This window comes from Cibotium barometz, chromosome 53 (assembly GCF_041138505.1).
Source record: "Cibotium barometz isolate CiBa-2024 chromosome 53, ASM4113850v1, whole genome shotgun sequence".
NCBI classification, from domain to species: Eukaryota; Viridiplantae; Streptophyta; class Polypodiopsida; order Cyatheales; family Cibotiaceae; genus Cibotium; species Cibotium barometz.
Genome location: NC_141098.1, coordinates 4,040,950 through 4,329,307, shown reverse-complemented (window position 1 = coordinate 4,329,307; position 288,358 = coordinate 4,040,950). Strand labels below are relative to the sequence as shown.

Here is a 288,358-nt window from a genome sequence, read left to right as displayed (position 1 = left end):
AGTTATATGGTTGTAAAGAAGAGAAGAAGATAGAAGAAAATTCAGCTATCCATCTCTCTCTTGTGTCTTGCACTCTCTTCTGTGTGTGTGTGTGTGTGTGTGTGTGTGTTTGTGTGTGTGTGTGTATGTGTGTGTTTGCTTGCAAGGAACTCAAGCTCTCTCTCTCTCTCTCCCCCACATTCTCTTTATGGTATCAAAGCTCCGGTTCATATGAGAGCTAAGGAGGTGAGCAAGAGGTAAGAACAAGCAAGCAAGGAAGCGGTACATGGGTAAGAGCATCACCAACTCTTTCCCTTCTTGGTTTAGGTACAACACCCCTCGGTAGCTCCAGGAGCTACACATCTCCGATTGATGAACTATCTTGGCAGGCTTGGAGGTTCCTCTGTGGTACACAGTATAATATACTATAATTTTTCGGCCAAAATCGTGTTTTAGGCATGTCTCGGTCTCCATTCTATCACTGCAAGGTATTTTCGACAGTTTCGAGAAGTTCTGGTTGAGAATTGTCTCTGGTTGAAATCTGGTCATTGCAGTGCAGCAATGCATTTTGGGAGTGCAGACAGTGTTTGCACATGTATTGTTAACATTGGGTGTATGTACATGTACTTTGGTCAGATCTGGTGACCTACAAGTTATGCTGAAGTACCGTTGCAGTAGTCATAGAAGATGTTGTTGCATTGCAGGTTGCATACAGAAATTAGATGTTGTAGTTTTTTTATTATTGCAGGAAAGCATGTCTGGTGACGGAATCAATCAGATTGTTAGTGAGAAGCTAGACAAGAACAACTTCCATGCCTAGAAGTTCAAAATGACCAATTTCCTTATGGATAAAGGATTTTGGACAAGAACAACGTCCATGCCTAGAAGTTCAAAATGACCAATTTCCTTATGGATAAAGGATTTTGGACTATGTCGAAGGAGACAATGAGGAGCTTCATGAGTTGTCTGAAGAGAATGTCACTCTAACAGACATAAAGACATTCAAGGATTGGAATCAAGGTGCAAGGAAAGTCATGTATTGGATTTCAATTAGTGTCACAAACACGATGATAAGACACATACAGGATGCCCACACTTCAGTAGTTGTGTGGCAGAATCTGGTGCAAATGTTCCAGACCAACACAAAGGCAAGGAAATTGTAGCTAATGTGCAAAAGAAAAGCATGTCTATCAATGAGTATGCTTTAAAGATCAAGGGCATTGTTGAATCCCTTGGGTTTATTAATGTATCAATGGAAGATGATGACTTGGTAAGTGTTTGTTTTGAATGGGCTTGGCAAAGAGTACAAGCCATTCAAGACCTCCATTGGAGTCAGGGAGAATATTCCCAACTTTCAGGACTTGGTAGCTTAAGTATGGAAGCAAGTAGCAGGAGGGAGGAACTGAACTCCATGTTCACATACCCTATGTAGTGTTCTCTTATCCTATGTGCTTTCTTGTAGATTGTTGCTACCATGTGTTGGCGGAACAATAGAAAGCAGATGGTAGGGAACATGGGCACTTGAGTGGGTAGTGTGACTTGCAAGTCTACACTGACAATAGTGTATTCATATGCATTGGTATGGAAATTTGGTCAGAAACGCCCATGACACTATGTACTTGATTCTCCCAAGATCAATGAACTTTATTTGTGAGAGGGGTCGGCCATTCTGGCTCATTTACTGATCATAGAAGAAAAGTATTTAGGTGTGGACTCTTCTTCACAAAGTAAGGACACATGAGAACATGCATTCTACTGCAAATCAGGTAGAAGTGGAGGTAGAGATTGTAGTCAAGGCCAAGGTGGTGGAGGTAGAGATCGTGGTCAAGGACAAGGTGGTGGCCGATAAGGAAATCGGAATTCTGGACAACAGCAGTCCAATGATTCACAACAGTAATCATACACAGGTGAAAGAGGCCAGTTTAGAGGCAGGGGGGAGCCAAAGAAGCGGAGGTGGTTAGCAGAGAAATTAGAATGCAAATAGCATAGAGTGCTATTGTTGTGGCAAACCAGGGCACATGGCAATGGACTGCTATAAAAAGTAAAATGATATTAAAAGTGGAAAGTTGCAGCAAGGCAACTACGCATCATCTAGTAATCAGGGAAGTGATGACAGAAGTGAGTAGCTGTTTGTGATGCAGCATATACTTAGTTCCATAACAAGAGATGTGTCAAGATCTCAATATACATGGTATATGGATTCTGGTGGCCTCTAACCACATGACCAGTCATGCTAAGTGGTTTAGACATGCAAAAAATGGAAAAACTAGGTCATGTAGAAACAGGTGATGATATTGCACATCCCATTGTGCATGCTGGTAAAGTGTCACTGTTTATATAGGATGGTAAAATGAAGTACTTGGAAGATGTACTTCATGTTTCAAATATTACAAAGAACCTGGTTTCTATTGGACAGATAGTTGAGCAAGGTTTGCAAGTGAGGTTTAATCCTCAAGGATGTTTTGTGGAAAACTTTAAAAATTAGTGTCGCTTGGTTGCAAAGGGTAAGAGAAATGTTAGGATGTTTTGTGGAAAACTTTAAAAATTAGTGTCACTTGGTTGCAAAGGGTAAGAGAAATGTTAGGATGTTTACTTTGGATATGAACATGTCTAAAGTAAAGGCAACCATGTTTGCGCATGGAACAGGTGTCATTGCAAATATTGACATATGGCACAAGCGCATTGGTCATGTGAATGTACAACAATTGAAGTCTATGTAGGCCCAAAATATTGTTGTAGGTTTGACAAAGTTTAAGGTTGATGGTATGCACAAAGTATGTGAAGCATGACAGCTTGGAAAATAGGCCAAACATGTTTTCCCACATGAAAAACATGTTAGTGAAAGGCTGTTAGATGTCATATATTTAGATGTATGGGGCCGACCAAGACTGCAACAATTGCAGGTTGTAGGTATTATTGATACATTCATTGATGAGACCACACTAGGAAAGTGTGGGTTTACTTCATGAAGAAGAAAAGTGAGGTGTTTGCTCACTTTCATAGATTTAAAGCCTTGGTTGAGAAGTAAAAAGGCATACGAATTAAATGCCTGAGATCAGATGGTGGGGGAGAATATTTCTCCAATGAGTTCAGCGATTTCCTGAGGAAACAGGGGAATCAAGAGACAATTTACATGTAGGTACACTTATAACAGAATGGTGTTGTAGACAGAAAAAACATGCACATTGCAGAAATGGCATGTGCCTTGATGATTGAAAAGAATATGCCACATTTTAGGCAAAATCACAATAGCAATTGCTGTGTACATTATGAATAGGACACCCACTGCAGCTGTTCATGGTATGATGCCTGAACAGAAATTTACATACATAAGATCGAATGTGTCTCTCTTTAAAGTGTTTGGGTGTATTGCATATGTGCATGTTCCTGATGAAGTGAGAACAAAGTTGCATCCAAAGGCAGAGAAATGCATCTTTATTGGTTATGCTATGGAGCAGAAAGGTTATAGATGTTATAACCCTACCACTTATGAGATGTGAGTAAGCAGAGATATTTTTGAAAAGATGAGTAGCTGGTATACACCAGCAGTGAAGGCAACAGAGGATGCAGATGTAAGAAGTGTTGATGTTGCACAACATGTAGAGTAGCAATCATAGGTGCTTAGTGGACATGGAGAGTCATCTAGCAATGGATCCAATGTTAGCCCATGGTCAGGCAGGTTGAGTACAGATGTAGGTACACATGTATCACGCAAAGGGAAGGAAAAGGTAGATCAACCCTTTGTGCTTGATCTGTCAGTAGGTCACTCATATGAAAATAGTGACTCTAGCAGCTCTCAGTAGAGCCTTGATGAGGAGCTTGGCATTCCATCTATGGTTACTCCTGGTGTAAGGAGAACGAGGGTTTTTTTGAGGACACCTAACAGTGATCCAAGTGTACGTAGGTCTACAAGGGCTAGGTACCCTATTGACATGTTGAGATATGATGGATATACGGCTCATCATTATGCTTACATGGTTAAAGCCATACAAAAATTGGAGCCCACTTGTTTTGAGTAGGCATTTGGAAATAAGAAATGGAAAGATGCCATGAATGAGGAGATGGCAGCATTGGATACAAATGCAACAAGGGAGGTAGTGCCTTTGCCTAAGGAAAAGAAGGAAATTGGATGTAAGTGGGTGTATAAAGTTAAGCATAACACTGATGGTTCAGTGAGCAGTTACAAGGCAAGATTAGTGGTCAAAGGCTATGCGTAGACTTATGGCATTGACTATGAAGAGACATTAAGCCCGGTTGTAAGGATGGCAAATGTGAGAGCTGTCATTGCTATGGCTGCAGCAAAGGGTTGGTCTTTACATCACATGGATGTAAAGAATGCCTTCTTGAATGGCGATTTGTAAGAATAAGTTTACATGATGCAGTGATACACACCCAGATTTTGTGTGCAGGTTACGCAAAGCCTTGTGTGGCTTAAAGCAAGCATGTAGAGCATGGTCAAACAAGATTGGGGAGTATCTTGTTACCATTGGATTTGAGATATCTAATGCAGATTTTTCACTTTATGTGAAAATGATAGATAGAGGGATTATGCTATTAGTCATCTATATGGATGACTTGATTATCACTAGTGATAGTGATGTTGACATACATGATGTTAGGAGGCTTTTGATGCAAAAGTTTGAGATGAAGGATTTGGGTGAGCTACGGTATTTCTTGGGCATAGAGGTGGTGAGATCACCTCATAGCATTTTGTTATTACAGAGGCAATATGGCTTAGACATGTTGTGCAAGTATGGTATGACAAGGTGTAAGCCTATTTCAATGCCATTGGAGCAGATTACAAAGCTTTCCGCAGATACAGATGAGCTTTTGGAGGACCCCACTACATACAGGCGCATAGTGGGTTGCTTGATCTACATGACCATTACTAGACCAGACTTGAGTTATGTTGTTGGACTTGTGAGTCAGTTTATGTAGGCCCCTAGGAAGCCACACTTGGATGTGGCTAGATGGATTCTCACGTACATGAAGTCCACAGTTGATTATGGACTTTTCTATGGCTGGTATAGAGATACAGCTACATGGGTACATAGATGCTGATTGGGCTAGTAGTGTTATAGACATGAGATCTACTAGTGGTTTTATGTTCTCATTCGGGAGTTTTGCTATGAATTGGAGCAATAAGAAGAAGCCAACAATTGCCTTGTCAAGTACAGAGGCAGAGTAAAGGGGTGTTGCTATTTAGCAGCTTGTGAGGTAGCTTGGTTTTAGAAGCTACTTGGTGATATGGGTGAGCCCGTGGATAGCGCAATTGTCATTTATTGTGACAACATGAGTAGCATACAATTGGCTAGTAACCCAATATACCATGCTAGAACGAAGCACATTGAGGTGCATTATCACTTTGTGAGGGAGAAGGTTCTAGCAAATGATGTAGATATGATATATGTCAGCACAAAGGATCAAGTGGTTGACTTCTTCACACGAAGGCATTGGGCACAGAGAAGCTCCACAGGTTTAGGAGCTTACTTGGAGTGCAGTGTGTGGAGTTGAGCTCAAGAGGGAGTGTTAAGATATCAAGCTCAACTAGTGCTATGGCCGACATTGATGACCCGCTTGGGTGATAGCTTCTGCACTTATGCCACTGGCATGGTTGGTGAGATTATGGTCGATATGCCGCTAGTGTGGATGACAGGCTGTGTGACAGCCACTTTGGAGTAGTAGAGTTATGGCATAGTTATACCGCCAGCTCATAAAGTCGGGTTCACACTATAGACCAACCACTTTGTATGTTGTAGGAGAGTACTTTCCCTTTATATATGTACTCTTATCTTTTAGTTATATGGTTGTAGAGAAGAAAAGAAGATAGAAGAAAATTCAGTTATCCACCTCTCTCGTGTCTTGCACTCTCTTGTATGTGTGTGTGTGTGTGTGTTTGCTTGCAAGGAACTCAAGCTCTCTCTCTCCCCCACGTTCTCTTTAATATGCTTTCAAAATTCGAGAGGTAATCATGGAGTGAACAAGGAGAATGAGCTGCTTCAAATTTGGGCCATAGAAAGGGTGAATGGACAAGCTTGGAATTAAGGGATAATGAGAATGATTAAGACTTCTAGAATACTAATGAAAGCTTTGAGAGATATAAGAATGACTTTGAGAAGCTTAAGGAGGAGAGAATATGGTTATGATACCAAGTTAGAAATTCATGATACCTCCTACAAGAAGCTAATTAAACTAATGACACATTAAGCACACACTAATGATATATGATTAACTTAATCCTAAGGTGGGTGATGCCTAAGCAAGTTCATTGATGAGAGTACATGAAACAAAGTGATGATCACAAGCTAATTAGGTTGCACGATAGATTAACTTGCACTCATAGAGAAGCTTGAGATGTGCTTGTATTCCATTGCTTGAAATGTCCCCCTTCTTTTATATGAGGAGAGTAAAAGTTGGGCGTGTACATCAATGTGGGATCATTTTCAACTCTTCTCTCTAACTCATATGTCACCTCAAATCTCAATAAAATAGTAGATAAGTAAGAGGTTATTGGGCCCAAACACTAGATAGGTTTTGTCCTCTTCTTCATTCCTTTTATCTCAATCCCCGTCATTGGAAGGCGGCGATGGTTTTTTTGTGATAGAGAAAGCATGTAGGGCATGCAAATCTTCTTCCTCGAGGAATGAGGGATACTCACATAGAGTCACCGTTATTGAGTTTGAGGGCCCCTATGAACACAACTGCTATAATGGTTGGATTGGCATATTGGGTAGTATTTTGTTGTATAAGCGCTAGACCCCCTAGGTTAGTTCCTCACTTAGGTTAATGTTATATTGGCATAAAGAGAGGGTTAGTGAAGCAAAAAAGAGGGGGAAATTTGATGAGGGGCCCGAGGAACCACTAGAAAGTAAGCCAGAGGAGCTACGCTATCCACTAGCTTACTGTAAGTATCATCCTCTTCGATCGTTGTAGGTTTCCTTTATGGATGCAGCTGTTGTTGGGATGGCTATAACTTGTTCTTCATAAGTTGCCAAAGTTTCAGGCTACCGATTCCTCTTGCTGTGGTGGGCATCCTAGAGCTAGAGATTATGTAGGATGAGGTCATTCTTATCTTTCTAGAGCACTCCTATTTCTTCCTATAAGCTACTATCACCAAGTGGGTGTGGAGTATCTACTCATTTAGGTGTGAAATGACTTGTTGGTGGCTAGCCAACATCGTCACCCAATCTGTTTGTAGACTTTGCAATGTTTGCTTACGTTAACTGCCCTTCCAATGCCACCATGTGTGCTTTAAGCCCACATTCAATAGCCTTGAGCTCTCTATCTTTCTCTTCTAACCGGTTCTCTAGGGCGTTGCGATCATCCTCGCCATTGGAGAGCTTTGTTTGGAGATCCAACATCTCAGCTTGTTCTTTAGCTTGTAGCTCTACCACCTCACTTTTGTGCTTCTTTGTGAGGCTGTCCCTTGGATTTGCAGTTGCGTGTGGTGGGTTATTTTCTCTTGCCTCTTGCCTTCTAGCTATTGGAGAAGTTCTTGGACCTATTGGGTGAGAGCGTTATTGGCTTTTGTGATAACCTTTTGCCTTTGCTTTGCCTCCTTAGTGATTTCATTCATTTATCCCATTAGTTATGCATTGAGCTTTGTTATGATGTTGGCATGTCATTTTGTTGTTGGAATTGCATATGAAAATTGCACTCCATCATTTGGGCAGAAAGAATGTCGAGGTCAAAGATGTACACCTCCATTTTGTAATCTTCCTACTCTCCTTACTTTAGGTATTCTTCCACTTGGGTGTACTTTAGCTTTAGGCAATGAAGAAGGTCCTTTTCCAACTCATGGATGACCACCCGCTTGGCTGTGGCGTCCATATCTTGAAACTGTAAGAAGAGGGGTGTGAAGGGTTCGCGCTTCTAGCACTGCTTGGTTGCAGTATATCCACCTCTTCCCCATAATTGACTAGAATGCTCTCTTGAGCATGCTTCTTAGAAGATGAGGGCTCGATAGAGGTGTGAGTCTAGACTTAGGCTATCAAATCTTCCAATTTGAATGGGTCCAGAGAATCTCGAGGAGGGACAAAGGTAATTTGTTTGGTGTGGTAGAGACCTGCTTAGTTGTTAACTCTGGGCTTCACTCATCATTGCAGGTTCATAAAGTGGCATGTTGGGTCCAGTGGCTTCTTCATGCACTTATAGAATGGCAAGTTCTTGTGGGATAGGAGAAGATGGTGGTGGAGAGCTTGGGGCCTCTTCTGCAGTGCTCTCGTGATCTTTGGCATGAGCGAAAGTGGTTGAGGAAGCAGAAAGGGGTCATCGAGGAGTCTTCTTTACTCTTTTCTTCGGTGTCTTCTTGAGAGCTTAAACCAATTCGTGCCACCAATTTTTTTGTATTTGCTATGACTGTTGATCCCTCTGCTAGCTCTCTTTGTATTACTTCATGTTCCAGAGGGGCCACCTCGGGTTCTTTAGGGGCTAACCTTCTAACAATGGAATCCTGGCAAGATGACTTGAAATTTGTGTAAGGAGTTAGGAGTTCACCACCTTGTTGCCATGCTTCGCGAGGTAGTGTGTGAAATCCTTATGGAGCATGTTCACCCCTATGCAAATGATAGACCTTGTGCATATCCATTATGTTATACTGATCTGCAAGCTTCACTTGGCATTATCATGGAGGCAACCTTGCAAGCCTCTCTAGCTTGGGATCTTTGAGGGTAGTGAACTCTCCATTGTTTTATTGACCTTAATGGGTGGGCAGATATTAGAGAAATCTAGTTTCTTTGAAAAGGGGGTGGGACTTAGTCTGATGGGTAGGTGGAGGGCATCCCTGAATAAGCTTTTATGTTATCAAAATCAGTTTTATGGATTCGTCCGCACATGTAAACCATGCCCCTGTTGGTGCCTTATTGTTGGTAAGAGGCAAGAAACTTGGCACATAGTTTGGTGTTGACCTTGTATTGCATAGCCTTGGCGAGGCTTCCAAGCCTTATTTACTCCACTTCTCCTTAACTTCGGTTTCATTTACCATTGCATGCACTTGGGTGAATGATACTGAAAGTACACTTTTTTGTTATTTATTGTCTCGGTATAATTGAGGATTGTGCCTTGGAACTGGTCGATAAGGGGACTTACTTGGCCTTTCCCTCTTCTTAGGGATACTTCCATCTCCTCCCTGAGGAAATGGGTGTCTTGGTTCCTCGTATAGTTGATCTAGTTTGGTATCTTTTCCTACCATAATGCTAAATTATAGAATCTTTATCAGTTTACTCTACTAGTATAGGAGCATCATGGTCCCATTGTTAGAGGGACCATGTTGGTATCTTTGCTTGCCCCATGATGCTGAAATAGAGAATCTTTATCAGTCTACTAAGACTGATAAGCATCGTGGTCCCTTGTTTGGAGGTTAAATTTTAGAATGATATGTTAACACATGATTGTATAAGGGGTGAGGAATGAAATATAGCTCTCTATTTTCAGAGTCTCACGACTGTGATTTGGCATACTATAGAATCATGGCATGATGACTTTCATGATTTTAGTCATTTATAGTACTAGCATACACAAGAAGGCTTGACGGTGAAGGTTATAGTACGTGTATGAAGAATTAAATTTCGTGATTGTGCAGTTACGATGGTTATGTGACTGTGCAGAGATGACATGGTAATCACTACATGATCTAGTAGCATGACTAGCGACATGGCACTGTGAGTTTTGAAGCGTGATTAGTGACATGGGATTGTGATTTTTGAAGCATAATTGGTGATGTGGCACCGTGATTTTTAAAGTGTTGTTGGTGATAGGGCATCGTGATTTTTGGTGATGTGGCAACGTGGATTTTGAAAGGTGATTATTTATTGACGTGGAACCGCGATTTTTGAGTTGTGGTAATGAGTGATGTGGCAATCACGCATCCTGATTCCGTAGATTGAAGAATCACGATTGTCCTTGGATGTGTTTGATCATGAATTAATTCCATTGGCAACTTAAATGTCCTTGTAGAGGGGTTAATTATTGGTTGTGTTATGTTTGATATGACATGATTATGCAATTGGCTTCAGATCGTGATTGTGTATATTGCACAATCATGGGTGGGTGAACCTATGTTTTAGGAGGTGTGGAAGGAAGCATAGAGTTTTAAGAGGGGTGTCATATGGGTGGGGGGCCTCCAATGAAGGAAAACATGTGAAAGATGAAGAAAACATGGTAGGTGATGTGATACACCTACCTGTCTTTTGAGTATGGGTGTTTTTTTTCCTCGAAATTGAGTATGGGTGTTTTTTTTCTCGAAATTGAATATGGGTGTTTTATCACTCTAGACAAATATTAAACAAGCATAATAAAAAGAAGCAGAGACTATGCACATGATTCCGACTTGGTGAGAGTCGTGCGAGTGTACTTAGACGTTGTGAGAAGCGATCATCGATTTGGATAAGATGACTGGAGGGTAAATACATTGTGAGAAACATGGCAATATATTAGTGGTCTTGGAATGCTTGTCGTGATCACGACAATGGTTGGCAACAATGGCCGTTATTACGGTCATGATTATTGTACAATCATGTCAGGTGTGAAAGGACTAAAATCATGTGATTCTATCCTTATTCCTAGGAACATATGTGACGTGATTCTACATAATCATGGTGGAAGATTTGAGGTTTTCCAAGTGGTGTTAGTACGATTAGATTGTTAGCTTATTAGTCCTATAGGCTTGTTGCACAGGATCATTGTGATTTGCTGGCATGATGCTCCGTGGAATAGGCCCAAGCATATCTGGATGAAGCTCTGGATGTAGAAGGGGTGTGTTGGTGTAACATCTATGGAACATAGCATTTCTTGCTTCATCCATTGAATCAACCAATCCATAGAATCTATAGTAGGTTCTTTTGTGAACATGTGCTAAGGCATGTGGTCTTGTGGATTTGCTATGGTAACTTTGCCCTTGGCATAGGGAATTGGGTAATTCACATGTTTTACCCCAGTTTGCTTGGCATCCTTTGTAATGTCAAGCTAGGAAGGTTCTTGTGGCTTCCCAGTCATATTTGCATTGGGCGCATTGATAACAATTACATTCCCACCTAGTATTAACCTTGTGGTTTGACTTAGTGAGCTCAGGTCTTTGACTTGGTTTTCTTTGGTGCACCCATACTAGCTTTATCACTTGACTTGGAAGGGTGGTATGCCTAGTCAGGACCTCATTCTTGTTGAGAGTCTTGATATCCCAAGCTCATCTACATCTTCATCGGCAGTACATCATGAGCTTGAGAGGGGCTGTTGAGATTCAAGCTCGATGTCAGTGTGAGCCAGCTATGCTATGTGCTGGCAGATTAGGTAGGAACATGTGTGAGACATAAATGACCGCGTGTCCAGCTGGTCATAGTGTGTGGACATTAGCTAGGGTTAGTAGAATGTGGACACAACTCATTGTGTGTTGTGTGGATTATGGATTAGTGTATTATGCTTTGTGTGAGAGTGGACATGGCTTCCCTCTATGGTTAGGGTTTGCAATATACATTAGGGTTTGCTCCTGTGTGTGTGTCTCCTCCTCTACCGTTCTTTCAACATGGTATCAGAGCCTTGTGCTGTTTATTAGGGTTTATGAGTGAGTGAGTGAAGAGGGAGAAGAAGCTGTGAAGCTGGCCATTGGAGCTGTGAAGCTTGGAGCACACCAAATACTATCAGATCTGAGAGCTTGGCCTACCGGGTAAGGTCTTCTAAACATCCTTGAGTGGATTGTAGGTGATACAGGCAAAAACAAAGCAAAGAAAAATTCTGGTTTTTGAAGCTTTCCATTAAAGCTTGGGAACATTGATGTATGGTGGAAATACGTGTGATTCTGGCAAAATACATATGTATTTGACAAAGAGGGATGTATTGGCAACCCATGTGCAAGCCTTGAACAAATTTTGGAGCAATTTTAATGCATTTCAAAGTGTGAAAATCTCTGGTTTTTGAGCTCTCACAAAACAGTGAAAAAGAAGCCCAAAATTGAAGCATTTGGAGTGTGATTTTGGCTCAAATCCAACCATTGGTGGATTGCACACATACCTAGGAGTGTTGGGGACTTGATTACCTCATCATTGAGCATTACAACCACTCCCAAAGGGCTCTACAGCAGGCGACGCAGCCAGAACAGAGGAAACAGAGTATTTTTCTGGTTTTTTACCTACGAGGAGATCAAATTCTCATTCGGTACTTGACATCTTCCACAACTTCCTCAGCAATTGGATGCTTTACACCTTGGAGAAGAGGGCTATGTAATTTTCTTGGTCAATGATGCCTAATTGAGCTGGGAATGAGCTGATTAAAACAGGCTGTCCACTAGTTGCAGAGAAACAGAGCATTTTTAATTGAGCAATTAATCCTTGGTGGTTTACAATTGGACAAATTCCTCTTACATGGAGTTGATGGACACTAATGCTAAGCTAATGAATGCCTGGTTTCCCAATTTGGACAAATATTGAAGGAATTAGAGCAAATTTTCTATTGGTTTTTCCAAAAACAGAGAAAGGGGTTTTCAAAAATCGATATGTACACATGTCAGATGGTGTTGATACTCAACATTGAGGTTGATTAGGTGTCAATGCAAGTTGCCCATACTTGATTGCACCATTACATTGTGATTTGGAGTCTTGGAAGGCGTGTCAATTCAGGGTATCCTACACTGAGTGAGTCAGTTCATCTCGGATGATTACAGGTTGATTTTCTACATCAAATTTGGAGTTTGTTGGCTACCTTGGAGTATCTGGAACATTCATTGGAGTGTGGTTGAGCTGAGGAAGGCTCATTTATAGATTTGAAGTGTGCGGAAGGTGTATGCATTGAGCAAACATGTCGGACAATCCAGTTCAGATTGTTGGTGAAAAGTTGGATAGGAAGAACTTCCAGGCATGGAAGTACAGGATAAAGAGTTTCTTGAAAGGAAAAGGATTTTGGAATCTCATTACAGGTGCTGAGCTAGAGCCTGAGCTACCTTGGCAACCTACACAGCAGCAGCTTATTGCTCATAAGCAATGGTCAGAGAGAGCATTCAAAGTGCTGCATTATTTGTCTATATGTATATCTGATGCTGTGCTCATACACATTCAGGATGCTGAGAATCCCAAAGATGCATGGGATACTTTGGTCAAGATGTTTGATACAGATACGAGTGCTCGCAAGTCTCAATTGCGACAGCAGATACACAATGTGAAAAGGAATAAAGAGCATTCAAAGTGCTGCATTATTTGTCTATATGTATATCTGATGCTATGCTCATACACATTCAGGATGCTGAGAATCCCAAAGATGCATGGGATACTTTGGTCAAGATGTTTGATACAGATACGAGTGCTCGCAAGTCTCAATTGCGAGACAGCAGATACACAATGTGAAAAGGAATAAAAGGAGCATACATGATTATGTGCAAGAAATCAAGAAGTTTGCAGATGCATTGGCCACAATAAATGCCCCCATGCCTGATGATGATTTGGTGGATATTACCTTGCGTGGTCTTGGCAAGGAATACAAATCCTTTGATACATCTATCTCAGTGAGGAGTACAGGTCTACCCGACTTCGATGAGTTGGTTTCCCTCTTGTTGGTTGAGGAAATCAAGCTCAGTGATTCATTTCTGGATGCATCTACTAGCCATGATGATGGCAGAAATCATGCTTTCTACTCGCAGAGAGGTTTTAGAGGCAGGGGGAGATTCGCATCACGTGGACGTGGTGGTAATGGTCATGGATGGCAGGATAGGCCTCCACAACAGAATTTTCAGCCTTCATATGGTGCTCGAGGTGGTCGTGGATATGCACCTCAGCGAGGCAGAGGTACCCCCCGTGGTCGAGGACGTTGGCAAGGCCAACAAAATTCTATGCAAGATGTGGAATGCCATTATTGTGGCAAATATGGTCATATGGCGAGAGATTGTTTCCGCAAACAGAATGATTTGAGAGGGGGAAGAGCACAACATGGTGGTCATTATGGTGGAAACTATGCACAACATGGTGGTAACTATGCATCAAGTAGCAATGATGGAACTGCAAATCATTTGTTTGCCATGAAGCATATTGTGGGTTCTATGACGACAAATGCTGAGAATGATGACACATGGTATATGGACTCAGGAGCATCAAACCATATGACATGTCATGGTGAATGGTTTGAGCATATGAAGCCTATGGATGTAAAAGGCTATGTGGAAACAGGTGATGATACCCAGCATGTCATTACACATGTTGGAAGTGTACCATTGGTCATGCACAATGGTCAGACAAAGTCTATGTCAGATGTGCTGTATGTGCCTTTGATCACTAAAAGCTTGGCCTCAATTGGTCAAATGGTGGAACAGGGATTACAGGTTCGTTTCAACGAGCATGGATGCTTCGTTGAAGACTTCAAACATGGATGTAGAGTGATTGCTAAAGGCAAGAAAGAAGGAAGATTGTTTAAGCTGGATGCTGGAATTCCTGAGCTAAAATCAGCCATGTTCTCAAAGAGCAGGAATGTGGTACAGGACATTGATATGTGGCACAAGAGGATTGGCCATGTCAATATACAGAGATTAAAGAACATGCAAACAAGAGGCATTGTCAATGGATTGCCTAGGTTCAAATATGATGGACATATGCATGTTTGTGAAGCCTGTCAGTTTGGGAAGCAGGCAAGGTTGAGGTTTCCTAGAGAAGGAAATATGAGTAGCAGGCCACTTGAGATAGTACACAGTGATGTATGGGGTCCTGCACAAAACCCATCTATCAAAGGTAGTTTATACTATGTTACATTCATAGATGATTTTAGCAGGATGACATGGATATACTTTCTGAAAGAGAAGAGTGAAGTGTTGGAAAAGTTCATGGATTTCAAAGCTTTTGCAGAAAAGCAATATGGCTATTGGATTAAATGTCTGAGGACAGATGGAGGTGGTGAATACACCTCAAAAGCTTTTGAGCATTTCTTGAGGAAGCATGGAATAAGAAGACAGTTGACTTGCAGGTATACACCTCAGCAAAATGGTGTGGCTGAGAGAAAGAATAGAGTTATATGTGAAGTGGCAAGGGTAATGCTTAATGAAAAGAGCATGCCAGATTACTATTGGGCAGAAGCATGTGCTACTGCAGTGTATATATTGAACGAAACACCTACAGCAGCCATTCATGGAAGCACGCCAGAGATGCGGCTCACAGGTTACAAGCCAGACATTGGACATCTTAAAGTTTTTGGATGCATAGCTTATGTACATGTGCCTGATGAAAGAAAAAGGAAGTTGGATCCTAAAGCAGAGAAATGTGTATTTATTGGATATGCACAGGATCGAAAGGCATATAAATGTTATAACCCTCAAACTAGACAAGTGGTCATCTCACGAGATGTGGTGTTTGATGAGCTTGCTAGTTGGTACAAAGCAAAAGATGAGGGAGTCATTGAGTCACTTGAGGCTGATGTTCATGTGAACTTGCCACCACAAGCAAGTTCTAGCTCTACTACTATGTCTGGGCCAACAGCAGAAGCTGAGAGTAGCAGTGTACGTCCATGGTCAAGACATTTGAGGCATGAGAGTGTGAGCACTGGGAGTAGTGCTATGGATAAAGGCAAGAAGAAAGTCGAAGGAATTGGAATCACAGGTTATGAGTCATCTAGTTCTGAGAGTTTGGATGAGGAGCTTGGCATACCTGTTTTACGCACACCTAGTGCTAGGCAGGACAGATATGTGCCACCACATGCTAGAGTTACAGGTGTACAGAGTGACCCGTAGGCATTGCGGAGATCCCAGAGAGTCAGATATCCTGTTGATTGACAGATTGACATATAGAGATTTTGCTATGCACTATGCATATATGACATCTATGGTGAAGCATGTGGAACCTACATGCTATACAGAGGCTATTGGAGAGCATGTATGGGAAAAAGCAATGGATGTTGAGATGGACGCATTGGTCCATAATGATACATGGGACTTGGTTGCACTACCAAAGGACAAGAATGTTATTGGATGTAAATGGGTTTACAAAGTGAAGTGCAAATCTGTGGTTCTATTGAGAGACATAAAGCAAGATTGGTAGCAAAGGGTTATGCACAGACCCAAGGATTGGATTATGATGAGACGTTTAGTCCAGTGGCTAAGATGAGCACAGTGAGAGCAGTCATTGCTATGGCTGTAGCTAATGGCTGGGAAATGCATCAGATGGATGTCAAGAATGCATTTCTGAATGGAGATCTACAAGAGGAAGTGTACATGGCACAGCCAGAAGGGTATGTACACCCTAGATATCCCACTCACGTTGAAAAAGGCATTGTATGGTCTAAAGCAAGCACCTCGTGCTTGGAGTGATAAGATGAGCAGATATCTTATCTCACTTGGTTTTCAGATTTCTACAGCAGATTCTTCACTCTATGTGAAGAAGACAGAGCATGGGATTGTTTTACTAGTCATCTATGTGGATGATTTGATTATCACAGGTGATCATGGAGCAGATGTGATGCATGTCAAGAAAACTTTGAGTGGGCAATTTGACATGAAAGATCTTGGTGAGTTGAGATACTTCCTTGGCATTGAAGTGGTGAAAGATCATGCACTAGTTAGTACAGCGCCAATATGCATTGGATATGTTGGCAAAGTATGGCATGACAGGGTGTAAGCCTATGAGTACACCATTGGAGCAAAATGTGAAGTTGCGGGCTGATTATGGCGAGGAATTGGATGATTCTTCTATGTACAGGAAGATGGTTGGTAGTCTCATATATATGACTATCACATGCCCGGATTTGAGTTATGCTGTGGGGCTAGTCAGCCAGTTTATGCAGAGTCCCAGGAAACCACATTTGGATGCAGTGAGACGCATCATGAGATATGTGAAGACCATAGCACATTATGGTTTATTTTATGAGAGTGGTAAAAGCTTGGACATACATGGCTACACAGATGCTGATTGGGCAGGTAGCGCATATGACAGGAGGTCTACTAGTGGATATGCTTTTACACTTGGAAGTGCCGTGGTGAGTTGGAGTAGCAAAAAGCAACCTACAGTTGCTTTATCCAGTACAGAGGTTGAGTACAGGGGTGCAGCCATTGCTACTTGTGAGGCTATATGGTTAAAGAGTCTCTTGGCAGATTTATGTGAGACTATTGATGGCAAAGTTGTCATTCATTGTGACAACATGAGCAGTATACAGTTGGCAAAGAATCCAGTGTTTCATGCGAGGACCAAACACATAGAGGTCCATTATCACTTTGTCAGAGAGAAGGTGTTGGATGGTACAGTTGATCTTCACTATGTGAAGACTGATGAGCAGGTGGCAGACATCTTTACGAAGCCACTTAGCAGGGAGAAGTTTGAGTACTTCCGGACTATGTTGGGAGTACATGGGATGAGCTTTGAGGGGGAGTGTTGAGAGTCTTGATATCCCAAGCTCATCTACATCTTCATCGGCAGTACATCATGAGCTTGAGAGGGGCTGTTGAGATTCAAGCTCGATGTTAGTGTGAGCCAGCTATGCTATGTGCTGGCAGATTAGGTAGGAACATGTGTGAGACATAAATGACCGCGTGTCCAGCTGGTCATAGTGTGTGGACATTAGCTAGGGTTAGTAGAGTGTGGACACAACTCATTGTGTGTTGTGTGGATTATGGATTAGTGTATTATGCTTTGTGTGAGAGTGGACATGGCTTCCCTCTATGGTTAGGGTTTGCAATATACATTAGGGTTTGCTCCTGTGTGTGTGTCTCCTCCTCCTCTACCGTTCTTTCAACAATTCTTGCTTCTTCCCGTTGCTTTTCCAAGTTTTCCTAGCTAGTTTAGTTGTGGTAGTTTGGGTGATTGATGCTTGGTGATGAGGTTCTTGCACATATGCCTTTGCCTCAGGGTTTCGTGGTTTGGGTACCCGCACCTTCATATTCCCTTCATAGTATCCCTGTGCCTTTAACTGCCATTTGGAAACCTAATAGTGATGAGCACGAGGCTCCTGGATCTTAGAGTTTCATTGTATGGTGGCTGTGGTTGCTTAGATTTGAGATTGTTGCCAAGGTCTACGGTGTTCCATAGTAGGCGGCAATGTATATCTACATCCCTTAGATGACAAGTGGATAGTTCTTTTCTCCCAATTAACTTCGTAACTCATAGCAAGATCCAACTTCGTCCGAGCAACATTACAACTTCCAAGGCACCTGCATGCATGAGAAAAAGCTTACACAACCAAGGGTAATTTATGGTGGAAACATTAACTTTCAAACTCCTAAAAGCTCCTATGGGTGCATGCACACTTTTAACTTTGTTTGATGTTGGCTCCAACTCTAGCTTCCTTAATTTCACCCATGTCTCATATGAGAGAGCAAGTTGTGACCTGCCCCCCTGAGTCAATCCATTACGAGGAGTTTAGTTGTTTTTCCTTCCAAAGAGAGTCTTGCTTTGAACCATGCAGACTCTATCTCAAGGTCCTCTTCCTCAATGAGGGTTAGAGTAGCCATGTTTATTTGGAGTATTAGCCCATTTTGTTTTGCTTTGGCTTTGGAAGCCCTCGCCTTAGCCTCTTCATGTGCTTCTTTCTTGAGCTTGTTTTGTTTTAGCTTTTCTTGTTTCTTTTTACGTAAGTGTTCTAACATGTCTTGGGTTAAGGATCCATATTATTTTTTAAGTTTGATACCATTTATGTAGCCCTATATCTCAATCCCACAAATGGTCTCAATGTGAGCTGCTCCTCAAGTGAGCTTTTTGTAACTCTGAATGGCCGGAACCCTCGATATTTCAAAAATTTCCTCTTAGAAGTGTCAACTTCGTACCTAAGTACTAGATATCCTTCTTGTAACTCTTTAGATTTCAGGTTTTGGTCAAACCATCATTTGTGCTTAAGATTCTCCATCATCATTCCATGTAGATCAATTAATATAGTATCATTAAGCTTTTCTAATTCGACCAACCTCTTAGCTAGAGCATTCTCCCTTTGACGTTCTGTCACAGCTATCCTTAAGCTGGGCACCAAAGATTCCATAGGTATCATTGCATATACCATGGCTACTCTATACTTCTTCACTGCATATACCATGGCTAGTCCTTCTCACTTGGTTGTGGTATAATTCATCTCAACTTCATTGAGTTGTTGACTCATAAAAAATTTGGGTAATCCAATTTATGCTCCTCTGGCTGTGCCAAAACACACCCAATTATGAAGTTTGATGCATCGATATGCACATGGAACACGAACTTTGAATTAGGTGGTCTCAAGATAAGCGCACTGGCTAATGTCCTCTTTAGTTCATCGTAACCCTAGTGACACTTTTTGGCCCATTCAAAGACAATCAAAGGCTTATATAATGGCTTGGTGATAGCAGCATAAAACATATGAACCTCCAGTAATAGCATACATGTCTCATAAACCATTGTACTCCTTTGTAGTGGGTTGTTTTGGCAACTCTTGTATCAGTTTTACCTTACTATCATCTGTGGAAATCCTATTTTGGACACTATATGCCCAAATATCACATTTACCCAAAATTGGCATTTCAAGGGTTTAAGGATATGCAATATAATTGATACAATTTGAACACCTTTTTCAAGCAAGCTAGATGTTCCAACCATTTCAAATGTACGCATAGATCATCAATGAACACCTCCAACCATTTCTATAGGTAATCCTTTAATTTTGTTCTCATTAATCTCGGAAAGGTTGTAGGAGAATTAGTCACTCTAAATGGCATGACCTTATATGCAAAGGTTCCCCATATGGTTGGTGAAAGTAGTTTTATGTTGGTCCTCCATTGCATTGGATACTTGGTTATATCCTAAGAATTCATCCAAAAAGCTATAGGCTTTTGCACCCGCCACCCTTTCCAAAATGTGTTGTGTGTACAGTAACGGGTAATGATCTTTGTGGGTTTTTTCGCATTCACTTTCTTCAAGTCAACACACATATGAAGCTTCTCATTTTTATTGGGTACACTCATAATTGGTGATACTCAATCCGTGTGCTCAATTTTGTAAATGAAATCCGTAGCAATGAGTTTATCAATTTCCTTCTTTATAATTGTCGAGGGATGTTGCTTGACCAGTCTTGAACCTTCCATGATAGGGATGGTGTGCTATACTACTTTTGGCATGTCTTTATAGCTCCATGCAAAGCAATCCTTGAACTCCTTTAAAAGAGTTATCAATGGATCTTCCTCTTGTAGGGTTATATCCATGGCAATAAAGACTCGTTTGGGGTCCTCACCAGGCTCTGCAATATCTACCTCTTTTACCTCCATAGATCCAATGTACGAGGTCCCTGTTTGATCACCCTTTGAATGTTGTTCCATAGGTGAATCAATTTTCTTTCATTACAATGAAGGTTTTGAAATGGCTAGGAACTTTCCACAAATCTGGCTCCTCCTCATCATTCTCCTCCTTGCATGTGCCAAGGCTCTTTTTGCTTCTCGTTCCGTGTTAGCCAAGGTTTTGTCCTTGGTTCACTTTGGTTCTTGCAGTGTTTGTAAAATTACTCGGTTTAACTTAGCTCCCCAATTCTTAGAGAATTTCTTGTGAATTTTAGTGGCTTTGATGTATCTTCGCCATTGTGCACCATTGGGTCCTTGTTGTGTGATTAATTCAGTAACATTTCTTCTTGAATGATTTCTAGAATTTCAACCTTATGGCTGAAATCAAGGCTTCTTTCATGTCTCATCAGATTTAGACTCTCGCTCTTCTGAAGAGCTCTCTCTTAATTGGTTCATCACTAAGGGTTCCATCATGCGTATTGTGGTGTAATTGGCATCTCACCTTTCCCATCAGGTCTCACAAACTTCATTTTTTTCCATGATGCCTATCATATGGCTAATATATACATCCAATTCTCGCAATAATCATCATCATCCAGACGAGGAGCTTACAAGATGTTCTCTTTCCCACCGTGAACGGTTCTAGTTGTTCATGGGTGGCACATAGTTGCACCAAGGTGGCTCTGTTTGTAGTTTTTGAGTCATTTTCAAATAACCCCCCATCTTGTGGGATGCGTCTTCCAAGTTTGTATGTCTACTTTCAAGATTTGCAAATCCTTGATAAATGTGATCCGTGGTCCAATCGTGTAGCACCACCTTGGCACTTCTCATAAAAGGTCTTCCAAGAACCACATCGTACGAATCCACATATCCCATAAATTTCATGACCGCGAATGTTTGGTAGTAGTGGAAAGAGAAGCTTTCATCTTTAAGTTCTGTAGAACTCCCATAGGTTGCAACATGGTACCATCAGTCATTTTTACAATGAGGTTCTTCTACTCTAAGCTAGTTTTCCCCTTTTTTCCCAACATTGCTTTGTGTGACGATACTTACTCCGGCTCCACCATCAAGGATCACAAGAGCTCGGTAACTCTTATAGACCACTGGGAGTGTTAGATTCGTATTGTCACTCTTGTAGTACTTTCCCATTTGATTAACCAACATTTGGATAAGTTCAGGTTGGTCATCCCTTCCTCCAACCATGTTTACATTCTCCTTGGGTATTCCCTCATTGGTTGGAGGATCGGCCAGCATTTTACCTTTCACTGAATCCTTTAAATCAATTCATAGTCAAGGATTCCCTCTCAGCCAAGTTCTAACTAGCATCTTGATCTCTGCAGAGAGAAATCTTGTTAGCCCGACCACATCCTTGGGTGTTCAATTTTGACCAACATCATTACTGTATGATTATAGGATAGCATTTGCTGAGTCATAAAGAGGATATTCTTCCTCCTTTATTAAAAATTCTTGAGAATAGGTCATTTTTTGCTTCTTCTTTAAAGTTGGTATCACCCTTACTGTGTTCTAAAATAGTGTCTAGCACCTTTAACCGTTTGGCTTCCCTCATGGTTTTTTTTTTGCTCAGGATAGACTATTTCAACCAGTCAGCAGCCATTCCTCAAACATGTTTTAACTTTCTTGAACTAGGGTTTGTGCAACCTCTAGTTTTTTCTTTTCTTTTTTTAGCATTTGGGTATTCACCCACTCTCCTCATTAAGAGGATGCAGATGAGAGGGAGAGCTTGAGTTCCTTGTTGTAAGCGCACGCGCACACACACACACACACACACAAGAGAGTGCAAGACACAAGACAAAGAGATGGATGGCTGAATTTTCTTCTCTCTTCTTCTCATCTCTACAACCATATAACTAAAAGATAAGAGTACATACATATAAAGGGAGCATACTCTCCTACAACAACATATAATGGTCGGTCTATAGTATGAACCCGACTATATGAGTTGACGCTATAACTATGCCATAACTTTAGTACTCCGAAGTGGCTGTCAGATAGCCTGTCATCCACTAGCAACATATGAACCATAATCTCACCAACAATGCCCCTGGCATAAGTGCAGAAGCTATTACCCAGGCAGGTCATCAATGTTCACCACCGTTGTAGCACTAGTTGAGCTCGATATCTCAACACTCCCCCTCAAGCTCAAGTCCACACATTGCACTCTAAGTAAGCTCCTAAACCTATGGAGCTTCTCTATGTCCAATGCTTTCATGAAGATTTCAACCACCTAATCCTCTGTGGTGCTAACATATACCAAATCTACATCACCTGTGCTAGAACCTTCTCCCTCATAAAGTGATAGTGCACCTCAATGTGCTTCGTTCTAACATGGTATACTGGGTTACTGGCCAACTGTATGCTACTCATATTGCCACAATAAATGACAACTGCCCTATCCACCCCACGGGCTCACCCATATCACCAAGTAGCTTTTGAAACTAAGCTACCTCACAAGCTGCCCATAGCAACACACATGTACTCTGCCTCTCTACTTGACAAGGCAACTGTTGGCTACTTCTTAATACTCAAACTCACAATAGCACTCCCAAATGAGAACATAAAACTAGTGGTAGATCTCTTGTCTATAACTCTACTAGCCTAATCAGCATATGTGTACCCGTGTAGTTGTATCTCTATACCAGCCTCTATGCTACTCATGTTGTCACAATAAATGACAATTGCCATATCCACCACGGGCTCACCCATATCACCAAGTAGCTTCTGAAACTAAGCTACCTCACAAGCCGCCATAGCAACACACATGTACTCTATTACCTCTGTACTCGACAAGGCAACTGTTGGCTACTTCTTAGTACTCCAGCTCACAACAGCACTCCCAAATGAGAATATAAAACCACTGGTAGATCTCTTGTCTATAACACTACCAACCTAATTAACATCTGTGTACCCATGTGGTTGTATCTCTATACCAGCCTCACAGAGAAGTTTATAATCAACTGTGGACTTTATGTACTCGAGAATCTGTCTAGTCGCATCCAATTGTGGCTTCCTAGGGGCATGCATAAACTGACTCACAAGTCTAACAACATAGCTCAAGTTTGGCCTAGTAATGGTCATATAGATGAAGCTACTCATTATGTGCCTATATGTAGTGGGGTTCTTCAAAAGCTCACATGTATCCACAAAAAGTTTTGTGTTTTCCTCCAATGGCACTGAAATAGGCTTAGAGCTTGTCATACCATGCTTGGACAACATGTCCAAGCCATACTGCCTCTGTAATAACAAAATGCCATAAGGTGATATCACCACCTCTATGCCCAAGAAATACCACAACTCACCCAAATCCTTTGTCTCAAACTTCTACTTTAAAAGCCTCATGACATCATATATGTCATCATCATTATCACCAATGATAATCAAGCCATCCACATAGATGACTAATAGCATGATCCCTCTATTTATCTTTTTCACATAAAGTGAAAAATCTGCATTGGATATCTAAAATCCAATGATAACAAGATACTTCCCTATCTTATTTAACTATGCTCTAGGTGCCTGCTTCAAGCCATACAAGGCTTTGTGTAACCTGCACACAAAATTTAGGTGTGCATTACTCTCATAGCCTAGTGGTTGCATCATGTATACTTCTTCTTGCAAATCACCATGCAAGAAAACATTCTTTCCGTCCATCTGATGTAAAGACCAACCCTTTGCTTCCTTGCAACCATAGCAATGATAGCTCTCACAGTTACCATTCTTGCAACCGGGCTGAATGTCTCCTCATAGTCAATGCCTGACTTTGACCCTTTCAACCATCTTTATAAACTAAAGCCATTTCTGTAGCTCTCGATAAGGTTTGACACTTCTCTCGGCGTACTAATAGGTTGAAGTTTATCATTTAACCCCAAGGTAAATTTATGAATCTGTAAGAAATCTGGTAAAATTTGGGGTATTTTCATAAGCACCTCTTGATACTTGTCTGCATACTCCTCAATTATAAGATTCCTTTATGAGATAAAAAACCAAGTATTTTTTCTTTCTTAAGTTCTCAACCATTCAGCATACTTCTCTCTACCTAATGAATTCTCAAACAGTGCCTTTCTAACTTGTCATATGGCTCTATGTATTGCCTATGATCCATTGGACATAGGATTCGTCTCCTCTAACTTTAGTAATATCTTTCTATAAAACCATAGAAGTAATTATTTCATTGGATTGACATCATCATAGATTCCACCCCCATGAGCAGTTGCCTAAGCACATCGTGCTTTCCTATGAGATTGCTCGATGTCTTGTGTACTCTTCTACTCATCACCACCTTGCTTCTTTCTTCCAGAAGGTTGTGTCGCCTAGCTCCTTCGTTCACCCATGTGCTTTCCTGCTTCGTTCGTGCACTTGTGCAAATCCTCTTGGCGACGTTTTGCTTTTATCATCTAGGATCCTCTACACACCATCATATATACATTGTATTCACCTATGTACCTTGTTGGTTTGTGCTTGGGATTTTCCTCACAACGTAATCATTGTTAGTCTCTAAAACTATATAAATTAATTGAGTCATTATTGTAAACATCACACTTACCATGTAATGTGTTATACTACTTGAAGGCTAGGCTTCAACAATTGATGCATAGAATTTACTAATTACCTCCTTAAACTCCTTGGAATTTGTTTTACAATACCTTTTCTCCAAGTACAAGCTTTCAACAAATTTTACAAATGCTTTAAATAAGCTAACTACAAGTTAATATATCAATGTTAGAAGAAGAATTAAACGAAAAACTTAAATGGAAAAATATTTATCAACACAAGGCAAAAGCATTGGGTCTAATCTGCCCCACCATATGTGAGACTTGCAGTGTCACGTATGAGTATTTCAATGATTTATTAAGGTATGAAGTAATTTGATATAAGAATACTTCTCATCAGAGGAGAAAAGAAAGATGGAAAGAAAAGAGAGCTTCATCCAAGGAATTTGCAATTCTTACAAACCATGTTTAATATCTCTCTCTCTCTCTCTCACTCATGAAATAATTAAACCATATAAGGAAAACAATAAGAGAAACTGATACTCCCTATAGATGTTTGCCTATCTTAGCCTGTCCTGGCTCTCTGTATGTAGGTACAAGCTTGCAACTTACAAGTTCTCTGGTTTTTCACCAAAATATAGTTGAGTTGGTACTTAAAATTATGGAAATAGGCATATCCAATAAAGCTCTTGTTGTAGAAGGGGCCTGTTGATATAGCACTTGATGTTTATCCTTGGAACACAACAACTCTTAATCCATCCATTGAATTAGCCGATCCATAAACTCTATAGAGCAGGTTCTTGTGTATACAAGTCCTATTTGGAGATGTGTTCTTGTGTGTCTATTATAATAGCTTTGCCTTTGAGGTAGGTAATTGTGTAATTCTCCTGTTTTGCCCCAGTTTGATTAGCATCTAGTGTGACATTGGGTTGGGAATGTTCTTATGGCTTTTGTTCAGGTTCTTGTGGCTTCCAAGACACATTCTTAGTGGGAACTTGTTTGGGTCACCATTCCACTTAACCTTGACCTCTTGGCCAAGATTAGTGAGGTCAGATTTTGACTTTGTTTCTTTTTGGGCACCACACCTTTTTTCTTTTACTGGGTTTTGAGTAGCTGTTTTCTTAATAGTAACCCATTGTTTCTTTCCTTGTTTTCTTCTAGTTTTGTTAGTTGGATTATGTATAGTAGTTCAGGGTTTTGGTAGTTGATGGTGGTGAGGTTCTTGTATAGATGACTTGCCTTCATGGCCCTATTGCTTAGGTACCCCCAAATATTCTTGTTCCCTTCCTAATATCCTTGTGCCTTTAACAACGTTTGGAGACCCAACATTTATGAACATGAGGCTTTGGTTTTTAAAGGTTTTTTGTGGAATAAGAGTCTTTGCTTTGTTTGACACACTAGCTTCCTTTTTGTGGAGTGGGAGTCTTTCCTTTGTTTGACACACCATACCTTCCTTTCTTTGGGGCACCTGTAGTGTTTCTAGAGCGGGAAGACATAACAACTCCCTTGGTGGCTTTGTTTCTTTGCGTTCATATTGCTACTTGAGTCTAGAAAACTCCACATTGGTAATGTATATCGAGATCCTTTGGATTACAAGCTTGCTGTCTTTTGCTCCCAACCCACTTCGCAGCCCATTGCTTGAATCCAACTCCATCCTTGCAGGCATTACAAAAACCTTACATGGTTAGGGGTTATTTCTGGTGGAAATATTAACTTTGAAACTTCCCAAGGCCCTTATTATCCCTACATGCACACTTTTAAAGTTAATATTTTTGTTGGAAATATTAAATTTAAAACTTCCCAAGGCCCTTATTATCCCTACATGCACACTTTTAACTTTGGCTATAGTCAATTCTAGTTCTAGTTCCACATTTCGTACAAGAGTAAGTTGTGACTTACTCTTAAGTCAATCATAGTAATGTGATTTGGGGAAACCCCCTTGATATAGAGTCTAAGTTTGAGACAAGCAAGCTCTATCTCATGGTCATGATCTTTGACTAAGGTTAGAGTAGCCATGTGCTTAGTGTTAGGCCATTTTATTTTTCCTTAGCTTTGGTAGCCGTGTCCTATTGTAACTCTTTCTTAAGTCACTCTTGTTTCAAATTTTCTTGTTTTTTTCTTCACCCGCGACATGTCTTGGGTTAAGGGTCTATAATATTTTTTAATCTTGCCACCATTTATATAGCCGTGCATCTTTATTCTAAAAAAATGGTTTCAATGCAAGCTGCACTTAATGAGGTAAACTATGCAACCCTAAATGAGGTAAACTATGCAACCCTAAATGTCCTCAGCCCTTGATATTTCAATTTCTTTCTTTTGGAAGAATCGACTCCATACATGAGTACCTGTAGCTCCTTTGTTTTTAGGTTTTGGTTAAACCACCTTTTTCATCTGAGCTTTTCTACAATCATTCCATGGAGGGCAACAACTCTAGTCGCAATGAGCTTCTCTAACTCAATCAGCCTCTCGGCTAGAGAATTCTCTCTAAGATGTTATTTAACTAATATTAGGCATCATTGCTTCAACTCCGTAGGCGAGCTCAAAAAGAGTTTGTCATGTGGTCACTTTATCGAAAGTCCTATAGGCCCACATCACTGCTGGTCAATTTGTGTTCCCAATCGTTATACATCTAGCTTGTATAGTTTTGGTTAGGATACCATAAAGGATGTTGTTAGTACTTTTTTCTTGTCCATTGGCTTGGGGATAGTACAATGATGATTTTTGGTGCACCACTAAGAATCTAGTTAATAGATATTCAATGACCTCATCGATGAAATGGGAGCCCTTGTTTTGCTAACCAACTCTAGGGGGGAATCAAACCTTGATATGCCATGCTTGTATAAGAATTTGGCAATCGTGGTGAGACTACCATTTTATTCTTCCAATGAGGCTCCATATACTTTGTATGAGTCTTTCTCACGACCTCGATGGTTTACTAATACATGCATCCAGTTTTCACAAAAACCATCATTCTCAAAAGTGGGGCATATAAGATGTCCCCTCTTCCTACGATTCTCTTGATTATTCATTGGTTACGCATAACTTTACTGAGGTTATCCTTTCCATGGTTTGAGAATTGTTTTCAAACAATCCCCCTTCCATGGGATGAGCTTTCCATATCTGTATGTCTACCTTCAAGATTTGCGAGTCCTTTCGTGGATAAATGTGATCCATAGCCCAGTCATGAACTAGTTTAGCACTCCTCATAAAATGTTTGCCTAGTATCACATCGTGTGAATCCATGTGTTCAGTAAAGTTCACGAGACGACTGTAAATGTATGGCAGTAGCGAATGAGAAGATGTTCATCTTCAGATTCTACAAAACCCCTACCATAGGTCACGACATGGTGCTATCTACCATTTTCACAACAATGAGGTTTGTTTACTCTAAGAATGGTTTTCTCCATTTTTCCCAACATTGCTTTGTGATGATGCTCACTCCTACTCCACTATCAAGGATCACAAGAGCTTGATAAGCCTTATGCACCACTAGAAGTGTTGCATTCCTATCACTTCACTCTCATAATGCTTTCCCATTTGGCTAATCAAAATTTGAACTAATTCTGGGAGGTCCTCCCTTCCTTCAACCAATTTCAAACCAATTTCAAACCTTCCTCAATAGGCAAGGGTAATTCTTCTTGGATGGATTGACTTGCATTCTCCCTTCTATCTAATATTTCTCCATTAATAAAAATATCCTAAGCACATCCACCATTGAGCTAAACATCCTAAAAATATCCACAAGGGTTTAACCAAAAGCTTTTTTATACAAGAAAAATCCTATATTTATACCCAGCCCATTCATAAGATTACAGATTGGCCCTAAGTCATTACATAACAACAAGTCTAGTAAAGGTAATCAATTGATGAAGCCAAGTTCACAAGATTCCAGTGAACCTAGGTCACACAAAAGTATATTAATTCCTCATCTTGGTCCTATATTAGTTGTTAAAAAAATGCATTACATATGACCAAGGAAGTAGGGAGTGTAAGGGTCACCTTACACCCCCTTACCCTAGATGACATTGAGTCCTACTACAATACAAATAATAATTCAGGGGAGGTTGAGATGGTGGATGTGTCTATTAGATCCCGCTCACCAAGGATATCATGCATAGAGCCCTACATCTCCTAGCCCATACTTCTATAGCTCCCCCTAGTAGAGCCCATTCATCACCAAGGATCTCATGTGGTGCAAAGCCCTACATCTCCTAGCCCAATCACTTTGTTAGATCTCGCTCACCAATGATCTTGTGCATAGAGCCCTACATCTTCTAGCCTATAGTTTTATAGCTCCCTTCAGTACTTTGAAACCTCTAAGCACCACAACAATAAAGAGCTCAAGGGATAGGATGGACACATCCATAGGAAGAGGGCCAAAAGCTTAGCCATTCCCAATACATTCTCTACCCCACCCATGATTAGAGTGCCAAATTTAAAGCTATGCTCATGAAAGCTGCACATGAAGTCCATCAGCTTCAACATGAGCTCGTAGTAGCCAAATCCACCTAAGAAGAGCTGACCCATGCTCACAATAAGTAGAACATGGATGCCCTTTGCCTTCAATACACCAAGCCCTTGAGACTACCAAGGTTGCATGGTAGCCTAGGCACATGAACCAAAAGAGATCAACTCCTAGATGAGCTCAAGCAAGCTAAAGCTGAAGAGGCCAAAGGATTCCATGTAGCTAATCAATTTGAGGGCACCAAAGCCCTCACGGATTTCTAGGAGGAATATTACCATGTTGTGACCTAGTGTAGCAAAGATCTTTTATGGTAGCCGAGGCACATGCTAAAATTTAGAAACCCTTGCCTCAAATGATACCCCTTTAGAAGGGCGAGACCAAAATAAGCTAGACATACTTCTCTCATGGGCTATAGACCTCAATATTTTCCCACCATGAGTAAGCTCTTGTGAATACCCTTACCCTCAATTATACCCTTGCCTTGTATTTGCTTCAATTCAATATCTTTTATGGAACCCAATTTCCACCCCCACCTTCCACACCATCTTAGTGAGCCCCAAGCGATAACCCACCACCCATGGACCCTGCTCTTCTTTGACCAAACCATCTGCTATCCTCCCTATGAAATCTTGTTTGCTAATATCTAACCTAGCTTGGTGTCATCCATTCAGGAATTCCACTCTATTGAGGAAGATCATTTCTTTGACTTCATGGCACCACCTAACCCCAAATTCCACATCCATGTGGACTCACTTCACCTGGCCATGACAGCCATAACAACCCTTATTGGTGCTGAGAGCAGTGAATTCTAGATTCTGCGAGCTCTACAACATGCCCAATATCTGTACAACCCACTTAAGGGGAAGCCATAGCAAAGCCTATACCTCTCTCTTTGGGGTAGTCCCAAAAGTGCCCAAAAATTAGCACAAACTTTTAGGCTCCTCTCTCTTTTATGTGCTTTATTTATGGGAGTAGTGCTCTTGGCTAATCTCTTACCTAATACTCAGAGGTTAACCATAATCTTAAGGTAATTATAAAGCCATGATTAAGCCCTTCTAATTAAAACCCTAAAACCTTTAAAATTCTGCCCATTTATAGCCCACCCCCTTCTTGTGTATGTTGATCAAAGTAATTTTTTGTATGTTTTACCTTGTCATTCACTTTCTAATAAGTTTAGCAACCTTACAATACAAAGCAGGTTTTGGTGTGTTATACCTTGCTCATTCACTAACTAATAAGTTAAGCAACTTTACCAATGCTTAAGTGGAGAAATTATTAGCCTTGAAGCTCTCAAATTGAAGTCATAAAATATAAGTAGCACAAAGCTTAAAAAGTGTATCAATGGCCACATTGGCCTCATGATGACTGTTCCTAGGTTGCTTGTCTTCTTTATTCTTCTTCTCCTCATCCTGCTTCTTCATGAAATAAACCTTGGCTTCAATTCCCTTTTTCTTGTAGTAATAGAAAGTCCTGAGAAACTTCTTCTTCTTCTTCTTCTCATTCACGCGATGAAAGCCAATTCCACTTGAACCTATGAGGCGGATTCCTTGGAAGTGCTCTTGGATTTCATCCTAGTTTCTGCAAGGATCAACGATGAGGCAACTAATGCTAGGGTCATGTTAGTTTGGTTGGCAACAGCAAATACACATTTCTCATAGACATCAGGCAACTAATGCTAGGGTCATGTTAGTTTGGTTGGCAACAGCAAATACACATTTCTCATAGACATCAGGCATACTAGCAAGTAAGATAAAGACTGCTTCCTCTTCATCAATGGTAACCCCATCTCCACTAAGCTGATCTATTAAGCTCCTCACATTGTTCACATGGTTAGCTACTATCTCCTTATCATCCATTTCAAGCCTATATAGCTTCTTTCGAAGAAACATCCTTGCTGCTGCATTAATTTGGCCAAATATGGATCTAAGATGAGTCCATGCTTCATGAGAGCTCTTGGAGGAGCTCACTTGATGAATTTGGTTATGTGCTAACCCATAAATGATAAATGATAATGCCTTTGAGTCATTACTCGTCCACTTAGTGATACTGTCAGGATCCCTGTGGAAGGCTTTCTCTCTGTGCCATTGACTATTTCCCAGAGTTCTCAATCTCCTAATCCCATCTTCATCTTGATGCTCCATGTATGGTATTTGGAACCATCAAGCTTCTCAGATTTCTCTAAGAAGTGTCCATAGTGATGACTTGATGAGTTAGACATAATGCAACACTATATCAACTCACACACAGTGGATAAGTGAGATCCTTTATCAATAAGAGGATCTTTGTACAATGGTACGATCTCTCACATAGAGAGGTGCAACAATAGAAACTCTATCCAAGTTCACACAAAGTGATAGACACACACTATAAAGTTAGAATTGACCTTCCCAAAATAAATACATTTGAGTACACATAAGCTCTGAGAATTTAAGGGATTGTGCTGGATGGTAGTAGTGGGTCAGTGTATTTTTCTTTTTAATTTTATGAGAAAACTTAGATGTCTTAAGTTATGCCTTGGTTTAACTACGCATAAACCTGGGCATCATTTTACACTCCTCACTTAGAATGATGTGATTTGCTCTTTATAGCATGAGAGCATGATACAAAAGTGATGTTGTCATAAAGACATACACTCTTTCCTCAATGTGAATTGATGTTAAGAGTGCATGTCACATAGACACGCACTCTTTCCTCGATGTGAATTAATGTTGAGAATGTGATAATATCTTGAAAGCTTAGACCTTATAAACAAATTACCAATTACCAAGGTAAGTTTAAAAGTGCACTTTCCCTCCTAAAAGGGAGGAGGAAAGTGTGCTTCTTGATGGAGGCCAATTTCTCTAGGAAATCAAGGCTGAATCAATGCTAGTTTAGTGGAGCAGGGCCACCTTTGGTGCACTAGAGTGAAATGCTGAAAACTCTGCCAATTACTCACTGATTAGAGTTCAATTAGTGCTCTAATTAGCACTGATTAGAGTTTAATTAGTGCTCTAATTAGCACTGATTAGAGTTCAATTAGTGCTCTAATTAGCACTAATTCTTTGTAGGAGACATCAACAGAACCAGTCGGTATAGAAAACGCTGTTGTATGCTCACATAAGCAGCGTTTCTGGTCAAATTTTTTGCTGAGCCGGGTCGCCACACACAATACCTCAGAAGCCCTTCAAGATTGCGCCAAATGTGCTATAAGATAAGATTGTTGAAGGCCTCAAATCTACCTTCTCTGCTCAACAAAGCAAGAAAACCTCTGTACCGTGTCAGATGAATGGTAGTAATTTTGAATGCTATCGTTGTAGATTTTAGCTTCACCTAAGTTGCCTTGAGCTGAGCTATAGAAGCCCTAACTAATTGATTGGAGAAGGTGCCATAAAGGCTTCCAAACAGGGTGTAGTTTCACACTGTTTTCACTCAGAAAAAAAATAGTAAATTATACCTTCATTACTTGTTGCTCTAACATCTAATGTTATACTCTATTGGGCTTGATGTTGATCTTGAGCTTCAAAATAGGAACTTCAATTGTTGATGATGGCCTTGAAAGAGATGTCCCCAACTTAACACTTGCTTGTTGCGCCTTCTCTCAATGCTTCATTCACTTAGCCTCATCTCACATAGAGATTGTCACACAAAGTTTTTCTCTCCTCTCACTCTCTTTGTACCCAAAAATGAGAATGAAACAAAGATCTTCCCTCTCTCAATAATATGTATGCCACTCACGCAAGTATGGGGGGAAAGCATATGCATCACATGATGATGGTCACAAAGGTAATAATACTCACTAAGATGATAAGAATGCTCACACTAATGGATGTGACTGTACTCACAAAGAGTGTAATTGGAGCTTGATTAGATGCTTCAAATGAAACTCAATGAAGCAAAGAAATCAGCTCAATCTTGCAACTAATGCAATAAGGAACATCTCTCAAATTGTAAGAGAGAATGATGACAAAATCAATTAATGAAAACCACACACTTTCTCACATAGAGAAAGCTCCCAAGAAGGAAGGCTCTAATACCATGTTAGAAAATAGGAGATGAGATTGCAATGCTAATGATGGTTAATCACTTAGATTGAGAAGCATAAACAAAATCACCCAATAAACATACACAATGCTATTGTGATAAGTGAATAGATGCACCAAGCATATGAGAGACTAACCAATAGACATCATGAATAGAAATGATAACCAATGAATACCATGATTACCTTAATGCAAGAGAAGAAAACCTTTTGCCCACGAAGGATCCACCAAGTATATTGCCAATAAATGGTAAGTTGCACACTAAAAGAAAATATAAAGACTCCTCTCATCACACACAATGAGTGTAGAGACCTCTTTATATAGATTTCCTAGAGGAAAGCACTTAAGCTCCCTAGGATTCCTCCACCTTCCCCTGATTGTCTCACCAGACTCACGATAAAGTGACTCCACAATCAAGGGTGCTACCCACCATGCCTACACTAGTTAACCATGGTAATTGGAGACCTTATGACCTTAGAACTTCTATCCCTAAGGTGCACACATCATTTATCCACTAAGGACTAATACTAATGGATGCTAGATCACTAAAATCTCAACACTTTAAGCACTATGGACTACTTGAAAGCACTGATGAAAAAAGAGATTAACTTGATTCAATACCAAGATCAAATACACACAAATAGAGAGACTTTGTAATAGAATATAATAATTAGATTAGACTCAAGAAAATGGTTAGCATTATGAAAGATTAATACTTAGGCATTACAACTTAGAATGAACTAGATGAACTCAACACATAGGAGGATTAACTCAATCCCTCAAAACCTGATTAGCTTGTTGATCAACCCTTAAGATAGCTTTCTATCCTTATTTACTCACTCTAATTATAATGAATTACATTGGGTATATGTATAGAATTTTAAGCTTGATTGGTGGTAGTAGGTAAGATCTTGAAATTACTACATAACTGTGGATATTTGTAACTATAATATCTCCACGCCTATGATGCTAGTGCTGAAGAGGCATTGTAGGATGATAGTCCATATTATTGGCTAAAACTTTCTAGTTTTGACCATCTTTGAAGTCGACACCATTTGAGAGTAGCTATTCAAAGTGGGGGTTGGTATAGTTTACAACTTACTAGAATGTAGGAGTTTCTTTCCTATGATTTTGGTGAGCAATCAATCAGCCACAAATATAGGTGTAGATGATTCTATCATATTAGTACCAAGTGATTAAAGATGAAGTAAAAAAGATGTGGTAAGATTTGAACCTTATTCTAAGGTCCTATCATGTGCTAAATACTTAGTGTGTAAGTGCCTGATTTGAACAGCCCCCCCCAAGTATAGAAGTGTACTTGCTCAACACCAAGATTCTTTTTAAGCATACTAAATTTGTCATGGCTGAGTGGTTTTGTGAAGATGTATGCAACTTGTTTGTGAGTGAAGTAGCGAATTAGGTCCACTTGTCCATTCATAACCTTTTCCCTTGTGAAATGATAATGAATCTTGATATGTTTTATCATGACATGCAAAACTAGATTGTTGGGCAAGATAAATGCTAGATAAATTATCACAAAGGGACCTGCAATTTTAATTCCAATGTCAAAGCATCCTTCTCAAACATATGATTTCACATTTCACATTTCCCTCTTCAGTTGACAAAAGTGCAATTGTGAGTTATTGCTTGCTTGACCAATTGATCATACCACTTCCAAGTGAGCATCAATATCCTGATGTAGACCTTCTATGTTCTATGTTTCTAGCCTTGTATGTAAATAACTTCATGGGAGAGTTAGCTTCATAAATCAATCCATGATCAAATTTACCTTTGATATACTTGAGAATCCTCTTGGCTTCCAACCAATGAGAGATTGCCTAGATTCTTGCATGAATTAATGTACAACACTCATAGAGAATGAGAGATCTAGTCTTGTGATTATGAGGGTATGTACATGTTTGCATCAGCCATCTTTGAGCCATCATCTCTCTCAAGCTTCAAGTTTACTTCCATAGGAGTGGTTGGCAGGTATGTACATGTTTGCATTAGCCATCTTTGAGTCATCATCTTTCTCAACCTTCAAGTTTACTTCCATAGGAGGGGTGGCAAGTTTGCATAAATCCATGTTGAATCTCTGCAAGATGTCTCGAGCATACTTTCATTATGAGAGGATAATCTTGTGCATCCCTACTTTAATCCCAAGTAGTGGATTTCTGCAAGATCCTTCATCTCATACTCCTTTGCCAAAAGTGTCTTGACTACTTTCAAGCTTTCCATGTTGCTACCTATAAGAATAAGATCATCAATATATAGAACGATGAGAGTGGTCATTACCTTCATGTTTGATGTAAAGATAGAATTTGCAACACTATTCTTGAACCCTTGAGCTTTGAGAAACCCATTGATGTTATACCATGCCCTTCGGGCTTGCTTCAACCCATACAATGACTTTTTGAGCTTATATACTTTGTGTGGATGGGTGGCATGAACATAACTAGGGGGCTGCTACATGTAAACCTCTTCCTACAAATCTTCATTAAGGAATGCATTGTTGACATCCATTTGATGAAGTGGGCATCCATAGTGGGCTACTAATGCCATGACTAATTTGATAGTTGTAATCTTTGTACAATGGAAAATGTTTCATCATAGCCTTCTCCATACTTTTGAGCAAATCCTTTGGCACATAGCCTAACTTTATACCTATCAATAGAACCATTTGAAGGATGCAAGAGCATGTGTACTACCTCCTTATGCCTTATTACCTATAAAAGTCTTCAAATTCTTTGGACATGAATTCCCTTCCCTTATCTCACCTGAGTGTTTTGATGTAGCTTCCACATTCTTTCTCTACCATTGCTTTATACTACTAAAAAAAGAGAAAAGCATCAAACTTTTGCTTTAGGAAACAGACTCATACCTTCTTGGATATATCATCCTTAAATGTCATGAAATAGTGTACTCCTTCAATAGATGTTATTTGGCTTGGACCCCACAGATTTGTATATACAATATCCAATGTTTGCCTTGCTCTATAAGTGCTCTTGTTATTTGCTACTTTCCAAACATGCAAAATGGACGTGTGCTTTCTTGCTCATTGAACTATAGCATGGGCACCCCTTCCACAAAACCTTATCTTTTCAAATGCATGATGATTTTATGGTTTACATAACCTAATCTCTTATGCCAAAGAGTAAGTGAGCTTGATGGGGTTTGAGATGAGAAGTGAGCATGGCGAGAGTAATCTAATTTCATCTTAAAAAGTCTTCCAACTCTTTCTCCATATGCAACAACTTTCCTATTATCATCTTCAACAAAGCATCCTTTTAAATTAAATCTTACATCATAAGTTTTCTCAGATATTGACTAACTAAAATTAGATTTTTGGTTATACTTGGAACAAGAAAGACATCTGTTGAATCTTTTACCTGACCTGATGATGTTTAGTGGGATGGTGCCTTGTTCTCGTATCCTTGTATTGTATGATGTGAATCATCTCTTGTAATCACTGATGCATCCTTTACGATGGGCTGAATTGATTCAAACCATTCGACAAGATGATTCATATGGTTAGAAGCTCCAATGTCAACATACCAATTATCTTCTACAACTTATTATAGATGTGCCATGCATGTAGAGAGAAACACTTGCTATTAGGGTTGGTTTAAACTTGATGCTACATAGTTTGAATTTTGATTGTTGCCTAGTCTATTTTTTATTTGGGGCCTTTTGTTACTACTAGCTGCGTCCTGCATTCTTTCCCTATGCCCGGGAATGCCATAATAGTTGTATACTCCTACTCTTGTCTATAGATCCTTCCTCTTGTTGATCCTCTATAGTTGCCTTCTTCCTCTTGTTGATCCTCTATAGTTGCCTTCTTCCTCTTGTTGATCCTCTATAGCTGCCTCTTCTTCTTTGGTATTTGTGGATGCCTTGAGTTTGTAGTTTCAATTGGTGAGTTTGAATCTTCATGTGGACCTCTTGGGTTGTAGTTGTGGTATTGTCCTTTTCCTCTTCCATTTATGCCTTTGAAGTTGGATCTTCCTGTTCCTCTGTAGACTATAAGTGTTGATTCTTGTTTACTTGAGTTGGGTGTGTCTTCCAAAATGACCTTTCTTCTTCTAGAAGTAGAAGGGACATAACGTCTTCAAGTGAAGGAGTTTTTCCATCACAGCAACAATAGAGGTAACAAAGTGCTTGTACTCCTTCTTGACTCTCTTGAGAATCTCTTGTGTCATCTCTTCATCTTTACTATTTCACCCATTGTTATAAGCTCATCTTGGATGCTCCTAAGCTTTAGTAGATGATCATGTAAACTTTCATTTGAATTATTTGGAGTGTCAATAGTCTTGGCCCTTAAATGTATAGCTCTAATGATACTTTTATCCTTAAACATATTTGTCAGGATGTCCCATGTTTCTTTTGTACTTGCAGCACTTTTAATGTATCCAACCATGTTATCATTGACATTAATGCTGATGAAGCCTTGAGCTTGAGTTTCTCTTCTATAGATCTAATGATACTTTTATCTTCAAACATATTTGTCATGATGTCCCATGTTTCTTTTGCACTTGCAGCACTTTTTATATATCCAACCATGTTATCATTGACATTAATGTTGATGAAGCAGCTTGAGTTTCTCTTCTATCCCAATCATTCCTTTGTTCTCCACCATGGACTGGTCTTTCTCCTTCACCTGTCACAATCTTCCACATGTTCTTAATCATTAGTGGAGTCTTTATTTTAAACTTTCATGCATTGTTGTTCTTTTTATCAGGCTTTCTTGCATCACAAGTTGTGCTTTGATACCATGTTCAAGAAAGTGATACATGTTAAATAACACTGCAAACTACTTTTTGACTCCTCTCGACTGCTGGGGATGGTGCTGAGATGTTATAGTAGCTAACTAGTACTATATAAGTACTAAAACTACTTAGAAGAACTAGTACTAAAAACTACTTAAAAGAACTAAACTAGAAATACCTCATAAAAGTACTAAAAAGTACTTAAAAGCACTAAAGTAGAAATACTACTGTAAACTTCTTCGAAAGCATTGATAAAAATAGAGATTGACTCGATTCAATACCAAGATCAAATATACACAAATAGAGAGACTTTGCAATAGAATATAACAATTAGATTAGACTCAAAAAATGCTTATATTGTGAAAGATTACTCGTGCATTACACCTTGGAATGAACTACATGAACTTAGCACATGGGAGAATTAACTCAATTGCTCAAAACCTAAGCCAGTCTATCGAATTTTAAGATGGTCAAAACTAGAAGTTGTAGCCAATCATCATATGGAATATCATCCTTACAGAGCCTCATCAGCACACACTAGCATCATAAGCATGGAGATATTATAGTTGCAAACAACCAGTTATGTAGTAATTTTAGGATGATCTCACCTACCACCAAATCAAAGCTCAAAAATCTATATATATATCCAACGTAATTTGTTATGATTAGAGCGAGTAATACAATGATAGAAAGGATTTTTGACCCCGTTAATGAGGATCTAGATCTCGTCTAGATTCAGAGCATTACCAGAGTCTAGAAGTTGTTGATGAGGAACTGTTTGTATGATCTTCATTGCCAGAGTCCAAAAGTTGTTGATGAGGAATTGTTTGTATGATCTTCATTACCACACACTTGAGCATGGCTATCAAGGTACCAATCAAATATTCTCTTATAAGAGAGTATTAAGTTGAGTAAAGACCCATGGTGAACCTGGAAACTACATAGAAATCAATGCTAGCTACCACCATGAATGTATTAAGTTGAGTAAAGACCCATGGTGAACCTGGAAACTACATAGAAATCAATGCTAGCTACCACCATGAATGTATTGTTTTGGGTCACCAATCCCAAATTCAGATCATTTTCTTTCTTAGGAGAGTTAAAGTTAATCAAGGTGATATAGGCCAATATACGAGGTTTCCCAAGGCAACCTCTTTAACATCACCAATGTATAGAGGGATGTAGGGGGGGAAATCACAAGTTTCCAAGTGCACCCCTAGAGTTATCAGGTGTATCATCCTACCTATGATAAAACAACCTATACAGATGAGGATAGTAACACAATATGGACCTAGAACACATGACTTTGAGGCCAAGTGAAGTAAGGACATGTCTTTAGGAAATAACCTCGAAACGAGGAAACATTGGAGGCAAGAAGATAATTTTCTTTCTATTTCATGAGGGAAACGAACTACAGACCTGAGGAGGCCAAAGTCAAGCTTCCCTCCATATTAGACCCAATATGGAAGGAGAATTCAACTTTCATAGGGATGAGAACCATTAGGTGATAACCTTTAGAAAGAACTTGATTAGTAACCCCAATTGTAGTAGTGCCAATTTAGTAAGGATAGGGGATCATGAGAGTTGAGAGCCATAAATACAGGGACTCAAGGGTATAAATAACTCTTGAAGCACCGTTGTATGGATACCCAATGAAGTATTTGGGCTTTGAACCCCCTAAACAACCAATAGACGCATCTTTTAGGGTGCTAGCCTATGGATATGTGGGGCCATCCTATACAACCAATAGAAGCATCTTTTAGAGTGCTAGCTTATGGATATGTGGGGCCATCCTATACTCACGTACCTCCCAAAATTGAACCTAGGCACATGATTGCGATCTTGAGCCAGTTTTTTGAACTAATAGATACTAACCCACATGACCCAACAAATAAGTAAAAACATCAATGTCGTTCCTCCCAAGGGAGTGAGAGAGGAAATGGAGTATGGTCATCCTAGGATAGACCATCTCTCATAGGCAATTCCTCATAGCTAATCTCTCATAACTAAGCTGATTCAAAGTTTGATGGAATGCGAGATCCCTACAGCCATCCACAGCACATATGTACTATAGAAAGAGTGTCTAATCCTCGAACTAAGATAGATGTTCTCGGATTAACCTTAGAGAATAACACTTTTCTTTGGTTTTATTTGTTAAAATATTCCCAAAGAGAAACCATGAAAGAATTAGAGCTAGCATTTACAACAAGATTCTTTAAGATGGGTGTGTTAAGCATAGCCCAATAACTCAACTCTACTAATTCAAGCATCTTAAAAAACAAAATGGTGAGATAATGCATTACTTGTCATGCTCTATTGAAGAAAAACCAAGTTGATATTTTGTTATCCTTGGAAGGATTAAGGAGCAAGTAACTACATGACGTATTATATGCCAAAGGCATCAAACGCTAGTGGAGTGTTGCTTCGATGCCATAGACAACCATAGAAAGTTTAAGGTCAAAATCATTGACCAAAATAGAGGCCAGTCTATTGCCCAATGAGAGCTAACCAAGAAGTAGCAACTACTAACCCACCACCATTGGAATATCATGTGCAACGTGTGGTATTGATCATTGATTAATGAAATCCCTCTTAAGCCAACAAATATAAATCCCCCCATAGAGTAAATCATCACCTACCCCATGTGGTTGAGGATAGTTAGCATGTCGTGTCTGACGTCTCTCTGACGTCTTCTTCACATGCCACTGAAACCAAGGTGGACCTCCCAAAGCTCTAAGGTGGTGGAAACAGACCAAAGAGAAAGACCCTAGGGACCTACCTAGTTATTTTGAGATTGAGGATATTCCAGATTCCTCCAAGCAAAGTACCTTAGAAGAACAACAGGGAGTGGGAAACCTTGATGAACTAATCCTCATGAATAGAATAGAAAAACTTAGGGAAAAATCCTAAAGAGTGTCGCAAGCCCATAGGGATGAGAGGCATAAACAAACTAGGAATCTAGAGGATGATCCATGGTATATTGAAATTGAAGATGTTTCGGAACCTCCCATTCAAATCACTTTAGACAAGGAATGAGGGACAAAAATCAATGATGGATCCATCCTAATGGTGGATAAGACATACAAACTCCTAGAAATGGCAAAGAAAGATGTGGAAGGATGATACAAACTGAGACCAAAATATAAGAAACCCCTTCCCAAAAATCTCCCAAAAAACTACAATAATACCATAACCCTAGAGAGGAGATCTCGAGGTTAAGCGATGCACAAGGACTCGGTAAAAACAGGACACCCAACTAGAAATAGAGGGACCCATGAGTCCAATCATGTTGTTTCCACAAAAGATTCCTACACCAAGACCTCTAGAGCCAACCCTAGAAGCATTGCTTGAAGGTAGCATCTCAAGCTAAGAATCACAAAAAGATCAACTATTAGGACAACCATGGGAAAATATGGAAGTGTTAATAGCTTAGAATAAAGAGGAAAGCCTAATGAGCCTTTAGAGCTAAAGAAGTAGGAAACCTAAGAGTGCTACATGACCATATCCTGAGGGAAAGGGAGATTCACGAGGCATCTTGCATTCAAAGAATCTATGGTAGGAGAAAATACAGAGCGAAAGCAGTCGAAGTGGGCATGGGTATATCAAACAACCACGCAAAGAAACTTATTAAGGACCATGCCTTGGTACATCAGCTCAGAAAAAGGGTCAATGACCATAGCCAACATGCCTTTAATAAGGCCCAAAGTTAAATAAGAAATATGAACCTTGAGTGCAATCCTCTTTGCCCCTATGACTATCTCTGTGTGGTGGCTGAATACTTAAAAGCAAACGAGAAGAGCCTAGAATGAAGTCAACCAATGGAAGAAAAATCAACTTAAGTCATTAGGAGAGATGTAAGTAATATTGACCAACAAACCAAGGAAAACCCACTAAAGGTATACAAAGATGTGCCTATCATCAATGGTGGGGTAAATGCATTGAAGGTGATGACATGAATGCTACCATTCCAATCAAATTGGAGGAGGGCGAGACCATGACTACAATTCTAGATAGAGGATTGGGAGTGAGCATAACCACCAAAGACATTTGGCAAATATGGGGGAACCAGCCCCTAAAACCTTCCCCTAAATTAGTAGATGGAAATTTACGAAAACCTATAGGGATCTTAAAAGAAGTGGAAGTAATGGCGTGTGGCCTAGACCACGAGCATAAGCTTTTTATAGTTGACTTTGGAAGGCCCACCAATTATGGTGTGATTCTTGGATGCTCTTTTATGTGAAAAATGTTGTTAATCCACGACGATTCGGGAAGAGATGACGATTATCTCCACCAAGGTACATTTTTTACTATTGACTTTGGAAGGCCCACAAATTTTGATGTGATTCTTGTGCCAAATGATGTTAATCTACGACGACTAGGAAAGAGATGACGTTTATCTCCACCAAGATAGTTCCATCAAGGTGAACCTAAAGAACCATTCCTACAGAGATGTGACCAGGACACCTATCAATGACTTAGGGTTCAATAATATAATAGCATATTTCAAGAGCTTAAACTTATGTCATGTGAATGAGCATAGATGTAAAATGTGTGAGCATGTTGAGGAAACTTCTATAGCTTCACTTCTATAACCTAAAGAGGAAAATTTGATGTATCTATTAGCTACAGTGGACACATGCCCTAGAACCATGGGAACTCAATTCCATGACAAAGATGGAAATGGAATTATTCGTATTAGAACTATGTCTTCTGTACTCGCAAAACCCAAAGGAAATGAAGTAACCTTGAAGAAATGACTCCTAGGAAATACAAAATCATACCACTTAAAAGCTTCGGTGTAGGCTTCGAGCCAAGTCATGCCCTGAGGTCAGTAGACAATGATGAAGACGATAAGGAGGCATCTATATGAACACTTGTTATGAGAATTACTCTTGTTTATTGGGAATTATATTTCTTATTTTATATCGTGGATGCTCGTGTGTGCCGTGCCTATTGGTACGTGTAATTTGATATTATGGTTACCTATATCTCATGATGACGTTGGGATTAATTGATGTGTTCAATTAATTATTTGACTAATGTGGATTGTGTCTATGAGTATAGATACCGAGATGTACGAGGATACTAATTTAGGTGTCGCACTGTATGAAGGTACCAGGTGTCATATGGAATAAGATGTGTGAGGGTACCATTTGAGGTGTCGCACTATATGAGGGTACCGATTGAGGTGTTGTATGGATGGTGGATTGAGTGGTGGCATAAAGATACAGATCATTTGCTAATCATGTATTGGTATTTCATTAATCATTTATAGCCTTTTATGTGACTAGGTTATTTTATGCATGAGTGTTTATGTGTAAAGGCCCATTAGTATTTATCATTAGGCAAAGGTTTTGATATGTACAAACCTTAGAAACCTTGATATGATTATTAATATGTAAAGCAAAACCCAAAAGTGGAAGTGGAGCTACATGCTTGAGGGGAGATTGCACCGATTGAGGTGTCGTATATGGATGGTGGATTGAGTGGTGGCGTGAAGATAGAGATCATTTGCTAATCATGTATTAGAATTTCATTAATCATTTATAGCCTTTTATGTGGCTAGGTTTTTTATGCGCGTGTGCACAAGATTATTTTATGTGTAAAGGCCCATTAGTATTTATCATTAGGCAAAGGTTTTGATATGTACAAACCTTAGAAACCTTGATATGATTATTAATATGTAAAGCAAAACCCAAAAGTGGAAGTGAAGCTACACGCTTTTGAGGGGGGAGATTGCACCTAGCATTTGTCTCTTGTGTGATGATGTTCTTTCTACTCTATCTCTTGTTGTTATTTTATTTTATGCACAATCTAGTCAATTTGAATTCAATTGTATGGTTATATTCTTAAAGTATTTGTGAGTTTTGATTATTTCTTCAAGAGTATTTTAAGATCTGGAGTCAATGGTATCAGAGCCTAGGGATACTTTGATTTGGAGAATAGGGAGAAACTCACTAAAACCCAAAGTGGTATCAAGAGCCTAGGGATACTTTGATTTGGAGAATAGGGAGAAACTCACTAAAACCCAAAGTGGTATCACAGCTTAGGGATGCTTTGATTTGAGAGCCTAGGGATGCTTTGATTTGGAGAATAGGGAGAAACTCACTAAAACCCAAAGGTAGAGTAGTGAAAGAGTGAAGAATCCATGGACAAAAGCATGGGAGTTTTTTGAGCGAAATTGAGATCAAGGAGAAGGAGTAAGAGTAAGGTTGAATGTCAACTTTTAATCAAAACCACCTCCACATGAGATCCTTGTCAGGGCTATAAGACCTTGTTTAGAGATTTTTTTAAAACCAAAAGTGTAGGTTCTCATGGACTCTCTAGTATTGAGAAGTTCTCAATCCCAAAATTTGTGTCTATAGCATTATGAATCGGCCACCACCTCACGACCCTTATCCACCTTCAGAACTCCTACGACTCATGGTAGAGTGTAGCTGTCTAGCATATTTATCCAAACAGAATGGCGCTCTTTTTCAGCGATTACTGCGGATCTTCAATAATCAACAAGGTGACGAATGGTCAAAGATTTGGACTCATGACCATGAAGAATATTTCGTCATGATACCCATTGGCAACACCAGGGTTTTTTCTTCGAACATTTGTTTTTATCACATCATGAAAAACTAAGTCACCACTCTAGAAAATAATTGTACTTGACCACATTTGCATTATTAGAAGAACTTGTTATAGTTATTGTTTTTATCCATTTCAAATCCTATTTTTTTCTTTAATAGCAAACAACTTTTCAACTCAAGATAAGTTTCTCCAACTTTGATATCAATAACTAGTTCATAGTTTATTTTTTTTCACAAGTAGTGGGGTTATAGCATCTATAATCTTTTTGCTCAAGGGAGTATCCAATAAAGATACATTTTTTGTTTTGTTTTGGGATCTAGTTTTCTTTTCACTTCATTTGGTACAAGTACAAAGGCAATGCATCTAGACACTTTCAAGTGTGCCAAATCTAGTTTTCTGAGACAGTAAACTTTTGTTTAAGCATCATGCCATGAACTACTACAATGGGGGTCCTATTCATAATATAAACTGCATTTGCTACTACTTTAGCCCAAAAGTAATGAGGCAATGCTTTCTCATTCATCAATGCATAGGCAACGTCTATAATGTGCATGTTCTTCCTTTATGCAACCCCATTTTGTTGCAGGGTGCATCTTGCTCTCTTAGATAATCACTGAACTCATCCCCTATCATTATATCTTAGGAATTTTATTTGCATACCTTTGTCTTTTGCAACCATAGCCCTGAACCTCTGAACGTATGTATGATGTCATTTTTATTGGACCCCAAACATCATAATGCACCACATCCAATGTTCTTTGACTCACATTCCTATCATGTGGAAACGACTGCTTAGATTGTTTTCCCAATCAGCATGCTTCACATATCTTATGTATTCCATCCACGTTAAACTTCGACAAACCTATAACAATGCTTTGGGACTACATATTTTGGAGCCATTTAATATTGACATGACTAATACGCTTATGCCAAATGTCATTGACTTCAATCACACCTATACCATATGCAAACATTGTAGCCTTCACTTCATGCATGTTTGCATCTAATGTGAACATTCTATCAATTTTATTGCCCTTTGAATTGGTAGAATGTTTACATTAAATGTAAACATTCTACTAATTTTGCTACCCTTTGCAACCATGCGGCACTGGTTACTGAACTCTTCTAGATAACAACCTTAAGAGTTAATAAACCTCACTTGTAGAGCCTGCTCAACCATCTGTCTAACCTTTGATATCAACCTTGGACCCACACTTTGACAAATCTATGGGTTGCTCGCTTGCATCAAATTTTTGGAAGCATTCAAGATACGAGCCTTCGAAGAGATGTTCTCATCCAAGTTCATTCTTCTAGGCTACAACTTTGTGTTCACCCATAATAATGGAAAACCACTCCATAACATCTAAAGGTGGTTCAGCATGTGCATATGATGAGGTCGTCATAATCTGACGATCGTCTCATTGACATGCTCATCGTTCACACAGCTCCCAAGGTTAGAAGTAGGTGTAGGTTGGGGGGGGGTTGTTAACTCTGTCTGTACATCTAAAATCCATGTCTCTAGCCTAGGATTAGTTCACATTAACTACGGTCGTAGACCCAACGATGTATCAAAATCCAGCTATAAGCCTTGTATCTATGGGTAGAGATAGGTAATTGACATAAGCCTTGTATATATCGTAGAGATAGGCAATGGGGACACACTTAAGTTGGGTGGCTAGGCAAGCCCAATTTGTATATATATAACTTTCAATAATGTGAAGGGAAGAATTCAATCATTTCTCTAGTGCAAAGATTTCTTCTCTTGAGTTCTTACCTTCTTGCTTGCTAGATTGTTGGATGCATGCTTGTGTGTATGGATGGAATAAGATAACAAAAATTAGACAACCATTAAAAGAATAAGGAAAAAGTAGGATTTCTAACTAACATGAATTTTTGGGAGCTTTCCTTTGTCTTGATGGTTTGAGGGATCTACTCTTGTTTGCAACAAGAGTGGCCACCAATTCTTTAGAAGAGGGAATGGTCAAAAACTAATGAGTTATTAAGAAATTCATAGTTTTTAGCTCTGGGGAGGAGTAGAGTAACAATGCATAAAACACTATTAAGCTTCAACAAAGGGGGAGGCTTCTATTTATAGGAAAAAATGAGCTTCTAACCAAGCAATCTGATTCTAGAATTTTCCAGATCAGTTTGGTCAAATTTTTTAACCATTTTTGGGTCAGTTTAGCTTACTTTTTGGAACTAGACTTGAATTAGGAGAGAGGAGAGATGAAATATCTCAATTTTTGCGAATTTTAAACTCCACCACTTATGTGAAATAGGCGCCTCCTTCATGAGGGGGAATCCCCACTCCGAGGTGTCAAAAATTTATTTTTTTAGTATTTCCTTTGGCCCTTAGTCCACTCTTCATCTTATGTGAGTATTTACTCATTTTTGGAGGGATTTTCTTTATTTCTTCTATTTATCTCCTCCACACATTTGGATGAATCGGACTGGCCCCTCAAAACCTTAATTTAAAATTTTCAGAAAATCTGGACCCCTAGGATAAGGCCTTTTGAACAGATTATAATTGATTTCTAATGCACCTTCTGAAAATCTTTTTGAACTTCTGTTTTGGGTGTACATGCTTGCTAGCTTGAGTGAGAGTGTGATTGAGCATGAGTGGAGAAGAAGGTGATTCAAGATTTCTAGCTTAACCATTGCCTTTTGGGAGGATTACTTAGTTTATTAAGAGTAGAGGAAGGGCTCGAAAAGAGGGAAGGAAGGGCTCGAACAAGAGGAAAACTCTTGGCCTCCGTAGCCTCTCCAATAAGGACTTCAATGATCCAGGAGAATTGGTCTAACCACGAGTACTATGGCTCCTTGCTAGAGAGCAGGAAGCTTTATGACATGAACAACATGTATCATGCAAGGGAAAAGAAAGGTGCAATAACCTTTTATAATGCTTGATATTTTAGCAAGTCACTCCTTTGTTAATGGAGATAGTGGATTCGAACCAGAGCCTTGATGTGAGGAGTTTGGGATCCAAGCTGTTGTTACACCTAGTGTATAAGAGCCAAAGCAATGTTAAGAACACCTAGTAGTGATCCAGGTGTGTACGGAGGTCTACTATAGAGTCAGCAAATATATCTAGTGGACAAAATGAGATATGAAGAGTATATAGCCCATCATAATGCATATATGGTCAAAGCTATAGAAGAAGTAGAACCCACATATTTTGAGAATGCACTTGGACATTGGGCGGCCAAATGGTTGCATTAGACGCTAATGACTTTGCCTAAGGAAAGAAGGAAATTTGATGTAAGGGAGGCTACAAAGTGAAGCATAATTCAGATGGTTTTGTGAGCAAATATAAGGCAAGATCAGTTTCCAAGGGATAGGCACATACATATGGTGTTTTGAGTATAACTATGAGGAGGGCCGCGGGGGGTTGACGGCACGGCACGGCACCACAGGGGTTGGGGGGGGCTGCTGTGCGGGGGGTGACGGCACTGCACAGGGAGGGGGGTGAGGGCATGGCACGGGGCGGGTGGGGTGACGGCATGAGATGGAAACCATGAGAGCACTCATTGTTGTGGTTGTAGCTAAGAGATGATCTTTACATCAAGATGGATATAGAGAATACACTTTTACATGGTGACTTACAGGTACAGCCACCAAGATATGAGGATTATGCACACCCACATTTGTTTGCAAGTTGCGCAATTCCTTCTTGTATGGCTTTAAGTAGATACCTACAATATAGGGGGAGTATCTTGTCACTATTGGATTTCAGATATCCAATGTTGATTTTCCTCCATTTATGTGAGAAAGAATGACAATGGTCATCTGTGTTAAGGACTTGATTGTCACAAATGACAATGATGATGATATTCATGAGGTGAAGATGCTTCCTAAGAAGAAGTTTAAAATGAAAGATTTGGGTGAGCTGTGATACTTCCTAGGTATAGAGGTGATTAGATCACATGATGAGATTTATCTTTTGCAAAGGTAGTATGCTTTGGATATGTATGATGTAGTATCGGATGATAGGAGGGCATAAGTCAATCTTAATGTTATTGGAGCAGAACACCAGGTTGTCTACAGATATATGTGATCTCTTAAGGAAACCTACTATGTACAGGCGCATAGTAGGTAGTTTTATTTGCATGACTATCACTAGGCCATATTTGAGCTATTCGGTGGATTGGTGAGTTAGTTTGTGCAGGCCCAAGGAAGCCACATTTAGATGTGGCGAAGGAGGATACTCAGGTACATAAAGTCCACAATACCTTATTCAATAATTTTTGCTAGTCTTTTTTTTTCCTTTGCCCAAGTGACGTACAAAAAGATATGGGCAGCATTAGCTACCAAGGACTAGAAAAATTATAAAACGATCTAAGCGGCATCAGTAGGTCTAGTCAAATCAGAGTAGATAAATTCTTAAGCCATCTCCATCGGTTTGGGAACCACACATGGCATACTTCCATGTATCCAGGAAAGTCTTTTCATAATGAGTGACCCTTGAAACCGTAATTGGCTAATATATGATATAAATCAAGATGATTGAAGGAATGTAAACCAAGCATATCCCACACTTCTCACTCCCACCGGTTGACTGATGGAGATATATGGATTACTGAGGTTGCAAAAGCGATTTCATCTACACCGATTCATACACAAATGTATGAGTTATTTCAAATGCTTGGTAAGAAGGATAATCGACTCTACGAATATTGATCCAAATTCCCACACGTATGTTAGTATGATATCTCAAAAACCACAATAATTGGAATAGATAGTCTGGAATGGCACATAATACTCTTTCTTTGTTTTTGATATGTCGGCACAGGTACATGGCTAAAGGGTAGTAAGAAGCAGCCCAGTTGCTTTTTGTTGAGTACAAAGGCTGATTACAAGGGAATTGCTACGGTGACATGTGAGGTAGTTTGGTTGTAAAAGCTATTTACAGATATGGGTGAGCTCATAAATAAGATAGACTTAATTATTGTGACAACATGAGCAGCATACAGTAACCCAGTGTATCATACTACGATGAAGCACATTCAGGTACATTTATCATTTTGTGACGGAGAAGGTTTTAGCAGGTGTTGTGGATTTAATTTACGTTAGCACAAAGGATCAAGTGGCTGACATCTTCGTGAAAGTATTGGGTACAGAGATGCTTCACTTGTTTAAAAGCTTACTTCGAGTGCAAGATATGTAGATAGAGCTTGAGGGAGAGTGTTGAGATATCAAGCTTAACCAGTGCGGATATGGATGACACGCCACTAGCATGGTTGGTGAGATTATGGTTGATATGCCACCAAGGTTTTCACACTGTACGCTAGCCACTTTTGTTTGCTAGAGTTATGGCAGTTATAGCATCATCTCATATAGCGCCAGCTCATATAGTTGGATTCACACTATGGACCCTGTATGTTTTAGTAGTAGATTTATTTCCCTTATAGTATGTACTCTTATCTTTATGTAATGTTGAAGAAGATAGAAGAAAATTCACCCATCCATCTCTCTTTCATACTTGTCTATTCTTGTATGTGTGTATAAAGACGTTTTCTTGCAAGCTCAAGCTCACCCTCTCCCCGGTATTCTTCTCATTATCATACTTGCTAGATTGTAGTGGATTATGGTCATGTATGAGGGTCAAAAATTGGGCATCTTGAATATTTATGCACCTAATGTGAGAGGAGAGAGGGTCGCCTTTTGGGACACCATCTCAGGGGATTTCAACATGGTTGAGCAACCGTCCGATAAAAAGGGTGGCCGTGAGGGTAGAACACGACCCTTGGAGAGAGCCTCATAGGAGAGATTCACGCTCTCCTTCTATGGCAGGACTGTTGGACAAAGGATGACTTTGAAAGGAGGCTTAACTCTTTATCTTACTCCTGGCATAACCCCAAGAGCGGGGATCGATGTATCTTTGCACGATTGGCCCTAGAGAGGACTAGCCATTATTATCATATTGTTGGTTTGGCCAAGAAGCAAGAAGCCTTACACAAGGAGGGCTATTAGGCACATGATTGCTGCATTCAAAGGGAACACAAGATGCATCCAGAATCTCCTTAGATCCTAGACCTCTTGTCTATAGTTAGAGCAAAGCTACATATGACCATAGATAGGCAAGTTGAGTCCTCATTTCATGCTAACGAGAACTTTTGGATACAAATGGGTGCAACAAACACTTCTTCTCGGCACATGGGCCTACCCTAGTAGGAAATGTGTGAGATACTTTCAAGGAGAGATTCATACTAAACCATATAAGGTGAGGAGAATTGCATCAGATTTTTATTGGATATTGCTTTTTGCAGAGACCACCTGTCCACAAAGAGATATTGCACAATAGAGAAGTTGGGAGTGCATGCCCAAACCTATCATCATCACAGATGATATGTGTTCTTCCTTCTCAAAGGATGAGTTGAGACATGCATTGCAGGCTGTTTCAAAAGGAAAATGGCCAGGGGATTCTCCTAATCCTTCTTTATACAGTTTTGGGACCACATTGGGATTCAATCATTGTTGCTTTATAGGAGATTTGGCGTATAGGTACAATGCCCCCCTTTCTCATGGAGGGTTATTGTATTGCCTATATGTACATAGGAAGAGTTAATTGGATTGCCTATATGTACATAGGAAGAGTTATTGGATTGTCATTAGCAAATGATATCGCGATGTTTTTGGAGGCCTCACATGCATGTCTATGTGCCTTCTGGACAACCTTGTAGATGTTTTGTTTGGTAGCAGGAGCCACCATTAATTGGCACAAGTTAGTGGGATTTTGCATTAGTGATTCTCCACAAGTATATTGGGGTTTGGATGTGGGGTTTACTTGGATTGGGAGAGGATGCACTACCAAATACCTTGGCTACCAAGTTGGCGTTGACATTTCCCCAACACAACAATTTGCGCATGTGGTCATAAGCATTAAAGCCAAACTTCAACATTGAAGTAGCAAGAGGCTTGATTTGGCATCTAGAGCCTTGGCAGTTAACCAAGTGCTATTGGCCACACTACATTTATCACTTCTTGTTGGGTTTTTCATAGGGGATTCATCGGCCCATTCGAAATTTTCTTTAGTCAGGATTAGATGGCACAATACACACCAAGGCTACAGTTGCTTGGGAAATCATAAGCCCACAAATGCAGTGTAATGCATTGCTTTGTAAGATGATTGTCATAGGATTTCTTCCTAGCACTGAGCCATGGAAGGACTTTCTCATGCAACAGGTTACAAAGTGTACTCTGGTAAGGAGAGGTGAGTGGATATACGCACCATGCTTTTATCTTTTTTAAGGCAAAGCATCACCCCCAATCCTCCCCTTTGGTTAGATCCCTTCTACGGGCTTGGGATTGCATGAGGATGTTCTTGGTTCACATACCTCGATGATAAAATGAGGAAGCTAACAGACAACTCATTATGTGGAATGACTTGATGTTGGATGAGTATGGTAGACCTCTTGGGGCAGCTATACATATTCAATGGACTGGTTGGGAGGGAGACTCTCTTCCCCATAGTGCTAAATTGGAAGAGGCTTAAACGCCTCATGGAGAATCAAAGAGGTGCTTATGCAACATTTGAGAGGCACTAGTCAAAGGATTGTGCAGATTGATGTTGCCATACCCAACCACTAGATCACATGGACCTTCTTGGAAGGGCTTCATCGCTTGTGGCTGGGAGTCTTCTTCGGGACGTGTACCTCTACAAGTTTGGGCCTCCCCACACCGAGGGAGAATGAAGCACCAATCTTTTTCTATGTACATGATGGATGGTATTTGGAGAGAGGTGACATACAAGATATCATCAAGGGCCCAGTGGTGTGTCCTATGAGAGTTGTTGGGAGAGCAAGGAATCACTTTTATATTGATCCCCCCTAGCAATGATCACAGATGCTTGGAGCCTTTGATTGCAAGATATCATCAAGGGCCCGGTGGCGCGTCCTATGAGAGTTGTTGGGAGAGCAAGGAATCACTTTTATATTGATCCCCCCTAGCAATGATCATAGATGCTTGGAGCCTTTGATTGTATGATGGTTGCCCTATCAGGTATTTGCATTGGGACCCTGATGAGTGGGAGTGGAGGGATACTACCAACCCAATAAAAAGCATGCCTTTCTTTAGTTATACTATGTAGAACGCCAAGCATCTTGCCTTAGGCACATCCAGAGAGTTCCTACTCTTAGACCTCATTGGGAGGCTTATGGTATCACACATCATTTAGAGGACTTCTTGGTAGAATGGCATTCTTACAAGAGGACACATATATCCTGCTTTATTTGGCTTTTTCTACTTTTTCTCTTTTTCGGGAGAGAAAAAGTCGCTTTTTAAACATGTATGGTGTCTCAGTGAGGCTCCATAGCTTTATCAGGTTATAATGACAGCCATTTACGTCAAGAAAAATAAACCCTAGTCAAATATTCTTAGATCCAACCATTTAAAAGATACAAAACCATTTATATAACCAAAGTTTCCAGTCCATGTGTACTGCGGATGGCTAACAAAAATACACTACAAATAATGGGTTTTGCATATACAAGAAGAGCCTAGAACCTGGAATGATGGCTCTAATCTATAGTGAACACACCATAGATTTTTAAGTGTTACTTGTTATCTTGTGGCCGAGGATAGTAAGGTACCTGGTAAGGAGGCTGGGAAGGTTGAGAAGAGCCTGGGTAAGCATTCATAGAAGCAGCATTATAATACGCCCCTTGCCACCCAGGGTAGGGTGGTTGGCTGTAGTTGTGATTTGGGGTTGAAGTGGCTTGTGAATAATAAGGGGGTGGTGCACCATGGGTCTGCCCAGAAGCATAATATGATGGCTGTGGCATTTGATGTTGCCCACCTGAAGTGGTGTTTGGAGGAATCTGCTGCTGCTGTTGAGGTTGAGAAGCTGTATGAGATGAACCAAACGGAAAAATAGAAAAACCACTACCCACTGCTCTCTCAAGCTGATTGTTGGCAGGGCTGCTTCCTCTGAAAGATAAGCCCAAAATGTGCCGTTGCAGATCCTCTATCATGTCACGACCTTGAATCTCACGGGTCATTGCATAATCGCTACATTGCTGCTTAAGGTTGTTGATTGCATCCTGAAAGAAGGAACCCTATCATGCTTTGTGTAGAGCAGTAATAAACTATGGTGGAACACAAGCATCCTGCATGTGTACCCAACCACATTGCATATGCACCGTGTGATGATCATAGATCAAACTCATACATAGTATCCGATTCCATCCAACCGTAAACCAACCTGGAGAGAGATATAGAATTTGATGCCCGCATTGTTGATGTTATCCCTTATTTCACGATACTTCAAGACCGCTGCACTGATATGCTTAAAAGTGCGGTCACAGGAGGCTGGAAATCAGAGCAATCCGCATTTAAGTGCACATATGTTAAGAGAACGCTGCCTAATCATAACTGATTACTTGTTCTAGATGTAATGCACCAACCATTCAACTTGTGCTCAGACTCTTGCCAAGCAGAAAAGTATCAGCTCACCTTTAAAGTCTTCCAAATTGAAAACCGTTGCAAATGCACCATTTTGCATCTGAAATTAAAAAAACTTTCAAGTTAAGATTGAGCTCAGAACAGAAAAAAGAGAAACGATATCTCATGATGCCACGATTGGGATACCACCTTACATAGATGAGTATTGGTATAGCTTCTACAATACATACACTTGCTTTTCCTTGCACCTACAGTAAAGGAGCACTACCTTTGCTTTAAGGCTAACTTGCTATTAATTTTTAGCCCTTCATAGTTCAGCTACCCTCATTGCTGTACTACCCACACTTGCTCATTTGGCTACTAAACTTGTTCTGCACTTGTATATCCTCCCGTCTTCACCTCCTAAATGTCACAGGATCTCCTAACAGCACCTCCAAGCCAAAACGTGGGCTCTAAAAGTTGACACAGCTAGGAACAGGGGATGGCTCTATATAAGACAGAAGGATTGTGCTTTTGTGCCCATGTTGCCTACACAATTCACGAAGCCAACATGGCCATCCTAGTTGAGTAAATTTATAAAATCAACTTGCTAACCTTGATTTGCTGAAGCAATTTCTCCTGCGCCTCTATATTTCTGCTTACTTCCTGACAAACTTGATCATACTTTCCCAGTTCTCTCTTGAAAAGATCTTCATAAGATCCAGAGGTGGTCATCAGCTTTGGCAAGATATTGTCCTGAAATTCAAGAACCACACCAAGCTTCAAACGTTTAGACTCTGGGGCTACAAGTATGCCTTCCTTTCAAACAGGCTATTCCGGACAGAGCAGAACAAACCTTTCGTTTCATTTCCTTAAGCATATCCTCCAGCCCAGCACGCTGTGAACCCAACATCTCTAATTGTCCCTACATTTGTCAAACTACTACAAATGTTAGAAACCAAAGAAACAAAATAAAATTCCAGCCTCAATCCCTCTCTAAGACATTATTAGCATAAAGACAAACCAAAAATTTAACCTAGCATAACTCCGCATAGGGAAACACTGCCCAGCACACAGATTCGACTCAGAATACATCGCTTGTTACGGGGAAAAAATTGTGCTCAGTTGCTCCAGGATCCTGATCATCTCCAAAAATCACACCCCACACTCCTAAGTAGTTGCATCTTGGTCTGCCAGGTTAGAAACCCGCTGCCTAAGAACCTCTCGACAAATGAAGACATGGCAGATGTTGGCAGTACCATAGAGAAGTGATGTAGGTTTTTTATAAAACCCCCAAATTAATGGTGTTGCAGAACCTTCAGTTTTGGTGCAAGAAGATAATCTTGCAGAAACCCATAAATTTCAGTAAATGTAGAAGCACTAATTTGACAATTTTACCATGTAAGAAAGCCCCTATTTGTTGACGTCATGGAGCTAGCATGGCGCAACAGCTGTAGCGGGCATATATGGGCGATGAGCACACAACCACACGTTGATCCACAACAGGCCATAGGAGCACCCACCACAGGCCATGGGAGTAGGAGCTTCACGTGGCGGTTGCGGCGGCGGCAGCGGACCGTTTAATAAGGCTTATTAAAGCCTTATTATATCAAGGCTTATGTAACATGCGAAAGCTTACAGACAGGATTATACTTTGATAAGGAATATTCAGCACCTTGGTTCCGGATGATTGCACAATGTAGCGGAGATAAGAGTGCAAGAGAGACGGAGAGAGAGAGAGACAAGGAGAATAAAGACAATCACACTCGATTCAGTCCCAAATACCCTCGAAAGGGCCCCCACCAAGGACTGGTGCATTTGCTTTATTGAATGATAACAAAAAGACTGACTTTCTTTAGGTCCTCCCTGGCTGTAAATCTGCAGCCTGTAATGACCGGACTCTTGAGCTTCTAGTTCACCATTCGCTTAGAATTCCCTTGGCTGTCCTGGTCCTTGAAGCAATTCAGCACTTGTCACATGCAGTTATATGCTCCTTACGTGCCTTTGCATCTGGCTACAAGCCTATCAATGCCCGGAGCACTCATCATCATACCAGAGGATGACTCACAATACAGACTGGCACTATTCCATGTGCGGGACTTGCACACCTGACCAAGACTATGTACTAGACTTGTACACTTGACCTTGGACGCTTAGAGTGGAACCCAGGCTGACTCGTCCCAGACTAGGGCTCACAAGGGACCAATTACCACTCCAGGTCTTGCACCTGCTATACAGATACGTCCACGTGGCATCCAAGTGTGGGGTGCACGTGACAACTTCACATGCTCCTACACAAGAGTTCGACAAGCGCCATCCAACGGGAAAAAAAAAATTTAAAGAATCGACAACAACTAGTGAAGAGAAGCGATTGCAGTGGATGGGAAAGAGAAGAAGAATCACTTATTGGTATTGCCTAGGGTTAGCACAATGCAGAGCTAGACGGCTATGGAGAGTGAAGCTCCATCCTAGAGAGAGAGAGAGAGAGAGAGAGAGAGAGAGAGAGAAGCAAGCGAGCTATAGAAAGAAAGAAAGAAAGAAAGTTGTATTGATGTTTACAAAAGGCCAAAATGACCTATGAGACCAAAAAAATTACATCGTGTGGGTACTAATGTCACATGCACTCTGCACTGTAGAGCATGGTGACACGATGGCTCATCATCAGTGCAACATTGTACAACAGTAGAACCCTTTAGGATTTGATAATTGTCGTACATCGTGACCCCATTGTAATCCTCAGTCCCAGGATATGTCACGCACGAGCTACGTAGGTCATTCCTCAGCCTGAGAGAGTCAATCAGTCAAAGTCCCTTAACCCACTTGCAGAGAATCATTCATGCATATAGAGTTAGTAGAAGCCTTAGAATTTGCATCAAATCATAGTTGCATCGTGCATATCATTCATCTTATTTGCACATAGACCACTGCAGAAGCCTTAGAATATCATCTACTATTTTTACCATATTATTCCAACATTATCCATTTATGCAAGTCATGTCGCAGTCGGCCAGCTTCACAGCTCGCCGACCAGCACATAAGAGCATATTAATAGCATAGCCTTGCATCATTCATCTCATCTCATCATCTTTGGAGTCAAGCATTTCAGTCCTTCAACACAAGGAGCATCAACGCTTGAGCATTCAGCCATAGTACATACATCATCAAAACACACCATCATCAGCAGTCAGCCAGAAGAACCACTACAGAACCTTGCCTTTTCACAATTTTCAGCACTCATACACCTCATCATATTGCTACAACCCCTTTGATCAAGGTAAAACGTGGCATTCTACCTAGAAACAGTCCCAATCCGCCCCTTCTCTCAGCCAATTTACAGCCTTCCTACAATCCATTGGAAGAGTGCATAGACTTGAGATTGGTCATAATTAGTGCTTCTACAGCCGTGTAGAGTTCAACCCGACTCTTGGTCTTTCAATGGCCTTGTCTTTGGCTTATCTACAATCCCAAGTCAGTCCTTCATTCATCCTCTTCAAAGATAATAAAGCAAATACTCCTAGCAAAAGGAGGGGAGCCTTCAATGGGTAATTTGGGACACAGTTAAGCTTGTATAAAGTTCTCCAGAAGAAGAAATAAAGCAAATTCTCTTGCATGCGTGGGGGGGGGGGGACTTCGGTGGGTAATTCGGGACCCCATCTAGTGTCGTCTGTACTACATCTATTTTCAGATTCACGTATGCTGTTTTAAACAATTGCTAAAGACTCACTTAACTCAGGTTTAAAGAAACGTTTCGTTGTTTCACACGGTCCTTACAAGCTTAGAGTTTGGTTTTGAATTAAGAATTTACCAATGAGAAGCATTCTTTTTCTGAATTAGACATAGGAATGACTCATGCTACATTCAGTGAGTGCTTTGGAACCCAATAAGGTGTACAAATCTATCTCTCTCTCTCTCATCTCTTAATGTTTGTAGTGATAAAGTGGATTGCTAAAGTGATAAAGTGATAAAGCGGTGTGAGACTTTGGGTGACAGGATCCTTCTACGCATAATTCCGCTGCACGTTACATTGGTATCACACTCAGCTTGTCCACACACACCGCATCCTAGCGTGAGAGCATCCTTGGATGGTCATACTTCACTCCTGTACGACCACTGACTTCTGTAACATGTGTAGAGAGGAGAGTACACATCAGCGAGAAGACGTTTCACTACAGATGCCATAGCTCTACTCCGAGCACAGAACCAGCTTCTCATGGAGTGTCTCCAACTCTTGGAGGCAACAAGAGCAAAACACACTCCTCCAGTTACCCCCAACTTCATCACCCTCTTCTTTCAGATGGAACAACAAAGACTAGAGGATGAGGGAAGAAAAAGCAGACAAACGGGACTATGAGGAAGCAGCAAGCCCAACGCAGGCTTCAAGAAGACAGGCGTCAGGCTGAACTTGCCGCTCGGGAGCACCAACGAGAGCTCGATCGAGAGCGCATGGGGTGAAAACTCGTAGACAAAAAGTCAAAGTTACTAGCAAGGCGCTTTATGCATTCTGTGCACTCCAAAAAGCAGCCTTAGAAGCGCCCATTTTGAAGTTAGCATCTTGGGATGAACCTTTCGAGGTCATTACCGATACCAGCAATGTAGCCATAGGTACAATTCTTCAGCAGGACAATAGACTCGTGGCCTACTACAGTAGAAAGTTAAATGTCACCAAAAAGAATTATTCGGTTTATGACAAAGAGCTTTTGGGTGTAATCACAGCGCTCAAACATTGGAAGCCTTTTCTTTATGAACAGATTTTCACAGTCAAAACAGACCACCAAGCACTTAAGTGGCTTCAAACCATGCCAAGTGCCCAATGGAATGATCGGCAAGGTCAGCATCTAGACCATGTAGGAGTCTACCATTCTTGAAATCACTGGGAAAGACCTAGATAGCATGAAAGATCAGTATGTCGATTCCCCCGAGTTTGGTACTCAATACAGTTTGGCCCTCACTTCTAAGCCTGGCCATTACTCAGTGCAGAACGGTTGGAAGAACCGCCTCTATGTAATTCTAGAAAAGCGAGCAGCTCTTCCCCATGATGCCCATGACTCCTTAGTTGGAGGACATAGAGGTATCAACAGTGTAACATGCGCTGAGCTAGGTCCGTGTGAAACAACGGAGTCTTTTCTTTAAACCTAAGTTTAGTGAGTTTAGCAATCCTTTAAAACAACATACATGAAACTGAAAATAGATGATGTCATGACCTTGTGAAAATGGAACAACACAAGTGTGGGCATGGTGGTTGCTGAGCAAAAATATTAAAAGATTCACATTTGGGGTGCCCGAACAAATGAGAATGATGTGTGGACACTTCAGATGTGAAGGGAAACCAAAACATTAATGTTTTTAATGTTTTATTTATGGTTGCCCCTAGGCCTTAGTGGCCCCTAGGAAACTTTAATGAATATTAAAAGTTGGGGCCCTAGGATAAGTTTGGAGAGGAGGCAACTCCACTTTTGGAGTTACACGCCTCTCTAATCCCTCTCTCTCTCTCTCTTGCTTTTGGGGAGTCATGCAAGAAACAAGCGTGGAAGAGAAAGAGGAAGCTGGTCGACTGGTTTTGCTGTGAAGAGTGCAAGTTGTACTGCATACCGGCCGTACAGACCACGTAGCTGCAGGCCATACAGTCAGGCGGCTGCAGTACTATTGGTTATTGGCTCAGGCCGCGTTTGCAGGTACAGACAGCATGTTGAAGACAGTACGGGCAGAAATGTACGGACAGATCAGTTGTCTGCAGTTCCGTACAATCAGTACAGGTGGTGTTTGCTGTACAACAGCAGATACAGTCTGTTGGGCATCATCTGTTTCAGGCGGCGCAGGAATCCAACATCCAGACAGGAGGCGGGTAGATTCTGGTTACTGCAAGTACAGCCGTACAGTCCTGTACGTACAGGTACATCAAGTACGGTTGACTTGTACGGACAGGTATAGGCGGAAACAGCACTGTTCAGTCCTGAACAGTTAGGCGTTGAATCTCCAACTGCATGTAAGATTCTATTAGAGTTTATTTGGTGCAACAATCAGGTGGTTGCAGGGGAAAGAGTACAGACTATCGTTGTCAAGTGCACGAACTGTTCCACGGGTGCAGAATCACGCACTGACTTGGTAAGCTCTGAACTTGTTCATCTGTCTTTCTTTCCATTGGCTTATGTCTGCTGCAGAGTTGTGCTATCTGGCCCCTTGTGAGAGGAGGGATATGCCAGATGTATGCTCAAGGTTGTCCTGCTGAATGGTCTTGGCTGATCAAGGGGAAGCACAGAGTGTTGCTTTGACACACAGATCTGTGTGTGTGAATCCTCTGTGCTAAGAGGTATTGTGGGCTGCCAGATTGGACATACAGGTGTATTCTCTTGGCTGGTTTTGTTGTACTCAGCCTTACATATTTTTGAAATTGAATAAAGAAATACCGTAAGGGGCACCAAGCTTTGGGGCCAAAAGGCGTCGTTCTCTTTTCAGATTTGGGGCACTCTAGCTCCAATCACATTTGTTTTTATATCTGGACTACAAGTGGAAGGGTGACTGCTAGTCTACCGCACTTTGGTTTCTACCAGAGGCCGGTTTCAAGGTTCCGTTGCCAGGACCTATCATCAACTTTCTTAAGGGGGTGAGCTCGTGGTTGACTCAAGGAAAGTCATTGCTGAAAAATTCAGCAACATGTCTGATACAAAAGACGAGTACTTTTATCATGAAGAGGAAGAGCAAGAGACCTCTCCTGAGAGAAATGAATCCGAGGATATTCTTGCAGGAGAACACGCTTGCAGATGTTGAGCAATATGAGGATGTAACACAGCCAGAAGATGTGCTTGGTAAAGAGGAAGATGATGCTCAGTTTAAAAATCGTTTGGCTGGTGTTATGGATGTTTATGTAGCTCACACAAAGTGAGCTACACAAAGTGAGAAGTTTGGCTGGTGTTATGGATGTGTTTATGTAGCTCACACAAAGTGAGAAGTTTGCTGAATTTATGAGATCCCGTACAGAGCCCGAAAAGAATGACCCTATGAAAATGGAACAGCACATGTGTGGGCATGGTGGTTGCTGAGCAAAAATATTAAAAGATCCACATTTGGGGTGCCCGGACAAATGAGAATGATGTGTGGACACTTCAGATGTGAAGGGGAACCAAAACATTAATGCCTAGGAGAAGTTTGGAGAGGGGGCAACTCCACTTTTGGAGTTACACACTTCTCTCATCCCTCTCTCTCTCTCTCTCTTGCTTTTGGGGAGTCGTGCAAGAAACAAGCGTGGAAGAGAAAGGGGAAGCTGGTCGACTGGTTTTGCTATGAAGAGTGCAAGTTGTACTGCATACCGGCCGTACAGACCACGTAGCTGCAGGCCGTACAGTCAGGCGGCTGCAGTACTATTGGTTATTGGCTCAGGTGGCGTTTGCACGTATAGACAGCAGGTTGAAGACAGTACGAGCAGAACTGTACAGACAGATCAGTTGTCTGCAGTTCCGTACAATCAGTACAGGTGGTGTCTGCTGTACAACAGCAGGTACAGTCTGTTGGGCATCATCTGTTTCAGGCGGCGCAGGCGTCCAGCATCCAAACAGCAGGCGGGTAGATTCTGGTTACTGCAAGTACAGCCCGTACAGTCCTGTACGGACAGGTACAACCAAGTACGGCTGACCTGTACGGACAGGTATAGGCGGAAACAGCACTGTTCAGTCCTGAAGAGTTAGGCGTTGAATCTCCAACTGCATGTAAGATTCTATCAGAGTTTATTTGGTGCAACAGTCAGGCGGTTGCAGGGGAAAGAGTACAAACTGTCGTTGTCAAGTGCAGACTGGTACAAACTGTTCCACGGGTGCAGAATCACGAACTGACTTGGTAAGCTCTGAACTTGTTCATCTGTCTTTCTTTCCATTGGCTTATGTCTGCTGCAGAGTTGTGCTATCTGGCCCCTTGTGAGAGGAGGGATATGCCAGATGTATGCTCAAGGTTGTCCTGCTGAATGGTCTTGGCTGATCAGAGGGAAGCACAGAGTGTTGCTTAATCACATTTGTTTTTATATCTGGACTACAAGTGGAAGGGTGACTGCTAGTCTACCGCACTTTGGTTTCTACCAGAGGCCGGTTTCAGATGTAGTATAGTCGACACCAAATGGAGTCCCGAATTACCCACTGAAAGCCCCCCACCCCCCCCCCTCTGCAAGCAAGAGTATTTGCTTTATTACTTCTTCTGGAGAACTGTAAACAAGCTGAACTATGTCCACAAGATTGAGCGGACAAACTGACTGACTAACCGCCAAACGCAAGGACAAAGCGACCTAATGCTTGGGGAGAACTGTGCGTAAGCTTTAGGCGTCTGTGAAGCTATCTTCGAGAGTAAAACATTGGCCTGAGACTAAGGGGAGGTGTGCTGCAAACTCCTGAAGAGACTGAGCTTCTATGCCTTGGGCTGAGAGCACAAGTAGACTAAAGGTATGTTGAGTATTTTGGGACTAAACTAAGCTCATAGTTGTCAGGTATGATACCGTATGGTTCGTACGATACGATACCGTACGGGAAAATACGCTACGATATAAAAAAATTTCTTATCGTATGATAAAATACGGTGTTTTAAAAAAATACTTATAAACTTAGGTATTTCCAAGTCCATATGGAGTATTTTAGAAAGGAGGGAAGCATCATAGTACAGAGGAAGCTCAAATAGGCATAGATAAGCAAAAAAAAAAGACCATTACCTCCTAAAAATTTTAACTTTTTTTGGAAAAAGTTTTATTTTTTTTTTTTAAATAATTTTTTTCTAAAAAAATCCGTACGAGTACATACGGTATCGTACCGTACGATATTCCGTACGATAAGCCGTCTACGCCGTACGAAAATTACCTTGGCTGAGCTGACTCTTTCATATGGCAAAGGGAAGCCAGTCGGCTAGTTCAAATGCTGGTCGACACTGGATAGGCAAAAAAAAATGCTCACAACTGGCATTAAATGCCAGTTGGCTGTAGCAACTGAAACCCGACTAGTATAAAATGCTAGTCAGCTGAGATACATGTGTCGACTGCTGCATCTCCTAGCCGACTACCATTTGAACTAAACGACTGGACCTTAAGACCCTCAAGGGTCTCGCCGACTGGTCAATAAGCATGACAATGGGCCCCTTGCAAGGCTAGCCACCACTTGGGCTGCCTTGGGGTTGGCCTTAGGGCTGGCCCCCTTCTACATGTGATGCATCTATATGCTCCTAATGCAACTACTGCTACGGTTGACCTCTACATGCTCCTGAATGATGAAGAATTACTAAATTCTCCATAGTAGGTTAAGAGGATTGACCTAACACTGGCTGGGAGACTGACCTACGTAGCTCGTGCATGACATGTCTCGGACTGGGCTCACAAAGGGGTCACGGCATACGACAAATAAACCCTAAAAGGTACTACTTCTGTACATGAATCTTGCACTATTGATGAGCCAGTTTGTCATGGTGTACCACAATGCATGGGCGCACGTGACACCCAGTACCCTCGAGAAATTAGAGCGGTTCTTTTATTGGCCAAAAATGAGGCGTGATGTTTATTCACATGTTCAAGCTTGTAAGATTTGTAAAAAGTTAAGGTTTCACATACGAAAAAGGCTGGGTTACTTCAACATTTGCCTATCCCCGACTGACCTTTCATCGACATCTCTATGAACTTTGTAGGGCCTCTACTAGCATCCACCAAAACTCGTAATACTCAATGTTTTACCATTGTGGATCGCTTGAGTACGTTCTGCATGCTCATCCCATGCAAGCATACGACCACAGCTAAGAACGTATCCCGCCTTTTTCTCAAGCATTGGTACCCCATTTGTGGTTTGCCTAGCATCATTACATTAAATAGGGATTCCAAGTTCACCTCGCGTTTTTAGAGGACATTATTCGAGAACTTTGGGACCAAGTTACCGTTGTTTAGCGCATTCCATCCACGGACAGACGGCCAAACAAAAATCTATAACCAGTTGGCACCCAATAAGGTGTACATATCTATATCTCTCTCTCTCGTCTCTTAAAGTTTGAAGTGATAAAGTGGATTACTAAAGACTCGCGAAACTCAAGATAAAGAAGGCGGTGTGAGACTTTGTGTGACAGGATCCTTCTACGCATCCATGTTCAAAGAGCACAAGCTCGCATATCATCCTAAGATATCCCAAATGGGGCACTGCAACATGACACTAAGAGTGATAAAGCTGAACCGGTGTGAGGGAGTGCTGAACCGGTGTGAGGGAGTCCTGTGATTGTTCCCCCCGTGGCCACTTCCCCCTGCCTGACTCACATATTGTTCCGGGCAATGACCAAGTTTCGGACACCATGATCCTTTCTGTAGAGAGAGAAACAAGACTTTTAGTATGAGATGATGTATGTAACAAGCCTTCGTAAGGGCTGTGGCATGAGTACTTAGCTTATCTTCAAGAAACAACTTCACGCATAAAACATTGAGAAAATCTCAAAATAAACAAGAGAGAGAGAGAGAGAGAGAGAGAGAAAAGACACCACACTAGGGGTCGGAATAGCCTTGGGCCAACCCCCCCCTCTCTCCAAGTTATATTCGATAAAACCCCTTGGAAGAGTCTTGAGTACAAGTTCTTAGAGCTAGAGAGCTCTCTTGTCTTTTTACATGTCTCAACAATGAGAGAATAGCTGAATTTATAGTTCTTGTCCAAAAGCACTTGAGAAAAGCGCTTTAAAACTCACTTATAGCCCAAAAAGCATCTTTTTAATAATAAAATCTCTTCTCTTTTTAGTATATAAAAGGCTTTTAACCTTTGGCTTTCCAAAAGCTAGTCGCATCATTCCAAGCCTGTAAGATCTGCTTGTAAGTTGTGCTACTACCTTGCCACATGTTAGTGCCATGTCCACATTGCCATGAAATCAACGCCACATCACTTTTTTTTTCTAAACACTTTTTTTTAACTCTCTTTTTTTGCGTGTTGCATTTTTGCATATCAGCAACCTGCATGTTGATGCTTCGGTGACAATGTAACACAACTCAAATGATGGATTTGATTGATGTAATTAAAATGAAGTACAAGCCCTTGTTACATAGACCTTTCTCACACCAAACCATTTGACCCTTATTTAATGCATGCTTACCCACCCTCCTGAGAGGTGGTTCACACGCACACACACATGTACATGCTACCAGCCTTTTAAGGGACTGTCACACATATAAGCTTCGACTTATCCCAACAAACTCTATCACCGATACCACTTCCTCTCTTCACAAGAATAACCCAATAACTCTGCCCACACTGGGCTGCTCATTGGGCGCCTGGACAGTATTACAATGATCTGGCACAATAGCCCTTACAAACACATGAATCTGGCCACATACTCAACCTTTGAGCTGGCCAATAGCCCTTACAAACACATGAATCTGGCCACATACTCGACCTCTGAGCTGGCCAATGGGTAGAAGAATGTCCGTCTCACTCGGACGAGCGTGCACGTGACCGAGGATATGGGAGGATGTGCCGGAGTCCCTCGAATAGAGAAAGACTAAAGCAACCACCACCATGAGCACTGAGGGAGGACTATCTATCTCTATGCACCCATGTGTGACCAGCCTAACTCGTATCGCACGCAAGGGAACCAAAACCAAGGAGAGGGGGGGGGGGTGGACCCGTGTTAAGATGCCACAATTGGAGTCTGACATGTGCAACAACACAAAAGACCCCTTTTTTCGCTCTCTAGTGGAGCTTGTCAGATGATTATCTATATCAGTCTCTGATGGATGATAAGGACCCTTCATCCTAGTCACACAATGATAAGAAAGAAACCTTAGTAAGAGCACTATCACATACCAAACTTTGTTTCAAAGCACCAACAATCGCATCTTCATCCCCATTCAAGGACATGATAGGCCTCCCTATCGTTGGAAGAGCCGATTCTATCTGCACATTGAAATATAGTATAAAGTCAAATTCGAATCTAGTAGCAACATGATGGTTTTCTAATTTATTTACAAAGTTTACTAACCGGCTTCACAGAAAGAATAGACATCATAGCCCAGTTGTCTTGAATTGTGCGATTGATTCTTGCATCCATGTCTGCAGCTTGCTTCAACTTTGCATTGAAGCTGTTCACACAATCTTGGAAACTCTTGGTCAGTGTGCTCGACTGTGGCCTTGTCCAGCGAGTTCCAAATTGTGCCCTCAATCGTGCATCCTCTTGGGACTCCTTTTGCAGTATTTCCTCACACTGTGCAAGCAATTCTTGATTGACCCGTCTCAAGTCCTGTAACTGTCTCATCTCAGTCTCCAAACCTGATGGCCCCCCAACCAATTGCACGGCTTCAACGTCACCTTTAAGCTGCTCAGGAAGAGTGGCACTCCCTTCCAGGGCATGAAGGGACTCCGGAAGCTCCATCTCTTTGAGCCTCACCCTAGCAATCTCGCTTTCTTGCTGCAGTTTTTCTGCTTGAGTTCTTATTATGTCATCTAGCATTTCAGTGTATCTGGAAAGCGCCTTTGCACTGCTGTCCGGAACTAGGCCTGCGAACAGCTTTTCCTTGCTAGCATCCAGAACATCTGCCAGATTGAATGGCTTTACAAGTGAGGCTGCCGGCAACAGAGGCAAAGAATTCGAAGGAGGAACTCTCGTGAGATACACGCGGTCATTTTCCTTCTTGGCCTGCTCAAGGTTGTGGTTTACGTTTGCTTCAAGTTTAGACACAGCATCCAGAAGCGGGCTCACAGCACCACGACCCAATTTCTTTGCTGTGGCAAGCACACTGCTTGCAACGCTTAAGCGAGCTATTTCTTCGGCAATATCCTCTTTCTCGTGGAGTTCTAAAGCTATCCTGTAGCAAGCCTCCCCATGAAATTGAGCTGCTTTCAGTTGCAGATGGGCTATCCATGCGCGATCAAAGTGTTGATTGAGAGGAGGGAGTATCAAAGCTGCATGCGCTTCTTCATAGTATAAGCCAACCTGCCTTGCCAGCTTCCCACATAGTAACGATGGTTTTTTATCAGAAACCGCCTTTTCAAAGAAACATTCTTGAGCTTGAGCAAGCATGAGCCTCTCAAGCATCCCTGCAGACTCCACGGAGATGTCAACTGTAGAACTACTCCCAGAAGCCTTCATCGAGATGTTGTCTCTGAGGAATGCAAATGCCCCGGCGGACGCCTGGAAGCAGTTACACGCCTGCTTGATGCCATTGAGAGTTGAGCGATCAGCACCCAAAGCTATCTGGCTTTGAACAGCACCCAGATTGAAGACAACAGAAGCTTTCTCAAAGTGTATGTTCTGCTGGCTGGCTTTCTTTCCTGGCTTGAAAGCATCAAACCATGTGAAGGAGAGCGTGTTGACATGCTCCTTCTCATTGGATATGGGAAAGCGCGACTCCATCACGCAGAGGGCTCTATAGTATCTCTGTAGCAGATCACGGCGTGCTTCAAGTGAGTCGGAGACCTTCTCAACTTCATTCCGCATCTGTTGCACCATCTGCAAATCCTCTTCATTGTCGACGGCTTCCCTTTCGGAATAGTGCTCAACAATGTACTGTCGGAGGGGCTTGTAAAGATCAACTGCATTTGTCTTCTTCTCTTGTACGGGAAGCATGACATTGATGGCAACAGAGGGCGTAGCCATGTCACAAAGAAAGAATTCAAAATCAAAAGCCCAAAAATCCGAGGCCTGATTTGGATGAAACCCTAAAAAGCTAGAACGCTTAAGACTCCAACACCAAGGTCTTGGATCAGAGTTGCTTGCAGAGAGGCCTGAACAAAATCTGACAGGCTTTGAAACTGTGCTTCTTAAGATTGCCACAAACTTGCAGGAAATCGAAACCCTAAAAGCGATTATGTTTTATTTTCCGAAACTCTAAAAGCATCCGATCAATCGGTTGGAATCCGAAATCACTGAAGCGACCTGCTACATATTTCCAGCTCTGCAGAAACCACTAAAAAATCGAAACCCTAGACTTCGATTCCACCACCCAACCTGCAGACAGTTAACCCTTGAAGCAGAGCGACTATCAGGGCTATAGAAGCAAATTTGTAGAAATTGAACCTGCAAATCCGTGCTTTCCTGTAGACCCTGTGATTAAGAAATAGATAAGCAAATTCGCCCTTTATTATTTTCAAACGCCAGGTCGGCGGACACAGAACCCAGGTTTCACACGGCGCCCAAGTGGACGGCGGACGGACTCAATTGCTCCATACAGTTTGAAACCTAGGATGAGCATAACTACCCAAGTTAGCATGATGTGCAGCTGTTTTGCAGGTGTGTGCTCTAGCTAGTGTGGCCAACCAAGCATTGACGGAAATACATGTGAAATTGCCCTTGTAAGGAGACTGTATCAGATGGCGGGAAAGGGAGCAACACAAAAATTCAAGTTTTCTCTTAAGCATCAACATAGTGCTACTGTTGTTTTCTCTTGGTTAAGTATCGACATACTGCTACCTGTTTTCCTTTCTCTTGGTTAAGTATATTCTTGTGGCACTCTACCCCTTTTGAGTGAAGGTTCTTGTTGTAGCTACTTGCTTTAATTTGCAAGTGGAAGATTCTTGTGATACTCTACGAATTTTAGGTAATATTGTTGTGTAAGAATCTATAAAAATGGAATACTTTTGTGATACTCTAAAAATTTTAGTAATATCCTTGTGATTCTTGTGTAAGATTCTTGTGCTACTCTCCGTAATTTTTAGGTAAGATTCTTGTGTTACTCCATTTTGATTTTCTTTTTCTTCTAGACAAGTAAGATTCTTGTGTTACTCCATTTTGATTTTCTTTTTCTCCTAAACAAGTAGGTTTCTTGTGTTACTCCATTTTGATTTTCTTTTTATTCTAGACAAGTAGGTTCTTGTGTTACTACTCTAGTTTTAGGGGAAGTCGCTACATGTTATTGCGGGTGCCACAACTTTTGAACATCTGGAGTTATCACAATGGAACTTTAGTTTGGTGGAGTTAGTGTGTATAATTCTTTTGCTTAAGGACATAAAGTATTGTGTCACCCTGATGGGAACATTGGGATCTAATAAATTATCAAGGCACGTAGCATTAGTGAACCTTTTTGGCCTTCTTCGATTTGTTGATCTTTTCTCGTTCTTCCTATATGCTTTTGTCACCAAAGGCTTGAGAAGGTTTCTTGGGAAGCCAAAGCCCTGTGTTGCCCTTGTAGCTTAAGCTCATCAAAAGGTGAAAATTGTTAGCAGCAGTGAGCTTTTGTAGGGGTGATGGTTACATTTTGATCTTATGTTATTGATCATGTGTGATCTTATCTTGGGGAGGGGAAGACTGCACTACCAAGGTTGCATTAATTTCTATGGATAAAGTGACTAGGTCGGGTTTTGTAATAAGGTTGAAGATAAGATCCATGTGGATGTAATAAGGTACATAGAGGATGATTCTCTCTGCCTAGGAGACTGGGCTTCAGGGATTGCGTCTTCCCCTCCGCACTCACAGGAGGAGCTGCTGGACTCAAAGTTTGTAGATGACACAGCAGCTTTCCTTGTAGAAGATGTGGGAAATCTACAGAGATTTGCGAAGGCGATCAAGGTTTTTTGCCGCATCAGGAGCAGAGATCAACTGGCACAAGTCGTGTGGTTTTTGGGTAGGCTCAACACTCGCCCCAACTTGGCGAGCAGTTGAGGATTTCGAGTGGATCCGGAGGGGCACTCCAATCCAATATCTTGGTTGTTAGTTGGCATTGATATCTCTCCCGAGCAGTAGCTCGCCCCATTTCTTCTGAGTAGTCGGAAGAAGCTTCTATATTGGAGCTCGGCGAGGCTCTCCCTAGCAAGCAGGGTGGTGGTGGCAAACTAGGTACTTCATGCCACCATGTGGTACATCACTTCGTGTTGGGTCTTTTCTCAGGCATGTATTGGCCAAGTACAACAATTGATTCGGAACTTCTTATGGGCCGGAAGTGATGGGAGGCTAGCCAGGGCCAAGGTGGCATGGAGAGAGATTATTCAGCCATGTCGCAAAGGGGGGCTACGCCTCATCGACCCGACTATTTAGAGCTATGCCCTGCTGAGCAAGCTAATTGTTAGAGGCCTCCTTCTCGGTGGTGAGCCCTGGAAGGATTTCCTGTTGGCCCGAATTTTAGCCCGCACTCCAAGTCTTGGGAGCCCTTGGTTGCACAGTACTAGATGGATCTTCACAAAGATGCGAGCCCAAGATGCGAGCCCCCAGGGTTTTAGCTTGGCTTTTAAGGACAAATTTATAGCCAATTTACTTCGTGCTTGGGAGCACCTTAGGCCTGCCCTCAGACAGATAGCTCCAATTGCCTCTCAACGGAGCGGCTTCGGCAACCTTTGGTCTAGAACCCCCTGATCCGTTTACCTAGTGGCCACATGCTAGGGGCCCGCCGACCGCATGTTTCTTGGGGCACCTTGAGCATGGGACCATCTCCTGGAGATTGGATCACCCACAGCTAGTTACCCCCGAAAGTGCCACAAATAGGCCTAATAGGGATCTGGGGTAGAGGTAGGCTCAGCATCAACATCAACTCAGCTATCCCTCAGGAGTGGCTAAATCCCGCAGACCCGACCCTCTACCAGTGTGGCTACTAGGAGTGTTTACCAAACACAATATCCTCGTGGTGGTCCACGGAGTAGATGAGGATATTAGTCTGCTCACTTTCTCTATTGGATCCCATGGTAGACTAGAGAGATCTAAGAAACCCTTGGAGGATTTTAATAGTTGTACCTTGCAGAGGGTGAGGGTGTTATGGTACATGATCTAGCACCGGCCAAGGTGCCCAGGGAGAGATTATGGCAGCTATGGATATGGGAGTGCTGACCTCTCACACGCCTTTAGTGGGATCCGGGTGACTGGACTTTGCATGATCCAGCAGATCGAGAGGAGACTCTGGATGCGCCCTTCTTTGCATATACTACGCGGCTAGGCTGTAGGATCTAGATGCCTGAGATAGATGACACACCAACAACAACACATTGGCAGTCTCAAGACCTGTCACTGCGTTTCCTTTCAGATTTCTAGAAGAGACTGTGGGACAGATTTTGGCCAAGAAAGATCATCATCTTTCTTTGGTTGATGGCACATAGGAGTTTGGCAGTCGGTATTTGGTTGGCAGTTGGTGGTGAACCAGCGACTTGTTCACGGTGCGGTCACCCCCAAGAGACTCACAAACGTTGCCTTTGGGATTACTCAAATAATACGCAATAGATTTGACAACAACGGATTCTCCGCATCTTTGCTATGGACAAGGCATTGACCCGAATAATGCGCAATAGATTTGACAACAACGGATTCTCCGCATCTTTGCTATGGACAAGGCATTGACCCGAATAATGCGTAATAGATTTGACAGCGGATTCTCCGCATCTTTGCTATGGACAAGGCATCGACCCGAATCATCACATGGGCACTGTCGCTTAGGCCACAAAGGCTAGAGTGGTCAGGGCTTATGATGAGGAGGATGGGGGAGGGCTAGGCCTTTAGATCTCTCACCATCGTATTGCAGCAGTACCAACCACAGCCCCACCTACTACAGGGGACTGGTGGCTAGGCTCATGCTAGAGATGGGAGATTTGCAAAAATAGCATAGCAGTCTGGCACATTTGGCATGCTAGATGTAGCAAGGCTATCTAGGGTACCCACACTCCACTAGCAAAGACCATTAGGAGCATATGGCTTGATATTATTCACACCCTCCATGGTCAGTTGGGGGAAGGTACAGGGAGGTTCTGACCACATGTAGAAGTAACGGCAGGAAGCTTTCTTGAGACTTTAGAGGCCTGGCCCTTTCTTCACAGATAGAGGCAGCGAACCCATTTGGCACTACAGACCACCTGTGTGGTTGTTCCCCCCGCCCCTCCCCTTGTATGAGATAGCCTTCTCCTTATGGAGCGGCCAGCTGGAGGAGAAGCAACCCCATTTGGCACTACACACCACCTGTGTGGTTGTTCCCCCCGCCCCTCCCCTTGTATGAGATAGCCTTCTCCTTATAGAGCGGCTGCTGGAGGAGAAGCGTTTCTTCCCCTCATGATCATTTGATTCCCACCCTTAAATGAGGGAGTTTGTATTTAGCCCTCTATCGTTGTATCTAGCCCTTTGTGGTTGTTTTTTCTTTAAATAATTGAACAATCTTTTTTCTTTAACTAATTGAACAATCTTTTTCCCATTTAAAAAAATTAAGGTTGAGGAGGACTGATTTGGGAGGGTGGTTGTAGGGGTTGATTTTGTGGTCAGTTCTTCCTTGCTTATAGCAACACCTTCATGGAGCTGGTGGGGGTTCTAGTATTATCGTGTGGTCACCCTAATGGATGTTGCATTGAATTTATCTTATCCACCCTCTTCCTAGTTGTGCCACCTCTTAGAGTTGCATTAAAACTAAACTTCAAGGGGTTATTCCTTATAGGTATTGTAGGTGTTAACATAGTGTGGACATCATTCATAAATAAGTTCATTTGCTTCCACAAATCAGGCATTTGTTAGCAAAGAGGGACAAATTCTAGTGATTGTGGGGCAGAATGATTAGATTCCATTTTTAACCAATAATATGCAAGAAGCACCAAGTGACGGAAAATAAAAAAGAGAAGGGATAAGTGAGCCCCTTGGTGGTATGGTTGTCGAGGTCGATGTAGGTTGAAGTCGTGTAGAGGTACAGCTGCTACAAGCAACGGACCACCGGAAGGAGCCAAGATGCACTGCACATGACCCTCCTCTTAGAACCTTAGAGTAGTGAATCTTAGGCCTTGTATATATTTTTTTTAATAAGCTTTAGGTAAAGAAAAAATGGGCTTTTTCTTATGTTGACAAGTAATGGCTGGTCGACAATGCATAATCGAGAGAGAGATAGAGAGACGGCCTACTTGTAAGAAACACAAGCACCACGCAAAGGTGCTTGTGGCTTAGCCATAACCTACAGGCGACAATTGGCATCAAGCACATTGATGGCACAACGATAGCAAATGGATGGAATGATGGTAGCACAATGGAACAATAGCGGATGGAAACCTAGCATCACGAAAATCCGATGCAATAGACAAAAATGGTAGCAAGAAAAAAAAAAGGAAAAAATGAACAGATGGCTACAAAGCAAACTATTGATCTCCATGCTCCTGGCAAGCTCAAACCTCCCTCTAGGCTTCCCCCATAGCCAAGAATTAAACCCTAAGTTTTGATACCAAAATCTCAAGCTTCCATGCAAGAAACTCTAGCTCTCTAATTCTAGCCTCAAGTAGAAAACGTGAGAGATAAGAAGAAGGACTCAAAAATAGCTCAAACAACCCTAGCTTGGCATACTATGTTTAATCATCCAACCATTATATATACCAATGATCTTGGGCATCTAGTGTGTACTTTACCAGCCAACCACACACCATACTCACGTGCCCCCTGTGTCCCCTCTGGTATCCCCATGCTACACGCCACTGGGTCTTTGGCCTACAACCATCACCCACGAACGTTACCTGATCACACTTATTATTATAAGTGATGATGTGCAATAGTATGCCGCCATTGTTTTTCCCACGCAATGCCGCATGTCCCACGCATTACTAGCGTGACCGCATATCGGTGTGTACCTGTCCCACATGTTGCAGGGTCGTAACAATCTTCTTCGTTTCTTTTTCAAAAGCATTTACAATCCTCACCCCTCTCCTCTCCTCCCTCTTTATCTCTATGTGTCCCATTATTAGCCTCTTTTATCCTCCTCTTTTTCTTCTTGCATGTTTATGCATAACTGTAGTTACCTAATCCAATTAATATTGCCTCACCTTGACCCTTTTGTAAGGTACAAATTGAAGAATGCCAATGGGCACATGATAAACTAAAGAAGGCATTGGCAAGCGCACCTTTTTAAGAGCACATATGGGATATTTCACATCTAAATCGATGATTTAGCCATGCATGGTGGCACGCAACTGCTGGAGGAGAATAATTTTAACGTTCGTGTAAGCTTATCTTAATTGAACAAGGCTAAATGTAACTATAACCATCAAGAGAGAAGGGTTGGCTATGGTTTGTGTACTTAAGAAACTATATTTTTGCCAATAAGTTTGTATTCTTTGTTTACCATCAATAAGCATTGATTTACTTGGTGAATAAGCCTTGTGCCACATCTAGATAATTGCTAATACTGTGTATTCTTTGCCACAATAAGCATTGCTTTACTTGGTGAATAAGCCTTGTGCCACATCTAGATAATTGCTAATACTATGTATTCTTTGCCACAATAAGCATTTCTTTACTTGGCGAATAAGCCTTATGCCACATGGCATATCACTACATAATTGCTAATCCTCATGGAGTTTCAAGAATTCCTAGTGGAGAACCTTCACTTGGGGTGGAAGATGATGATCAATGTTCCACCTAGATCATGTACTAGAATGGAGTGACATCACCAAACTACCTTGCTGATGATCTTCCTTGAGACCTACCTATCAATAAAAACAAATCTAGACACCTTGTCACGAAAGCCATTGCCTATTAGCAGGAATGCTATACAAGACAAACTAAGGTGATAACGTGAGAAGATGTGCTAATATGAAGAGAAATATATAACCAATCTTGAGCACGCTCATTCTAGCATTGTTGGAGGGCACTTTGCAACCAGTTCCACGGCTTTAAAATCCCTTTAAGCAGGCCTATGTGGTGACTAAAGATCTTTGGAAATGCTATAAAGTTTTTTAAACAAAGCAACTATGCCAAAGGTTCCCCATGGTCCAAGGTAAGGAACGAATGTCCATGACTAAGTGATATTACTTTATCTCTTTAGGAAGTAAGGCATAAACTTTGTTGGTCCAATAAGCCTAGCCGCTAGCATTACATTATCGCCACCATTAGACTAATAGCACTAGTTGGGTAGAGGCCAAAGCAATTAGAAAAGATGTATGGTGCAAATTTGATTTTTGAATTTGTGCTCGCATAAATTTGATTGCACTAGTTGGGTATAGGCCAAAGCAATTAGAAAAGATGTATGGTGCAAATTTGATTTTTGAATTTGTGCTCGCATAATTTGGATGCCCACTTAACTGATTTCATAAATGAGGTTGTAGCCTTCTCACTATAATAATTCCTTGTGGTACACTAAAAATCTACTCCTTATTACTTATATATAAGCAAATGGCCAAGTGGAGAGCACAAACAAAATCTTGTGTAGAGAGCCACGTAGAAAGCACAAACAAAATCTTATGTAGAAAGCATAAACAAAATCTTATGTAGAGAGCCAAGTATAGAGCACAAACAAAATCTTGTGTATAATCCAAGACTATTAAAGCCACTAGAGATCATTTTATGAAGGGAAAGCTAGCTTTAACTCTACAAGCTTATCACATAGCCTACAAAGTGGGCAAGTCATGTTGATTGAGCATTTGGTTCCAAGCCTCTGAATCGTAACAAGGGAAAATCTTCAAGAAAATACCCTCAACAAATTATTAACCTCTCTTGAACAACTTAACAAGCACACCTACTAAATGATGGGTAAAAAACTATGACAAAAGAAATGGTTTGATAGCTAACTAATTGTCACCTTTAGATAAAGACATGCAAAAAGGTGATAGGATGCTTATGTACAATGTTAAAAACATCACATGAAAACTCAACTATAAAGTCTTAGATTAGTTATTTATAAGTATAACTTCTGCAAGAGTAAGGATGACGACCCTAGTAGATGGTGTTGAAATGGAAAGCTACTTTGATAATATTGTTAATCACTACACAGGTAAACATGGTTTCACCCACCCAATGTATACAGTGAGGCACATTATCATCTTACCCATGTATAATAGAAGCCCATCTTACCCATGTGTAGCTGACGTCCATCTTACCTATGTGTAACACAAGCCCATCTTTCGTAAGATAGTGTTGCACTTTATAAAGTAGCCCATAAGGCTTTGATTTTGTTGCATTGAATCAATAAATAGTTGAGCATTTGTGATTAAAAATTTAACCCACTCCAAGAACATAAGCTATGAGCCCCATTTTGCGTGGATTAGAGTGAGAAAGCAGTTTTTTTCATCCATTTCATAATTCTTCATACATTGTTAGAATTGGTAGCTTAGAAGTATCTAGAATCAATCAAAATCAATAAAAAAATTCCCAATCACATGCACAAATATTATTAATTAGGATTTTCAACCTTAACCACCTCTAATCATGTATAAGAAACCACCAAAAACTCTAAAAACCATACCAAACCATCTCTTGGGTTGGGAGATGTAAGCCCACACATAATCTCATGTAAAAAAGATGCGAGTCTCATATATAAGCCTAGAGGCATAAGCCTGGAGACATGATCCATGAGCCAAGAGATGTGAGATGTGAGGCACGAGTCTTGAACCTAATATTATACTAGCCACTTAAGACTACCTTGAAGACTTATAAGAACAAGCCTGTTCATGTCCTTTCCTATCACAAAATGTGTACTAGTAACAAATTCTAAGGAAATTTCTCATCCTTTGAAATTATTGGAGCATTTAGTACAATTATTCCCAATAACCATGTCTTAGGTATCCTTGTTTGGGACAACCTACAATCACTCCTAGACACATGGATGTGAAAGGTATTAATGGGGAATACATGGAGATACGAGGTTATTTCACTATTCTCCTTGAGGGGGTTGACATAGAATGGAGTTCCACATTACTCTTGATGACCTTGACGAGTTCATCTTGGGTGGCTTTTGGATAAGGAGGTCTCAGTACTTTATTAACCAATCAATGCAAACTCCCACCTTAGAACACCCAATGAGTATGTTTACACTACTCTAAAGAGAAGAGAAGTCGTTTGCTAGAAATGTAACCTTAACAACTAAACCCATGGAACGTGAAACCCAGTGCCTCAACTAGACCCTACTGTAAATATTCAAAGATTTGATGCAGGATTAAAGACTTTGGAAATATCAACACAATTCAAGCCCAACTTTATTCATGGCATGAACATAATCTCATGACCCTTGAACTAGGGAAATTATTAGGTCAACCTACATTATAAGCCTACACACATGACATGAATATGCCATGTTTAGGGCACTATCTACATGTAAACTAACCCCCTTAATTGTAAGATTTTTTGTGATTTTGTGTTGGAAACAGACTTAGTTTTGGGATGGGAATGGATTATTGCTACCCATGCTAAACCATCTTTTTTATAGGGGACTAACTGGTAAGAGCAAGTGGGTGTGGGTGCTTCCATAATGTCCTTTAATTTCTACAGATATTCCACCCACATCCCCTTTAGTTCATCGTATGCATTATATTCCCACTCCTCCATCTTGGTTGCATCTAACTTGGTGGGGGTCTAGGCCTCATGTACTGCTAGTGTGGCCTCTGCCTTGATGAGGCCAATTTCATCTTTATCTGCCCTTGTCTGGATGTCTTTGACTACCTCTAGATGCACTTTTAGCACAGCTTTGGCCTTTTGTGGTTCTACTGTTGTATTTGTAGTGGCTTCCTCTAATCTTTTCCTGATTTGGCTCGTCACCTACTCGTGCCTAGCCATTATAACCTTTAAGGACACTATTTCTTTTACTAAGCTCTTGTTGGTTTCTTATAAACCCATGCTTAGATATTTTGATGTTATTATAACTTAGCTAGTAACTTGTGGTATTTTCCTACTTTTTCCTCCCCCCTTTCCTTTAGGGCCTTTGGATCTCCCTAGGGCCTTATGCTACTGTTAACCCATGGCGGACATTGCGACATACTATATTTTACGTCATTAATTTAAATATTCTGAGTCATGGGCCGGGCTTGTCGGCACCATATGTTAAGGATAAAGGGATTGGGTGATCGCCGATGAGAGGCGCACCTTGGATATCAGTAGGATAAGGGTTAGGGTCGGCCGGCCATGTATGGGCGCCCAAGTGTGAACGGCCAAGTCACCTATAAGAGTCAAATGTAACCCTAAAATCCTCATTCTCATGTGTTGTGAATACAAGAGTGCTCTTGCCTTATCTCCTTGTTTCCTTCTCCTGCGTGTGTGAGAGAGAGAGAGAGAGAGAGTGAGAGAGCGATCGAGCGCACTGTGTAGCGGCACGGCCAGGCGGCGGAGAGGCGGTAGAGCGGCGACGGCGGCTCCTCCTTCACGGCTGCGACGCGGGAATCCTTCAAGGCGGCAGTTAAGCGGTGAGTGACACACCTTTTGCATTCTGTTTTGAGCTTGCCTTCCTGGTTGTATGCTTGCAGCCATTCGTGGCTCGCATACGGTGTTCGGCAAGTCCCCAGCTACGACCTGTGCGGCAAAAGCGCACATTTTTGGCGCCGCTGCCGGGGAGTTGCCCTGCACCAAGCTCCAGTTTGCAGCTCGGCTGCTGCTGCGTGAAGTTTAATTTACACTACTGTAGGAAAGGCGTCTGTGTTGCTGTTGTGGTGTTTCTGTGGTTTTCAATCTCTGTTTCTGCAAGTTTTCTTCTGCATTCCTGTTTCTTTTGTTATATTTTCGCTCCGCGTGTGGGCGTACGTTCTGTTATCTGGTTTCTGCGTGTGAGAGGGATTTCTGAATCCCCAGATCTGTGCTGTGTGTGCGAACTGCACCGCAGCCAAGGCTGAACCCTGAGGAAACCCTAGGAAACTTATCTCACAAAAAAAAACAGAAAATAAAAAAAAAGAAAAATTATAAAAAATAAAAAAATTTAAATTTTATTTTCAAAGAAAGAACCAAACATGTGGAGAGGAAAGATTTTCTAATTGGAGAAAAAAATTTTGAAAAGAAAGAACCCCAATTGACCCACGACCCACGACCCCGGCCCCGGCCCCGGCCTCGGTCTTTTGATATATATATATAGGAGAGTGAGCCTCCATAGCTTTCTCTCAAGTGAGAGCTTATGGGAAGTCGTGCCCTATATGTAACCCACTCCCCAAGGAGTAAAGTGAGCATGTGGGATAAAGCCCTCACCCTTTCCTCCACAAACAAATAAGCTTTTGCCCTTTCCCCCCAAAGGAAACGGACTATTTTGAGGATTACAGGAGCTCTAGATAGGCGAACACGGTGCTGTAAAGCACACTAGGACCCTTTAAACGATACGCTCATTTCGAGCTATCACACGCCCTAGTCCAAGTTCGACCGTAGGTAAGGGGGTCAAAAACGAGTTAAAAACAATCTAAAAACAAGTAAAAACGAGGTGCAAAATACCCAAGAAACCACTTGTGTGTGTTGGAATTAGGGTTGCAGGAATGCACACACAACTTCAAGAAGATGAGGAAGCTTGAGCACAACACAGTAGTGTATTATGAGTGCCAAAATGAAAGATAACAAGCCCTAGAAGATAATGGGCGTATATACAATGCACGGGGGAAAAAACCTCCTAGTGAGGGAAAAAGTGCCCCGGCGGTCCTAAGTGTGTTCACACACATCACTACTATAATATGGTAACAAATCCCCCCTGGAGTGATGCGGTGAACAAGAGCTAGCACTCATGTATAGGGAAGTGTCTAGCTATGTGGACGAATCCACAAAAGGGAGTAAGCCCAAAGCTTTGCGAAAAGCTTCGAACTTCTCACGAGGCAGAGCCTTTGTGAAAAGGTCTGCAAGGTTATCCTGTGTTGGCACATAAGCCAAACTGATCTCTCCTGCAGAGAGTCTCTCCCTGACATAATGGTAGTGCACCTCAATGTGCTTCGTACGAGCATGGAACACTGGGTTCCGCGCAACTGCCAATGCGCTCTGACTGTCAGTGAAGATGGTGGTGGCAGATGGCTGCCCAACACCCAAATCAGCCATAAGGCGTCTGAGCCACACACACTCAACCGTAGCTGTGAAAGCTGCCCTGTACTCAGCTTCACAACTAGAAGTGGCCACAGTAGGCTGCTTCTTGCTCAACCATGATATGCATGAGCTTCCAAGCATGAAGCAAAAACCACTCGTGGACACGCGTGTGTCATAACAACCAGCCCAGTCAGAATCTGAAAAAGCATGTAAATCTGGCGGCAATGATCCCCCCTTGGGATAAAACAACCCAAGATGCCGAGTACCACTCAAATAGCGAAAGATACGCTTCACTGCCTGCCAATGCTTAATGCCTGGGCTATGCATAAATCTGCTCACCTGTGAGACTGCAAACTGAATGTCTGGCCTCGTAATGCATACATAAATGAGGCAACCAACAGCTGTCTGATAGAGTGTGACATCAAAGTGATCTCCAGCATCATGAAGACTCAACTTCAAACCTGTCTCCATTGGAGTAGCAATAGGCTTGCAGTCTTCAAGGCCAAATCTCCGCAACAATGTTTCAATATACTTTGTCTGACACAAAGCAATACCTCCATCACACTGCTTAAATTGTATCCCCAAATAATGATGCAAATGCCCCAAATCTGACATCTCAAAAGAGGCATTCAAATCAGCCTTAAAATCAGCAATATGACTCTCATTTGGTCCTGTGAGCAGCATGTCATCGACATAGAGAGCAATGATTAGATGTACACCATCCACACGTTTAGCATACAAAGTGCTTTCTGTTGGACTATTCTGAAACCCATGTGCAGTCAAATATGCATGTATTTTTTCATACCAAGCTCGTGGAGCTTGCTTTAAACCATATAAAGCCTTTTTTAACCTGCACACTTTGTTTTCCTGCCCTCTTTGAACAAAACCACGAGGCTGCGATACATACACCTCCTCATGCAAATCTCCATTTAAGAACGCAGTCTTTATGTCCAGCTGATGTACATTCCAACCATTATGAGCTGCTAATGCACAGATGCTACGAACAGTGGTCATACGACATGTGGGAGCAAAAGTCTCATCAAAATCAATGCCCTTCTCTTGAGCATAACCTTTTGCAACAAGCCTAGCCTTATGGCGATCCACTGTGCCATCAGGCTTACGCTTCAATTTGTATACCCACTTAGTGCCAATGGCCTTCTTGCCAGGGGGCAAGTCACATAAAGACCATGTACCATTCTTCATAATAGCATCGTATTCTTCTTGCATAGCAGCCATCCAATTTTCTGAACTTTGTGCCTCATCAAATGAAACAGGCTCACTTTCATCGCACATACTAGAAACAGCCAATGCATAACAATCTGACGCATAAGAGGCACCATGAGAGCCAGAACGAGTGCGACTAGACAAAGGGGCATCCAACTTGCTGTCACGCAAAGTCTGCACCAGCCATCTAGGCATATTCCTAGAGCCCTCAATCTCTTGTCTCTCATCCTCAAGTGCATCATGCACATCTGCATCAGATATAGGCTGATCTGTGCCATCATTTAAAACCTGCATAGGCTGAAAAACTGCCTCATGAGGTATTGCACTTGACTGTGCACCACTGAAAAGAGGCAACAATGTATCATAGACATCACGTGAGCTGATATCTGTCTCCTTAGTACATGAAACCAAGGGCTGAACTGCATCTTCCACAAATACAACATCACGGCTAACCAAAATGCGCTTTGTCTGTGGATGATACAAACGATAGCCTTTGCTCTCAGCACTATATCCAACAAAAATACATTTGACAGCTTTGTCATCCAATTTTCTGCGATGTTGCACAGGCACTAATGCATATGCCAGGCAACCAAAAACACGTAAATGGCCAACAGATGGCTTGCGGCCATGCCAAGCCTCATATGGAGTGACAACCTGTAATGCTTTGGTGGGACACCTGTTTAGTACATAAGTGGCACACATGACAGCCTCAAGCCAAAAACCATGTGGTAGACTTTGACTCTTAACCATACATCTTGCCATTTCCATGAGAGACCTGTTTTTTCTCTCAGCCACACCATTTTGCTGTGGTGTATACGGCACTGTACATTGGTGTTTTATCCCACGCTCAGCCAGAAATGCATTAAATTCTGAAGACATATACTCCCCCCCTCGATCTGAACGGAGGGTGCCCATCTTACTTTCTGACACATTTTCAGCCATAACCAAAAACTGTTTGAAGCACAAAAACACTTCGGACTTTGCCTTCAAAGGATATACCCATGCATGCCTGGTAAAATCATCAATGAAAGTCACGAAGTAAAGGTAGTTTCCAAATGATGGAGTTTGCATGGGACCACAAACATCACTGTGAACAAGCTGCAATCTGCGTTCAGCTCTCACTGATCCATCTTTGGGAAAGGAAGCACGCTGCATTTTACCCAATATGCAGCCCTCACAAACATGCTTGACAGGTGCCTCAAGCTTAGGCAAAGAAGACACCATTTCAGATTTCTGCAGGCGCAGCAAACTTGCAAAATTCAGATGACCAAAACGTGCATGCCACAGTTTTGCATTTGAAATAGCCTGCGTATCCATAATAGCACATGCTGAATCCTCTACACATTTGCCATCCATATTGAGCTTATACAGCCCTCGACATAGTGAACCAGATGCTACAATGATGTCACCACAAGAGAGATCATGAACAGTACATCTGTCATCCACAAATTTTACAACCAAACCTGTTTTGGCAAATGCGGAGACTGACAGCAGATTCTTTTTGATCCCTGGCACATACAATGCATCAAAAAGTGTAAAGGTGTTGCCATTTGCAACATTCAGCACAATCTGTCCAACTCCTTTAACGGGATAAGAGGAGTTATTGGCACAAGTGACAGTATTCCCTGTGGGAGCAGACTCAAGGAATGTGAATAAACTGCGCTGCGAGGTGATATGCTTAGTGGCACCACTGTCAAAGTACCATACATCTGAATCTACTGCAGACATACATGTGTCATGCAAAGATGGGTCATAACTGCACTGCGCATTGAATGCCCATTCTGTATCTAGCACAACATTAGCAGATTCATTGTTAGAAGGAGAGGCATCTGCAACAGCCATACCAGCCTCTTTCTTCTTAGCCTCTTTCGCAGCCAGCTTAGGACACGCTTTGATGACATGATCATTTCCCTTACAGTACTTGCAAAATGTCTTCTGTTTGTCACCCTTCTTCTCATCTTTGTCTTCCTTCTTTGGTTGCGCAGCATTTGCAGATTTCTGCTTACTAGAAGAAAAGCCAGCTTTACCTTTCCCGCTTCTCTGATTAGCAACGAAAGCTTGATCTGCGACACGCATAATATTCCTGTTTTGCCTTGACTGGTCTTCTTGCAGCAAAACAGAAACTAACTCCTCAAATGATAAGGCATTGGGATTGCCTTTCATCATCAAGCGAAGAGTGGAAGCAAAACCCTGATAAGAATCTGGTAGACCATTCAAAACAGTCTGCACAAGTGAACTGTCTGACAGGATTTCATCTGCAGAAATGAGCTGCTCTTTGAAATCCTTGATCTTTGTCAAAAAGCTATCCATAGAATCACCTTCGTTCATATGCTCACTCTCCAACTGTTTTCGGAGATAAGCAACACGAGCCTCATTTCTTGCCTGATACAATGTGGCAAGTACATCCCAAGCATCCTTAGAAGTCCTGCAGGAGCGAATATGTGGGATAATGGTACGTTTGACAGACAGCGCAATCAAGGCATGAGCCTGCGCATCTCTACCATCCCAACGAATCTGCTCTGCTGAAAGTGGTGGTTCTCGAACAGCTGCTACAGCACTTGTGCCTGCACCATCATCAACAGTACCTGTTTCTGATGTGTTTGCAGCATTCCCAGCCACAATAGGACGTGCATCAATACCCTGCACAATGTTCCATAACCCCTTTGCTACCAATACATGTCGCATCATATATGCCCACAATGGATAGTTGGTGCCATCCAACTTATCCTCAGCAGCCAACATGCGGAATACATCATTGTTGTCAGCCATGGCCAATGACTGTACTTCTAGATGTAAATGCTGTCTGTAAGAGGTAAACCTGTATAAAATCGACCTGTGCTATGTAGCACAGCCCAAAACAGACGAATGGGCACCTGTCCTGCAGATTTCAATCTTGACAGAAAATCTGCACAGTAGGACGATATTGCCTGCGCAGTACTTGGAATGCAAAAACGGAGGGCGAAATGACCTCAGATCAAAATTCTGAAATGACCAAGCCCTACGGGCTCTCCCACGGCATATACTAACCTGCAGACGCTCGTGAAACCTCGTCGCAATCGGAGGAGATGAAGCGGCAGGTGCCGGTGATGCTGCCCGGGAGGAGGAAGCCTGCTCTGATACCAATTGTTGGAATTAGGGTTGCAGGAATGCACACACAACTTCAAGAAGATGAGGAAGCTTGAGCACAACACAGTAGTGTATTATGAGTGCCAAAATGAAAGATAACAAGCCCTAGAAGATAATGGGCGTATATACAATGCACGGGGGAAAAAACCTCCTAGTGAGGGAAAAAGTGCCCCGGCGGTCCTAAGTGTGTTCACACACATCACTACTATAATATGGTAACAGTGTGGGCTTCAAGGGTAGTTACCAACGCACGTAGGGTACCTACGTCACATGCATCTACGTTCTGGTCGGGTGCTAGAGCCTGAACCACTAGAAAGCGTTTCAGTCTACGCAGGCTCACACCATCCCTCCACGTTGGCATCTTGGCCTTCGGCTGGAACCCAAGGGAGTGCAACCCAAGATCCACGAATAGTGGATAGTGACTCATCCTCCGACTCAGAAGCCATGGAAGGGCACCCTACCAAGAACCCTGAGGAGACAAGCCAAAACATGCCAGTGTGGGCCCCACAGCCCGGATCTAGCATGTTTAGTCGTTTAATAGAGACCTTTAGTAGAGCTACACGCTCTGAGCATGCGACAAGCGAAGTAAATGAGGAAGGAGGGGTAGTAGATTCGCCATTCACATCTTATGTGGACCCTACCCTCCCAAAGAGTGTCCATGTGGATATTCTACCCACTTCGTTTAATGAGGGCCCTACTGAGCTACCACATTCCGATGCTCTTCCTAAAGTAGAGGTCCCTATAAGCCAATCCATAAGAAGTGACATTGCATCCACTTCAAGAGAACCGTTTGGCACACCAAGTCTAGATGGGATATTTCTCAATGAAAATTGGGAATATGATCTACACACAGAGACTCTAACGGACCTATACACGGGTTACACATACCATGTAGGTTGGTTAGAAGTCCTACGATCTACATCTAGCGCCACTAATCTAGAGGAGCAACAACACATGATATGTGAGGTGATTCATAGAATTATCCAAATTGAGAGGCAAAATAGGGGAGTGGACCTAGTTTCCACTGGCCCTATGAGGTTTTTGGATACGGGCAAGGCCAAACAACCAACCCTATCACAATTGGAGACTCCCTCGGTGAGTCCCATAGACCCTTCATATGTTGTTTCGCCTGGAGTCTCAATGCAGGTTGAGCCCACGAGTAGTAACTTTAGTTTTCCAACCTTGGCTCAACTTTCCATTAAGGAATCCGCAATGCCTACCCCAATGATGAGCATGACAGAAAGCGCACCTGTTACCGCTGTAGTTAGTACGACACCGCTACCTAGTGGAACAGTACCTACAACAGTGCGTGCCAGTGCCTATCGACCCTATGTACCTATCGCTACTCATGCTCAGGTAGCTCCTACGCCTCATAGTATGCCAATGGCGTATGCTCCACGACCGCTTTATCATAACCCTTATCCAAGAGGAGCTAGGCATAGCCACATATCATATCCTACGTCATTTGCCAACCTACTCAGACCAACGCCAACTCCTATCAGCCAGGCTATCCCAGAAGTGCCTCCACCAACTATGCCTGCTCACCTAGGTGATCTCGCAGCGTTTGCTCAGACGATCGGACGATCTATTGCGGAAAACATGCGGGGTATGCCTGAGAGAGAACCTAGAAGCAAGGCAGTACAAGTGGCTAAGCTCACTCAAAACTTCAGCGGTAACGAGGATGTTAGGAAGCACATTGAAGTCTTTGAGCACGTGTGTGATTCCTTGGAAGAACACAATGAGCTGCATAAGTGTAAAGCCTTAGGCTTAACCTTGAGTGGGAAGGCCGGAGATTGGTATCGAACCTTAAGGGTTGAAGAGCGCACTCACTACCCCACTCTCAAGAGATTGTTCTTGAAAGAATACATACGCGAGGGTGTGCTTTGGGGGGTAGCATCTCAACTTCAAAAAGCCGAACGCGAGGAAGGGGAGTCAGTGAGAGACTTTATAAGCCGATTGAAGCATCTAAATTCTCGCTGCACTCCTGATGAACGCTTCAATAACAACCAACTCCTCGATAGATTCATCCGAGGATTGCGCCACGAGGACATTTACAATGGCCTAGTCATTAGAGGTCTTACAACGTGGGAAGCAGTCACTGCCAATGCAATCCAGTTAGAAGACAACTTGATGATTGCAGGTAAAAAGGTGTCTTCAGAAACAAAATCTGTTAGTTCACAAGTATCTGGGCACGAGCCAATGACGGTAAAACCTATTGCCAAGGAGCCCAAGATATCTGAAATGTCTGTGACCGACCTTACTAAGGCTCTCCAAGAATACTTTAGGGGTAATCGAGCTCCTCAGAATAGCCATATGTACCCAAGGAGAGAGCAACAATGGTGTTCGGTGTGCTTAGGACCACATAGCACGAGTGAATGTCCCACATTTAGAGTCAAATTCAATGGGAATTGCAATGCATGTGGTAAGTATGGCCATCAATCTAAAGATTGCCTAACACTTAAGCGAATGTTGGCAAACCAGGCACCACTAGCTTGGTCAAACACACCTCAAGTACCCGCGCTAATGCCTGCACAACCTATCGAGCAACCGTCACAGCACATAGTTCCAAGGAATCCGAATGTAGTCCAGTCTGTACCGTTACCACCGCCAGTGCTAGGACCACAACCTCCACATCCAAGGATTACCCCAATAAACCAGATGGGTTGTGAGTCACATAGTGCATGTGGGGATTATGAAGAGGAGATAGACCCCACTGCTCCATACGGGATTGATACGTTTGAAATGATTCCCCAGTACTACATGGAGGATCATTTCGGACAAGTCAAGCCTGTATATCAAGCGGCTGCTCTCGCCACTAGAGGGCAAAACCTTAACACCTTGGCAAGGAGACCACCTCTTCAATGCTACGAGTGTGGTGGACCACATCGGGTAGCAGAGTGCCCTAATAGGCTACAAAAGATCTCTACTCAGATGCAACCAAATCAAGCGAGCACATCGGGAATGCCGGTACTTACATGTAATCGTTGTGGCATAGATCATTTGATCGCTCAATGTCCACATAATCCTAATGCACCCAAGATTACGCCATTGAATTTGGTTGAGGTCACCAACCAAGCACGAAGAACCACACCCGTTGTACCCGCGAATGTAGTTACACGATCAATGCTTCAAAATCAAAACTACATTCTTGAAGAGAGGGATACTGCATCAATCGCTCAGGCAAAGAAAAAGAAAACACGACGAAAGAGATCGCTTAATGCCACGAGCTCCAAGCCCAGTTCAAAGACCAACATAGGGACAGGAGACGACCCCGTGTATATGAATGATCCTGAAGATGATTCCGATTCAATAGAAACCATGGGGACCAAAGCCACTACCCTAAGGGAGGAACCCACTCGGGAGCTCAATGAAGGAGAATCAAACGAGTACATAAATAAGGGAAAACCGAAGGAAACTTCCTCAGCCCCACAACCAAGTCAGTCAATGCCCTCTCGACCACCCAAACTGACTGAGACTCCCCAAGACAAGCCACGTGGGCCAAAAACCCTCAAGAAAAAGATTGGAACTTACCCAAACCCAGTTGAGGAGATTGAACAAGTGCAACACTTAAGGGGTTTGGTGGAAGAAACACAAAGAGAACTGGAGCCAAGAAAAATCAAAATTCCAGACACAGTGTTTCCTACGCAAGTTCAGCCTCACCGGACCCATAAACCGTTAGCTATACCTAGTATCATTCGGGAAGAAAGCGAGGATAGGACATCCGGAAGTGGGCAAACACCCTTCTTGCTGGAAAGAATGTTTAGTGAGGGAATGCCTGACCCCATCGAAGAGGAAGTGATTCCATCTTCACCAGTCCCTAGTCAAGGGGCGATGTCTCGAAAAGTACCGTTGAATGTGTCTAAGCTAATGGATTTCATGTCCTCTGAGATCAGAACCACGATCATATCCAAATTATATGGAGATCCTGAGCTATTCTTAGCTCTTCGAGCATTTCTCAATGGAGAACTAAAGGCGGGGCTACCACAATTTGCAAATATGGATAGACCCGACACACTTCAAGATGAAGGAGAACATTGGGATCTACAACCCAACCTAGATGAAAACTCGGTCGTGGAAATACCTGTTAACAAGTTGGGACAGTACTTTGAAGGGGACGAATCTAATGCCACCCTCCCCATTACTACCAAGGGATTAACTCTAAAGGGAATCCTTGATGGTGGTGCTGGAGTGAGCATTGTGACTAAAAACTGTTGGGAATCTATGGGAAGACCTCACCTCGAAGTCACAAACATAGTGGTTAAGATGGCAAACGGAACCATAGCTAAACCTATTGGAATGTTAAGGGACCTCAAGATCAAGGTCCTGGGATACAAGGTAAAACATACCTTCATTGTAATGGATTTCTCCAAGCATCCTATGTCATATCAAATGATCTTAGGTCGTCCTTTCATGAGGGAAGCACAAATGGTGCATGACTGGTCGAAAAACCATGTCTACCTACAATTCCAGGACTCTGTCATTCGAGTTGATCTTGAGAATGGTCGTGCACATCCTTTAGGAAGCAAGGTTATCATTGATAATCGATCGGATACCACTATTCACTCCGCCCCATTAAGGTATTGCTATACATGCAAAAAAGAGACTGATGATGGGAAGGATTCTCCTTATATGGATGTCCTACCGGGTATGACTGAGTCGGATAACGTGGATTGGGTACACCTAGCGGCAACCATAGACACATGGGGAAATAGAGGTACAAGTTGGGTAACACCTGAGGGGCAAGATATGCTACCGTTAGTGCCAATAAACATGATAGGTGTTATGCACTTGACACCTAATGGCGAGAAAGTGGCAAACTCCACTGACACTGAAAGTAGCGAAGACTCTGACCAACGCGACTCTGAGTATGAATCTCAAGAAGAAACTGACCCTGAGCCTGATGGGAGGGATGAATCAAATATTCACCCAAATGTGGAAGCAAGGTGCTCAAGGCCTAGGATAGTGACCTCCTGCAGTTCATCCGAAAGTGAAGATCGACCAAGTGAGTCCGAATCCGATAGAAACAAAAATCAAAAACTTGGTAAGAAGAAAACGAGACATAAGCGCCAACGCTATCGAGCTAATGTACGAACTGCAATAAACAAGGAAAGATCCACTGCGGAATGGCTTAGTTATGTAGGAGCCATTGACGCTCATCGGAAGATAGCGGATAATTGGGGACAATACCTCCAAAGTGTCATGTGGTGTATTCCGCAACCTCATGACGTCGCCCAATTAGAAATCAAAGAAAAGCCGAAACTAAGTCGTACTGCAAGAAGGCGGCAAAACCAAGAGTTGGCTCAACAACAAAAGGAAGAGGAATTGAAAGAAAAAAGCCTGGCACAACAAGAACCAGTAGACTTACACCCCGCACCCGAGCATTTCAAATCATTCACCACAGGGGAACGTAAAGTAGTCTACACAAAAGCCCAACGAATGCCTACCAATGGGAGTAGCGGTGTCTATGATGGCCCCGCGGTAGTCAAGGAGATAGACTTAGCAGATCCGGGTGAGGAGTCTAAACCAGTTTTTATTGCTCAAGACCTCACCAAGGCGGAAGAAGCTGCACTTACGAAGCTTCTTAAAGAATTCAAGGACATATTTGCTTGGACATATCATGATATGAAGGGTGTTCCACCCTCGGTGGTGCAACACACGATTCCAATGATTAGCACTGCTAAACCAGTCCAGCAACGTCCCTACCCAATGAATCCTAAGTATGCAAAGATTGTACAAGAGGAAATTGAAAAGCTGGTAAAATGTGGATTCATATACCCAATTGAGCACTCAGAATGGGTTTCTCCGATAGTCATCGTGCCAAAGAAGAATGGGAAACTCAGAGTGTGCGTTGATCTCAAAAAGGTTAATGCAGCCACCAGAAGGGATCATTACCCCTTGCCATATTCTGAACATGTGCTTGAAAGAGTGGCAGGCAAGGAGGCATATAGCTTTTTAGATGGGTACTCGGGTTACAATCAGATCACAATTGCAGTCGAGGACCAAGCTAAAACAGCATTTATCACGGAGTTTGGAGTGTTTGCCTTTCGCGTCATGGCCTTTGGCTTGACCAATGCACCTGCAACATTCCAACGATTGATAAACACGGCCTTTAAGGAATATCTAAGGGACTTCTGTGAAGCTTTCTTAGATGATCTTTGTGTTCATTCCTCTTGGGACGAGCACTTGATGTGTTTACGAAAAATATTTGAAAGGTGTAGATTATATCGCATCTCCTTGAATCCTTTCAAATGCCAATTCTGGGTTAAACACGGAGTTATCTTAGGGCATATAGTGTCCAAAAATGGGATTTCCACTGATGAGAGTAAAATCAAGGTCATTCTGGAATTACCCCCACCCACCAACTACAAGGGAGTCCAACGCTTTATGGGCCACGTTGGTTATTATCGAAGGTTTATTCTCTTCTTCGCCGAGATAGCTCGACCATTGTATAAGCTTCTCATCGAGTTTATTTGGACCGAAGAATGTGACCGTGCCTATGAGCTATTAAAGAAGGCCTTGGCGAGTGCTCCAATCTTGAGAATGCCTAACTGGGATTTACTCTTCCATGTGCATATTGATGCATCAAACTTTGCTATTGGGTGTGTGTTAACTCAACCTGGAGAACACAAGCTAGACTACCCCATTAGCTTTGCCAGTCGCCAGTTGAACGATGCTGAGATGAACTACACCACTACGGAGCGAGAAGGGTTGGCAATGATATATGCAGTAAGGAAATTTCGTTATTACCTCCTTGCCACCAAGTTTGTTTTCTATGTGGATCATCAAGCATTGTTGTATCTGGTAAACAAACCATGCTCCACAGGAAGAATCACACGATGGCTATTGATTCTTCTTGAGTTTGATTTCACGGTTGTTGTGAGACCTGGCAAGAAACATGTTATGGCTGATCATTTGTCTCGCATACCCAATGGTGAGGCTCCTACAGGGGTTGATGATGACTTACCTGACACTTCCTTGTTCATGGTGGAGACAATGCCTGAATGGAGTGAGAAGATTGTTAACTTTTTGGTTAATGGCTTTCCACCCAAGGAGCTTCGTAAAGATCTAGCTCAAAAGCTGATCAAAGAATGCGAACCCTATTGCCTGATAGCCGGGACTCTTTATAAAAGAGGAAAGGATGACGTTCTTAGGCGTTGTGCCCGAGAGGATGAGTATCTATACATTTTACAAGAGGCACATATGGGCGTAGCCGGTGGTCACTTCTCAGGAGACTTAACTGCGCGAAAGATCTTACAATCAGGGTATTGGTGGCCCACTATGTTCCAAGATGCATCACTCTTTGTGAAGGGTTGCGATGAATGCCAACGATACAAGAAACCGCAGAGAAAAGATCAGATGCCCCTACATCCGATCAAAGTAAACCAACCATTTGAAAAGTGGGGTTTAGACTTTGTAGGTCCAATCAGTCCAGCGGCCCGAAACACACAATCTCGCTATAGTATTGTGGCCACTGACTATATGACCAAATGGGCTGAAGCGAAAGTGACACGTAAGGCAGATGCAAGGACAACAGCCAAGTTCCTCTTTGAAAATATAATCACACGCTTCGGTTGTCCTTTTGAACTTGTGAGCGACAATGGAACGCATTTTATAAATGACGTGATTAAGGAGCTCACAACAAATTTCATGATATCCCATCACAAATCTACTCCTTATTATCCGCAAGCGAATGGCCAAGCCGAGAGTACAAACAAGACATTAATCTCTGTTTTGACAAAGACAGTTGAAGCTCATCGCACGGATTGGGATCTAAAGCTTACGACAGCTTTATGGGCCTATCGTACTGCGTACAAAGTGGCTATTAATTGCACACCATTCAAAATGGTATATGGCCAAGAAGCAGTCATGCCGTGGGAATTTGTCATTCCAAGTCTTCGTGTTGCTACTCAAGAGGGTTGGGATGGTAATCCCTTAGCAGAACGTCTGTATATCCTTGAGCGGCTAAACGAAGAAAGACAATTGGCTGTATACAATGCCCTTGTGGAGAAGGATAGAAGGAAAAAATGGTTTGATCGCCATCTAAAGGACAAGGACATCAAGGTTGGGGATAAAGTCCTGATGTATGGAGTGCGAAATGAAAAGAAGAAGCTCAAATATGCTGGTAAGGGACCATATAGAGTATGTGAAATTACCCCGCAAGGTACCATCAGAGTGGAGACTCTCGACGGAGTTGAAACCATTGGATTCCTTAATGGGAGTAAATTCAAAAGATACTATGACCCCCTGAGCCAGGAGGAGTTACACGCAATCCATCAAAAGAAGGCAGCTAAAGAACAGGCTGAGCTTAAAAAGATACAAGCGAGAGTCGAAGCCAAAGAACGTCAACAGCGTGCTAGGAGACAACGAGAAGCCAACTTGGGAATTACGCAAGTATTTTTCGAGGAAGCAGAAGAGGATGCACTGGAATCTGACCCACCTCTAAGATACCCAATTGAGTTACAGAGTCCTTACGGGGAGGTGCTGTATAATGCATTATTGGATACAGGAGCTCAACACAATTTGCTATCATATGGCGTGTGGTGTCAACTGGGAAAACCACCTTTATCCAAGAGTTCTATCCAAGTTCAAGGAATCAACAAGAAGAAAACCCTTGTCTCAGGAATTCTGCACACTCCGGTTGCTTATGACAAGGGAACCATAATTCAAAGCTTTTTGGTTATGCCTGCTGGTACCATGGAAGGGACTGTAATCTTAGGGCGCAAATGGATGATGGCCACCAAGTGCAATATCGATTGGGCAACCAGACAAGTCACAACGCAAGAACCAACACTAGGTCTGACCGCTCAAAATCTCGCTCCTAAGCCATCCACTCTGGACAAAATGATGGATAACGAAAAATCACTAAGTCCAGTGGCAAAACCATCTTCGATTGTTGGCCACCCCTCTAACGCTTCAACGCCAAGAGTGGAAACAGGCAAGGTGGTCCCTAAAGCTTTGCTTACTATGCCAAAGAGTACATACAAATGGGTCCCCAAAGCTTCACTAATAGCTACTTCCCCTGCTCAATCTCGTTCAGCCACCACCAAGAAGCCTCGTACAAGGAAAGCAGCCACCCACCCGAGAAAGGGCAATGTAACATCACGATGGATCCCTAAAAAATTATTAGTAGCCCAAGGGTACTACGAGGGAAGTGACCAGATTTGGGTCCCTAAACATAAGCTGAATCCCTCTACATCACCTGTAAAACCTTGCAAACCAATTGTTACCACCCCAACGATAATTCAAGATCGTGGTAAGGGAAAGGTAACAGAGTGCTCCATACCACTTCTTCCAGAGTTAGTTTGGATTCCCAAACGATATCGATCACTACCACCTAGCTCAGGAAGGGGGGAGCCACATGAAGCTTCTAGCTCCTCATGCCACGCACACACTCATATAGAAGTTTCTACATGCTCTACACCTACTCTTGTCAACACCCAACAAAAAATCGATAAGTCTACGTCTCCCCTTGTAATAGTATCGTCGGAAACCATTTCCTCCATTCGTCAATGGGAGCGTACACTACCATCTCTGCAATTGGATGTGGCCACAAGGGTCATAAAGAGCTATCTGCCCACATCACAACCTATGACCCGCTGGGCAAATTGGTTCCAAGAGGCTGCAACATCATTGCAAATAATATGATCTGTCCAAGGAAAGGGGGAGCATGTACTCACGCTTGACATTTTAATGCTTCCTCCTTAACCTTCTCCCCTGACCATGTAATTGCCAAATTCAAGGGGATGTATATATATAGCTTCATACATAAAAAACAGAGAAAAGAAAAACAAAAAATAGTAAAAAGAGCAAGAGCACAAAAAGAGGATAAATATCCGTATACAATCAAGAACTAGATTGACCTGTCTCACAAACCTACTGATGCTATATCTGTGTTTGCAGATATGGCAGATGCACGATCATCATACACTTCATCCACTCCCGCCTTTGATGAGAGGTATCATCTGTACCTTTCTCAGATATTTCACATGTGCTATCCTGTAATTGAAACTGAATGGGATCATATAGATGTATTAGCCAGAGAGGAAAATGTTGAGGAATTAGAATGGCTAATTCGCCTATTAACCATGACTGACCCCTACTCCGTAGAGGACATATCCCCGATAGCCCAATGCTTTCCTTTTCCACAAGATGACTATCCTCGCATCGTTACATTCTTGATGAGTCTATGTGGATGGGAAAATGAAAAGGAAATATCTGACAATGATGAATGGACGGATGAAACTCATGGCACTACTGAGGTTGATTTTATTTATTTGGATGATGCGGATAGAGGCTTAGCCTTAGGGCTAGAGCCAGGACTCTACAACATCCTCTTACCGTATCCTCAGTAGTAGTGTGGTGACTAGTAGGTAGGTTAGTGTTTTCAAGTTTTTTCTAGTTTAGATTCTTTAAACGAGTCTTGAATTTTCACACTCATGTGCCTCTCGAGGTATAGTGCTTGTTAGTTGATTGTACAGGTTAAAAAGTTTGAGGTGGGTTCGCTTCCAAGTCCAGAGACTGCCGCAAAGTTCATCAAAATATATCTACATCAAATTGCAAGTTGTCTCGTCAAATCAAGGAGATCTCCAATTACAGGTGTAATTCTTCCATACCCACTCTCTTTCGTTTTTACTGTTCAATCAATTGCATAAACTATAATGCATGACCACATGGAAATTATCAATGTACTACTTAGTTTTTGAAGTTGCTTGCATGCTAGTGTAAATCATTAATGAGCTTAACTTTATTGGAAATATTCCTAGGCAGCATGACGTCTTTAGTTAACCTTGGAATACGATTGTCTTAGGTCTAGGGTCAAACCATCTTAATGTTTGAACACCTGGCTGTGTGTGTGTTGACCTCTAGGACATAGATTTTACCCCTTGTCGAAAAGATGTAAGAACACATTTTAGTTCAGGAGCGAAGATCAAAACAAACTTTTAAAAAAAAAAAAAGCCTACAATAAATGGCAATACAAGTCTATGATGTGCTTTAATGTTGGCCTATCGCCTTATTGATACTTGGTAGGTGAGGAGTATTCTACTCCAGACCGATGCCTTGGTTGGTAGGGGGTAGCCTTGCCTAAAGTGAGCTAATAGATTCCTGGATAATGCCTTGTGTTAAACATGGTACCAGGATCGATGTTAGTTTTGCCTTAGGAAGGTCGCCATTGTGTATAAAAATTGTCATGTGCAAAAAAAAAAAAAAAAAGGCAAAAAACTCCTGTAACTCTGATGTTTCTTGTGTCCCTAGGCTCGTGGTAACTACTTGTTCTTAGAGTAGACACAGTATGGTCATCTGTTTATTTATTAAGCTTGGTTATTTTCCTTGACTTAGGCCAGTTATAAACCTTGATTAACCTTTGACACCTTGCTAACTCTTGAATTCCTTTCAATAATTTTAAACTCCTATTAATTTGCTACACTAGCTCACTCATGTACCCTTAAACTAAGTTCTAATAGCAACATCCATTGTGGTCTCACACGCTTGAATTTATACACTTTATATCTTTTGAATTCCAGCATACCTTCACTCTACTTCCCTGTTTTGCAGACGGTCTACCACAACAACCCTCTCGAGCTTACCATACCATAGCTTCCGAGGACGGAATCTACATCAGGAAGGGGGGCATGTTAACCCATGGCGGACATTGCGACATACTATATTTTACGTCATTAATTTAAATATTCTGAGTCATGGGCCGGGCTTGTCGGCACCATATGTTAAGGATAAAGGGATTGGGTGATCGCCGATGAGAGGCGCACCTTGGATATCAGTAGGATAAGGGTTAGGGTCGGCCGGCCATGTATGGGCGCCCAAGTGTGAACGGCCAAGTCACCTATAAGAGTCAAATGTAACCCTAAAATCCTCATTCTCATGTGTTGTGAATACAAGAGTGCTCTTGCCTTATCTCCTTGTTTCCTTCTCCTGCGTGTGTGAGAGAGAGAGAGAGAGAGAGTGAGAGAGCGATCGAGCGCACTGTGTAGCGGCACGGCGAGGCGGCGGAGAGGCGGTAGAGCGGCGACGGCGGCTCCTCCTTCACGGCTGCGACGCGGGAATCCTTCAAGGCGGCAGTTAAGCGGTGAGTGACACACCTTTTGCATTCTGTTTTGAGCTTGCCTTCCTAGTTGTATGCTTGCAGCCATTCGGGGCTCGCATACGGTGTTCGGCAAGTCCCCAGCTACGACCTGTGCGGCAAAAGCGCACAGCTACACACATTTGCCAATGCCCTACCCCCTGAGCCCATTCTTTCAAAGAAATTTACTACTGTACAGGGAGTTGACACAACCTCAGTCGTCCTTATGATCTTTTTCTACCTTTGCCTTCTCCCTTCCCTTCAGGGCATCCTTGATCCTCTAGGTTTCCTTGGGGCCTTCTACTAAAGACATCTTTAGGTAATCTAGTGCCCCCTAAGCCCAATGTGTATCCACTATTTGCGGGAACTTTATTACTTTGTTGGGAGTCAACACAAATTCAATGTTATTTGTTGTGACAAGGGAAGATACACTTCTAGGTTCTTGATGGTTTTGAGGAGATCCTTTGTAGTCTCCACCTTCGTTTTTGTTTCACTCATCAATGCAAGAAGGTCTTGCATTGTTTGGTATGTGATGGGCATTTTCATCCTCTAGGTTTTCTCCATCTCTAGCTTTTTGCTTGGTTGGTTTGCTTAATTTTATGTCTCTAAAATTAAACTTCCTTTTTTGGGGCATTCTGATAGTGGGCAACTATTGTCTTATTATAGTTGGCTTGGATGGTAGAAGTTTTATCCCTATAGGCTCAATGGGATTTGGCTTTGATGTGTTTTGCTCTTCCTTGTCCTGCTAATGTAGATTTTAGTTCTCCCATGTCTCCTTATTCAATATGCTTGTCCAACTCTTGTTCCTCTCCTCTTATATCTTCTTCTAAAATATGCTTGGCCAACTCTTATTTCTATGTTCTTGTGTCTTCGTCTGTAATATGCTTATTTTCTTCTACAATATTCTTTACTGACTCTTACGTCTATGTTCTTTTATTTTCTTCTACAATGTGCTTTGCCAACTCTTGTTCCTCTACTTCCCCCTTGTTCTTTTGGAATTGCTTCTCCTTGGAATAGAGCCTTGAGATATCCTCTAATATTAGTTTTATTATTTAGTTTTGTTAGCTTCTCAATCTCATTCTCTAGGTTATTATACACAATTTATACCTACACTAATTTGGATCCTCCATTCCCTAATCCATAGTTTTTCTTGGACACGTAGTACAGTTTGTGGATGAGGTTTATCATCTCTACCATGAACCTCATTTGCTTATGTCTATTCTCGTTTGGGTTGCCTATGATTTGGTACTCCTCATCCCTTCCTTCTAGCAGCCCAAACTAATGGATGAGATCTTCCACGTCTGTTACCTTAATTTTAATCTCACCCTCCATGGGGAGCTTAAACACTTCTACTACATATGCTAGCAAGAACTTCATTATTACCAGCAGATGGTAGTTTCATTGATTTTTATTTCTACAACTTGGCTAGCTACCTTTTTTGCATACAAATTGAACTGAAGCTCCTCCCATGGCAGTTTGTGAATTCTTTAAGGCCTACTCTATATAGCCATTTTGCATGGCCTTTTGTTCATTTGATCAAGTGTTCAAATTCCACCATCTTATTGGGACATACAATTGGATTGCTTGTTGATCAAGAGTAAGGGACACAAATAATGCAGTTGTAGAGGATAGTAATGCTCAATATGCTCAAAGTAACGCAGTGAAGGGCATCACATGGTTCACCCAACTCAAGAAGAGGCTACAACATTAATGGTCATCAACTCTGAGTGTGCTTTCCAAATACTCCCACTGAGATCTTCACGACTGAGGACAATCCTGTGTTTCCTTTGTCTATGAAAAAGGCACATAAAACAATAGAACTAATGAGGGGGTAAGGGTGAGACTAATGTCACCTCCCTACCCTTTTTTGTATGCTAACTATTTATGGCCTTTTCCTTCGGCATTATTGGCATCGTCAACCCCACAAACTGGCTTTTCTTCTCCCATAATCAAGTCAATCATGAGTGCATCATTTAGCATTTGGATTGCTTCTTGGACTTGATCTTCTCTTTTTAAATATGAATTCCTATGGTTATCCCAAAACCATTCCATGGTACAACTTCATCCTACAACCATTTACTAGGCAGTCGACCCAGCGAAGCGAGCCCATTCACCCCTATCCTTGACCTCACCCAAGCTAAACCAAAGGACGTGAGTCAAGGCTTGTAAGGCCCCAGACGTGCCTCTTTCCATGCCAAGTGCTAACTTCCTTGCTATCCTTGTCCATTTTGGTCATCAATTGACACTAATTCCAATCCATATTATTAGTCTTAATACATATTCTTTGAGATAATAATTTTGCAAAGACATCATTGCAATCTTTTGAAACCATCGTAACCGTTTTAGTAATCTTCCAATTCTCATAGAGTGCTTTGACATATTCATTCCTCTTTAACTCACCCACTCAACTAGTCCACTTTAAAAGAGTACCTTCTAGGATTAAATGAACATACTTGTAACTTACTTCTAAGAATGAACAACAAGACCTAAATTTAAGATAAGACAATTCTTTGTACTCACATACTAAGCTTTTCGCTAATAAGGAAATAAAAGCTCTATTTAATCTTCTACAGTCTTACAAATCCCCTTCTTCTTTCATAGTATAGTACAATCATAGCTTGTGTGTCACGGGACCTCATGTACTTCTTGAAGAATTTAATCAAACTCATAAATAAATCAAGGAATAAACCATAAAATTGACAAGATTGAGCATAAAATAAAAACATGAGATAGAGTAAACATCACCATCAACACACTATTAGGTGCAATCTCCCCCCTCATGCATGTAGCTCCACTTCAACGACATGCGTATTTTGAGCATTGTATTCAATATATAGCCCAAGGAGCTAATAATAGTTGTGTATACGAAATAGGGCTTGCTTTTCCACTTTTATAAAAATAGTTCAAGCACTAACGTAGAAGCGTGTATAAATATGTTGTACAATCTTTTGGCATGTGGCCAACAAAAATAACTCATAAAACAACCTTATGCACACTCGTACATAAAAAACCTATTGTGTATATTCACACATAAAATAACCTTGTGCTGCACATTCACACATTTCATTTATTAAGCGGGTTTCTACACACAGTTAATCAAGCATGTTGTTCTACGGTTATTATGCATCAAAAATATAATAAAATATATACCTTTAGCAGTACTCCCATTTGAAGAACAACTGTCCTCCTCAGTTGTGTAGAAGAAATGGAATAACACAAAATGCTGTAGAGCAACAACATCGTGGTCGTTGCTAGTGACGACATAACCTGCAAGGTAAACTTGGAGGTTCAAACATGGCTCAAAGGCTAATTAGGTATGATTCAGATGTTCTTATGGACATGAAATACCAAAAACAGACACAGAGGTTCAATGACCGAGCATGGCTCAAAGGCACAAAGGCATGACTCTGAATCTTGGGTGAACATGGAGTGCTTCAATAAAACTCATGCGGCACCTAAATCGGTGACCCTCACACTCATCATCAAATCACACGTAAATTAATCCCATAATGAAACGTTGATAGACACAAACACAACATACATTCGCTATTTGTTTCACTGTGATGAGAGTATCATTATACACATCATCTAGCATGACGTGTATTGCCACTTGTTACACTTCAATAGCATGGCTTACCACTTGTTACGCTTCGACCATGTGCAATTATCTAGCATGGTCCACTTGTTTTAATTTGACCACAATACAATCATTAAGCATGGCACTACTTGTTATATTTGAACAACATACACCCATCAAGGATGGTCTCAAGCTATACCAATAACACTAGGTAATCGGTATTTAATGTGGGGTCACCCATGATACCAATTTACTAGGATGGCACATTAGCGTCCAAGCGTCCCCGTTCAGCTAAAGGGTGGACATTATGTAACATTGTGAGTTTCGCAACAAATAGGTGGATAATTTAAACTCACTCAATTTCAATTTACTTATAAATATAAAATATCCATTTATTATTTAAGAAGAATGAAAAACCTAACCCTAATTAACCATATTAACTAACAAACTTAGCATCATAAAATCATTAATATCTTATCTTTTCTAGGAATAGGGAGAGTTGGATTATTCTCTAATCTTCTTATAAATCATAAAAAGGATATTTAAAGAGATGCTTTAGATACTTAATTAATTAAGAAACTATGAGACAAGGGGAGAATCTATACGAGAGAAATTCTCACAAGCAACCTACTAAGAAATTGATTAGGGTGTAGCTCATCCACACAATCTCATTTCTCTTAATACCCTAATCAATACACATAGCTCCAATCTCAATTGATTAATTACCCTCAATTAATTTGATAAAAAAGAGCTCTCTAATTCCAAAATTGAGAGTAAAAGAGAGATAAGAAAAAGAAATCTCCAAGAATTAGCTTCCATGGGCACTTTATAACACTCCATAATCAAACGTTAAGGAAATATTAACTCGTAGTTAATTTTTAAAAATTAACTAAAAAGCATAATTTTTACTTATAACACGCACAACATAACTTTAGGAGATCATGAAGTGGTCCTCTAACTCTATAAACAACTCCATGATGTGGAGGGTGTAGTAGGAGGCAATAGAGAGAAAAAGGGGAACTTGGTTATGACAAAAATCACCCTGGAGCAAGGAAGTAGATGCATTTTTTAGCCATGAGGAAGGAATGAGAAACATCTAGAAAAGCCAAATCCAACAGAAGAAATGTGGGTGGTGTGGCCTGCCATGAAATGAGGATGGTAGGAGGTGAGGCGATGAGAAGCATCTTGCCCATTTTAGAATGAGTACGGGGGACACATGATTGAGAATGTGTAACCAGGCCCCTTATTAATAAGGTCTAATTAACTAAGGTTACAATAATTTGCTCACACTTATAGTCACTTATATCAGCTCACATCCCCAAGAGTATTTTTTTAATTTTTAAAAAATAATTTATTACTTTTCTCGAATAAATTTCTAATGTATCTTTCCTAGCTCAAAATCAAGATTTATCACTGAATAATAGCTTGCTTAAGAAATTATATATCTCTTTACCTAGTAAATTTTTTACTGCTTAATATTTACTATATCTTTTCTCTGTACAATTTAAAATTTATACTTTACTATCTATTTATGAGTCTTAGAATAAAAGATTATTATTATATCTCCTTCTAATACCCAACTTAAGAATTTTCTACTTCCCAATCAATTTCCCAATCAAAATTCACAAGTTTAATTTTACAACATAAATGTCTTCCTAGAAAAAGGAAAATGACTGATATCATTTATTTTATAGAGGGAGGGACCTTGCAAGGAGGGTGATTGGGCATTCATTGTGCACTGCAACTATGTGTTAGAATTAGGGTTAGGGTTGCAACAATGCACACACATAAGATAGAGAAGCTTGAGAGCACACAAACTCATTAGATTAGAATGAACAAATGTGTGCTAGATATAAAAGATAAGTACACACCCCCAAATGAGTAGATAAGAGGGTGTACATACGCATGGGGGAAAAAACCTCCTAGTGAGTAAAAAAGTGTCCCGACAGTCCTAAGTGTGTTTACACACATCACTACCATATAATGTTACAAATCCCCCTCTGGAGTGATGATGTGAACATGTACAGCGATCAATCCTGAAAAGGCAGTAAGCCCAAAGATTTATCAAAAGCTTCAAACTTTTCACGAGGAAGAGCCTTCGTGAACAAATCTACCATGTTGTCATGTATAGGCACATAGACTAAGTTGATCTCTGTTTTGCAGAGAGTCTTTCCCTGACATAGTGGTAATGCACATTAATGTGCTTAGTGCGAGCATGAAACATTGGGTTCCTCGCAACTGCTAATGCGCTCTGGTTGTCAATGAAAATAGTAGTGCTAACACCCAAATCAGCCATAAGACGTCTGAGCCACACATACTCAACTGTAGTTGCTGTAAAAGCTGCCCTGTACTCAGCTTCACAACTGGAAGTGGCCAGTGTAGGTTGCTTCTTGCCATGATATACATGAATCACCTGGTGAAAGCAAAACCCAGTAGTGGACACTCGTGTGTCATAACATCCAGCCCAATCTGAATCACTAAAAGCATGCAGTTGTGACTCATCCCTTTTGGATAAAATAATCCAAAATACTGAGTGCCCTATAAATAGCTGAAAACCCGCTTAACAGCCTGCCAATGCTTTGTACCTGGGCTATGCAAAAATCTACTCAATTGTGAGACCACATACTATATATCTGGCCTTGTGTTGCATATATAAAGAAGGGATCCAACGGCCTGCTGATACAAACTAGCATCAAAAGAGTCTCCTGCATCTTGAAGACTAAGTTGAGTACCTGTCTCCATAGGTGTAGCCACATGTTTACAATCTTCAAGATTAAACCTCTTCAATAGCTTCTGTATATATTTAGACTGCAACATAACAATGCCATCATTGTGTTGCATAAATTGAATCCCCAAATAGCAATGCAACGCCCCAAATCTGACATCTCAAACGATGACTGTAAATCAGCCTTAAAGGCTGAAATTTTATCTATATCAGGTCTCGTGAGCAGCATGTCGTTAACGTATAGAATGATGACAAAAAATGTGTCCTTACTCCTCTTCACATAAGGGGTACTCTCTGTTGGACTGTTGCAAAAATCATTTGTAACCAAGTATGTATGAATCTTCTTATACCATGCTCTAGGAGCTTGCTTAAGACCATGAAGAGCCTTTTTCAACTTGCATACTTTAGACTCTTCTTCTTTCACAACAAAACTAGGAGGCTACGATACATACACCTCCTCGTGTAAATCACCATTTAAGAATGTAGTCTTAATGTCCAATTGATGTACATTCCACCCATGATGTGATGCCAAAGCAAGGAGACACCTAAGGGTAGTCATACGAGATGTAGGTGCAAAGGTCTCATCATAATCAATGCCCTTTTGTTGGGCATACCCCTTTGCAAAACAAGTATGGCCTTGTAGCGATCAATGCTACCATCTGCTTTGCGTTTTAACTTGTAAGCCCACTTAGTACCAATGGCCTTCTTGCCATGAGGTAGATCTGTCAAATACCAGGTGTCATTCTTGAGTATAGAGTTATACTCATCCTACATAGCATGCATCCAATGATCATCATCATTTGCTTCCTCAAAGGAAATAGGTTCTTCCTCATTACATAAAGTAGAAATGAGAACATAATCCACATGAGAATAGTATACACGATGAGAACCTGCATGAGTTTTGCTAGGTAAAGGAGGTGCCAACTTGCTATCCCTCAATGTTTGCACAGGCCATTTTGGCAAACGCCTAGATTCTTCTATGGCTAGTCTCTCCTCATCCACTAAATCATCAATAATTGCCTCATCAAAAGGCTGATTTGTAGGTTGAATTTCAACACTTGGTTGAGCATTCAATTGCTCTAAATATGGCTGCTCTCCATTAAACAAGGGTAGGGCTCTTTTTGCATGAAAGCATGGGCTGAACTGAGTTTTCAACAAGAACAACATCTCTACTTACCAAAATATGCTTTGAGGCTATATCCCTTGCTTTCTAAACTGTATCCCATAAATATGCATTTAATTGCCTTATCATCAAGCTTACTGCGTTGTTGCTCAAGCAGGAGAGCATAAGCAAGACAACCAAAAACATGCAAATGAGCCACAAAAGGCTTCCTGCCATGCCAAGCTTCATAAGGAGTTTTAGACTACAAGGCCTTGGTAGGGCATCAACACATAGTTGCCTCTAACCAAAAACTATGAGGTAAATCTTGGGCTTTCACCGTACCTCGTGCCATCTCCATGAGAGACATGTTCTTCCTCTCAGCCACACACCATTTTACTGAGGTGTGTATGGCACTGTACATTGATGCCTTATGCCTTTTCTAGCCATATATACATGAAATTCCTTGGACATCGATTTGAGCAAAGGGTGCCAACTTTACATTCACGTGCATTTTCAGCCATGGATATGAAGTGCCTGAAGCACATAAAAACCTCTGACTTCTACTTTAATGGATACACCCAGCTATATCTGGAGTAATCATCAATAAAAGTGATAAAGTAGAGATGTTCTCCAATAGATGGTTTCCCAGACATCTATATCAATGGCCACAACACCTAGACCTTGTGTAAACATAACAGCTTTCACCTTAGGCATGCTTACATAGTAAACATTCTACCCGCTCTTTTACCCTTTGCACCCAAATGACATTTGTTATTGAAATCCTCGTCCTCAACATAGTAGTCCGCAAGGTTAAAGCATACTTGCAAACCTTTCTCAATCATCTGCCCAATAGAAACCGAATTCTTTGTTGTATTAGACACATGAAGTACATTAGCCAAGTACCTCACCTTGCCATCTCGCATAGCCAATGGCACATTCCCAATGTGAGCAATAGGATACGCCATGTCATCCCCCTCGTCTCTACATAACTTGGTTTTTCCAAAATTTTGACATCTGTAACGTATTGGTCATGTGAATGACCAGTAATTGAAGTCTATGCAGAATTCAACAATTGTTTACAGGTTACCAAAGTTTAAGGTGGATGGAATGTATAAATTATGTAAAGCATGTCAGTTTGGATTGTTAGTTTGGAAAGTAAACAAAGCATGCATTTTCACATGACTAGGATGTACTACTAGAGTTAGCGGTGGTGTTGCTAGTCCCATTGCTACCCCCTCCCTATAGGGGCCAGCTATCCTTAGTGGTTAGAGGAGCAATAGGTAGTGGTAGTAGGTGGAGTACCAGGATGAGGTTGAGGTAGCTGGTGATATTACGAATACGAGTAGGTTGGTAGCATAACATATGCTGGGTATTACCCTTGCCCTTTAGGCAAGTTGGGGTACTATGGAGAGTAGCCATGCAAGGCCAGGTTATACTATGGTGTATATGCTCCTCCCAATGTCGATTCTAGTCTATAGCTCCCTTGCTCCATGCCATAAGGTTCCCATAGTCATGTACCCACAATAATTTGGATTGACTCTTTATCCCTAGTAGGCTGGGTTCTTGTGTTGTAGCCTTTATGGTCATATTGAACCTGAATCCCCCTACACTACTCATACTGAGGTCTAATGCTACAAAGTCAAAAGATACGGTAGGCCTCCAGGCTATTCCGAACACTCCCAAGTTTGTGTTTTGAGAGTTGTATAAACTAAAGCTTGTCGATATGTAACCCTATCTTTATGACCATTCCAATTGTGGTTCTAGGATTAATCCTTTCTCTACAGGGTTGATGCTTCCATTTTCCAACCCAGACTGGTTTGGGTTCATATCGAGAATGGAAGCCTCCATGCTTGGTCTTTCTAGTGTACACTCTCGTTTTGTTGCTGGGTAGTTGCATATGCTATGATGATGTCTCTAAACATGTCCACAAAACTCCTTTGAGTGGTGTTAGGGGGGAGGCAGGCACTCCAACTTCTTGGTCCATACACGTCTCTAAAGGGATAGGTTTCGAGTAATTGGCCTTACCCAAGCTAGTGTCCTTGCATATCACTCGAATGCTAAGTCTCACTAGGGTTGTTTGGCTCTTGTGTGAGGTCTTAGGGATCGTGAAGCATGCAAAGATTTCTATTAAGAAGGTGTTCTCAATTCAACATTGCTTGAGGTACTCTATTTAAGTGTGGGATTGAGTCCAAAGATCCTTTCTGACCTCGTATACATGTAAGGGTGATCAACTTAGAGCATATCCCTCTTGACAAGTCAAGCGGTGATCCTAGTGGATATTCTGGATTTAGCTGAATGTTTTTATGTTTTATTAATCTTTATTAGATGTGTGAACGTGCATTCATAATAGGTGAGAATAAGCCTTCCTACTTTGGCACGTACGTGGCTAGGTGAGTTGAGAACGTACATGGCCAACTAAGATCTCTGAATGCAAACATACATTCCTACCATCTTAGGGATGTGTGTGGGGAACTGAGAATGTGTATGGCCATGAAATATAGGAATGTGCATGGCCAGGCAAGATTTGTGAATCCACATTCCAAGATGAGAACATGTGTGGCTTGTGAACATGTGTTTAGAAATGAGAACGTGCGTTCCCACTTTGGCACGTGTGTATATAATTTTGTTGGGTCTACTACCACTTATAGTGGAAGTCAAGGCCATGTAATGAGAATGTGCATTTCCACTTTGGCACTTGCGTACGTAATTTTGATAGGCTTTCTTTGCCACTTACAGTGGTGGAAGTCAAGGCCACATAATGATGGTCAACAACCATTTTTATCATCATGATTATTAATGGGAAGAATATTATCTAACCTTTCCTTAACGAGAATATTATGCAAATCTTTTATGTAAACTTAGGAACATACATTCCTACTTATGCACATACATACATAGGCCCAGTTGAGCACATACATAGGCAAACCATAGAGCAATTTTCTTTGTTTTGGTAAAAAATTCCAAATTTGCCCTCTAATTTCTTCTTAATGGTGTACATTTTGTGATTTTTGATTTGGTAGAATGCTTTAGCTTTCCCTAGCCTATCTACCTAATGGTTTTTCTATAGAGATTAATGCCTAAAAAGAACAAAAACTCAAAAAATGCAAATGCAAGAAAAGAATAGCATAAATCAAAGGAAAAAGGGTAGAATACTTACTTGTAATCATGCAACTCGAGCTTTAAGGGTTGCTCCATGCTCCATTGCACCAAGGTAGTAAAATAAATGAAAAAATAACAATAAACAAGAGTTAAATAGGTGGATTTGTAACTCAAGCTTGAAGACTTCATTGCACCAAGCTTGAAGGGTCGCTCCATGCTCCATTGCGCAAAAAGGTAGTAAAATAAACCAAAAAATAACAACAACCAAGAGTTAAACCGATGGATCAAGCTATGAAAACACTCTAAATGCAAATTATAGCAAAGGAATCCTAAGCAAAGTGCTTCCCCAGTAGCATAGCGATGCTAAAGATCTTCGCCAATTTGAGAAAACTCGAGCCTTGCAAGGTTGGGAAAAGGAGAGGAAAATACAAGGCTCTTAGCAGCTTGCACCTCTAGCCACTCTTGGTAGAGTAACTCTCTCGTATTAGAGAGCTAGGGTCCTCAACCTTGCCTTCTTTGTTGTCACCACCATAAGGAGATTTGCAAATAGGTGGGGAGAAAGCTATGGAAAGATCAACTCTACTTCGATGTCATGGTGGTCAGTGAGAGCATGAGAGAGTAGACAAGAGAAAGAGAGAAGGAGAAGAGAACATACATCATGACCATCACTCACCCACACAATCCCTAAGCATGCATGCAACCAAGAAGAAGGGAAGGCATAAAATCTACTTCAATCACAAGAGCAAGAAAACTCAATCTCAATTGTGAGAATGGGATCAGGTCTTTTCTCATTATTCCAATTGTCTTATATACAAGACTCATTTGTATAATGCTCGATTGCCCAAATGATGTTCGGGGACCAATAAGTTAGTTAGTGATTTCCTATTCTAAATGTACGTTATCAGAATTATACAAGTCGTAAGTTCAATGTTTGACTATCTTTTGGCATTACACAAGTCGTAATGCTTGGTGTAATGTTAGACAATGTGGTTGTAACACAAATGGATAAGAAGTTTATAATATTGTTCTCCAATACTATGAGCAACATTACATATGGTCCATCGTATCTTGGAGATAACTTCTTGTACTTTCCCAAGGAGAGGGATCTCTTGGGCGGTCCTACTCAAAGAAACACCATGTCTTTAGATTCTCTATACAATCTCTTTAGATCGGCATCATACTGCTTCTACTTACCTTGCATAACTTTGGTATCTTTCTTTATCGACTATATCTGATGATTCATCTCATCTAGTATCTCCTTTAATAATTCCACTCTAATCAAGGTATCTAACTAATTTAAGGGTGTAATACATTATTATCCATACGGTGTCTCAAATGGGCTCATAACAATACTTCGATGGTGAGAAGTATAATAGGCAAATTCCACTAGATTAAGATAATTTAACCATCTCTTTGGGTCACGAGTGATGACTACAAAAGGCTCTAAGAGTATCTTTAGTAATTTGATACCCTTTCCGTCGTCTGACGGTCAACTTAGGATGATAACCTAATGCTTAACTCAAGTGAAGTTCCAATTTCCTCAAAAAAGGATGTCCAAAATCTAGAGGTGAATTTGGCATCTCGATCCACTGATAATTATGTGGGGTAATCCGTTATTTCACGCGAAAAATACCTTGGCTATACTCAATGCTATAAAGGTATTCTTTATTAAAATTGCATGAGTAACGTTAGTGAAACCAATGACCACTACAAATATACAATCATAGCCTACACTTTACTAATGATGGTAGACTAGTAATAAGTCCATACTATGCATTCCCATTTCATTTGAGGAATGTCGAGGGGATGTAACTTTCCATGCATTTTCACTCTTTTAGCTTTAACTTTTTGACATACAAATCATTGGTGCACATGATTTAATACATCCCTTTTCAATCTAGGCCAAAAGTAGCTCCTCTTGATTGCCATGAATGTCTTAACATATCCACGATGTCAGCTCTGACTAGAATTCTTCTTTTAAAATCACCCTTCTGAGGAACACACATGCAATTACTTAAAAATACCTTGTATCCCTAAACTTTCCTTAACTCTTGAGGAATCTTGCTCTTCTGCTTCAACAAAGCTATAGTCAAGGTAAAAAAATCATCTATCCCAATCTCCTCTTTCATCTCAACAAGCAAAGGTTTGGAGAGCATAAGAAACCTTCTGAATAAGAATGTCAGCGAACTACATTCTCCTTCCAAGGTATGTACTTTATCTCAAAGTTAAACTCTTGAAAAGTTTGCATCCATCTTCTTTGGCGTATGTGATATCCATTTTAGACTTTTATGTCTGCCAAACGAGAGAGTGAATCTTTGACCAAGCAAGTAGTGCCCTCATAATTTCAATGCATGAGTAACAACTAGAAGTTCCAGGTCATGACCTACATAATTTCTCTTATGAGGTTCAACTTTTGAGACTTATAAACCACATGTCAGCCGTCTTGAATAAGAATTCCCCCAATTGAAAATTCACTTGCATCTATAATAACCTCAAAGAGTTTGCCAAATTTTTGCAATTTCAACATGTGGATAATTACCAAGGCAACTTTCAGCTTGCTAAAGGCACTTTGACACATTAGAGTGCATTAAAAAGAAGGTGTATCATTCTTGAGAAGGGCTGTCAGGGGAGAGGAAATCTTGGCATATCTTTGAATACATATACGGTACCAACCTGTCAACCCAAAAAATCCTCAAACTTCTTTCACAAGTTTAGGCTTTGGCCAGTTAATTATATATATATATATTTTGGCTAGATCAACTGAGATTCCATCCTTTGAGACAATGAATCCTAGATATTCAATGCAATCAACAAACAAAGTAAATTTACTCTTTTTGGTAAAGAGTCTATGCCTTGTCAAGATCTCCAAAAATTTACAAACATGCTTCTCATGTTCGGTAACATCCTTTGAATAAACCAGAATGTCATTAAAGAAAATAAGAACAAAATCATCTAAACACTCCCTGAAGATATCTTGCATCAGTTGCTTTAAAGTCACAGGAGCGTTAGTAAAACCAAAAGGAATTATTATGAATTCGTAATGTCCATACCTTGTTTTGAGGGTGGCCTTTGGAATATCTCGCTCCTTAATTTTGGTCTAATAGTACCCAAATTTTAGATCATTTTTATGAATATCCAGGCACCATAAAGATAAAGCTCGTTTATCCTTGGGATTGGATCTTATTTTTTATTGTTAATTGATTTGATCCTCGATAATCAATGTATAAGCTTAAGATACTATCTTTCTTATTCTAAAAAAGAACAGGAGCACCCCAAGGAGATACACTAGGCTGGATAAACTTCTATTCCAAGTGCTACCTCAATTGTTTCTTGAGTTTAATGGCTTTGAGAACGGAAATCTTATTGGCCTCTTTTCAGTAGGTTGTTCTAGTATCAGCTCAATTTTGTCATCCACTTCATGAACAGGGGGCATGTCTCTCAAATCCTGTTACATTCCCGTAATGCCGCTATACGGGCATTACCACAGGAGGGGACGGCCTCTGGCTCACCACCCAGTCATAGAGGAAGAATGAGGATTGCCCCTCATCCCCCAGGCTATATAGTGTGTGGCCTGCCGTCCACACTAGCCTGGCTGCCCATGACTCCGCATGGGCGTCCTTTCCCACTGAACCTCGGATATAGCCATCCGGTCTGCCGCCGTCGGTCACACAGGTGTTACAGCCTACGTGACATTACCCCCCCTTAAGAAGAGTTTTCGTCCTCGAAAACAAACTGGGGAAACCTTATGGAAATTGCACTACGGCATTCCCAGGTAGCTACCTCCTCATCCCTATCTATCCATTTATTAACAAGTACCTCCTGGTACACTTTATGTCGGGTTTGTCTGTCTCGATACCCAAGAATCCTTTCCGGTTCATGTGGTATCTTTGGTGGAGTGATCAATTCCACCAAAATATCTAGAGAAACTACGTTCTCTAACCCGTGAACTGATTTCTTCAGTTTACTGACATGGAAGATAGGATGTCCTTGAGAACTCTCCGATAACTCAAGTTTATATGCTACGTCCCCAATCTTCTTAAGGATTTTAAAAGGACCACAATATCTCGGAGAAAGTTTATTACACTTTCCCGTTTTCATGGTTTCTGACTGCGCAGGAACCTTGAGGAATACAAAGTCACCTTCTGCAAAGGTCACCTTTCTTCGTCCTTTATCCGCATAAGTTTTAGCGCGATCTTGAGCGCTACGAATGCTCTCACGTGCGGCTCTGAGCATATCATTCATATCTTCAAGGAAATCCTTGACAGATTGAATCTTCTCCTTTTCTAGGCCTACAGCCATCGGAGATCTCGGCTAGAATCCATACATTAACATGAATGGTGTAAATCCAGTCGTTGAATGCTTGGAGCTATTATAGGCAAACTCCAATAAGGGCAAGTACTCTTTCCAATTAGATTGCTTCTTACTAACATAAGAACGCAACATATCCTCTAGAATTTGGTTAACTCTTTCAGTTTGACCATCAGACTCCGGATGATCTGTCGTACTCATACTCAGAGTAGTATCCAGCTTTTTGAAGACTTCCCTCCAAAAATGATTGTTGAATTTTCTATCTCTATCCGACACTATATCTGCGGGCAGGCCATATAGCTTGTAGAGATGTTCAATAAAGAGTTTTGCCAACTCTGGCATTTTTACAGTTTTCTTCGTGGCAATAAACTTTGCCATTTTAGTTAACCTGTCCACTACCACCCACACCGAGTCATTCTCTCGACTCGTCTTGGGTAAACCGGTAATGAAATCCATGGAAATGCTTTTCCCTTTCCCTTGAGGAATCTCCAGCGAATGGAGTAGTCCTCCAACCTTAAGACGTTCATGTTTATTGACCTGGCACTTACTGCATTTCAGCACATAAGTCTGGACGTTCTTAAACAAACAGGGCCAATAAAACTGTCTTTTAACTAGTGCATAGGTCTTCTGAATCCCAGGATGACCCGCACTTGGACTATCATAAGAATTTGGGCCCGAAAGTCACCAATAGTTGGTACACATACTCTACCCTTGTAAAGTAAGTACCCGTCGTCAATGGAGTAATTAGCATATTTCTCCCACCGACGAAGTTTAGCATCATCCTTTGAAACCGTGTAGGAAAACAAAGGTGATGAAGGGCCTACGTCTGAGCTCTCCGGCTCAAAACTATACCCCAAAGACTTGGCTAGCCTCTCCGGACTAACTCTCGCCTCGCTACCCACCGCACCTACGGCCAGTCTCTCCGGACTAGCATTACGTGTCGGCGAGGAAGGTGGGCACGACTGTGACAAAGTGCGTACGCGTACAGCGCGCCAGACCTCTGTAAAGACAGGATCATGCTCACACAAGCCATGATTTGGTATTTCAACCAAAACCTTAAGGCAAATTTCATGCCTTGATTTTGCATCATGTCATTAGCACAAAAGCTAATGTACTGGAGAGCACTCTAGTAGCGCAAGTTCTTAGACTATGCTACTAGATATTTGTAGACTACGCTACCATGTTGCATCACCAACTTGTTAAAACTTCTCCTTGGAAAGCTCTACGGCCATAGGAGAAATAAACTAGAGCCAATCTAATCATGCATCACAAGGATTAGTTCCAAAGCTGAGAGATACTTTCTCTCTTGGAGTAACATCTTTGCACAAGCATATGCTCTAGAATCTTGTTGAGTTTCTAACTACCATCAATCTACGGATGGTTAAACTCCACTCTAACTCAGAGTAAATGTAACTTTTTTGAAGATTTCCCTTCAAATATAACAATCAAACTTCCTCTCTCTTATGCCATACTATATATGCGGGCAGACCATATAGTATGTGGAGATGTTTGATAAGGATTCTTGCACCACTACGGGTGTCTGGAGTTACATCCAATCACTTACAACTCTTTGTTGCTATTACCAGACACCTCCCTTCAAGTATTGTCTGGACTCACACAACTATTTGAGTTTATGTGATATTTGAGGATATCCCTCCTTTTCCTCAAGAAAGGTTTTTGTCCTCAAAAACTCTACTCTCAAGCGGACTATGCGCTAGTGTCATAGGTCCAAGAACAAATCTAGACCGTGTTTAATATCATATGTTATATTCTTGAGTCCTTCCAAGAAACTTTTAAACATCTTGCAACGAAGATGTGGTATAGTGTCTACGCACATATGGTGGTACTATTGATAAACTACTTTGCAACAGATCAGTGGTTTCACACTTGTAACAAAGTGCTTCATTGTTGCATATTATTACCCTTCATAAGCGGTTACACACTTATGAATCATGTGGGTGGGTTGTACCATCTATCATCCAAACTACTAATAACCACATTATCAATCCTCAGATAATGACTGAGCTTTCTGCGAAGCCATAGGTTGCTAGATAATTGATGGTAATTACACAAGCCCAATGTCTCATTACATCATACATTCAATATAAATGCAAACATCACAGTACTTCGTGATGATGAACTTAGGAATATCATCCTATCCCTGTTTGGTGTTGGTATGAAGTATAACTATGAGAACATTATTTGCTGCCTTCTCATTATAGCGGCAAAGCTACCTACCCATCACAGCAGGTGGCAATCTCTACCAAGCTATAACCAATGACAAGCAAATAAATGAGTACTTTTGTAAGAACTTCATAACCATATCTCACATTAAACTCATAATCACTACGGATTAAATGTCAGGGCTTGCAAAATTGAATGTTATCTGATAGGTAGAGGGGATCATCAAACTACGGATGACCTCGACAACTCACTAGGACTAGTGATGTGTAACTTTTAAGTTACTCCACTCTCCTTGCTTATTCCATACCATCGAACAAATCGGTCCCTCGATTTGAGCAACGTCAACATATTTATGAGTACTTCGATACTCATGGATTGTGGTTCGATAATTTAAAATGTTGATCTAGAATATCTTTCACTCGAGGATCTTAATTTTATTAGCAGCTATGTATTAGTAGTGAGTAACTACGTACCCACTATCATCACACTAGTAGCTCCATACTAGTCTGTGAGTAACTCCGTACCCAATGGCGTACCTCCCCCGAGTGGGAGTACCATATACAACCATCTATAACAAGATGTTTAAGTCACTTGCTGCTAAGAAGTGACTACGCAAATTGACCCCTTCATTGCACATTGCAGTACAATTTTTGGTATTACAACACGAATTTTTGGACGTCCTTATCATAGAGGTCAACTTAAAAACTAGTGCATAGGTCTTGTGGAGTCTCGGCTGACCTAACCACACCACTGGTGACTTCCTACAAAAAATGTGGCGCCGAAGTCACCACCTATGTACTTTAACTCTGTAAAGTACATGGTCTTCATCTATCATCTATGGAAAGTTGTAAAACATTCCTGCGATGGATTTTTATCACCCTAAAATTATTGTGCACTATTTTAGTGTGAAGAGCTTTTTTCCTGGGTACCATGGTTCACCCCAAGCTCGTCTGTTGCTAAATTCTCCGATTTAACAAAAGATATGTCTGCCTCCGAACACTCCAGTTCAGCCCCAGACTTTGAGTTTACTTCTTAACACTCCGGTTAAGTCAAAACTCACCAGATACAGTAGGATTTACCACTAAGCTCTCCGGCTTAGCCTTCTATCCTAACTCAGCCCGAATTTATGTACACTACATATGTCGGATCTGATACTAACAACCACCAGGCTCATCTGGAGTGAGATACTACTCACTATTGCCATGTAAAACCTTATTAAATCCTAGAAATGCTCCACTCATTTCCCAGGGGTCATACGACTTATAGGGTTTACACGCACATGAACTTTGTAAGCAAAATAGCCTGTCATGCAATATTACAATTGCTTATGTAGGAAAGTAATATATTTCCCAAATTCATATGGTAGCAACTAAAATGTACTCACAATCGCACACTTATGTTGAACATAGGCAAGACTACGCTTGCAAAATGTTATAGGGCGTCCCCCATGCATGAAACTGTCCAACCAAACTAGTCTTACTGCTAACCTCTAGATTTAGATCACTCCGGAACTAAATCACTCTGTTAGCACTAGTACACCATCATGGTCTTGCTACCTAGAGCTTCTCCGAACTTTGTAACTGGGTTTTATCCCAACTTATGGCTATATTTGGTAATTTTCAAAGTTCAAATTTTATCTTGCACACTTTATCACTACAGACAAGTGTACATACAGACCTACCAAAGAGTCAAGTTACATGCACAAGCCTTGGCATCCCATTCCACCAAGACTACAATCGATTCCATGAGAATTTGATGTCTCATACCATCAAATTACCACCAAACCAATTGATGTGACATATAAAAAGGCTCTTCCCCCCCTCGAAAGATCACCACCAACTCTCGAGCAGTGGGATGTCGACGCATGGCAATAAAAAAGAAGAGAAAACCATGCTAGTAAGTTTAAGAACAGTTCTCTTCGATCAAATTCTATAAGGGCATTGAGCATTACATCTCAAGACTATACCCCTTCAGATTTACCTTTGATTTCTACAAATCAATCCTAAATGCTATTATTATCTAGGCGTATGCTAATCCCTCATATTAGTACTCCTAGATAAACTATTCAATTGAGTACTGCTAGCAGCACTGCTAGCCCCTTTATCCCAAGTAATACATATTTAGGGATTACTTTTACCAGGCAATCACGTGACTAAATCAAAGTAGTCACTACTCTCTAGGCCCAAGTAGTGACACTATTTTGTTACTTTTAACAAGGGCCAGTTTGCCTCTACGGGCCAAAGCTCTCTTGTTGCTACAAACAGTAAGCAACTTGTTTGGACACAAGGCATAACCACATCAAGACTACGCTTGTACATGGTTCTCATTTGCCAAAGTTTATCACAATCTTCTAGCAACTGTTAAAAGATTGTGAAGGGTTATGAGCACTACGGCTCAATTAGGCTTACCTAGATTTCTCGTGATAAGCACTTCGTCTAACTTGGGCACAACTGACGCCATTGCCGGTCCTCTTAGCCCAAGTAAAACACACCTCAGTTTTAGATTTACACTAGCCAAACTACGTGACTTTGATGGTCAATACTAAGTGTATGCTCAGCTTTCATTTAGTCTCTCCGAACCAAATGTGTGATCACCACATGTGCTACTTTCGAGGCGCTGCGGTCATAGACGTGTTCACTAGGCACAACGGCCATAGAACGGCTTTCTCTCGAAGGACTCGGCACTACGGCCGTGGGATTTGTCTCCCTCTTAGCACACGGCGCTACGGCTACGTGCGGTGGGTCTCTTTCATGGAAAACGGGCACTACAGCCACACGGCACAACGGCCGTGTTGGGTTTGTTTCGTGGGGTGTACCGTTGTTTTGTGTTTTTTTAAAAAAAAATAAAAAATAAAATAACGGGACGGGCCGGCCCTCGCCGCTTCGGGCCTGGCCGCTCGCCCGTGGGGAGTGTCCTTTTGGCCGAGTCTGGCCGTCGCTTGTTGGGCTAGCCGCCCGCTTCATTTTTAATAATGAACAATTTATATATATATATATATATATATATATATATATATATATATATATATATATATATATATATATATTTATTTCCTTTTCGTGCGCTGGTCGGCTGCCTGATGGTCTGTTGGCCGCCTGGCCGCCTGCTGGGCTGGCCGTCAGCCTGGGCTGGCCGCCCTGGGCGCCTAAGGCTGGCCGCCTCGCTGGGTGCCTAAGGCTGGCCTGGCCGGCTGGCCGCCTGAGCTAGCCGCCTAGCTGGCCGCTAGGCTGGCCTGGCTGCCTGGGCACCGCCATGGGTGGGGTTGGCTGCCGCCGCCCGGCTGGCCTGGCCTGGCTGGCTATGCAGCACAGGCAAAGGCGCCCACTTCAACTTGGTTTTCGCCTTCAGCAGGCAGCTCCACCGATCTCACACCCTTCCGTCGCTCCCCAGCTGACCACCAGTTCGTCTCCTCCGACGACGTCTACCGACTTGGCTGTTCGGGTGCAGGGTGAAGGTGCCATCTTCGCCCCCTAAGGCGGTTTCATTTAACGTTTCAGTTAATGGTCCCTTTCGCCCTGGGCTTGCTTCGCCCCTCCCCCCCACACACGGGTCAACGAAAACGCCGTCGCCACCTGGTCATTCACAGCATCGTGGGTTGGTGGTCTTCGCCCCCCCCACACACAAGCTTCAACGAAGCTTTCGCAGACAGTGGGGGTGGTGCCGCCCTCCTACACAATCTTCAACAAATCCTTCGCAGACAGTGAGGCTGCTCTTCGCCCCCCCACCTCCCCCACACACAGTCTATGAAACGAATTTCAACGCAGATTCAATGCAGAAAATTTCAATCGCATAGAAAAAAAAACAAAACGAAAAGCGCTTACTTGGTTTTGCTTGCTGTGTGTCAAACGGGGAGAGAGAGAGAGAGAGAGAGAGAGAGAGAGAGAGAGAGAGAGAGAGAGAGAGAGAGAGAGAGAGAGAGAGAGAGAGAGAGAGAGAGAGAGAGAGAGAGAGAGTTCTTCCCTTCCATTCTTCCTTGGCCGCCTCCCTCCACACCCTCCATTCGAGATAAGGGTGAGAAGATTGTGGATGAAAACCATCGAGTGGGCTCCGGTCCCCCGTTCACGCGCGGACTCTCACGATCCCCTCGAACCACGCTCTGATACCAGTGTTACATGCTTGTAACGCCACTACGGGCGTTACCACGAGAGGGGACGGCCTCTGGCTCACCACCCAGCCATAGAGGAAGAATGAGGATTGCCCCTCATCCCTCAGGCTATATAGTGTGTGGCCTACCGTCCACACTAGCCTGGCCGCCCATGACTCCGCATGGGCGTCCTCTCCCACTGAACCCCGGATATAGCCATCCGGTCTGCCCCGTCGGTCACAGGCGTTACAGCCTACGTGACAAATCCTCTAGAAATATATCAACAAATTCATTTAACCACTTAGGCTCTTTAGAATTTGACTGCTTGCTACCAAACTGGATTAAGCTTGATAACATAAATTGTTTACTTCCTTCACAAGCCCTTAAGCATTCTAGATGCCTTCACAAGTTGTAAAGTGGGAGTTCTTGTCTCCTCGTTCCCCTGTACCTTGTTTTGATGGATGTCAATAAAGGTGATAGTCCCTTTTTGTGGCAAGAATATCAATTTGATGTTGGGTGAGCCAATCCATTCCTAGGATACCATCATATAATCCAAGAGATAAGACTTTGAATTTGCATTTCTATCTAGAGGAAACAAAATGTTATATGTCTCATGGTAGATGAGAAGCATATTCCCACTACCAATTCAACTTGCATTGGTTTCACCACTTCTCTGGTCTAGATTTAACTTTCATAAAATAACCAAGTGATATGAATAAATAAGCTTAAATTGTTTACCTTGGGGTTGTGTTGGTGCTTGGATAATGGAAAATTATTGATTATGACCCTAATGCTTAATAGCTACATGAATTTTTTTATTCCTCCAATTTTGTGACAATAATGGCCTTGGATATAGCAGATTGAGTTTATAATTTTTGTCTTGAATTTTCCCAGTTCTAGAGTGAGGGTCCTTGATTACTTTGCACTACTGCTGGTCTCTAGAAGTGGGGTCGTATGGTAATTTCAGTAGGATGGGCCGAGACTAGTGCATTAGGACATTCATTCATGATATGTCTAGGCTATAGCCCCGAAGTCTAGGCTGTAGCACCAAAACTAGAGTTACTATAGTGACCCATTACTTACTATTCAAGACCTCATTTTGGTCACCTAGTTGTGGGGACCTAAGGAGGGGGTTGGGTTAGAGCCCCTCAACTCCTCATCTCTTCCTCACTGAGCTTGTTTTAGTGACTTAAAGATCACCATCCCCCCATACACATAGGTTTTTATCCATCCCTCGGATGGGATGCCATCCTCACCCAAAAAAATCATTTAACTTGCATACACATAAGCATTGAATAGAAACCATTATTATCAGCCCATTTCTTTTGTTGTTCCCACATCTTAGATGTGTTTATGTGGCTCCATCCTTGGGACAAGAGTCTCAAAGAGTAATTCAATAGGGGACCTACCACATACACTCTCTCTCATTCTTATTACAATTAAGAAACGTTGGGATAAATCATGGGGTGACTAAATTCCCATGTCCCTTTTGTAATAATTCATTATCCAACACTACCAACACAATTCTACCATAAAGATGAATCTACTCAAGAACTTTAGGTTAGCTTGCTACTTGTGATCGACTGCAACCTAACTTAGATCCTCTATTTTCATTCCTCACTCTTTTTCATATTCCAATGAGAAAGGGAAAATCATGGAGAGGTGAAATCTCCATGCCCTTGTACATAGCCATGAAGAACTTAGCTCTTACTTTAATCTCCTAAACAATTTTTGGTCTTCATATGATACCCTAATGATCAAAAATTTCAAGGAGATTAACATCTCTAAACAAATAAGTCTATTCCTTAAGGGCTTTTCTTGAGTATCCAATAATTTCTCTAGTTCAATGGGAAATTAAGTCTAGCCTTTAAGTTTTACGAGTTTTTCATTTAAAATATCAGCTTCATTTGGAACATATTACTAACATGAAACACATTGTGGATTTGAAGATGAGGATGCAAAAGAAGTGAGCTTGCTCCCAACTTTCCTGATTATGTCATATGGTCCACAATATCTATTAGCTACCGTCCAAAATTTACCCAAGGCTAGGGAACTTCTTTTAGGTTGGACTCTAAGAAATACCATATTCCCTTCTTCAAAGGCTTTGACATAACTTTTTGAATCAGTATAGTTTTTTTTGCAACCTTGAGTTGCTTTCATATAAGCTTCATTTGAATTTTCATCTCTTCCAACATTTGTTTGTTTGGTAGTCTCGACTCTCATTAATGGGTTGGACCATGACAAGGGTATAATATAGTCTTATCTATATAAAGCTTTGAATGGGACATACCTAGGCTCCTGTGGAAAGAAAAATTATAAGCAAGTTTAATTGAATGGAGATGAGTTATCTATCTAGGAGGCTCTTGGACCACAATAATCTCTAAGCATATCCTCTATTACTTAATTTAACCTCTTGGTTTATCCATCGATAAGTTGAGCTCCCATAGATTTGAATGGAGTCACCCGTCATTAATTATCCATCGATAAGGTGAACTCATATCCAAATGAGTTCCTAAACATTTGAGAGAAGTCCAAAACTTAGAGGTGAATTCAAAGTTCCTATCTTTGTTGATTATCTTATGAGGGAGTCCGTGGAGTCTTACAATTTCCTTGAAAAATATCTTTGCTATGTTGGCATAAGTCTTATATATTGGAATAAGATGAGCTAATTTATTCAACTTGTTAACTACTACCATGGTAGCATCATACCCTCTTTGAATCTTAGGGGTTTTGGTGATGAAATCCATACTTGTACATTTCCATTTCATTTGGGGCACAATTAAGGGTTGAAGGGCTCCTAGTAACTTAATTCTTTTTGCTTTGCCTTTTTGACAAACCAAACATCTTTGAACATGATTTAAAAGAAACTCTTTACAAAAGTGCAGGCTTTATAATATCCTAGATAAGCCATCATAGGTTCATCATGGGTTTGATAGCCTGGCTAATTGATGCCAGCTATGTGGTCAAGAACCACTGAAGTGTTGAGTCTTGAACTAACAGCGGCGACACAAAAGGAATTATAAAGTCATAACACTTTTGAGAAATCTAGCCACACCCACACTCATTTAGTTAAGTTAGGAGTTTTGGACACCCAAGCATAAATAAGGGCTAATTGTATATAAAACATTATCTCATAGTGAATTATCACAATCCCCCTTTGTGCTAAATGTGTTCTCTAGTTTTCTACTTGCTCTTTACTTCTTCTTCTTTTGTGTGTGTGTTAGTGTGTGTGTGTGGTGTGAGAGAGAGAGAGAGAGAGAGAGAGAGAGAGAGAGAGAGAGAGAGAGAGAGAGAGAGAGAGAGAGAGAGAGAGAGAAATTAATATAAGATTGCTTAGTTCATGTTCCTATCCATTTCTTTGTGTGAGAGAGAGTAGTTAGTGAGCGGTGTGCGAGTCCTTATAACAAGGTGAAGAAGATTCCTCTCCAACAAAGAGGAAGAGAGGGCTTAAAGAAGTGAAGTTGACAATAACCACCACCAGTTAGGCTTGGAAGATTCCACTAGTTAGGCTTGGAAGATTCCACCAATTAGGCTTGGAAGACCCAAGATAAGTACCCCACAACCGTTGTTTGTTTATGCTTTTCTGTGTGAATGGGTGAGCTCTAGAGAGGGTTAAAACGGGTCACAACATCATTCCAATCACTACCTACACATCTAAGGAGCTGGATGTCATCTAATAAGCAAGTGATGTAACTCGGTCAACATGAGTCAAAGTCAAAGCACCGACGGTGCCATGCCAAAAATTAACTAAGAAAGCAATCAGTAATGGTGCCAATGATGCAAGGATGAGCTCCAAGGGCAATGTGTGCAATTTACAAAGCCTTAGCAAAGGAATTGACCGACCTTTAACCTCATGGACAAGTGCGCTGATTAGAAGATGGATTGTTGGTCTACATCTATTAAAGATGCATTTTCAATGCCCATGACCAAAACCTAAGAGCATGAAAAAAATCAATTTTGGCTTGGAGCCTCGTTGTACTATTAGATGTGATGGCACTAGACTATGCCCAAGGATGTGATCTGTTCATAGGCATTATTAGCTAAATTAAAAGCTTATAAAATAAAGAGCTAGAGACTAGACTAGTGAATAAGTGACTTATGTCTAGTGGACTATTGAGAATGCGCCAATAACCGAAGAAGTATATAAATCAAATATCTACCCTTAATACACTTTACATGCTCATTTTTTACTTTATTGTTCTCTTTTCCCTTTTGTGGATGCTTCTCCTTACTCTCCATGTGGTACTTCTTTCTATTAATCCTTGTTCCATGGTACTTGTGAGTGCTCTAGCTATCATATGAACTCTTGTCATGTTGGTTTTTGCATAAGATTGTGGATTTACTTAAGGTTCAAGGTTTCTGTGATCATGGGAAGCTTGTATAATCTTCTCTTAAGTGAAGGAACAAGCTTGGGGCTATAATCTCATACTTGGGTAGAGTGAAGTGAAGGAACAACGCTTGGGGCTATAATCTCATACTAGGGTAGAGTGAAGCTTGACCATGTGAAAGGACTCAAGCTAGGAAGAGGAGAGAGATGGGTTTGTGAGAGGAAGACTTAATAGCAAGAGGAAGTGTGTGATTGTGGAAAGGTTTGCAAGAGTCTAGTAATATAGAAATCTCAATCGCATCTTGGCTTATGTAGCTTGTGGAAAGGTTTGCAAGAGTCTAGTAATATAGAAATCTCAATCACATCTTGGCTTATGTAGCTTGGAGTAGAGAAAGCAAAACGAGGCATAGTCTTGAGAGTGAAGGAGAGAGGAGAGTGGAAAAGGCTTAGTTTGCTCTCCACCAAAGCTTGGCTCCACCTCAATATTACGTGCCACCACATTATCATGCAACCATTGAATGCCACATCATTTTGCAATGTTGAGTGCCACATCATCATGCATCATGCATTATTGAGTGCCATAATGTTGTGTACCATATCATCATACAACATTGAGTGCCACATCATCGTGCATTATTAAGTACAGCATCATCACTCTTACATTTTCACACATACACGCTCACACATCAACCAAGTTGCAAACAAAGAGTAAGAAATCCAATGGAGCTCAAATCATGGATTCATGCAAGATTGTAAACACTCGTGCAAGAGGACTCTAAGGATGGACTAGCCATCAATTATAGTAGGTAGGATTGGGAATGAGAGCGAGATCGTAGAAGTTGGGTAAGTAGAATCTTAACACCCCTTCAAATACGGTGCTAGCTATTCTAGGTGCGACAACTAGAAGAGGAAGGAATGGGCAGATTGAATGGGTCACCTTAGGTCTTGCCTAGTTCACTTGAAGAAAATACTCATAGATAGCTAGTGGTCAAGCGCTAGGAAAGACATTTGTGCATATGCAAAACAATTGGGTTAACAATTTAAAAACATATTTTAACAATTGGGTTAACAATTACAAATATGTTTTTTACAAATTTATTATAGATAGAGTGAATATGTGCTTGACAATTTCGATTGTAGATTATTTGGAGCAACACATATTAACCAAATTGGTTGGCATATCCCCGTTCTTGATGTCAAGCATGTCGTAAAGATTATTTGGAGCAACACATATTAACCAAATTGGTTGGCATATCCCCGTTCTTGATGTCAAGCATGTCATAAAGATTTGATAGCATGTGACCACGTATGTGCTCACATTCCATGCATGTTTGCTGATAGCATGTGACCACATATGTGCTCACGTTCCATGCATGTTTGCATTTGTGCACATGCGTTTTCACTACGTATGTGCACGTGTTTATGCACATGTTTGCATTCCATGCATGTTTACATTTTTGCACATGAGCTTTCACTATGTATATGCATCTAACCATTTTGCTCCATAAGACATTGGTAGGGATAGTCCATAATCATTCCTAAATATTAACATTTCGTAATATTTAGTCAATATTATTAAATATTTATTAGTAATATTGGTAATATTTCGTAATAAATATTTAGTCTTATTTACAATTTAGTATTTTTTAGTAAATCTTTACTAATGACAACAACGGTGGGCTGATGAGCCCATATGTACCAGGAAGTTTTTTATCTGTTGTAGAAGTTCATTTTAAATATTTAAAATGTAAAATATTTAACGCTAGAGTAAAACCCTCTTCGCTTTGTTGGCCTTTATAAAAACGTCACAAGAATTAAAAGCTTAATAGAACCTCTTTTAAAATAACCCTTTTAAGGGTACATGTTCCACCAAAACCAACTTACACACACACACACACACACAAATGTATTCATAGGTATTTTTTCTATAGATTTATAAACTTAGAATTAGTTCCATGAATTCAATAGTATCTCTTTGTCTTTCGCCATTCATTTATTCTTCCACAGGGAGATTGTGTTAGGTAGCATGAGATGTATGAGTATCCTCCCTTTCCACGAAGAGTTAAGTCATCTCATAACTCATTTATCCTTATAACTTTATTATTTTTTATGAGGGGTTGCAAACATGCATGGAACATGAGCACATGATCACATGTTATAAGCAAACATGCATGGAACGTGAGCACATGCTATAAGAAAAAAGTCGCATGATTTGCCTCTAACTACGTGACTTGCCCCTCAAACACTTATGCCATGTGCCCACTTGAACAGTGTGAGCATAAAAGGTAGTACATTTCCCAATATAGCTATATATTTATTAGTAAAGATTTACTAAATACAACTAAATAACAACAAAGATTAGTGAAGATTTACTGGATACAACTAAATATTTAATAAAGTATTCATTAGTAAAGATTTGACATCAACACTCCGAATAGTAAAGATTTACTAAATACTACTAACTATTTGTTCATCGAATTCAACACTCTAAATAGTGAGGTGCACATGACGCTTGAAATGCTTTGGCTACAAGGGCTATCACCACCACCATGGTAACCCAAGGTATTGTTCAACACTCATGTGTCCTACATGCACTTCCCATGCTTTAACCACTCATCCTTGCGAAAAAAGATTTTTGTTTTTCATTTAAAACAAAAAAAAGATTTATAAAAAAACCAATTCTACTCTCTCTCTCTCTCTCTTTCCCTTTCCTTTCTCTCTCCCTTCTCTTTGATTTTCTCCCACAAAAAAAGGTTTATTTTTTCAATTTAAAAACCCAAAAAACATTTTCTACTCTCTCGCTCTCTCTCTCTCTCTTCTCTCTCTCTCTCTCTCTCTCTCTCGGTCTCTTCCTTCTCCTTTTATTTCCCCTCGTAAAAAAAGTTTGTTTTTTCCATTTAAAAACAAAATCAAAAAACATTTTTTAAACTAATTCTATTCTTTTCTCTCTCTTGTCAACATAATTGTTGTGTATGTTGATGTAGCCTTGCAGGAAGTGTAAGCCTAATTTAGTAGTAGTAGTACTTGCAGGAATGCAAGTACTACTACTACTTGCAGGAATGCAAGTAGTACTTGCAGGAAAGACATTAGAATTGCACTCATGTCATGGTTATCTTCACTTTATTGAGAGACAAAGGAAAGGAGGCACACACATGGTGATACATCAATAATAGCTTTAAGTTGCAAAGTCAATATAAATTGGGAAATAAAGGCAAAGGCAAGAGCATGTGTATCAATGTGCATGCCTTGAAATTCCATGGAATCAAGCTTGGAAAGTCATTGCCTTTAGAGCGGCAAGGCTGCCACATATTGAATTTATGATATTATTAAAGGCCTACTTCTCTTTTTGAATTGGATTACACATACCCCGAAACTCCACTGGCCACAAGCAAGTTCAGGGCATCACATGGGGATGATTTCCCACCACTGCAAGAAGCCAAGATGAGCGTGCCATGTCTCGAACGTCTGAACCCAGCCTTATTTTTGGCGCCACAAATGAAAAATACATTGAAGAAGAGGTTTCTTTCTGCAGAAGTTGCTGGCAGAGAGAGAGAGAGAGAGCGAGCTGAATGGAGCTCACATGCGGCTTTCATGGGCTCTCTTATCCGACCTCTTCTGCGGAAATGGGCGATTTGGATACAAAAGGCATCAGTCCTTCACAAGCTTCTGGCAGCAGCCTACAGCGGTCCCCTTTCATGCACAGAAAAGCCCAATTCTGCAGAAAATCATTTGTATCATTGCAGAAGCAGAAAAGCTCAGCACAAGGGCTTGCTTGGGCATCAGCAAGCCAGGTCATACGAAGGCAAATGTGGATTTGGGCGCTCAGTTGGAGCGCTTGGAGCTGATGAAGCAGGGCCTTTTGGGCGACCACCCAGATGAGCAGAGCCTTCTGCGCGTAGCAGAACTGGATGTGAAAACCCTAACTGCGGCTGCTGCCACGGTCCGTGACCGCGGCATCCACTCTCACATTGTAAGCTTCTCCCCAAAGTGTTTCTACCTCTGACTCGGGCTTGCAGAGACGCCTGTGGTTACTGCACTTTCGCCCTCGCGCCAAAACCCGGCCATGCAATCTACATGACCATAGATGAAACTTTGCACATTGCGAGAAAAGGGGCTGAAGTTGGTTGCACAGAGGCCCTCTTCACTCTTGGGGATAAGCCGGAGCTCCTGTACCCACGAGCAAAAGAGGAGGTAGGTTCTTGCACTATGATCAATTTGCGAAATCACCCAAAAGTTTGTGAAAAGAGTATTTCTAGTCGCTACCAATCTAAGTCACCTTTAGATTTGCAATATAGCCTGGTGGTAGCAACTGTGACACTGAGCGTGCAAGTGAAGGGGTCTCTAAGACAAGAACCTTTTGTTGCATCATAGATGGGTCTAAGATCCAAGAACCATTGTATATATGAGCATTCAGCAAATACAGAGGTTTGAGTTACATCTTGTCTTCTATGTGTTTGCAAGTTAGGTAGGATTAGTGTTAATCTCTTGCTTAGCATTACTCAAGATCGCACTTTCGTAACGCATGTAACAATATACGATCAGCTCATGCGTGTCTCTCATGTCCAAAAAATGCCTTGCATACATTGTAACATTTCTTACATCTTGGGAGGTCGGTTGTAATCCTCACTCTCCTGAGTCCATCTTGGAAAGCATAACAGAGTCTGCACCAGCTGTCCATGCATTGAAGTCACCCAACAAGAGAATATCCCCTTGTTGGGAGAACTCCAAAATGTCTGCAAACAAAGGGGCATTTTGGGATTGTCGATCCTGCAACAAATCTTGAGCATAAGCTGATGTGTCAGGTGGGACGTGGCATACTGCAATGTACAACATCATGAAGCCAGGCCTGGCTAAACACATCCACATGAAACTGGGCTTCTCTTCTTGTAGAGTGCATATGAGGCTGAAACAGGCATGCCATTCCTCTTGACCTTCCCACCCCCAGTGGTGCGTGTTTGCCCTCTATAAGCTGATTCCCATACATATCCCGACACCTCCGGTATTCCCTCCTTGGGGCTCTGTTGAGTCACTGTGTAGAAGATGATGTCTCTTTCTGCATAGGTCTCGGCAAAGCCACCTTGGTTGGATCGTAAGGTCCCATTATAGCTCCATGTGGCCATGTGAAGCATGTCTGTGGTCTCATTGCCCCACCCTGCCCTGCCCCGCCCTGTCATGTGGGATGCCTCCCTGTTATGATAACTCGACCGTCTCGATAAACGGCCCCTTTGCTGGCCTTATGTGGTTCCATGACCTGTATTTCGAGCTTCCTTTGCTCCAGTGAGGTCATCCTCTATGTAGATTTTGGGGCACCCCTCTTTCTCAAGAAGGCATGGCGTGATTGAACATCTGTGAATTTGAGGAGAGTATCTCCTTAGTCTTGTCTTTCACGGCTCCCCATGCATCAGTGAAAGACGAGTCTTCCTTCATCTGCCTGAATAATTTCAACCATCCTTCTTGGGCGAGCCCTCTGCAAGGAGCCCTGTAACCTTTATACGAAGGTTGTGTCCTTTATACGAAGGTTGTGTGATCATCCCTCAAGCGTCGTTACCATGAAATCATTGAGTGTGTGTGTGTGCGTTTCCATCACTACCAGCGTTTCTCTGCTCGAGTCTCAGAAACGAGCGTGCTCGTCTCTGACCCCGGCTCGAAAAACAAAAAATTTACTCATCGAGGGATTGCATCAATATTCTTCTTTGGCAAACCCGCACTTTCTTCCTTGATTTCAGCCCTACCCTCCTTCAAATATTGCTGAAGGATCGCATTGACCTTGAGGGTATCCAATTCAGCCCTAAGAGCCTCGTTAACTTGCTTTACCTTGGTTAGTTCTTCTTCTTGTTGGAGAGAGGCCTTAAGGCCCGCAAGGCTTTTAGCTCTGTCATTTTCACTGTGTGCTGCCCCTTTAATCCTGTGAGTTTCCCTTGTCACCATTTTGTCTTGACTCCTTGGCTTCTAACCAATATCCAGAGAGATTGGCAATGGTGTGCCACCAATGTGACTGGGAACACACACACACCTAGTGCGAACTCTTGGATGGCTTCAAGTTCTGAGAACAGGCATTTCCAAGTTTCATATGCATGTGCAATACTCATGTTTGCATGGGCTGGCTAGTTGATTTGGTTAAAGAATGCCTTGTTTTTGTGTGCTGTCTATGTTGCTGTGGGACAGTCTTGTAGCGCGGGGACACCCGCAACTATTGGCTACAAGACTGTGTGAGTGCTTTTGTTTGTTGACAAGTGGTTGTTATTTGGCACGGTTCTAAATAAGGCCAAAATTCAGTTTTGATGAAAGCCTTGCTTTGGGCTTACACAAATTTTGAAGCTTGAAGTGTTCACACATTAATATGTGCGCATGAACACTTTTAAAGAGAGAGCTGTATTAACGTCTACTAGAGGCCGAACTTGACCTATGAGACGAATCAATGTACAACTGTCAATGTCTTCTGGATGTCCTGAAAAAAAAGGACAAAATGAACATGAAATAAACTATGAAAGTACTGAGCTAGAGAGAGAGAGAGAGAGAGAGAGAGAGAGAGAGAGAGAGAGATTAACGTTTGCAAAAGGCCAAAATTGGCCTATGAGACAAACAAGTAGTACAATGATGTTCCTCCAGTCATCAAGAGGAAAATGTGGAGTGAGAATAAAATGTACAAGTATGACAACACGACCATAGGGGACTCAATGGTGGTGTACAAACGAGAGGGTGTGGATGGAGTACTAGGGCTACTAATGCATCTCTATATGCTGAAGGGGTGATACAAGTATGATATGTTATCTACTCCTAACTCCATCTAGTCCCATAGTCTGGAATATGTCATACATCCGATTTGAGGATGCGGTAAATGTTTGGAACATGCATCTTGGATCAGAGCGAAAATGTGCCAGCTGCTCCTCGACCTCCTGCTGGTGTCGAGACCGGATGGCCGCGATCTCTCTGTGGTGTAGCCGTGGTGTCTGGTAGCCGGCTAATCTGGGTCGTCGCCTAGCTCGAATCTCCTCCGCTCGCTGAGATGTCACTCCCAATGTATGTGGCTGGCTACTGGTGCCAAATCTTTGGAAGAAGTTAGTCAACTGGGACTGTCTTCCTCCGCTATGATGTGCGGGTGTCTGAAGTAAGATCTCCCTGTGTCTCTGTAGTGCTAGTAGTAGTCTGCCTAGCTGTCTCTTGTCCGATCCCTCCCAGATCTGTCTAAGTGATGTAGTCCCTCTAAAAACCTCAGGATAGCATGCCCTGATCTCCTGCAAAGCACCACACTGGCAAACAAAATGCTCCTCTGTCTCTACCCCCGTCTGGCATAATCTGCAAATGCGCTCTGCTCGAGGGATGCGTGCTGCTCTCTGAGTCTCGATCTCTAGTTGGTGTGATGAGACCCTTAGTCGCCCAATGGCTACTCTGGCTCCATGTGATAAGTGGACCTCAGAGTATCGTGGTCGTTGGATGAAGCCGTCTGTGGAGCACAGTTGCATAGAAACGCGTTTCGTATAGGTTTGAAACGTATGAAACGTTTCGTCCTGTACAAAACACGTTTTTTTCATCATGCATATTTTAAAAACCTTAAAAAACGAATCGTTTCGTGAATCGTACGGCGCACTTCGTTCACGTTTCCCAGTGGCGGCCACCTGTGACTTCGCCGATTTGTGTGCCAGCCTTCCATCGCTCGCGTCAGCCCGCCTGCTCCTTGGTGTCCTTGGGCCTTGTGGAGGTTGCTACTCTCTTTTTGACTCTAACTTAACATTCTTTTTTGTACAATGTAGAGACGGATTGCATTGAGAGTTCTCTCCCAGGATTGCAGTTTAGGGCCTTGTGAGAGAAACTGGAGTACATGGGCTCTTTTTCACACGAAAAAGAGAAATAGGCTCTCCTCAGAACAATTGGAGAGGCTTGTCTTTTGTCATTGCAATCTCTGATTGCTAGAACAAAAGGGTCATCCCATTGAGCCTCGCCAAGTGAATCCAGATAAGATTGATATCATGAAGTGCAAGGAGATTCCCGACATTCCTCAAGAGGAGAGAGACATCTATTCTATGCTCTATGAGGAGATCATGGCTCCAGCTCGCACTACACGATCTTCTCGAGAGGCTAGTACTAGTGGGGCACCTGCACCTCTAGAGGATGAGGCATTTGAGGACTCGGCTACCGGCAGTGACCTTAAGAGTGAGGCTGCATAGGCAGAAGATGCAGATGAGGATGAGCATGAGGATGCAGATGAGGATGTAGATAGTAGCTAGCAGCTGCCAGTATCATTTTATTTGGACGTGTTATTTAGTTTGAACTTTGGACATGTTATTTATTTTGATCTTGGATTTTGAGTCATGACTCTCAGTGATCACCCACGTGATTTGTGATATCATCATATCTTACATGTATTTTGTTTTTATTGAAATGAATTCAATGTGGTCTCTTATAAGTTATGTCAACAGTTTTTTCTTTTGTATATTTCAAGTTAAAAATATACATGTTTTTTCTATTTTGTATGAAACCTTTTTGTACCCGTTTCTTACATTTTATGAAATGTTTCAAAACGTATGAAACCCGTTTCATACTTGCCGTTTCAGAAACGCCTGGCAACACTGCTGTGGAGGTGCTCAAGAAGTTGTCTCTGTAGTAGAGCATCTTCGTCGGGAGTGGCTGACTGGGAGATAGCCAAGTCTCCTGTATGTGGCCCTGCCAAATGTCATGTCTCATGACTCTGTTCCTCTCTGTCTGACAGAGGCGTCTGTGTGGTGTAGCTAGGTCATATTGTAAGGGTGGTAATCTGTCAATATCAATCCTGTGATGATATCCAGTGTACCACCTGGGAGTACCATGACCAGGTATGTCCCTCCTCAGCAAGCTGTCTGGATGCCTCAAAAGCAGCCCGAGATACCCGATTTAGTGGGAGCTCCCGCATCCTGTGTATAAAAGATATAGTCTGGAACATGGCCTCTACTAACATAGGTGGTACAGCAAACTCTGCTCGAAGGATATCATGTGGTACTGAAGGTTTGCTGCGGATCATCCGTGAGAGCATCAAAATCTGAGGGCGCTCTATCTGTGTCCATGAGGATGTAGCCAAACCTGGTGCCCATACTGTTGTTGCTGCATACATCAATGCTGGAGTAACTAGTGTATCAAATAGCCACCCCTTAGTACGGGGCTCCTGGAAGTGTGCCTGGTGACACTGGCGTTTCAAAATTGCTAGTGCTGCGTACCCTCATGTCTCTCTGTCTCTGGCTGCCTGTGCCATAGAGAATCTCCTTGATGAGTTGGTAAATGTGACCCCAAGGTATACATATGAGCCCACCACCTCTACCTGTCCTCGGGCTAGTGTAAGGATAGTCTGGCATCTGACTGTTGCTGATGTATGAAAGACCATAACCTTGGTTTTCCCAAGGTTCACTGTGAGTCCTTGCTCCGCACAGAAAGTATCCAGAGCTTGTAGATGCCTTTGTAGCCCTGTCTGAGTATCCAACACAAGAATGATATCATCAGCATATAATAGAATGTGTACAATCGTACCTGAGATGTCAATCCCAGAGCCTCCTCCGTGTATGATGTAGTCTGCTACCTCGTCGATGTATAAGCCAAAGAGTGTTGGGGAGAGAGGGCAGCCCTAATGGTGCTGGCAATCATAACGTCTTCCAAAAGACCGAACTCGGCCTATGAGACAAATCAGTGTACCTGTGTGGGGTATCCTCTGTCATCCCAACAAAATGAAAAAGTACTGAACTAAAAAGCTGAATCTGGGTGTGCAATAAGTACAATGAGTGGGGGAGGGGATGGAGCTCTACTACTAGGAGAATGCAAAGCTATATGCATGGAGTATACAATCATGATATGCAACCTAGCTAGCTCCATCCTGTACCATACTGGGGGTATAAAATGGTATACATCAATGAAGGGGGTGTCCACAGCTCCCTGAAGAACATGCCTGGGTCTGCTATGATGCAACCGGACCTTTAATTTTCTTGAAGAGAATAATCAAAAGACTCATAAATTAAATCAAATATCAAACAACTATTTGAACTAAATTAAAAATTAAAGCACAAAACAAAATATAAGATAAGAGAAAGAAATACATCACCATCATCACAAGGCAACACAAGACTGGGTGCAATCTTCCCCCCCCAACGTGAGTGGCTTCTTCTCGCGTGGGTATTTTTATATATTCCAAAAAGCAGGCTTTAAGCCAAAAATAAAGTATACATCCATATTTGGACTTTGCCATTTAATTAGCCTTTGTCCTCAATTTTTAGCCTTTGTCCTCAATTAACCTTTATCCTCAAACCTTCTAAGGTTTGCACTATTCTTCTAATACAATAATCTAACTTATGCACATATGCACATTACAAAATAAATCAACTAATGCTCGTGCACACACTTTATAATAATTTGATGCATGCACACACACACATCACATTGATGTCAAAATAATTTCCAATGCCATAATACAGCCACAAAATATTGTGAGATCGGTCCACACGCCATGACTCAATCCACCATCCGTGCGACACCTAAATCGGTACCCTCGCACTGTGCAACACCTAAATCGGTACCCTTGCACACCTCATCACCTAAACTCATAAACATAAACCACGTCAGTAGTAACAATCAATTGACATCACATCAATCAATCCTAACGTGTTCATGATGAGAAATAGGTATCATAAAAAAATATATACAAATTTAAATGACCATGATTATTATTCAAATAACATGGGTCATAACAGTCCTCCCTGTTGGGAATCAACTGTCCTCAGTTGTACAATCAATGAGTGGATGGCTTCATGGTACAAGTGGAGGACAAAATCATCACATCAAACGATTTCTGAAAATAAAACCAAACAAATGAACGCATGTAAAAGGGATCTAAGTGTCCCATACCACTTAGGTACCTTCCACATACAAACACTTGTTGGTGAAAGATAGAAGACATAGATACGTCTGAGGTAGGTATGTAAAACCAATCTAATGTCCCATACCATAGATTAATTCCACACGACACTATCTTAAGAATAGAAGTTTGAGACAGAGTAGCTAATTCCCTCTGAAACTTTCATTCCGACATAACTTTTCTCTATCCTCAAAATTAAACTACAAGTCTTTAATATTCTAAAAATGAATTAGGTTGAAATGGAAATTCTTATCAACTTAAGATTGAAAAATAATCACTTACTTTACTGTCAATAACTTGATGAATTCTGGGGATTTGTTCTTGATCTTAATCTTGTACTTGTCTAACTAAATTCTCGGAATTTGTTTTTAATCTTAATCTTGATAAATTCTTGAGATTTGTCTTTGATCTTAATCTTGTACTTGTCTAAATTCAAAAATTATAATCTTTGAATAGGTATATAATTCTTGAATTTGTGAATCTTTACTTGTAAACAATGGATCTTGATCTTAAGCTTAATCTTAAACTTGAAATCAAAACTTGAATAAAAATAGACATCTTTCACCCTAGAGCAAGAACTTGATATACTAGTAATGAATCTTGGCTTAGATTAAAAATACTTGAATTGATGAAAATTGAGAGATTAGTCTTTAATTAATCATAATTGCAATTCTTGAATAAATCTTGTTCTTAAGGGGTTTAAATCTTGTTGTTGAATATATCTTTGACTTAGAGCAATTCTTGGTCTAGAAAGAATCTTGTACTTGGATAGATCTTAAACTAGAATACTTGAAAATTTAGACAAAACTTTACTTGAAAGAATCTTGTACTCAGATAAATCTTAAACTAGAACACTTGAAAATTTAGATAAAACTTTACTTGAATTGGTATAAACTTCGTAATTGTGATTGATATACAACTTAAACTTGGTTTCTAGTCACTTGAGAGCTATTTCTTTACTTTTCTGATCATCACTAAATTCGATGGTTAAGCAATTGATAACTTGAATTAAAGACTGGAGAAACTTGATTGGTTCTTGAATCTTCAAATTGGTCTTAATCTTCTATGAAATGTCTAGCAAATCATTTTTACTTGAATTTGGGCAACTAGATCTTGAAGATAACTTGAGCAACTGGATCTTGTCTCGATCTTTCTAGTTAGGTCACGGTATCTAAAATTCTTTTCAAGAGCTACAGTTTTCTAACTAGGTCTAGAAGAAAAGAATATTCAGATGACAAATACAAAAGCAAACAAGAAATTGTATAAATAATTTTTAACACATACCTCCACCTTTGGTTAGTGTGTCGAGTGCGTTAACCTCTTCGGTGTCAAGCTGTTCCTGGATAGTATGATGGTGCGGATATTCACCCATTTCTTAACAATTAAAAGAATAAGAAAAATTTAAAACAAGAGAAAAGATAGGGTTTCTTATCTCATATGGAATGTCGAACTAGATGAGAATCCTGCCAAGTTAGCTCAATATACAATATGCATAATTTTTCAAGAAATAATCCATGTACAATTTAAAATAAGCTTGAATAATTAAAGCTTCAATCACTTGTGCAAAATTAAAGTAACTTTATTAAATCATCATTGTTAGTTCATCCTCATGGTCGACTCGTGAAAAAGCTTACATAAAGATCATATTACACAAAGCTTATTTAAAAAAACTTAACAAAGCTTTATAATAAAAGCTTTTTTTTTTCAAGCATTTTTCAGCCTGAAACTATGAGCTCAACTAACCCAAATTTAGAGAAGAGATGATATATTTATAAATAGGGTCTCTTTTAAAAAAATCAAAACTTTATACTAAGCTTTATCTCATAAAACTTTTAATATTAAACTTATTAAGCTTATTAAAAAGCATATGAAAACTTTACTTTTAAAGCTTGCCAATGCCCAAAGCCGAGCGCTGGAGAAAAAGGGCGCCCACAACAGCATCAAAATATAAAAATAAAAATAAACATTTTAAGCATCATGAAGCTTTTAGTTAATTTAAGCTTTCTAATAATCAAAGCTTTAAGCATCCATAAGCGCCAATAGATAATGGGCGTCTGAAAATTTCTCCCCCCAAGCTGAATTCAGAGCGCTAGCCGTCAGGTCAAAATAAAAATAAAAAATAAAAAACAGATTAAGCTTCACAAAGCGCAATTAGAAAATCGCTTTAAAAAAAAAAAAAAGCCTCACTAAACTCAAAGCCTAAAATTACTCCCCCTGAATTTGCAGCGTTCGCCCGCCGCAGACGGGATGGAGAGGAAAAAAATAAAAATTAAAATTAAAAGAAAAAAAAAATTTTCTACGCTGCGCACAGCCGGATGGAGATAGAAGCGCGAAGCGCGCTGCCGCTGTCGGTGCCGGATACGAAAGAGGGAGAGAGAGATAGGGAATTATATATATATATATATATGGGCTTAAGCTTGCTTGCGCCCAGCGCAGCACAGGGGAGAGGAGGAAAAATTAAATAAAAAAAACAAATTAATTTTTGAAGAGACTCATGAATAATTCTCAGCCCTCTATTATAGATTGCTTCCTCCCTCAACGGTTTAGCAATCTGAAAGCTAAGCTGGATTGACTATCAATTTTGAAACCCATCCATACAGACAGATCACAAAGAGGTCAAGAATTTAGCAAAACCGCTTTTCAATTTTGAGAGAGGTTTCATGGTTTCTGAGAATGGTTTACCACCTTTTCTTTATCCTTTGGGCAATAGGTTGATGGAGATTTATTAGCCAATGGTTAAAAACAACCTTTATTTCATCCATAAAGAAAAATCCCTAAACGTGTTCTACTTCAATTAAATTTTCAAAAAAAATTACCAAAATCACCTCTGTTTTTGTCTCTTTCACCTCTTTTTCACCTCCTTCAAGAAAATTAAATTTCACCAAAGCTCTGATACCACTGCAACCGGACCTTTAATTTTCTTGAAGAGAATAATCAAAAGACTCATAAATTAAATCAAATATCAAACAACTATTTGAACTAAATTAAAAATTAAAGCACAAAACAAAATATAAGATAAGAGAAAGAAATACATCACCATCATCACAAGGCAACACAAGACTGGGTGCAATCTTCCCCCCCCAACGTGAGTGGCTTCTTCTCGCGTGGGTATTTTTATATATTCCAAAAAGCAGGCTTTAAGCCAAAAATAAAGTATACATCCATATTTGGACTTTGCCATTTAATTAGCCTTTGTCCTCAATTTTTAGCCTTTGTCCTCAATTAACCTTTATCCTCAAACCTTCTAAGGTTTGCACTATTCTTCTAATACAATAATCTAACTTGTGCACATATGCACATTACAAAATAAATCAACTAATGCTCGTGCACACACTTTATAATAATTTGACGCATGCACACACACACATCACACTGATGTCAAAATAATTTCCAATGCCATAATACAGCCACAAAATATTGTGAGATCGGTCCACACGCCATGACTCAATCCACCATCCGTGCGACACCTAAATCAGTACCCTCGCACTGTGCAACACCTAAATCGGTACCCTTGCACACCTCATCACCTAAACTCATAAACATAAACCACGTCAGTAGTAACAATCAATTGACATCACATCAATCAATCCTAACGTGTTCATGATGAGAAATAGGCATCATAAAAAAATATATACAAATTTAAATGACCATGATTATTATTCAAATAACATGGGTCATAACATCTGAAGCGAGTCGCTGCGCACCCTCTCTATGAAACTGAGCTCTGATCTCTGTCATCTCTCTCTGGTATAGGCGTGGTGTCTGAAAGCCAGGTGTCCTCTGTCTCCTGCGGGCTCTAAATGTCTCTGCTCTCTGGAAAGTAATTCCCTGCCGTGTAGGGGCTGGGAGTGGGATGGATCTCTGAAAAAATGTAGTAATCTGTGTCTGTCGTTAACATCATTTTTGCGTGGTAAACATTGAGTTTCGGCCAATTAATCTTGAAAGAGGACTCTGAAAAAATGTAGTAATCTGTGTCTGTCGTTTACATCATTTTTGTGCGGTAAACATTGAGTTTCGGCCAATTAATCTTGAAAGAGGACTCAATGCTACATTTGATAACTGGCTGATATTTTTGTGGAGCTGTCTGAGCCTGTAATGATGTCTCTCTGTGACGCTGTATGTCTAGAATGAATCTCCCCAGTATGCGCTGGTCTGCTGCCTCAAAGATCTGGTGTAGGGAATGTGGCTCTCTGAATAAAATGGGATATCTCTCTCTGATGGCTGTATATGCTCTGCATCTGCATACATAATGCTCCTCACTCTCCACCTCCTCTCTGCACAATCTGCATACCCTCTCCTCTCGGGGGATCCGTGTTGCTCTACCAGTCTGGATCTCCAATCGATGTGATGAAACTCTAAGTTGACCAATAGCCACTCGGGAGCCGTGTGGTAAAAAGCCCTCCATGTATCTAGGCCTCTCTATATATCCATCATCAGTGATACTCATGAAGTGATCTCTATAGTATAGCATCTTTGGTGGAAGAGGTTGTGTAGGCGATATCCATGTCTCTCGTGTATAGAGCTGCCATAGGTCCTGTCTCAATACTCTGTTCCTCTCACTATGAGAGAGACGGATATGTGGTGCATCTCTGTCATACTGGAATGGTGGTAGATGATCCATGTCTAGGCCATGCTGTGAGAACCAATGTGTGACCTGTGCATACCATGATCCTCTGTCTCCTGCCTCAGCCAGCTGTCTAGATGCCTCAAAAACTCTGTATGACAATCTGTCCTGTGGCATCTCTCTGAATCTGTCTAGCAGGCATATTGTCTGGAATATGGCCTCTACCATCATAGGAGGCAGAGCAAACTGTGCTCGGATAATGTCATGAGGTACTGACGGTTTGCTGCGTATCATGTGTGCCATCATGAGGGCCTGTGGCGGGGACGGGGACGGGACGGGGGACGGGGACGGGACGGGGACGGCCATAAGTAGGGAACGGGGACGGGGGAGGGAACGGCACTCAAAAAATACTTTTTTTAAAAATTTTTCTACTCTGCACTTATTCTACTTTTGAAGTACATCAAAATGAGCACAAATTTACACTAAAATGGTAAGATTTTGAGTCATATTAATAATTAAGTAGATACAAAATGAGTCATGACTCGAGTCAGGACTCAGGAGTCAGGACTAAGCCTTAAGGAGGCAAAATACAAGGACGGACTCAAATGAGTCAATGACAAAAAAGTGCTGAAGACTAGAGGCTAGAGGCTAGAGCTAGGCCCATGAATCATGATCCATGAATGATCATCCACGTGAAGTGCTCGCCTCATGGTCATGGGTAGCTTGTGCGGCTGCCAAAGAAGCATCAAGCTCATCCTCAGTCTCATCCTCACTGGCATGCTGCTCCTGCACCTCATCCTCCCGTTGCTCTTCTTGTTGACTCATCTCCCACTCGGTGAAGGAATCTGCCTTCTTGGTCACGCTCTTGCAAAGCATTCGCAAGTTCGCGCTGACGAAGACAAGGTCATTGGTACGCTCTACCCCGAGTCGGTTCCTCTTCCTAGAGGCAATGTGGCTGTAGGTACTCCAAAGTTGCTCCAAGCAAGAGGAGTTGACGGCTTGGCTAAGTATGCGGATGGCAAGCTGCTGCAGCTCCGGTCCATCTGAACCAAAGTCCTCCCACCATAGAGCAGCACCAACTTTGGAGCGGTCAATTTGTGCATCATGACAGCCATAGGAGCCATGAAATGACTTGTACATCGAAAGCTGGTCCCTGATCTTGCGCCTAACCGATGCATCAGGCACAAGACGATCCAAGATGATCCTCCATTCAGCGCTCACCTCCCGGTCGCCCTCCTGCTTGTTGCCTTGGAATTCTGGGTCCACCACATAAGGTGCTGCATGCAATGGAGAGTAGTAGGAATTCCACCTTCCTAGACACAAGGCATGGATCTCCTCGTATTTGTCTTCGTCAGGCACGAAGTCTTTCAACTTCTCTATCATGCGATCCATGGCCTCGTAGACCTTGCCTATGCATGGCTGCATAGCGTCTACAATCCTCAACAGGTGGACTATGGGCCTCACCATAGCATCTGTGGTCTTCACACGCTCCCACCAAGAGGCGTCATCTGCCCGTAGCCTACACTCTTGGCCAGTGTTTGTATGGGACTCTTGCATGGCGACAAACTCGTCGCTAAGGAAAAGCCCCCTCAAAGCACCACTACAATCCTTCAACCGGCCCAACATGAGAAAGTTGTAGGCAAACTGGGTGTCGGAATATTTGAGGAGAGAGAGACAGGACCTCTTGTTGAACTCATGCCGAAGTCTTTGGTGGTTGAGGACAAAGGAGACCATGGTGTTGGCCTCCTCAATGAGCGGGCTGATCCATGGTAATGCCCCGATGTCCTTGAGGAGGTTGTTTAGGCAATGAGCCATACAAAAGGACACCGTGACATGTCCATACATACTTTGGAGAATAGCTCCCGCCGCCCTATTGGAAGGCTCCCCATCCGCAACAAAGCCCACTACATGCTCGGGGCCAACGATCTCCATGGTGGTAGCCCACTCCGCCGCAAGTACATCCGCGCTCTTCCCAGTGCCGGATGCATCATGAGATGAGATGAAGTACATCTCTCCGCGGGAATATGCAACCATGCCGTGAATACTCCTCTTGCGGGTGTCACTCCATCCATCCACAATGAGGGAGACTCCGTTCCTCTCCCATTGCCGCTTTGTGTTGTCGGGTCGCTTGCTCTACAATGCGCTTCTCCTTGTCGAGCAATGTAGTGCGCAAGCTCTCGGATGAGGGGGGCGTATAGGTTGAGCCATACTCCCCAATCTTCTTAACCATTACCTTGAAGTATTCCGACCTATTCAAGAAAGTAATTTACTAATGAGAAGGGGACTAGGATGATGAAAACATGAATGATGAATTGGCAATGATCGATTGCACTTACCTAGCCGCTTGAAAGGCAATGTGGTCGTGGAAGAAGAAGCGGGCCACCGCCATATCCACCTCCTCCTTCAACTTGGGGTTCCAATTCTCCCCAAGTGTAGATTGTCGTCGTGGGCCATGTAATGATTGAGAGGCCGTGGAGATGGAGGGTGCCGGTGTCGTGGATGGAGTAACATTTCGACTTGATGGTGAAGGTGATGGTGTGCATGATCCCGATCCACCACATGACTCCATGGTAGAGGCTTGAGTTCCTCTCCCCATCGTCGCGGGATCCACGGCCACTCGTGGTGTCCTTCTTGTCGCTTCGACCGCTTCGTAGACGCTAAGCTTGTCAAGAAGTTCCCGTCTCTTCTCGGGCGTGACATTCGTGCAAAACCTCACCTCATGCCCACTCTCATGCAAGAGGTGGGCTCGCACTTTGTCGGCGCCACCCGTTCGCCGGTACGGGCAAAGCTTGCATACCCATGGCCGAGAACCGCCTCCATGAACGGATGTGGTGTAGTTTACCTCCTCCCACCATGTCCATCCCGTTGTCCTTCTACGAGAAGCCTCGGCACGTGAGGAGGATGCCATGGTTGAAGATGGCTTGACTCTTGAGCCTTGAGGAATGAGAGAGAGAGAGAGAGAGAGAGAGAGAAAGCCTAGAGGCTTGGAAGTTGGAAGACTCAAGAGGCTTGAGGGAGAGGTGAGAGCCTAGGCCCTAGAGCTTGGAACTTGGAAGTTGGAAGAGAGAAGATTCAAGAAGGTCCTAGCTCGGCGCATGCTACAGGTACGCATGGCCAGCTTCAAAGGGGGGTGGTGGGATGGAGAACCAGAGCCACATATCCCATCAAGTAGTCCATGGTTCTGGTACCTCGGAAGGAGGTGAGGGCGTCGTAGGAGGGCCATCGGGACATCCCGTTATAGATAACAAGACCATTTGCAGCTCCGAGCTGTAAGAAATGTCTCCCATACATCGTGACCTCCTCACGGTTCTTTGATGATCTTTGTAACCCCATGTCAATGATGTCCAGCTTCTATAGTCCTGAATTGAAAAGGGCTGAAGACATTCTCAGAGAGTTTCTTGGTGAAGCTGAAGAAAAGGGTGCAGATCCGTAAAAAACAGAAGAGAGAATTCACTAGCTAGAGTGCTTTTAGAGATAGGGAGGGTGCTTTTAAAGTGAGTGCTCTATCTTTTTGAGCCACAAGAGGGATATTTTTTAATCAAGCAAGTTGCTTTTCCCCACATCGTTTTCAGCTTGTTAAAATACTCCTATTGATATCATTGAAAGCTGAACTCTGAAGCTTTAACTTCTTAAGGTGCTGAAGTCTTACGTGCCTTGTCATGCTCGTTCTATGTGAAGATGGGGCTTGGTGGTTCTTTGTATGATTCAGTTTGCTTTAATCCATCTGCTTTTACAAATGTTGACTTTGCACTTTTGCAGCTTGCAGTTTTGGGGCATCCAACAACAATATCTTATGTAGCTGAAGTAGCAAAAATTGTGCTTGAAGAAACCGGTTTACTGCCACATATCAATGCGGGTGTAATGACACAAACGGACCTTGCGTGTCTTAGGCATGTCTCTGTCAGTCAAGGATTGATGCTAGAGACCAATTCGGAAAGACTTTTGAAATCAGGGGGTGCACATTACATGTGCCCAGATAAAATTCCATCTGTTCGATTAGCTACAATTGCTGCAGCGGGTAAGCTCTATACATAACTTATGCTTAAATCTCGGGACATGTGCATATGTGGGTGTGCTTAGCAGTCGAGTAGCTTCGAGACTGCTTTTGTGTGAGGGTGGAAGCTTTTCTAACTGTGCCTTTGGGTTTTGTAAGTCATCTTGAAATCTGTCAAGGGGAAACACGTAGTCAAAGAAACAACATGGTACACTTGGTACAGGAGGGCCTGGTTGAGCAACATATAGAGCAGCTGAGAGGGTTGGGTCACAGAAAAGGCGTGTAGTATGGACTAACATTGCAAAGGCAATCAAGACATAATTTCTAAGTTTATGTAATACGATAATTTGAATTTGGCGGATAAGATCATGAGACAGATTCTGTATCATACCCAAATTCCAAGTCTATTGGAAAGCAGCAGCTCACTTTGGATTAAGTTCGATTCCGCCATATTTGCGGATCAAGTCTTGCAGCAGATCCTATTGTGGTATGCAGTGCACATGTGCACATCTGATTCTGAGACCAGCTGGCCTCCGTGTTTGGCTTACCTGCGAGATGGTCTACTGTCCCCGCCTCCCCAAAGAGAGTCACAAGCTTCGCCATGTGATAAGAATCCTGTCGAATGATGTCTCCATGGTGGCCTGGGCTGAATCTCCCTACCATCAATGAAGGGTGCCCAGAGCACCCGCTTCAGAGTGGCCCTTACACATGAGACTCCACGCGGAACCATCCCAGCCTCCCCTCCCCTCCCCTTCGGTCGGTCTCCTCTGTCTCTGTCCGAGTCCTCCCGCCCTCCCTCTCCCCTTGGCAGGGATTGGCCACCTCGCAAGCAGGATGGTTAGTAACTGCAGGTGGTAGCAATGAGATGGCAGACCCTTGGCAATGAGTGTCTCGCATGATTCGGAGCAAATCATCGATACCACATGAGATTGTTCGGGCTGATTTGGGTGCTGCACCAGTAGTGACCGAGGCCCTATTCCAGGCAATTACTTTCTTACAGCGGCTATGGGAGCTCCCTAAGCAGAGGTACTCTCGATTGACATTGATGCATCCATATAGTTGGCAGAGGATGGAGATACTCATTGCTGGTATGCTTAGATGAGATCATGGTTTGACCTACATGGCTTGCGGATAGAGGCACTCCCACCCTTCAGTACAGCTTGGATTGTCCACGTTTGGATCTCACCCGCACAGAGTAGAACTGCGTGATTATTCTGCATCTTGTCAATAGCATCTCTCACCATGCTTAGGTGAAAGAAGGAAGAGTGTGAGGGACAAGGTTCGGGTGGATGGGGGAGAGGTGGTTGCTCGGGGGCATATCCTAGCGCCACCTCCCGATGCAGACGGGCTCGAGTATCATGACATTCCTCGTTGTCGTACTAGCTATTCTGTGGGACAGTCCCTCTTGGTGATGTAGTGGTGGCTCTGGAGTGCGGGAAGGCGGTTGCAATGGACGTATGGAGGGTGGTTGTGAGCTGTGTGGTAAGCTCATCAAGTGGGATTTGGGGTCGAGGTCGGAGAGGATACGGTAGACATGATCGTAATAGATGCAAGAGGTCCCTTTGGTGAAGTGATATCTCGGGTGGCTATGATGGGGCAAAGCAAGTGGTTGGGTGGTGTATTGGCATGTGAGGGAGAAGGCCAGGTATGCATGGTCGGCTACAACACTGATGGGGCGAGGTGAGATGCTAAACTCCTGAATAAGTGGGATCAGAGAGAGGGGTAGGTGGTGAAGGAGTTGGATCCAGGCCATCTGGCTAGGCCATTATAAATGGCTAGCCTATGAGCCCCGCCAAGGGCTAATAAGAGATAATCTCCATAGTCTATGTGGGTTGTTGTATCCTGTGATGCCCGCTCCCAAGAGACATTAAGCGTCTACTAAAGACCCAATGGGCCTATGAGACCAAAGTGATGCAATAACGTCCATGGCATATCTCATCATGGAATGGAAAATAAAATAGAAAGAAAACATCAACATAGCTATCTCATTGGGGTGATACAAAACTGTCCATGGAAACTCATCATGGAATACTAAGAACATAGAAACATGAGAGCAGCATCAGCTCCGAGTAGATGGTATACCATTCTCCAAAATATGAAGCATGGGGCTAATGAGTATGGCTGAGAGGTCTCCCTCAGCTATGTCACGTGGAAAGGTAGCTTGATGGCGATGGAGCATATCTTGGATGTGGAGCTGATGAGGTGATCGTCGTTGACGGTCGGGGGGGCAAGGGCGTCCGGCACACTGGAGTGCGGAGGCCTAGTTGGAGGTAAGTCCTCGGGAGAGGCAGGTCCGGATAAGCTCGAGGAGGGTCCACAAGATCCACTATATCGGTGTCCTCCATCTCTTGGGTTCATAAGAAATTGGTGATGGTTGGCTGGCGAGAGAGGGGCGGGGTGGTTGGGGCTGAAGCTATCTCAAGAAGGTGTCCTGTGTCTGTGGAGCTCAAGCAGGAAGAGTCCTAGGCAACGCTGGTCCTGGAAGTCGAGAGAGAGAGAGAGAGAGAGAGAGAGAGAGAGAGAGAGAGAGAGAGAGAGAGAGAGAGATGAAATGATATATTAACGTCTTCAAAAGGCCAAAATGACCTATGAGACCAAAAAGGTTACAACAATTGGTGGATCTGATACAATGTCTGTGTAAGCAAAGCTAAAAACAACTAAACAACTAACTGAAACTGAAACAACTATGAGGAAAAGTACGGTACTAGGAGCTCCTAATGGATAACATCTGAGAGAGAGAGAGAGAGATTTTATTAACGTCTTCCAAAAGACCGAACTCGGCCTATGAGACAAATCGGTGTACCTGTATGGGGTATCCTCTGTCATCCCAACAAAATGAAAAAGTACTGAACTAAAAAGCTGAATCTGGGTGTGAAATAAGTACAATGAGTGGTGGAGGGGATGGAGCTCTACTACTAGGAGAATGCAAAGCTACATGCATGGAGTATACAATCATGATATGCAACCTAGCTAGCTCCATCCTGTACCATTCTGGGGGTATAAAATGGTATACATCAATGAGAGAGAGAGAGAGAGAGAGAGAGAGAGAGAGAGAGAGAGAGAGAGAGATTTTATTAACGTCTTCCAAAAGACCGAACTCGGCCTATGAGACAAATCGGAGTACCTGTATGGGGTATCCTCTGTCATCCCAACAAAAAGGCCAAAATGAGAGAGAGAGAGAGAGAGAGAGAGAGAGAGAGAGAGAGAGAGAGAGAGAGAGAGAGAGAGAGAGAGAGAGAGAGAGAGAGAGAGAGAGAGAGAGATGAGATGAGATGAGATGATATATTAACGTCTTCAGAAGGCCAAAATGACCTATGAGACCAAAAAGGTTACAACAATTGGTGGATCTGATCCAATGTCTGTGTAAAAGCTAAAAACAACTAAACAACTAACTGAAACTGAAACAACTATGAGGAAAAGTAAGGTACTAGGAGCTCCTAATGGATAACATCTGGGAGGAAAACTCCAACAACAAAGGTAAGCATCATACACATCACTATCCAAAGATGTCTCTCATCGGTCATGGCGGATATCCTCAATGTCCTCCATGGTGAGTACTCTGACTGGATGTCTCCCATGCCGTGCTACTATGGTCCTGATCCTCTGCTGTTGTCTCCGCCGGTGTCGAGATGGGCCTCTCATCTTGGGGCGCTTGGACCGCCCCTGCTCTATAGCCCGATCAATCAGTGTACCTCTGGTGTGGCTATACTCTGGGGCTAGTTGCAATCCCTGCTGGCCTGGCTGCTCAATCTCTGGTCGAAAGAAGTCTATAATCTGCCTCTGTAGGTGTCTCTCCCTCTCTGATCCCCTCCCTCTCAAGAGACCCTCTCTATGTCTACGCAGCTCCAGCAAGTATAATCCGAGGCATCTCTGATCCTGGTATCTCATGACTCTAGAAAGTGGTCTGAAACCCTCTTTGAACAGGTAGTGAAAATGGCCTCGTATCTCATTATATACTGGACAGTGACATATGTAATGTAACTCTATCTCTGGCTCCATCTGGCACAACTGACAAATCCTGGCCTCAACTGGTACTCCTCTGAATCTGCCAGTCTCAATCTCTAGCTGGTGTGAGGATGTGCGCATCTGACCAACAGCACACCGTACCCCATGAGAAAGATGAGTATCCATGTAGCTGGGTCTAATCACAAACCCATCCTCCGTGAGCTGGAGAAGATGATCTCTATAGAAAGCCATCTTCGTACCAAGCTCGTGTGTCGGCTGTATCCATGTCCTCCTAGTGTCTAGCTGAGTCAAGTCCTGCCTGATAAGTCTGGTAATCTCTGCCCGTGTGAGAGAGAGGGAGGGTGCATCCAGGGAGTACTGAAATGGAGGTAGCTTGTCCATACTAAAGCCATCAGTTGGCAAGCTGTCATCTTTGCATACCAACATGATCCGTCTCCCTGTGATGCCAACTGTCGTGAAGACTCCAGGGCTAAGCGAGCATATCTGTCTCTAGGGAGAGCCCAAGTGCTATGTTTAAAGGAGACTGATCAAGTGAGTGCCTCTACTACGAATGGGGGGGCAGCCATCTCCGCACGGATAATATCATGTGGTACGGAGGCCTTGGCCCTAATCATCCGGGAAATCATACAAACCAAGGGCCTCTCCATACATCTCCATCCATCAGTGCTACGAGCTTGGCTGTGGTGATCCACTGAGGGTTCCCATATCTCCACTTCATACAGCATGGCTGAAGTGACCAAAGTGTCAAAGAGCCAGAGCTTTTTTCGAGGTTCCTGAAACTGAACCTGCGAACACATCCTCTCTAGTCTCCCCAATGCTGTATAAGCTCTAGTCAATCTAGTCTCCGTTGCTCTCCTCAAGGAAAATAGCGGGCCACTAAAAACCACACCAAGGTAAGTATATGCATCTGTATACTCCATTGTCTCCTGACCATATGTAAAGGTGGGTACTGACCTCCTAACCCACTGTGCTGTGGTGTTAAAACACCATCACCTTGGTTTTACCAAGGTTAACAAACAATCCACTGTACGTGTGCAATGCATCCAAATGACGCTGCATCCCCTCTGGAGAATCTGAGATCAGCCCAATATCATCAGCATACAATAACAGCAGAATCCATGTCCCTGCTAGCTGTGCTCCTTTGTCACCCTCCCGCTCTACATAGTCTGAAACCTCATCCACATACATCCCAAATAAGGTGGGAGAAAGGGGGCAGCCCTATTTCACCCCAATAGTGGAGTGAACCATCTCAGATATACCTTGAGTAGTACGTACCTGCCCCACAACTGTCCTGTATAAAGCCATGGTTCCCCAAATCAGCTCTGTGGGCACTCCCATCTCGTGTAGTCTGCGCATCAGTCTGGCTCTCGGTACTGTGTCAAAAGCTTTGCGAAAGTCCACAAAGCAACAATAAATCCTCTGCCATATAATCTGCCCTCCTCAATAATAGCTCTGAGTGTCAAGATATGGTCAAGAGTGGAGAAACCTCTCTTGAACCCTGCCTGCCCCTGATGCACGTATGCCCTCTCTCTCTGCCCATCTACTCAACTCCTGCTCAAGAATAGATGCATATAATCTAGCCAATGTGTGACCAATCATGATGGTACGATAATTTCTAGGAAGCATGGGATCCCCTGACTTGAAGATAGGCACAATCGTGGACATATTCCAAGTCTCAGGAAAACCTTCACACATGGCTCGGTTAAACATCATAGCAATAAGCTCTGCAAGCATATCTCTGGCATGAATAAAGTGTTCTGCTACCAAACCATCATGATCATATGCTCTCCCAGTCCTCATCCTGTCAATAGCTTTCCTTACCATCTCTGCAGTAAAGAAAGCACATGTCTTTGGGCATGGCTCCGATGGATCTGGCAGGGGCGGCTGTCCTGGTGCTGTGTACAGGGATGCTGCATACTCACCCCAAATCTCTGTGGAGGTAATGGCTGGTGATGGTAAATGCTCATGGAATAGTCTCCATGCCTCGCTTGAGTCCTGACTCATAAATAACTGATACAAATCCCTCTCTAACTGAGCAAGATAAGTCCTCTTCTTCCATTGCACTAGGTGCCGGAAGGTAATCCGTGACTGTCTGTGAGTGGTAACACCCATGAGCACCTCCATCTGTATTCTGATCCTCATCTGTCTGCACTCCTCATCATACCAGTTGTTCTGAGACATGTTCCCAGATCGTCTCCGTGTAGGCTGACTATGGGGATATGCCTCTGGTGCTGCAGCATGAAGCGTCTTTATCAATATGTGAGTGAGCTCATCTAATGGCCGTCCCGGCTCCTTGGCACATAAGCGTCTGTATATCTCATCCGTGTACACGGTGTCAGTCTCCCTCGTAAAGGTATAACGAGTGTGTGTGGAGACATGTCCCAATGGAGCGGTGCTGAACTGAAATGTGAGAGTGAAGGACAAGATAGCATGATCCACTGCTATTCCAACCGGCCTAGTGCCTACCATAAAATCCTGAAAAGAGACTGGGCTGAGCCATAACATAGTCCACTGTACTAGCACCATGCCGATGTGGAAAGCTAGTGAAACCGCCCGATGTTGGGAATCTCTGTAGGCCATTTAGGATAGCCAATCCATGTGCAGTCCCCATGTCTATCAACTACCGCCCATACACTGTATGTTCCTCATCCTGTGAGAGTCTAGATAGGCCCATATCCCTAACATCAAGCTCCCTCAACATCTCCTCTGAGGTATCATAAAATACTGTCTGGTTATGGGCGGTCCTAGCATTGAAGTCCCCCAGGAGAATGATGTCACCATCCTTGGAAAACTCCCAAATGTCATCATCCAAAATAGAAAAGGGATACTGCCCGCTAGGTGCTGCATACACTGATGTACTAGGAGCAAAATATAGATAGATAGGTAGAGAGAGAGAGAGAGAGAGAGAGAGAGAGAGAGAGAGAGAGAGAGAGAGAGAGAGAGAGAGAGAGAGAGAGAGAGAGAGAAATGAAATGATATATTTACGTCTTCAAAAGGCCAAAATGACCTATGAGACCAAAAAGGTTACAACAATTGGTGGATCTGATACAATGTCTGTGTAAGAAAAGCTAAAAACAACTAACTGAAACTAAAATAACTATGAGGAAAAGTACGGTACTAGGAGCTCCTAATGGATAATATCTAGGAGGAAAACTCCAGCAACAAAGGTAAGCATCATACACATCACCCAAAGATGTCTCTCATCGGTCGATGGCGGATATCCTCAATGTCCTCCATGGTGAGTACTCTGACTGGACGTCTCCCATGCCATGCTAGTATGGTCCTGATCCTCTGTTGTAGTCTCCGCCGGTGTCAAGATGGGCCTCTCATCTTGGGGCGCCTGGACTGCCCCAGCTCTATAGCCCGATCAATCAGTGTACCTCTAGTGCGGCTATACTCTGGGGCTAGCTGCAATGCCTGCTGGCCGGACTGCTCAATCTCTGGTCGAAAGAAGTCTGTAATCTGCCTTTGTAGGTGTCTCTCCCTCTCTGATCCCCTCCCTCTCAAGAGACCCTCTCTATGTCTACGAAGCTCCAGCAAGTATAATCCAAGGCATCTCTGATCCTGGTATCTCATGACTCTAGAAAGTGGTCCGAAACCCTCTCTAAACAGGCAGTGAAAACGGCCTCGTATCTCATAATATACTGGACAGTGACATATGTAATGTAACTCTGTCTCTGGCTCCATCTGGCACAGCTGACAAATCCTAGCCTCAGCTGGTACTCCTCTGAATCTGCTTGTCTCAATCTCTAGCTGGTGTGAGGATGTGCGCATCTGACCAATAGCACACCGTACCCCATGAGAAAGATGAGTATCCATGTAGCTGGGTCTAATCACAAACCCATCCTGCGTGAGCTGGAGAAGATGATCTCTATAGAAAGCCATCTTTGTACCAAGCTCCTGTGTCGGCTGTATCCATGTCCTCCTAGTGTCCAGCTGAATCAAGTCCTGCCTCATAAGTCTGGTAATCTCTGCCCGTGTAAGAGAGAGAGATATTTTATTAACGTCTTCCAAAAGACCGAGCTCGGCCTATGAGAAAAATCGGTGTACCTGTATGGGGTATCCTCTGTCATCCCAACAAAATGAAAAAGTACTGAACTAAAAAGCTGAATCTGGGTGTGCAATAAGTATAATGAGTGGGGGAGGGAATGGAGCTCTACTACTAAGAGAATGCGAAGCTATATGCATGGAGTATACAATCATGATATGCAACCTAGCTAGCTCCATCTTGTACCATATTGGGTGTATAAAATGGTATGCATCAATGAAGGGGGTGTCCACAGCTCCCTGAAGAACATGCCTGGGTCTGCTCTGAAGCAAGCCAGTCGCTCCGCACCCTCTCTGTGAAACTAAGCTCTGATCTCTGTCATCTCTCTCTGTGGTATAGGCGTGGTGTCCGAAAGCTAGGTGTCCTCTGTCTCCTGCGGGCTCTGAGTGTCTCTGCTCTTTGGAGAGTAATTCCCTGCTGTGTAGGGGCTGGGAGTGGGGTGGATCTATGAACAAATGTAGTAATCTGTGTCTGTCGTCCCCCCTCTGGAGCTGTCTGAGCCTGTAATGATGTCTCTCTGTGACGCTGTATGTCTAGAATGAATCTCCAGTATGCGTTGGTCTGCTGCCTGAAAGAGCTGGCGTAGGGAATGTGGCTCTCTGAATAAAATGGGATATCTCTCTCTGATGGCTGTATATGCTCTGCATCTGCATACATAATGCTCCTCACTCTCCACCTCCTCTCTGCACAATCTGCATACCCTCTCCTCTCGGGGGATCCGTGCTGCTTTGCCAGTCTCGATCTCTAATCGATGCGATGAGACTCTAAGCTGACCAATAGCTACTCGGGAGCCCTGTGGTAAAAAGCCTTCCATGTATCTAGGCCTCTCTATAAATCCATCATCAGTGATACTCATGAAGTGATCTCTGTAGTAGTACATCTTCGGTGGAAGAGGCTGTGTAGGCGATATCCATGTCTCTCGTGTATAGAGCTGCCATAGGTCCTGTCTCAATACTCTGTTGCTCTCACTATGAGAGAGACGGATATTGGTGCTTCCCTGTCATACTGGAATGGTGGTAGATGATCCATGTCTAGGCCATGCTGTGAGAACCAATGTGTGACCTGAATGGGAGAAGAGAATTAGGGTTTATTCATGTGGGAGACATACACAGAGAGAACAAGGGAGAGAGAGAGAGAGTTGTGGGGATAAGTCAACTCATGGGAATGAGTGTGTGACTCCCCTATCACACATGTATATTGCACTAGTACACATAGTGCACTTAGTACATTAAAAGTACTAAGTGTACTATGTACTATAACTTATGGGCTTGTACACACTATAAGGGTGGGCATAATGCCTTTACCCCAACAACCTCCCACTTAAAGGCAAAGTGCCCTAAGTAAAGGAAAAGAAAAAACAGCATGTACATGATAATATACAAGGCCATATCAAGGCTGAAACTGGCCTCATCCAATGCCCTTCAAGTGTTTGCAATGAGCAAACCGCTCCGGAGGCAAACTCTTTGTCAACAGATCAGCCGGGTTGTCATCCGTATGAATCTTAACAAGCTGAATTTGCTTGTTCTCTATCACCTCTCTGATGAAGTGATACTCCACATCCACATGCTTCGTCTTTGCATGAAAGACAGGGTTCTTTGCCAACTGGATGGCACTCTGACTGTCACAATGCAACAATGGAATATCCCCTGTATAACCCAAATCAACCACTAACCGAGATAGCCATAATGCCTCCTTGCAAGCCTCTGTGGCTGCATATACTCGGCCTCTGTAGTAGATAAGGCTGTGCACTTCTGCATCCTGGATATCCATGACACAGCACCTCCTGTGAATGTGAACACATAACCGGTAGTAGACTTCCGGTTATCTGGATGACCGGCATAATCCGAATCCGTGTAACCATGCACTAATGCATCCTGTTTGCCAAAACATATGCACATATCCTGTGTGCCCTTCAGGTATCTCATGACACCTTTCACTGCTTCCCAATGCTTCTTGCCAGGGTTGGCCATGTGTCTAGAAACCACTCCCACTGCAAATGCAATGTCCGGCCTAGTAGCAACCATGGCATACATGAGACTGCCACAAGCTGAAGCATACGGAATCTTGGCCATATCAGCCCTGCCACTATCTGATTGTGGGCTGTCCATAGCACTGAGTTTCACATATGGAGGCAAAGGAGTACTAGTCTTCTTCCCGTAGGACTCCAGAACAGATTCCATCATCACCTTCCATATGCCGTAGTTGCTCCCGTCCAACTGACGGTCCACCAGGAACGTGGGGAGTGTCGGGATCTTCACATGTCTCTCGGCCATCTCAAATAGATCTGCCATAGCCGGGATGTACTCTGAAAAGGGTGGGTGCGTGGGAACAAAGAAGAACTAAAACCTGAAAGTGGCTGTCCAGCAAATCAGCCCGCCTTCCTCTTGCTTCTCCTCTTCCCAATCAGCCCAAAACAGTCCACCAATCAGCCACAAAACAGTCCCCCTCTTGCTCACACAAATCCCAAGACCTATCTAGAGCCTAGGCTCTGATACCATGTCAGAATACGCAGCGGAGATGATGACCAGATCTGGGAACACGAGCAAAAACGCAGGCAGAAAAACAGTACGAGAGAGAGAGAGATGTAGGCGTCTTCAGGAGGTTTCCAGGACTTGTTTGTGCACCGTAACATGTGTTGATCCTTGTGAGCAGTGTGATGTCTCTGTGACTCAGAAGCTGTATGGTTCATTGATCTGGTTGATGGACACCAGATTGGATGGGAGCTTCCTGATGAGGCGGTTGAGCTCATGGTTGCAGATGTCTCTTTGTGAGGCAGGATTGCGTTTCCTGTGGTTTCTGCGGCATGTGAAGGATCATGGACTCTTGTACACAGGAGGGGGATTGTTGGATGGAGTCTGACTCCACGGTTGGAGTGACTCGGTTTGGGGAGGAGATCCGGACACGAGGAGATCTACTTATTCCCCAGGAGCAGTTTTACGGAGCAGCAGGAGGTTACATTGCAGGTTTGGGCTTCCACTGGAGGAACCCATGGTCATCGAGAGGCACTTTGTTCATGAACAGATCGTTGCTGATGACATCTTGCTAGAGTTCTATTCGACGGAGGACAATACGGTGGACCTCTTCACGAAGTCGCTCTCTCAAGACTTGCTCAGGCAGCACCCCAGCTCCCAGTGGTTGGTTACACAGCCAGGAGCTGAGAGGGGGTGTTAGAAGTCATCTCTTGTCTAGTTTTATACACCAGGGCCTTTGTTGTGGGTGTGCCCGCCCTTATGAGGTGTTTTATCATTTTTCCTCACTCCCCGTATTTTTCCCCTATTTTTTCCCATTTTTCTGAGGCTTGGGAGGGTTGCCAGAGGATGCCAGGAGCACTCCAGTGCTGGCCGATTGTATGTTCATCAGTCGTGGGCTACTGGGTTGCTGGCCGACTGGATTTCCTCAGTCGTGGGCATTCATCTGTTGGCTGACTGCATTTATGCAGTCGTGGGACCTATTCAGCAGTCGTGGGCACTTTATCTGCTGGCCGACTGCCCTCCCAGGGATGTATATATAGGACCCCAGCCCCCATACCTTATTTGTATCATATTCGGGATCTTCTTGTGTATATCAGAGCAGAGTTACACGCCTACATCTCTCTCTCTCTTGTACTGTTTTTCTGCCTGCGTTTTTGCTCGTGTGTTCCCAGATTTGGTCATCATCTCCGTTGCGTATTCTGACAGGTGTGACTAATGTGTCAGATAGCCACCCCTTCATCCGGGGCTCTTGAAAATGCGCCTGGTGGCACTGTCCCTCTAGCATAGCCAATGCTGCACATCCCGGTGTCAATCTAGCTTTGGCTGCTGAACCCCCGGTGAAGTGTGTGGCTGCTGCAGAGAAGGTAACCCCTAGGTACACGTCTACTAAAGACCCAATGGGCCTATGAGACCAAAGTGATACAATAATGTCCATGGCATATCTCATCATGGAATGGAAAATAAAATAGAAAGAAAACATAAACATAGCTATCTCACTGGGATGATACAAAACTGTCCATGGAAACTCATCATGGAATACTAAGAACATAGAAACATGAGAGCAACATCAGCTCCGAGTAGATGGTATACCACTCTCCATAGCACTGTTTTAGCTTGTGGGGGGCGTGGTGAGCGTTTTCAGATTTCCCGTTCAGTGAGGCAGGGCTGTCCCCTTTCCCCTTTATTGTTCCTCATTGTAGCTGAGGCTATAAGCAGGTTTCTTCGGGCTGCCCGTGGTGTTGTGGGTCTCAGGCTGCCTTTATGTACGGAGGAAGAGTTTTTGGACTCTGAGTTAGCAGATGATACGGCGTTGTTCCTTGAGGCTTCACATGCTTGTTTGTGTGCTTTCCGGACAGCCTTGGAGGCCTTTTGTTTGGCAGCAAGAGCTACTATCAATTGGCATAAGTCAATTGGTTTTTGGATCAGTGATTCTCCTCTTGCAGATTGGGGTACAAATGTTGGTTTTACTTGGATTGAGAGAGGATGCCTTGCCAGATACCTTGGTTGTCAGGTGGGAGTTGACATCTCCCCTGCACAACAGTTTGCTCCAGTGCTCTTAAGCATTAAAAGCAAACTTCATCACTGGAGTAGGAGGAAGCTTGACTTGGCCTCTAGAGCTTCGGTGGTTAACCAAGTTTTGCTAGCCACGGCTTGGTTTATCGCTTCGTGCTGGATTTTTCATAAGGGCTGCATTGGCCATCTTCGTCGCCTTATTCGGAACTTTCTTTGGTCAGGTTGATGGAAATGCATGCACCAGGGCCAGAGTTGCTTGGGAAACCATTATCAGGCCTAAGCAGGAAGGGGGATTGAATATCATTGACCCTGAGGTGCAATGTAAGGCTTTGCTTTGTAAGCTTGTTGTTAGGGGCTTTCTTCCAGGCACTGAGCCGTGGAAGGACTTTCTCATGCAGCAGATCATGAAGTGTTTTCCTGTTTGCGGAGGTGATTGGACTCTTAGCTCACGCTTTATTTTTTCGGATGCAGTTCACCGTTCCCCTTCATCCCCCCTCGTTAGGTCCCTCCTACGGGCCTGGGACTGCTTGAGGAGTTTTTTGGTACACATCCCCCCGCGTTCAGCGGAGGAAGTTAACCGGCAGCCCATTCTGTGGAATGATTTGATCTTAGATGTGCATGGTAGGCCTCTTGGGGCAGCTATGCATATTCTTTGGGGTTGCTGGGAGACCCTGTGCCCCACAGTGCTGGTTTGGAAGAGGCTTCAGAGCCTCACCGAGGTGTAGAGATTGGATTTCACGTAGCATTTGAGAGGCTCTAGCTGGAGGATTGCACAGATTGATGCAGCCATTCCCAACCACTGGATTACTGGATCTTTCTTGGAAGGCCGTCATCATTCTTGGTTTGGGGTTTTTTTTGGGACAGGTGTTCCTCTTCAGGTTATGGGTCTCCCCTTGCCTAGGGAGGTTGATGTACCGGTCTTTTTTTCTGTACAGGATGGATGGCAGTTGGAGAGATGTGACGTGCAGGACCTTATTGAGGGCCCCGAGATTCGTCCAGTCAGAGTTGTTGGCAGGTTAGGGAAGCACGTCTTTGTTGACTCCCCCCCCAAGGGATGATCACAGAGAGTGTTAGCCTATGGTTGTATGGTGGCTGCTCTATCAGACATTTGCATTGGGACCCTCGTGAGTGGGAGTGGAAGGATGCTTGTAACCCTTTGAAAAGAATGCCATTTTTTCAGTTATACGGTGCGGAATGCCAAACATCTTATCTTGGGACACATTCAGAGTGTCCCTACTCTTAGACCCCATTGGGAATCTTACGGCATGTCAACTGACATTCAAAGGGTATTTTGGCGGAGATTGTGGCATTCTTATAGGAAGCCACTGATTTCCTACTTTATCTGGGTTTCTCTTCATGGTGGTCTAGCCACCAATCAGTGGAGGTCTGTTACTGGTGCTTGCCTAGCATGCCCTAAATGTGGAGGAGTTTTAGAGTCAGTTTACCATTGTTTATGGGAATGTAGGGAAGCACAGAGGGTTTGGTCTGCGATTGCATACCTCTTTGGTAGGATTAAGAGGGATGCTATCATTTCTTTTGGTTCTATCATTTGGTTGACACAGTCGGCCTCAGCTGCGATTCGAGGGGACTGACAGGAGCTTGGCCATTATGGTTAGGCAAGGAGTTGCTCGGCACTGTTGTCTTCAGGTTTTGCCACTTTCACACTTTGTCCCTCCGACATAGAGGTTAGACAGCTACACATAGAAAGTAGTGAGAAGCACTTACAAGAGGAAAAGAGCTTCCAAAGTTAAAACGAGCATGTTAAAGTGTATTGACTGTAGAGATTTTGACTTATATAAAACTTGTCTAGTGCCCAAAACTCATTTATTCTCTAGTCTAAGCTCTAACTCCTTATTCTCTAAGCTCTTAATTTAGCAAATAAGGCCTTGGCACATCCTTGGGCATACCCTAGTGCCATCATGAGCCTCTATTAGTACATTTACCTGTTTATATGAAGCTCCAAGCTGAAAATGGCATACGATCAAGTTGGGTTTCGATCTTTGAGCGTTGGAAACTCGTCTCTAGCCGATGTAGACCTTTAGTCCATCCCTAATCAGCATAGTTGACCTTAGTATTATTGTTTTACACTCTATGGATCCATCTTGGGCATGTTGTGCCTAATTTCATTGCTAAAGCTTTGCTAAAATTTGTAGCTGATCCTTGCATCTATGGCACTTCTAGCATTTGCTTCCCATGTTGACCAATGACCTCATTGACTCTAGTTGACTTGGTCAAAGCTCTGAGTGGTTTAAGAGATGGATTGACAACAAGAGGTCTTTTTGGATCCCTTTCGGTGACTATAGTCAAGAGTGATCAATGGATGCAATTAAGTGCTTCCAGTGGGTCCTACTAAGAGACCCCATTTGGAAAAATTACCATGTTATTGGAGCCATGCATGCATTCTTTTGGAGAAAGCTATGGATGTATGTTATGTATTTGATGCTAATCCTTGGGATTAGAGGCGTAATTTGGTAGGGTTAGGGGGAGCTTTGGGATTAGAGGAAGGAGGCTAATACAGGTGGCTAAGGATCTATTGATAAATCCATGTATATTGGCTATTTATGAGTGGATGGTTAATTATAGTAATAGTATAAGTCACTATATAAGTGACGTATGGGTTATTATCATTATTGTTGATGGTTGGTGTGTGCCTGGACCAAGAGTAGTCATACATTTACCATTGACATGGCGGATCTCAGATAATCTTGTTGAAGGCCTTAGTAGGTGGGTCTTGGTAGTATGGATAATGGGAATCTAGAGATAATTGGCATGGATCTGTGGGAGCGACCCTTAGCCCCTAGCTTGGGGGAGGTTTGCGGATGCGGTGGGTGGTGAGCTTGCATGCACCCTTCTATTTGATTTCTACTAACCTTGTGTTTAGCCTATGATGTAGTTGATCCTTTGGGAGGGCTATTACCTTGGAGCAGAAATCGTAAGGTTACACCCCATAGTAGATTGCATGTTAACAAGTGGAGATGAAACTAAAGGTGGAAGGGTGGAAGTCTGTCTAAACTGAACCCATGGAGTGCAAACATGGATGCTATCTGCGCATACCAACATGAAGTGTCTCCCTCCATGGCTAGCTGATGAGAGGACTCTAAAGCAAGTCGTGCATACCGGTGTCGGGGAAGCTCCCAGGTGCTATGAAGGAAGGACACTAATCTGGCAAGAGCCTCGACTACGATCGGTGGTGCTCCCATCTCTGCTCTGATAATCTCATGGGGTACCGAGGCCTTAGCCCGAATCATCCTGGAGATCATGGACACAAGTGGTCTCTCCATCGATCTCCATCCATCGTATGTGCGTCCTGATCGACTTGGTGACGATCTAGGTTAGGCCCCCAGATCTGTACTCCATATAGCATAGCCGATGTGACCAGCGCGTCAAAAAGCCACAGCTTAGTGCGTGGCTCCTGAAACTGTACCTGTGAGCACATCCTCTCTAGACCTCCTAGTGCTGCATATCCTCTAGTCAATCTGGCCTCTGCTGACCCCCTCATGGAAAATGTGGGCCCAATGAACACCACTCCAAGATATGTGTATGAGTCAACATACTCCACTGTCTCCTGCCCATATGTGAAAATAGGCGCTGATTTCCAGACCCACTGAGCTGTAGTGTTAAACACCATAACCTTAGTCTTACCAAGGTTAACTGAGAGCCCACTGTCTTGTGCATAAGCAGTATCCAAGTGCCTCTGCATACCCTCTGGTGAGTCTGCTATAAGCACAATATCATCAGTATATAATAGCAGAGGTATCCAAAAGCTAGCCAACTGGGCTCCTCTGTCCCCTCGTGTCCCAATATAATCAGAGATCTCATCAATGTATAGTCCAAATAGAGTCGGAGAGAGCGGGCAGCCCTGTTTCACCCCTATAGTGGAGTGTACTGGTTGGGAGAGACCCTCTGAAGTCTGCACCTGCCCAACTACTGTCTCATAAAGTGCCATAATACCCCAAACGAGCTCACATGGAACCCCCAAGTCTTGTAGCCTTTGCGCATCAGTCTAGCTTTGGGCACTGTGTCAAAGGCCTTGCGGAAATCCACAAAGCCACAGTAGATCCTCCTCCCATGTGCTCTGCCCTCCTCAATGGTAGCCCTGAGGGTAAAGATATGATCCAAAGTAGACAATCTCCTCCTGAAACCGGCTTGTCCCTGAGCTCGGACCCCTTGTCTCTCTGCCTATCTGCTCAACTCCTACTCAACAATGGAGGCATATAGCTTGGCCAGTGAGTGACCAATCATAATGGTGCGGTAGTTAGTCGGGAGGCTCGGATCTCCAGACTTGAGTACCAGCACAATCGTGGAAGTACTCCAAGTCGCAGGAAACCCCTCACACATGGCTCTATTAAACATGAGAGCTAGCAAGTCTGCAATCATATCTCTAGCATGTATGAAATGCTCGGCTACAATGCCCTCATGATCGTGTGCCCTCCTTGTATGCAATCTGTTGTGATGACCCTCCTAACCATCTCTGCTGTGAAGAAGGTAGAAGTGGGTGGACAAGGCTCTGGGAGGGTTCGGTAGTGGTGGCTGCTCTGGTATTGTTTAGAGGGAGGTTGCATACTCGCCCCATGTATCTGGAGAGGCAATGGCCGGAGGCGGGGGGTGCTCTCTATGCAATCTCCAGGCCTCCCCAGAATCCTGACTCAAAAACAGCTGATACATGTCTCTCTCCAGCCGAGCTAAGAATGCTCTCTTCTTCCGCTGAATGAGGCATCGGAAGATGATGTGTGACTGTCTATATGTAGTAATACCTGTGGCCACCTCTCTCTCTGTAACCGGGCTCTGAGCTCCCTACAGTCATCATCATACCAGCTATTCTGGGGCATGCTCCTAGGATGTGGTCGTACTGTGGGCTGCGTGTGGGAAGACCGTCGCTGTAGCTGTATGTAAAGCCTCTGTGGATCCTCTACACTCAACAAGCTGTAGATCTCTGCAGTGTATACTCCATCAGTCTCTCTGTAGAAGGTATATCTCGGGTGATAGGAGGACTGCCCAACCTGGCGGGTACTGTAGTGGAAATCCACCGTAAAGGAGAGAAGTGCATGATCCCCCGTAACTCCGATGGGCCTGGGGCCAATCGCAAAATCCTGGATACTCGCGATGAAGGTTGGCGAGGCTAAAACATAATCCACTGTGTTGGCCCCATGTCTGTGTGGAAAGCAAGTAAAGCCACTGGCAAGTGGATACCTCTCTAGGCCATTTAAAATGGCCAGCCTATGTGCAGTCCCCATCTCCAAGAGGTATCTCCCATACTCAGTACACTCCACCTCATCCTGTGATCTCTGGGTCAAACACATCTCCTCCACATCTCTCTCTCTCAACATCTCCTCCGAAGTGTCAAAGAAGGAGGTCTGGTACTGAGCCATTCGAGCATTAAAGTCCCCAAGTATGATAACATCTCCCTCCCTAGAGAACTCCCATATGTCCTCATCTAGAGTTATATATGGAGATTGCCCCTTGGGCGCTGCATAATGAGATGTGCTGGGTGGAAAGTAACATATAGCAATGTATAGGGGTCTACCCTCATCTGCCCTCACTCTGACCCACATGTACCTCGCGCTCTCATCACGGCACATAACATGGATGAGTGGCTGAAGCTCCTCTCTAAAAAGAATTGCAACTCCTCCAGATCCGCGACCACCATGTTTCGAATGGGCCTCCTGTCTACAAGTCATCTCCCATCTGTATCCCGCCACTCTCGGTAATGTGCTGCCTGGGGGCTGATGTGTCTCCGAGTAGAAGATGATGTCCCTATCTCTGAAGCTGTCCTCAAAGGTCCCCACATCCAGTCTCAATGCTCCATTGTAGTTCCATACTGCAAGTCTCAAGTAGAAACAATCCCAGGCATCTCTGATCCTCAAACTCCATGATCCTGTGTAACGGCCCAAAATCCTCTTGGAAGAGGCAGTGATATCTCCCTCGGAACTCATAATAGACTGTACATCGTTACATGTAGTGTTCCTCTGTCTCTACCTCCTGGTAGCATGGCTGAGAAATGCGGTCATCCACGATCTGATGCACATATCGCCCTGTCTCAATCCGCAGCTGGTGTGATGAGGTCCGGATCTGTCCAATGGCACAACGTATCCCATGTGATAGGTGTACATCCATGTACGCCGGGCGGGTGATAAAATAATCCGGTGAGAGGTGTAGAAAATGGCTCTTGTAATGAGCTATTTTCGTGCCCAAGGGCTCAAGGGGTTAGTCCATGCCCTCTTTGTGTCCACTCTGATGATATCCATCCTGATCACGCGGTTTTGCTCTGAGCGGGTGAGATCCAAAAATGGACAATCCAGATTGTACTGAAAGGGTGGCAGTGCCTCTATTTGCAAACCATGTAGGTCAAACCGTGATCTCATCTGAGTGTACCAACAATGAGTGTCTCCATCCTCTTCCAGCTGTATGGATGAGGTCAATGCCAATCGGGAGTACCTATGTTGAGGGAGCTCCCATAGCCGCTGTAAAAAGGTAACTGCTTGGAATAGGGCCTCGGTTACTACTGGTGGGGCACCCTGCTCAGCCTGGGTGGGAAAAGGGAGGACGAGGGGCTATCAGACGGCAGCCCAGGGAGCAGGCGGCGGCGACAGTAGCGAACAGAGGGGAGAGAGAGAGAGAGAGAGAGAGAGAGAGAGAGAGAGAGAGAGAGAGCAGCGAACAGAGAACAGCGAGGAGAAGGCGGCGGCGAGTAGGGGTGGCCCAGGGAGAATATCAGACGGCCCAGGGAGCAGGTGGTGGCGACAATAGCGAACAGAGGCGAGAGAGAGAGAGAGAGAGAGAGGAGCAGCGAACAGCGACAGTAGCGAACAGAGAACATCGGGGAGAAGGCGGCGGCGACAGTAGCCGGGGGGGGGGGGAAGAGAGAAATGAAATGAAATGAAATGTTATATTAACGTCTTCAAAAGGCCATAATGACCTATGAGACCAAAAGTTACATCATGGTGGATCTGATACAATGTCTGGATAAAAAAACCCAGAAAATGAAAAAATAAAGATGATACTACTGGCACCTAAAAAATGAAACTGGAACTGGAAGGTACACTATGGAGGTACCTCCATCTCATAATATGTGCCGCATCGGACACTGGCGGATCTCCTCAATATCCTGTGTGGGTGCGACCTTCGCCTGTGCGCCTATGCGACCTTGGCCTGTGTGTGCCTCTGCGAGCTGCTACCTGTGCGATCTTCGCCTATGCGCCTGTGTGCACCTGTGTGACCTGCACGCCTATGACTTGTGACCTACAACCTGTCGAGCTGCAACTTGTCGGTTAGATGTGCGACCTGCTGCGCACCTGCATCCTTTGTCCTGCGACCCCGGTGATCTGCAGCATTTCCCGTCTTCTTCTTCCTTTCGTTTCTCTTCTCTGTACATCCCTTTCTGATTGTGTGTGTGTGTGAGAGAGAGAGAGAGAGAGAGAGAGAGAGAGAGAGAGAGAGAGAGGGTATGTGTACAGGTATTAACGTATTCTGATTTGGATCGATCTATGAAGGTGCTGATTTAGGGTTTGCAGCTACTGATTTAGGGTTTGCAGCTGCTGAATTAGGGTTTTCAGGTGCTGAATTAGGGTTTGAGAGAACGGGTTTTCTTTGCTTTTGTACATGGATTTGGATGACCCGGCTGCTGCTGTTGGTGGCATGGCTGCCAATAGCCTTAACATGGATCTTATTGAGGAGATGATCGAGAAGGATGTGGATCATGCTTCAGATGCCTCGTAGCAACAAAAACGTCAAAGACTTGATGTTGATGCAAGCTACACTCCGGTGAATGTTGGAGAGAATGCAGAGGAAAGTTCTCAGGTACCTTCTTTGGAGTTTGCACGTTTGCTATAGATCACTGGTGAGCTTCTGCAAGAATATGTGAAGGCAAATAGCGTGCAAATGGCTGCAGTAGATAATGGTGGTGTGGCTGATGTATGCATGGAGACTCCTTTGTTGCTACAACAGCTAGCAGATTTTCATGATCGTGTTGCTATCTTCTTCTTTACTGGGCGTATTCCGTTGTTGCCTCGTCTTAGAGCATGGTTGGCCGCTTGGTGTCGCCTGAGGCACTTGAGGAGATTTATGATGGTCCGAGAGGCTTTTATGAAATACTTTTTCGCACTTCGGAAGCCCGTAGGGCAGTCTTGGAGCAGGTGCCACTCTTTTTGGATGGGCAGTTGGTTCATGTGGTTCCGTGGAAGCCTATGGCAGAGTACCAAGATATGTTGCGCCAGGCTTGCCCAGTTTGGGTTGAAGTGAAACAATTCCCACCAATGTTTTGGCGTGTTTTACCAGGTCTCATGCGAGGTATCGGTGATGTCTTGGTGGTGCCTCGAATGACATCTAGAAACCGAAATCGTCTATGCATGTTGTGGGATACTGGGAGACCTAGGCCGACACATTTGCGTGTCAATATGGCTAGGCTGCAACCTTTAATGTATGAATTCAGGTGGGATACATTTGCTGACATTGTTTCAAATGTGGTGAGATGGGCCACTTTGTCTCCGAATGTCCTAAGAAAGAACAAGTTGTTGCTACCAAGGATATCGTTGATGGGCAGATGCCCGTGGAAGATGAGCATGTTGCTCCTTTACATGATGCCCAGCACATGGATGTACATGTAGCACATGGATGTACATGTGGATGTTCAGAATGAGGTTGAGCAGCCATGGGTGGAAGTACGTGGTAAAAAGACACGATTTGTTGCAGTTTCTCAGATGCTGTTTGGCGGGGGCCTTTGCGTACTCATCAGGGGCCCTTACATACATATGCTTGTCGCCCTTTGGGTTCAGGTGCCCAGCAACAGACTAGGATTGAGAGGCCGGGAGGCCAACTTTCTCAAGGTACAGGGGCTCTTGGGGTGGATAGAGTAGAACGCTATCCTATTAGAAGTCGCCTAACAAAAGAAGCACAACAACAATTGCCTCTTGTGTTTGGTTCGAAGGGTGAGGTCATCTCGCCATGGGATGGTCATTACCCTTCGGCACGTGCTTGGGAACTCCAAGGGCAGTCTGAGATCACAAATACCATGTCTAAAAATGCAATGCTTCAAAGGGTTCGTGATTTGGCAGATTGTCCTGGGCCTAGTACACGGCCTTGTTGATTCCTTTTCTCGAAGGCTTATGAAAATTGTACAATGGAATGTAAAGGGTATTTCTTCGCGCCAAAAGCAGTTCAGGCTTTGGCGTACAACCTTTTGTCATGGTTGGGATGTTTTGTGTGCAGTTGAACATAAGCAGCATAAGTTGGCTGGCAAAGCCTATGTATATAAGGGGTTTCATGTTTTCTACAGCGGACATCCTGCTTCGCAGTCAGGTGTTATGTTTGCTGTTCGTTCACAGTTTCAGCCTTCTCTTGTGATTCAAGATATTCATGGAAGATTTCTAGTGATACAGATTGTTTGGGATGATACGCCTTTATGGTTGTTAGGGGTGTATGCTCTAAATAATGCTCGTGCACGTCGTTTGCTGTGGAATGACTTGTGTGCTCTTTCAATCTCTCATCCTGGCTTGTGTGATGGGAGACTTTAATATGTGTGTCTCCAATTTGCAGCAAGGTCGCTAAAACAAGACATGTGGTCTTGGTTGCATCCAAATGAAAGGGGTTACACTTATGCCTCACAACAGTTTCGGGGCACTTATGCTAGATTGGATAGGATGTATATTTTACATCAAGATCTCTTTTTGCCAGAGGTTCTTACTATGATGGTTGATCATCAACAGGTTTTGTCGGATCATTGGCCGCTTGTGTTTGAAATGGTCTGTCATCCTGTGGATGCATATAAAGGCTTGTTGGGACGCTTGCCTTTGCGCTTAAATCACACTTTTTTGGAGCATGAAGTTTTTGATATTTATATGCGTCAGTTGATACGACATTTCTCCACAAGAGTGTCCATGGCTGATTATCATGCTTGGCCAGTGTTCCTTACCAACACTCGGAAATTAGCGCGGCATTATAGTCTTGCTAATGCCTCTATACAAAAACAGCATGTGGCTCTTCTTGAGTCGCTTTTAAAGGGCTTGCAGGTGTTCATGTTTACTGACTCTATGGATGCTGAAGTTGTGGATGCCATAGAATGGTTGAAAAAGGAGCTATCTAGGGTACAGGAAGCACAATATGTTCGCTTTAAACTACTTGCACGTCTTGATGCTTTGCGGGGTGCTAATTGTCAATCTCATCGCTTCTATGATAAGTTGCATCAAAAACATATGCGTGAGAATATTGTTAGGCTGATGGATGCCCAAGGCAACCTTGTTACTCAATCTTGTGAGGTTATTCAGCATTGCATCAGGTTTTATGAAGATTTGCTTGCCCCTCGAGAGGATGTCTCGCCGGCTGTCCTGGCTGCAAGGGAGTCATTGTTTGCTGAAGTACGATATCAAGTTCACCCTGATGTGGCGGTTCAGCTTGATGCTCCTGTTACTCAAGGGGAAGTGTAAGCTGTTCTCTCCAAACTTCCCATGGGAAAGAGCCCTGGTTGGGATGGTTTGACAAATGAGTTTTTTCGAAAATATGCTGATCAGCTTGCAGAGCCTTTGACGCTTATTTGTCAAAGGGTTTGGGATAATGGATATATGCCTGCCGATTGAAAGTTGGGCATACTTCGTTTGTTGCCCAAAGTCCCTTCGCCTACTTTTTTGGCTCAATGGCGCCTGATCTCACTTATGGGTATTATGTATAAAATCTTTACAAAGATTTTTGCCAATCGCTTGCAGAAGGTGCTTCTTACTCTTATTTATCCATATCAATATGGATTTGTGCATGGCAGGAATATTTTGCATAATATTCTTAATGTTCAAATTGGAGTGGATTATGCCAAGGCAAAGAAGCAAGAGATTGTGATGGTGCAGTTGGGTCTTGAAAAAGCTTTTGATCATGTTAGCTGGTCTTTCCTTTCTCAGTTAATGACAGCCATGGGTTTGGTCCCAAAATGGCTAATTTGGTGCATTTACTTGGCTCTGGCTCTATCACGCGGATTATGCTCAATGGAGGACTTTCGGATGGTATTTCTCTCACCCGTTCTCTCTGGCAGGGCTGTCCTCTTAGCCCTCTTTTCTTTGCCATTGCCACTCATCCTATGTTATCTCGCCTAGATGCTATGGCATCACATGGTGAAGTGGTTGGTTTGCATCTCCCTCATGGCAAGCAATTGGTTGCTCAAAGTCCTTGCGGATGACACTTTTATGTTTCTTAGGGCCGAAAAAGCCAATATAGATCGAGCAATGGAAGCTTGGAATAATTTTGCATTGACTTCTAGGCTGAAAATAAATTCAACAAAATCAGCCCTCATTGTATGCACGGAATTTGATCTTGAGGCATTAGGGTGGCAAGGCCGTGTGGCGCATACAGGAGACATTGTTCGTCATCTTGGGTATCCGGTGGGTGTGGATGTGGACCCCCAAGCGCTTCTTGCTTGGATTTCTGCTCGGATCTCGGATAAATTTGTGTATTGGAAAGCTCAAGGGTGGCCTATGCACGTGAGGGTTAAGGTAGTTCAGGTTATTATGCTTAGCATGATTTCCTATTTTTTGCCTTTGCTACCTTGGACGCACAAATCTCTTCTCCGTTTGGTTGCTCCCATTCGGTTTATGCTGTGGAAGAAGCAAGGAAATATTATGGGTCAAACATGGATAGCTTGGAATCACATTACGACGCCCAAAAGAATGGGTGGGGCTGCTTTACTGGATGTCCGCTTGCATATGGTGGCGCATAGGTGGGCGCTTTTTCAGGATATGTGTTTGTAGGAGCAGCCTTGGGTATTCATGGCTCGTGACTTGATTGAGTTGGAGGGATTGTCACATGGACGGACACGTGTGCAAGCTTCATGGTGGGACATTTTGAATGCGGCTCATCCTGTCCATATTCGCTCATCTCACATTTTATCGCATATTCTCCTTTCTTGGCATGAAGTTCTACTATTGGCTCGGTGGGATCCTGGCCATGAAAGACTACTTTTGAACTCTTTGCAGTTCGAAACATTTGTGGAGTCGCGTGTCATTGTTTGGCCAGACAGAGATGCTTCACGCATACGACTCAACCGCATGGTCAGGTTAGGCTTGGTTAGAATCCGAGATGCTATGATACCTGGTCGTACAGGCCATATTCGTTTCCTCGTATTCGGCAGCACTTTAGGGTTCCTCGGACATTTCAGCCACTATGGGTTGACATCATGCATGCAGTTGAGCCTTTTACTCCATTGCCTCGGCCATCTGCAAATTCGCCTTGGTTTGATTGGGCACTATGTAAATCTGGTGACTTGATATCACTTTCAGCTAACCAGGTCTATCATAAGCTCGTATTAGAGAAAGATTGGGTTTCAGCCAAGGCCAATAAGGTGTGGGGATTGCACAAGTCTAAATCATGGTGGCAGAAAACTCCTATGCGTGGTTGGCAGTCTAAACTCCCTTACCAAGGTAAGGTTTCATTTGGAGGATGTTGGTGGGAGGGTTACCTACACGGGATCAGCTCAGCCGTCGTAAAATTACATTGGCCTCTTGCTTCTTCTACACGACATGCACTGAAATAGGTATGCATCTGTTCATGAGTTGTCCAGTGGCCCGTCAGATTTGGTCTTTTGTCTCTTGCGTTTGGGAGGCAGTAGAGAGGTCTATTGTTTCGGCTCATCAGTGGATATTTGGGATTTGTCCTCAAGTCATTACTTCGGACAGTCACCTTGTGATATTTGTCACCATTTGGCCACCCAAATGGTTCACTCTTGCTTTCACACTATGTACATATTGGATTGGTGTCCATGGCTTATGGAATATGCCTATGCAGGTGATTGACACGTGTCATGCTGTATAGTTGGATATGATATTCCGCTGGGACTTGATGTTATCATGCCCGGAATATTTGGAGGACTTGGCTTTCAACTGGGACTTGTGCCTTTGTGTACATGCCCGGAAACGCCTGGAGGACTTGGCTTTCTGTTGGGACTTGTGCCTTTGTGTACATGCCCGGAAACGCCTGGAGGATTGGCTTTCCACTGGGTCTGGTATTGCGTATACTTGCCTGGAAACGCCTGGTCTTATATGGTTTCATGAACGGAAATTGCTCATGCCAATGCTGCATTGCATAGCATCTTTATGTGCTTGCTTGCAATTGAAATTGCGTGCTGTTTTCATGCTTGCTTGACCAATGTGTAGTTCCGGGTAAGGGGATGCCCGCCCGTTAATCGTGCGTGTGAAACTGTCTGCTGACATGGTTGTGTGGCATGTGAACAGGTGGTAAGTATTACCCAATCTAGGCTCAAATAGCCCTTAGGACTTGGCCAATATTTATAAGTGAGTGCATTTCCATTTCATTAAAGTTTGGGCGCCCAAAAGTCACTTATAAATTATGACCTCTTCCAAGTTCACACTCACTGAAGTCCCGAGGCGGACAAGACTCAATGTCCAAGACCTGATTCTCCCCTTTTACTCATAAATGGACATCTCCCCATGTCCCTTCACCTGATTGGACCCCAATTCACTTACTTATTAAGAGAAATTCGTGTTTTCTCTTCATGAGGATTTTTGGAGGCTGAAAACTCTGTTTTTCCACCATTTTTCTCCATTTCCAAGCTCTCCATAGCCATACCAAACTTGCTAGGGTGTTTTCCAAGCTTCCAAGAGTGTTTCCAAGTGCTAATCACTCTCCTACTCACTCCCAATGACTGAAATTCAGCAAAACAGCTCTCATTTTTGCTGTAATTTCTGGTCTTTTTGCTGAAAACCCTAATTTCAGCCTTCCTTTCTCAAGTTGAACCATAGGGGAAGCTTTTCCAAGGTTCCCTTCATCCTCTTGAAGACTTTTGTCGCGAAGGATTTCGGCAAATCGAAGATATCAACACTTCTAAAGCTTCCAACGCGAAGGCTTCCGCTTGCTACAACTTCTATGAAGACTGGTAAGCTAATTGGACAATGTGTTGTCATTACTTACTCAGTAGAAGGGCAGGACTCCTTGTTTAGCCGCCCTGTGTAGTATTTCTCTTGTCCTATGTGCTCTTGAAGATGTTGCTACCTTGCTTGGTAGAACATAGAGCCAATGGTAGAGAATATGGGCACTGAAGTCGGGCCGGGCATAAAGGCAGCTCCTTGGTGATCTACATCGACATACCATTGTTTTCTAAATGCTGAATTTCATATGCATTGGCATGGAGGATTTGGCAATGGATGTCCGTGAAGCTATGTATTGAATTTCTCCAATAGTAATACAATTTACTCAAGGGAGGGGTCGGCCGTTCCGGCTCATTGTGTGTCTCTTGTCAATTCAGCAATTTACTTCTTGTATATGAGCAAGTGTCCTTCAAATCTTAGTGTATTTAAGTGTATTGATTAGCATTGTGTTCAACCAAGTTACATTGGTATCAGAGCATACGGTTCTCTTTCACTTCTGTCGTGAGAGACGATCACCGTGAACACTAGCTATCTCTACACTTAGAACATTATGGACAGCCATACAATGAATGTTGGAGATGCTAATACAAGAGGCAGGGACAATGAAATGCATGTCTCCAATGCTTTACAGGATGAGCAAACTCATGTGGTGTACAATAGGGAACATGAATATGTGGGACAGCCGTCCCGCGGCAAAGACAAGATGCAAGAAGAAGAGTCGATAGTCTTTAGGGCTGAACTTACTCGTATGCAGGCTCTTCTCCATGCACAACAAGAAGAATTGAATCTCTATTGCCGCGAGGATCCATTGGTACATGACCGTTTGAAGGCCAAGAAAGCTGAATCTTATATGGATCATGCAATGGCAATGATTGCTCAAGAGTTGCACATGCAACCGAGGGATGCAGCACGTGCATACTTGGCTCGTACCGAGGATGCCTATGCAGAAAAGGCAACCATCCCACATGTCTTGGAATCCCCACAAGTGCCCGAACAAGAACTTATGTCTAAGAGGATAAATCTCCATGCTATGGGAGAGGAACAATCAGTGACTTCACGCCATGCAGGAATACCTCATGTAGCCCGTGAAGGATACAATGTTTATGGCAGTGGTCAAAATGTATGTCAAATGTCATTGCCGGCTGAAAATGTACATGCACAACACATGCAACATGGGCTGCAATTTTCTGTTGGTGCAGGTATTCCGCGTATCCCTCATGCCACTCATGCCTTCGAGTGTGCTCGTGAGGGAGAAGTTATGGCTGAAAATGTATCAATGCATGTTGAGGGGCCAGCCATGCCTCATGCTTACAGGGCACATGTATCTATGCCTTATGCATCACCTTTTGGTCCAAAAATGATGCCAGTCACACAGGAGCTGTCCCAATGGACAAACATGGGGGAAAACATGTTGAGATGCACACACATGCATCAAAGTCTCGTGACTTCAAAGCCGGAGACAAATCTGTGAAGTTTGACACATATCATGGAGAATATGATGCATCAAAGGCACTTGCTTTTATTGCCCAGTTTGATATTGCTTTCAGTGATGAGGATTTCACTCAGAAATCCATGATCCGGCATGTAAGCATGTTCATGAAAGGCACTGCTGCCCATTGGTGGCTCACGGAGAAGCTCTCACCGAATCCTGTTAGATCATGGAAAGAGTTCAAGGAGAGGTTCTATGCTCAATTCTTGTCTCCCAATGCATTGAATGAGATAACAATGAAGTGGGATTGGGTAAAGCAAAATGAGGGGGAATCGGTAAATGCATATGTACAAAAGTTTTGGAAAGTACTCTTGGAGGTGTCTCCATTTATGCATGTCACCGAGGCGGAAAGGAAGAGAAGGTTTCAATCGGGATTGCAACCCGTGTACAAAGCGGGATTACAAATGTATCCTGGTCATACCTTACACCAATTAATCGCAGCCGCCACCGCCACACCGAGCAATTGGAACTCAAATTGAGTCGATCCAGTAAGGCTAAACCCTCATTTCAAGGCAAAGAGAGGGCTGTCCAAAACTTGCAAAATGATGGATAGCCACCTAAAAGGGACCAAAACCAAGCCAAATCAGGTCCAAAAGCTGAAAATAAGTTTGCTAACAAGCGCCCTTATAAGCCGGCAAACTTTGGTCTTAGTGCTGAGAAGGAGCAATATATGCGTGAAGGCAAATGCTTTACTTGTGGCAGCACTGAGCACATGGCAAGAGCATGCCCAAATAAGAAGAACAAAGCTGAAAATGCTAATGTACCGAAGCCTAATGTGCATATGGTTCCGGATGTGCAGGGCAACAGTTCACATGATAGCAAAGATAGGGTTGTATGTAAAGCTTGGGGACAGCTCAAAGATCAACCCGCTTTGTTCATGTTTGATGATTGTGCATCGGAGAATTTCATATCCACTCAGATGGCAGCTGCTTTGGGTATTGAAGTGGAGGACATGGGTCCTCAAATTGAAGCAGGGGCTGCCTTTGTTGGTAGAGAAGTGCAGGTCATGCCTATTTTTGGCAAGTTGCGCATACACATTCAAGGCTATGTGGATCATGAGGATTTTCTTGTGGCGCCTTTGAATGGCGGTGATGTATTGCTTGGAAAGCCTTGGCATACACGTATTGATCCGTGCAAGGCTTACAAGACTAACAGGATCACCTTCATGCATAAAGGCCGAGAACATGTAATTGATGCTGGTGAAGAGGGTGATACCATTCCCCTTGTATCTCATGTACAAATTAAGAAAGTAATGAAAAAGAGTATTTTTGCGTACTTGATTTTTGTACGAGATCTGTTGAGAACAATAACGTACATGTAAACACTCTTTGTAATGATAGGCTGAAATTTTTGCAAGAGCACAATGATTGTTTTGCTGATGAGTTACCAAATGAGTTACCACCTGTACGACCCGAAGATCATCGCATTGATCTTGTGCCGGGTAGCTCACCACCTAATAGGCCAGCCTATCGTGTTAGTGCATCCCAAAAAGAGGAGATCATGAAGCAAGTGAATGAGCTTCTTGAGAAGGGTTTGGTTCAGCCAAGCTCTTCTCCATATTGTTCACCCGTCCTCTTGGTTCAAAAGAAGGATGGATCCTTTCGTATGTGTGTGGATTATAGAGCTTTGAATAAGCTTACCATCAAGAATCGGTTTCCGATTCCACGCATAGACGACATCCTTGACAAGTTGGATGGATCGGCATGCTTTAGCCGAATTGATCTCAAGAGTGGATATCATCAAGTGCGTGTAGTGTCTCAAGATGTACACAAAACTGCTTTCAGGACAACATTTGGGCTTTATGAGTATCTTGTTATGCCTTTTGGTCTTACAAATGCCCCGGCTACATTCAATAGAATTATGGATCGCATATTCCGTGGGTACAAGAAATTTACAGGTGTCTTCTTTGATGACATCCTAGTCTTCTCGAAGACCGAAGAAGAGCATAAAGCTCATTTGGCTATTATTTTTGAAGAGCTCCATAAGCATAAACTCTTCATAAATGCAAAGAAGAGTGAGTTCTTCTTGTCAGAGATACATTATCTTGGGCATATTGTGTCCAAAGATGGAGTGCGGATGGATCCTGCAAAGATTGATGCAATTCGGAATTGGCCCGAATTGAGTTTGGTGCATGAGATCCGCAGTTTTCTTGGATTATGCTCTTACTACCGCAGGTTCATTCGGCACTTTGCATGGATTGCTTCTCCTTTGAATGATTTGACAAAGAAGAAGGCCATGTTCAAATGGACTAATGTGGAGAGAGATGCATTCCTCAAATTGAAAGATGCAACTACTCATGGTCCAGTGTTGATCGTTCCGGATTTACAAAAGCCTTTTTGTGTGGAATGTGATGCATCTGGAAATTGCATAGGAGCTGTCCTTAATCAAGAGGAACATGCCGTGGCTTATGAGAGTCGTAGATTGCATGATGCAGAGCTATCTCTTGGCATTTATGAGAAAGAGCTCTTGGCTGTAATTCATGCACTTACTATATGGAAACATTATCTTCTTGGGGCTGATTTCACTGTGAAGACAGATCACCAGAGTTTGAGGTATTTTCTTACTCAAACTAAGTTGTCAGAGAAGCATATGAGGATGGCCAATTTCCTCTCTATGTTTCATTTTCAGATCTTGCACACCCCGGGAAAGAAGAATGTAGTGGCCGATGCATTGTCACGAAAGTCGTATGTAGCAGCTATCTCGGTTGCCTCTCATGGGGACTTGTCTACCATTCGTGATTTGTATCATACGGATGCTGATTTTGCCACTATTTGGACTGATTTGATGGTTGGTCATGTACATGCCTCATATGTGATCAAAGAGGGTTATCTCATGAAAGATAATTGCCTATGTGTGGTGTCTGACATGAGGCAAAAGGTTTTGGATGAGTGCCATGCTTCTCCATATGCTGGTCATAGAGGCATAATGCCTACTACGCACATGATTGAGCGGTATTTCTTTTGGCCAGGTATGCGGAAGGACATAGAGGCACATGTACGTGCATGTATCACCTGTCAAAAGGTCAAATTTGATAGGCAAAAGGCACCAGGTTTGCTTCAGCCATTGCCTATTCCCACGCAGCCATGGGAAAGTATTACAATGGATTTCATTATGGACTTGCCACGTACCCAACAGGGTAATGATGCAATTTGGACAATTGTGGATAGGTTTAGCAAGCAAGCTCATTTCTTGCCGGTCAAAAAGACCATCAAAGCTGAGCATATGGTTAAAATATATCTTGCACAAGTGTTCAAACATCATGGAATGCCGAAGTCCATTGTGGGGGATAGAGATCCCAGGACTACAAGTCTCTTTTGGCGGGCCTTATTTGATAATATGGGCACCAAATTGTACTTCTCATCAGCTTATCACCCTCAAACGGATGGGCAAAGTGAAGCTGCAAATTCAGCCGTGTTGGATCTCTTGAAATGTTATGTGGCGGATCAGAAGTCTTCTTGGGAGAAGTACTTACCGCTTGTGGAATTTGCATACAACAACACGGTGCATGCATCTACGGAAAAGGCCCCGTTTGAGATTGTTTATGGTAAGGTGGTTTTGCCACCCATCCTTCGCACAAAGGATGAGATATTTGCAGCTGATGAGTATGTAAGAGGCTTGGATATTGCTTTTGCTCAGGTGCGGACAGCCATTGCAAGGTCACAAGACAAGCATAAAAAGGCTGCCGACAAGCATAGAAGGCAATTGGATGTTAAAGAGAATGATTGGGTATTGCTGAAATTTGAGAAAGCAAGACTTGCAAAGAGGCCTGGCAAAGAGGGTGCATATCCTAAGCTTGCAACCAGGTACTATGGGCCTTTTCGAGTGATCGAGAAGATCAATGAAGTGGCTTTCAGATTGGCATTACCTAGTCATTGGCACATACACAATGCTTTTCATGTGAGTCTCCTTCCCAAGTATGTAGGGCCGGAGCCCAGTGAAATGGTTATTGAGGATCCACCAGAAGTGGATGAGCTTGAGGAGATCTTGCAGCCAGAGCAGATTGTGTATCACAAGGAACGCAAGCTTGCTGGAGGCAAAGTTGTGAGGCGTTACCTTGTCAAGTTTAAGAACTATCTTAAACTATCTATCCATTGATGCTAAATGGGTAGATGAAGAGTTCTTCAAAGATTGCCCGCATGTGCTTCAGACATATTTGGATGCATTTCAGTTGCGGACAACTGTTTAGAAGCGGGAGGGAATGTCACCATTTGGCCACCCAAATGGTTCACTCTTGCTTTCACACTATGTACATATTGGATTGGTGTCCATGGCTTATGGAATATGCCTATGCAGGTGATTGACACGTGTCATGCTGTATAGTTGGATATGATATTCCGCTGGGACTTGATGTTATCATGCCCGGAATATTTGGAGGACTTGGCTTTCTGCTGGGACTTGTGCCTTTGTGTACATGCCCGGAAACGCCTGGAGGACTTGGCTTTCTGCTGGGACTTGTGCCTTTGTGTACATGCTCGGAAATGCCTGGAGGATTGGCTTTCGACTGGGTCTGGTATTGCGTATACTTGCCTGGAAACGCCTGGTCTTATATGGTTTCATGAACGGAAATTGCTCATGCCAATGCTGCATTGCATAGCATCTTTATGTGCTTGCTTGCAATTGAAATTGCGTGCTGTTTTCATGCTTGCTTGACCAATGTGTAGTTCCGGGTAAGGGGATGCCCGCCCGTGAACCGTGCGTGTGAAACTGTCTGCTGACATGGTTGTGTGGCATGTGAACAGGTGGTAAGTATTACCCAATCTAGGCTCAAATAGCCCTTAGGACTTGGCCAATATTTATAAGTGAGTGCGTTCCCATTTCATTAAAGTTTGGGCGTCCAAAAGTCACTTATAAATTATGACCTCTTCCAATTTCACACTCACTGAAGTCCCGAGGCGGACAAGACTCAATGTCTAGGACCTGATTCTCCCCTTTTACTCATAAATGGGCATCTCCCCATGTCCCTTCACCTGATTGGATCCCAATTCACTTACTTATTAAGAGAAATTCGTGTTTTCTCTTCATGAGGATTTTTGGAGGCTGAAAACTCTGTTTTTCCACCATTTTTCTCCATTTCCAAGCTCTCCATAGCCATACCAAACTTGCTAGGGTGTTTTCGAAGCTTCCAAGAGTGTTTCCAAGTGCTAATCACTCTCCTACTCACTCCCAATGATTGAAATTCAGCAAAACAGCTCTCATTTTTGCTGTAATTTCTGGTCTTTTTGCTGAACCCTAATTTCAGCCTTCCTTTCTCAAGTTGAACCATAGGGGAAGCTTTCCCAAGGTTCCCTTCATCCTCTTGAAGACTTTTGTCGCGAAGGATTTCGGCAAATCGAAGATATCAACACTTCTAAAGCTTCCAACGCGAAGGCTTCCACTTGCTACAACTTCTATGAAGACTGGTAAGCTAATTGGACAATGTGTTGTCATTACTTACTCAGTAGAAGGGCAGGACTCCTTGTTTAGCCGCCCTGTGTAGTATTTCTCTTGTCCTATGTGCTCTTGAAGATGTTGCTACCTTGCTTGGTAGAACATAGAGCCAATGGTAGAGAATATGGGCACTGAAGTCGGGCCGGGCATCAAGGCAGCTCCTTGGTGATCTACATCGACATACCATTGTTTTCTAAATGCTGAATTTCATATGCATTGGCATGGAGGATTTGGCAATGGATGCCCGTGAAGCTATGTATTGAATTTCTCCAATAGTAATACAATTTACTCAAGGGAGGGGTCGGCCGTTCCGGCTCATTGTGTGTCTCTTGTCAATTCAGCAATTTACTTCTTGTATATGAGCAAGTGTCCTTCAAATCTTAGTGTATTTAAGTGTATTGATTAGCATTGTGTTCAACCAAGTTACAATATTCCATTTCCTTAGATGGACAGGACTTTGGCATATTTGGACTACACGGAATGCGTTCATCTTTGATTCCTTGTCTGGAATACATAGGCACATTCTATGTATCTGCGGTTTGCCACTTTGGCAGTTTTCTTCTCTTCTCTTAGCTCAGCTCTACTGGATGCAGATGTTATTTTGTTATGGTCTACGACGGCTCGGCTGGCTCATCTTTGATGCTTTTATTTGGGATGCTTATTTTGCAAGGAGGCTTTCTTATTAGTGTACAGGTTTGCATGGTCATGATCCTTTAGAGGATCTTTTGTGGGGGTTTTTTTGGGGCCATAGGTTCTGTGTGAGCCGTGTGGCTGATGTACATTTTTACATATAATATAAAACACCATTTCACAAAAGAGAGAGAGAGAGAGAGAGAGAGAGAGAGAGAGAGAGAGAGAAATGAAATGAAATGATATATTAACGTCTTCAGAAGGGCAAAATGACCTATGAGACCAAAAAGGTTACAACAATTGGTGGATCTGATACAATGTCTGTGTAAGAAGAGCTAAAAACAACTAAACAACTAACTGAAACTGAAACAACTATGAGAAAAAGTACGGTACTAGGAGCTCCTAATGGATAACATCTGGGAGGAAAACTCCAGCAACAAAGGTAAGCATCATACACATCACTATCCAAAGATGTCTCTCATCGGTCGATAGCGGATATCCTCAATGTCCTCCATGGTGAGTACTCTGACTGGACGTCTCCCATGCCGTGCTAATATGGTCCTGATCCTTTGTTGTAGTCTCCTTTAGAGGCCACATCCGACCTATAGGACTACTCAGATACATCCATGTGATTACATTCCACTTCGGGGGCAACAAAATGAAAATAGAGATAAAACTAGAAATAGTTCAAATTCCCTACACGACCGTAGGAGAATCCTAGATAACATGAAGGATTTCTCTAGCAGCTACTCTTCATTACTACCATGTTTGGTTGTCCTGAAATCTGCAATAACAGCTCTACCTCCACGGTAGACTGCCCATTTTCCTTGTTTCCTTGCTTCGTATACTTTATTGAGTTCTTGTTTCTTGTTTTTTAGTTGTGTGGCTGTGAGTTCATCCGCCATCCACACCTTCGTTCCCTTAAGTGACCTTGTTTGCTTCATGACTTTAATTTTGTCTTTCATATCTGCTTACCTCAAAACCACATGTTTTCCTTTGATTGCCACTGAGGGATCTCCAATGTCGATGAAAGGGATAGCTTTGCACAACTTTCTTTGTAGAATCTCGCATTCCGGGACATAAGTATCATTCGCAATCTCCTCGTCCTCCAATACCTCCACCTGTTCCCCACCCTCAGACAAACCACCCACCCTAATTTCTTTTGCAATCCATTGCTGCTCTTTCTCTTCATTAATCTGTGATATTACTTCTTTAATGAGAATTTCTTTAGGCTGTGGATCAAGTAAATTGACCTGTGTGATTTCCTCCCTGTTTTCTTTTTCGTGTTGTTGTTCCTTAATCTGTTTCTCCAGGGTTGAAAGATGTTTTGTTTGATGTAGTTCATTTTGCAAGGCTGAATTTGTTTGCTGAAGATGTTGAATCATGCTCAGGAGGAGAGAGAGAGAGAGAGAGAGAGAGAGAGAGAGAGAGAGAGAGAGAGAGAGAGGGGTGGTGGTGGAGAGGAGGAGAAGGCAGTACTCTGTTTGATAGCATATCATATTTGAGGGCTAGGTATGCTAGAGCTATTGAGGAACTCAAAGCTATGTGTATCAAGAGGATGCCTTCATGAAGGCTTTTCTGGGGATGCTTATTCACTGATTATGCTAACAATATTCTACATTGTGACGATTCCTTGTTTTATATGAATGACTACCTATTTTTTGAATGTTTTCCAGTGTGTGTACTATTTGCCATATATAGTGGAAGTCGTCTTCTTTGGGGAAGAAGAAGTGATGTTTCGACATTTGAAAATGTATTTTTTAGTGTTTTGTAGAGAAAAAAGAGTTGGCCACTGGAAGACTCACATAGCATAACACAAAATGTTTTGTGCTATCCATCCTATGATTCGCCTCATTTATCTGTTTAAGTTAGATGGCCAAAAGGATAAGTTCATAACAGATTGCTTGGTTGGCAGGCGAAGAGAAGGTGCCTTTCACATCTGGACTGCTGGTAGGCATTGGAGAGAATAGAAAGGAGAGGTTGCGGAGTTTGCTTGAACTCCGCAACCTTCATAAGAAATATGGACACATACAAGAACTGATCATCCAGAACTTTTGCGCAAAAAAAGGGACTCTTATGGAGCATGCTATTGAACCATCTATGGCAGAATTGCAGTGGACCATTGCAATGGCACGCTTGGCTTTTGGACCCTCTATGAACATCCAAGCTCCACCAAACCTAACTCCAAGGCTGTAAGTTGTAATTTTTTGATCAGTTTAAGTTTGGATTTGTGATCAACTTTTTTTTTGTTAACTTTATGCATTTCTAATGACAAGTATGAAACTCTGGCAGAGAAGGGTCAAGTAATGGAAGGGAATGGATCACGTTGATAAAAGCAGGCATCAATGACTGGGGGGGAGTTTCACCAGTGACAAAGGACTGGGTAAATCCTGAGGTATTGCCAATTTTCAAATGACACTTCATATGTAGATTTCAGGGAAACTCTTCCTTGTAAATAGGTAAACTTGCCTTCATGTAGGCTCCGTGGCCGCATTTATCTCACCTGGCTGCAGCAACGGCGGAAGCAGGAAAGTTGCTCGTACCAAGGCTAGCCATCTATCCAAAGTTTGTTCAAAACGCCTCCAATTGGCTGGTATGCTTTCTGAATCACTTGCTTGCTAATTTAACGCCCTTGGAATCAGACATGACTAGTGCAACACAAAAGGTCTTGATAAATATAAGGCTTTGATGTCCTCTGGCCCACTCGCTTCATCCAACAGATGGGCTACTGTGAGCTACTACATGCGTGATGTATGCAGCTGGTGGAGTATATATTGAGACACTATCCAATCCAGTCCACCTCAAACAGAGAGTAGATCCGGAGTTTCCTTGAGGGTCTCTTCTTCCTCATCTCCATCCTCTCCTTTCAAACAATTTAGTCCTTCTGCATAGATTGGTCTAATTGACAGTTGTAACATTTCTCTTGATGCCACTGTTACTACCTGAACTTTCGTCTTCCTGTTCTTGATGGTAATCTAATCCGTGGCCCACTTGTGCTTAGGCTTGGCCTACCGTAGTCACGGCCATCCCAACATCGTTATATTCGAAGGGGTAACCATGATGCAAATCTATGTTGTTACCCTAGAGTATCAAATTCCTTACCATTCATACCAAAGAATATTGCTTTCTATACTAGCTTCACCAGGGGACTAACCACGACAGTAAACCAAACACAGACACCATAACCTCCGATACCAAAAGCCATGAAAATTAATTTAGTGTTTATTGAGGACCCTATGGAAAATCTGGGATATAAATGTTGAACTTGTACCAAACTCACCATGCACAGTTGAACCCCAAGAATCTTTGCCTAACTATTATTGGGATCATAAAGGAATTCCGATTATGGTTTTCCAAGCATGAGTACAGTCCCAAGGCAAAGATATTAATTCAACAGCATGTAAAGATCCCCGCCTGCATCGCTCCCTTTGCTGCCTGCCATTCCCCCTGCCTGCCTCTTTTTCCTGCTGCCCTACCTTGGCCTGCTGCCCGGCCCTTGTATTGGGCCTTTCCCCTCCCTTTCCCGTCTAGCCTCAGCATCAGCAAGTTCTTCCTTGTGTTCAATTCGGCCTTTCTCACTCAGATTAGCATCATGGCTAGTCAATCCCCCCCCCCCCCCCCCTCCCCCCGGGCCGGGCGAACCATTAATTTTACAGATGTTGAGCTCGTGATCCTCTTTGCAGAGATTGAAAAAGATGCCAAAATGATCCTCATTGCCAAAATCTTCGGGTCAGATACATCCTGTCTCTAGGCTGTGATTGGGCACTCGCGTGTTGCCCTCTGACTTCACACTCCACTTCAAAGATGTGAGGTTGCCTGGGAGAGGCTTCTTCCAAGTGGACTTTGATGGCGAACGAGGAAGCAGCGTCGAAGGTGCTGAAGGGCAGCCCATTCCCATTGGGTCCGAGAAAGATGTTTTTCCTGCCATATATCATACGTGCTAGGGTGGAGTGGATTAAGGTCATGCATGAGGGTCAAAAATGGAGCATCTGCCTGCCCCTCTGCTGCCCCTGCCTGCCCCGCTGCCTTTGCTACCCAAAGGCAGTCGGGCAGGCACCCTCGGACCCCCGTATCTGCCCCTTCACCCACACCCCTTGTGGAGCACCCTAACCCCTATGCAGCTCTTGCCTCACAAGATATCGATCCTTTCTTTGGAGGATGAGGCTTTGCAGGCACATGATCTGGATCCTTCACAAGAGGATGCTGCATTACAGTTACAAGATGATTGTACCCTTGAGGATGATGTTGCGCATTCGCATTGTCATGATACCTCTCTAGTTCTGAGGACTAGCCCTGGCTTTTCCCCGGAGTCGGAGAGAGAGGTAAGGTTTACATCGTCAGATTTTCCCTCCCTTACCTATGCGAGATGTACTTCCACCTCTAAAGGGGTCCTTCATCGACCACGAGATTTGGTCGGCCCTACTTTGAGTTCTTACGAGGATTGTCTCTTGGAACATTCAGGGTCTTTGGGGTTTTTTTCCGCATCGGCGGAAACAAATTGTAAAAACCCAGCTTCATTGTGCAGTCACAGGTGGACCTATGGATGTATTGCTCTTGCAAGAGCATAAACTAGATGCTAGCCAGTGTGGGAGATCAGGCAAGCTTCTCTCGGGACACCTTTTGGTCACCAGCTGTTGGTACCAAGGGTGGTGTCTCTATCTCTGTTTCAGCTTTGATCTTGCCTTGCATCATTGGACATGGTGTCATTTTACCTGCGAGAGCGCAGTGGATCCTTCTTATGCGGGGTACTACATGCATTGGTATCCTTCTTATGCGGGGTACTACATGCATTGGTATTCTCAACCTCTATGCTCCTAACCATAGAGGTGAGAGAATTGCCTTTTGGAAATCTCTCACTACACTGATGCCTCTTGCCGACCATTGGATTATTGGTGGGGATTTTAACATGGTTGAGATGCCAGCGGATAAAAGAGGTGGACATGAGGGCTTGGTGCATCCTCTTGAAAGAGCGTCTTGGGAGAGGTTTATACTCTCCATTCATGGCAGAGATTGTTGGCATGAGGATGACATTTTGAGGAGTCCATCCACTCTTCTTTATTCATGGTCTAATAGGAGAAGAGATGCAGGATGTATCTATGCACGGTTAGACAGATTTTATGTGGATGATTGGGTGCTTGATAGAGGTGGGCATACTTTTATTGCTATAGGCACCTCTAAATCGGATCATTGCCCAGTGGTTTTATGTATTAGAGATCCGAATTGCCACGGATCAGCACCCCATGTACGCATCCCTGATCATTTGTTTTCAGATGGAGAGCTATCGCGTCGTATGCTTGATATTTGGAGATCTCATGATTTCTTACTGGCCTCTCAAAGCCTGGCCTCTGCTCTCTGTGATATTAGTGACTTTTATCACACATGTGCCCTGTCTAAGAGGCAAGATGCCTTGGATTTGGAAAGGGCTATTAGATGTAGATTGGCTGCTCTTGCAGAGAAAGAGCACAAGAAACATCCTCATGCTCAATGGGTTGCAGATTCTTTATGTACTATTAGAGCAGAACTTCATCACTCTCTTGAGCAGCGCGCGGAGTATCGTTTCCATGCCCAGGAATCCTTTTGGACACAGATGGGTGGCAGATGTAACAAACATTTCTTTGCCTCTCACGGCCCATCTCATGCCAGAGATAGTGTCGGGCAGTTGCCAGATTCACATGGCACTCTTCACTCAGATCCTCTTATGGTGAGACAGATTGTCACTAATTTCTATCGTCAGCTTCTTAGTGCTAAGCCGCACTCTGATTTGAGACACAAGGCACAGACGAAGGTTTGGAATGCATTGCCACATTTGATCACTGAGGACATGTGTGTCGCTTTGGATGCCCCTTTTTCTATGCAGGAGTTCAGTCATGCTCTTCATGCCTTACCTCATGGTAAGTGTCCAGGGGAGGATGGCCTCTCCCCTGTTTTTTTCATTACTTCTTGGGATGAGATTGGGATTGAGATCACGTCGGCTCTGCAGGAGATGTGGGACACAGGTTCTATGCCTTCTTCTCTCATTGAGGGGCTTATTTATCTTATTCCTAAGAGCGGGGATAAGACATTGATTGGCCAGTGGAGACCTATCACCTTACTTGGGACTTTCTATAAGATTCTTGCTAAGGCAGTGAGCATCAGATTGCAGCCTATTTTGCAGGATGTCATTCATGAAACTCAGAGTGAATTCTTACACGGCAAGAGCATCTTTGATAACATTTTCTCGTTTTGGGAGGCCGTCGAATGGGCTAAAGCGAGCAATTAGCGCTTAGCCATTCTGCTCTTGGATTTTGAGGCGGCCTATGATAGAGTGGATTGGGACTTCCTTGAGGGTACTTTTAGCCATATGGGCTTCTCTCAGAGATGGATCAAGGGAGTTTCATGCATGTATTGTGATGCCCACAATAGAGTGCTCGGTTGCGGTGATAGAGGAGAGTGGTTTCAGATTTCTCGCTAAGTACGACAGGGCTGCCCTTTAGTCCCATTATTATATATCATAGTTGTAGAGGCCATGAGCATCTTTCTCCACTCCAGTGCTGGTATTTCGGGATTGAGGTTTGGGTTAGTGATTCACTAAGAGTTGCTTGGGGTGCAGAGCTTGGTTTTACTTGGATCAGCAGAGCATGCACTGCTAGATATTTGGGATGCCAAGTTGGGAATGATATTTATCATGCGCACAGCAGTTTGCTCCGGTACTTATGAGTATCCGGAAGAAGCTCCTCCATTGGAGCTGCAGGAGATTAGATTTAGCTTCCAGAGCTTCGGAGGCTAATCAGGTATTGCTTGCCTCAGCTTGGTTTATTGCCTCTTGTTGGTGCTTCTCTCATGCGTGCATTGGCCAATTGCGGAGATTGATTCGCAATTTTCTTTGGTCGGGTTTGGATGGCACGTGAGACACTCATGCCAGGGTAGCTTGGCTCAGAGTTATTCAGCCCAAACGAGAGGGGGGCTTGAATATTATCGATCCGGATGTTCAGTGTAGCGCGTTGCTTTGCAAACTTGTGGTCAGAGGTTTCCTACCAGGCACTGAGCCTTGGAAGGATTTTTTCTTGTCTCAGATCTCCGGATGTACACCCAAGGTCGGGAGAGACTGGATGCCCAGTACACGTTTTTTGTTCACAGAGGCTGATATCAAGGCACCATCTTCCCCTCTTATTGCAGCCATTGTCAGAGCATGGAGAAGCATGAGATCTTTTTTGCGACAAAGGCTTCCTAGGTCTTTGGATGAGGCTGACTGACAACCTATTATGTGGAACGAGCTCATTAGGGATGAGGTTGGTCGGCCAGTTGGTGCATCTCGTTATATGCAATGGTCAAGATGGGAGAGATGTGCATACACAGTTCTTGCTTGGAAGACCTTTAAGAGTCTTTCGGATGATCGAAGAGCTGCATCCATTGAGCATCTTAGGGGCTCTCGCATCCGTATTGATCAGATTGATGCAGCTATTCCGCATGAGTGGCTTTTTGGGACCTTTCACGGAGATTATCATTCAAGTTGGCTTGAAGTTTTATCGAGGAAAGGCATACCTCTCCAAGTCATTGCTCTCCCTGGCCAAGAGGCTACAGATTGCATTATTTACTCTATCATGCCTGGAGGGAGATTGAGGAGATGTATGGAGGAGATCATCCCAGATACTAGACTTAGTCTAGTGAGGATTGTTGGTCGTTTGGGGAAGCATTGGTTCATTGACCCTTCTCCTCAGATAGTGACTCATGGCTCTTGGTGTTTGTGGTTATATGGTGGCAGTCCTATCGGATATCTTCAGTGGGATCCAGGAGAGTGGGAGTGGATTGATGCCTTCGATCCTTTGAAAAGCCTTCTTTTTTTCTGTTTCACTGTCCGGAATGCCAGGCTTCTCCTCACTCAACAGATGCATAGGATCCCTACTCTCAGGCCTCATTGGGAGAGCTATGATATTTCTCCAATGATACAGCGCAGATATTGGCATAGACTTTGGCACTCATATAGAGGAGCTAGATCTCTCATTTCTTTTGGTTATTCTTACATGGTGGTCTCCCCACCAATGAGTGGAGATCGGTTTTCGCTTTAGCACCTTCCTGTCCTAGGTGTGCGGTGGATTTTGAGACTGTACAACATTGTTTATGGGGATGCAACACTGCACAACCGATTTGGGGTTTTGTTGCCCAACTTATGGGCAAGTTGAGTGGCCGAGCCATGCATGTGACTTGGGGGGCAGTTGCTTGGCTCTCCCAGTCTGGTCCGCAGCTTTTTTATGAGGGCAGTGGTACAGATTGTGCTATTTTCACTCGTAGAGGTATTGCCCAGCATGGTTTACTGCAGGTGTTCTTCACTCTGATTATACACCCCCCAGACAGAGGATTGACACCAGTTGGGAGATTGTTGCCAGTATTATAGCATGGCAGATCTGGAGAGCTAGATGCACGGAGGCTATTGAGGGTGTCTAGATTTTTGGGTCTCAATGCATTAGTACTATATGGGGTGATATCATCCATACTCTTATGGCTACTTGGGCTCGCATTCAGGGGCCCTCTTGTTCTGCGGAGGTGAAGTGCGTGATATTTATGAGGGAGTGGGACCATGGCATCTTCTTTTGCTCTAGTACCAGAGGTCTTACATGGCATCATGATGCTCCTCAGTGGTTGAAATCATCTTACATATTGCGGTGATTCTATTCTTTTCCGGCTTATAGCTGTGATTGTTGTATGTTTTTCTCATACTTGATAGAAGTCTCTTTTTGGATTAAAAAATGAGCATCTTGATTATTTATACACCTAATGTGAGGTGAGAGGGTGGCCTTTTGGGACACCATCACAAACCTCCTCCCCCAAACAGATTATTGGATAGTTTGAGGGGATTTCAATATGGTTGAACAACCTTGTGATAAAAAGGGTGGCCATGAGGGTAGAACACACCCCTTGGAGAGAACCACATGGGAAAGATTCACGCTCTCCTTCTATGGCAGGTGCCAGGGACTATTGGACACAGGATGAGTTCCAGAGGAAGCATAACTCTTTATCTTACTCTTGGCATAACTGCTGAAGGGGATGGATGTATCTTTGCACGATTGGATAGGTTTTATGTGGATGATTGGAGCGCGGATAGGGGAGGCACCATTGCTCTCATGCCTGGCACCATCAGGTCAGATCACCGCCCAGTTCTTTTGTGCCTTAGGGAGGTGGGGAGTCAGATGGCATCCCCCTGTGTCCATGCCCTTGATTCTCTCTATTTGGATGTAAAGATTGTCAGAATGCGCAGCGGCGCACGTAGGAGACGCATCACCATCGAGCTCCACGAACACCCCCAACGGGTAGCATCCCTCCACCGGGCTCCCATCTCTCGGTGAGCTGCCTCCCAAAACACCGGCCGGAGGAGATGATTATGACAAGGTGCCACTCTAGCCTATATATGGCTCTCAGTTCCCATGCTTCCACTTATGGGATAATGCAAGGCACCTTCTAGCCATAGATCACACGCTTGAAATCGCCAACCTTCCAACACCCTCCCTCGATTCGAGCTCTGCAAGCCACCGAGGCGCGAGGGGGTCGCCCAGGACCACAGACGCATGAGCCGTCTAGGACCACACACGCCCAGGCTCTGATACCATGTCAGAATGCGCAGCGGAAGACTAACGCACCTAGGAGACGCATCACCATCGAGCTCCACGAACACCCCCAACGGGCACTGCAGCATCCCTCCACCGGGCTCCCATGTGCCGGTGAGCTTCCTCCCAAAACACCGGCCGGAGGAGATGATCATGACAAGGTGCCACTCTAGCCTATATATAGCTCTTCAACTTCCCATGCTTCCACTTATGGGATAATTCAAGGCACCTTCTAGCCATAGATCACACGGTCGAAATCGCCAACCTTCCAACAAAGATTTCACATGAGGACAGAGAGATTTGGAGGTCATGACACATGTGACGATCTTGAACCTTGAGAGAGAGGTGCTTTGGCCCTAGAGAGGACCAGCCAATATTATTATAGTGTTGCTTAGCCAAGAAACATGAAGCCCGAGACGAAGAGAGCTATTGTTGCACGTGAGAGGGAACACGAGAAGCATCCGCAGTCTTCTTGGATCCCATTCCTTTTGTCTACTGTCGGAGCAGAGCTGTCGATGGCCATGGATAGGCGAGTTGAGTTTTCGTTTCATGCTGACAAGGCTTTTTGGGCACAGATGGATGGCAGACAGAATGAACACTTCTTCTCAACACATGCTGAAATTTTGGGAGTGCTTGCGCAAACTTATCACAGATGATATGTGTCTCTCATTGGATGCCCCTTTCTGGAGAGACGAGCTGAGACATGCATGACATGCTCTTTCAAAACGAAAATGCCCAGGGGATGATGGTCTCTCCCCATCCTTTTATATACAGTTTTGGAACCATATTGGCCCTTGGGGATGAGATCATTGTTGCTTTACAGGCGATGTTCATGACACACACAATGTGTTTCTCCAAGGAAGGAGTTTATTGATAAAATCTTCTCATTTTGGGAAGCTGTGGAGTGGGCTAAACCTAGCTAGCAACCCCTTGCCATCTTCCTGCTGGACTTTGAAAAGTCATATGACAGAGTGGATTTAAACTTATTGGAAGGCACGATGGCATGTATGGGGTCTCCTCATGATTGGATCAAAGGGGTTCATGCCTGTATAAGGAGCGCCCCCCCCCCCCCCCCCCCCCCCCAACTTGCCGGTTGGCTCGAAGAATGGTGGAATGACAAGCGGAACCATTGCCGTCGAAGGAAGTCGAGCTGTGGGTCAGAATAGTTGGGCCGACGTGATCATGGAACCAAGATGGATGGCATTTGACATGAACCGAGCCATGAGCTGCGGGCCATGAGTTGGCATGAGACACAACATATTTCCGCTGTGCAAGAAAGATGCATTATGAGTGAGACTGCCTTGGGAGCCGGGTTGAGATGAACATGAAATGGAAAGATGACAAATCCTGGGTTGTTGTTGGCCCAAAGCGAGTCTTCAAACTTGGACCTGTTACACTTGTTCATGCATGCTTTGTGCCTTTTGGACAAACTTGGAGGTTTTGTGTTTAGCAGTAGGAGCCACCATTAATTGGCACAAAGTTTGTGGGATTTTGGATAAGTGATTTCCCATAGGAAGATTGGGGTTCTCTTGGATTGAGAGAGGATGCAGTGTCTGATAACCTTGGCTGCTAGATTAAAAGCAAACTTTAGCATTGGAGTAGCAAGAAGCTTGATTTGGAATCTAGAGCCTTGGTGGTTAATGAAGTGCTATTGGCCACTGGTTGGTTTATCACTTCTTGTTGGGTTCTTCATAGGGGATGCATTGGCTAGTTACATTGCCACATTCGAAATTTCCTCTGGTCAGGATTAGATGGCACAGTATACACCACGGCTAGAGTTGCTTGGGAAACCATTATCCTACCCAAGCAAGAGGGGGGATTGAACATCATAGACCCAGAGATGTAGAGTAAGGCATTGCTTTGTAAGATGATTGTTAGAGGATTTCTTCTTGGCACTAGGCCGCGGAAAGAATTTCCCATGCCGCAGGTTACAAAGTGTACTCCGGTTAGGGGAGGTGATTGAATATACAACCCACGTTTTATCTTCTGGGAGGCAGAGCATCAGCCCCCATTCTCCTCTTTGGTTAGATCCCTTCTTCGGGCTTGGGATTGCATGCGGAGGTTCTTGGTCCACATACCACCGCGGTCAGCTGTGGAGGCTAACAGTCAACCCATTATGTGGAATGGTTTGATCTTGGATGAGTATGGTAGACCTCTTGGGGTAGCTATGCATATTCAGTGGGCTGGTTGGGAGACTCTCTCCCCAACAATACTGGATTGGAAGAGGCTTGAAAGCCTCACGGAGGATCAGAGAGGGACGCTTACACAACATTTGAGGGGCTCTAGTCAGAGGATTGTGCAGATTGATGGGGCTCTAGTCAACCCATTATGTGGAATGGTTTGATCTTGGATGAGTATGGTAGACCTCTTGGGGTAGCTATGCATATTCAGTGGGCTGGTTGGGAGACTCTCTCCCCAACAATGCTGGATTGGAAGAGGCTTGAAAGCCTCAGGGAGGATCAGAGAAGGACGCTTACACAACATTTGAGGGGCTCTAGTCAGAGGATTGTGCAGATTGATGTTGCCATACCCAACCACTGGATCACAGGGACCTTCTTGGAAGGGCTTCATGACTTGTGATTTGGGGTTTCCTTCAGGACACTCGTACCTTTTCAGGTTATGGGCCTACCCACTCCGGGGGAGGATGATGCACAAATATTTTCCTCTATACAGGATGGTTGTTGTTTGGAGAGATGTGATGTGCAGGTCACCAAGGGCTTGGTGGTGCATCCTGTGAGAGTTGTTGGCAGAGTAGGGAAGTTCTTTTATATTGATCTTGCCCTAGGTGTAATCACAGATGCTTGGAGACTTTGGATGTATATGGCGGTTTCCCTATCAAGAGATGAAAAGCATGCCTTTCTCAGTTATTCTATGTGGAACGCCATACATCTTGTTCTAGGACACATTCGGAGAGTCCCTACACTTAGACCTGATTGGGAAGCTTATGGTATCACACTTGACATTCAGAGGACTTTGTGGATGAGGTTGTGGAGGACACATACATATCCTCCTTTATTTGGTGCTCTTCTTGGTGGCCTTGCCACCAAATAAAGGAGGACACATACATATCCTCCTTTATTTGGTGCTCTTCTTGGTGGCCTTTCCACCAACTAGTGGAGATCGGTGGTTGGGGTTAGCCCAGCATACCTGAGATGTGCAGGACCTTTAGAGACGGTTTACCAAGCTTATGGGAGTGCAGGGAAGCACAGAGGATTTGGACTGCAATAGCACATCTCCTTGGAAGGATGCTTACTGTAAGCCCAGCGGGGCGTGCAGTGACAGACTCAACCACGTGTCCAAGAGATAAAGATATATAGAGAGAGAGGGGAGAGAGAGAAGGGAATAGGGATCTTGCACAGTACACCACATTGAGCGGGGAACAGGCCCCACCTCCTTTTAGGAAATTATTCATGAACAATCCATGGGCATGTTGGCCAGGATCAATACAATCAATGAATACAAAAGAAACAGATATGCCGATGCAGGATATCCAAGTCGATGTCGATGTCGATGTCGATGTCGAGGCACAAGATCTCTGATGCCGAGCACACCACGGGGAAGACCCACAAGTATCTCTCACCGGGCTAGTACCAAATCCAAATCTAGATCCAAATCCTAGTCTAAGTTCCATAACCAAGTTCCATGTTCATGTCCAAGCTTCATATGCCCCCAAGCTATATGTCCAAGTTCTCCATGTTCATGTCCAAGCTTCATGCCCAAGCTATTATGTCCAAGTTCTCCATGTTTATGTCCAAGTTCCATGCCCAAGCTATATGTCCAAGTTCTCCATGTTTATGTCCAAGTTCCATGCCCAAGCTCTATGTCCAAGTTCTCCATGTCTATGCTCCATGTCCAAGCTCTATGTTCCATATCCAAGCTCTATGTTCAAGTTCAAATCCAAGTTCAAGTAGTCCAAGTTCAGAGAGGGTTTTGGACCACTTTCCAGAGTCATGGGGTACCAGGACAAGAGGTGCTTGGGATTGTTCTTGCTTGAGCTGCGGAGACATAGAGATAGCCTACTTAGGCGCACAGAGAGCCAGACTCAGAGGCACATTACAGACTTCTTTAGTCCAGCCATCACTGCGCCAAATGGACCACAGCAGCAGCAGGGCATGGATACCGCCCACACCAGAGGTACACTGATTGATCATGGGATTGAGCTTGGGTGGTCCAGACGCCCACGACTACGGAGGAGGGCATCCCAGCGTAGACGGAGGTTGCAACGGCGGATTCGGATTATTCTTGCGAGGCATGCGGGACACCCAGTCAGGGTGCTGACCATAGAGGATATTGAGGAGATCCGCCAGCGTCCGATGCGGCACATATTATGAGATGGAGGCACCTCCATAGTGTACCCCTCCGTCCCACATGATATTATATCCCCTCACTATATTCCACTCACCTCCATAGCGTACCTCCCCCCCCTCACTATATTCACACCCTATAAGGGTTTTTGTTTACCTTCCAGTTCTAGTTTCATTTTCTAGGTGCCAGTAGTATCATCTTTATTTTTCATTTTTTGGGTTTTTTTATCCAAACATTGTATAAGATCCACCATGATGTAACTTTTGGTCTCATAGGTCATTATGGCCTTTTGAAGACGTTAATATAACATTTCATTTCATTTCATTTCAACCTTGTCGATGAAGAAAACCATGGAAAAGCTCTTTCTGGCAAGAAAACTGATATAACACTTGTTATAATGGTTTTTCGGCGATAAAAAACATCTTTAGGGTTTTTGGAGCAATTTTAGGGTTTCTGAATTTTTTGTCCGCACATGTCTGTGCAGCTTCGTACACGCGTCCATATCACCCATGCATATACCCATACGAGTCTAAGGCTGACCGTACACCTGAAAAGCGAGTTAGAGAAGGTGTTGATGGTGAAGAAGAAGCTCTCCATGATCATAATGATGCCCACACACACTCCATGATCTCTTTCATGATGCTACAAGAGAGGTTCAAGCCTTTTTATATTTAGGGAAGCCTTGCTTTTGCCAAAAAGTGATGCTTTTGCTTTGCTTTTGGTCTTTTTAGTAGTAAAATTACTCAAACTTTAGGTGCTTTGCTTTTTTGGCTTTAAGGCCTTAGAGCTCCTTTTTGAGAAAGCGCCTTTTAGCTTTTTGGTCCGGCCCAGTCTCCTCTTTCCAATGGTGCCCTTGGCTCGCAGTCAACCTTGTTTGACTTTCTGCTTTTTCTTGCTTTTTGACCTAGAATGGTGCTTTTTTTAATCAAACCTTATGGACCGTGTCCCCATGTCTTCTTACACCATGCCCCAACTGTATAGGCTGGGCTCATAAAGGTCTTACGAAAGGGCTGAGCAAGGCATCTAGCATTTGCTGGGCAAGTGATGAGCTCAGCAAAACGGCACACAGCAGCAGTCGGTGTGCACTTATATACTTCTGTGAGTGCCTTCTGTGTAATGGGCAACAACGGAATGTCACCTCTGCTGGTTCTAGTCTGCACAGTGCAGGCCTGTGTGCACTGAAGGCAAATTTGGAAGAAGGCCATCGACTGTGTGCGCCCTGCAGATCACACAGTCGGGTTGTATGTATGGCATGCTTTGAAGATAGAAGGAAAAGGCTAATGTGCATGCAATCAATGGTCAGAACAAGCAGCTTCGTGCAGATCACTCTCTGTGTGCGGCGGTTTATTCTCTATGTGCAGAGAATAACGCGTTGTAGAAGTGCAAAGAAGACGATGAGGCGACAATGCATGCAGTTTGCTGTTTGCGATTTCTTTTGTGCTTATTAAAGTTAAAAACTTTGTGACCATCAAGGCCTAAAAACCTTAGTGGTGTTTAAGTGATCGTTTCCACGTGGTATGGTGAATGGTGTCTTGGAAGCAGTTTGAGGATACCTTTCTGGCAACAATCTTTGTGAGTATTTTGGGTGTGTGAATGGTGATAAGCACGTGTTGTGCGCCAACAAGTCTTGGTGGAAGCTTCATCTACAATAGTGGGAGCATGTGTGTCATGAGAAGAAGCAAGCATCTTCCACATGCGAAGAAGCAAGCATGTGTCATGCTAAGGTGGGCACGTGTGCCTATTTTTAATGGATCAGCAGCGTGTTGATTGACATCGGCTATTAGGTGGTTTCTTCATGATGCCATTTCATCTTTATGATAGCTTTTTCCCCCCCCCCAGAAAAGAGACTTCTATTAAGTATGAAAAATTATACAAGAGGGAGATTTCAACTCAAACAAGGTGGAAATGTCAACCAGTATGGTACCTTGTGCTGCCAACAAGGTCCCATATGAGTGGGAGTGAAAAGGATGCCATAATCCCACTCTCATAAATTGGATCAGCAGCGAGTTGATTGACATCGGCTATTAGGTGGTTTCTTAGTGATGTCGTTTCATCTTTATGATAGTTTTTTTTCAAATGCATTGAGGGTCGAGGCCATTGAGCGCAATTTGGTTTATGAGTCACAATGCATTTCCACGATTTGGAGTGATATAATCCACACCCTCATGGCCACTTGGGCCAAAATCCAGGGATGCTCGAGGGCTGCAGAGTGAAAACATGGCCAATTCACCATAATAGAAGTCTCTTTTCTGGGAGCCTTCCAAATGTGCCATGTTGTAGTACTAGCAATAATCTTCCATGCACTATCCAACCTTTGTGCTCAGGGGACATATCCTGACTCTGGCATGTGCTGAAGACAGCACCCCGAGCAACTCCCTAAATGACCAGATCCGTGACGTTCCCCTCATACCTGAGCTGTGGGCCCGATTGTGTCAGTCAAATGATACCACCAAAAGAAATTTAAGTGTAACTATTTGGCCCTCCTGGCTCTATTTCACATGATGAAACCCATACCCGGACACCAAACAGGTTTTGGATGCTAGATGGAGTTAGTGGAGGCTCTGATACCAAGTTAAAATTTTAGGAGCTTGAATGACTCTCTCACTTAGATTCATACAAACTACTCTGCAAAACACCACTTTCTCATACATATACGAGAGAAGCTTAAACAAGCATAAAGATGAAGACCGGATGGATTCCACAAATCTTAACCACCCAGTTAACCCAAAAACTTACCTTCAAGAGAAGCTTAAACAAGCATAAAGATGAAGACATGTTGGTTTCCACAAAGCTTAATCACCCAGTTAACTTAAAACGTGCCTTACAAATCACATGGAGCTTTCTCTATTTATAATCTTGAGCACGACTTAGACCTATCACTAAGGTTTGAGAATTAATAAACTTAACCTTAGACTTGCCGACACCAAGTTTGATCAACCTATAATTCTCAACAGTAGGCAGTTTGTTGTAGGTGTCCTCTTTGCACCGAATTCCCATTCCTCATCTTCATGTTTATCTTGAACAAATTGTACCGGCGGCTTCAATGGTTAGAAAAGACAGTGGTGGTGTAATTTTCAGCATACATGCTTTCATCTCTCATTTGAAGACTGCAGCCTGACTGTATCCTTGTATTTGACTCAATCTATCCACAATCATGCATGTTTTAAGCAAGTCCTTTCAGCTTATATGTGGCTTATGAGCATACCATATGCATGCTAGTACACCACCCTACCCCGGCTCAGTCCCTGTTCACGTTACTGCTCTCGTTCACCTACTGATCTCACAAGCATCTGTATTTACAGTTGCTGCATGCTAGATTTTAGGCCTGTCCACCTATTTTTGCATTCACTTGGCATACTTTTCATACTCTTCCTCTTTGCAATGTGTCCTATTATACGTGATTGTAGACTGTTGTCTGATCTTGACTTTGCTGCATATCATGTTTTATGGAGAAGGAGCTTCCCTCCTCTTCATCATGTAGCAAGGACATCACCACCCAATTATCATAATCGAGTACTTTTGTTATGAAAAACATATAGGCCAAAAAATTAATATCTTTAACGACAAAGATTCTTATTTCACAAAAGAATGATCAGGCATAACACCAGTGGATGGAGAAGCAGCATGATTTTCTCCTCCTCAATTTATGCTATTGATCAGACATTTTCATGTCTGTTCTGCGCAACAATAGTCTCATGACCTTTTATTTAATATTTTTTTGCTATGAACACACTCAACCGGTCCCATATTCTTAGTCCCTAGCTGCTCAAAATTGAAGTTTGTGATGTCCCAAATTTGTTCTCATGTTTTTACCCCCGAGGAGCCGTTGTCTACCTCATTGATGATTGCATCCCAACTTGGTCATCAATACTTTCAAAAGCTGTTGAGAACAGTGTTTGAAAGGGTTGATTTTGGCAAATTGAGTATGGCCACTCTAGGTGAACTTGGCCTCAGTAAAATAATATATTAACCAATCGTCACTTACGGAAGGAATAGTCTGTTGTTGCCAAAACATCCCAACCAAATGAAACAACAATCCTCCCGCAAATGTTTTTTTGCAAACTGCAAAATTTGAGAAGAGGAATGGATCCCAAACCCACATTGTAGATGGTTAAAGGCCACCATCTTCATTTACAATTGTACCTAAGGGCCTTATAGAACTATAGAAAATTCCTCATCCTCAAATTGTATGCATTACAAGATGTAATGTTATCTATTACATTGCATGCACATAAATACTAGATTACTTCATAGCATTTTTTTGATCATTGTCAGTCATGCACGGTGCTTGTCCTTCTTGTAATTCCTCCTTTCATTTTCTTTCATAGTAACACTTCACATGGCCACAGGCATAGGAATGAGCAAGATAAAGTTGATGACTGTGCAAGGTTGCAGCACCCAATAGCATTGCCACGGGTGTGCCCATAGTAGCAACGAAACTCGTTTCAGTCCATTTGAAATGGACTGAAACGTTTCACAAAAGTTTCATACTTTGAAACGCGTTTTTTATCTATTAAAAAAAAGGTCTTATCACATCTTTTCGCCCGACGTGTACGGCTGCACACGTTTCGACATTCGAGCTATTGCCGTTGCCTGCGCTGACTGAAGCTGTCCACGACTCCACTCGCGACCCGTCACCCCGGCGACTCGTGTTCACGATTGCTGGGCCGCTGGCCAACTCGTGACGACTGCTGTTCACGAGTCATGACTGATTGGCGACTCCCGACTGCCTGCAGCCTGTGACCTGTCCATTCGTTCCACCCGACTGCTGAGGAGCCTGTGGTGGTCGATTGCTGCAGTGCTGTGGGCCGTGGTTGGCTGTTGTGTACAGTGTGTTCACCTTCACCCGACCAAGTGCTGTAACCTGTGCAGTGTGACTTGTCCACCACCCACCTTCACGAGTCCCGACTGTTGTCCAGACTCCAAGCCTGCTGCCCAGTGCCAAGTCTCAAGGTAAGCCTAGCTGCTTGGGTGTTTTATGTTTCTAGAGTCTATACTATTGTGTTTTATGTTTCTATACAATATACTATTAACTATACATAATAGAGGCTGCTCTAGCTTACTGCGCCTACAGCCTATATCAGGCTTTTTTTCCCATAACTAAAATGGGGATTTTATCACAACCTATGCAGGCAACAGGTTACAGGGTATTTCTCTTGCTGCTTGCAACTTTGCAATATGCCTTGCGCACAGGATCCCTTGTGGAGCAATGTCACATGGGAGAGCAAGTATGTAGGCTTAGGCGCGGGAAAATGGAGGTGCAATTTTTGTGCAGAAGTGCATCTTGGCAGCATTACACGGATGAAGGCACACTTCACACATACAAAGGGCCATGGGGTGGTGGGATCTTGTAAGGTCGTACCAAGGCACATTTATGAAAGCCTTAAGGCTTGGAAGGCTAAGGAAGTAGGCCTTCCTGTTGAGGAGATCATGGATCCTGAGCATTTAAGAGAGGCTGCCATGACTGTGGAAGAGCAAGATTCTACAGTAGGTGACATGCAAAGTCAGTATCATGGGACTTTTACTGTTGGGCGTAGCTCTAGTTCACAACCTCGAGCAAAGAGGACAGCTTTACCTTTGTTGAAGAAAGGGCATGTGAAGGCAGGGTTTCAAAAGGCTGCCATGAAGGAGGCAACAAGGGAGATAACCAAGCTTTTTGTGCAGTGTGCATTGTCCTTCAATATTTTGCGGACTCCTCGATGGAGGACAACCATTAGAGCAATCTCACGCATAGGTTGTGAGTGGGATGGTCCCTCATATGAGGCCTTACGTACTATAGAGCTTCGGAGAGAGAAGCTAGCAGTTGAGATAGAGATGGAGCCTCTTAAGGCTACTTGGGTAAAGTATGGGTGTACTTTGATGTGTGATGGTTGGTCAGATGTGAAGAAGAGGAGTGTTTATAACATTCTGGTCTCCTCATGCAAAGGCACTATGTTTATTCGTGCCATTGATGCCTCTGTGGCGGGGATAGTGGTGATAGGGGAGTTCATCTTCAGGCATATACGCCAGGCTATACAGGAGATTGGCCTAGACAACATTGTGCAGGCGATAATAGACAATGGGTCGAATTGTGTTTCCATGGGAAGGATGCTTGAAGAAGAGTTTCCCAAGATTGTATGGACATCTTGTGTTGCTCATAGCCTTGATTTGATGATAAAAGATGTGGGAAAGTTGGACTGGGTGAGGAACATTTTTTCTGTAGCCTCTAGTATGGTGAACTTTGTCACCAAAAGGCCGAAAGTGCTGAGCATGTATAGAGCCAATTCTGATCTAGAGCTCTTGAAGCCATCCAATACCCGCTTTGCCTACATGTTCATTGTGGTGGAGAGGCTCGTGAGGGTGCACCATGGCCTAATGCGCACACTGGTATGTTGTGAGTGGGCAACATGGGATGACAAAGATGCACCAAAGTCAGTTTCATTTGCTCGTATGGTCATGAGGGAGACGTGGTGGAATGATGCACAGGCACTTGTCAAGACACTCAATCCCATGTATAGTGTCCTTCGACTCATGGACATGGAGGGGAGTACCATTGGGCTCCTCTATAAGTTCATGGACAAGATAGGAGAAGCCCTCGATGCTCGTACATTATTGTCTCCTGAGAGGTATCACTCTTATTCTTTCTCTTGAAGTTAGATAGATCATAGAACTTAGAAGATTGAAGTATCTGCTCATTGCTTACTTTTTGTTTTTCCACTTGCAACTTTGACCTCATATGCAGAGTTCAAGATATTAGGGAGATATGGAACCAATGCTGGGATTGGTTTCATAGGCCAATCCACGCAGTTGCACACATTTTACATCCTCTTTGGAGAAGTGAGGAGTAGTACTTGAGTGAAGAGCTTAAGGCAGGATGGAGCTCTTACATTTCCAGGCTAGTGGGTGGTGATGTGCAACTTATGAGAAAGCTGGAGGATGAGCTTCTCATATATCGGAACAGTAGCCGTATGTTTGGACGGCCAAGAGCACAACTGAGGGACACAAAGTTGGAGCCCGTGTCTTGGTGGGAGAAATATGGCATTGGTACTCCAGATTTGGTAAGTAACAAGTTACTAAGTATAACTTGTCTAAGAATATTGACAGTCTTATACTTGTATTCAATGATGAATGGTGTTGATTTTTATCTGCAGAGACGCATTGGCATGAGAGTTCTCTCACAAGACTGTAGTTCAAGACCTTGTGAGAGAAACTGGAGTACATGGGTACTTTTCCACACAAAGAGGAGAAATAGGCTCTCAACTGCACGATTGGAGAGGCTTTTGTTCTGCCATTGCAACTTGCGATTGATAGAGGAGAAAGGGAACCCCATCGAGCCTTGCCAAGTCAATCCTGACAAGATTGATATCACAAAGTGCAAGGAGATCCCGGACATCCCTCAGGAGGACAGAGATATCTATTCCATGTTGTATGATGAGATTACAGCTACATCTCATGGTACACGATCCCAGGCAGTTGCTAGTACCAGTGCGACACCAACAGATCATGAGGATAAGGCATTTTAGGAGGATTCAGCCAGTGGTACTAGTAGTGAGAGTGAGGATGAGCGTGATGGAGAGGATGATGAGGATGATGGGCAAGAGGATGAGCCACTTTTTATTTTGGATTTGGTGGACCGTGGGACATTGTGTGATTGTCATGACTCTTGGGAGTCATCATGATTTATCTTTATTATGATGTTTTTTATTGTGTTAAGTGAAGTACGAAACTCTTAGCTGCCCAGTATCATGTATGGAATGTGGATTGTAGAGAGATGAAGATGGGTGTTGTTTTCTACCATTGAATCATTGTTTACATTGAATAATAATGAATCCAATGTGTTTTCTTATGAGGCATGTTTTTGAAGTATTCACTTAAAAGCCATAAGACCAATCCTTAGTTTCACTCACACACTCGACCTAAATTGCACCAGATCGGACGACGTGCTGAAGGGAAAGCTGTGAAATGGCGAATACTGTGAGCTGCGCTGCTGAAGTGACGTGAACCTGCGCTCCCTTTTGCTGCCCCCGCCAACCCCCCTTTTGCTGCCCCGCCTCCCCCTTTGCTGCCCGCCCCCTGGCTTCTTCAGTCCCCGCTTGCCCCTCTGCTGCCCCCGCCTGCCCCTTTGCCCTTGCTTCCCCAGCTGCTCCCCGCCTTTGCCCCCCTTCCTCTGCTCCCGTTTTCCCAGCAGCTAAGATTTTCTTCTTTCAGTACCAGGTGGGCTTTGATCTAGTGGTGGAGGATCAGCGCCTCGGTCTCACTACGGTTCCCTGCTCTTCCTCGGTCCTATTGGAAGCTTTTAGCTTCCATAGGGGCATCCTTTGGCCAGGTTCTAGAGGTACCAATCCTCCCGAGCTCTCCCGCCTAAGCTTCCGCGGCCGTTACCGCCAGTCTTGATGGTGTACCCCGGGTCCTTGTGCTTGTTCTTGATCCATCGATTACTGATGATCATGTTATGCTTCAGAGACGTGACGGATCTCATTTCCGCCAGAGGATGGAAATTGCAGGCAAACTTGACCAGTGTCCGATTTGTCGTTGACAGGGTCACATTGCTAGAGATTGTCCTAGATCGAGGGGCCATGCTAGGAGGTGGCGTGGTCCTGCCCATCAAAGGCCTTCTGCAGATGCCGAGAGTCCAGCTGCTCCTTTGACACAGCAGACCACACAACGTTGGGTTGTGGTTAGGGATGGTAGGCACCCTCGGACCCCCGTACCTGCCCCTTCACCCACACTCCCTGTGGAGCACCCTAACCCCTATGCAGCTCTTGTCTCACAGGATGTTGATCCTTTTTTGGAGGATGAGGCCTTGCAGGCACATGATCTGGATCCCTCACAGGAGGATGCTGCATTACAGTTACAGGATGATTGCACCCTTGAGGATGATGTTGCACATACGCATTGTCAGGGTACCTCTCCAGTTCTGAGGACTAGCCCTGGCTTTTCCCCGGAGTGGGAGAGAGAGGTAAAGTTAACATCATCAGATTTTTCCTCCCTTACCTATGCGAGATGTACTTCCACCTCTAAAGGGGTCCTTCATCGACCAAGAGATCTGGTCGGTCCTCCTTTGAGTCCTTACGAGGATTGTCTCTTGTAACATTCAGGGTCTTTGGGGTTTTTTTCCGCATCGGCGGAAACAAATTGTTAAAACCCAGCTTCATTGTGCAGTCACAGGTGGACCTATGGATGTATTGCTCTTGCAAGAGCATAAACTAGATGCTAGCCAGTGTGGGAGATCAGGCAAGCTTCTCTCGGGACACCTTTTGGTCACCAGCTGTTGGTACCAAGGGTGGTGTCTCTATCTCTGTTTCAGCTTTGATCTTGCCTTGCATCATTGGACATGTTGTCATTTTACCTGCGAGAGCGCAGTGGATCCTTCTTATGCAAGGTACTACATGCATTGGTATTCTCAACCTCTAAGCTCCTAACCATAGAGGTGAGAGGATTGCCTTTTGGAAATCTCTCACTACACTGATGCCTCTTGCCGACCATTGGATTATTGGTGGGGATTTTAACATGGTTGAGATGCCAGCGGATAAAAGAGGTGGACATGAGGGCTTGGTGCATCCTCTTGAAAGAGCGTCTTGGGAGAGGTTTATACTCTCCATTCATGGCAGAGATTGTTGGCATGAGGATGAAATTTTGAGGAGTCCATCCACTCTTCTTTATTCATGGTCTAATAGGAGAAGAGATGCAGGATGTATCTATGCACGGTTAGACAGATTTTATGTGGATGATTGGGTGCTTGATAGAGGTGGGCATACTTTTATTGCTACAGGCACCTCTAAATCGGATCATTGCCCAGTGGTTTTGTGTATTAGAGATCCGAATTGCCACGGATCAGCACCCCATGTACGCATCCTTGATCATTTGTTTTCAGATGGAGAGCTATCGCGTCGTATGCTTGATATTTGGAGATCTCATGATTTCTTACTGGCCTCTCAAAGCCTGGCCTCTGCTCTCTGTGATATTAGTGACTTTTATCACACATGTGCTGTCTAAGAGGCAAGAGGCCTTCGACTTTGGAAGGGCTGTTAGACATGGATTGGCTGCCTTGCAAAAAGAGCACGAGAAACATCCTCATGCTCAATGGGTTGCAGATTCTTTATGTACTATTAGAGCAGAACTTCATCACTCTCTTGAGGAGCGTGCGGAGTATCGTTTCCATGCCCAGGAATCCTTTTGGACACAGATGGGTGGCAGATGTAACAAACATTTCTTTGCTTCTCACGGCCCATCTCATGCCAGAGATAGTGTAAGGTAGTTGCAAGATTCACATGGCACTGTTCACTCAGATCCTCTTATGGTCAGACAGATTGCCACTGATTTCTATCGCCAGCTTCTTAGTGCTAAGCCGCACTCTGATTTGAGACGCAAGGCACAGACGAAGGTTTGGAATGCATTGCCACATTTGATCACTGAGGAGATGTGTGTCGCTCTGGATGCCCCTTTTTCTATGCAGGAGTTCAGTCATGCTCTTCATGCCTTACCTCATGGTAAGTGTCCAGGGGAGGATGGCCTTTCCCCTGTTTTTTTCATTACTTCTTGGGATGAGATTGGGGCTGAGATCAAGTCGGCTCTGCAGGAGATGTGGGACACAGGTTCTATGCCTTCTTCTCTCATTGAGTGGCTTATTTATCTTATTCCTAAGAGCGGGGATAAGACATTGATTGGCCAGTGAAGACCTATCACCTTACTTGGGACTTTCTATAAGATTTTTGCTAAGGGAGTGAGCATCAGATTGCAGCCTATTTTGCAGGATGTCATTCATGATACTTAGAATGAATTCTTACACGGCAGGAGCATCTTTGATAACATTTTCTCGTTTTGGGAGGCCGTCGAATGGGCTAAAGCGAGCAATTAGCGCTTAGCCATTCTGCTCTTGGATTTTGAGGCGGCCTATGATAGAGTGGATTGGGACTTCCTTGAGGGTACTTTTAGCCATATGGGCTTCTCTCAGAGATGGATCAAGGGAGTTTCATGCATGTATTGTGATGCCCACAGTAGAGTGCTCGGTTGCGGTGATAGAGGAGAGTGGTTTCAGATTTCTCGCTGAGTACGACAGGGCTGCCCTTTAGCCCCATTATTATATATCATAGTTGTAGAGGCCATGAGCATCTTTCTCTGCTCCAGTGCTGGTATTTCGGGATTGAGGTTTGGGTTAGTGATTCACTAAGAGTTGCTTGGGGTGCAGAGCTTGGTTTTACGTGGATCAGCAGAGGATGCACTGCTAGATATTTGGGATACCAAGTTGGGAATGATATTTATCATGCGCACAGCAGTTTGCTCCGACACTTATGAGGATCCGGAAGAAGCTCCTCCATTGGAGCTGCAGGAGATTAGATTTAGCTTCCAGAGCTTCGGAGGCTAATCAGGTATTGCTTGCCTCAGCTTGGTTTATTGCCTCTTGTTGGTGATTCTCTCATGCGTGCATTGGCCAATTGCGGAGATTGATCCGCAATTTTCTCTGGTCGGGTTTGGATGGCACCTCAGACACTCATGCCAGGGTAGCTTGGCTCAGAGTTATTCAGCCCAAACGAGAGGGGGGCTTGAATATTATCGATTCGGATGTTCAGTGTAGCGCGTTGCTTTGCAAACTTGTGGTCAGAAGTTTCCTACCAGGCACTGAGCCTTGGAAGGATTTTTTCTTGTCTCACATCTCCGGATGTACACCCAAGGTCGGGAGAGACTGGATGCCCAGCACACGTTTTTTGTTCACAGAAGCTGATATCAAGGCACCATCTTCCCCTCTTATTGCAGCCATTGTCAGAGCATGGAGAAGCATGAGATCTTTTTTGCGACAAAGGCTTCCTAGGTCTTTGGATGAGGCTGACGGACAACCCATTATGTGGAATGAGCTCATTAGGGATGAGGTTGGTCGGCCAGTTGGTGCATCTCGTTATATGCAGTGGTCAAGATGGGAAAGATTTGCATACACAGTTCTTGCTTGGAAGACCTTTAAGAGTCTTTCGGAGGATCGAAGAGCTGCATCCATTTAGCATCTTAGTGGCTCTTGCATCCGTATTGATCAGATTGATGCTGCTATTCCGCATGAGTGGCTTTCTGGGACCTTTCACGGAGACTATCATCCGAGTTGGCTTGGAGTTTTATCGAGGATAGGCATACCTCTGCAAATCATTGCTCTCCCGGGCCAAGAGGCTACAGATTGCATCATTTACTCTGTCATGCTTGGAGGGAGATTGAGGAGATGTATGGAGGAGATCATCCCAGATACTAGACTTAGTCCAGTGAGGATTGTTTGTCGTTTGGGGAAGCATTGGTTCATTGACCCTTCTCCTCAGATAGTGACTCATGGCTCTTGGTGTTTGTGGTTATATGGTGGTAGTCCTATCGGATATCTTCAGTGGGATCCAGGAGAGTGGGAGTGGATTGATGCCTTCGATCCTTTGAAAAGCCTTCTTTTTTTCAGGAGCGCAGATATTGGCATAGACTTTGGCACTCATATAGAGGAGCTAGATCTCTCATTTCTTCTGGTTATTCTTACATGGTGGTCTCCCCACCAATGAGTGGAGATCGGTTTTCGTTGTAGCACCTTCCTGTCCTAGGTGTGCGGTAGATTTTGACACTGTACAACATTGTTTATGGGGATGCAACACTGCACAACCGATTTGGGGTTCTGTAGCCCAACTTATGGGCAAATTGAGTGGCCGAGCCATGCATGTGACTTGGGGGGCAGTTGCTTGGCTCTCCCAGTCTGGTCCGCAGCTTTTCACATGGCACTGTTCACTCAGATCCTCCCATGGTTAGACAGATTGCCACCGATTTCTATTGCCAGCTTCTTAGTGCTTAGCCGCATTCTGATCTGAGACACAGGGCACAGAGGAAGGTTTGGAATGCATTGCCAGCTTCTTAGTGCTTAGCCGCATTCTGATCTGAGACACAGGGCACAGAGGAAAGTTTGGAATGCATTGCCACATTTGATCACTGAGGAGATGTGTGCCGGTCTGGATGCCTCTTTTTCTATGCAGGAGTTCAGTCATGCTCTTCATGCCTTACCTCATGGTAAGTGTCCAGGGGAGGATGGCCTCTCCCCTGTTTTTTTCACTACTTTTTGGGATGAGATTGGGGCTGAGATAACATCGGCTTTGTAGGAGATGTGGGACACAAGTTCTATGCCTTCTTCTCTCAGTGAGGGGCTTATTTATCTCATTCCTAAGAGCGGGGATAAGACATTGATTGGCCAATGGTGGAGACCTATCACCTTACTTGGGACTGCCTATAAGATTCTTGCTAAGGCACTGAGCATCAGATTGCAGCCAATTTTGAAGAATGTTATTCATGATACCTAGAATGGATTCTTACACGAGAGTCACATCTTTGATATTATTTTCTCGTTTTGGGAGGTTGTCGAATGGGCTAAAGCGAGCAATCAGCCCTTAGTCATTCTGCTCTTGGATTTTGAGAAGGCCTATGATAGAGTGGATTGGGACTTTCTTGAGGGTACTCTAAGTCATATGGGCTTCTCTCAGAGATGGATCAAGGGAGTTTCATGCATGTATCGTGATGCCCACAGTAGAGTTCTTGCTTGCGGTGATAGAGGAGAGCTGTTTCAGATTTCTTGCTCAGTACGACAGGGCTGCCCTTTAGTCCCTTTATTATATATCATAGTTGCAGAGGCCATGAGCATCTTTCTCCGGTCCACTGCTGGTATTTCAGGATTGAGGTTGCCTCTTCGTAGTCATGAGGAGTTGGTTGACTCTGAGTTAGCTGATGACATAGCCCTGTTTTTGGAGGCTTCACATATATGCTTATGTTCCTTCTGGGTAGCACTAGAGGAGTTTTGTTTGGCAGCAGGGGCACTCATTAATTGGCACAAATTTGTTGGTTTTTGGGTTAGTGATTGAGCGAGAGTTGATTGGGGTGCAGAGCTTGTTTTTACTTGGATCAGCAGAGGATGTACTGCTAGATATTTGGGATGCCAAGTTGGGATTGATATTTATCCTGCACAGCAGTTTGCTCCGGTACTTATGAGTATCCGGAAGAAGCTCCTCCATTGGAGCTCCAGGAGATTAGATTTAGCTTCCAGAGCTTTGGTGGCTAATCAGGTATTGCTTGCCTCAGCTTGGTTTATTGCCTCTTGTTGGTGCTTCTCTCATGCGTGCATTGGCCAACTGCGGAGAAAGATCCACAATTTTCTTTGGTCGGGTTTGGATGGCACCTCAGACACTCATGCCAGGGTAGCTTGGCTCAGAGTTATTCAGCCCAAACGAGAGGTGGGCTTGAATATTATCGATCCGGGTGTTCAGTGCAAGGCGTTGCTTTGCAAACTTGTGGTCAAAGGTTTCCTACCAGGCACTGAGCCTTGGAAGGATTTTTTCTTGTCTCAGATCTCCGGATGTACACCCAAGGTCGGGAGAGACTGGATGCCTAGCACACGTTTTTTGTTCACAGAGGCTTATATCAAGGCACCATCTTTCCCTCTTATTGCAGCCATTGTCAGAGCATGGAGAAGCATGAGATCTTTTTTGCGACAAAGGCTTCCTAGGTCTTTGGATGAGGCTGACGGACAATCTATTATGTGGAACGAGCTCATTAGGGATGAGGCTGGTCGGCCACTTGGTGCATCTCGTTATATTAAGTGGTCAAGATGGGAGAGACGTGCATACACAGTTCTTGCTTGAAAGACCTTTAATAGTCTTTCGGAGGATTGGAGAGCTGCATCCATTTAGCATCTTAGGGGCTCTCGCATTCATATTGATCAGATTGATGCAGCTGTTCTGCATGAGTGGCTTTCTGGGACCTTTCACGGAGACTATCATCCGAGTTGGCTGGGAGTTTTTTTGAGGATAGGCATACCTCGGCAGGTCATTGCTCTGCCAGGCCAAGAGGATATGGATTTCCTCATGTATTAAATCATGCCTGGTGGGACATTGAGGAGATGTAGTATGGAGGAGATTATACCAAACACTAGGCTTAGTCCAGTGAGGATTGTTCGTCGCTCGGGGAAGCACTGGTTCATTGACCCTTCTCCTCAGATAGTGACTCATGGCTCTTGGTGTTTGTGGCTATATGGTGGCAGTCCTATCAGATATCTTCAGTGGGATCCAGGAGAGTGGGAGTGGATTGATGCCTTCGATCCTTTGAAAAGCCTTCCTTTTTTCAGTTTCACTGTTCGGAATGCCAGGCTTCTTCTCACTCGACAGATGCATAGGATCCCTACTCTCAGGCCTCATTGGGAGAGCTATGATATTTCTCCAGTGATATAGCGCAGATATTGGCATAGACTTTGGTACTCATACAAAAGGAGCTAGATCTCTCATTTCTTTTGGTTATTCTTACATGGTGGTCTCTTCACCAATCAGTGGAGATCAGTTTTTCGGTGTAGCGCCTTCCTGTCCTAGATGTGTGGCAAATTTTGAGTCCGTACAACATTGTCTATGGGGGTGCAGCATTTCACAGCAGATTTGGGGTCCTGTAGCCCAATTTATGGGCAAATTGAGTTGCCAATTCATGCATGTGACTTGGGGGGCAGTTGCTTGGCTCTCCCAGTCCGGTCCGCAACTTTTTTATGAGGGTAGTGTACAGATTCTGTTTTTTTCATTCGTAGAGGTGGTCTATTGCAGGATGTTCCTCACTCTAATTATACACCCCCTAGACAGAGGATGACACTAGTTGGGAGATTATTGCCAGTATTACAGCATGGCAGATCTGGAGAGCTAGATGCACGGAGGCTATTGAGGGCGTGCAGATTTTTGGGTCTCAGTGCATTAGTGCTATATGGGGTGATATCATCCACACTCTTATGGCTACTTGGGCTCGCATTTAAGGGCCCTCTCGTTCTGCACAGGCGAAGCGTTTGATATTTATGCGGGAATGGGACCATGGCATCTTCTTTTCCTCTAGTACCACAAGTCTTAAATGGCATCGTGATGCTCCTCAGTGGTTGAAATCACCTTACATATTGGGGTGATTCTATTCTCTTCCGGCTTATAGCTGTGATTGTTGTATGTTTTTCTCATACTTATTAGAAGGCTATTTCTGAAAAAAAAAAGTATTCTGCCTACTGAAATAAATAGGCTAAGTAGTAAGACCTAAACACTTATTTCTTGTACTATTGTACATTCTATATTTAAAAAAAATATATATTTTTGTATTTTTGTTTCAAACTTTTTTTTTTGCCCTTTCAAAAAGTTATGAAACTTTTGAAACGTTTCTGAAACCCGTTTCAAATCAAGCGTTTCTGAAACTCCCGATAACTATGGGTGTGCCTAACACCTCAAATACAGTGCTCAAGACCGCCATGTCTCACCATCGTAGTGGCCATCTACGCGAAGAGCTGGATCCCTAGTTAATCTATGTGTGTTTAACATTCATCCGATGGATAAGATTCCTCTTTGCCATGGTTGTTTTCGTGAGTATCTTCAGTAGTAGTTATTCTTCCTACATTATAGAATCCATGCTTTGCTCCTTTCCTTCAGGGAATTACTTATCTAAAAACGTGCCTTACAAATTACATGGAACTTTTTCTATCTATAGGGCCTTCAAAGATAACCAACACCTCTCATCAACTCATGATGGAGAGTGAAAGACTCCTAGAACCACTCTATGGCTTTGCATGAACACTATCTTGTGCTTATCACCACTTAAGACCTATCACTAAGGTTTGAGAAATAATTAAACTAATCTTGCATCTCTCACACCAAGCTTGATCAACCTATAATTCGCAACACTTCCACTTCGATCAAGCATCCATACCAGGCATGTTGTGCTTGACCAAATACATATACAAGAAAAGAAGCTTAAACAAGCACAAAGATGAAGACACGATGGTTTCTACAAAGCTTAAACACACAGTTAACCTAAAGACGTGCCTTACAAATTATATGGAGCTTTCTCTATCTATAGAGCCTCCAAAGATAACCAACACCTCTCATAAGCTAATGATGGAGAGTAAAAGACTCCTTGAATCACTCTATGCCTTTCCATAAACACTATCTTGATCTTAGCACCACTTTTGAGGACTAATAAAATTAATTGCTCACACCAAGCTTGATCAACCTATAATTCAACATTTTTTTTCACAAGGAAAAATTGCTTTATTAAGTATGATCAAATTACAAAAATCTAGGATAAAGTCTTGTAAAAGCCTCATGCGTAGTCATGAGGAAAAGAACTGAGGCTTTCATAACCATTCCAAAGAGTAGAGAAGCCATAAGGCCATGTGGTTGTATATTTGAAGAAAAGACCATGGTCCCGCTGTCTCCTCACGAAGGAAGCTCTCCTTGACACTGCGGCGCACGAGGATGCTTGAATCTTGCTCCACTTGGCCACAAGGGTGTGTATAATACCTTGTCAGTCTTGTTAGGATATATGGTGCATGGATTTATTTTTATTGTAAAAGAGGTCTTTAGCTTAGTATAGTGATAAGGTGCTAGGATAAGATGCTCAAAATAGATCTATTATTCAAAGTTAGGAGCATGCAAGAGTCATGCCTAGAAAGATGAGAGTTTTGAGGGGGAAAAAACCTTTCAAAGGTCTATATATTCAAAGAGTTTGGAGCATGCAAGAGTTATACCTACAAAGATTAGAGTTTTGAGGATAAAACGACCTTTCAAAGGTTTATATATTGATGTACACACCTTACATTGAATAATATAATGTACACTTTTATCTCTATTTGTGTCTTACCACCTTTCTCTTTAACATGATTAGAGTGATAATTAGGAGTAGGATTAGCTTGCTCCAATAATTGCTTCCCAATTCTCTCAATCGGTATCATAGCTTGGTTAGATTAGGCTTAGGTTTTGTTTAATCAGCCCAATTAGTAGCAATGTAGTTAGTACATATTAAGCTTCAAATTAGAGTTGATTTATGACCTAATTAGAGCTCTTATGTTGCTTTAATCACCTATCTTCTTCGTAAATTTGTAAAACTGATTCCAATTTAGATGAAATCATGAATCTTTGAAGAGAAGAGGCCTTCATTTCTCTATCAGAAGCACCATTTGTGATTTGTGTCCACATATCAGATCAAGCTGTCATGGCTCACAACAGAAACAAAATAGATTCCCGCAGATCACAATTCTGTAGTGGACAGAGGCGACTAGTCTCTCTACAGTCGTACCACTGCATGCAAAAGCTATGCAAACATATCGGCATCTTGCAATGGGACATTACAGCGGCGGTGGGAACAACAGCAAAAGCTGGTGCATGCCGATCTCCATCATGATCTTTGAGAAGTAGATTGGGGTGGCGAAATTGTAGCATTGGCAATCTTGTTGGCTGTTTTCAAAAAAAGTTTCAGCAACAATTCACGAATTCTGATTTTTGAAAGGTTTATATTAAACTTCATCTATCTAAGGTTTAAACCAAGCCCTCTTTCAGAAGTGGGTCATATGTAGCTTTGTTTTTTCCATACATTACTTTCCATTAGGAATTGGTCACTTTGGATGTTTGGTGGATGCCCTATGAGTGGTTTTGCAGTGGGACTTGAGGTGAGTAGGGATGGTTTTAATCTGGTCGTTATGGGTACACAAGTATCTTTCCTGGGAGTTGCGGTCACTAGCCGTGTGAGCGACTACTCTCTTGAGGTGGGAGGGATGGGCAAGGCCTAAGGTGACCTGCAGGGATCTGCCCGTTCCTCCCTCTTCTAGTAGTCACCTAGAAGGGCTAGTCCAGATTAAGAAGGGGGGTGGGCAGTTCCACGATTCTAGTTACCCTACTCCTATGATTTCTCTCTCATTACCTAACTGACGTGGCTAGTCCATCCTTGGAGTCTTTTGGCACTAGTGCTCATGGTCCTGGATGAATCCGAGTGTTCAGTTCCATACACATGCGAACTCTTTGCTTGCAACTTGGGTGGTGTGGGGCGATGTGGATGTGGAGGGGTGTGAGGTGATGTGGCATATGCATACAAGGTGGGTGTGATGCTGTGACAATGTGGGTGGTGGTAGGTGAGGCGATGTGATATACAAATGTGTGGAGGTGTGATGATGTGGCACACAAATGAGTGTTGGTAGGTGAGGTGATGCAAGATGGGTTGATGTGGCACACACTTTTGTGAAGTGTGTGAGTGATGATGTGGCACACACTTTTGTGTAGTGGGTGTGATAATGTTGCACATACTTTTGTGTGATGATGTGGCACTCTTTTGTGGAGTGTGTGAACCAAATTGGTGAAGAGAAAACCAAGCCTTTTCCACTCTCCTCTCTCCTTCACGCCCTCAAGACTATGCCTTCTTGAGTATTCCCTACCCCCTCAAGACTATGCCTTCTTGAGTATTCCCTACCCCCTCAAGACTATGCCTTCTCGAGTAATCCCTACTCCAAGCTACGCAAGGGAAGGAAGAATGGAGGATTATCCACTGTTGGACTCTTATAAACACTTCCACAATCCCTCTCTTCAGCCCTACGTATCCTCATGCTATCTCCTCTCCCTCTTCTATGCACATCTTTCTTTCATCTCTCAAGCTCGAGTCCCTTTCCATGTCCATGCTTCACTCCACACTCATCTTGTGATTTCAACCCCAATCTTTTCTCCTTTACTAAAGAGAACTCAATGTGAACTTCTACTATTCACAGACACCTCAAATCTCAAGCAAATCCACAAGAAAAGATCTCATATGTGAGAGCTAAAACCCTCGCAAGTACCATGAAAACTAGAAATTCCTAAGATACACTACACATAGAAAGTAGTGAGAAGCACTTACAAGAGGAAAAGAGCTTCCAAAGTTAAACGAGCATGTGTATTGACTGTAGAGATTTTGACTTATATACAACTTGTCTAGTGCCCAAAACTCATTTATGATCTAGTCTAAGCTCTAACTCCTTATTCTCTAAGCTCTTAATTTAGCAAATAAGGCCTTGGCACATCCTTGGGCATACCCTAGTGCCATCATGAGCCTCTATTAGTACATCTACCCGTTTATATGAAGCTCCAAGCTGAAAATGGCATACGATCAAGTTGGGTTGCGATCTTTGAGCGTTGGAAACTCGTCTCTAGCCGATGTAGACCTTTAGTCCATCCCTAATCCATCCAACATCGTGTTTAGGGCATAGTTACGGGAAACGGCCTGAAACGGCTACCCGAAACACATTTTGGGATCGGAAGGGGATTGAAACGTGTTTCGGTTACCGAAAAGTTTCGGTAACCTTGAAACGGCTGCCCAAAATGTTTCAGCTAAAACAGGGGAAATGTTTCAGCTTGCCATTTCCCACAACACCACATGTTTCGGAGATCTTTCCACCCAAATCAACATGAACTGGTAAGAAAATGTCACACTACAACAAGTGATATCTATTTTATTTCCCTTTTATTCTTATAAACCATAAAATTCATGTCATAATGGGATCACATGTGCATACAAACAATCATGAACTTTCAACCCCTCCCCTTCCTAGCCCTCCTTTTTGACGTCCGTCTCAGCTCTCCTGGAAATTTTCGTTTCTGTATCCATTTTCGTTTCCATTTTCGTTTCCGTTTCCCTGTTTCCCTCAAACATGCTCAACTATGGTTTAGGATGCATAGATGCTGAAACCGGCCTTCAGAAATCTGACGGGCGGTGGAACAAACACTCGCACACAAAACACTTCATCACCCATGGGAACCTGGAAAAGTAAAACAAACAGGGGAGCTAGAGTGCTCCTGCAAATAGTACAAGGACACCGATTGGTCCCAAAACGCAGTGGCGCCCCTTGCGGTATTTCTTTTTTTGAACAAAAATGAGTACAAAGTACAACTTGTGGAATCCTTTACCAATAGGATTCCTTTTAGCTTTACACCTAGGACTTGCCCAATAAAAACTCTCGCTTAGTACAACAAAGCATTCTATAGAGAAGGCACACCTGTACGACACCTCCCTGCTTGAAAAGGTCTTCTCCATCTCAATCATGGATCCCACGAACCCTTTCCCAAACAGCAGTGGGGCTGTACCAAACCATGTGTCCTTCCTATAGTCACAGCCTGCATGTAACCTCAAGAAAACTAGAACCTGTTCACATGAATCCAAAGACATGCTTTCCACACGAAACCAAAGACTTGTATCTGATAAACAATAGACCTGTATCCAATAACCATAGGCCTGTTTCCTCGATACCAAAGTCTTGCTTCTTCTCGAAAGACCAAGGTCCTGTTTCCATGACAGATAAACCCACCTATACACCATCCAATCACGGTGCCAAAAACCTAGAGAGAAATGAAATGATATATTAACTTCTTCAAAAGGCCAAAGTGACCTATGAGACCAAAGTTACAACCATGTGACATTTGATACACTGTTTGGAAAAGAAAAGAAAGAAACGAAGGTAAGTATCTAGCCCTACAATACATCAGTAGGGAGCATCCGGAAACAGCAACTAGGTAGAGTGGGAAGCTAATGCTACTAGTCAAAATGGGGTACATGAGTAAATGAATACATGAATATGGGGGAGTACAAAAGTGACAGTGAGTACAACAGAATATGGCTGGAGTGGTAATCATCCTAGGAGCTCTAGCATGGGTCTCTGCCGGATGGCCTGGATATCTGCCATAGTGAGATGCCTGGTCCGACGAGCCCGATGCCTCGCAATGATGCTCTGAATCCTCCGGTGTAGGCACCGTCTCCGATGTGAGGATTTGCGAGCCCTCGGGCGTCTGGAATTGCCCAACTGGATAGCTCTCTCAACTAGAGTCTCACGGGGTGCCCACTGCTGGACTGTCGACTGTGTGTCCTCCCGAGTAGTCCCTCTAAAGAAGTCAGTAATCTGTCTCTGTGTGGACTCCCTGCCAGTCGAGCGTCTGCTCCTGATAATGGACTCTTTGAGCTTGTGGATCTCCAGGAGATAAAAACCCAAGCATCGCTGATCACAATAGTCCATGACTCTAGCCAGTGGTCCAAATCCCTCTCTGAAAAGGCAATGATAGCGCTCTCGAATCTCATAATATGCTGTGAAGCGACAGATGTAGTGCTCCTCCATCGCTGGCTCTATCCAACAAATCTGACAAATCCTGTCCCCTGGAGGTATGCCTCTAAATCTGCCTGTCTCTATCTCTAACTAATATGAAGAGGTGCGGATCTACCCAATGGCGCACCTCAATCCATGTGACAGATGGGTATCCATGTAGCTCGGTCTAAGTATAAAGCCATCCTCAGTGGTGTTGCGGAGAAGATGGTCTCTATAGAAAGCCACCTTCATTCCCAACTCCTGTGAGGGCTCTAGCCATGTCCTCCTAGTGTCCAACTGAATGAGGTCCTGTCTGATGACTCTACTAATCTCAGAATGTGTCAAGGTGAGAGAGGGTGCCTCCAGAGAGTACTGGAAGGGTGGAAGTCTGTCTAAACTGAACCCATGGAGCTCAAACCAGGATGCTATCTGCGCATACCAACATGAAGTGTCTCTCTCCATGGCTAGCTGATGAGAGGACTCTAAAGCAAGTCGTGCATACCGGTGTCGGGGAAGCTCCCAGGTGCTATGAACGAAGGACACTGATCTGGCAAGAGCCTCGACTACGATCGGTGGTACTCCCATCTCTGCTCTGATAATCTCATGGGGTAACGAGGCCTTAGCCCGAATCATCCTGGAGATCATGGACACAAGTGGTCTCTCCATCGATCTCCGTCCATTGTATGTGCGTCCTGATTGACTGTGACGATCCAGGTTAGAGGCCCCCAGATCTGTACTCCATATAGCATAGCCGATGTGACCAGCGTGTCAAAAAGCCACAGCTTAGTGCGTGGCTCCTTAAACTGTACCTGTGAGCATATCCTCTCTAGACCTCCTAGTGCTGCATATCCTCTAGTCAATCTGGCCTTTGCTGACCTCCTCATGGAAAATGTGGGCCCAATGAACACCACTCCAAGATATGTGTATGAGTCCACATACTCCGCTGTCTCCTACCCATAGGTGAAAATAGGCGCTGATTTCCAGACCCACTGAGCTGTAGTGTTAAACACCATAACGTTAGTCTTACCAAGGTTAACTGAGAGCCCACTGTCTTGTGCATAAGCATGTAAAGTATCCAAGTGCCTCTGCATACCCTTTGGTGAGTCTGCTATAAGCACAATATCATCAGCATATAAGAGCAGAGGTATCCAAGTGCCAGCCAACTGGGCTCCTCTATCCCCTCGTGTCCCAATATAATCAGAGATCTCATCAATGTATCGTCCAAATAGAGTCCGAGAGAGCGGGCAGCCTTGTTTCACCCCTATAGTGGAGTGTACTGGTTGGGAGAGACCCTCTGAAGTCTGCACCTGCCCAAAATGAGCTCACATGGAACCCCCAAGTCTTGTAGCCTCTGCGCATCAGTCTAGCTCTGGGCGCTGTGTCAAAGGCCTTGCGGAAATGTACAAAGCCACAGTAGATCCTCCTCCCATGTGCTCTGCCCTCCTCAATGATAGCCATGAGGGTAAAGATATGATTCAAAGTAGAGAATCTCCTCCTGAAACCGGCTTGTCCCTGAGCTCGGACCCCTTGTCTCTCTGCCTATCTGGTCAACTCCTACTCAAGAATAGAGGCATATAGCTTGGCCAGCGAGTGACCAATCATAATGGTGCAGTAGTTAGTCGGGAGGCTCGGATCTCCAGACTTGAGTACCGGCACAATCGTGGAAGTACTCCAAGTCCCAGGAAACCCCTCACACATGGCTCTATTAAACATGAGAGCTAGCAAGTCTGCAATCATATCTCTAGCATGTATGAAATGCTCAGCTACAATGCCCTCATGATCCTGTGCCCTCCCTGTATGCAATCTGTTGATGACCCTCCTAACCATGCTGTGAAGAAGGTAGAAGTGGGTGGACAAGGCTCTGGAGGGTTCGGTAGTGGTGGCTGCTCTAGTACTGTGTAGAGGGAGGCTGCATACTCGCCCCATGTATCTAATGGCCGGAGGCGGGGGGTGCTCTCTAAGCAATCTCTAGGCCTCCGCAGAATCCTGACTCAAAAACAGCTGATACATGTCTCTCTCCAGCCGAGCTAAGAATGCTCTCTTTTTCCGCCGCTGAATGAGGCATCGGAAGATGATGCGTGACTGTCTATATGTAGTAACACCTGTGGCCACCTCTCTCTGTAGCCGGGCTCTGAGCTCTCTACAGTCATCATCATACCAACTATTCTGGGGCATGTTCCCAGGACGTGGTCGTACTGTGGGCTGCGTGTGTGGGAAGGCCATTGCTGCAGCTGTATGTAAAGCCTCTGTCAGGATCTGTGTGAGCTCTGCTAATGTCCTCTGTGGATCCCCTACACTCAACAAGCTGTAGATCTCTGCAGTGTATACTCCATCAGTCTCTCTACAGAAGGTATATCTCGGGTGATAGGAGGACTGCCCAACCTGGCGGGTACTGTAGTGGAAATCCACCGTAAAGGAGAGAAGTGCATGATCCACCCTAACTCCGATGGGCCTTGCGCCAATGGCAAAATCCTGGATACTCGGGATGAAGGTTGGCGAGGCTAAAACATAATCCACTGTGCTGGCCCCATGTCTGTGTGGAAAGCAAGTAAAGCCACTGGCAAGTAGATACCTCTCTAGGCCATTTAAAATGGCCAGCCCATGTGCAGTCCCCATCTCCAAGAGGTATCTCCCATACTCAGTACACTCCACCTCATCCTGTGATCTCCGGGTTAAACACATCTCCTCCACATCTCTCTCTCTCAACATCTCCTCCGAAGTGTCAAAGAAGGAGGTCTGGTACTGAGCCCTTCGAGCATTAAAGTCCCCAAGTATGATAACATCTCCCTCCCTGGAGAACTCCCATATGTCCTCATCTAGAATCATATATGGAGATTGCCCCTTGGGCACTGCATAATGAGATGTGCTGGGTGGAAAGTAACATATAGCAATGTATAGGGGTCTACCCTCATCTGCCCTCACTCTGACCCACATGTACCTCGTGCTCTCATCACGGTGCATAACATGGTTGAGTGGCTGAAGCTCCTCTCTAAAAAGAACTGCAACTCCTCTAGATCCGTGACCACCATGCTTCGAACGGGCCTCCTGTCTACAAGTTGTCTCCCATCTGTATCCTGCCACTCTCGGTAATGTGCTGCCTGGGGGCTGATGTGTCTTGGAGTAGAAGATGATGTCCCTATCTCTGAAGCTGTCCTCAAAGGCCCCCACATCCAGTCTCAATGGTCCGTTGCAGTTCCATACTGCAAGTCTCAGACTGGTCCCATAGGTCTCGCACCGTCAAGTGGTGCGTCTCTCTAGTATCACCACTCTGCCTCCTCTGTAAAATGCTAGCTTCCCTTTTTCTTTGGCTGCTTTACCCACTCTTGATGCTTTACCCACTCTGCACATGGCCATCCCATAGGAGCCACACTCAGTGATTCATCCATGAACATAATAAAGTACTTGATGTATCATACCAACATACATGCATGTCATCCTGACACATCCAGAGTATTACTCTTGTATTCCCAAGGGTACCAGGATCCAATGGCACCAGAATACTGTAATACGGAAAGTGTATCAATACATGCACAAATAGAGTTCAATCCATATATGAAGCAAACCAACTCTAGGATTGTTCTCAAGACTTATGCCCTCCATAGAGTCTCGAAGTGTTAACTCAGGTTGAGTGTTAGCTCAGGTTGTTGCAGACTTTGAGCTCAACCAAACCCCACTTTACCATCTCATGTGACTAGTACACAATATCATAGAAGTCCCATAAGCAGATGTACTGTCAGCCTCAGTATCTCGGGTGAATACAAAGATGTCACCAAGCGACTCCTAGATGAGAAACTGAGCCTGTCTATAACAAGGGAGGTGCTACCCCCCTCTTGAGCATCAGGCAATGCTCCAGACCCATGCTCTGCTGCTGAACCTGAATGAGCCGTCGCAAGAGTAGGCTCCAACTCAAAAGCATCAAGATAAAGCTGCAATACCTTAGGTGAATCTGTTAAGTCACCCTCCTCCATCCACTCGCATCCATCGGTGAATAGTTCTTGAACTTCATAAGATAGCGACGGGAAACTTTACCTTGTACCTTTCTTTCCTTGTGTGCCAGTATCTGGTCTGGAATAAGAACCTCATCAAGTTTCTCAACTTCCATCTGAGCCTCACTTGATACATCCACAGGCACCTAAAACCTGCTTGCACTCCACCCAAGTGGTAAGCACAAGTCCCAATGAAGCATAGTAGATCACCATTGCTAAACATAGAAAAAAGCTGCCTTTCGAACCCATGAAGTCTCTGTGAAGATACCGCTGGTGACAAACTGTCGAAAGCCATAACCTTCAACCCATCTTTTGCACCATAACACTTCAATTGCTTCTTGTTCCTGGTTGACTACTTCCTGTCCTTGGTGTTTTTTCTCCTTTGCTTCATCTGTAGCTTTTGCTCTTAACCTCATACAGGCAAAGACACACAATGCAGCACTGTCTCTTGCACTGCCTTTTCACTTTCCTCATGTAGAAGCTTTTGATGTGACAACCACGGGCTCGCCTCCTTGAGAAAGTCCACGATATCCCGGCGATGGAACCATAAAACCGGCCTTTAGAAATCTGATGGGCGCGGTGTGACCTGTACATTCATGACATAATTCCATAATCCTTTTAGGTTCTTCTAGGCTCACTACCCTCCTAAGAATCTTATCCTTACCTTGATTGTAAAGAACATCCCCTAGAATTGTGTAAGGATGAGCTTTCCTTGTAAGCCTTTGCTTCTGTTGAGGATTCAATCCAGGAGGAGGGAAGTATCCTGTATCTAAACAGTGTTGAACACTCACACACAAAACACTCATCACCCATGGGAACCTGGAAAAGTAAAACAAACAAGGGAGCTAGAGTGCTCCTGCAAATAATACAAGGACATCGATTGTCCCCAAAACGCAGTGGCGTCCCTTGCGGTATTTCTTTATTTGAACAAAAATGAGTACAAAGCACAACTTGTCGAATCCTTTACCAATAGGATTCCTCTTAGGTTTACACCTAGGACTTTCCCAATCAAAACTTTCGCTTAGTACAGCAAAGCATTCTATAGAGAAGGCACACCTGTACGACACCTCCCTGCTTGAAAAGGTCTTCTCCGTCTCAACCATGGATCCCACGAACCCTTTCCCAAACAGCAATAGGGCTGTACCAAACCATATGTCCTTCCTATAGTCACAGCCTGCATGTAACCTCGAGAAAACTAGAACCTGTTCACATGAATCCAAAGACATGAAACCAAAGACCTGTATCTGATAAACAATAGACCTGTATCCCATAACCATAGGCCTGTTTCCTCGATACCAAAGTCTTGCTTCTTCTTGAAAGACCAATGTCCTGTTTCCATGACAGATAAACCCACATATACACCATCCAATCACGGTGCCAAAAACCTAGAGAGAGAAAGATAGAGGATGTGTCAAGCCGTCCCTGAATACACATAAGTCCAAGACGAAGAGCAACACACATCTCTTCCAAGAACATCATCCTGTGCTTCTTACCTTGATCCTCTGCATCCCAATCTCGTAAAATAAAACCTACTTGCGAAGAAAGAGAGAGAGAGACCCCTTGGCTATTAGCCCCTCGGTGCCTCCTTCAGCTCACCTTCTTCAAGAGAGATAGAGAGAGACCCGCGCTGATTGCTTCCTCACATGTAGCCACCTGGCGTAGAGGGCCTCCCATCTGACACCTGTCTGGCTGCCCGACTGGCTGCAGAGAAACTCTTGCCTGACGTCTACCTGGCTACCCATTGCTGGTTGCCCGTCTGGTTGCTTGCTGGGCTGCCCTATACTGCCCATTGTTGCGCGGCTGTAGTCCATACGTAGCAACAGTAACACCTGGCGGTAGCAGCACACCTGGAAGCAGCAGCAGCACCTGGCGGCGGTAGCAGCAGCACCTGGTATAAACCATCTGGCCACCCCCACACGGCCACCTTCCTCTTCAGCTCGCCACCCTTCTCCTTTTAAAGAGGTGATGCGTTTTTTTCTCAAAAACGCCAAAAGCAAAGGTTAAAAAAAAAACGCATGCTTTTCAAAAATATAATAGTAATATTACATTGTTGATGATAAAACATGCAAATGGCTGTGAAAGTTTGTAACCTTGAAATGTAAATGGGTGTGTAGGATTCAGGTGTCACAAGGTGGGTTCTAGAAAATTCAAACAGTCTTGGCTATGCACGAGGAGAAGCTTGGTCCCCAGGAATGAATTTGCAAAAGGAGGAGGCACTTCAAGAGCTCTGCTTATCAAGGGGTTCTGATCTCAATGCAACTGCCAAGGTTGCAGATTCGGCACTCTCGTCAAGGCAAGATCAGATTTCTGGGGAGAGAGTATCTGTTGGAATTGATGGGACCAATGTAACTGCCAAGGTTACAGATTCAGCACTCTCTGCAAGGAAATATCAGATTTCTGCGGAGAGAGTATCTGTTGAGATCGATGGGACTATTATCTCTCAACATGTGACATGCTCTAGAGGTGACACACTTGCGAGTTTTTCACACATACACTTTTTTTTTTGGAAATATCCAGTGCAGTATATTTTCACACACACACACACACACACACACACACACACACACGCAGGCATGCGTTTGTGTGTGTATATGTATGTATGCAGGCATGTGTTTGTGTGTGCGCATGTGGTAGGTGTACGTGTATGTATATATGCATGCATGCATATGTGCTTTTGCACGCACGTGCCTATATGTACATATGTGCTTTTGCGCGTGTGCACGTGTGCGCATGCACACTAAATGTACTGAGATTGGTCTGCTTTGCAGCTTCCTCGACCAAGGCTGTAAATCATATATTGCAGGCTGCAAAGACTGGATTGGATTTGAAAGAGGTAAAGAGTCATTTCAGGTACCATTACAAGTCCGCAGTGTATGTAGAGATCTATAATGCATTAAGCAAAGTATGTGTCAGAGAAAATATGATTTCAAGAAAAATAGTTAAGAAGTGCTTGCACATAAAGGAGTCTACAAGACCAAGGGCCTTATTTAACTCAGGTTTGCATATAGAATCCAGTTTTTAAGATTAATTATGGACATGTGTCACGTTTTTGATGATTTTGAGTTTCAAAATACTTTTGGCTCTTGCGCAAAGCATGATGGTTACTGGTCGCAGGATGACATTATACAACTCTTCAGTTCCATGGGAGAAGAGTTCAAACAGATATGCATGGCAGCTGATCAGCTAAGGTCATCTGTCAATGGTGATAAGGTGAGGCTTCGGAGATTTTGGAAGGTTTTTCTTTCTTCACAAACTATCTGCACAGCTACTTTCTCTAAACAGATTTAGGAAAGGAAAAAAATGGTTCTTTATTGTTTTGTCAAAAACCTGCCATTTTTTTTTCATTTCAAGGGGAATTGGCTGGGAAGGGATGCTTCTTGGCTCTTTTTCCTTGTTTTAATCAACTGATTCTCTCGGATTGTCAGGTGACATATGTTGTCAATCGTAACATCAATTACACCAATGTATGCAGTTATAAATGCCAGTTTTGTGCTTTCAGGTCTGGTTCAAGTGGTAGCTTTTTCCATAGAACGACAAATTAAATTTGTTTGCAAAAATCTATACTCAGAAAACATACATACATATTGATAGTTATTTTTGGGTTTGATCAACATAATAGCTTTGCTAATGCCTTGTTTAAACAATGGGTTCAAAAACTTGCAGTAAAGGAAAGTCCAGTGAAGTTTTACGAGGGAAGCCCTACAGGTATGCTCAAAAGATTAAGAAGTTTAAATGTTTTCTTTTTTTGTTTTGCCAAGATCCTTCTAATAGTCAAAAGAAAGTCCACCAAGAGGCGTGATACAACACTGTCTATGACAGTAAGAAAACAGCAAAAATAAAGGTGGGGCTCCCTCCATGGCTGGCCGCTGTCAGAGGGAGGCTATGACGGGCGGAGCCAAACTGGTGGTATGTAATGCCAAGTGCCTGTGCCCTCCGTTCTGGTGAGAAGGATCCGGTGCTCTAGTTGCGGAGGAAAGCAGCCCGTCTCTGCATGCGCTAGGAGTCCTGGGCGCTCTAGGCATCCCCGCACAGTGTGTGAGAGATCAACCTAGATAACTCGAATGGTCTCCGTGGGGGGGAGTGGACTCACTTGCAATAGTCTCCTTGTAGCGCGCGCACCTGATGTGCTAGCGGCGGCAAGGTTGTATATGAGCTCCCAGTGTCATGGGACCTCAAGTACTTCTTGAAGAAATAATTAAAAGCTCACATATACATCAAAGATTAAAGCATAGACTTGAATTTAAATTGACAACAATTTGAATTATAGCATAAAATAGAACAAGAGATAGAGTAGACATCACCATCAACACACTATTGGGTATGATCTCCCTGCTCATGCGTGTAGCTCCACTTCCACAAAATGAGTATTTTGAGATTTGTATTCAATATACAGCCTAAGGAGCTGTTAATAATTGTGCATACAAAATTGGGCTTGCTTTTTCACTTTTACAAAATAGCTCACACACTAGAGCTTGTTGACACACTAAGTGTAAAATAACTAAACTCTTCTAACCTTTTTTTTTGGGGGTGAAACCACTGTATATATTAAATAGTACAGTCATAGTCATCTGAAGCGAGTGGAACTATGAGAACGAACTAGAAAAACTAGGAAAATTCTTCAAACTGTTGGAGAGAGAGCTCGTCAAGATCATAGCAATCTTGAAGAGACCGGAATGGGGCAGTACGGAAATAGGGGAAGGGATGAACAACATCACCAGAAAAGTGTAGATGATTTCTAGTGGAGTAGATGGTCCAAAGAGCCCACATTCCGTACCATACGTATTCCCAAAGTCGACAAGTGATAAGCTTTTCTTGGGTGATCGAGCACTAAAGGCTGAGGAAAGGCTCGACTCTAATGAATGCTCTGGGATCGGAGTGAGTTCCCTGAATGTGGAGGTCTACTTGACCAATGGATGAATGCTCTGGGATCGGAGTGAGTTCGCTATATGTGGAGGTCTACCTGACCAATGGATGAAACATAAGATCTGCTGCCAAGCTGTGATCAAGGAAGTGGCATAAGGACAACCTAGTATGCGGCCAGTAATATGACCAAAAATGACATCCGAGTGATCTAAAACCCAGTGACCATAAGCATCTACTTTCTTTTGTGCACACATGGCTGCCAACATTTTTGTCCAAGGCTGCGTTTGACGAACAAAGTCAATAAGCAATGTGGCCTTATGTGCCAGCATGTGATAGTGAATGTCGAGAATGTTGAGGCCCCCATGCATTTTGGGCGAGCGCACATAAGCACGTTTGAGCAGATGAAGCCCTTTGCGATCCGATTGTGTCTCGCTAGAGACAAGCAATGGCACGAGACATAAATGTATCAATCTTCTTGCTAGTCCAAGTCAAGAAAGGAAGGTGAAACTGAATGTACACGATGATGATCGAGTGGACAATTTGCAAGTGAACATGCAAAGGCCAAGTGGATAGCTTTTAGTAATCAATTTTGCACTCCAATCAAGTCAGCACCCATGCCACCTCATCTTTCAAAGAAACATCCTAGCCAATCGGGTATCCCAAATGCTTGACCAACTGATCGGGTGGAACAATTTGACCTGGCCAAAGATTAGAATGCCAAAGATAGTGGTGGAATGATAACAGCTTTGACTTTCAAAAATTAACATGCAACCCAGCTGCCAGACCATAAAGCAAACGGGCATCCGTAATCCGTTGCAAATCCGCTGGGGTATTTCTCGAGAAAAGGAGTCGTCATCAGCATAGGCCTGTGCCACAAAGTGAGAACCATCTGGCATCGCAATACCATGCAAGCTGCCCTGCTGGGTAAGCTTGTCAATATATAACAACAAGGGGTGTGTGACAATGGCATAAAGTCCCTGATGTACCGATTTACCCAAGGTCCAAGCGGTTGAAAGTTCTCGACCAAAAATTCATTTAGTAGTATCCCCCTGGTATAGCCAATAAATCACATTTCGCATTTTGAGTCCAAAGCCCATCCGATCCATCACCCCAACTATGAAGTCCCAGTGGACAGTGTCAAATGCATTATCAATATCCACTTGCATGATCAGGACATCTTAGTCGGTGTACTTGGCATACTCAATACCCATGTAGGCATTTGCTATGTTGTCCATAATTTGCCGCTTGGGAACAAAGCCATATTGTGCTGGGTGCAATCCTGAGTGAAGGTAGCCCTTAATGCGATTAACTATCATTTTTGTGACCAATTTATAAACAACTGGCATAAGAGAGATGGGCCTCCAGTCACCTAAATTCTCACAGAGTTGCTTTTTTGGGAGCAATTTCAGGAAGCCTTCCTTCCAAGAATGAGGCAACATGTCGTCACGCCAACATTGATTGATCATGCATACTCTTCTAACATGTATGTTAATAATATAGCAAAGCCACATATAAGCGTGTATAAATAATTTGTACAATCTTTTGGTACGTAGCCAACAAAAATAACTCATAAAATAATCTTGTGCACACTCGCACATAAAATAACCTTGTGCACATTCGCACATAAAATAACCTTGTGTACATTCATACATTCCATTTATTAAGCTGGTTTCTGCACACAGTTAATCAAACATATTTTCTACGATTATTGTGTGTCAAAAATATAATAAAATTTATACTTGTAACAGTCCTCCCGTTTGAAGAAACAACTGTTCTCAATTGTGTAGAAGAAATTGAATAACACAAAATGTTGCAACAACAACATTGTGCTCGTCGCTAGTGATGACATAATCTGTTGTAGGTTGCTTCTGCACCTCTCCCATCCTGCACAATCCTCAGCCACAATGCCTCACATGATGCAAAGCATTCAGCTTTGTACTCGGCCTCTGTTGATGAGAGTGTAACTTTTTGGTTGTTTCTAATCGATCCAAGAAATGCATCGCAAACCAAATAGCCATTGAGGGTCTTGCCCACAACATAGGTGATGCCGTACTCTTAAGTACCTTGGATGTATTACAACACTTGTATACCTTCTCAAAACACCAACATGAAAACTAATGTCTAGTATTACACAAGAAGATAAGATCACCAACCAATTTTCTGAATAAGGTTTCATCCACAAGGTCTAAAGCGTTTTCAATGGACATCTTCGGATCAACTTCCATTGGGATACCAATTGTCTTGGTGATCAACTTCCATTGGGATACCAATTGCCTTGCATTTGGTCATGCCAAATGCCTTGGGTATTTCATCTGCATATTTCAGCTGAGAGATAAAAATGTTATTTGGCTTTTGCCATATCTCAATCCCCAAAAAATAATGTGTGAGCTTGGTATAACTGAATGCGAGGCAGTAGGTTGATCTGAAGTAGTTCGTTGAAGACACTTCCAGACCTTGTGGATGATAGATCTTGAGTGCCTTGAGTATCTCACTTGCGTATTTTTGCTGAGAGATAAAAATGTTATCTTGCTTTTGCCATACCTCTAGACCCAAACAATAATGCATGAGTCTAAGATCTATTGTCTTAAACTTTGTTCTAAGCATCTGCTATGTTGTGACATAGCGGAAGCCTTCATGTCTCAATCATAGCCCTTAAGCACCCTATGGGAACCTTAATGCCAAATGCATGAAAGAGAGAGAAAGAGAGACTCGGTTTTCAGTATATGTATTATGTACGTGAAAAGGTTACATACATGCTTGGCCAATAATAAGACTATGATTGGAGTCTATGCATGTCCAAAATATAATTGTTGGTTTGTCGAAGTTTAAGGTTGATTGTATGCACAAAATATGTGAAGCATTCCATCTTGGTAAGTAGGCCAAACATGCTTTCCTGCATGAAAAGCATGCCAGTGTAAGGCCATTGGATGTTATACATTCTGATGTATGGGAACTGACCAAGACTGCACACGAAGTGGTTTGGCTTGACAAAGAAGTTTTCGACGACTATCCAGCCTTATTGACGGACTATCTGGAGGCTATGCAGCTTCCATTAAGTTAAGTAGAAAGAAGCACTTGGATGCCACGTGGACATATCTGTAGTGTAGGACTCGCAGTGAAGATTGGTCCCATGTGAGCCCCAGTCCGAGACGAGTCAGCTAGGGCTCCTTTCTAAGCACCCAAGGTTAGGTGTACGAGTCCCGTACATGGTCTTAGTCAGGTGCGCAAGTCCTGCATAGGAAGTAGTGCCAGCCCGTACTGTGATTCACCCTTTGGAATGATGACAGGTGTCTTGAGTGTTTGGTTTGTAGCCAAATACCAGGCATGTGAGTAGAATAGCATATAGTTGCATGTAGAAGAAAGGGGCAGCCCTTTGGGCTACCCCAGAAAAGGGTTTGAGATCCTTGCCTAGAAGGGGGTAACCCTTGTGGGCCACCTTAGGGGCCAAGAGGCCCATGGCCAATGCCCAACAGCCAAGTTTATGGCTGGGCATGCTGTTGGCCAGGCCTAGAGGGGCCTGGGCAGCAAGGCAGCCAGCCCTTGTAGCCTGGCCGACTGGTGGCCAGCCAGTCGGCCAGCTAGACTGGTAGGCAGCCAGCCTCAAAGGCAGGCTGGACAGCATTGCAAGACGCGGGCAGCAACAAGGTGTGAAAGGCGCCTATTAAGGTGTGAAAGACTGGCTGGCCGACTGGTGGCCAGCCAGTCGGCCAGCTAGACTGGTAGGCAGCCAGCCTCAAAGGCAGGCTGGACAGCATTGCAAGATGCGGGCAGCAACAAGGTGTGAAAGGCGCCTATTAAGGTAATTAAAACAGGCCGACCCGTGTTTGCTACCACCGACCAGCATATTATTAGCCTATAAAAGCATGGGCGGAAGCTGTGTGTCTTGAATCTTCTTTCAGCCCTATCTTGGCAAGCCCTAGGCTCTCATAAAAGGTGATCTTGACTCACAAGAGTCCTATCCTACTGATCCAGCCCATAAAGGACTGAATGAATCAACAAGTTCTGGGCTGAGCCCTTTTATATAGGGCCTTGGGATCCCACATATGCTGGCCGACTGCTGTTGGCCAGCAGCAAAAACACATAAAAATGCCATCTGTGGGCCAACCAGTCCAGGAGCACAATCCAGTGCCTGCCAACCTGATCCTGCACCCACAAGAAGCCTCTTGGGATTCCCTCTGCCCTGCTCATGCCCTAAAAGATGTGTTTTTCTGTTGCCCTTCAGGGATTAGCCCAGGGATCTGCACAGTGCATGTCCATGTGCATGCACATGGCATCCCCTTTTGCTAAACTTGATGACGAGGTTCCAACATTTGACCTTGGATGTGTCGTCATCCCCTTGTCTCCTCATGGACTCCCCAACTTGTCATCCTTCCCTTCCTGGCAAGCTTTTCATTGAAAACCTTGCCTTGTCTCTGACTCCACTCCAAATCTGATGAAGATTCGTCCATCTGTTTCACTTTGTCCCCTTGTCTTCATGCCCTATCCCTGAGCACTTTTCTTTGGTCTTCTTTTCCTGAGTATTGAGTCTGGCACTCTCACTCCACCCCTTGGATCTTGTGAAACACCACCAACCTCCTGAGAACTTCTTCCATGTCTCCTTGGATTTTGCACCTTCATCTGGGGCACCATCAATGTTTTAGCATTGTTGAACCTGAAGTTGTGATACCAATGTTACCTGCGCGGAAGCTATGTGTCTTCTTTCAGCTCTAAACACCTTTCTAGGAACACAGAGATGCAAATCGCAAACAGAAGATGGAGAGAAGAGAGAGATACCTGAGTTTTCAGTATCTTCATAATGTACAAAAAGGGTGCAATCCTGGCTAGCCCTAGGCTGCCCCATAAAAGGTGATCTTGACTCACAAGAATCCTATCCTATTGATCCAGCCCATAAAGGACTGAATGAATTAACAAGTTTTGGGTTGAGCCCTTTTATAGATCCTTGGGATCCCACATATGCTAGCGGATTGCTGTCGGCCAACAGCAAAAACACAAAAAAATGCCATCTTTGTGTTGACGAGTCCAGGAGCACAGTCCAGTGCCTGTCGATCTGATCTTGCACCCACAAGTAGCCTCTTGGGATTCCCTCTGCCTTGCTCATGCACGAAAAGATCTGTTTTTCTGCTGCCCTTGTCCAGGGATATGCATGTCCATGTGCATGCATGCACATGACAGCCTGTATGATACCCTAAACTAGCCTTAAACTAATGCCTAAATCATAGATTAGATAGAGGATTTGATATGGCCATGTCAAATGCCCAAAGATCACCTCATAGAGCAGTCTTGAAACGAGACTCGAAACTTGCAAAACAAAGCCATAAAACGTGAAGGGGTTGCAGGCCTGACTCACCACCCAACCATGACAGCCATAGGATAAACCCACAAGACCTGGCTGTCCCCACTGTGCCATGAGCTGAGCTAACTAGCAAGACGCTTCGACCAATCTCTACCCCGTGACGTCCCATACCGCCATGGAGCTACCCTCGCGAGCATCGAGACTGCTATCGGCCTCGGCTGCACGAAGCAGGTGCACGTCTGCACTAGATTCAAGCTCCTTACTGCAAAGCTCTCGTGTGGACTCGCGAGACTCTGACCAAGTGACTGACCTTGGCCATCCTTTTATAGACTCTTGGCCGGTCACCGAGTGTCCACACATGGGCATCCATCCGTTAGTCCATCCCTAGCTCAGCTCGCCAATCAGCGTGCCGCAAATGTGAGTAGCATATGTCGCAAATGTCTTTCACGAAATCCAAGAATCTTCTCCGGTTCGTGTGGCACAAATGTCGTATCCTCGACATCTATTATTTCTTGAGGAGTAACTAGCTGATCTGCTCCACCCAGTACTTCCTTAAGTCTACTAACATGAAATACAGGATGAACTTTTACATGAGAAGGTAAGTCCTTGACGTGTTCTTGGCAATCCAGTAATAAAATCCATGGAAATAATTTCCCACTTATTACCTTGGATTTGCGAAGGATACAACATCCCAGTTTGTCTAAAGCATTCAGCTTTATTTGCTTGACAAATCTGACACTTGAGGACATAATCTTCTACATACCCTTTCATCGTTGGCCAATAATATCATGTACAAGCTTTGAGGGCCTACTCTCCCCACGGGAGATGCCGGATTATCCATATACAAATGCCATAACAGAGCCGAACACGAGGCAACCATAAAATTCAGCCGGCACATAGCTGTAGAAATGCCAAGCCAACAATATAAACCATATACCTCCGTGTGGGTACTGATTCTTCCCAAAAAACCACGGGTCTTCATGCAATAGAGCTGGTGCAGCAAGTACAACTCTCCATTCAGTCGGTACAAGAAGTACAATGGTTGGTACAACAAGTACAAGTGCTAGTATAACAAGTACAAGGGTTGGTACAATAGAAACAGTGGTTGGTGCAACCGGTACAGTGGTTGGTATAGCAAGTACAAGGGCTGGTACAACAAGTACAGTGGCTAGGAATCATAATAAAATGATTAAATACCCTTGCCTTTAATATTTCTTTTTTGTGATGGAAGCCTTCAAAACAGTCCCCAACAGTTGCTATTCTTCATGGGCAGCCTTCAAGAGAGAGAAAGAGAGTAGCCATCATTAGGGTAGCCTGTAACGGTGGTAGAGGCTAGTGTGCAGCACGAGAGTCTCCTTTAATGAAGAGAGAGGACTCCAATTTATAGATTTGGACCTCCCATGAGCTAAAATGGCAAGAGAAGGCTAGAATGACAAGTGGAGAGCCACACAATAGCTGAAGTGACAAGTGTGAGGCCACTTGTCTCACTTGGTCCATTTTCTTGCCACATGTCCCAATCTAAGAGAAGGGTCCTTCCATAAACTTTATCTCTAAAAATATCCCAATTGGTAGCCCATTGGTCATAGGTACTTTGGCAAGTCTTGGTATTTGCTCAATTCCAGACATAATGATGTGAACAGAGTTTCCATCGAAGTCAGGCCAAAAATAGTAACCCTCCGAGATTTTGAGAGTGTGATTCTTTGTATTCCAAGATAATCCCCCATTCCCAAAGCTTGTACTTTCCAAATATTTAGACATCCTGGAGTCCACTAGACCCCCTTTCATACTTGGAAATGTCTAGTTTGGTGACACATCCTCTCAAATCATCCGTATCACACACATACTTGATTGATTGATAATCAGTCATTACTAGAAACTTGGAGCCATATAAATAATGCCTCCAAACGTTGAGAGCGTAAATGACAGCATAAGGCTTCTTCTCAAGGGTTGGCCAATGAGATTGAGTGTCGTCTAGCTTTCGACTCTCGAAAGCAACAGGTCTACCATCTTGAAATAGAGCAGCCCCGATCACATAGTCACTCGAGTCAGTCTCAAGAACATAAGGCCGACTAGGATCTAGTAGTGCTAAGGTAGGTGCTTCCTTAACTTTATCTTTCAAAAGTCTGAAGGCCATATCCAAATTGTTATTCCAAGGGATAGGCTGATTCGACTTATGTCCGCGATCTTTCAACAAGTCGGTCATCGGTAGTGTGAGGTGAGACTACTCTCGCATAGATTTCCGAAGAAACACAACAAAACCGAGAAAAGAACGAAGTTGTCTCACTGTCTGCAGTACCAGCCAAGCCAAAACCCGATCATAGTCAATGCTCAACCCGTCTCGTGTGATCTTGTGTTCCAAGTAAATGATTTTTGTCATAAAGAACTCACATTTACTAAATTTAGCATACAGTCGATTTTGTCTTGAAATAGTCAAGACAATTGTGAGGTGGCTAACATGATCCTCAAGAGTATGATTGTATACTAAAATATCGTCCAGGAACACAACCACGACCTTTTCCAAATGTTCACGAAAAAGATCGTTCATCATTTGCTGGAAAGTGACTGGAGCATTGTTCAACCCAAAAGGTAATACAAGAAACTCGTAATGGCCATGCCTAGTCCGAAAGGCGATTCTTTCGACGTGCCTTTAATGAATATGTATATGGTGGTAGCCTGTACGTAAATCTATCTTCGTGAAATACTTCGCTCCCACTAAACGGTCAATCAGGTCATCTGATGTAGGAAGAGGATAGCGGTTCTTGATTGTCACTGTGTTCAGTCTCTTGTAATCTACACACATTCGCCAGGTGTAATTCTTCTTTCTCCTAAGTAACACAAGTACACCCCAAGGTGATTTACGTGAATGGATCTGGCCCATCCTCAAATATTATGCGAGTTGTTTAGCCAACTCATCTTCCTCAACCTAGCTCATCCTGTATGGCGGAATGCTAATAGGTTGAGCACTAGGGACTAGATCAATACGATGATCGATTGTCCTTTCGAGTGGTAAACCCGATGGCAGCTCCTTAGGAAATACATCTTGAAACGAGTGAAGTAACATCTTAAATTCTTTGCTTTCAAACACACTTAATTCATTAACATCCATAGTAGGTATGAGAAATGAAGAAAGTGGAATCAAGACACAGTGGAAAGCAATATACAAAGAAGAATCCATTATATTTCCAAAATCAACTATATTTACAAGAGGTCCCTGAGATTGATGTATACAATCACCTTAGATACAAAACTAGGTTTTCCTATGTGCAAAAGAAAAAGAATGACTAGACCAATTTATCTGGACCTTAAGGGTCTTAAACCACTCAATCCCTAATAGCAAGTCTACATGCTCTAGGTGTATAACATAGCACTCTAGAATATCTCTGTAGTCTTGAATCTGGATCGGTAGCTTCTCCATCTTTCGATCCCACACTTGCCGACCCTTAGGCAGGCGTATCTCGTAGGTATGATCGCTAGGCGTTGTGTCCAGACCCAATTTCTGCACAAGTTTGTAATTAACAAAGTTGTGTGAGCTTGCGGGGTCCAGAAGAATGTGGATTCTATGGCCATTCAGCTCTCCATACATTTAGAGAAGATCATGCAAGCCGAAAAGCTTAGAGTTGAACAGACAATTAGAACATGAACTAGGGCGAGAAAGAACAATGACTGAAGTACCTGTCAAAGACAACTGGTTGGCTGCCTTCACATCTTGGGTCCTGCGTTGGTCTTAGCATTCTTCTTCTTCGAGCACTCGTTACTCATGTGTCCTTTTTCTTTGCAGATGAAGCAATGTCCCTCATTCTTGAGCTTCAAAGCCTTGAGAAGACGGTTTTTCTTCACTGGAGTCGAAGTAGAATTCTTCGAATGTTGGTCGAAGACTTTCCTTCTGTCGTGCTAGTCATCGGCGCGGAGAACTTCCTTTTGTGCTTATTCCCCTGCTCGATTATGGGTTTGCTTTTGGAAGAGACCATCGTATCATCATAAATATGCGCAGAGTGAATGGCCTTGTCTAAAGTTTTGTACTTGTTATTCTTGACCTATGAACGGTATGAGTCGGGTAATCTTGCTACGAAGAAACCCAAAAGAGTAGTAGAATCCATCTTCGTAGCTTTCATCCGCAAGCCTCTAAATTTCTGGAGGTAGACCTCATAAGTGAGGTTTTGCGAGGTCATGGTCAAATTGGCAAACTGAGCAACTATGTCGTCATCCTCCCTCTTGAGGAATTCTTTCTTGAAGACTTCTTCAAATTGCGGTGAGGTTGTTGGTTTAGGTTTGAGTTCTTTCCACTAGAGCAAAGCTTTGCCCGAGAGGAAACCTGTTGTCAGCTTAATCTTTTTGTCATCGCCATATGGATGAAACTGGAAGTGGACCTGCCACTTATGTAGCCACGTGTCCACAATCTCCTTGGTACGTTGCTCTTGCTCGTCCCCAAATTGATCTAGAGTGATGTTGGGGCCTAAAGCAAACGCCAAGGTATCCATGCCCGGGAGAGTAGACATGATAGTGGTCAAAAAGAGATGGAATTTTGCAAAGTCTGTATCCGCGCGGTGACCTGTGCGTGATGCTCCGCGAAAGAAGTGTTGAAAGTAACTTTAAACTCCCGAAAATCAGATTTAGTCACAAAATCTTCGAAAAGATCGCCATCAGCGGCCTCAGGAGGTGGCAAGTCTTCGTGTTCGAGAGCGGGTTCCAACTCTGAAGCTTGGGTCGATATCTCGAAGTGGGAAAGTTTTAAAGTGAGAAAGAAAAGCTTGGTTGCAAGCAAGAGATGGTGCAAGAGAACTCCATGAGAAGTGCTGCGCTATAAACTAGAAGCCCATGTTGGAAGTTTTTTATAAGCTCCCAAAAGCTTTTTTGTTGTTTTGCTTTTTTGTTTTAAAAAAAGGAAAAAAAAACCACACGGGATTGCTTTTGTAAAAGCCACGTATAAACCGTGAAAAGCCACACTAAAAAACCACGCTAGTCATGTTTGAAAAAAAACACTCTACCTTCGTTTTTTAAAACCCACGTTGTATGCGTTTTCATTTTTTTTTTGGGGGTGGTTTAAAAGAAAAACGTAAGGTTCTTAAAAAAAACGGAAAGCAACCGGAGGGCTTTAAAAAAACGTGGGCTGAAAAAAGCGGCGTACTCGGAACTACTTGTCGACTGCAACGCGCTCACCACCTGCGAATAGCAGAGAAGAAGAAGAGGAAAAAAACTCGCCCGCCACTCGCAGACAGGCTTGGCCTCCGGCCTTTTCCTAATGCATAGCCAACAACTGACAAGCTCTCTTTCCCTCTCTCTCTCTCTCTCTCGTTGATTCACCAAACCGACAAGCTCTTTCTTGTTGATTTACAGCCGACGATCTCTCCCCTTGTCAAAAAACAACTCTTCACATGCTGTCTAAATTGACCCTTTCCATGACCACAACCCAACTCGGGTTCCAACGGTGCAAACAAAAAATCATACTGAATTCTGAAAAAAAAAACAGCAGTACACATGAAAAAACAGCAATCATCTCGAACTAATACCTCTTTCTTCTCTACCTACCAACTTGCACTCTCCGAGGGTCTCTCTGATACCACTGTCAAATGCCCAAAGATCACCTCATAGAGTAGTCTTGAAACGAGACTCGAAACTTGCAAAACAAAGCCATAAAACGTGAGGGGATGCAGGCCTGACTCACCACCCAACCATGACAGCCGTGGGCAAAGCCCACAAGACCTGGCTGTCCCCACTGAGCCACGTGTTGAGCTAACTAACAAGACACAAAATTCTCCTGAAAGTCAAACCCTTCAACCTGTGCAAAATCATGGGCAACCAATCGTGCCTTGAACTTCTCCAAAGCACCATCAGATTTGTATTTTGCCTTGTAAACCCACTTAATGCCACCTTGCGTCGTGGAGGATGATCTACTAGGTCCCAAGTGTGGTGTTTCAAGTTGGACTCATATTTTTCTTGTATGGATGGCATCCACTTCGGATCCCCTTGTTCTTCAACAAAGGTGGTAGGCTCTTGGATCTTGAGTACCTCTATCACGAGAGCAAAATTCACAAGATTCTTTCGAGCCTTCTTTTGCTTCTCTAGCCTTCTGGATCTTTGAACATCTTGAGGTGCATCCTCAATGGTAACGGAGGTTTTGCTCTATCTAAAAGGTGTCGGTACCACTTGGAGATGGCTCATCCTTTTGTTCGCGTTCTTTATCTTTGAAATGCATCTCCATAGGAAATGGGATAGGTTGGCCCTCCATCATGATGCAAGGAAGTTTGTGCTGCATGTGGAGGTTGTGTTGCTTTGGGGATTTCCTTGTTGCATGATAAAGAAGAAGGAAGCTCCTTCTCCATCCAACGTGGTTGTTCCTAGAATACCACATCAGAGCTCACTATAATTTTCTTTTCTTAAGGGTCATAGAGCCGATGTCCCTTCGACTCCATGCTGTAACCCAAGAAGATGCATTTTTGGCTTTTGGCATCCAATTTGGTTCTCTAAGCATCTTGAACATGTAAATAACATTCACACCTAAAACATTTTCAAGTACATCTTGAACATGTACAACATTCACTGCTCTTTCGGGCGAGGAGGCTACAGATTGCATCATTTACTCTATCATGCCTAGCGGGAGATTGAGGAGATGTAGTATGGAGGAGATCATCCTAGATACTAGGCTTAGTCGAGTGAAGATTGTTGGTCGTTCGGGGAGGCATTGACCCTTCTCCTTAGATAGTGACTCATGGCTCTTGGTGTTTTTGGTTATATTGTGGCAGTCCTATCAAATATCTTCAGTGTGATCCAGGAGAGTGGGAGTGGATTGATGCTTTTGATTCTTTGAAAAGCCTTCCTTTTTTCAGTTTCACCATCCGGAATGCTAGGTTTCTCCTCACTCAACAAATGCATAGGATCCCTACTCTCAGGCCTCATTGGGAGAGCTATGATATTTCTCCAATGATAACAGCGCAGATATTGGCATAGACCTTGGCACTCATACAGAAGGAGCCAGATCTCTCATAGCTGTGATTGTTGTATGTCTTTTTCATACTTAATAGAAGTCTCTTTCTAATAAAAAAGAAAACCTTTTCAAGTGTGCAAGGGAAGGTTTCTTACCAGAGTAGGCTTGTAATGGAGTCATCTCTTTGACGGTATTTGTTGCACTCTTGTTAAGAATGTATATAGTCAACTGCCTTAGCCCAAAAGGATTTAGATAGATGCCGATACTTCTACCCATCTCCACAATAGCGTGATTCTTGTGCTCTGTAACACGGAGTGTGAGCAGTAGTAGTGAGTGTTTCTTTGTATGCCTCTTTTCTCGTCGCAAAAGCCCAAGAATTCATCAGGCATGAATTCTCCTCCTTGGTCTGTTCTGAACTGCTTCATTTTTAATCATGTCTCTCAGTTTCGACCAGTGCAAGCCATTCTTTGAACTTTCCAAAAGCCTCAGACACTTTCTTAAGAAAATACACCCAAATCTTCTTGCTGTAATCATCTATCAATGTGAAAAAATAGAAAGTGCAATAGCACTCATCTTTCCACTGAGATCAACCTCTATGAGTAACAACAGAAGCTCTCCCCACAAGAGGCCACTTTTAGGGCTTTTCACCTCACCCTTCATGCAAGCTTCACATACTTCTGTTATAGCATGTGGAAGCTTACATAAAAGGATTATACTCTGATAAATACTTTCAGCCCTTTGTTCTTGATGACAAATAGGACAATGTCTAGAAGTTAAGAGTGTAGAGAAGAAGATATATTAACGTCTTGCAAAAGACCCAACGGGTGTATGAGACAAAAGGTGTACAATGTGTCCATGTAATCTCATCATGGAAAAAAAAGACAACCTAACAAAGGAACTAACACTAATCCCTAGCTTAATGTAGATATGTATGGATCATCCTCCTCATCCTCATCATGGAGGATCACCATCTTGATCATCGTAGATGGAAAGTGGGTGTAGAGGATATGGGGGGGTGAGTGTGGAGAGGGAGCTATCCATCAATGTGTGGTAGGGGTTTATAAAGGTTGTCCAACATCGGCGAGGGGGTGAGGAGGGCCCCTAGATCTGTAGGGCCGAGGAGAAGCTGGATTGGATTCCAAATACCCCTCTGAAGGGATTGGTTCCAAACACCCTCTGAAGGGCTTCCACCATGTATGGTGTATTTGCTTTCTTGAATGAGTAGATTGATAGACTGTTGGCTATAAATACCAAGACTAAATTGACTTGGATATCTTCACTTGGTTGAGATAGCATTCAGCCTGAAGATATGTCATGTGCACAGTGTGTATCTACCGTGTGCTACACGCACGCAAGACTAGTTTCGAGGCTTGGGGAAGCTTGGAACTAGGCAGGCTGATTGACGAGCTGAGTTAGGGATATACTAACGGGCGGGCACCCAAGTATGAACGGGCGGGTGCCCAAGTGTGGACGCCCAATGACCGGCCAAGAGCCTATAAAAGGGTGGCCAAGGTTAGTTATTGAGATATAGAGAGTCTCGCGAGCTTGCGAGAGCTCTATGGTCTTGGAGCCTGGATCTAGTGCAGACGTGCACCTGCGTTATGCAGCCGAGGCTGCGAGGGCAGCTTCGTGGCGGTATGGGACGTCGCGAGGAGGAGATTGGTCGGTACGTCAACCTAGTTAGCTCAGCTCGTGGCTCGGTGGGGACAGCGCGAGGCCATTCATTCAGCTCGTATCTATGATGATACGATGGTCTCTTCCAAGTCGAAACCCGTCTCACCGAGCAGGGGAACAAGCATAAAAGAAAGTTCTCCGCACCTATGGCTAACACGACAGAAGGAAAGTCTTCGGACCAACCTTCGAAGAATTCAAGTTCGACTCCAGCGAAGAAGAAACGACTCCTTAGGGCTTTAAGGCTCAAGAAGGAAGAACGTTGTTTTATCTGCGAAGAAAAAGGACACATGCGTAACGAGTGTCCAAAGCAAAAGGGTACCAAGACAAACGCAGGACCCAAGCCAAAGACAGCTAACCAGTTGTCTTTGACAGGTACGTCAACTACTGTACTTTCTCGCCCTAGTACTTGTTCTGATTGTCTGTTCAATTCTAAAGTATTTGGCTTGCATGATCTTCTCCGAGTTTATGGAGAAGTGAATGGCCATAAAATTCACATTCTTTTAGACCCTGGCAGTTCACATAACTTTGTTAACTACAAACTTGTGCAGAAATTGAGTCTTGATACGACACTCAGCGACCATACCTATGAGGTATGCCTACCCGCGGGAAGGCAAGTTTGGGATCTCAAGGTGGAGATGCTTCCCATCCAGATTTAGGACTACAAAGATACTCTGGAATGCTATGTCATGCATCTAGAAAATGTAGCCTTGTTATTAGGGATTGAGTGGTTTAAGACTCTTCAAGTCCAGATAGATTGGTCTAGTCATTATTGTTTCTTTTCAGCATAAGGACACCAAGTATAGTATTTTAGTGATTGTATTCATCCCTCTCAGGGACCTCTTGTAAATACAATTGATTTTGGAAATATAATGGATTCTTCTTTGTATACCGCTTTCCATTGTGTATTGATTCCACTTTCTTCTTTTCTCATCCCTTCCATGGATGTAAATGAATTAAGTGTGTTTGAAAGCAAAGACTTACAGAAGATACTTGATTCGTTTCGAGAAGTATTTCCTAAGGAACTGCCATCGGGTTTACCACCTGAACGGGCAGTAGATCATCGTATTGACTTGATCCCTGGTGCTCATCCTGTCAGTATTCCACCTTACAGGATGAGCCAAGCTGAGGAAGATGAGTTGGCTAAATAACTCGAAGATTATTTGAGGATGGGCTAGATCCGTCCAAGTAAATCACCTTGGGGTGCACCTGTGTTGCTTAGGAGAAAGAAGGACAACACCTGGAGAATGTGTATAGATTACAAGAGATTGAACAAGCTGACCATTAAGAACCGTTATCCTCTCCCTAGATCAGATGACCTGATTGACCGGTTAGCAGGAGCGAAATATTTCATGAAGAAAGATTTACGTACTGGCTACCACCAGATACGTATTCATGAAAGGCATGTCGAAAGAACCAGCTTTCGGACTAGGTATGGTCATTAAGAGTTTCTCGTATTTCCTTTTGGGTTAACCAATGCTCCAGCCACTTTCCAGTAAATGATGAACGATCTTTTTCATGAACATTTGGGAAAATTTGTGGTGGTGTTCCTGGATGATATTTTGATTTATAGTCGTACTGTTGAGGATCATGTCAGACACCTCACGATTGTCTTATCTATTTTAAGACAGAATCGACTATATGCTAAGTTAAGTAAATGTGAGTTCTTTATGACCGACATCATTTACTTGGGACACAAGATCACTAGAGATGGATTGATTATTGACTATGACCGAGTTGAGAAGGTTTGGGACTGGCCTATACCGCGAACAGTGAAACAACTTCGTTCTTTTCTCGGTTTTGTAGTTTTTCTTCGGAAATCTGTATGGGAGTACTCTGAGCTCACACTATCGATGACCGACTTATTGAAAGGTCGTGGACGTAAGTCAAATCAGCCTATCACTTGGAATAATGATTTGGATATGGCCTTCAGACTTTTGAAAGATAAAGTTAAGGAAGCACCTATCTTAGCATTACCTGATCCTAGTCGGCCTTATGTTCTTGAAATTGATGCCAGTGACTATGCTATCGGAACTGCTCTATTTCAAGATGGTAGACCGGTTGCTTTTGAAAGTAAAAAGCTAGACGACACTTAATCTCGTTGGCCAACCCTTGAGAAGGAGCTTTATGCTGTGATTCATGCTCTCAAGGTTTGGAGACATTATTTATATGGCTCCAAGTTTGTGGTATTGACTGATCATCAGTCAATCAAGTATGTGTGTGATGCGGATGATTTGAGAGGCAGGAAAGCTCGTTGGGCGGAGTTAATGCAAGATTTTGATTTTGAGATCCGTTATCGGAAAGGGTCCATGAATAGTGTTGCAGATGCGCTTAGTCGAATTAGAGAGGTGAATTCTTTGTCGTTCACCGAGATTTCTACTGACTTATTTCAGTCATTGAGAGGGCTTTGCAGGACTGATAGTTATTTTGGTCCATCTTGGCAGAAGATCCAGGACGGGAGCTCATTGATTGACCAAGACTCAATGACTGAGCAGTCTACCATTCAAGCTGCAGGAGGCCAGTGGATGATTCGGAATGGTTTACTATTCCGTAATGACAAAATTTGTGTACCACAGATCCCGAACATTAGGTCCAAGATTCTTAAGGAGTGTCACGACGCCCCTTCTGCTGGACACCCTGGGGTACACATGACACTATCATTTGTGAACACACTTTTTATTGGCCAAAGATGAAAGGGTATGTAGAAGATTATGTTCTCAAGTGTCAAATTTGTCAGGCAAATAAAGTTGAACGCTTTAGACAGGCATGGTTGTTGCATCCTTTGCAAATCCCAGGTAATAAATGGGAAAGTATTTCCATGGATTTTATTACCGGATTGCCAAGAACACATCAAGGCCATGATTCTATTTGGGTTGTGGTAGATCGCTTGACAAAAATGGCTAGATTTTTACCGACTCGAAAGACTATTACAGTTACGCAATTAGCACGGCAGTTTATCGAGCAATTGTTTAGACTGTACGGGTTACCGCAGGACATAGTTAGTGATAGGGACTCTAAGTTTACGAGTGATTTTTGGAAACTTGTTTTTGAGAAGTTGGAAACAACTTTGAATTTGAGTTCCTCAGATCATCCTCAATCTGATGGCCAGACTGAAAGAGTGAATCAGATTTTGGAGGATATGCTTCGAGCATATGTATCCAAAAGACAAAGTTCATGGGAGGATTATCTTCCTATGTTAGAATTTGCATATAACAGTACTAAGCATACGAGTACAGGGTTTAGTCCTTTCATGCTTATGTATGGTTTTCAACCTAGATCACCTGTTACAGTTGGATTCTCAGGACTTCAGCATGATGCAGCACGTAATTGTTTACAAGATATGCAGGAAATGTTACAAGTTGCAAAGGAATCTATTAGAAGTGCTCAAGACCGAGACAGGTTTTATTCTAATAGACATCGTTCATCGAGAGAGTTCTTTGAAGGAACGATGGTGTATTTGCGAGTTCCGAAAGATTTCGAGACTTTGCAGATAGGTCGATCTCCTTAATGATCCCCTAGGTACTGTGGACCATTTCGTGTTACACGACGGATTGGTTCAGTTGGGTTCATCTTGGATGGGAGGAGGTTCTGGTTCATCTTCGTGAGCCATGCTTGCAGCGGTGCAAATTTGTTATGGAACCATCAGTTCGGCTTTGTCAATGATATAAGGTTCCAGTTCATCTTGGATGGGAGGAGGTCTGGTATTATGCTTCAACCAAGTGACATGAAACACATCATGCATGGTCCAATTGGAAGGTAACTTCATGGACACCTCGTTGATCTTCTCTTGCACAATGCTTGATGATATGTGCAAACCTCATAGTCATGCCCATCTAGGAAATGTTTCCAATGTTCGAGGGCCTGTATCATGGCAAGGGGTTCTCGATCATAGACGAGTAATTCTTCTCAGTAAAAGTTTATGCGACACGTTAGCAATTGGATGACCATTTTGCTCTAACACAGCTCGAATGGTGATGTTACTTGCATCAAGGATTACTTAGAATGGATCATCCCAGGAGGCAAGTGCTAAACAAGGAGCCTTTGCTAAAGCAACCTTGAGGTCCTTGAAATATTGCAGTCCACGTGGAGTTATGTGGATGCACTGCCTATGGGTCTTAACACCCTTGCGCAGATCTGTGAGAGTTGTCGAGAGGTCGGAGAACTTGTCGATGTGGGTGGAATATGCCTGGCAAATTTGCACAAATGACTGTACATCGCACATTGTTGTTGGAATCTCCTAATTTCTTATTTTTGCCACTTTGGCAGAATCTAATTGGATGCACTCGGCAAATATATCCAAGGTAATAACCCTTAAATAAATAAAACTCCGATTTCTTTTGATTGTCATAAAGCTCGTTGCTTTCAAGCAACTTCATCTCTTTTTTGATGCCAATGTCTTGTTGCTCAAGTGCTGCTAAAAAAACCAGTATGTCATCCAAGCAAATGAATATACACTTTCCGATTAAGTCCTTGAACACATACATCAGCATGTGGTTGAATGTCATGATGGAGTTCGTCAGACCGAAGGGCATGCCCACAAACCCGTATAGTGGGTCCGCTTAGTGTGGAAGGCTATCTTTGGGATGTCCCTCGACAATCCGTACGTGATGGTATCCACTTTTTACGTCAAGATTTGAAAATATTGTGGCTCCATTCAACCGCTTGAGGATATAATCAATCCGAGGAATTAGGCACTTGCTCTTAATTGTTACCTTATTGAGACCATGATAATCCACACAAAGTCTGCAAGATCCATCCTTTTTCTTGACAAAACGGATCGACGCTGCAAAAAGGCAACCCACTGGAATGTATGAACCCTAATTGCAACAATTCTTGGAGTTGGCGGTCCAACTCCGATTCCATAGCCTTGCTTAGGCGATATGGAAAGTCGCGGGTATAGAGCTTGGAGATCAATTTGGTGATCCTCCGGTGTATATGGGGGAGGCTTGGAAGGGAGATTATCTGGAAGGAAAATCTTTTGGAATCAGTCACGTAGGGCTTGGTACTTCTTGGAAGCACTAGTGATTGTTTGGGTGGTTTGAACATACATCACCACTCACTGTGCGCCTTTCCATGTTTCTCGTTTAGCTTCCATTTGGCTTATGAAATGAAATGAAATGAAATGTTATATTAACGTCTTCAAAAGGCCAAAGTGGCCTATGAGACCAAAGTTACAACCATGTGACATCTGATACACTGTCTGGAAAAGAAAAGAAAGAACTGAAGGTAAGTATCTAGCCCTACAATACATCAGTAGGGAGCATCCGGAAGCAGCAACTAGGGAGAGTGGGAAGCTAATGCTACTAGTCAAAATGGGGTACATGAGTACATGGATACATGAATACATGAATATGGGGGAGTACAAAAGTGACAGTGAGTACAACAGTATATGGTTGGAGTGGTAATCATCCTAGGAGCTCTAGCATGGGTCTTTGCTGGATGGCCTAGATATCTGCCATAGTGAGATGCCTGGTCGGACGAGCCCGATGCCTTGCAATGATGCTCTGAATCCTCCGGTGTAGGCACCGTCTCCAATGTGAGGATCCGCGAACCCTCGGGCGTCTGGATCTGCCCAACTGGATAGCTGTCTCAACTAGTGTCCCACGGGGTGCCCACTAATGGGCTGTCGGGGCTATGTCCCCTCCCGGGTAGTCCCTCTAAAGAAGTCAGTAATCTGTCTCTGTTTGGACTCCCTGCCAGTCGGGTGTCTGCTCCTGATAATGGACTCTCTGAGCCTGCGGATCTCCAGGAGATAAAAACCCAAGCATCGCTGATCACAATAGTCCATGACTCTAGCTAGTGGTCCAAATCCCTCTCTGAAAAGGCAATGGTAGCGCCCTCGAATCTCATAATATGCTGTGCAGCGACAGATGTAGTGCTCCTCCGTCTCTGGCTCTATCCAACAAATCTGACAAATCCTGTCCCGTGGAAGTATGCCTCTAAATGTGCCTGTCTCTATCTCTAACTGATGTGAAGAGGTGCGGATCTGCCCAATGGCGCACCTCAATCCATGAGACAGATGGGTATCCATGTAGCTCGGTCTAAGTATAAAGCCATCCTCAGTGGTGCGGAGAAGATGGTCCCTATAGAAAGCCATCTTCGTCCCCAACTCTTGTGAGGGCTCTAGCCATGTCCTCCTAGTGTCCAACTGAATGAGGTCCTGTCTGATGACTCTACTAATCTCAGAATGTGTCAAGGTGAGAGAGGGTGCCTCCAGAGAGTACTCGAAGGGTGGAAGTCTGTCTAAACTGAACCCATGGAGCTCAAACCAGGATGCTATCTGCGCATACCAACATGAAGTGTCTCCCTCCATGGCTAGCTGATGAGAGGTTTTCTTGGATCACACTCGATGATGACATGAGCCTTGGACACGTTCCGGAGAATCTGAAAAGTGTGTCATTCCCAGTCAATGTCAGGATGAAACTTGTGAAACCAATGAATCCCTAAGTTTGTGTCTTTACCTACAACAGGAGCAACATTGAAATCTTGCACAAACTCTGTGCCTTGGATAGCACTATGAGCTTGAAATTTGATACTCATAGTCAGACCTGCGCTAAATCTCCCTACCTGCTTGTCTATTGAAGTCAGTGGCAAACGGGCCCATTGATTGGCCCGTTTCGTAATCACATCCCCCATATTGCAGCTCTTAAACAAGGTGACGATTCTGTGACCACCTATGTAGCCAAAGGTCTTGAGCTACTCATTGCACCCATACTCCAGGTTATGGGTGTCCTACTTATCTTTGAGCTTCCGGTTGACAATGGCACTAACTGTGGGATTAGGAACCAAAGAACTAGCGGCATCTTTGGGGGTTTGTGTGGGAGCCTCGTGGCTCACTGTTGACGCTATCGAGCTTGGTGGCATGGTCTGGGCAAGGGGTTTCTTAGAGCACACCCTAGAAGTATGCTTTATTGTATGACAATAGAAGCATCCAGGTCATGGGTGTCCTACTCATTGCACTCATACTCCGGGTTGTGGGTGTCCTACTTATCATTGAGCTTTTGGCTGACAATGGCGCCAACTGTGGGATTAGGAACCAAAGAACTAGCGGCATCTTTGGGGGTTTGTGTGGGAGCCTGGCTCACTGGTGACGCTATCGAGCTTGTTGGGGTGGTTTGGGTAGGGGGTTTCTTAGAGCACGCCCTAGAAGTATGCCTTATTGTATGAATAGGAGCATCACCCTTCCTTTTTATAATGGTTTTGCTCTTCCTAGAGGAGCTTACCACCAATCTTGCTTGCTTGAGCCTTTTGGTTTGGAGTAAGTTTCGGCATGTTGGTTGAGTTCTTGGAGCCCGAGGCCTTCGTGCTCTGTCCTGGGGAAGACCTCGCTTACTTCTGGTCCTTGCCACATGTAGTAGTTTTCTTGGGCATTGTGGACCGGGTAGTCTTGGGCTTTCCACCATTGTACTTCATTTCAGCACTTTCCGCAAGTGTTGGTTGGTGATTCAAACTACGCCCATCCCATTGGATTTGCGTGTCTAAACCATATAGGAATTGCCTTCTCTTGTCCTTGTTTGAGTTCATAGTTGCCAGGCGTTTCATGAAACGCGTTTCATAAACGTTTCTTTCAAATTCCAGACGTTTCAAAAACGTTTCATACAAAAAAGGGGGGTTATAGGCCCCAAAATTTGTATATAAGTTTATAATATGTAAAAAATATGTTGCCTTGCTTGCAAAACAATATTAAACATGCATCATTTACACATTAAAACTGTTAGAAATAATGTCCTGACATTATTATGGGCAGTGGCCAATGTATTAGGACCGGCCGGGCACTTTTTACTCACTTTAAGTGAGGTTTTTTCCCCGCGCCCAATAAGGCGCCCAACTTACCGTTATGTGAAACGGGCACCAGTTAGGGTTATTATATGCCCTAAGTTTTGTAACAAACTGATCTTCATATTTTGAGCTCCATCGTTTTGCTCCAGGCCTCCACACGTTTTTCTTCTGTTTTCTTCGCGTGCTTCACACCGTCTCTCACTCACAATTGGTATCAGAGCTGGTTATTGTTCCTGCTCCCGCCTTCCCTACTGCTGGTGAAGCACTTTCGTCGCGAAGAAACAGGTCTATTGTGCTGGTCGCCTGCTTCTGGTGCTGAAAAACAGGTCGCCCTCCTTCTACAGACCTGGGCGACTGCTTTCTGTGTGTCTCGGGCACTGATCTGGTGCAAAAAGCAGTGCTGGTCGTTTTTCTACAGGCCGTACAGCATCTGTGCAGCACGTGTGGCTGCTGGTTGCTGTTTTTCTGCTCGTACAGGTCTGTACGACCAGTTTTGGTGCTGTTTTCTGATAGTACAGCAGCCGTACAGCAGTCGTACAGCCCTATCTGCTGTTTTCTGTCCGTACAGTTCTGTACAGCACCTGCTGGTTGCTGTTTGCTGTCCGTACAGCCTTCTGTACGGTCTTCTGCATCAGTTCGTACCTCAGCAATCTGCAGCAGCAACTCGGGTGAGTCTACCTGCTGAATTTTGGAGCTTAACTGTGAATTTTGTCAGCAAATCAAGTCAGAAATTTGGGGCTTTTGCTGTTTTTGTGTTGCTGCACAATCTGTGACAGCTCCCACAGGTTTTTTGTGGGAATCAGAGAAATTTGAGCCACCAGAAATTTGGGGCTTTTGTTGCTGTGCTGTCTATCTGTGTGAAACAGACAGTCTCGAGCAATATTTGTGGACTCTTGTGCAGTCAGTCTCTTTTGCAGGTTACAGTTTGCTCTCATGGCACAGAACACTGCTGATGTGTTTGGGTTTTTAGCCCAGGAAGATAAGTTGGATGGAACCAACTATTCCCTGTGGAGCTTTATGATCAGGAATCTGCTAGTTGCAAAGAATTTGTGGAATTATGTAAGTGGAGCTGAGGCAAGGCCTATGCATGTGGCCCCAGCTACCCCTCCACAACATGGCAGGCAGCAGGTTGTACTACCAGCTCCTCAGGCACCTACACAGGAACAAACTAGGTGGGATTCCAGGGATGCTCAGGCACTCTCTTTGATTGCACTTTCAGTAAAGAGGTCCATTATTCCGCATATCCGTTCATGCAGGACATCTCAGGCTGCATGGGATACTTTGGAGCACATGTATCAGGCTCGCAATGAGGCTAGAGTTGCCTTTTTGAAGCGGGAACTATCACACTTGTGCATGGATGAGGGTGATTCTATGCAGGATCATCTTACCAAGATTCAGGATTTGAGAGAACAGCTCTTGAATATTGATGAAATCATTTCTGATGCTGAGATGGTCACCACTACACTTAACTCTTTACCGAGCTCTTATTTGGGTTTTCATACATCTCTTCACTTGTCCATGAGGGGTAATCCAGTCCCTCTATCCTTTCAGGATTTGGTTGGACTTTTGCTGCAGGAAGAGCAGACTCGAAAAAATGTCATGCAAAGAGGTGGTGAGCAAGCATTCTTTGCCAAGAACAAGGGCAAAGGAAAATCTGGTGCATATAAGCCTAAGTCAGAATCAGGACAGCCATCTAGTAAAGAGAAGGATGATGCACAGAAACCTAAAAAGAAGGGTAAGTGCCATTACTGCAAGAAGCCAGGTCACTATATTCATGAATGTTATAAGAGGATAGCCAAGGAAAAGAAGAAAGAGTCTGGTAATTCAGTTGAAGACTCTTCAGATGTGGATAACAAGAAAGATGATGCCACAGTCAACCTTGTGGAAGAGGATTGGTGCTTCTTTACTTGCAGCTATGATCCCTCAAATGAGGTTCATTCACTCAGTGTGAGTGAAAGTGGTGATGTATGGTTCTTTGACAGTGGTGCCTCAAGGCACATCACGTCCAGAAAGGATTTGTTTGGCAAGATGGTACCTTCTTCTTGTGGCAGAAAGGTTACGTGTGCAAATAATGCTTCTTGTCCAGTTCAGGGCACAGGGGATGTTATGCTTACAGCCATTAATGGCTCAGAATTTCTCCTTCAGGATGTATTGTATGTGCCTGGGATAAAGAAGAATCTTCTCTCAGTGTCTTCTTTTGCAAAGAGAGGGCTGGTTGTTTCCTTTGAGGATACTAAATGTATGGTCCGTGACAGGGAAAGTGACTTTGCTTTGGTTGCTACAGGGACCTTATGTCGCGGTTTGTACCGTCTTGATCCTTATGAGAGGCACAGTGCATGTGTTGTTTCTACCTTTACATCTGCTATGCAGGATGCAGAGTTGTGGCATGCCAGGTTTGGGCATGTAAATTATGGCAGTCTCATGGCACTTCAGAAGCTGAAAATGGTAGATGCCCTACCTAATTTAGAGACTCCTCCCAGACATGTGTGTGAGGGATGTATTTTGGGAAAGATGCATCGTCAGGCTTTCAAAAAGGATAGAGTTGTTAGAGCTGTCCGCAAATTGCAGCTCATTCACAGTGATATATGTGGTCCAATGAGGACACAATCCTTGGGAGGTCATTGGTATTTTGTTACTTTTATTGATGACTTTTCCAGATATGCCTGGGTGTATGCTTTGAAGAACAAATCTGATGTCTTTATGCATTTCCGACATTATGTCAACATGGTTGAAAATGCAACAGGACAAAAAGTGCAGACTCTCAGAACTGACAGAGGGGGGGAATACTTATCTAAAGTATTTGATGCTTTTTGTTTAGAGAAGGGCATAGTACACCAGTGTACTACACCATATACACCTCAGCAGAATGGTGTCGCCGAACGAAAGAATAGGTCACTCATGGAGATGGCCAGGTGTATGCTGAAAGCAAAGGGATTGCCACATAAGTTTTGGGTGGAAGCTCTTATGTGTGCCACTCATGTGTTGAACAGGTGCCCTACAAAGGCACTCAGATCTGTTACACCCTATGAAGCTTGGTTTGATCGGAAACCTAGTGTTGATTATTTTCGTGTGTTTGGTTGCTTGGCTTATGCACATGTACCACAGGAGCTTCGTGGGAAACTTGATGATAAAGCCATAAAGTGCATATTTGTTGGCTACAGCAGTCAAAGTAAAGGGTACCGTCTCTATAATCCTGTCACACGCAGGATTTTTGTGAGCAGAGATGTTGTTTTTGCAGAGAATTCAGCACAACCCATTGCTGAATTTAAATTTCAGCAACCTCAGGAGTCTTTTGATGTATTTGAAGGGTTGATACCCATTGGCATAGGAACCACAGCTGATATACCGGCTGAATTTCAGAATTTGCAGCCACCACCTCGTGTGTTTGATGCTTTAAATCAGCCCCAGGCTGAGCCTGACATACAGCAAGCAGAAGAGGATATTGTTGTACAAGAGAGGACAGCTTTGCAAGAAGCTAGAACCATTCCTCGTTGGGCTATACAGACTCTTCAAGAGAGTAGACTTGCTGCTCCATTACCAGGTAGGACACGTAGGAGTACACGTGAGGCTGAAAGCTCTCACTTTTCAGAGTCAGCTTGGGTGAGTTCTATTATGGATGAAGAGGAACCTGAGAGTTTTGAAGATGCAAGTGAAAATCAGCATTGGATGCAGGCCATGCAAGCTGAATTGGATTCTATTGTTAAGAATCATACATGGGATTTGGTGGATTTGCCTCCTGGCAAGAAGGCAATTGGTACAAAGTGGGTTTATAAGGTTAAAGGCCAACCAGATGGTACCATTGACAGGTACAAAGCAAGGCTGGTTGCTAAGGGCTATGCTCAGAAAAAGGGCATAGATTATGAAGAAACTTTTGCCCCCACTTCTCGGATGACCACCATCCGTGTTGTTGTTGCTATGGCTGCACATTATGGCTGGTTTCTACATCAGTTGGACATAAAAACAGCCTTTTTGAATGGTGATCTTGAGGAAGAGGTTTATGTGATACAACCTCTTGGTTTTGCTATGTCTGGTCAAGAGCACAAGGTGTGCAAGTTGAGAAAAGCTTTGTATGGCTTAAAACAAGCACCGCGTGCCTGGTATGCAAAGATTGATGCATTTTTGACTAGCCAGGGGTTCACCAACAGTCCAACTGAAAGCACCCTCTACATCAAGAAAGATGGGGGGGATATTTTGATAATCATTCTTTATGTAGATGATATGTTGCTCACAGGTACTGATGCGGATAAAATTTCAGATTTTAAATCCGAACTCAAATCTGCTTTTGAGATGTCAGATATGGGTATGTTGCACTATTACTTGGGCATACAGTTCATACAAAGTGAGAAGGGTATCGTTATGTTACAGTCGAAGTATGTACAGAGACTGTTGGAAAGATTCAAATTTCAAGATTGTAAGCCTATTTCCACTCCTATGGAACCAGGGCTGAAACTTACAGTACATGATGGCAGTGAATCTTTTGATGCTATTCTCTATTGTCAGGCTGTTGGGTGCCTGATTTACTTGTGCAACACCAGACCGGATATTCAGTATGCAGTATCCCAGGTGAGCAGATATATGCACAGCCCACGGATGCTTCATTGGCAAGCTGTAAAGCGTGTGTTTCGTTACTTGCAAGGCACCAAGTCTTATGGCTTGATGTTTCCCAGGGGGGGTGACTTGCATTTACATGCATACAGTGATTCAGATTGGGCTGGTGACTTCGACACAAGGCAGTCTACCAGTGGTAATTGTTTCTTTTTGGGACACTCATGCATTTCATGGTTGAGCAAGAAACAATCTACAGTAGCTACCTCGTCTTGTGAGGCTGAGTACAGGGCAGCTTTCACAACGACAGTGGAATGTGTTTGGCTACGCAGACTCTTGGCAGATCTTCATCCTTTATTGGAGGAGCCTACTCCGATTCTCACTGACAGTCAGAGTGCTATTGCAGTAGCACGGAATCCTGTGTTTCATGCACGAACGAAACACATAGAGATACATTATCATTATGTCAGAGAAAGACTTCATGCAGGGGAGATCAGCATGATCTATTGTCCAACACATGACAATGTCGCAGACATTTTCACCAAAGCTTTACCTCGAGAAAAGTTTGAAGCTTTCCGCAAAGCTTTAGGCTTACTTCCTTTTGGTGATTGACATCATGCCTTGTACCCACATTGGCACCGCAGGGGGGTGTTAGAAATAATGTCCTGACATTATTATGGGCAGTGGCCAATGTATTAGGACCGGCCGGGCACTTTTTACTCACTTTAAGTGAGGTTTTTTCCCCGCGCCCAATAAGGCGCCCAACTTACCGTTATGTGAAACGGGCACCAGTTAGGGTTATTATATGCCCTAAGTTTTGTAACAAACTGATCTTCATATTTTGAGCTAAAACTAAAGAATCTGGCTAGAAAATGCTTAAATTGTACAGTTCCCAAGTGGACACGAATGAAACGTGTTTCATTCATATGAAACGTTTACGAAACGTTTCGTTTCATTCAAATTGAATGAAATGCGTTTTATTGCAACTATGTCTGAGTTGTTCCACTTTGATGAGTGACTTTGTTGGCAAACTCAAGGATTGACTGCACGTTCTAGTCCTTAAACTGCTCAAGAGGTGGCAGAAACCACTTCTTGAGGTCGGTGACAAGTTGGTCCCATTCATAGGCGGCAACTCCAAACTGAGAATCAGCCTAGGCCCAATGTGTCCCTCGATGTAGTAACTAGCTAACACTGCTTTATCCATATCTAACTTTCTACCCACAGCAAAATAAGCTTCAAGCTGATGAATCCAAGAATACAAAGCCGCCGTGGGATTGAGTTAACTAGTATACTTACTAAAATTCACCTTCTCTTGAAGATGAGTTGAGGAAGTCGCCTACCATGCTTGTGTTGAGAGATGCAAGGAAACTTGTGTTCCACGTGGCGTTTTTGGTCCTCGTGCACGGCGGTGTGAGCTGCTGCTTAATACTTGCTCGTATCTGAAGCTGAAGCTCCCATATCTCCGATTCAAGTGGAGAACAGGCTTGTTGCATTAACCCCTCGGTGGAGTTAGTCGAGGGAGCGATCTTGGTGAGAAGTGGCAAGAAGAAAGAGGGGGGGACGGGGAAAGAAGGGCTAGTCACTTCTCCAAGGCAGAGATCATGGCCTTTTGCTCACACACTTGATCTCCCTGCTACTTCATAAGAAGCATAAAATCCTGGAGCATCATTTGCATGTGGTCCCATGATGCTTCTATATTTGTAACTGTGGAGACATGCTGAACCATGGTCAGAATGCTCTTCCATGCCAGTGATGATGGCACAGAGAGCATCTCCGTCCCTTCGTCTCTAAGCTTGGATAAGGTCAGCATGGGGGGTGGTATAGGGTTTCCGTCTGCATCGCTTGTTGGTGGGGGGTAAACATCAACACCAATGATGATGTCCCAAAGCTTATAGGAGGAAAGAATAGCCTTAAGTTTGAACTTCCAAAGAGGATAGTTGTTGGCATTAAGCATTCCATCAGCTCCGAATGGTGGTGGGTGGGGTCTTGTGGAAGATGCCATTTCTCGTAAGGGATTACAATTGGAGTTTTGTATCGAGCCGGAGCTTTGATGCCATGTAAGTCAATACAACATGTGGTGTATACAAGAGAAAACTAACAAGAAGTAGGATCTGTCGCAGCACAAAACTTTAAAACTCAAACTGCACAGTAACAGAAATACAGAAGAATGCTGACACGATAAATGGCAAGGCCCCACACCCGTGTGCTCTTGTGAAGGAAGCTTTGATGGCTGATCCGGAACACAGAGAAGAATACTATTACTGATGTGATACGATAGATGGCAAAGCCCCACACCCGTGTGCTCTTGTGAAGGGAGCTTCAGTGACTCATACGGACAGAGGCTGCATGGTAGTAGAAGCTAGGGAGTAAACTCATAGTAATGAGTGATGAAGTGTGTGGAGAAGGGACTGTCCGTGTATCTGTACAGGGCTGTATACGTGCGATGTCCATAACATAACGGCGTAGGTCTGCGGTCATAGTTGCCGGTGCCACCATCCACGGTTTGGCTCGGTCCATAAAGATAAACTAGAAATTGCTATGCAATTGTCCCACCTCCCATGGCCCCCGGTTGACCCCCACAATGTCAGGACATGGTGTCCAAGAGTAAAGTGTACCTACTTCATGTGGATCGTTATGAGGTAACAGTCTAGCGTAGCATGTAGCCTATTTGGCAATGTGCCAAATTTAATCCAAGCCGTCTCTAAACCATCTGGCCTTCTACGCCACCTTCCCATGTGAATACAGAGATGTTGGGTTCCTGGGCTGCTTAAGCAGGGCTACTCCTCACAATGGGGGTCATACACACATGAGCTAGTTGGTCCGTGGACAAAAAAATATGAGGGTGGAGCATTGATATCCAACACTTATTGCAGCTCAGATGTCATAGGGATGCATCATGCATTACTGAGGCAACATACCGAGAGGCAGACCCAACATGATACTTGCCAGAGGGTCATTATAGATTTCTTCAGTCATACATCCTTCACATCAGAGCCTAGTACCCCACTAGTGGTCCAGTCCTCTACCCTAGAGGGGTCCTCAGTGATAGAGCGTGATCTATTTTGTGGGCAAAACGTCCCCGACCTAGAGCATCCTTCACATCAGAGCCTTGTGCCCTACTAGCGGTCCAGTCTTCTGCCCTAGAGGGGTCCTCAGTGATAGAGCTTGATCAATTTTGTGGGCAAAACGTCCCCGACCTAGAGCATCACGAACCTCCACCAGACAGATGCTGATCCAGGAGGTTCTTCGATGCCATGACATGCTTCCATCAAAATCTCGGCCATCAGATCCGTATTGGCTGAGGAGGGTATCCTTATTAGATGATCATGACTAGTTTCTCCCATATAGGGTCACATGCTGACATCACATTGTATACACTAGTGATAGTCGTTTTTCCCATTCTCTCAGTTACTTTTTCCATGGCTCAATATATCTATGGTACCATTGTACCACTTATGGTCTCATAGACCCTTGACCTTTTGTAGACGTTAATATTACTTACTTTCTTTCTGTCTCCTCCCTTGTCTTAGTGGGACTTTGGCCTTATTGAAGTTTTTTCCGGACCCCAATAATCCAACTGTATACATGTGATAAGCGTGCTTGTACCGTGCTTCAAGATGGGCTCCTTTGTGTAGGTAGGCAAATAGTGTAGATAGTGATAATGCGTCATAGCAATTAAGTCTCTTGCACCAAAAGACAGTGGCACCAACTTCACATGCTGAGCTCTGATGATACACAGGACTTGGTGAAGAGGACACTGGCAACTATTCCCTCAGTGGGAGTTCTGGTGAGGCCAAAGCCTTCTTGGATGTTGATTGCTGCTCTTCTATGGCAGCCTTTTGTGCACAAAACATGTGCAACCAGCTAGTGGGGTCTGTTTCGGGGTGACAACCCATCGATAACAGCAAATGCTGATTTTGCAAAGTATGTGGGGAAAATTCTAACTGCCCTCCATGAATTTGCGTACCTTACCCTTCTCATTATAGTTGGCCATTCACATGTCCACTGATTTAGTCTGGACAGCAGGTTTTTATGAGAGCTCTGACGCTTCTCTGACTATTAGAATTCATGGTCATTCTATTCCGTTTGTTTATATGGATGTAGTTCCTGTGTCTGGCCATGTTATGTTCTTATTTATACTGGTTGAAAGACAGTGGCCAGCATCACAGCTTGGCACGTCTGGAGAGCCAGATGCACAAAAGCTATTGACAGAACTTAGATCTTGCCTTCTCAGACCATTTCTTGCATATGGACTGATTTTGTACATTTACTTACGGCCATTCGGTCGAGGATACAGGGTATCTCCAGATCTGTGATTGCATAGAGGAGCTTCCTGAGTGAATGGAAAGACTGTTTATTCTTTTTGAAGTCTTCCTCTGGCTTTATCATGGTGTTTTCAGCCACCTACGTGGTTTATTTATGCTATCCATGGTGTATTAATTCCTTGAGCATTGGCACTTGTATTGTTTCTATCATACTTAATAGAGGTTCTTTTCGTCGTGAAAAAGAAGGGTCTTCAAAGCCATTCTCTGAGGTGGGAAGAGGGTGAAATGACTGTTTTTGGATTTGTTTCTTCTATTACCTTCTCTTGAACTATATACATGGTTTGTAAGTGGGAGATCTTCTATACATGTGAATGCAGACCTTGCATAGTAGGGATACGCTCAGTGTGATTTATATCGTAGGCTTGCATGACATCTTGCCAGCTATTTGTAGGTCTTAAATAGGAATAAACTGCTTACATCCATGGACTTTGTGCCTCCTCCTTTCAGCTGATGCCATTTATGCATATTGATGACATGCATTTTGCTATAATTTTGATCTTACAGGCTGTCTTTAGAGGAGATTGCTCGACGGGTTACTGAAGCTTGGGACAGGGGTGCTACAGAAGTTTGCATGCAGGTTCAATTTAAATGTCTTTCCAAAAAATAAACCACTCTTGTTTTTTTTGTTTGATGTAGAACTCTACACTCTCTTTGTTGGAAGATCTGGATTCTACTTGTACTTAATTTGTACATTTTGTGAGATCATTCTGTAATTTGGAGCACTTGTACGTAGCAGCAAAGGAAATTACAGGGCTAAACAGCCTACTGCAACAACATGGCTGGTCTCAAGGGTAGGATAATACCTTCAGGTTTTCTAATAGCTACATGGCAATCCCAACTTGCCCCCTATTGGGATGCTTTGACTGGCATGTTGTGTTTGAGAAAATGTCCCATGGTTTGTGGGCCTGAAGGGGCCTAATTTAGGCTGTTCTTATGCCACGAGTAAGCATATATGGCCCCCCATATATGGTCAGCCAAGTAGAGATCCTTCTCCTGAGCACAAGATACTGAGGGTAGATAGAGCAAAGACTTCTAACACAGAAGAGGTTACAAACTGCTAGAGGCAAGGGCTTCTTCTCTCTAAAACTTTTTTGAGGAAACGGATGGATGGGCTGGAAGCAGAAGGGCATCTAGATGGTCAGCTGACATGAAGCAAGGCTCGGAGATAGAATCCTTCTCCCTCCAAGTTTATTAACCCTACCCTTGTCTGGATGGGCAGCTGGCATGAATCAAGGCTTGGGGATAGTAACCTTTTTCCTCCCTTCAAGGCTTTTTACTTTACCTTCTTTCTCCTAACGTTTCTAACCTCCAAGAAGGTTAAAAAGAGACCTAAATTCCTGCCCCTTAATGTTTAATTTTTACTTGTAGAAGGGCACCTTTTGAGGATTGAAGTGTTTGAAACTCGTTTCTTATTTATCTTACTTATAAATCCCTGATCATTTCTATGCATGTGCATTGCTCTGTAGATGTGTAGTGTACTTGCTTTCACAATGGCATGCATCTTGTGTTCTGCTTGGAAACGGTATCAATAGGATTCGGGCATCTTTTGTGTTTTCATATTGTTGCTTGAGTTGAAAGCAGATTAGAGTGTTTTCTTTGCTTGATTTAATTTTTAATTTTTCCTTTTCAAGTAGTAAGAGTATAACTGAATATGCTAAATTTTGCAGGGTGGAATTCATCCAGAGTTTACTGGGGAGACCTACTTAGAGATTCTGCGTTGTGTGAAAGCAGCAGCTCCTGAGATCCATGTTCACGCTTTCTCACCTCTCGAAGTATATCAGGGTGCCAAAACTTTAGGTGTAAGGTTGTGCATGGGTTTCTGTTATGGATCTTTTAGTTTTTAACAGTTCATATTCTGAGTTCTTTTAAGAACTGCATTCAAGAATGACCTCAAACTAAAACTTTAAGGGTATTGTCACTAGGAAAACATTCTCTGAAGGTTTTTGAAAATGGGAGTTAAAGGTATGCCTGCTGTGTGTGCCAGGTGGAGTTTTGTTAAAGAGGGAGTCTTCTGCCCCCCTGGGGGGGCTGCGAGGTGTGAGGGAACCGCAGGGGGGGGTGGGGCCTCACTAGAATCAAAAAATAAAATAAATCACTTTACCATTCTGAGAGAAATATTTGCTAGCAATTGGGGTCATGTTTGTAGCGGCCAAGGACTTCGGAGCACACATCTCATGCTGGTGGTAGCTGGTTTCAACAAGTCAATAACGTGCTTTACATTGCCACAGTTGCAGTGGGCTAGACTGCGTTCATTGGAACCCATATGCATTAGTTTTAGGGGATATAAGCTTGCAACGGGACACTTCCGTATAGATTAAGGTTTATGAGTGATAAATAAATAGTAAGGTTGCTAAAATAGTGGAGAAAGTTTGAAGACCTGCTCTTCCATCTCGACTCGGTCCCTGCCCGTTCGCTTCTTGCTTCCGTTCCGCACAGCTTCTCGGTTCTGCTTGCTCAGGTTTTATGCTCTCTTCCTAGTATGGTGAAAAAATTTAGCCAAGAAAAAAAGATATTTTTTTTTTCTGCTTGTGTTGTTGGTTTATAGACGTCATAAGCACTCCCCATTCCGGTGTGACTCCTATCTCTGGAATGATGGTTGGTTTTCAGTCTCCGGAACGCGACCGGAAATGTCTCCCCCAAACACAATGGATGGTTTGTTTGCGGTCAGAAAGAACCTTGACAACTCCCACTATGGCGACCTCCGATGATGAGCATGGTGGAAGTAGTATCATAATACAAAATGCCGTTGTTGTAGAAGTGACCGTCTCTTCCTAGATCCGTTGTTAGCACAAGAGTTCTTGAGGGATTCATGGTTGGTGGCCATCAGAATCCTCCGCTTGTTTTGTGTACGTGCTATTTTTTATGTATCTCGGAAAATCTGGTGTTTGCAGGTTGAGGACTCTCCTGGATACCCGCATTCTGTACAAGGACAATACTCCTTTTGATAATACAGATACCTTGGGGGGGGTAGCAGGGGGGTTAGCCCATCTTTGAACCTAGTTATGTGAATGTGCAAATCATAAATTTTGATGTCTTTAATTGTGGGCTTAATCAAGTTTACTACGCAAGTCCTCCAAGAAACACATGTCCCGACTCCAGATATAGGAAGATTCCAATCACGCATCAGAATCTAGGGATCTTCAAGGGCTGCAGAGAGAAAGTGCAGCCAATTGAAAAGCTTTTGAAGAATAACAAAGATCGTTGACTTTGTAGCAAGCTGCACTCCCCCCTCTCCTGTGCGTCGCTGCTGGCGACTCCCCTGCCCTAGCTCCGCCACCTGCGCCTCCCCCCCCCCTTCGCCCTCTCTCTTGCCCTTCGCCTCCTGCGCCCCCCTCCTTTGGCACTTGTATCCCGCCCCTGCCCTACCCGACTTCACCTCCCTGCTTTTCCGCCCTTGGCTGCCTGCACCCCCCCCCCTCTCTATTATCCGCCAGCCCGTCCCCCGCCCCCTTTTCCTTCTGCGCCCTTTCGCCGCCTCCCTTTGTTTTTTCGTTTTTTCTTTTCTTTTCTTTTCTTTTTCTTTTTTTTTATTTTATTTATTTATTTATTTATTTATTTATTCCTTTGTGTGCCCTCCGCCCCTTCCTTTCCTTTCTTCTCTGCCATCTCTAGCCCATCCTTGTTCCTCTGGTAGTGCCCTTAGGTTGTGGGCATTTCTTCATTTTCTCGGCAAGTTTCGGCCTCTTCTGGTCTTCGCCTCCAGGGGGACTCCATGGCAGCCGCTCCGTCTCCCCCGACTAAGGCCACCGTTACCTGCCTTTAGTTTTCTGAAGTGGACCTGTAGCTTCTCGCTCTACTACGACTCTCGCATCCCTAGAGGTCCCCACTCTAGTATGCAAGATTATCGGTAGCCACCCCATGCGTGGCCAACTCAGAGATTTTCTTCAGGTTAGCCTCCTAGGTGCGCCAGCAAACAACGCAGATATTCATCCTTTGGGACGCGGCTACTAGTAGGTTGAGTTCGACTCACCAACGACGTCTAATCTTGTCATGCAGTTGAGCCCCGTTGCATTGCGTACGGCCTTCACGAGAGTTCCTCGGACAGCCTGTGGATTGAGAGTCAGATCATTGCCGCCCGTGCAGAGATTTGGTCCATTGAGGAGAGGAGGGTGGAGTATAGATACCATGCCAGGGCCACATTCTGGGCTCGAGCCAGTGATGACAGAGTTACTGGAGACTTCTTTGAGATAGCCGGCCTACACAGGAGGAGAGACGGTATGCGCAGGCTACGTGGCCAGGATGGAGTTATTGTTTCCGATCCCCCGTAGGTGAGAGCCATCGCCACGGATTTCTTCCGATCTCTTCTCCCTAGTGCCCCATTATCTCCTTAGGTGATGGATGCGCGCACTGGAGGCACACGAGAGATGTGGTTCCCCCCTCCCTTCGGTCTTTCTTATTGACCCCTTTCACTGCGGAGGAGTTGGTGGAGGTGGTGAAGGCATTTCCCATGGGCAAATGCGCGGGGGTGGATGGGCTCCCTGCTTCTTTCTTTCTTCGCCATTGGGACCTCATGGAAGGTGGCCTTCGCGCTGCCTTGAGTGAGATTATGCTCACAGGTGCCATGCCAGAGAGGCTCACAGAGATCTTGATACATTTGATTCTCAAGGAGGGTGGTGATAGATTGGAGATCCGGCAGTGGAGACCCATCACCCTTCTAGGGACGGCCTACAAGATTTTGGCCAAGGTCGTCAGCAGGCGACTTCAGCCTTCCCTCCCAGACTTGATCCATGACACTCAGACTTGTTTTGTTCAGGATCGGAGTATTCTGGACAACATCTTTACCTTTTGGGAGGCGACAAGCTTCGGCCAGGATGCGACAGCAGGACCTCATTGTGTTGCTCCTTGACTTTGAGAAAGCTTATGACAAGGTGGATTGGAGCTTTCTAGAGGGCACTATCAGCTGGATGGGATTCCCCATGGAGTGGATTCGCAGAGTCTTAGGACTTTATTCAGCATCTCACAGCCAGGTTCTCATTCAGGGAGCCCGAGGTGACAGATTCCCCCTTTCCTACTCGGTTCGACAGGGTTGTCCTTTGGCACCGTACCTCTTTCTATTTGTCGCCGAGGCCATGAGTAGTTTTCTCTCCGCCCAGGAGACTGGATTTCAGGGATTGTGCCTTCCCCTCTGCATGCAGGAGGAGCAGTTGGACTTAGAGTTTGTAGATGACACAACAGTCTACCTTGCTGGAGATGTTGGGAATCTCCAGAGATTCGCGGAGGCGATAGAGATTTTTCGACGTGCATCAGGAGCCCAGATCAACTGGCACAAGTTGTGTGGTTTTTGGGTAGGCTTAGCACCCATCCGACCTGGCGATCAGTTGGGGCTTTCCAGTGGATCTCGAGGGGTGCTCCAGTCCGATACCTCGGCTGCCAGGTTGGCATTGATATCTCTCCCGAGAAGCAGCTCGCTTTGCTTCTTTTGAGTATTCGGAAGAAGCTTCTATACTGGACCTCGGCGAGGCTATCCCTAGCAAGTAGAGTTGTGGTGGCGAACTAGGTACTGCTTGCCACCATGTGGTAAATCACCTCGTGTTGGGCCTTTTCTCTGGCTTGTATTGGCTAGGATCCACATGTCGGAGATAGATGGCACACCGGCAGCAGCAGCACACTGGCAGTCTCAGGGCCTATCAGAGCACTTCCTTTCAGATTTCTGGAAGAGGATTTGGGACAGATTTCGGCCGAGGAAGATCACTCTCTTCCTCTGGTTGTGACAGCACACAGGAGTCTGGCAGTGGGTACTTGGCTAGCGATCGGAGGTCACTCAGCAGCTTGCCCGAGATGCGCGGCCACCCCCAGGAGTCTTAGGGACATTGCCTTCGGGATTGCCCGAAGGCTCAGCAGATTTGGCAACGGATTCTCCGCATCTTTGCTATGGACAAGGCATTGACCCGGATTATCACTTGGGGTACTGTCGCTTGGGCCACCAAGGCTAGAGTGGTCAGGACTTACAAGGAGGATGGGGGAGGCCATGCCCTTCAGGTCTCCCACCATTGTATTTCAATAGTACCAGTCACATCCCCACCTGCAGGTGTTTGGCGACCAAGCTCATGCCAGCGATGGGAGATTTGCAGTAGCACAGCAGCCTAGCAGCCTAGCACATCTGGCGTGCTAGATGTAGCGAGGCCATCGAGGTTACCACACTCCGCCGGCTGAGACCATCAGGAGCATATGGCTCGACATCATTCACACCCTCCGCGGTCAGTGGGGGAAGCTGCAGGGAGGTTCTGACCGCATGCGGAAGCGACGGGAAGCCTTCTTGAGACTTTGGAGGCCTGACCCTTTCCTCAGAGATAGAGGCAGTGACCCCATTTGGCACTGCAGACCACCTTTGTGGTGGTTTCCCCCCTCCCCTTTCATGAGATAGCCTTCTCCTTATAGAGCGGCCAGCCGGAGGAGAAGCATCTCTTCCCCTTATGATCACTTGTTTCCCGCCCTTATATGAGGCGAGTTTGTATTTAGCCCTTCGTGGTTGTACTTAGCCCTTTGTGGCTGTTTTCTCTTTAACTAATTGAAGGATCTTTTTCCCGGAAAAAGAAAAAAAGATTCCAATCATGTCTCTGAGGGGGATACCAATCATGTCTCTGAGGGAGATACTTTACAGTTCCTGTCTGCAGTAGGGGGATAGACTTTTGCTTCAGGAGTGATTGCTTTGGTTTTGCAGCCTTTACAAGAGGACTCTTCTCATCTGTGGTTGTGTTGGGTGGAGTATCTTGAGTTTGATGTCAGGGAGGCACCACAGGAGGATGTGCCAGTTGGTGTCTTCACTAGAGGTTTGGGAGGATATGCCAGTTGGTGTGCCTTCACAGGGAACAGATTTCTTATGAACGCGGTGTACATTTTCTCTTCATTGTGTGTGTGTTGAAGGGGGGGGGGGGGGGGGGGGGGGGGTAGGGGGGACTTGGTGGTGGAGGTGTTGTTGAGGTAGAGGCTTGGCCATTGAGTTATGTTGCCGCCCTAATTTTAATCAAATTTGGGTAGTGTGGGGCCTAGTGAGTGTGCTGCAAGGCTGGTGCCTTTTCTTGTTGTCTTCTTCTTCAGTGGCTGCTTGTGCATTGTGCCACGTAAAGAGGGTTTTGTTGAGGGTCTTCTGAAGAGGCGGCACCAAAGCTTGTAGCCTCTTGGCTGAGATTGCCACAGTAACCTTACAAGGCTGCCCAAAGGTGTTGACTCATTGCTGAGTGAGGGCTTAATAGAGGTTGCTTTTTTTTTTTTCGTTAAGTAGAATCTAGATCCACCTGTAGTAGTGATCCCCCTCCACCCGTAGGTGCATGGTGCTGCCCGCCAGAAGGTTTTTGTTGCTGTGGCCATGGCCATGGCCACGTATCAACAGGGTGCCTAAGTGGGGATTTGAACTCATGAACACCCATCAGAGCCTCGTTTCCTCACCGCTGGGCTACACACCCGTTGGCTAACAGAGGTTGCTTCAACAGCATTAATATGGCCTTGAAGTTTGGCTGCCATCTTCTTCTTGCTTTCCTTGGCCTTTCCCTTAGTGGCAATGAGCGCTTACTTGTCTTCCAGTTGGGAGTTGGACGGGAGGCAATGTGTATATTCCATAACTTGTAGTCTGCATGCTGTATGCAATGCAATTAATGTACTTGCTCATTATGATTTAAAGTTCCCAATCAGTTGAAGACCTGGGCTATTTAAATTTATTTTCCATAACATTTTCAGAGCTGTATCTACTGGTGACAAGTGGTGCTCATTAGACTGACATGCTCTTTTACCTGTACTGCAGTGTTGGGGATTTTCTCCTTAAGCTGGGAGAAGCAGGGCTTGGCTCTTTGCCAGGCACTGCTGCCGAGGTAACAATGTTAAATAAAAAAGCTTAATATCATGCTCTATTTACTAGCCATGATGGTCCTGGATGAGAAACTTATCAACTTGCCTTGTATATGGGACGAAGATATTAGATGATGAAATCAGAGACATGCTGTGTCCGGACAAACTCACAACTCAAGAATGGCTTGAGGTGACATCTTTACCTTTCCTTCTTTTAACATTTCACACCCGCTTCATGTGAGTGAGCATGTAAGTGAGCTCTTGCCCAAGTGGTTAAAGAGGTTGTCAGTGTGAAGGGAAGAGGGGTTGGAGGGGGCCGCGGGGGGGGGGGGGGGGGGGGTGGGGGGGGATGCGCAGGGTGAGGGGGGATCAGCTCAGATACCACTTTCTACTTTAGATTTATTATAAACATTAAGTGCCATTGGTTACTCTGGCGACCATGAAGTCATCACCTATTTTTCTCTCGGTTTAAAGACTGCTCTTATTGGTTGAAGTATGGACTAAGTGCTGATTTTTCTCATTGATTTCTACGTTTTCATTCTTTTTACTGCAATCACAGTAAGGACTTAAGAATCCCTTGGTTCCTTCACATATCTGCTCCAGGTAATGCAAACTGCCCACGCAGCTGGATTGAAAAGCACTGCCACAATCATGTTTGGCCACATTGATGGCCCTCAGCATTGGTAATGTTTTGCTTGCATACAACTGTACACCTTTTGAGAAGGAGGGCATGGGGCATGAAATATAGTAAGGCATTGACCTCTTGATTTTGCAAGTGTAGGGCCAGACACTTGCTTTGTCTGAGAGAATTGCAGAAGAGAACAGGGGGGTTCACAGAGTTTGTCCCACTTCCTTTTGTGCATATGGAGGTATTAGCTCATTTGTGCTGTAACACCTGAAAACACTTTGAAGAAGTAAAATGAATGTTAAAAGCATGCTCATTTGTTTAATGTTTTTTGTTGAGCAGGCCCCCATTTTCTTGAAAGGGAAGTCTAGGAAAGGTCCCACAAGACGGGAGTGTATACTTATGCATGCCATTTCTCGGCTTGTGCTTCATCCTTACATTACAAACATACAGGTTGGTATTTTTTTTCTCCCTAAGAGTAAGAACGTAATATTATGCACAGGTAATGTACACAGGCCTCATGGCCAACAGCTGGGCTAGAACACAAACAAACTCAGAAAAAGGGGGGAGGGGGGACAGAAATAGTAGACAATCCAGATAACTGATACATTTTCCCGAGCAGTGTCGATGGCACTGGGAAAAAACCCTCTATCAACTATACACACAATGGAACCATGCAGGCGATCCGAATCCAAGAAGCAGCCAACACTTGGCCTATCACATGCGCGGAAGCCATGGCTGAAAGCTGCCACAACAGCAAGCCCCGAATTCGTCCAATATGGCCCTGTATACCCGATTGGCCATCGAAGATGAATGCATTTCGGGTGAGCCATATGTGCCCCAAACCAATCCACCTAAAGAAATGAAACAAATCCACAAGTGCACTATTGCACCCGGAAGATTGCCGAAAACCCAATCCCTGACCGAAACATGTGTGTGCAATGGACTACCAAGCTCGGGAAACAAAATCCCAAACACGTTTAGCAGCCAGGCAATGCATAAATAAATGGTGGCTATTCTTTGGGCAAGTGGTGCAGAAAACACAAAGGCATGTTGCAAGCTTCCTCCTGCACAATTGATCCCATGAGGCAAACCTCCCACCAACACCCACCAAACAAAGACTTTCCCTTCAAAAGGGATCTTAGAACACCAAACACCCATCAATGTATGCTTCCACCACGAGCGTCTTTGAGCTACCCGTGTGACTTTGTTGGCTTTTTCAGTAACCTACCTCTTATCCTTAACCAACAAATGGTAGACTTGGTTAGCAGACACTAGCATAAGATCCCCAGGCTTTTTAAGCATCCAATCAGCGCATGGTGAAGCAGCCTGAAGGGCCGGAATATTCCCAAACGAATCTAATTTCTCCTTAAGCACACTCCACAGTATACTATAAGATGTGGTAACCTTGAAATAATGACGAATCTGACGGGAAGATAAAACCCGGCCCCACCTCGGTAGTATCAATGCATCAGCCACCCGCACCAAGCGCAACCTAGCCATACGGTTCAGCTGCTTGCAGGAATCATCCCTCCCTGGCCAAGTCACAGCGCATGTGGTAACAAAAGGCTCTCTTTGCAAGGAGTTGCATGCAGCCTATTCTTTGGTGGATTCCAACGAGTATGGGATAAGACTTCTTGCCAGGAGATCAGCAAATGTGAAAGCAATTCAGAAGCAGGCACCTTGACCGTATGTGCCCTATTCAAAATCTCCCACCGTGATGGAGAAATTATTGTCTTACCCTGATGAATACCCACTTCCGCAATAAGTTTGCGGGCCATATATACCCAAGGCTGCGTTTAAAGACACAGGTCTTGAAACAAGGACCAACGGTAAGCCAAAAGATGAATGCACACATCCAACAGAGCTCCTTCCCCTAATCTCTTAGGCTTGGTAATATGCATCCAAGTCTCAAGAGATCCAAGTCTATCCAGCCCTATCACCTTGCTTTTTCCACAGCATAAATCGCACATGCTGCATTAACTCACCCAACGACTTCTTACTCCATGCCACATGGTATCAAAGGAAGGAAAAAAGAGACCATCTGTATCATAATAAGTTGGGCCACTTTAAGGCGGACATGTAGAGGCCACCCTTGGGACTTCTAGTACAAAAACTTGTCATGAATATGGGTGACCATCCAATTCAGCAATTCCCTAGTCGATACATCAACACCCACAGGGTAGCCCAAATGCCGCGCTTCTCAATGTTAATGCACAAACTGGAAGCGTGAGCAGACAGATCCCAAGTCTCCATAGTACAAGTAACATTGCTTTTGTCAACCCTCAAGAACATGAAAGAGTCATCTGCAAGGGTGTGACCCACCAATTGTTAACCACTCGGCAGATGCACATTGCAGACCCACAAGTTGGCCATCTTTAGCCATTTTATCTAGCAAGGAAATTTTGGGGTGTGACAATAGCAAAAAGCAGTGGACTAAGAGAGCATCCTTGCTGCAAAGACCGAGTCAAGCCAACACCCTGAGTCAGCCCACCATTTAGCAGAACACGGGCTTCTGCCCCGCTATTGATCGTGTAAATCAGATTGGAGGCCCAAAACCCAAAGTTGTCATAAGCTGCGAGACAGGAAAGACCAATTAACATGATCAAAAGCTTTTTCCAAGTCGAGCTACACCATTACCACCTCGTGCTTCGTGGCTTTTGCATAATCAACGCCTATTTGCACATTAAGAATATTATGGAGAATATCCCGGCCTTTGATAAAGCCATATTGGCAAGGGTGAACAAGAGACAGAAGAACCCTCTGTAAACGATTAGCCAACACCTTTGTGAATATCTTATACATGGCTCCCATAAGACTGAATGGCCTCCATTGCGTCAAATGAACAAGAGAAGGCACCTTGGGCAAGAGACGGAGCAGTCCAATCTTCCAATTTGAAGGCATGAAACCTGAGCTCCATACCTCCTGACAAATAGCCGTCAAAGGTACTTTCAAATCCTGAGCAAACTTTGTGAAAAGTTTATTCGTGGGGCCATCCCAATCCGGACTTTTCCCCCGTGGCAAATGAAGCAGTGCAGTTTCCACCTCCCCCTCTGTAATTGGTGCATCCAAATCAGCTGCCAAATTGGGAGAGACCTGATTCCTAACTTGCTGAAACAAGAAGTCCCAGGCTGCCATAACCTCAGCCGAATCCACCCGCGGGGGTCCCAAAAGGTCCCTGTAGAAGTCCATACAAATGTCGACCACCCCAACCGGGTCAGTAATAATAATAACCCCTTGCCGATCTTGTAAACGCACAATATTCTCCCTTGCCAGGAGCTTGAATTTCACATACTGCCTGTCTTGAATAGCTTGCACCCCGTGACCCAACCAAGAGATCGCACCATCAAGCTCGTCACTTCTCTGGCCAGACAGAGCTAGGGATTGAAAGGCATTCAAGAGAGCTTGCACCTCTTGCAAATAAGCACGCTGCGCTGAAGCATTGGCAATTCCATATTGACGTGCAAGCTTTTGCAAATTACCACAAAACACTTGCCAAGCCCCCATTCCATCTTCCCTGACCCTGTCCACAAAGTGTTGCACCACCTGCAACATAAACACATGAAAAACTTCATGATCCAAAAAGGATTGATTAAAACGCAATGGTAGCTTTCTCAACATTCTTCTATAAGCATCCACAGGATGGTGCAACAATTCCAAAACCAGAGGGAAGTGATCCGAGAGCACATGTTGTCTCTCCATGGTCATAGCGATGATTTCGGGCAAGAAAAGATCATGCTGCAACACATACATCCAAGACTGAACGTGCTGTTGAGAATCAAAAGTATCCATGACCGCGTGTCCTACAGGTTGGTATTTGGGTGCACTCCTATATTACAAACATACAGGTTGATATTGGATGGGAAGGGGGCACAAGGTGGGTGGGGGGTTGTTGGTGTTTAGTATGTGTGTGCACGCATGCACATGGAGTGATTGTTTGCCTTGTTGAATAAGGATGTGGGGCATGCGGTACCAAGCATGTACTCATGTTTATGTGTGCATCTCTCACATGCGCGTGTTGCCATCATGCAATCATATGTTTATGTATGCAATTGTTGCATGCGGGAAATCCTTCACATCCACCAGAGTTTCTCTTTCTAGTTTATCTTCATGAAGTATATGCTTATCTTCCTTTAAAGGCTTAATTTCTTGCTAAGATATACACTTGTATAATAGCAGTGTTGTAATGCTTGCAATTGTATGCACATGTTTTGAATGTGTAATCCTGCTGGTCTTCAGGCATCTTGGGTGAAAATGGGACCTACTGGAGCACAAGCATTGTTGATGGCAGGCTGCAATGATATGGGTGGTTCTCTTATGAATGAGAGTATAACTCGTGCAGCTGGAGCATCCTATGGTATAGCATAACCGCCAGTTTAACTAATCTTCATAATCACAACTTGGATGAAGCAGAAGCACCAGCATTGGTTTGAATGTGAAACATACTCTATGCATTAAAGGATTTAATTCTAACCGGTGGAATGATGCAGGTGAAGAGCTCACTCCTCCAGAGATGGAAGCTTTGATATGCTCTGTTGGGAGGATCCCTCAGCAAAGGACCACCCTTTATGGTAGTGCCATCCCAAAGCAGGTGGCAAAATCATTCATGGCTGCTCCACTCAAGGCACTGCATTCTTCTTAATAGATACTGCAAGTTTACAGATTACAGCCAATCTTTCTTTCGTTTTTCCCCTTCTTTTTTGTTGTGTGGTAATTACTAGAATTTGAGAGCCTTCTATGGCAAGTGTTCTGGGCACCCCTTCTAAGTAGGAGAGGTTGAAATTGCACGCGTGACTCTGGCTGACTTGATGAGAAAAAACACATGGAAGATGGTGTTAATCTTGACAATCAGGAAGTTCTTCTGTTTATCTATTATCATAGCACGTTAGCATGCTTTCACCCAAACGTGTGCATTTTTGGGGTCAACATATGTAGTCATTCAAGTCTTGATCATCACAAAACTCTAGAGCATCCCCAGACATTTCTTGAGACCTTGCATTAGAATGTCTTATAAATCTCTGACTTTGTTTCAAGCTTGTCTCTTGCCCTAGTTAGTTATCTATGAGGAGGTGAGCTTGTTTCAAGCTTTTCTGTCACAGTAGTTAGGCCTGGTTCGCAAGCTGAGTGGACACTTGTGACTTGGCTTTATCCCTACCCGATACATGTGCATACAGATATATCCACAGCTGCTTAGCACCTTTTTTTGGTAAGGGGAGATGTGTGGAGCCTGGGGTGAACTTGACAGGGTGAATTGCCATAGGTAGATACTGGAAGATCTACACAACAAGAGACATGGTCGAATGGGTGGCGGTGGCCACCCATTCGACCATGCGGCCAACAAATAGTAGGGCTTTTACCCCCGCTAAGTGGCATGCAGTGGGGCACCATTTTCTAAGACTTGGGGTCCCTTTTGGCCCAACATCTCCTCCGAGAGAATGCTCCCCACCAGTGTTTCCCTGCAGGCCCATCCTGCCCATCTCAAACTCAGATGCTCTGCCATCTTGCATTCCTTGGATGGATGGACTTGTAGCGCCTGATTCCTAGCATGGGACTCTCGATTTGCCTTTGTACCACATTGGAAGGTGCCCTGCTCTTCTACACGTTCCTTTTTTTTCCCAGGAAAAAGATCCTTCTATTAGTTACTGAGAAAACACCCAAAAAGGCTACCTACAAACTCATCCTCAACTGCAAAACAAGAGTCAAGGTGCATGAAAGGGGAGGATGCTCTCTCCTCCGGCTGGCTGCTCTAGCAGGAGAAGGCTATCTCATACAATAGGGGGAGGGGGAAACAACCACACACGTGGTTTGTAATGCTGAATTGGGCTCGCCACCGCTGTTAGTGAGAAAGGGACCATAATGCCAGATCCTCAGAAAGGCCTCTTGGTGCCTCCGCATGCGGTTTGAGCCACCCTAAAGTTGCCCCCACTGACCATGGACGTTATGAATATATCAAGCCAAATTCTCCGGATGGACTCCACTAGCGGGGTGAGGGTGCCTTTGATGGCTTCGGTGCATCAAGCTCTCCATATGTGCCAGGCAGCTATACTACTTTGTAAATCCCCCATCTCTGGCAAGAGCCTGGTGACTAGTGACCTGTGGATGGAGCTGGGATTGGCACTGCAGAAATGCGAAGGCGAGAAACTTGAAGGGCTAGTCCCCCACCTTCCTCCTCATATGACGTGACAACCGCGGCCTTAGTGGCCCATGGCCACATCTCGGATATATTGTTGGTCTACCCCTAATGGCCAACCACGTGCCAATTGCCAAGCTCCTTTGTGCCAATTGCCACATGAAAAGAGTCATCTTCCACGGCCGAAAATTATCCAACAACCGCTTCCAAAAATTTGAGAGTGCGCGCGGCGGGAGGCCTTGGGACCGCCAACATACTACCGTTGCTGGAGTGCTCTCTACCTTTGACATCCGAATCCTATGGCCTAGCCGTGCAGTGGAAGCCAAAAGGGGGTGGAATGAAGTCATATCTCTTGGTGGTATGGGACACCAAGGCTAGGTATGTGGTACTTCATTGTATTTATGTGTGCACCCTTGGGCTCGGGGGTGGTTGGGTGGATGAGTATATGCCTGGTTTATACATGTTTATGCATAGTGATTAGCTAGAGAGATCTTTAGGGTTTTAACAGTCAATGTGCCACTCATGTGCATGAAAACAAATCACCCTCACCCTCTTTAAGGTGCATCCCTTGAAGTCCTCTAAGGGAGTCTTTGCTCTCTCCAATCTACCATGAAGCGCGATAGAAAAGGTAAGTAAGACGAACGCCTCATCTGTGTCATTAATTGCAAGGTGTATATCGTGCCTAGTGAACACTCCCATCCATTGGGGGGGGGGAGGGGGGGAGGGCCTAGTATCCGGCCCAACCACTCTGGGGGGTGGCGGAGTCGATGTCGAGGCTAAGTCTATCCTTGCCCCGGATCTCAGTAAGGCTCCTCTCTTAGGCCTCAGGGGGCAGCTATCTGAATGTGAGCCAATCTCCAAGCGGCCTAGCCAGCAGGCCCATGCTCAAAGCTTCCCATCATACGTGCGCACGAGCCTCGAGCACGTGATTGCTAGGTAGACATACCATGGGGTTCCAAATCAATGGCTGGTGAAGAGGATCCTTGGAGACTACCAGAGCGAATTGCTAAAGGGCGGCTTGATATGATCCCAAAAGCACGCATGAGACTGGCTACAAATGTGTCCTTGAATGCTAGGCTGAAGCCACATCCCGCATCTCTGTGAAGATCCATCTTGTGCTTTGAGGCCAAGGGCCTCTCCTAGGATCAGGGTGTTGGCGGAGATCCTAGCTAGGAGGAAGTCCTTCCAAGGCTCACCACCTAGAAGAAGGCCTCAAACAATCAATTTGCCCAAAAGGGCATGGCTTTGAATGGAGGGATTGATGATGCCTAGGCCCCCTCTGCGTTGCGGCATCACTCTCCAGGCCACCTTGTCCTAGGCCGCTTAGTCTCCCGTCACTGCCATAGAAAGTTGCAGATCAAACGTTGAACCTGACCAATACAAGCCCGAGAGAAAGACTAGCAGGAGGTGATTAACCAATCTAGTTTGCCACCACAACCCGGCCAGCTAAGGAGATATTGGCAGAGTTGCAGTATAGCAGCTTCTTCCGAATGCTCAGACAAGAGGGGCTAGCTGTTGCTCGGGGGAGATATCAATGCCAACTTGGCATCCTAGATAAGAAACCGGAGTGCCCTTGACCCACTGATAAGCTTCAATTGGACGCTAGGTCAGGGTGGGCGATGAGCCAACCCATAAACCACACAACTTGTGCCAATTGATCTATGCCCGAGAAGCACGAAGAAAGATCTCAATCACCTCGGCAAGTCTTTGGAGGTTCCCTCGTCCCCCGATAGGTATGTTGCCGTGTCATTGGCGAACTCCAAATCAAGCCACTCCTCCTACACACGGATGGGAAGACGTAGTCCTTGAAGCCCTATCCCTTGGGCGGAGAGAAAATTGCTCATGGCCTCCGCGACAAGCAGGAAGAGAGAAAGCGCTAGAGGGCAGCCCTGTCGGACCAAGCGAGCGGGAATCTATCGAGCTCCTTGAATAAGAAACTGGCTGTGTGAAGCCGAGTAGAGTCTCGAAACACCTTGGACCCACTTCTTTGGAAAACTCATCTTGCACATCGTTCCATCCAAAAACGCCCAATCAACTCTGTCATAGGCTTTCTCGAAATCCAGAGGGAGAACAATCAAATCCTATTAGCGCAGCCTATGGCCGAAGCGGTTGCCTCCCCGAAGGTGAAGATGTTGTCCAGGATGCTCCATTCCAGAACAAAGCGGGTATGTGTACCATGAATGAAGTCAAGGAGAAAGGGTGGTTGATGGCCTTGGCGGATCCAAGGCGACTACGGCTGCTCCTCAGTGAAAATCTAGGCCCTCCCGAATCCTCTCAATCTTACTGCAAATCTCAAAGTCCTAGATGAGGCTATCAGGAATCTGAGTACTCAAATGTATGTCCTACCTCCAGGGGTCCTCCAAGAAGAGAATAACCGGTGTATGGTTGGAGAAAGAAGTGCCTACCAAAATACCAATCATGCCACCACGACCACAAGCCCACTCATTTGCATATAACCGATCTAATATGGAGAGATTAGGGCCAGTACTCCTCATGTCAGAACTAGAAAAACTTAGGATTGCATCCAAACTCTGGAAGATGCCAAGAGTGCTGTCCTCTGCGAGCCAAAATCACCTTCTCCCAAGCCGAGTACTCTATACTAGATACTGTAGCCATGCCACCTCTGAGTTTGTTCTAAGTCGACTCTAGCATGTTAAAATTCCCTCCCATACACCAGAAATCTGCCTACAGTGGCAAGGACTGACGAACTGAAAGTAGACATAAGAACTCCTTACAAAGGAATGAACATAAGCATTTACTTACTTGCATGGTGGAATAATATCTTGGGAGTACATAAGAACCTTTATTTAAAAGATAACTCAGATGGATTAATGAGCATGTATAAGATAAGATTGGTTGCCAAGGGTTATGCGTAGACCTATAGCATTGACTATGAGGAGACATTCGACCTGGTTGTGAGAATGGCAATCGTGAGAGATGTCATTGCTATGGCCGCCGTAAAGGGTTGGCCTTTACATATCTGATGGATGTAAAGAATGCTTTCTTGCATGGTGATTTGCAAGAAGTATACTTGATGCAGCCACCGGGTTATGAGTGATGCACACCCAGATTTTATGTGCAGGTTACGTTACGCAAAGCCCTATATGGCTTGAAGCAAGCACCCAAAGCATGATTAAACAAGATTAGGGAGTATCTTGTTACCATTGGATTTCAGATATCCAATGCAGATTTTTCACTTTGTGTAAAAAAGACAGACATAGACATCATGCTATTAGTTAGGACCGACCATTGTATGTTATAGTAGGAGAGTACTTTTCCTTATAGTATGTACTCTTATCTCTTTATGTTAATGGTTGTAGAGAAGAGAAGAAGATAGAAGAAAATTCAACCATCCATCTCTCTCTTGTGTCTTGCTCTCTCTCTCTCTCTCTCTCTCTCTCTCTCTCTCTCTCGCGTGTGTGTGTGTGTGTGTGTGTGTGCGTGCGTGCTTGCAAGAAACTCAAGCTCTCCCTCTCCCCCTTATTCCCTTGAACTTCTTGCGCAAAGAACCCATGTCTACAAAATCTTCATATTTTAGGAGACTTCACGAGTAGAAAAACCATGACTCAAACATAATAGAAACTAGAAGGCCCAATCATAATCTTCCTCCTTAAGATAAAGATTGGTACACTGGTCACAGTGAATGCATTGTCTTTTGGTTCATGATCTTCTTCTTGTTCTTCCTCAACTACAAGGTTTGCATGCTCTTTTTCATGTTCCTTTGGCATCTTCTTGTTTGTCAACATTTTGCTTCTATGTGACCAAGATTCTTGCAATAATTGCACTTGATTTCCATGGCTCGTTTCTTCCCTTTCCATTTGGTTGCCATAGCTTTGTCTACATCAAATGCCTTTTCACCTTGATCCTTAAGAGACGACGGTCTTCTTCTATCAACACTAAAAGTATGTCATCATAGGGTGTCTCTCTGGCCACTCTCAAAAATGTCAAAATCTCTGAAAACTTAGTGATTTCTTCTGAACATCTTCTTCTATGCTAGAACAACCTTCCTATCATCTTCTTCAACATTCACTGCTAGGCTTGAGAGTTGTTGGAGAATAGAGCCAAATGTGCTAAAGTGTTGTCCCAAGATCTCTTCTTCACTCATTTTTAAACCAAACCAATTTTTATTGTTGCTTATCTTATTGCCAAACAAATTTCCCAATTTGTCCCATACCTCATTAGTACTTCTGTTGAAGTCCACATGGTGAACTTGATGGTAAGACAATGCAGGCCTGATGAGAGCGATGACCTTGTCATTTCAATCTTATCAACTTTGAATCTTCTCAACTGCTTTGTTGCCTGGTTTCTTGTCGGTGCCGTTGACCACGGACCACAAGCTAACCCTCATTATAAAGACATTTTTGTCTGCCATGTTCAGAAGCTGTCCAGAAGTTGATGCCATTTGAACTTGTCTATTTCAAAACTTCCCTTGCTACCTCTGAAAACCCTTAAATATCTGCAAAAAGCCCTAAACTTTGATGAATGAGAGTGCTTAATCAGATGATTATTACCATGTGTTTGGAAAGCCCTAAATCTAATGTTGTTGTGTCATGCTGTAAGTACTCGTAGAAGATGATGGTGCTACACTTAAGATAGATGCATTTTTTTGCTGATTTAACCCCGCGTTTTCTACTCTACAAGTTGTGGCGCTTGCGTTTTGCACTAGGGCATAGTTAGAACAACAGATGGACCACTTCTTCCTTGCGTTTATGGCTAAATGTTAGCTCAATGCTGGCTGCCAATTGTATCACCTACAGCCTATGTTTAAGCAAAAAAAGACGCACTGAGCATATAGATTATGCCCGGGGAGTAGAACAATGCCGCCAAGTTGAGATTCTAATAAGATGGTTATTTGTCTAGCGCACTTTAGGGTCAATTAAAGCAAAGTTGAAGCAAGAGCGTGAGACCATGCACACGAAGAAAACTTGGTTCACTTACCAAATAAGAGGGGTGTAGAAAAGCATTGGTTCACTTACCAAATAAGAAAGGTGTAGAAGGTGCTATAAACTCTCTTCACCTGGAGCTGTGAGCTCGCCCTGCCCTATACCCTTCGCATTGTGCCTCTCCCCCCCAGACGTCACCCCTTTCTCGCTTGCATGATTCCCTCGTCCACCTCTTGCCCGTCCTCCAGCCCTCGCTTCTCCTTCCTCCGGTCACTCCCAAATCCTAGCCCTAAGCACACCGCAAATGCTTGATTGGAGTTGCAAGAGAGAGGGAGAGAGAGCACTCCACTTCTATTGCACAAATGGAAGAATGAGTAACAAATAAGAGAAATTGGCTTTTATAGTTCCAAAACTTTTACCACTAGGCCACGCGAGAGTAACTGACCCATGGCGCCCAAAACATCATCACAAGGCTTTTCTCTATGGTTTGGCCAACTGACCAAGATCCTCTTGTCTATCCTTCGAAACTCAAACTTGGGAGCGTCTTTAGGACGTTTCAATCATCAAATGACGAGATTTACAATATATTGCCGATGCCCATTACATAAGTATGCAGACATAGTTGTCGTAAGAATGTGTTAACAAATATGTGGTTAACATACTCCCTGTCCTAAACTCGATCGCGTCCTCGTGATCGATAAGAGGTTGTCGAGGCATGCGGGGAAGTATCGCACTTGGTTGGTTCTCCTGTCTCTCCAAAAATGAGAGGGGATGGGAGAGTTAGTAAGATGGAAAGAAGTTAGTGGAGTACTGGCGACAATTAAGTATCCAGCTAGTTTGATAGCTCTTAAGAATTCGCTTTCTTGTATGTGCCTAGTAGTACTCTTTATTTTGTTTTTGGGTGTTGTTTTTTTTTTTCCGCCTTTGCGCGGCGGAACATCCTTATTAGAGGAGTCAGAGAACTTGAATGAGGAGACTAGCATGGAATACTTAATGACCAGTATCCCAGTGGCAGGTGGTATGATTAAAGAGAAGTTAGTAAAACAATGGTGTTAGTAAGCAAGTGGGGAGGAGGGAATTCTAAAGGAACAAGGAGGCAACTTGCATGGAGACTGCTTGTGCTCTGAGATGTTGTATGTTGATGGCGATGTTCTCCAGCCTCTACATGTTGGAAAAAACCCTACGGGACCATACACCTCACCGACGTCGGCCACTCGCGAGGACTCAAGCTGGCATGTTGCCCTCTCAGGCTCTGTCGCTCGATCCTCTCGCCCCTAAGAGGGATGTCTACGCACTAGGGTGGGCTAATTCACTGCACTAGCCTAGGCCCTAAGAACTAGGCAACATCACAATCACTCGCCTCAATTGACGAACCTCATTCTCCCAATTGTATGAGGGATACAATGGGCCAACTCCGGGCCTTACTAACATCTCCGCCATTCGGCTATACAAGCAAAAGAACAAGGCAGTGGCAAGGTCGGGAGAGTTGTACCTGTACCTTAATTTAACCAAGATAACAATAATGGGTATCTTGGCTCTCGTGGATGTTGAGTTATCAAGAAGAGGGTTTTGTACTAAGTAGCCCATTTGGCTACATTTGTGAGCGAGCTTACCCTTGAGTTGATCTTTGAGTGGTTAGATAAGCTCTGATATTTGTAGCACTGCCCCTTGGTCTGGTGACGAATTCGAGAGGTAGGGTGGAGCATCGGCTTTGTGGTTTGAAAGGGTTGGGCAAATTGAGCTGTTGAGTGCCCATGGGTTGGGTAAGGTCAAGTCCGTAGAATTTAGTTGAGAAAGAGGAGACTTGCTTGCCCATTGGTCACCAAACCATCTTCGTCTATTGAACAAGTACCGGCTTGGTTGGGGTGGTGTGGCCAAATTGCTAAGAGGTATGCTGTGGAAGCCAAATGATGGAGTTGCCGTCATGGAAGCCTTGAGCTTCTAAGAGGTGCTTGGGCACCCATCATTGCCGAGTGATGAAGGTCCGTGGTGGTCGAGGCTTGGTTTTTGGTCGACGAGGCTTTGAGCTAGGTGTAGGTTGTCGACGTTGAGAATAGGCTTTTGATGGTGACTTGGGCAGCCACAGGTGTGTGTTGCCTTCATGGAAGCCTTGAGTTTTGAGCACAATGGTAGGCACCCACCAGCGTGGGTGGCTTCGTACCAGCGTGGGTGGCTTCGTTGTGCTTGGGGTTGCCTAACCGACGACCGTGGAGCCCTTTGTCTCACAGCTTCTTGGGGAGTTGGTGGATGAGCACAAGCAACATTCTTGGGTAATTGTTGCCTTCATAGTAGCCTTATGCTCGTAACAAGCGGTCGAGGACCAGTCAACGTTAAAGGTTTGGGTTAGGGTTGGTTTTTGTTGGCTTAGTTGGCGTCGTGTGCTTGGGTGGCGGGAGAGGCCTGTTGCAGGGACGCAATTACGAGGGGGAGAGGAGCAAGGGAGGAAAGCTGAGAGAGACGCCCAAACACGGGCGCAAGAGGCGGAAGGGGGGAATGCGAGCAGGAGGCAGAAATGGGGCATCAGTGCTAATTACTTGTTCTCTCTTGCTTCCCTCTTCTTCCTCTCTCCCTCTTACTTGAGTGATTAGGTTACAAACACGATCGTCTTCCGCAGAGATCTTATACGATCTTCGCAAGAGAGGTTGCATCACCCGTTGGATTACAGCAACGGCCTCGAGGTGATAATGAGTGCGGGAGGACGACGGTGACGAGCGGCTTCGGTGGAGCTCTTGAGCATTTCTCGAGCTCGACAGATAGGCAACTTTCCACGACACATTAGGGTAGGGTTTCCTTAACAACTTCCAATAGTAGTTACATTTGCCTTTCTTTTTAGGCTTATCAATCTCACCATGCTTTTCAGAAGATTGGGTGGGTTAATTCTTCCTTCTGCTTATAGTCACTCTGAGAAAAGGCTTTACATTTACTCCTCCTCACCATCCTTTCTAGAAGATTGGGTTGATTCTACCTTTGGCTTATAGTCACCTTGAGAAAAGGCTTTGACTTTATCTTTTTGACTGACAGTAAATGCCTAATCTCCCACATGCATGCTAGCTTAATTTTGTTGAGATTGCCCTTTTTGCAAGAGCACTGTAACCAACTCATCACACCACATAAAGGGATCGAGATTACCCTTCATCATGAGCAAAACTATGGTGGATGGATACAAAACCCTAGTATGAATCCAATAAAGATGTGAGAATAGTAGACACCAATGAACTGTTTGGATAGACCTCATCAATACATGCAAGCTACTCCTTGAGATCTTTAGGAACCCATCCATTAAAGCTTCCCTATTCATATGCTTGGACTCTAATAACTATTTACATAAGTAGGCCACTCCTACCTTATTATATGCACGTGGTAAAGCATATCCCAAGCTTGCTTAGAAATTTTACATGTGCGAATATGAGGAAGAATGCTCCTTTTCACAAAAAAATTCACCAATACATGGGCATGTGCATCCCTATCATCCCAGCTGACTTGTTCCACTATGGGAGAGGTGCGCAGCAAATACTGTAGGCAGATACATAGTTACATCTAACTAGTGTCATCATCCAAAGTACATGTTATATCCTATGCTAGCAAGACATGCATGTCTCAATTCTAAGAATAACATTCCAAATACCTTTGGCACAACTAATACATGATGATGTATTATATATAGGACCACAACAAATAGATGGTCCTGTTAAGCTTATCTTTAGCCGAATGCATCCTAAATACATCAATGTTTACCATTTTAGCTTACAAACAATAATTTTTTGACACAAAATACAAATATCACAACTACTAAAGGTATTGTCAATGCCCATTGTGAATGCAATCAAGATGGTTATTGGCACCAACAATAGATCATTGATGATGAAGGAAACATGCAAACTGAATGAAAAATGACAAAGTATAGAGTACAGAAATGTTACTAACACGGATGTAAAAAATTAATGATAATGATACTGATGCTATCGAAGTTGTTTGATGATGAGTTCAAAGATACGATGTCGAATGATAATGACAATGGCTTTGTCTACGTACCAAATGTCACTACACTGTTAAAAACCCAAAATCAAACAAATGAAGTTCAAATCAATGCTCCCTCGGGATGTGTGTGAAAACTTTACAGCATACGAACGAGCCTTAAAACGTGCCCGAAACACCTCAAAACAAAACACTATAGGGTATACCTTCTCCATCTAAGAGGATAGATCAATATGAGATAATCATAAGAGCATATTGACGAGGAGAAGATAACTAGTAGGTGAGGGCAAAGAGAACCTACCTTGATACCAATTATTGGAGTGGAGATGAAGGTTGCAACCCACACACAGATGCAACAAGCAAGTAGAGATAGAGAAAAGTACAACACTCAAAAGTAGATTGATTGAGAGTAAGTGAAGTATAAGTGAAGTGACATGATAAGGTCACTTACACACACTCATAATAGTGTGTACATACACTAACTTCTAAAGAGGAAAAACGTGTCTCGACCCATTATTAGCCTACACCCACATATCACTACCATATAAATGGTTATAGATCGAAGGGCAAAACGATGCAAATTGGCTTGTTCTACTCAAGGAAAGATTTAAAGAGCCCAATAAGAGTTGGAATGAGCCATAAAACATGCTCACAAGCCTTAAGGTTTAGGAGGTATTTCTTTTCTCTTTTTTACGACATGATTATCTCTAGTTTTTCACACTGGTTTCAGCCTGACTTTCTCAAAAACAAAATTTGAGCATTAATTTTTCATGGTGTAAAAAACTTTTCTTGTACGATTATCTTTGGTTTTTCACATCGGAGTTGGCATGAGTATCTCAAAAAACAAAAATCGTGGTATGATTATCAATAATTGTTCATGCCAAAGTCAACATGAGTTCTTTTTTAAAAAAGGGGTTTCGCACAGCGTGAAAAAGTGATTATCTCTAATTCTTCACGTCGGCATCAACATGAGTTTTTGTAATGAAGAACTAAGAGTTTTTCAACGACATGATTATCTCTAGATTTTCCTCCAACATTGGCATGAGTATCTCGAAAAAGAAAAACATGGTGTTATTATCTATGTTTTTCACCTCGTCGTCGACATGAGTTTCTTTAAAAGAATCATTTTTTTTATGGTGTGAAAAACTTGAGCTTTTCACGCGTGATAATCTCTAGTTTTTTGCGTCGACGTCGGAGTGTGTATCTCAAAAAATTTACTTTTTTTCCCACTGTGAGAATCTCCGTTTTTTTATGCCAACGTTGATGGTTGCCTCACTAATGCATTGCATGTTTCCCATGGCATATTGTGTTTGGGTTGGAGTTTATGCTCCTGGAGGCATAAGAAAAGAGTCCCATTGAGTGGCCGAAAGGCCCAACAGTTGGCCACGATCAATAGCATTTACATGTTACCCTAAGAGACATGGATCAATAATAGCATTTACATGTTACCCTAAGAGACATGGATCTAGTACAGTGGACTATCTCATAGGCTCTCTCATTGATACCTCTCATTTCGGGGCTCTCTCAGCTAAACCTTTTGGAGTTGCAGCTAATTATGCCTACTTGGACTTCTCTCATACACCACTCATCCATCCACCATACTCTATCCCCGCTATATCCGAAGTACCACTTCAGCAAAGAAACGTCACCCGTCTATTCTAATTACCACTACCATAGCCTCTTTGATCTAGATCAACATGGTCCCATGGATGACTTTACCCCGGTGGCTAAAAAACTCCACACATCAACATCCATAGCTTTCCCTCACACCCAATCCACCTTCAAGACACCTTGCGAAAACGTCCCATAGAATAGTTGGTACGATGAGGAATGCTGAGAGACCCAAACCCACCTCCACTACGAGGTAGCCGAAGGCTCTATCACACATGGACATGCCTACATTGCTTTTTGTTGCCTTGTTAAAAGGAAAAAGAAAGCCTACCTAGCCAAGCTTAAACGTGAATTATACCAACTATTCTTGGGACATTACTGTAAGGAGGCTTGGAGGCTTTTCCAAGATCCTCCTTGCCAGCACACCACCCTGATTACTTTGACGTATACCTTATGCCACCTCCCTTTATCAAGTCCCTAATCAGTCACCCATACCCCACCCCCAGGAGCCCGTCCCTCGTAGTCATCCCTTTTTAGTATGAGCATGGTGAGAGATGCCGTTGACATGTTACAAAATGGAGATCATGATGAAACATGAATCATACAAGCATAGAAGAGGTACAATGTTAGAATGCTCTCTCTCTCAATCTCTCTCAAGACACAAGGAAGAGCTCTCTATAGCATAAAAGGGGATTGTGTCTTTTCATTATGAGGAAATGCCTTATATACATTTGGCTCTTATTCACACTTGGATGCTCAAAACTTACTCAACTAGGCCTTGGGTGGCCAATATCTCATAATGTATAACTTTTATAGTGCCGTTTTATGACAGTTATTAATGTCCTCAATTGGAGGAGCATGTTTGTTAATTCAAAATGGGATTAACATCCACCCCTTCCTAATGTAGGTTCTGTCCTCAGAACCTGTTATCGAGGTCTAAAAACTTGGTCACCGAACTCATGTCGGTAGAAATTTCTTCGTGATTGAAGCTTCCTGACTGTGCATCTGAACGCTAAGTGGGAGCGTCAAAATCCTGTGTCCACCATGTCTTCGAACGTGACGCATGTAACTCGGAATACACCTTAGACGATGGTAGTACAGCATCATGCCCCGATCAGATGGCCCTTCATTCATGTCGAACTTTAGTTGCTCAGCTTCATAGCCATCATAGGGCTCTTTAGGTTGATCAATTAGGACCATGAGCAATTTCAAAAATCTAACACTTGCCACGATTGCTGGATCCGAAATTCTTCGCTATGCTTTTATCCATGTAAGCATTTGTTTCCTTTGCTCCCATATGTCTGGAAATGTTGCTGGCATGACGATCGAAAAGTTGTAACAGACATGGGAGTCACGCCATTTGACTTCCTGAAACTCCAACGGTGTCCATCTTCTCTTAATTGGCATGTATAATGGTCAACCTGTTGTGTTGGTGGCATGCACATGTAGACTTGGTTGTACTATGTTATTATTAAGTACTCTTTTCGCCAGTCTGGTTGTATTCCAAAATCCTCTAATTTGGGCTATGTCTCATCTGTGACAATGGTGGCATAGCCGCCTCGTGTGTACGCGGTGAGGCTTCCTCCACATGTGCGGAAGCAGTAGCTGATCATGAAGGTGACAATTCTGATTTCCAGCAGGTCAGCTGATTGGGGATTGGCCAATTTTGTGTGCTTTGCCACATTTGTCCATAATGTTCCCTCTCCAGCCAAGGGAAGTAATTCTTCTAAATCAGGGCGAGGTGCTCGTAGAGGATATGGCACATAGTGTTGCTTTGTTGGTGTGACCTCGGAGTAGGCTTCTGGCATAATCTATCTTGTTAGCTCAAATGGAATGACTTGCATGAGAACCTTGAACATCAACTTGGGTTTTAAGAGAGGATTGCCAGCACGAATCAAGCCCTCGTACTCTGCACTAGACAATGATTCCAAAATTGTGTCGTCAGGATAGCATACCTCTTGAGGGTGTCGTTTTGGGGAGACGGGTGAGGTGCTAGTATCTCCTTGGGAGCGAGAGGGTTAGTGAAAAAATCTACTGCTGAGGAGTGAACGTAGAGAATATGCAGTCGGCCTGAGATGTGTTAGTAGGTGGTGTATTAGGATAGGAGTTAAGAAGCTTACTAGCGACATTAGAATATGTTGAGATATCGAGCTCGTCTAGTGAGGCGGTGGACACTGATGACCCGCCTGGGGGATAGGCCCCACACTTACACCACTGGCATGGTTGGTGGTGATATGCGGCCAGGCTGTGTGACAGCCACTCTAGAGACTGGCATAGTTATAGCGCCAGCTCATTTAGTCGGGTTCACACTATAGAGAACCCGTGTATGTATTTGGTTGAGTACCTTTCATATTGTGTGTACTCTTATTCTTGTATATGGTGTGTTGAGTGTTGAGTAGAGAAGAAGAAGATTTTCAGCCTCTCACCTTGTATGTTCTCTATTAGGGTTTTGTGAGTGTGTGTGTGTGCTTGCAAGAGCTCAAGCTCTCCTCCCTCCTGCATCTTTTCATGGTATCAGAGCCTGGTTCGTGCTAAGGGCTGAGCTGCAAGCAAGAGAACCACAGGAAGCGGTACGAGGATAAGAGCTTCAACTACTCTTTCCTATTGTGTTGGTGACTACACCCTTGTCGGGAGCTCTACGGGAGGCACCGGCAAACGATCTCTGATTGAGGAGCTTTCTTCGCGGGAGTAAAGCTATAGGGCAACTATACAGTTCTTTGGACTACAATTTTCGGGCCGAAAACGCGTTTCGGGCGCGTCTGGACCTCCGTTTTTCAGAAAGCAGGCGATTTCGAGCACTACGGGTAAGTCATCGATTCTCTGCAGAACTCTGTTTTAAGAACTGCAGGAAGACAGATTGACTGTGCAGACACTGTGGGTGCTGCAAAGAGGTCTACATTTGCCATTGGGTGTATGTATGTGCATTGAAGTCACTGGTTGTGACATTTGAGAGTACTGCAGTACCGCTGTGCAGAAAATACTGCAGGTTGTGCAGAAAAACCAGAGTGCAGTTTCTGGTGAAATTGTGTGTTTGGCAAGATGTCTAATGATGGCATAACACAGATTGTGGTTGAGAAGCTGGATAAGAATAACTTCCATGCTTGGAGGTTCAGGTTGACAAATTTCCTGATGGGAAAAGGCTATTGGGACTACATAGAAGGTGAGCATGAAGAGGCACCGGAGATACCGGATATAAATCCGACTGCTGCAGATGTGAAAGAGTTTAAAGACTGGAACCAAGGAGCCAGGAAGGTTATGTATTGGCTTTCCATTAGTATACAGGACACCATGATTGGGCACATTCAGGATGCCAAGTCCCCCAAGGAGGCGTGGGACACCTTGGTAAAGCTTTATGAAACAAACACCAAGGCACGTAAGATACAGTTGAAGAATGAACTTCACACTGTGGAGAAAAAGAGCATGTCTGTGAATGACTATGCGTTGAAGATAAAGGGTATTGTGGAATCCCTTGCATCTATTGGTGTGTCAGTAGATGATGATGACAAGGTGGAAGTCTGTCTACGTGGTCTCGGGCCACAATACAAGGCGTTCAAGACGTCTATTCAGACTCGGGAAAACATTCCCAACTTTACAGATTTGGTGTCTATGCTGATTATCGAAGAGAAGAACTTGGGTGAAGACCAACAGTCTTCACAAAGTAAAAACAGTTCAGAGCAACAGGCTTTCTACACGAGTTCAGGAAGAGGACGAGGTAGAGGAGGCCGTGGACGCGGTCAAGGAGGTGGCCGAACAGGTAATCAGAATTATGGCCAGCAGCAGCAGCAGCAACAACAGTCCCAGAATCAACAACAACAACAACACGCAGGTGGAAGAGGAAAATTCAGAGGCAGGGGGAGTCAAAGAGGCCGTGGAAATTGGCAAAGACAATATAATGATGCACGTGAATGCTATTATTGTGGTAAGCCTGGACATGTACAGTCAGAATGTTATAAGAAGCAGGCTGACATGCAAAATGGGAAAGTGCAGCAAAACAACTATGCATCCTCAAGCAGAAATAATGAGGATAATGAAAGGTTGTTTGTTATGCAGCATGTTGTGAATGCCATGTCTGAAAATGTTGATGCAGCACAAAAAGATAATGTATGGTATGTGGATTCAGGCGCTTCGAACCACATGACGAGTCATGGGGAGTGGTTCAAGGAGATGAAAAACCCGGAAAGACCAGGTTTTGTGGAAACAAGGGATGACACTGCTCATCCAATTGCCCACGTTGGAGATGTGCCATTGTCTATGCAGGATGGCAAAGTGAAGTACCTTGCAGATGTACTTCATGTACCAAACATAACAAAGAATCTGGTTTTAGTTGGCCAGATGATTGAGCAGGGTTTGCAGGTTAGGTTTAACCCTGATGGGTGTTATGTCGAAGACTTTAAAGACAAGTGCAGGTTGGTTGCAAAAGGCAACAGAGTGGGCAGAATGTTTACGTTGGAGGTAGACATGCCTGAAATGAGTGCTGCGATGTTTGCAAATGGTTCAGGAGTTGTTGCAGACACAGACATATGGCATAAAAGAATTGGACATGTAAATGTGCAGAGATTGAAGTCTATGCAAACAAAAGGAATTGTGACAGGGCTGCCAAAATTTAAAGTGGAAGGTATGCAGAAAATATGTAAAGCATGCCAATTTGGGAAGCAAACAAAGCATGTGTTTCCACGTAATAGATATGTGAGCAAAAATGCACTAGATGTTGTGCATTCAGATGTATGGGGTCCTACGAAGACCGTATCTATGGGAGGCTGCAGGTACTATGTCACTTTCATTGATGACCACACAAGGAAAGTGTGGGTATATTTCATGAAGGAGAAGAGTGAGGTGTTCACTCACTTTCAGAATTTCAGAGTTTTGGTTGAAAAGCAAACAGGAAAATATGTAAAGTGCCTAAGGTCAGATGGAGGGGGAGAATACTTCTCCAATGAGTTCTCTGAATTTTTGAAGAAGAATGGTATTCGGAGACAATTCACATGCAGATATACTCCGCAGCAAAATGGAGTTGCTGAGCGGAAAAACAGGCACATTGCTGAGATTGCGCGAGCATTGATGGAAGAGAAGAATATGCCGCATTGCTATTGGGCTGAGGCTGTTTCTACAGCAGTATACATCATGAACAGGACTCCAACTGCAGCCATACATGATGTAACTCCAGAGGAGAGGTTTACTGGCAGAAAACCAGATTTATCTCATCTGAAAGTCTTTGGATGCATTGCATATGTGCATGTGCCAGATGAGCTGAGAACTAAGCTGGATCCGAAAGCTGAAAAATGTGTGTTTATTGGATATTCCCTTGAGCAAAAGGGATACAGGTGTTATAACCCTGCTACACGTGAGTTGAGGGTAAGCAGGGATGTTGTATTTGATGAGATGAGCAGCTGGTATGCTGCTGAAAAAGAAGCTGTTGGGGCTGATTTGAGTGGAAGTGTGGTTGCACAGAATGCAGGTCAGCAATCACAGTCTTTGAGTGGACCAGGAGAGTCCTCATCTAGTGGGTCTGTTGATAGACCATGGAGTGGCAGGCTGCGTCATAATACCAGCCCTGCAAATGTGATTACTACATCACGTAAAGGAAAAGAGAAAGTGGTTGAGCCCCTTGATATGCCTGACATTTCTGCAGGGCATTCTCATGTTGATGGAGAGTCTAGTGGCTCAGATATGAGCCTTGATGAGGAGCTTGGGATCCCAGCTATGAGAACACCTCTGGTGTAAAGAAGGCTATGGAAGCCATGAATGAAAAGCTGCGAAGATCACAGAGAGTGAAGAACCCTGTGCAGAGATTTACTTATGATGGTTATGTGGCACATCACTATGCATATATGGCAAAGGTTATGCAGGTTGTTGAGCCCACATGCATTGATGAGGCTATTGGAAATGTGTGTTGGGAGAAAGCTATGGATGAGGAGATGGATGCACTATATGGAAATGAAACTTGGGATTTAGTGCAATTGCCTGAAGGCAAGAAAGCCATTGGATGCAAGTGGGTGTACAAAGTTAAACATAACAGTGATGGAAGCATAAACAGGTACAAGGCTAGATTGGTAGCCAAAGGATATACGCAGACATATGGGATTGATTATGAGGAAACTTTCAGCCCAGTTGCCAAGATGGCAACGGTGAGAGTTGTGATAGCAATGGCTGCGTCAAAGCAATGGTCTTTACATCAGATGGATGTAAAGAATGCATTCTTGCATGGGGATTTGCAAGAAGAGGTGTATATGTTGCAGCCACCTGGTTATGAGGATGTGGGTCACCCAGAGCATGTTTGCAGGTTGAAGAAAGCCTTGTATGGCTTAAAGCAAGCACCAAGAGCATGGTCTGACAAGATTTCTGAATATCTTGTTACTATTGGCTTTCATGTAGCCAATGCAGATTTCTCATTGTATGTGAGACATTGTGATAGAGGGGTTGTGCTTGTTGTCATCTATGTAGATGACTTGATCATTACGGGGGACCATGATGCAGAGATCTTTGATGTAAAGATCTTGCTTAGACAGAAGTTTGCACCAAGCTCCAGATGCAGCTCGGGCTGCTATTTGAAGTCAAATTTATCCTGCAGGAAAGGCAAAGAGAGGCCTGATTAGATGAAGGATCTGGGGGAGCTCAGATATTTCTTGGGCATTGAGGTGATTAGGTCACCACATGGTATTGGATTACTGCAGAGACAGTATGGCTTGGACATGTTGTCCAAGTATGGTATGACAGGCTGTAAGCCTATTTCTGTGCCATTGGATCAGAATGGCAAGTTGAGTGCAGATTCAGGAGAGATCTTGGAGGATCCTACTATGTACAGGCGCATAGTAGGAAGTTTGATCTACATGACGATCACCAGACCAGATTTGAGCTATGCTGTTGGGTTGGTGAGTCAGTTTATGCAGGTTCCACGAAAACCGCATTTGGATGCTGTGAAACGCATACTGAGGTATGTGAAGTCTACTTTACATTGTGGACTATTCTATGAGACTGGGACAGAGATATGTGTACATGGGTACACAGATGCAGATTGGGCTGGTAGTATCTCAGACAGAAGATCTACCAGTGGATTCATGTTTTCTTTGGGGAGTGCTGCTGTGACTTGGAGCAGCAAGAAGCAGCCTACGGTTGCTCTATCGAGTACGGAGGCCGAGTACAGAGGAGCTGCTATGGCAGCATGTGAGGTAGCTTGGTTGAGAAAGCTACTTGCAGATTTGGGTCTATCAGTGGATAGACAAGTTGTCATTTTCTGTGACAACATTAGCAGTATACAGTTGGCCAGGAACCCAGTCTTTCATGCTCGTACGAAGCACATAGAGGTCCACTACCACTTCGTCAAAGAGAAGGTCTTGGCAGGAGACCTTGACCTTGTTTATGTCAGCACAGAGGATCAGGTAGCTGACATCTTCACCAAAGCATTGGGTACAGAGAAGCTCCGCAGATTCAGGGCTTCGCTTGGTGTAAATGAGATGGAGTTGAGCTCGAGGGGGAGTGTTGAGATATCGAGCTCGTCTAGTGAGGCGGTGGACACTGATGACCCGCCTGGGGGATAGGCCCCACACTTACACCACTGGCATGGTTGGTGAGATCTTGGGTGATATGCGGCCAGGCTGTGTGACAGTCACTCTAGAGACTGGCATAGTTATAGCGCCAGCTCATTTAGTCGGGTTCACACTATAGAGAACCCGTGTATGTATTTGGTTGAGTACCTTTCATATTGTGTGTACTCTTATTCTTGTATATGGTGTGTTGAGTGTTGAGTAGAGAAGAAGAAGATTTTCAGCCTCTCACCTTGTGTGTTCTCTATTAGGGTTTTGTGAGTGTGTGTGTGCTTGCAAGAGCTCAAGCTCTCTTCCCCCCTGCATCTTTTCAGAATAGACGGGGTAAGTGGACTTTGAAGATGAGGATGAGGATTCTTCCTGACCATGACCTGTACTAGGGGGTGGGTGGCTAGGCTTGTGATATTTTATAAATTCTTGTAAGTCAGGGATTTCCTAGGGATTTATAGTAGGATATTCAATATGGGTGGCATTAAAATTGTAATGTACATTGGTTAACATGGCTTCTAAGTATTTGTAGATATTAGAGTATAGCTTTAGAATTCCAAAAGGATGATACAAAGTAGACTCACATAAGTTAAGATGTTGGTGGGTACTATAAACTTCGAGCCACCCATGGCTTATAATCCACTGATAGCTATGTGCTATCTCCTCATAGTTGGCCGATGTCTCGGGAATGTCATCTAGAACAAATAAGTCTAATTTTTCGACACTGTTGTCCAAAATTTTAGAATTTTTGAGTACCCGACACCAACTACGAAGTTTTAACACAATAGGATGTAATGGGTAAAAGAAGATATCTTCTGGATTAGTTAGGACTATGTCCCTCCACAAAATTCCCATTATTATTGTAGGGTCAGGATCTCGTTTAGTATTCTGCTTAATAAGGGTTAGTTCACCTAGGCCTAGGTCTTTAGATAGATTTCTATCATAGTGAAGTAAAGAGAGGGTTAGTGTAGATAAAAACAGAGTGAGAGTTTGAGGAGGGGACCAAGGAGTTACTGGCAACTGACCCAACTCCGAGGCACGCTCAAGGAGTAGGCGTAGCTCATCTGTAGGCTTTGGCCGCTGACTTCTGTCTCGGATTACCAATCGACGTTTTAATTCTTGTAAGCGAGTCATTGTTGCTGAGGAGATTTGATATTGCAGTTTCATGAACCATCCTGGCAACATCCAATTTCTCGAATCTCCGGGTTGCGTCCTCTTGGGAATGCCTGGGTGTTGCTTCGCTTTCTTGAGCTTCGGTGATTCTTTGGAGCCTTTCAGTAGCCAGCCTCTAACTGTCTTGTAGTTGTTGGGTAAGTTGTGCCATTGCTTCTTGGTGGGCCAATTCTTTCCTTTGCATTTCGACTTGACTTGCACTTATAGTGTCGTTAAGTGTTCTTATTTTTTCTACATGTGCCTTGTTCGATTGTTCTCTCTCTTGCTGTAAGTGAGTGGCCTTGTCCTCCGATGCTTTGAGATTGTTCTCTCTCTTGCTGTAAGTGAGTGGCCTTGTCCTCCGCTGCTTTGAGATTGGAGGATAGCTATTGGATCTATCGTTTGCAGCTCCTCTTCTTTGGTCCTAGAATTGTGCTAGAGCTCTTGTACTTGGTGGGCATGAAGTGTTGTGAGCTCATGGGTGTGGGTGACCTCCTCTTGAAGTTGCTCTTTAGCTTGTTCTAACTTTGCCTTGAGGTCTGCATTTTCTTTGATCCTTTGTACAATGATTTGGTTGAGGACCATATTATTGCTCTCTAGTGCTTTATATATGTTCTCTTGCTCCTCCGTGGCCTTCAAGCTTTTCATTATGACATCTTTATGTGTGGCTTTAGCTGTTGCCAAGTGGTCCTTTAAGGTTTGCACTTGTGTGTTTGACTCATTAACCTGCTTCTAAAGGGCAGAGTTAGGATCATGGAGTATGTGTGTTGTGAAACGCCAGACCTTTTGCTCCTGCCCATAGTGCACTTATGTTTGCAGCTTCTTCGAGTCCAGCCTATGGTTAGTTCAACAGCTCATCCAAACCTTCCATTGTTACTTGCATGAATTGTTGATAGTCAACTTTTTATAGGGAGGCTATCTAGGGTATTCTTTCCTCATCTTCCAACCGTCTTCTTTTTCTTGGGCTTGATGGTTTTGCACTTCTTGGTCTTTTGCTTGCATCATTATGGGCTTCTGGTTCATGCACTTGAGCCATTGCCGCCTCAATGCCTTGTGTTTCCTCAGCCTGTATTGGTATCGATGCTGTTTGTTCGGGCGCTACCTCTATCGTTGTGTCTGCCAGAGCTAAATCCTTAAGTGGGGATAGGTCCGTGAATATCAATTGTGTCAGGCTTGTCGGGGGAGTAACTTGTTGTACAGGCTCTTGTGTGACTTGGCTGATTGTGGTTTCTTAGTATGTTTTGATTTCCTATGCCACTGCCGCCTCTAATCTTTGTGATTCTGCAGCTATGTCTGGGATAATCCCCCTCATTTTCTTTTCTGTCTTCTTCTTTCTCCCTTTCTTTATCTCCTTCATAATTGCCTGGGTCTCCTTTAAGACAGCTTGCCCCTCTTGCATAGTGACAAGAAAGGAAAGAAATTTGATTTTGTAACGCAGTCGTCGGACAAGGCGACTGCCTTAATGAAGAAAACCACGTGGCGTCTTTCGATTGGCCCATGAGAAATGATCGTTTTACGGTGTGAATCTTTGTGAACCAGTTCACGACGTGAACTTTTTTGAACCAATTTATAGTGTGAACATTTTTAAATCAGTTCACGGCGTGAGCATTTTTGGATTAGTTCACGGTGTGAGCATTTTTTGGATTAGTTCACAGCGTGAATTTTTTAGATTATGAATGCGCAAGATTGATACCTTCTATTTTTTGTTTTTCTTCATGCTCAGTGATTCAAACATGCACATAATGAGTGAATGATACCCAGCTTACCTTGTATCCATTGTGCAACAATTGGATACCTTCATTTTTTATTGCCATGAAAACTAAGGTGACACCTTGGTACTTCTGGGTAGTTGTTGATGCACTCGTTTTAGCTCCATGTGGGAGTTTTTTATTCTTCATTCCACCCAACTAAACAATGTTGTTACTGGGTCATGTGGTTGAGGGCTTTTATCCGTGTCCCTTTATTGAACTTCTTTGTTTCTGCCTTTAGGTTCCCTGTTCAATTCTGTGACTGAAGTGGTTATTGACATTTGCTTGATTCCCAACCCATTTTGTTGAGTTGTCTTTTTCCTCCACACCAAGGTTCGCGAAGTTCCCGCATGGGTTGGGAGTTGATGTTGTATGCTTTTACTACTCTTTTCTTTGTTACCGGAACTACTTGTGGTGGTGGCCACTAAGTGGGGTTTGGGTACCCATATTGCCGTATTGCCTTGGTAGTATCCTTGTGCTCGAAGTAAGTCTTTTCGGACCCATTGCTTATGGAAACATTGTGGACTATTGGTATGCCTGGAGTCCTGTCAATTTATTTGTGTAAGCCAGGTCTGACTTTTGATTTCTTTGTGGATTTTTCTTGTTGTCTCCATATTATTATTCTTCTCCTTCTCATGGAGTTGGTTTTTGAGTTGAACCTTGGGTACCCACTTCAGTGTACCTTGAGACTTTGGGTATTGTTTGTGTAAGTTTTGTGAGACTGATGCTTGTTCTATTTTTTGAGTTGATGTTACTGTATTCGGTGTTGTTTTTCCATCAATCATAATCTATTTTCCTCTGTTTGTCAGGCTCCATAAAGGTATGGACATGACCTTGTCGCTCTCGTTCAACAACGTTGTCCTCTTTTCCCATTGGATATTGTATTTGCTGGCACGGATCCAAGATCGTCCTAGAATCATTTCCTCTTCTATGGAACCTGCAGGCATGACAAACACCTTCCTAACCAAGGAATTATTTTTTATGGAAATGTTAATACTTAAAAATCGTTCAACTCTCGTAGTTATCAAGTGGACACTGCGTACGTGCGTGCGTACGTGCGCATCAGTGGGTTCAAGGCATGGTCTATCTAATGATGCTACCCATGTTTCATACGAGATCAAGTTATGACTTGATCCCATATCTATTAGTGCAATGCTCGTTGCATGGCCTTTAGCTGTAGTAAGTTCCACCTTGAGTCGTGTGGCTCAACGTTCAGTTCCTCTTCGTCCGAGAGAGTCAAGGAAGCCATGTCGACATGTAACAGTCTCCTCCCCAACCAGGTCTAATGGTATCATTGATATGGCCCATGGATTTTTTGGTCTCCAAACCAGTCATGACGAAGAAGAGCAATCTGCAGGCATGGGTCCGTCAACCACGCTGGACTTGTCCAAGACAAGAAGTTTCCATCCAAACATCAAATTCAAGGCTGTCAAACACCGACACCCCCCGAATGAGACGGGACATGGAAAGTGCAGCCAGGACACGTCAAGTATTCTTCCCCACCTCAAAGAAAGTAGAGTTAGATCTCAGAAGGAGCGAGGTGGAACGACAGCTATGAGAGTTCAGCTTAAGGAAACAAGAGCCCGATACTCGAAGGGCAAGGGCTGAGCAAAAGGAGATAGGAAGTTTAAACCTACTCCAATCACGGGGCAAGGAACCGGAATTAGTCATGGGAAGAAGTGAGGGAGAAACTCCAAACTTAGAACCCATAAATGACGAGCCCAGAGCTGAGGAAGTGTTTGTAAACCTAGAAGAAGAGGATAATCTAGCAAGAGTGGCAGGCGAAGTGGACGACCGTCTGTACACCAAAAACGGTATTGAGCAGATGATCAAATATCCTATGTTTCTAGAGGACGTGGAACTTTTAATTTTGCAAAGGTGTACAGAGGCAACTAATGATGAGCCACTCCAAGGTACAGCGGCGGCAGGACCATCCCATGGACCAACCGGAGATACCTAGAAGAGCCAATACAGAAAGAGGACAAGGTTTAGGAAGGGGGGAACAATTCCTCAAAGACCAAGGATGGATCCAACCATTGACCTCAATGCAGCCACAAGGACAGATCTGCTAAATATGGTGGTAGAGATGGACCGAGGAATGGTCAAAGAACTAGGCACTGCTCTAGAATCTCGACCCTCCCAGATGAAGCCACATATTATTTCCAAACTCGTCCAAAAATTCTCTGGGGACGGAGATAATATCCAACATGTAGAGATTTTTAAATCCACATGCGAAACCTGCACGCCTGTCAGTGATGTGACAACGATTCATGCTTTCTCACTGACCCTGGAAGGGAAAGTGCATGAGTGGTTCTGAACTCTTAAACCCGAGGATAAGATTAACTTCACACGATTTAAGAATGTGTTTGTGCCTAGCTTTGCCAGAAGTGGTGACAGGTGGAGCCATGTGGCACAACTGCATAATATCAAACAAAAGGAAATGGAGTCGATGAGAGACTGTGTCTCGACTTAAGCACTTAAATTCAAGGTGAAAACTATGGGAGAGGTTAACTGATGTGATCAGTTATTACCTTGCTTCCCGAAGAGGAGTTAGAGACCACAAGATGCACGATTATCTGGTTCTAGCTGGACTAGCCACTCTTGATGCATGTTACAAACTGGCAATTGAATATGAAGATAATATGCTGGAATTATTTCAACCGGAAGATGTCAAAACATCTTCAGCAACTACGACTTCTCGTGTCGTCTGGAGTCACCAAGAAATTGAAACTCAGAGCAAGCAAGTCGGAAACATGACTGTGGACGACCTCAGTGACGCAATACTAGAGAAATTGAAGGTAAAGGAGGGAAGAGAAATATCTGGGCATGGGCATAACCATCTTTATCCCTGCACAGAATTGGTGTGGTGCTCTATGTGCAGATTGAATCACATTACCACCGAATGTCCACAATTAAGAGCAAGGCCATTACTCTATTATGCACACTGTGTAAAATCAGGGAATCATGATACTTCAATGTGTAGATATCCAAGATTCTAAAATGTTGCACAGCTACCAGCACTTAGAGCTCCATTGGCTTCACTAGCGCCACCTAGACAGATCATTGCTGCTACTACAGGACAACCCAACTCTTCCTATTTACCTAGGGGGATGTTGTGGGTACAAGACGCTTTGCCTCTGCCACCACCAGTTCTACCACCACAACCACCGCAGG

General features: G+C 43.5%; 4 protein-coding genes across 4 annotated transcripts; 1 reads left to right on the top strand and 3 right to left on the bottom strand.

Annotated features, from left to right (window-relative positions):
* Positions 1-52,880: 52,880 nt before the first annotated feature.
* On the bottom strand, positions 52,881-67,901 carry LOC147608203 (vacuolar-sorting protein BRO1-like). The gene is made up of 7 exons (XM_086789482.1): positions 65,832-67,901; positions 65,657-65,746; positions 54,730-54,798; positions 54,489-54,629; positions 53,946-53,994; positions 53,695-53,801; positions 52,881-53,533 (listed from the first exon to the last, which is right to left on the bottom strand). The coding sequence occupies exons 1-7, from the start codon at positions 67,443-67,445 to the stop codon at positions 53,048-53,050; spliced, it is 2,556 nt and encodes an 851-aa protein (XP_086645608.1). The 5' UTR covers positions 67,446-67,901; the 3' UTR covers positions 52,881-53,047.
* Positions 67,902-124,665: 56,764 nt separating this feature from the next.
* LOC147608200 (uncharacterized) lies at positions 124,666-263,061 on the top strand. Its single transcript, XM_086789112.1, is given in 20 exon segments — positions 124,666-125,278; positions 125,281-125,492; positions 140,495-140,753; positions 176,545-176,821; positions 176,922-177,024; positions 177,109-177,222; positions 216,466-216,814; positions 217,120-217,184; positions 217,466-217,561; positions 217,777-217,850; positions 218,015-218,056; positions 250,254-250,326; positions 251,417-251,553; positions 257,488-257,554; positions 257,656-257,721; positions 258,135-258,214; positions 258,313-258,400; positions 258,499-258,609; positions 262,396-262,513; positions 262,647-263,061. Coding segments are annotated over 20 exon segments (2,880 nt in total). The 5' UTR covers positions 124,666-124,881; the 3' UTR covers positions 262,799-263,061.
* LOC147608202 (uncharacterized) lies at positions 147,900-148,677 on the bottom strand. The gene has a single exon (XM_086789146.1). It carries the CDS (start codon positions 148,650-148,652, stop codon positions 148,008-148,010), a length of 645 nt encoding a protein of 214 aa, XP_086645272.1. The 5' UTR covers positions 148,653-148,677; the 3' UTR covers positions 147,900-148,007.
* On the bottom strand, positions 212,334-216,141 carry LOC147608201 (uncharacterized). The gene is made up of 2 exons (XM_086789039.1): positions 216,005-216,141; positions 212,334-213,579 (listed from the first exon to the last, which is right to left on the bottom strand). Exons 1-2 carry the CDS (start codon positions 216,139-216,141, stop codon positions 212,334-212,336), a joined length of 1,383 nt encoding a protein of 460 aa, XP_086645165.1.
* Positions 263,062-288,358: the final 25,297 nt, after the last annotated feature.

What these genes read in the sequence shown, in the direction of transcription:
- LOC147608201 (XM_086789039.1), bottom strand. Translation starts at nt 216,141, where the DNA reads ATGGGCAGTATAGGGCAGCCCAGCAAGCAACCAGACGGGCAACCAGCA. An exon ending in TGGGAGGCCCTCTACGCCAG is followed by an intron (nt 213,580 to 216,004) that starts GTGGCTACATGT and finishes CTATGGGACCAG; the next exon opens with TCTGAGACTTGCAGTATGGA.
- LOC147608202 (XM_086789146.1), bottom strand. Translation starts at nt 148,652, where the DNA reads ATGAGGCAGGACTTGATTCAGCTGGACACTAGGAGGACATGGATACAG.
- LOC147608203 (XM_086789482.1), bottom strand. Translation starts at nt 67,445, where the DNA reads ATGGCTACGCCCTCTGTTGCCATCAATGTCATGCTTCCCGTACAAGAG. An exon ending in TTAAGGAAATGAAACGAAAG is followed by an intron (nt 54,630 to 54,729) that starts GTTTGTTCTGCT and finishes CTTGAATTTCAG; the next exon opens with GACAATATCTTGCCAAAGCT. An exon ending in CAATTTGGAAGACTTTAAAG is followed by an intron (nt 53,802 to 53,945) that starts GTGAGCTGATAC and finishes TCTGATTTCCAG; the next exon opens with CCTCCTGTGACCGCACTTTT.